The sequence below is a fragment of the Vipera ursinii genome (genome assembly GCF_947247035.1).
Source record: "Vipera ursinii genome assembly, chromosome: 1".
In the NCBI taxonomy this organism is placed as follows: Eukaryota; Metazoa; Chordata; class Lepidosauria; order Squamata; family Viperidae; genus Vipera; species Vipera ursinii.
The window spans coordinates 311,956,900-312,223,140 of record NC_139512.1 but is presented as its reverse complement, the minus strand read 5'-3'; the positions used below and the strand labels follow the sequence as shown (position 1 = coordinate 312,223,140).

General features: G+C 38.8%; 6 protein-coding genes across 18 annotated transcripts; 5 read left to right on the top strand and 1 right to left on the bottom strand.

Annotated features, from left to right (window-relative positions):
• Positions 1 to 17,238: 17,238 nt before the first annotated feature.
• On the top strand, positions 17,239 to 19,878 carry TBCC (tubulin folding cofactor C). Its single transcript, XM_083357727.1, has one exon. The coding sequence runs from the start codon at positions 17,326 to 17,328 to the stop codon at positions 18,526 to 18,528; it is 1,203 nt and encodes a 400-aa protein (XP_083213853.1). The 5' UTR covers positions 17,239 to 17,325; the 3' UTR covers positions 18,529 to 19,878.
• Positions 19,879 to 22,653: 2,775 nt separating this feature from the next.
• Positions 22,654 to 35,269, top strand: PRPH2 (peripherin 2; the record flags this gene model as incomplete). The annotated part of the gene is made up of 3 exons (XM_083349003.1): positions 22,654 to 23,234; positions 29,047 to 29,293; positions 32,908 to 35,269. The coding sequence occupies 3 exons, from the start codon at positions 22,654 to 22,656 to the stop codon at positions 33,136 to 33,138; spliced, it is 1,059 nt and encodes a 352-aa protein (XP_083205129.1). The 3' UTR covers positions 33,139 to 35,269.
• Positions 35,270 to 36,622: 1,353 nt separating this feature from the next.
• Positions 36,623 to 114,907, bottom strand: UBR2 (ubiquitin protein ligase E3 component n-recognin 2). 3 transcript variants are annotated; one of them, XM_083350701.1, is made up of 47 exons: positions 114,816 to 114,907; positions 109,547 to 109,806; positions 105,167 to 105,245; positions 102,810 to 102,923; positions 100,447 to 100,577; positions 97,512 to 97,650; positions 93,838 to 93,900; positions 93,273 to 93,393; positions 92,375 to 92,482; positions 90,265 to 90,353; positions 89,217 to 89,315; positions 87,166 to 87,329; positions 86,979 to 87,078; positions 85,888 to 86,016; positions 84,366 to 84,549; positions 81,867 to 81,928; positions 81,563 to 81,673; positions 78,504 to 78,569; positions 77,252 to 77,374; positions 77,054 to 77,117; positions 76,576 to 76,700; positions 75,495 to 75,547; positions 74,380 to 74,482; positions 73,000 to 73,048; positions 71,318 to 71,472; positions 71,124 to 71,226; positions 67,223 to 67,332; positions 67,048 to 67,128; positions 65,522 to 65,703; positions 62,807 to 63,006; positions 62,326 to 62,419; positions 60,190 to 60,351; positions 58,853 to 58,950; positions 58,541 to 58,619; positions 56,695 to 56,843; positions 56,542 to 56,597; positions 55,870 to 55,966; positions 53,664 to 53,731; positions 53,259 to 53,394; positions 48,164 to 48,251; positions 45,734 to 45,864; positions 45,117 to 45,225; positions 44,560 to 44,616; positions 43,662 to 43,739; positions 43,182 to 43,352; positions 42,515 to 42,616; positions 36,623 to 39,323 (listed from the first exon to the last, which is right to left on the bottom strand). In XM_083350701.1, exons 1-47 carry the CDS (start codon positions 114,891 to 114,893, stop codon positions 39,182 to 39,184), a joined length of 5,262 nt encoding a protein of 1,753 aa, XP_083206827.1. In that variant the 5' UTR covers positions 114,894 to 114,907; the 3' UTR covers positions 36,623 to 39,181. The 3 variants fall into 3 exon arrangements, 2 of the variants coding, with proteins under 2 accessions (XP_083206827.1, XP_083206826.1); XM_083350700.1 differs by lacking the exon at positions 89,217 to 89,315 and adding an exon at positions 89,046 to 89,144; XR_014490983.1 differs by lacking the exons at positions 36,623 to 39,323; positions 42,515 to 42,616; positions 43,182 to 43,352; ... (22 more) ...; positions 75,495 to 75,547; positions 89,217 to 89,315 and adding an exon at positions 89,046 to 89,144 and having other exon boundaries at positions 76,657 to 76,700; positions 77,252 to 77,370.
• A 16,896-nt stretch (positions 114,908 to 131,803) lies between these two features.
• Positions 131,804 to 221,697, top strand: TRERF1 (transcriptional regulating factor 1). 9 transcript variants are annotated; one of them, XM_083378547.1, is made up of 16 exons: positions 131,804 to 132,316; positions 194,514 to 196,083; positions 197,092 to 197,138; positions 200,567 to 200,720; positions 201,346 to 201,597; positions 203,437 to 203,481; positions 204,258 to 204,627; positions 206,053 to 206,119; positions 207,061 to 207,200; positions 209,230 to 209,333; positions 210,548 to 210,623; positions 210,774 to 210,862; positions 211,606 to 211,719; positions 213,132 to 213,332; positions 215,077 to 215,285; positions 216,402 to 221,697. In XM_083378547.1, the coding sequence occupies exons 2-16, from the start codon at positions 194,725 to 194,727 to the stop codon at positions 216,721 to 216,723; spliced, it is 3,549 nt and encodes a 1,182-aa protein (XP_083234673.1). In that variant the 5' UTR covers positions 131,804 to 132,316; positions 194,514 to 194,724; the 3' UTR covers positions 216,724 to 221,697. The 9 variants fall into 9 exon arrangements, with proteins under 9 accessions (XP_083234673.1, XP_083234672.1, XP_083234675.1 ...); XM_083378546.1 differs by lacking the exon at positions 131,804 to 132,316 and adding an exon at positions 133,183 to 133,245; XM_083378549.1 differs by lacking the exon at positions 131,804 to 132,316 and adding an exon at positions 133,206 to 133,577 and having other exon boundaries at positions 203,437 to 203,469.
• Positions 221,698 to 225,078: 3,381 nt separating this feature from the next.
• MRPS10 (mitochondrial ribosomal protein S10) lies at positions 225,079 to 232,558 on the top strand. 2 transcript variants are annotated; one of them, XM_083349608.1, is made up of 8 exons: positions 225,079 to 225,163; positions 225,740 to 225,906; positions 227,405 to 227,463; positions 227,573 to 227,645; positions 227,874 to 228,013; positions 230,352 to 230,460; positions 230,784 to 230,873; positions 231,845 to 232,558. In XM_083349608.1, the coding sequence occupies exons 2-8, from the start codon at positions 225,862 to 225,864 to the stop codon at positions 231,929 to 231,931; spliced, it is 603 nt and encodes a 200-aa protein (XP_083205734.1). In that variant the 5' UTR covers positions 225,079 to 225,163; positions 225,740 to 225,861; the 3' UTR covers positions 231,932 to 232,558. The 2 variants fall into 2 exon arrangements, with proteins under 2 accessions (XP_083205734.1, XP_083205735.1); XM_083349609.1 differs by lacking the exon at positions 225,079 to 225,163 and adding an exon at positions 227,030 to 227,100 and having other exon boundaries at positions 225,858 to 225,906.
• A 3,298-nt stretch (positions 232,559 to 235,856) lies between these two features.
• Positions 235,857 to 254,494, top strand: UTP25 (UTP25 small subunit processome component). 2 transcript variants are annotated; one of them, XM_083379440.1, is made up of 12 exons: positions 235,857 to 235,987; positions 237,507 to 237,546; positions 237,769 to 238,006; positions 240,043 to 240,228; positions 242,265 to 242,353; positions 242,849 to 243,259; positions 243,510 to 243,729; positions 248,510 to 248,712; positions 249,511 to 249,693; positions 251,256 to 251,368; positions 251,984 to 252,229; positions 253,853 to 254,494. In XM_083379440.1, the coding sequence occupies exons 1-12, from the start codon at positions 235,878 to 235,880 to the stop codon at positions 254,097 to 254,099; spliced, it is 2,286 nt and encodes a 761-aa protein (XP_083235566.1). In that variant the 5' UTR covers positions 235,857 to 235,877; the 3' UTR covers positions 254,100 to 254,494. The 2 variants fall into 2 exon arrangements, with proteins under 2 accessions (XP_083235566.1, XP_083235565.1); XM_083379439.1 differs by having other exon boundaries at positions 237,769 to 238,018.
• The last annotated feature ends 11,747 nt before the right edge of the window (positions 254,495 to 266,241 follow it).

The following is a 266,241-nucleotide window of genomic DNA, read 5'->3' as shown; positions in this document are numbered from 1 at the left end:
TGTCTGACTGCTGAAAGATAATTTATTAGAATAGAATAAAATAGAATAGAATAGAATGATAACTTTATTGTCACTTTGAATGTACACTAATAGGCATACATTAAAATGAAATTTTGTTGCATACAGCTGTCAAAGGGTCACCTCCCATATACACTACATAAATATGAAAAATAAATAAATACAGAATTATGCATATACCCACATATATTATATGACACAGAAACAACAGTCTAGTTCAGGTTATGTATACATATACATGGTGAGAAAAACCAATCTTGGGAGTTTACGGATGGCCATAAGGAACAAAGCTATTACAGAATCGGGTAGTCCTGCTAGAAATACTTTGAAACCTCCTCCCAGAGGGGAGCAACAGAAAACAGACCGTAAAGTGGGTGTGTGGGTCTCTAACAATGCTTTGAGATTGAAGCACATAGCGCTTATAAGCAGCATCCTGAATGCCAGGGAGCGAGCTTCCTATGATCTTCTCAGCTGTCCTCTGTATGGATTTTCTATCTGAGACACTGCTGCCACCAAACCAGACAGTGATGCAGTTTGTTAAAATGTTTTCAATCATGCCTCTGTAAAAAGTGGCCAGGACAGAAGGAGAAAGTTGTGCTCTCCTCATCTGACGCAAGAAATGCAAAAGCTGGTATTCACGTTTCACTAAGGATGATTGTTAGTATCTGCACCCCCAGATACTTAATACTGTTGACCATCTCTACAGCTGCATCCTTGATACTGAGTGGAGTATGACTATGCTGGCTCTTTGCTTTTATATTTATATTTATTTTAGGTATAAACCATCATAACTAGGTTCCTAAATTAAGTGTACATTATACATTAATTTACAGAGCTTTCCTGAACTTTGTATATTCTAAGATCACTGTCATGTTTTCATTTGTTTTAGATAACAGATACATTTATTTCTGTCTGCTCTAATTTATTTGAAACTACATTCACTACTTCAGTCATAGAAATATGAAACTGTGGTCAGGCATCTGATAGTTGCTGACACATTTACCTTTCACCTTCAAAACTCATAGGGCCTTTCGGATGTAATAGCGGAATGGTGACAAGGTATCTGAGAAACTGAGACAAAACTCTGCTTTTGGTATGCACTTCAGTGTACCTTAAAGCACTTTATTAGTTGGCCTCTACTTTTCTTTCCCAAAAGAGTTTCTCCTATGCAATTCAAAGGAAGAACTGAAGAAAACCAGATTGCACCTTTAGTTGCACCAAGAACCAGTTGGTAATGGATAACATCTAATTTGTTAGCTAAATCCAAGACGTCGTAGATGGAATTTTATTTTGGGCAAAGCAAGTCATATTCTATGAAGCTGCAGAGGGGGAAAAGGACTTGCTTATGGACATCCAAACAGAATGCCCAGATAATCTCTCTCCAGTTTAAACAAGTATGTGCTGAATCCCAAAATCTATTCAAAGAGGTAATAAATAATTGCAGTAGTTTGGCTGGACTGACTATTGATTTTCAAATTCTGTGTTTTCAGTTGTCTTTTTTTGGTTACCCTACCAAATTTACCTACATGTAAAATTGCATCAGGCACGTGGTGGCTCAGTGGGTTAGGACACAGCTTGTCAATCAGAAGGTCAGCAGTTTTGGCGGGTCGAATCCCGAGTGCCGTGTAACAGAGTGAGTGCCTGTTACTCGTCCCAGCTTCTGCCAACCTAGCAGTTCAAAAGCATGTAAAAATGGAAGTAGAAAAATAGGGACCATTACGGTGGGAAGGTAACAGCGTTCCATGCGCCTTTGGCATCTAGTCATGCCGGCCACATGACCACGGAGACGTCCTCGGACAAGCGCTGGCTCTTCAGCTTTAAAACGGAGATGAGCACCGGCCCCTGGAGTCGGAATCGACTAGCACGCATGTGTGGGGGAAACTTTACCTTAAAATTGCATTATTATTTTGATACCCCTTGTATGTCAGAAGGGGTAGTATTGTGTATTTCTGGCTTGTTTTCCTGGAACAGGACCAAAATGAGTCCTGGATAAAACATTTAAGAACGCCTTACCCAGGCAGCCTAGAGCAGGCATGTCAAACTGCCGAAACAGTGCCCACCCCATTGCCGGCAATGGGGAAAAAGTTCCGTGACGTTGTGAGTTTGACATGCCTGGCCTAGAGGATAGCAGGAGGTTAAGCTTAATGTTGGCAACTTACTATAATTATTTCTGATTGGAAATTCTGGGGGAAAAACCAGATCTTGCAAGCAGAATTTTAAAATATGGTCCTTTACATTTTAGAATAGAAACCTGTGTAATTATGTCATTGTTTTCGGGGGCGTTGTTTGTCTACATTCTCAATAGTTGTTTTTTCTCACATAGCTTTTTAATTTCATTCCCAGGTTCTCAGGTTTACATGTATTGAAAAATATGGGTGAGAGACATTAGAAATTTCATTTTATTGTGATTGGGAGTGATCTTACTCCATAACGTGGTAACTTAAGTGCTAGGCACTGATTTTATTTTCTTTGCATTCTTCCATTGGTCAGGCGGAAGGAAAAAGGTGAAGCAGAGCACTGACTGGATTATGTTGTTCTTTACATTTCAAAATCAGTGTAATTGCTAGTCAGTTTTAAAGTGCTGTATGAGGTACTGGGAGGTAGGAAATCTATAGTACGGAAGTGTCCTACTACTAGGGAATAGCTAGTTTTTACTATCCTGAAAGGTACTACAGTCAGAGAACTGCATGTCATCTTCAACTGCTTTTTCCCCCTGCTATTTCAAGAAATTTGTACTGGGTGAAATCAAATTCTCTCTAACTCTTTCTCCTTGCCTTAAACATTATGTCTAGAACTGAGGTTCTAAATTGGCAGCTAGCTATGAATTTAAGCCACTCACTTCAGTGAAAAATATCCAGGAAGGAAAGAAAAAATAAAGTTTCATTTCCCTCCATCTCTTTCAAATCCTGCACATAAAAATTCAACTTTAAGCTGACTAAAGATCTGAAATAAAAGTCTCCTAATTTGAGAGGCTGCCACAAAGAAGAGGGGGTCAACCTATTTTCCAAAGCATGAGAAGGCAAGACAAGAAACAATGGATGGAAACTAATCAAGGAGAGAAGCAACCTAGAACTAAGGAGAAATTTCCTAACAGTGAGAACAATTAACCAGTGGAATGGCTTGCCTTCAGAAGTTGTGAGTGCTGCACCACTGGAGCCTTTTAAGAAGAGACTGGACACCCATTTGTCTGGAATGTCTCCTGCTTGAACAAGAGGTTGGGCTAGAAGACCTCCAAGGTCTCTTCCAACTCTGTTATTCTGTTAATTGTATCTGGATTGCTGTCTAGATAAAACTTAATAATAATAATAAGTTGGAAGGGACCTTGGAAGTCATCTAGTCCAACCCCCTGCTAAGGCAGGAAACCCTATACCATTTCAGACAAATGGCTGTCCAGTCACTTCTTAAAAACGTCCAGTGTTGGAGCATTCACCACTTCTGGAGGCAGGTTGTTCCACTGATTAATTGTTCTAACTGTCAGGAAATTTCTCCTTAGTTCTAGGTTGCTTCTCTCCTTGACTAGTTTCCCTCCATTGCTTCTTGTCCTGCTTTCAGGTGCTTTGGAGAATAGCTTGGCTCCCTCTTCTTTGTGGCGGCCCCTGAGATATTGGAAGACTGCTATCATGTCACCCCTCACCCTTCTCTTCGTTAAACTACACATACCCAATTCCAGCAAACGTTCCTTATATGTTTTAGCCTCCAGTCCCCCAATCATCTTTGTTGCTCTTCTCTGTACTCTTTCTAGAGTCTCGACATCTTTTTTACATCGTGGTGACCAAAACTGGATGCAGTATTCCAGGTGTGGCCTTACCAAGGCATTGTAAAGTGGTATTAGTACTTCACGTGATCTTGATTCTATCCCTCTGTTAATGCAGCCTAGCTGTCGGGCCTCGGCAGCCCGACACACGAGGGGGGGCCCCTCCACCCCCCCGGCGCACCCGGCTTCCCTCCCACCGACCTCACCTGGAACCGACACGGCCCGGAGAGTCCAGAGGCCCGCGACGCTCCTCTCGCCGCCTCCGGACGCGCCGCGGCTGTTTCCGGCCCCACCTGGTTCCAGCATGGCCCAGGGAGTCCACAGGCCCGCGACGCTCCTCTCGCCGCTTCCGGGCGCGCTGCGGCTGCTTCCTGCGCCCGGCGGCGCGGCATCCAGGGGCTCCCCGGCGTGGAAGACTCCGAGTCCCGAGCCCTCTCTTCTGGCGCTTCCGGATGCGCCACAGCTGCAGCCCTTGCCTGGTGACGCGTCGACGCGCGGTTCCCCGGCTCGTGAGCAACGGACCCAGGCCTGCAGCCTGCACGGTGGAGGCTTGAGCCGGCGCAATGACTCTGCGGCCTGGGGGGACTCCGACACCTTGGCTGCGCGGGACTGTCTGGCAACGCTGATAGGGGACGGGTCCCTCCCCCCTATGGTGTCCGGGTGGCTGGGTGACAGGGGCCTTCGGGGGTGGGTGCAGCAGGGGGTGGGTGAGGAAAAAGGGCACGGTGATGGTGACACGTTAGGGGGGCCTTACCTGCCTGAGCGTCGGGCGGAAGGTCTTGTAGGGGAGGGGTGGAGCAGTTATAGGGAATGGGAGGGCGGAGGCTTGTCTGGGTGGAGTTTGGGTGGGGTTTTTGGATGTGTATATAGCAGCGTTGGGTGCAGGTAGCAGCCAACGCTGGCTTTGTTTCTCGTTGCGGCTGTTGCTCTGGAGAATAAAGTGCTTCTAGACTGCAGCAGAAGTCTCTCGTTCCTGTGTTCGGCATCTGCCCTGCTTGTTGCAGGACGAGTTTTGACAGAAAGCCAGCGTTTACTCTTGCACTGCGGCCCTACTGCCTTTCAGCTGTGTTCCGTTTGTGTGCCATGGCGGAGGGTGTGCAAGGGGCCGCGTTGGAGACTGCTTCGGAGGAGGCTGGTGTGGCTGGGGCGGAGGTGACAACCCCTGTGGAGAGGGACGTGGAGGACGTCCAACCTGTTGTGAGGCCCAAAGTGCGGGACGCGCAACCAACAGGCCCTGCGGTGGAGTCCCAGGGCGTTAGTAGCCAAACCCAGGGGGGAGAGTGGTGGCTGAGCTCCATCCTGGGGCGCACGGGGCTCGAGCAGGGACGAACGGCCCGACCCGGTGGGGCTCCACTGGGTTGGAGGGAGCGTCGGCTTACCGATGATGACGGCGAGGACTACAGCTATTCAACCGCACCTGGGAGCCAAACTATGGATGTGCTGCGCGAAAGGTTCGGAGAAGTCGGGGCACGTGACGGCGGTTCCTGGGGAGCCATGGCCCCTGAAGAAGACATGGGACAGTGGTCCCTTGGGGGGGCACCCAGCCAGTCAGCAACGTCCCGTTTTCGACTGGCTAGCCCAAAGTTCAAGGTGCCTGGGGAGGGAGGCATTCGGGCCCCATCCACACGAGCACAAGGGGGGCGTGAGGCTTGGCCGACGCCTGACCGGGGCCCTGGACGTCCCGCACCCAGGTCGGTGGGGGTGTCCCAGGCTCAGACCCGTCCACCTGTTGGGCATTGGGGACCGGGCGTGGTGTGGGGACCCCCACCGCTCACTACAACCTATGATGGGCATCCCGACCGCCTGGCCATGTTCCTAGGGCAGGTGATTAACCATCTGGACGGGTACGCCCATACCTATCCATCACAGTGGGCGATGGTGGTGGCGGTCACCGCGTGCCTTCAGGGCGAGGCTGCAACCTGGGCAGCGGACCTCTACAGTGACCACGCCCGCGAGCTCGGGGACGTGGGGCTGTTTTTGGAAGCCCTACGCGTCCGCTTCGAGGATGTATCCCGCTTACATCGCGCGGAAGCCGAAGTGTTAGCCATCAGGCAGCGAGGACGGCCGGCAGAGGAGTACGTGCTTGAGTTCCGCAGGGTTGCGGGCAGGCTACGCTCGTGGCCCGAGCGCTTGCTGGTGCACCACTTCCGGGCCGGTCTTGATGGAGCTCTCCGGCGGGCATGTGTGGTGCGGGGGGTTCCTGCACGGCTCCAGGACTGGTTCCGGGTGGCGGTGGAGCTAGACATCGGGTTGCAGGATACCCGGGGCAGACCAGTAGTGGCCCCTGGAGCCTGGAGGACCCCGGAGGGGCCGAAGACAGAGAACCGGAAGCCCGCGGCGGTGGCGACACAACCCGGGCCCCCACCGGCGCCCCGTCCAACAATCCGCTGCTTCCGCTGTGACCGACCGGGGCATCGGGCGGTGGATTGCCCGTTACCTCCGCCGCGGCCAGGGCCCAACCCTCCGGAGGCGCGGGTCTCGACCCCCAGAAGAGCTGCAGACCGCTCCAGAACAGCGTACCAGGTGGCCGACAAGACACCCCGAACATCGACACCGATACGTCCAGTGGGCCCGGCGGATGGGCGAACGGACACGTCCGATGGCTCTGAGGATCACGAGTACGAGGAGGACCCGATGGTAAGCGCTCCGGTGTGTCCTTTTGTGCTGCCCGTGGTGTTGATAAGCCCACGAACGGGTGAGAGGAGGGAGTGTAAGGCTCTGATTGATACAGGCAGCACACGCTGCCTTATTAGCCTGATGATGGCAAGGGAGGCCGGTATTCCCCTTCAGCGGCTCCCCAAACCTATCCGGTTTCAGCAGGTAGACGGGTCTCTTTTGGGTGGGGCACCCATTACGCATGTAACGGCACCGGTGAGAATGGAATTGGGTACACACTGGGAGACTCTCCGGTTTGTGGTGGTGCCGTCTATGACGGAGGCAGTCATCCTGGGGCTTACGTGGTTGGACAGGTGGGGCCCCACAGTTTGGTGGGAGGGGGGATGCCGACACCTCCGCCTCGGGACAGGGCCCCAGCCTCCTGAAAAGCATTCCTTCCTGGGTCCGGAGGGGATCGGTGGGCCAGAGGGGGCCGCAGGGGTGGGCACCGGGCTTGAGACACAGATACCACGCGAGTACAGCGATCTCGCAGATGTCTTTGATGAGAAGGAGTGTGACGCCTTGCCACCCCACCGCCCCACGGACTGCGCTATTGAACTGGAGCCAGGGGCGAAATTGCCGAAACCCCGCATGTACGCGATGGCACCCCGGGAGATGCAGGAGCTCCGTCAATACATAGACAAGAACCTGCGGAGGGGGTTCATCCAGCCCGCTCGGTCCAGGATGGCGGCCCCTGTCTTGTTCAGAGAGAAGAAAGACGGGACCCTAAGACTGTGTGTTGATTATCGGGGAGTCAACGCGGTATGTGTGGAGCACTTGTACCCCCTCCCTTTGGTGAAGGACCTTTTAGCTCATTTGGCTACGGGCCGGGTGTTCACCAAGTTAGACCTAAGGGAGGCGTACTACCGTGTCCGGATAAAAGCCGGTGATGAATGGAAGACGGCTTTCAACTGCCCGTTGGGGAGCTTCCAGTTTAGGGTAATGCCGTTTGGCCTGCAGGGAGCCCCCGCGGTATTTATGCAGTTGATCAACCAAGTCCTGCACGACCATTTGTACCGGGGGGTCCTTGTCTATCTTGATGACATCCTTATATATACATCTACGCTAGAGGAGCATGTCGCTTTAGTGCGGAGTGTGCTGACCAAGTTGAGGAACGCCCGGTTATATGTGAAGCTTTCTAAATGTGAGTTTCACAAGCCCCGGCTGGACTACTTGGGTTATCGGGTGTCCTCTAGCGGGGTGGAGATGGATCCGGGGAAAGTGGAGGCTATCCAGCAGTGGCAAGCCCCACGGACCCGGAAACAGCTGCAGAGTTTTCTTGGCTTCGCTAACTTTTATCGGCAATTTATTCCACATTTCGCTTCCATCGCCCTGCCGCTCACGGACCTACTGCGGACTAAACAAATGGCAACGCCGCCGCGGCCAGGGCAGAAGCTTGCGTGGACCACTACATGCCAGCGGGCTTTTGAGGCGCTTAAGGCGCAGTTTGCCAGGGAGCCCGTTCTGCAACACCCGAACCCTGACCTGCCCTATGTAGTACAGGCTGATGCAAGCGACGTGGCTGTTGGAGCTGTTCTTCTGCAACGGCATGCAAAGGGAGGTTTGCGGCCCTGCGCGTACGCCTCCAAGAAGTTAACGACCGCGGAGAGGGCTTGGGCTATCTGGGAGAAAGAGGCCTTTGCGGTCCGCTGGGCCCTGGGGACTTGGAGACACCTTCTGGAGGGAGCTAGCCAGGAGTTCGAGGTTTGGACGGACCATAAAAACCTGGAAGCCCTGCAAACACCCCGCCGACTGTCCCCAAAACACGTACGGTGGGCCCAGTACTTCCAACGCTTCCGGTTTCGCCTCAAGTATGTGCCTGGGGGTAAGAATTTCCTGGCGGACGCCTTGTCTCGGCTACCGCAGTACGACTGCCGGAAGGAGGAGGTAGTGCAGGCACTGGTACCGCCGCCCCGCCCGGTGGAGGAGACGGAGCACAGAGCCAACACCGTGACAGACGATTTCCTGCGGACATGTAAGGGGGCGTTAGCGACTGACGACTGGATGCGGGCGCACCCCGACACCCTCTCGTTGCGAGATGGTTTAGCTTGGCACGGGGCCAGGTTGTATGTGCCTGCAGCGGCACGAGAGCAGGCACTTTACCAATGCCATGACGCTAGGCAGGCAGGTCATTACGGGTTCGTAAAAACCCTGCATCTGGCCCGCCGCCAGTTCTGGTGGCCAACCATGAGACGGGACATTGAAAGCTATGTGCAGAAGTGCCGCGTTTGCGCAACCACTAAGCCCTCTACCAAGAAACCGGCAGGCCTCCTGCAACAGGTGGCTGACCCCGTACGACCTTGGCAGGACATTGCAATGGACTTTGTGGTTGAGCTGCCGGAAAGCAGGGGATATAACACGTTGTGGACAGTAGTAGACCTGTTCTCGAAACAAGCCCACTTCATCCCCTGTAAGGGATTGCCCTCGGCCCGTCGGTTGGCCTGGCTGTTTGTTCAACATATCTATCGTCTCCACGGGGTGCCACGACGTATCATCTCCGACCGTGGGGTACAGTTCACGGCCCGGTTTTGGAGGGAGTTCGTGCGTTATATTGGAGCAACACAAGGTCTGAGCTCGGCGTACCACCCAAGCACGAATGGAGCCGCGGAACGTGCGAACGCGGCGGTGGAGCGATACCTGCGCTGTTATGTGTCATACCAACAGTCCGAATGGGTGGACTTGTTGTCCTTTGCGGAAGTTGCCTACAACAACGCAGTGCATAGCAGCACCGGGTTCTCCCCCTTTAAAGTGGTATCCGGTTACGAGTTCGTTCCTATCGCAGGGTGCGATCAGGGGGCCCCGGCATCCTGCACACCTGGGGCGTGGATGCACCGGTTGGAGGAGGTGTGGGGGGTAGCTAAGAAGGCGTTAGAGCAAGCGGCAGAGTCATACAAAGAGCAGGCGGACAGGAAAAGACGGCCGTTTGCACCTCCCAAAGTAGGTGATCTCGTCTACCTCTCTACTAAATACCTGCGGCTGCAGGTGCCATGTAGAAAGCTAGGACCCAAATACCTCGGACCCTTCCGAGTTATACAGGTAGTCAATCCCGTCACCGTCAGACTCCGGCTGCCTCCCCTACTTGGAAAGATACACCCCGTGTTCCACAGCAGCCTGCTGAAGCCTGCTACGACCGCCTCTGCAGCGGCAGGGGAGGGTGGCCCGGGACCTGTACAAGGCAGTCACTATGAGGTACAGGAGATCCTGGACTCCCGGAAACGAAGAGGGCGGGTGCAATACTTGGTACTCTGGAAGGGGTACCCCATGGAGGAGGCCACCTGGGTACGGGATGAGGATGTGTGTGCACCACGCCTTCTCCGTGCGTTCCACCGGAAACACCCGGGGAAGCCGGGGGAGATCCCGGGGGGGACAGTTGACTATGTTACGGATTGCTCACCTTTCTCTCCTTGCATTCCAGGTGGGCCCCTGGTAGAGGGGGCAGCATGTCGGGCCTCGGCAGCCCGACACACGAGGGGGGGCCCCTCCACCCCCCCGGCGCACCCGGCTTCCCTCCCACCGACCTCACCTGGAACCGACACGGCCCGGAGAGTCCAGAGGCCCGCGACGCTCCTCTCGCCGCCTCCGGACGCGCCGCGGCTGTTTCCGGCCCCACCTGGTTCCAGCATGGCCCAGGGAGTCCACAGGCCCGCGACGCTCCTCTCGCCGCTTCCGGGCGCGCCGCGGCTGCTTCCTGCGCCCGGCGGCGCGGCATCCAGGGGCTCCCCGGCGTGGAAGACTCCGAGTCCCGAGCCCTCTCTTCTGGCGCTTCCGGATGCGCCACAGCTGCAGCCCTTGCCTGGTGACGCGTCGACGCGCGGTTCCCCGGCTCGTGAGCAACGGACCCAGGCCTGCAGCCTGCCTGGTGGAGGCTTGAGCCGGCGCAATGACTCTGCGGCCTGGGGGGACTCCGACACCTTGGCTGCGCGGGACTGTCTGGCAACGCTGATAGGGGACGGGTCCCTCCCCCCTATGGTGTCCGGGTGGCTGGGTGACAGGGGCCTTCGGGGGTGGGTGCAGCAGGGGGTGGGTGAGGAAAAAGGGCACGGTGATGGTGACACGTTAGGGGGGCCTTACCTGCCTGAGCGTCGGGCGGAAGGTCTTGTAGGGGAGGGGTGGAGCAGTTATAGGGAATGGGAGGGCGGAGGCTTGTCTGGGTGGAGTTTGGGTGGGGTTTTTGGATGTGTATATAGCAGCGTTGGGTGCAGGTAGCAGCCAACGCTGGCTTTGTTTCTCGTTGCGGCTGTTGCTCTGGAGAATAAAGTGCTTCTAGACTGCAGCAGAAGTCTCTCGTTCCTGTGTTCGGCATCTGCCCTGCTTGTTGCAGGACGAGTTTTGACACTAGCACTGTGTTGGCTTTTTTGGCAGCTGCAGCACACTGCTGGCTCATATTGAAGTGATTGTCTACTAGGACTCTGAGATCCCTCTCACAGTTACTACTGTTGAGCAAGGTACCACCTATGCTATACCTGTGCATTTGATTTTTCCTGCCTAAATGTAGAACCTTACTTTTTTCACAATTGAATTTCATTTTGTTAGATAGCGCCCAGTGTTCGAGTCTGTCCAGATCCTCCTGTATCTTAAGCCTATCTTCTGGAGTATTGGCTATTCCTGCCAGCTTGGTGTCATGAGTTCCCCATCTATCCCCTCATCCAAATCGTTGATGAAGATGTTGAAGAGCAGTGGGCCCAGAACAGAGCCCTGGGGCACCCCACTACACACTTCCTTCCATGTAGATGCAGTTCCATTGAGGACCACACGCTGAGTACGGCCTGTCAGCCAGCTACGAATCCATCTGGTGGTGATGCTACCTGACTCACATTTTTCTATCTTATCAAGTAGTAGGTTGTGATCTACTTTATCAAATGCCTTACTGAAGTCCAGGTAAATTATATCTACAGCATTCCTCTGGTCCACTAGTTTTGTCACTTGGTCAAAGAATGCAATAAGGTTTGTCTGGCATGATCTGTTTTTGACAAACCCATCTTGGCTTTTAGTGATAACTGTTTGCATCAAGGTGCATCAACTTTATATTTTAATGTTCAAATTCTAAGAATGAGATACTGGGGGACACAGATTTAATTAAGACAGGCTTCCCCTTACCATATTGTTTTCATTTGACTTATACAGGTATATTATTTTCTAAATTGAAATACCCCTTCATGGATTACTGCCTTGTCATGGCGAAGGGGCTTGCGTAATTCAATGAAGCTATGAGCTATGCCATGCAGGGCCACCGAAGACGGACAGGTCATAGCAGAGAGTTCTGACAAAACATGATCAACTGGAAAAGGAAATGGCAACCCACTCCAGTATCTTTGCCATGAAAACCCTATGGACAGTACCAAAAGGCAAAACGATATGACATTGGAAGATGAGCCCCTCAGGTCGGAAGGCGTCCAATATGCTACTGGGGAAGAGCAGAGGGCTAGTACTAGTAGTGCCAGAAAGAATGAAGCGACTGGGCCAAAGCCGAAAGGACGCTCAGCTGTGGATGTATCTGGTGGTAAAGGAAAGTCCGATGCTGTAAAGATTTTTTTCTCCATAGGAACCTGGAATGTAAGATCCATGAATCAAGGCAAGCTGGACGTGGTCAAACAAGAGGTGACAAGACTGAACATCAACATCTTAGAAATCAGAGAACTAAAATGGACAGGAATGGATGAATTTAATTCAGATGACCATCAGGTATACTACTGCGGGCAAGAATCCCTCAGAAAAAATGGAGTAGCCTTCATAGTCAATAAAAGAGTAGGAAAAGCAATACTGGGATACAATCCCCAGAATGACAGAATAATCTCAGTTCGAATCCAAGACAAACCATTCAATATCACAGTAGTCCAGGTCTATGCCCCAACCACCGGTGCTGAAGAGGATGAGACATTGACCGGTTCTATGAAGCCCTACAGCACCTTATAGAACTAACACCAAAAAATGATGTCCTTATCATCATGGGGGATTGGAATGCTAAAGTAGGAAGCCAAAAGATAACTGGAATAACAGGCAAGTTTGGCCTTGGAGTACAAAATGAAGCAGGGCACAGGCTGATAGAATTTTGTCAAGAGAATACGATGGTCATAGCAAACACTCTTTTCCAACAACCCAAGAGACGGCTCTACACATGGACATCACCAGACGGTTAACACAGAAATCAGATTGACTATATGCTCTGCAGCCAAAGATGGAGGAGCTCTATACAGTCAGTAAAGACAAGACCAGGAGCTGACTGTGGCTCAGACCAGCAGCTTCTCGTTGCAAAGTTTAGGCTTAAATTGAAGAAAGTAGGGAAAAGCACTAGACCACTCAGGTATGAATTAAATCATATCCCTGTTGAATATACAGTAGAGGTGACAAATAGATTTAAGGAATTAGATCTGATAGACAGAGTGCCTGAAGAAATATGGACAGAGGTTCGCAACATTGTACAAGAGGTAGCAACTAAAACCATCCCAAAGAAAAAGAAATGCAAGAAAGCAAAATGGCTGTCTGAGGAAGCTTTGCAAATAGCTAAGGAGGGAAGCAAAAGGCAAGGGAGAAAAACATAGATACACCCAATTGAATGCAGAATTCCAGAGAATAGCTAGAAGAGATAAGAGTGCCTTCTTAAATGAACAGTGCAAAGAAATAGAAGAAAAAAATAGAATAGGGAGGACCAGAGATCTCTTCAAGAAAATTGGAGAAAATTGGCAAAATTACACAGAACTATACAAGAATGAGCTTAACATCCCTGATAACCACGATAAGGTGGTCACTGACCTCAAACCAGACATCCTCGAATGTGAAGTAAAGTAGGCCTTAGAAAAACTGAGCAACAACAAAGCTAGTGGAGGTCACAGTATTCCAGCTGAGCTATTCAAAATCTTAAAAGACGATGCAGTAAAAGTGCTACACTCAATTTGCCAGCTGGATCATGGAGAAAGGTAGGGAGTTCCAGAAAAACATCTACTTCTGCTTCATTGACTATGCTAAAGCCTTTGATTGTGTGGATCACAACAAACTATGGCAAGTTCTTAAAGATATGGGAGTACCAGACCATCTTATTTGTCTCTTGAGAAACCTATATGCGGGTCAAGAAGCAACAGTGAGAACTGGACACGGAACCACTGATTGGTTCAAAATTGGGAAACGAGTCCGGCAAGTTGTATACTATCGCCCTGCCTATTTAACTTATATGCAGAGCACATCATGAGAAAGGCAGGGCTAGATAAATCAAAAGTTGGAATTAAGATTGCCGGGAGAAATATCAACAACCTAAAATATGCAGATGATACCACTCTAATGGCAGAAAGTGAAGAAGAACTAAAGAGCCTCTCGTTGCGGGTGAAGAAGGAGAGTGCAAAAGTTGGGTTGAAACTTAACATTAAGTAAACCAAGATCATGGCATCCGGCCCTCTCAATTCCTGGCAAATAGATGGAGAAGAAATAGAGGTAGTGACAGATTTTATTTTCCTGGGTTCCAAGATCACCGCAGATGGGGACTGCAGCCAAGAAATTAAAAGATGCTTGCTCCTGGGGAGGAAAGCCATGGCAAATCTAGACAGCACACTAAAAAGCAGAGACATCACCCTATCAACAAAAGTGCGTATAGTCAAGGCTATGGTCTTCCCAGTTGCAATGTATGGATGTGAAAATTGGACCATAAGAAAGGCTGAGCGCCAAAGAATTGAGGCCTTTGAACTATGGTGCTGGAGAAGACTCCTGCGAGTCCTTTGGACTGCAAGGCGATCAAACCGGTCAGTCCTAGAGGAGATCAACCCTGACTGCTTTTTAGAAAGCCAGATCCTGAAGTTGAAACTCAAATACTTTGGCCACCTAATGAGAAGGAAGGACTTACTGGAGAAGAGCCTAATGCTGGGAAAGATGGAGGGCAATAGAAGAAAGGGACGACAGAGAATGAGGTGGCTGGATGGAGTCACTGAAGCAGTAGGTGTGAACTTAAATGGACTCCAGAAGATGGTAGAGGACAGGAAGGCCTGGAGGAACATTGTCCATGGGTTCGCGATGGGTCGGACATGACTTTGCAGCTAACAACAACAAAAATTGAAAAACTTCAATAATAATAATAATAGCTCATGGATTTAGTTGATGGATTACCAAACCAATGGAATGTCAAACCATGGAGGTGTAATGTCATGGTGTAACTAGTGAAAAGTGGACATTAAAGAGGGGAAGAATTTGGCTTCTTCGGGTTCTCCCACCTCTTTCCTACCTATCTCCCCTTTCCTTTGTTCCTTATTTCCCTTGTTTTTCCTCTTTCCTCTGTTCTGCTCCTTTCTTCCTTCCCTTTTCCCTTCTCTTGTTTTCCTTTCATCCCTCCCTCTTCCTGCTTTTCCTTCCTTTCTCTTCCATCTTCCCTTCTTCTTCCATTTGTTCCTTCCTTTCTCCTTTTGTCCTTCCTTCCCTTTCCAGCAGAGAGCTGCTGATTGGTGGGGAAGGAAACAAGGGATTTCAGGAATGGAAGTTGTTTGGGAATGTTGAAAATGAGGATCATGTGACTAAAGCAGCAAGAGCAAAGCAGCAACAGTCCAGCAGTGGTAAAGCAGCCACAACTTTGCCAAATTTCATTTCCTCAATAGTAACGGGTCCTAGCATTCTGTAAGTTAGCTTTATCTGAGGAACCTTGGCTGAAAAGGTTTTGCCTCGTGATGCACCATTTCCATCAGTTAAAGGTTACAGACAATTTTAATAGCATATAGATTATTTATCAAGGTTCTGAGAAGTTTGTTCATTAAATGAATGTTTTCCTGTTTACTAGGAAAATCTGATAGAAGGGGTGGTGAGAAGATCTGTACCAATGTGCATATGATCACTGGGCAATTTGTAGGTTAGTTTTTTATACAGATTGATAGTCCTATGGGGCGCACGTGCGGACACACACACACACACACACAGAGACAACGAGTAGAATACCCAGGAAGATAAAGATGGAGGGAGTAGCTAAGTTTTCCAAGATTGCAATGAAGTTATGAATAAAGAATAATCAGTTTTTTCCTGTACTCATAGGTGAGGCTGCGTAGGAATGGAAAGAAGCCAGGGAGTCCATGAAACTTGCCTTGAAACTGTCGAGCCACCTTCGAAACTGTCCCTCATGAAACATATGAGGATGGCATCTCTGACTTATTTATTTGCTTGTTTATATCCTGCCTTGATTTTTTAATAAACAACTCAAGGCAAACATATATAAAATTCTTCCTTCCTATTTTCCCTACAGCAACAATCCTGTAAAGTGAGTCAGGCTGAGTGAGTCACCCAGCTGTCTTTAATGGCTAAGGCAGGACTAGAATTCATGCTCTCCCAGTTTCTACCCTGGTCCTTAACCACTAGACCAAATTGGCTTTCACTGCAGAGACACAACAAAGTTTAGGCATGGGGCAGTGCAATTTACTTTGATATATTGTTTCACTGTTGTTTTCAGAAGATGTGGACAGACCTGGTCATAGAATTGCCAAGAGCAGGACTCGAGGGATCCTTGTTTATGAGGTTGTGAGGAAGTATCTTGTGGACAAATGTCATAATAGAGAAATTAATGAAGAAAATCCAAGCTAAAAAAATAGGCAGACACAAAGGACTTCTCTGGAATACAAAGTACCTTTATTTTATATTAGAATAGAATGCAATTTTCATATATGCATTGAACAGTTTAGAAGAGAAATGGATTAAAAGAATGTATGCATTTGGAATTATTTTATTTCCTTTACTATTATAAAATCTTACCTCATAAGCAGATGTTTGCTTCTTGTTATTTTTCTCATTCTTTCAAATTATCTGTTAGGAGAAAATAAATACTGCTGTTAAGAAAATTTCTCAGGGAGTAACTTTTCACAAAGTAAAAGTGGTATGTAGGCCATTCTCTGCCTGCAACTTCAGCTAATCCTTGTTTAAAACTACTGTCTCTATTTTTTGCTCAGAGAGATATCAAAGAGACTGGAACCAAGGCCAACACATCGGTATCACAAATGAAGCAAACCCATTTTCACCAAAAGCATTCACAACATTACATAATTTGAAATCAAAGCAATATATATTGTATAAAATTGTTCTAATAGTAATTATCAACTCAAGCCTTATTACCTCTCATTGGGATTACTGCAAGGTGCTGATGTATGTACATTACATTTCTCCTTTAGCCCTGCACTGTTTTCCTATTAGCTTCTGAACGTAAGTCAAAGTTCTGTTTTTATAATTAAAGCCTACATGTTTTGACTCAGAGTACATAACATTTCAGACTACTTTCCCTGCCTAGTTTCTACTCTCCCATCTTGTATACTTCGAGAGAACTTCCTTATGATTCCACTTTTACAAAGTAAAAGTTGCAGGCATATTTTCTGTGTAACTGTGCCAATAGTTTGGGAAAGCCCCCCTCCCCTAATTGTACTTGGTTTCTACAAACTATTAAAACAATTATTTTGGAGAGTCTTGGATAAGTTAGGACCATCAGCTTTAGTGACTGGCAGCAGGCTTATATATATATATATAAAGCAAGGATTGCTTGTCAAGACAGAAAGGTATGGACAGAAAATATAGTAATAAATATTACACACAGCTTTAGTTTCTTTCTCGGAAGCCCTGCCTTGAATTTTTTTTGGCTTGGTATACTATCTTACTCTTTTTCTGCAACTCCTTTGCTTACCCAAAAAACGAAATCTGATGAGTATGTGATATACATGTACTCTTAAACTACTGTTTTACAATTTATATCAGAAAACCGTTCTCTGCACGTCAGTGGGAAGACGGGCTTGTCAGCTATTTGGACGAAACGTGAGTTCAAAGTCAGCGCGCTATTGTTCACCTAAAAGACGGTTGGTTGCTCTCAGTGACGTTAATATTGCATCTTAAAGGAAAACGAGCCCCGCCATACGCGTTTTTCTCGCCAGCCATTGAACCGAGATCCCTTTAAAAACAAAATGGACAAGACACGCCCACGTCCGCCGGGAGGTCACTTCACAAATCTTAGGCGGGGTCAGGGAAGGGACCAATCGGTCTCCGTCTTAGTACGAGGTGATCGAAGCCGCTGCAGAGAGAGAGAGAGAGAGAGAGAGAGAGAGAGAAAGATGGAGGCTCTTTCGGAGGGTGCGGCGCCGGTGGAGGGCGAGCGGGTGCCGCTGGCTGCCGGCCTTTCCGCCCTGGTTCCCGACAGGTTGCATCAGCGAGAAGCGGGACGGCGAGAGGAGGCAGAGAGGAGGCGGCGAGAACGCGACGCGCAGTCGGTGTTGGAAGAGCAAAGCGATTATTTCACCGCCTCCTTTGCCCGGGAGCGGGAGACTATCGAACTGCTGCTGCGTTCGGAGCCGGCCCAGGAGGAGGCCGAGACGGCTGTGGAAGCCGTGTCTGAGGCGGCTGGGCGGCTGCAGGATCTGCAGCGGCTGCTGACGGATTCGGTGCGCTTCTTGGCTCCGTATGAGGTGCGTCAGGCCCAGGCGGCGCTGAACAAGCTGCAGGGCGAGCTCTCCGACCGGCGCCTCCAGCTGAAGCCGAAGAAGCGCTTCGCCTTTACCAAAGGCCTGAAAAAGGACTCCGCCTCGGCTCCCGCCAAGTCTGCCGCTCAGCAACCCGCCCGGGAAAGCTCCGCCAAAGAGCAGAAAAAAGCGGCAACCTCCGCGCCGGTGGATCCAGGTTGCGGCTTCAGCCGGGCCGAGGGGCGGACCCTCCAGCTCGGGCCGACCGAGCTGCTGCAGCAGGACGTGGCGCTGTGCCACCTTAGGCGCTGCCGGGTGCTGTTGCGGGGCAACCCTAACACGCTGTTGGTGCTCGACTGCGACGACTGTACCATACTGTGCGGGCCCGTCTCGACCTCGGCGCGGGTGGATGGGTGCAGCGGTTGCCTCGTGGCCCTCGCCTGCCAGCAGCTCCGGACGCGCCGCACGACGGAGTCGAGCTTCTATGTTCACGTGTCTAGCCGAGCGATGCTGGAGGACTGCCGCGCTGTGCGCTTCGCCCCCTATTCGTGGGATTATGCCGGCCTCGATGCTGACTTCAAGACTGCTGGGCTGGATAGAAGCAAGAACAACTGGGACCAGGTGGACGACTTTAATTGGCTGGCCAAGGATCAGGCCTCCCCGAATTGGTGTGTGATCCCGGAAAAGGAGCGGATCACGAATTGGAATTGAGTTGGCAGCCTGCATTTGTAGAGGACTTCGAAACTGCGGTGCTGAGAATGAGAAAGAGGACCGACTTTTCAAAGGAGAGAATTAAAGATGCGTTAAATAGTCCTGAATGATGTGTGGAAACTCTTTAAGGAGTATGATTAGGTTGCCAAAACACTTGTCCTAATAACCTTTAACTGTTTACTTGCTGATTGTCCAGGTGCTAAAGTTTAGTATTGTGTATGCTGGGGTCTGCAGTTGTGGCTGTAAGATTTTTTTTTTCGTCCTCTTAGGAAGAAAACTAGTGGGGCTGAAGATTTTTAACTTTCGTCAATTGTATAAGAAATAATTTAGAGATGCATGGTTTCAGAAGTACTTTTAGCATCTTCCCTTGTTAAAATAGTGTAACTTATTCTGTGTATCTGAAGCAGATTCTTTCCGGGACCCATCTTCATCTAATAGTACCAAGCCAGAGAATTCTATAAAATTAATTTGCAGATCATTCTGAAAATTATTCAGAAACTATGTCAGCATTAGTTCACTTTTACAAAACATCGTGCAGGTTGATGAGTTTGTAAAAGTGCTTAATTTCGGATCGCAGAGTATGTGCTTTTACGTTTGTGTGCCTGTAAGCATTTTGAAGATAGATATCTAAAAGGACACATTTTTCTCGCCAGCCATTGAACCGAGAGCCCTTTAAAAACAAAATGGATAAGACACGCCCACATCCACCGGGAGGTCACTTCACAAATCTTAGGCGGGGTCAGGGAAGGGACCAATCAGCCTCCGTCTTAATAGGTGCTTGAGTGTCCTTCTAAAATTAATAAAAAGCAAAAGGATAAAGTCAGTTTGCCTTATACCTTTCTGCTACATTTTGAATAAAATATTTCTGCAATAAAATAATGTAAGATTTTATATAACGTACATTTATAACTTAATGTACATTTCAGAAATATTTCACAATTTGAACATTTTAAGATATTTGTTTTATTTCCACTTTATTTGTTTACAATACCTTGACTGAAAATTTCTCAGTTATTTGGGTTATTATTTATTAACAATTTTATTACTGCCTCCATTATCTTTTCTTCTTAATATTTATACTAAAGTAAAACAAGGTATATAGAAGCTTCAAAGTATTGTGAAGATAGAACTGTCCAAAGCTTCTGCAAGAAGTGCTAAACAGTGCACAGGAGTTCTTATAAAAACCCATAGCTTTGAAATATTAAAGCAACTGTATTGCTGGCAAGCTTTGTGGGGCTGCTTCAAAGATTGTTCTTGGCTATCTCAGTACTCATAAAAACAGCCACAAGAGTCTTAAGTACTAGTTTGACCCTTTGGAAACAAGTGTTGAATATATTCCTTAATAGATTAAAATTCAGTTGCTGTACTGTAGAATATTAGTTGTCTGCTGTTTTGTGTCTAGTAAAGAGGGTAGCTGATAATGTTTTGAAGTTACACAGGTAATCCTCAATTAGAAACACACTTGTGCCTGGAATTTTGGTCGCAAATCATTGCTGTCTTTAAGAAAAGTGCCCCTGTGATCGCCTTGTTCAACGACCACAATCCAAGCTCTCCCCATTGCAGTCATTAAACAACTAAGTGGGGGTGCTCAGGGGGTGCCCACCAGCGTGTGGAAACCTGCCTAGGGCTGGGAAGCATTGTCCAGCCAGGCCACCAACACATAGACCTTATCCCTGCCATACCCCACACTGGTCCACTTACCTTTCCATCACCTCACTCCATCCTGCACATGGGTCACATTCTTGTGATGGTTCAGAAGGCTTCTCCAAATTGCACAGTTTGGAGAAGGGGCCTTCAAAACCACCATGAAAATGATTATGTTCACTACCATTTTTTGCTTCAGAAAATGCAAATCCAGCATTCTGAAAGGCTCTGAACCTCAATATTTCAGAATGCTGAGACTTGGAGCCTTTAGCATTCCAGAATCTACTTTCACTATTATCCTCCTCTCCAGAGGAGGAAACACGAAGTCAAGCTGGCATCTGCTCAGAGCCTTTTGGAAGATCAGGTTTGTTAATATTTTGTCAGATTTAAACTCGGCTCATTTAGCACAGGAGAGGATGCCCCTCCCTGCACAGAACAGAAGGGAAATCCCTCCATACACTGAAGGAACAAGCTTCAAATCCACAGTCTCCTCTGTTTGCAACCTTCCCGGCTGGTTCCCAGAAGTCTCAAATGGCGATTGCATGGTGAGAGGGCACTTGGCAACTGGTCATAAATGTGAACAGATTGCCAAGCTCTTGAAATACGGTCATATGAGCCGGGGGGGCGGGTGGAGAAGTGTCCGAGAATTGGATACGATTGAACAGAAGAAACCCGCCCCCAAATCTACTCACCATGATATTTCATCACCCACCATGACATAGAAATCTATCAATATGGGTTGCTTTGTAATGTAATAGAGGTTTCTGCTCCAGTTTCCTTACATTTTGAAGGTGAAATGTTGCAATTGTAATATTACCCGAGAAAAATCTGTTTGGCACATCTTGTTTTAATTTTTAAAATACAATTTAATAGTTTAGCATTTGATTGTATAAAACTACCTAGCCAATCAATATTATTTGTTACCTCTTGGTGATGTGTACCTACTCCTCTGAGCTTACATCTTTATCATCTTTCTGTGGAGATTTAGATCAAATAATGCAAGATTCATTTTTCAGTCATTCATTTCACAAAGATTAGGTCTTTGTTGTTTAAAGTGAGACTTTCATCTTCCCTTTAATTTTGTGGATGTTAGGTATATTTGGGTATATTGCAAAGATTTTAAGTATCTTGGGGATAACTATTTCATTATTGCAAAAATAAGCATAAGATAAACAAGTTCATGGAAGACACAGTAGATTTTTTTACAATTTCTGCACAGCTCACATTTAAAAATGAACCAAGCATGTCCCTAGTACTAATATTCAGTAAGAGCTAAGCATAGTGCACAGGTCAGAAATTTATAACATCTATTATTAGAATTCTATGCCACCATTTCGGCCATCAGTTCAAAATAGTACTCTTTTACCCCCTTTTTCCTCCAACAACCTGGTGATGTCAATTGGACTGAGAGAGTGATTGCTCCAAAACCAGTCAAGCCCAGTGACTAATGGTGGACTTGAATCTGGGTCTCCCCATTTCTGATCCAATATCACTGGCTCACCTCTTGCCATACAGTGCTATAAGTTCCATCACAGCACCCTACTAACGTTTTCTAGCACAATAAAAGACACTTTTCTACCTTAAATAGCAACGACGGAGTTTAGAGTCCCCTTAACTGTGAGATAATTACACCCTTTTCCTTGTACATGAAATTCCTTTCTCAGCTAGCCCATTGTTGGCTGTTCGTGATTAATCTGTAAACTGCTCTATTTTGGGGCCAAATATCTTGGCAGTTTGACACAGCTCCTGTGATGATTTAATAAAGTTGTCACAATTAAGCTGGTAATTCTTGTTTTTATCTTTAAAATGCTTAGATTGAAAATCATTGAAAACATGACCTAATTCCATCCCCAAGATGCCTAAGTCCCAGAGCATGTCATTCAAGGTGAAAGACATAAGGATAAGTGGTATGATAAACTCTCATTTGTAGGTCAGTGTATGAAAAGCACCTGGTATAGGTTTCAAGACTTATTTCCTGAGGAGGTGGAAGTCTAGGAACTGGGAAAGTTTTTATATCTTCTTTTTCAGTCATATCATGTGAAAGCACAAACCTACCGAATAGTAAAATGAAAGGATTATTTTCTTGGCTTATCTCTGGACAGAGATTTCTTAAATTGGATTACACTAATTAGTATTGGAATGACGTAGTATAGATCCAGCTTTAATTATTTGAAATTGAAACAGTTTCTCCTTTGTATAGAAGGGACGATCACAAATAGTTGCATATCTTGCCAATAATCGTTTATTAGTGTGATTTTTTTAAAAAAAACCTCAAATCTTGCCAATTTGAAAAATGTATCTGCACTTCTTCAATTTTGGGCTGAGGAAGATGGAAAAATTAAATAATGTCCCAGCAAGAGGGATGCCCCTTTGAATCTTCGAGGCCTGAGTGGTGGCCTATCTTTCCAGCTCTACTCTTAACCCTTTTCAAAGAAGGGGTGATTTGAGGAGAAGCTTGGTACAACCAGCGTTGCGAAAAAGATGGCAATGATGAAAATCAAGTTTAACCAGAAGAAACGAGTAAAACTAGCACAAGGATTATGGCTCATGAATTGGTTTTCAGTGTTTGCTGGAATTGTTGTTTTTTCTATGGGACTTTTTCTGAAAATTGAGCTCAGGAAGCGAAGCGAAATGATGGACAATTCTGAAAGCCACTTTGTGCCCAACTCTTTAATACTGGTAGGTCTGCTTGCCTGTGCATCCAATGCTCTTGCAGGCAAGATATGCTACGATTCCCTGGATCCTGCTAAATTTGAAAAATGGAAATTTTTCTTGAAACTCTATTTAGTCATTTGTGTAATTTTTAATGTCTTCATTTTTTTCATTGCTCTTATTTGCTTTCTGATGAGGGGTTCTCTTGACAGTACACTGGCAGAAGGGTTAAAAAATAGTATGAAGTTCTACCGTGACACAGATACTCCAGGAAGGTGCTTCATGAAGAAAACAATTGATATGCTCCAGATTGAGTTCAGATGCTGTGGAAATAATGGTTACAGAGACTGGTTTGAGATTCAGTGGATCAGCAACCGATACTTAGATTTTGGTTCCAAGGAAGTGAAAGAGTAAGTAGTGGGAAAGAATTTAATTTTGTTGTATGGGAAAGAATTTAATTTTCTTGCTTTTAAATCTTGTGTTTACATGCCATTCAGGGGTTTTTTTTTAGAAGTACTATTGTGAATGGCAAACTAAGGTGAGCAATAAAGAGTAATATAAAATTATTACTTTAATTAAAGAAGCCACTGTTTCAGACTTTCAAATATATAACTTAATTGATTAATTTTATTTTCCCAGTATACTTAATTTTGTCTTGTACCATAGCATTATAACTTTAACAATGAATTATTTTAGGAGTATTTCACTACTACTCCTTTCTAGCTTATGATTCATCCATTTACTATATTGTTATTTGGCCATTGTGCCTGCTTTTTCCAAAAAAAAACCAAAGTATTTGAATAATACATCAGAATTCATTGAAAAATTTATGCCACTCTCTTTGATTTGATATGGATTATGCAGGAAAACTCTGACCTCTGTTAAATCACTCTGTAGCTATTCTTGGCTTTCTCCTCTAGGTGGATAAATGGATTTATAGAGCTCTACAAATGTACACATGCTCAATACATACTTCTTTTGCCCTTGAATGTATAAAACTGAATTCTTACTTTATTTTCAAGGATTCTAATTATTTCTCAGTCTTGAAAGTATGGCTGGATATATTTTGTCCTATCAGGTGACTTCTGCTATAGATATTTTTTGAAAATATCCTATCATTACTTTCTCATCCTAGGAAGATATTCAGTCTCCCCCCAATAATTAATTATGCTAAGAAGAAATTGCTAGTTTTCAAATGGTTAAGATTTTTAATGCTCTTGATTGTCATGAATAAACAGCTTTCACATGTATAAAGTATCTTAACAGTGAACTGCATTAAGCAGTTTTCTTTGCATTGAATTCAGTGGGATTTATGATTAAATATATAAGAGATACATAGAATTTCACTATCAGTTGCATTATAGGCAGCTTGGGGAAGTTCATTGTGATTAATGCAAATCCATTAGTTCCAATTGCATTTAAAATATGTGGATATGGATGGATTATAGAGATCCAGTGCTGAAGTTCTGAATTTTAATAAATAAATCCTCACTGAAATGTACTTAAATACATTTAACAGAATAAGAAAGTTGGAAGAGACCTTGGAGGTCTTCTAGTCCAACCCTCTGCTCAGGTAGGAAACCCTACACCATTTCAGACAAATAGTTGTCCAATCTCTTCTTTAAAACTTCCAGTGCTGAAGCATCCACAACTCCAGGAGGCAAGTCGTTCCACTAATTAATTGTTCTGTCAGGTAATATCTCCTTATTTCTAGGTTGATTAATATCTCCTTATTCCTCTTTGATTAGTTTCCATCCATTGTATGTTGTATATCTGAATACTTTTTCATAATTTTTTCTTTAGTGACAAATATGAATTATTCAAGATGCATGCAAAAAAACTTTTTGGTTTGCTTGTGGTGATTTTTTACCCAAATATTGTAGTCTTAAAGTAGTCCAATTAAATAAATACCAATTTTATTTTTATTTTGATATGTTATGCTGAACAAATATATGAATGGGAACCATTCAAATTACGTCTTGATATAAATAACTACATGGAAAAGTATAATGAGATGTCCATTATGCTATCTGAAGCTTTGGAGCTTGAGTTTAATCCATCCACAGGAGGACAGTACGTGAGAAATAAAACGAGATTACACTGTCAGACATATGTGTAATACTGTACTATTTTTAAAAATGACGATAGAATTTCAGGTATAAAAATAATCTCATTACTTAATTTCAATATTTAGGAAAACACTGTGATTCCTCATTTTATTTTGGATATAAATACAGTGCTTACATTATCTAAGTACAGAATGTATTTGAGTGTCCCAGACACATTATCCAGTTCATACTGAAATCAGCAGGAGACTGAGTGGGGATAAGTCTATCTAATTAGTGTATAATACTTTGGAGATTATAAATAGTCAGGATTATCTTCAGGAAAAAGGGTCTTTTAATCACTTTCAGATTCCTCAGGTGATGATAATAATTTAGAATTCAACAGACAAGCACCTGCCACATAACACCCCGACTTAACAATTGTTGATAAGAAAGATAGAAAAGTATGGCTATTGTACTATTTGGAGATAGCAGAACAGAAGAGAAAGAACTCGAGAAAATAAAAAAATACAAAGACCTGCAAATAAAAGTAGAACTGTGGCAAAAGAAAGCAAGGATGGTACCAATACTAATAGGTGCCTTGGGTGCAATTCCAAAACATCTGGAGCACCACTTGAACATCATTGGCATTGACAAAGTCACAGTCAATTGCAAAAAGCAGCTTTACCTGGAAAAGATAACATCCTGCAACAATACTTTAAACAACTCTGGCAGCACTTGGTAGGTGGATAACAATGCCAAATCCAGTCTAAACAACTGGCTGACTCTGCAACCAGTCATAATAATATTTTATTAAACTTGCATATCCTCAACTTTCAACAATTCTGAGTGTCTCACAACACTCAAAAAATTACAATGAAATAAATAAAACATTAAAAGGAGAAAAAATGGCAAACACATTGAAATGAGGAACCTTATTCTGTGATGGCTTAAGTGAAGAGCCAGATTAGAGACTGCCTTTAAACACCTAACAAGGATTGCTGCAGGTTCTGCTCCATACAATATAATTCAAGAGGCTGTACCGTGTAAATGGAATTATAATAATTTGTTTCATTAGCACTCCATTTGTTTGATACTTCACATAGCACTCATGAACATGGCTAAGGCGACTGTCTTATTTATTATACTTGTGACGCATTCTTTGTACAGAGGTCATAAGGACGGCTGTTGTAGGGGTTATTATTATTTGGGCATTAGGGTTTAATTTGTTTTCAATTTCTGTATTTGTGCATTTTGATATTTATGTCACTGTTCACCGCCCTGAGTCCTTAGGGAGAAGGGCGGTATACAAATCAAATAAATAAATAAATAAATAAATAAATAAATAAATAAATAAATAAATAAATAAATAAAATAAACATGAAATGATTATGTCATGGCCAGCTACAATTCCATTTCTGTAATGTAACACTTGTCTTACTCAGGTGTTATGCCAAAAGGTGACGGAGGGTGCAATACTTATGAGATCATCTCTCCTTCAGATTCTAATTTGTGTCCCATTTTTCAAAGCAGCCAATGAACTAAAATTAGTTCAATTGTACATATATTAATAAGTGCTATCTATCAATACTATTCAGTTTTGGAGTTTGTAAAGTTATGCAGAAAAAGTGTAAGAGGTAAGAAGCAAAAGAAAACATGAGAAAATAAAAATAAACTTAAACACTAACACTATTCCGTAGTAGGTCCATCTTTGTTTCCGTCATGTCCATACATCTATTCGTACATGGCCTTTTGTTCTTGACAGTTCTCTTTTTGAGTATCTCATAAGTTCCATCCAACCAACCATAAGACTTTGTTGGTCCTTCAAACTACCCATTTACTCTTTGTATAGTTATTTTGTAATTTGCTTGGCATTCATTTTCTCTGTATGATCAAACCACAGTAATTATTTATTCAAGCCTGATGCCTTCATTTCCTATTCCTTTTTTATCCATTTTCTTCTACAATATTTCCCTGAATATTAAGATACTCCAAAGAGGTCTTCTTTCTGTTTTAAAAAACTTAAAGACAGAAACTTGAGAGGTCCTTGGGGCTCTCTGAGCCTGAATGTTTTCTTGCAGACCTTTCATTATCCAAATTAGATAACATCATCAGCACTAGAAGCACTGAGCTACATATATTCTCTTTTATCAGCAAGACAGAAACTTCTCTGTGGCTCTTTCCAGTATTTGGAGTTTTCATCTAATTTAGCCATTGCAGTTTCTTTTGAATTTCCTTCCGCCAGCAGGCAGAGAGATATCAAAGAAGCTGACTTGATACAGAATTTAACTAATAGGCTGTTTATTTTACTCCAGTAAGTTCTTATGTGCACAAAATAATTCCCGGCATTTAATGGTATTTAAACCTGTTTGTGTCCTTTATCATATGGTACAATTGTTAAAGGTTTTTCAGTAATAGACATACCTCTCCATTTTGGTGATTTCATCAGACTGAATAATAATGAATTATCATTATAAAAATTGTCTGATCCTGATACTTTTTGATCGTACACGATATATAAAAAATAGTTATTGGCGTTTCTGTTGTAAACCAACACCTACATCCGAGCCTTGTTTATAATGGATACTTTACTGCCTTGTGCTTTTCTCTGACAACATTCTATTCTATGCTTCTACCTAATCCACCTAGGAGCCTGGGAAAACTCAGCAGTTTTGGAAGAACTAGTTAGTAGTTGGAGAAGAAATCCCCATCAAACATGGGGAGTATAAATGACAATGGGAAACTACTTCCACACTGTTGCCAAAGCAAAGCATGGACCCATCCATGTAACTCACAGTAGAGCTATCTGCTCCAATCACCGGAAATGCGGTACAAATAATCATATAGTTTGTACAGGTAGTCCTCAACTTATGATCACAATGAAGCCCAAAATTTCTGTTGGTAAGCGAGACAGTTAAATGAGTTTTGCCCCCATTTTATGACCTTTCTTGCCAAAGTTGTTAAGTGAATCACTGCAATTGTTCAGTTAGTAAGTGAACCTGGCTTCCCCATTGACTTGGCTTATCAGAAGACTGCAAAAGTGGAACACACATGACTCTGGGACAATACTGCTGTCCTAAATATGAGCTAGTTGCCAAGTGTCCAAATTTTGATCACGTGACCAGAAGGATGCTGTAACAAACTAAGTATGAAAAACGGTTAGAAATCACCTTATTCAGAGCCATTGTAATTCAAAATGGTCACTAAACAAAAGGTTTAGTCAAGGATTACATGCATATCATTCTTTGCTGATTACTGAAATCTTTCCTTAACTTCCTTCCTTTTATAATCTACAATACATTTCAGTATATATTATTCAGTTGTGCACTCCCATTACCTTCCACTCCCATTACTGTCAGTAGAACAGTACAGAATTATAGAATTAATCAATCAATTTCAGTGGTGATATTCTTTGCGCAGACCATTTTCTGATTTCCAGGAAAAGCTTGCAGGGGGAGGTGAACAGCTACTGACAATTCTTTAGCTCCAAATCTTCAAGTTTATGTTAATTATTAATCAATACAGTAGTATTTGAATATGAATAAAAAATATTTTGAAGAAAAATGTTCTTCAATGTTGGGGAATTAATATGATGAGACAATCAAGTAGCCTTCCTTCTTGTATTAATATGTAATCAACGTTTTTCCACAGTAAATTGAGGACTTTCTTTTAACTATTAAAAAAAACCCTACTTTTTATTTTTGTGTGAGGTTTACATTGTACATTTCGTGCAGGAACTTCAGGCAGTGTACATAGGTCTCCTCCCTTCCATTTTCCACCACAACACTAACCCAGTGAGGCAAGTCAAACTAAGAGAAAGCAATTTGCTCAAAGTAATCCCATGAGAATTTGACCTTGGCCTTCTTGGTCCTAGTCCAACATCTTAATATTGCATCCACTTTTAACACAAATTAATCCCTCATTAGCATATAAATCTGCCACACAGTTCCCCATTTTTTGAGACTTTCTGGTAACATACATGCAAACCAGAAGGCTGTTCTCAATCTAGCTCAAGAAACAAAATACCAGGTGTTGTAAATGAGAAAAATCATATCCAGATGTTCTGAGGAAAATGCAAATTAATTCACATGCTGCAGATGAAATCATTGGAAGTAATGTTGCTCCATCTTTCTTAGTGGCTATTCCTAAGTACAGATTTGCTCTTATTCATTTACAGTCGCATTAAAAGTAACGTGGATGGCAAATACTTGGTGGACAGTGTTCCCTTCAGCTGCTGCAATCCAAGTTCTCCACGGCCATGCATCCAGTACCAGGTTTCTAATAACACAGCTCACTACAGTTATGACCACCAAACAGAAGAGCTCAATCTTTGGACTCGTGGCTGCAGAGAGGCTCTGCTTAATTACTACAGCGGCATAATGACCTCCATGGGAGTGGTTGTCCTCTTTGTCTGGCTTTTTGAGGTAATACAATTGGCAAGCTAATTTCTCTTTCAGTTGTTCACAATATCATAATGGGCACTTCTCCACAAAGAATTTTATCAATTGCAATTATCATGGGTAAATAATTGCCATTTTGTAGAAAATATTGCAGGGTTACACAGGTACCCGCCCTTGTTCAGATTTTTTTTGAGGGAGTTTTCAGAAGGAAAAGAAACAGGTATTCTCCCCTTCCCCCATCTAGGCTGTACTATAGGATCATAAAGACATCAGATTTGACACTGTTGCCGTATTAAATCCGATTAGTTTTAGCTACGTAGCAGAAATGGAGAGGCATTTCCTTTAGTGTGGTAAAGTTGAGATATTTTAATTGGGCCAAAAATATCTTATTGATCTTAATCCCCTGTCCTCTATAATATTAGTAGTGTTTTAGATTTATGCAGGCCATTCCTCTCCTTCCACTGTCTTTCTTTCTTTCCTCAGTTAGAATTCATGTATCTTGCTTTGGTCCTGTAGGATGAAAGGTCTTAAGGTCCTAGCTGAAGTGGATTTTTTTTCTTATGAAAAAAAACCCTGATGCATGTTGGATATCTTGGAATACAGATAGATCCATACCTTCTTGTAGGGGTCCATTTGCCAACTTGATGACATAGCCCCAGTTCCCATTTTTCTCTCTACTCTCCTTGGGTTACTTATGTAGACATTAAACAAAAGTATGCATTTCTGAATATTTGGGAAATTTTTATTCATGTATGATTTAAGTTTCTAGGAGTGCCCATTCAGCCAATGGCTCTGGCCAGTGTACAAAAGTTAAAAACAGAGAAAACAATACTTTAAAACCACAAATAACAGATCATATAGGGAGAAAAAAGGAACTGTTAACACATCTTCAATAGTGGATACCCTATGGAAAAAGCCAGGTCTTCAAATTTTCTTGAAATCAGATCATGATTTTTGTGGAGGAGATGCTACTCCACATTAAAAAAAGACATAGCCTCTGTCCTCTGAGTACTATAAGATGGTGCTGCTTAATAGAGGGGATCCAATAGGAACCCTATCAAAATGGATGCGTAGAAAAAAGCAATTAGAGAAAAATGGTCTCTCAAATGTTTTTCAAATACAATATGTCATGTGCCTGAATGAGAAGACTGAAATCTAAAAAGCTTTAAAGTCAACAAAGTATTTTTCTTGCATTTATATATGGTACAATTGCAATAATTCTGATATTATTACTCAATAATCTCCAACCTCACTGAATTAATTAATATAAATATTAACTTAAGGAGTAACAAAAGACAAAGTATTCATTCTAATTGATATGGTTTGGCCTTGAACGCTATGAAATATTTTAAATAGACTTAAAACAGTATACCGTGGTATATTCATGAGTACTAAAAATTGTGACTTGAAAATGTATTTTTTTTATTGATCTCTAAAAAACAAATACAGATCTCTGACATGTCATTGGCTTATTTTACTGTTAACAACTTATTTAAAATTATCACTTTACCCCTTTATTAATTAATAGGTTAAACACACTTGTAAACAGCAAGAGTCTGGATTTATCTCTAAAAACAACACTGCTGAGTCAGTTAGAAGGGTATTAACTGTAAGATACTATGCTAAAACCTACTAACCTCTACTTAACTTGCTGTCTCCAGATGCCATTAAAAGATTTGCCAAAGTAGATTACAAATTGATTTTTTTTAAAAAAATATATCAGAATTGGACTTCTTCAGAATGCCAATGGCAAGCTGAATTTAGGATCAGAACATCTGATAAATTGTCCACCAATTGAACTGTCTTCAGGATTTGTAAACCATGAAAAATTAATATAGTCTGTATTTCTCCTTAAAATTACATGTCTGCCTTTGCAACAGGGTTCCCAGCTTTCTATATATGTTATTTCTTTTATGATTTCTATTTAATTTTGTATGGTTGATTTATATTTATTCTCTGTGTTTGTTTATTCTAGTTCAAAAGGATTGTTTTATTAAAATAAAGGAAAAACATTATTTGCACATTTTATCTGTAGATGCATTGTTCTAGAATGTTATCATTTATAACTGACCCTTGAGAAAGTTTCCAGTGTGATCTAAGAAAATTGAATCCAAAGCTATGCATTCTCACAGTCACGGAAACAGTTGCAGCCATAGTTTTCTTCCTAATGTTCCATAAATCATTTATAGAGGTATTTCATAGCTACCATAACTCTGTGTTAGGAGAACCTAGGGATATTAAAAATGAGATATTGCAATCACTGCAAACTCTTAAAATACAGTATATGCTTTTTTGAAGCATATATGTCTACATGAAAATGAAATACTCTCTGACCATCTAGATTATTCCAAGAGTTTTTCTTGGGAAACCTAAGTAGTTACTATATGCTTCCTTATTGTGGGCTCCAACTCTATTTTTCCTGCCTCAATTTCAAGTACTGATTCTTGCTTTTACATACATGCTTTTACATACATACTAGTTTTAATCCTGATTGCCTTCTAAGTAGCTGATTCCCTATGAGTTTCGTATTAAAATTTATGAAAATCAAAGAACAGAAGTTATGCAAAAAGAAACATGTAGATGTAATAACTTTCAGTTTACAAGAAAGAGTTTAATAGGAGGAAAAATTAGAATACAATTAGAAAATGAAGTTTCAAATTAGTTGGGAGAAGCCAGCTGCTGTATCTTCACTTAGTATATGATAGTAGCAATTTGATATAAAACCTATCTGTTTACCTAGGAATCAATGGAAGTTAGGGTGTTTAGGGAGTTACAAATTGCCAGCTAATCCCGATAATGAACATTGTAAGCCGTGTTAGAGAGCTAAATAGTTTTACATCCTCCAGGTTTTGTTCTGACCTTTTAGCCTGGTCAGAGGTAGTGGAAATATGATAAGTCAGTGGACTTTAGTTTATTTCCTGTGGTTAAGGTCCATAACAAGGCATAATTATTAAAATCTATGGTAGTAGCCCTAGTGGAAGAAGATAACTTTCAACCAGTGATTGTGGTGCTATAGGGCACAAGAATCAGTATTAACTATCATTCTTTCAGTAGCTGTTTGAAGTGGTGATGGCACTGAACAAGTGAAACTTAAGTCCACCAGTACTTGAAATTCCATGTTGCAGTAGTCACATGGTCACATGACATACAATTTGATAGTTGCAACATCCTGCAGTCACATGATCACCATTTGCAATCTTTACTGATGGCTTCCGGAAAAACAAAGTTAATGGGGCAGCCTGCATGAAGTGACCAAAATGACATTGCACTTAAAAGCTGCCTGCGATTTTCTTAATGGATGCCACTGGAAGTGCCAGAGCTGCTGTTGTAAATCGGCACAATCACGCGATGTCACATTTTATGACAGCCTCATGTAGTGACAGAAATGCTGGTTCCCAATTACCATAATTAAGCGAGGACGACCTGTATGCACAGCTCAAGTTATAGAGGGTAATTTGAAGTGTAAGCTAATATCATATATTCCCAATTTTTCTTCTATCTATAGATTTGTAAAGAATATTCTTGCTTAGGGACTTTTGATTGTTAATGATTAAGATTCTTTTAAATATATATGGGCTGTGAAATGAGCCAGTCTATTTAGTCAAGTTAACTGACAATTCATTTTGTATCTCACTCAGATGTTAATAATGATAGGGTTGAGGCTGTTGCATACCTCTCTGGAAAGTATCACCAATCCAGAAGATCCTGAATGTGAAAGTGAAGGATGGGTCCTGGAGAAGAGCCTGAAAGATACTTTTAAATCTACCCTGGAAAATTTGAAAAATATTGGTAAGGGAAGCCAAGTGAATGCTGCTGAAGGTGCAGGAGACGAAGGTGCAAAACCCCAAGTTGTTGCAACCGTCAGCTGAGTTTCCCAGCTAACATGACTTTACCTAGACTGAAAATTGTGAATTCTAACTTTTGAAAAATGAGCCATCACAGCTACATATTTATTAATAACACTTAACATAAATTCAAGCATTAACTTCTATTTTGGTATTCTGGCACTGAGCATTTTGTTGTGGATCCCTGGAACTGGAAACTAAGGAAGAAATGTAATTATTTTTTGTATTTTAAGTTTACAAATATTTGGAAAATATGTATGCTGGATTATGCATATCTATGATAGGACAAAAAAAATGACTGGAAAATTGGAAAGGTATATAGAAAAATGCATTTTAATTTTCTTTTTCTTTTTGGACAAAAAACAGATATTTAAAATTGCAATTGAAGAACTGTATTCAATCATGATTATTGACTATATAGCAATAACAAAGTTAGTTGCACTGAATTTTCATGCACTGACAGAAATTGGTAATTTTATAAAGCAAGATAGCTTTGCAAACCAGTATAACTTTTAACCTAAATTGCTGACACTTGCTCACCTGTAAATCTGGTGCAAAAACTAAGCTGTCTTTTAAGAAGGAATCATGAAACCCTATTTGTAACCCTCATCAAAATAAACAGTTATCATATTCAGTAAATGGGGTTAAGGATTTTTTCCTGGCACTGAGAAGCAAGCAAAAAGATTTGCACATTAATTTAGTGAATTAGATGCTATTTAGAAAGACTTGGGATTTGCCTATTATGGTAATATATGGAATATTACTGTTTCAATGTGTTTTAATACAAAATGTATTCACTAAGATTGTCTAGTGTTATATTATTCTGCAGGTATCTTTTAATGTTTATAAGCTTGAATGAAGCATGGGGAGTTAAATAAATATCTTTGTCTTACATGAAGCACTCGCACAGACACTACATAAACACATCTTTGCCAGGTGAGCCTTTCCCAGGAGAAAGCAGAGAATTCTGCCTATTAATCAGCAGTCTAGTTAGATGTAGGACGGAGCCAACCCAAAACTTTTGTAGCCTTTGATAAGAGTAATGATGTACAAACTGTTATTATGATCAATAGAACAGAATAAAGTTGCTCAGAGACAGGTAGCAGCAAAGGAAGTTACAGACAGGAGTTGCTTGTTGACAAAGCTGCTTCCGAGGTCTAAGTTAAATTATATTTAAGATAAATGGTCCACCTTGGCAGCTCTATTTTCACTGGTGCCCATTTCCCGAGTTTTGGGCCCTGGATTCCATTTATTTGGAAGAGGCAGCAGATAAAACTAGGAACTTTGCTTGACTGATGGCATTGTAACGGTGCAGAAAATAGAAAATCAGTAAGTGGTTGGTTATTCTCTCCTAGTTATGAAGCTCCAGCCATGAAAAGAATAGCAAAACCTTTGAAATAAAAAAAATGTGATACTGAAGGTGATATGAAATGGAATATGGTTGAAAGCTTATATGATCAAGGAAGAGAGTTAGCAATAAAACAAAAGTAGGGGAGGAGAAATGGAGAAGGTAGAAATGCCACAAGGAATTATTATTGTAATAGTCCCAATAAGAGGCGATGATGTTCAGGCAAGGATTTTAATAATAGCACTTATGTCAAGTGTCAAAACTGAAGAACTGTCACTGTTTGATAATTGCTTGAATATGAAAAGTAGGAAAATCTTTATACCTTTATTCAATTCTCCATACATTATCTTTCTTCTCAAGTGGTCATTTTACTTGCATTTTTTGTAATGACATTTTGGGGATTTCCCCAAATAATATCCAAATCCTACTATATATGCTGGTATATTTTAAAGTATTAGTACAGTCCTCTGAGTCTTTGCTGAGTTTTGTGATTGTTCCATAATGATAGTTTTTGAAACCAGAGATGAAAAGAAGGAAAGTGGAAATCTATTTCCCACAATTGGAAGACTCAGAATGTACATATAACAGAATCTTTAGATTTTGTATAATCCTGATTTATCATGGATCTAATTAGATGAACATGGGTTAAGTATTCATATAAAGCAATTGGTAAAAGGTTTAATTAGGAAGATTTCAGAAATCTCATTGGGGCTATTTCACTGTGCTACTTCTTTATATGTTATACAAATGTTCTGTAAATATTCCAGAATTTTATTGTATTGCATTAAAATTTTCCTCAAATCTAAACATATTCAACTCAGACTATCATTTCTCATTGAAAGGGGTTTTATCCAGTTTCATTTTTTTACTCAATACTTTCTTTTATTGCTGTATCAGAAAATGCAAATTTATTTCATTCCCAATCATCACAAGGATATTCATTGTCATCAGTAAAAAGACCAGAATCAGATTTGTGTCCCACATCACAATTACATATATTTGAGAATTTGTTCATGTTTCCTTGAAGTAGCATCACGTCAGTTATTATGTTGCTTTCTTTGGATCAAAAGAAGGAAGAAAGTGGAAATATCTTCCATTTGATTTAGTTAACCGTTTTTCAGTAAGGTGCCTAGTATTAAAACTACTGTAATTTGGAAGGAAGAGAAAAATTGATCAAGAATATTTCTAGAAATCATAAAATCACTATTGTAGAAGATGGGAATTAATATTATATTATGCAGTTCATAATTGTCCTGTTAAATAAGAGGTTATAGATATGATTTTTCCAAATGTGAATATGCTGTAGATAGTATTAAAAAAATTGTAAGAATATTTAATTACCACTATCCTTTTCTGCCAAATGCCTTGACATAATTTTCAATTTAAATTTAATATACAAAATAGTGAAAAAATATGGTAGAGCAGTAAAAGCAGAAAGGCTCTGCATCCTTGAAAATTATTTGGAAGAAATGCTTTAGCATCTCTCAACTATTCACTTAGACAGCCCAACTTTTTTCAGGCTTCATATATCAACTTCAAAAATGATGCCCATGCTGAAAAACAAGTACAAACAGGGCTTTTTTTCTCATAGAACGCTCAGAACGGAGTTCTGGCACCTTTTTGGGATGGAACCTTGTAGGGTAGGCAAGGTGGGTTGTATGACATGTGTGAGTTCTGGCACCTTTTTCTTTTACAAAAAAAGCATTGAGTACAAACATTTATGACTGTAAAAAGTACATTTTGTGGGGAGTTTATTGTATGCTAATATTCCTCCTGTTAAGATGTGTAGCAATTCCATTTCTGCTTAAATTAAAAATGGGATACTAAGGGAAGTAAGCGAACATTTTCTTATTTTTCTTATACATCAATATGAAACATTCTAGGAGTGGAAAATACACACGGCTTTGTCAGAGCTAATTATTCCTAAGTAACCTTAATACAATTTACAAGATTAACCTTCACACATTCTTCTGTTCTGGGCACCTAATGCTTGACATCAGTTGCTTCCTTACGCATACACTGCTTAGCCAGAGCAAGAGAAGGCTACAGAAGCATCTTTATTCTAACAGTATCTTGGTGCTGAATTAATAAGCCAGCGTATAAATGATAAAGTAATTTTTAAAAAAAATTCCAGAAATACTAAAATACAAACTTTTATCATCTTAGTTACCAGGGCTTTAGATCTCCTCTTCTTTCTTTTCTGTTTTTCTTTCTTTCTTTTTCTCTTTGTCCCTTCTAGTGAATGTTGACTCCTGGCAACTACCTGGAGAAGTCCCTGCAGTTTTCTTGGCAACATTTTGGAAGTGATTTGCCATTGCCTGCTTCCTAGAGCTGAAAGATTATCCTAAAAATAATCTTTCCATACCTCACTCATATTGAAGAACTTACAGAAGAAAATAAGATTGTTCAGGAATAATGTTGGAAACTGTAAAAAATATTATTAAATCATCAAGTTATTAAAGTTACTATTTTTAGATATTTATAAATAATCATGTGATAGTGTAATATATTCACCAAAACTACTTAAAAGGAACTTCTGAGATACTAATTTTATTTATGTTTCAGCTCAACCCTGAGAAGGAAAGTAGAATAATGTGGCTGACTGCAATATTTAAAACTTTTAAAAATGGAAACCAGAGATGCTATGTATCCAAGGCATTTTTAACAAGTTAGCAATTAAAGTCCTCAACAGAACAGAATCTTTAAAAAGTGAGCAAGATTCAAGCATTAATTAAATATCAACACCTAAAGCATTTATTCTTATATTTTATACATATGATACATTTTAATTTTTACAAGTTCACAGATATGAAAGTCATTCAATACAGGTATGAATTCCTGATAGTGAAAGCTTGTTATATAAATATTTCTATAATTAACATAAATACATGCTGAAAGAAAAACAAAGAAGAAAATGGGCAATTGAAGAAGAAGCAACCTTGCTAAAAACCAGGATAAATTACACACTTTATGTGTCATGACCTTAAAACCACCACCTATTTGACCTTCATCTCATCTGTAGTACCTGGAGGGGGCATTTATCCCAATATTTACTTTGTACAATTCTCTTTTTTAAAAAGCAGCAGAACTTTTATTATTCTTGTTTCTGATTTATCTATGCAATCACAAGGGGGGGGGGGATAAACTCCATAGAATCGAATGCATTGTTACTGTGTATATCTTAAAGCAAATTTTATATTAAATAAATTGTGTTAGAGCAGAATTAACAAATTAAATGCATCAGTCACACCAAGTACCTACAATCTAGACTGAGGAAGAAGAAAAATGAAACTACTACTACTCAACACATAGAGGAAAAAGAGCCTTGGTTACTACTAATGCATTAGGAAGACTGTAATCAGGCTGCTCAATTTCACTCTAATAAAAGGCAGCCAAATTCATCTAACTTTGTACGTGTCTGATATATTAATAGCAACTATTCTGACAAGACAGCATGAAGTGATACATCCTGTTTGTAAAAAAAATTAATTTATAATAACATGAAAATGCATATTAAAAGATGGCTTTTCAGCAGCGTTCTGGTGATAAAATTTTCCTACTTTATCAGTATTAGATAAGATTAAAGATTATGATTAATAAAGCAATTTTTTTAAAAAAATGGTATTTTAAAGGATAGATGATAACTCTCCAGAAAGTATAGTATTTAGAAAATTCACTGCCTTCAGGCACCCATGTGCAAAATCTGTGCAGTTTTCAATATACTTATAAAGTATACTATAGACAAACTTCTTTACTGAATGCCAGCCAAGTGCAAATTCATGTGTTTGTTGGTGCCTGTGAAGGAAATTAGTAACTATTAAATTTTGCAATTGGATCCCCACAGATACTGGGTTCCTCTGTTTCATCGTAAGAATTGTAAAAAGGCTAATATATCCAGAATCTTGAAAACTGGAATAAATATTTAAAAAATTCTTATTCTCAGCTTCTTCAATTTGAGATCAAGATTTACATGACTCCTCCAAGGGATGAAGTTGCTATCTTACATTCTAAGAAAAATAATGTAATATCAAAGTCTACCAATCATATTGTGGAAAAACAGTCCTTGCTTACTATGTCAATATCACAATCCACACAAAATACTCCTAAAGTGTCCATAACTTCAAGAAGATAATTAAATTAGTTTCCCTCATGAAGTGTTCTCTTTTAGTTAAAAGGACTAATAGCCAAGGAACCATGCAAGACTGCAGATTACAAAGTCATTTTCAATATGAGTGTTATTTAGCACTCTTGTAAATAAATCCATTGCTACATTTTTGCACCTTTTTCAGCTAATTCCAAGTATTGAACAGTTTAAGTACTAAAATGCAAAATGGCTCAGATTTCTTACAAAAAGGAGACCACACTGCTTCAGCATTGTGCTTGATCAAGATGCTATTTCAGCCAAATTTTTCCTCCTCCTTCAGATATCTAAAGAAGTTTCAGTAGATTCCAAGTATAACTTTGTACAAATTCATTCAGTCAAGTTAGAGACATCAACAGAGATTGTGAAGGAAGCTCAGTGCAAATAATACTATTAATTAAATATGCTACACAGTAAAGTTATATGGTTATGATAACCAATAAATGTATAAAACAAAAATGGAAAAAATTAATTCTTCTCTTTATTATTTTCCATCCTTTGTTTACTAATTCTTTTTTGCTTGATGTATTATGATGGATTACAAAAGAATTATTCAGTTCTAGAACTCAGAAAATAAATTATAGATGCTGCCAGTCAATGCCTACTAAAGTTTGATTTGCTTCTTGTGCATGTCCTATTTCCTCTGTGATACTGTGTTGTTGCCAGAGTTTTTGAATCTTTTTAAATCTTTCTCTGCACAGATGTAACGGATTCCCACGCCTAGGGAAGGGAAGAAAAAGGAACATATAAATTGAAAATATGTAATAATATTTATGAAATACAATATGTATGATTTTTTTCAAAATATTCCATACACAGATAGAAATAATGTAGCCCAGTGGCTAGAAATGCTTATTTTGTTTTTGTAAAAGTTTTATTGGTTTTTTTATAATAACATCCTTAGTGCCTGGTGTACAGCATGTTGTCTTGGTTCATAAATGTTTTAGAAAAAATATACAATTAATAATAATAAACAATCAATAGTAATTAATTTTTATATTACCATAATTAGTATATCAACTGTAAATATATTTCCTAGAGCTTCTCTTCACCCAATGATATTCTCCTTCTATAATATTTAACAAATATAATTTCTAATATTGACATTTTCCATATTTAAATGATTAAGTAAAAACATTTTCTTCTATATTTATACCAACAGTAGCATCCATATATAGCATTTTTTCAGCTTGTTATTTTCGTAAGAATCATCCTATTAACTTAAAATGTTATCTTATTTTCATAAATCTTATTTAAGCTCAATTTCTCTGTAATATTCAAACCATTCTTGTCAATCATATTTTCCCAGTATTTAACATCTAAATATCTAAATTTTCCATTTAAATATATTATCCCAGTATTTTCATATTTCATATATTTTAGAGATACTATACTATACTATGTCTCGTAACATCTATCGATAACATGTTTCTAATCAGATATTTCACTTCTATTGGTAGAAATTAGTTAAATCAGTATATATCCTTTTTTCAGAATTCTTATTAAGCCTGATTTCCCCTCAATATTTCAATCTTTCCTTAATCCTAAATCTTTTCAAACTTAATTTGTCTTTAAAATTCATACTTTTCCTTCACTTACAATATCCTTATATTTTTACATTTTGTATTTTATCAAAAAATACTGTATTACTTATATCTCTCTCTTATCCCACTTATTCTAAAGTCCCTTTATGGCCAAAGTTATTTATTTGTTTAGCCATATTCAAACAGCTGTTTACTCATAGAGTATTCCATGTAGTAGGGTGAATCCAGTCTTTTCAGCCCATCTCTAATCTTCTTCCTTTGCCAAATTGTTTTCCAAATTAATACTGTCAACTTGTTCAGTTCTTGTATTTTTGTAGTTATTGTTAGGAGTAGAGGATACATAGTAGATAAGATGTGGGCTTTTTGTCTCCCAAACAATAATTCTCCTAGCAGTGTCCATTTTGTTAAGTCTTCTTTCTTCTCAGGTTTGTTTTGATGTTCTAATGTGTAAGGTATCTTTTCCATATTTATCGTTGTCTCCAAGTCTTGTAAGTTTTTTCTTGTTTGTATTAAGGTATAATTCTGTTCAATTGCAACTTCACCAGTCAAATCATTTTTTTCTAGTTCACATTCTGTTGTCTGGATTGTTTGTTCATTCTTTACCATAATTCTTTGAATGTTTTTTTATTATAGATTTAAGTTAAAAGTGTATTCACTTATAGTATCAAAATTATATTTAATCTCGTGGTTTAAGTCTATTATAGTTTGTATCTGTCATAGCATTACATAAATTTCATCTTGTCTTGTCTTGAAGTGCTTCTAAAGGTCTTTGATCATTCAAGCTAAATTTTTCAGGAATAGATATTAGGTGTGGTTTTCTATCATTTTTTGGTAACTATATCCATCCATCCACATCGAGTAGTCCATCATAAATGCCAGTCTCTGTAGTTAGCCTTGTCCAGCTAACCAAAACTCAACATTCATACAGCCCAATTTAGCATAGTTCTTGTTGTTATATACAATTTTTGTAATCCACTGTAATTTTCAGTTGTCAAAGTTTCAGTAAAGTCAATATTTTATAACAATTCTTTTCTTTCAGGAGTTGTCAATTCAGTATAATTAACCAGCTTAAATCCTTCCTGTAACTTCCCTTCTCAACACTTTATCATAGATTAAAGTTTTTAAACAGTTCATAAATTTAAACCACAATCAGAACATTTCTTTTCCTTTAAACACTTTCCATACCAGCCCGGTATGAAATCTCTTCTCTGTTCCTTAGCAGCTATCTTCTTGAAGGTTATTAGAGTTCATGGGAACAGATTTGTTATTCTTTATTTCTGGGCCTTGTCTTTAGTATGCTATACTCTCCTTGTTCACTAGATGTCAGCAAATATTTATTTTCCAGCTCTTTCAGACAAAAGTTTTGATCAAAATTCTTTAGAATATAATCTTAGCAGTTTGTTTTAGTTTCTAAGTTTGATCAAATTATAGTATTTTGAATTTAATTTCAATAAAGTTCTTTTCTCCTTAAAAATTAATTTGCCGCTTCTGTCTATGGGGGAATGGGAATGTAATCCCTTCCCTCATTTTCAGAGGTTGTTTGCTTTGGGGATTTCCCAGGGACTGGTTTAAAATAAGGGAGAGAAGATCAAATACTCTCACCAGTTCCAAGCACACTATTCAGCGTTGTTCTTGGTGGTGCTCTTGGACTTCAGCTGCAGTAGCTTGGGCTAGATGCTGGTGTGTGGCTAGCCTTTTTCCTGTCGGGTTTGGAGGGCTTTCCCCGGATCGAACGAATCATCACTTTGTGATCAGCGGCACACCCCTCCTTCACAGTCACCTCTCCGGGGCGATTTCAGACCCATCTAGGGTCCCCCAGGCAGGGCGAAATTAGCCGTGGGGAGCAGAGATCCGCTCACACACAGCCATGCATTACAAGTGCAAACCAGAAGTGGCTACAAATGCTTATAATGACCTAGTTGCATGTGGATTTTACTCTTACCTGAGATTGCTACAATAAGTGAAGAGAGTCAGGTAAACTAAATAAAGCTTCTATGAAGCTTTCCTCTATTCAAATACTTCAATTTATGTATTAAGCAATACCCCTGGGGTTTTGATTTTCAAGTCCATTTTATAAAACTAAAACAAGATTCACTCTGACATAATTATCTCATTGAAAATCAGTTCAACTTCTTTAAAATTATTATAACTATTACTACTAGATTTACCTTATTTTAAAAAATATTTTTGTTTCTTTCAAGTTTGCAATGTATATACTGGATATACAGAAATGAGTAAAGTGACCGTTTTGATTATTGCAACAAAAATAGTTCATTTATGCATTTTTGGAAAAAATTTCAAAGCAGGATAAATGAAATTTGCATATAGTATCAGTCTTCATATCAAAAGCAAATGATGAAAAACTACCTGAGTCCCTGATCAGTCTCTCCATAGTCATCTAAATAGGGAGGAGCATAGAAACAACCCTTTGTTTTTCCAGCAAGAAATAGCACTTGACATTCACGTACTCTGAAAAAAAAGACAGAATAAAGATGGTATCCAATCTCCTAATATTGTCCAATAAATTATTCCATACATTTCTAGAGATTAGAATTTATCATATCAGAGTAAACAGGAGTAATGAGACCTTTTTCAGGACTATCTCTCCTTGATCACTTTTACCCATCCTATCAGAGCCTTCAGAGGTCATGCTATGTCTCCTGTCAATTAAAGAGGGACATTTTATGAGATCCACAATATAAACAGTTTCCATAGTGGTGCATCTCTGTTGGAACAGCATTCCCCTGGAGATCAGATTGGCCCCAATCCTTCTGGCCTTTTGTAAGGCCTTAAAGACATGGTTAAATTTCTGGGCATGGGAATCAAATTTCAATTAGAGTCGATAAGATAGTTATGTTATTTGCTATTTGTTTTTGTTTTTAGCTTTTAAGTGCATAATAAGATGGTCAGCCATATAAATTACATAAAGAAATAAATTGATTTTGCTGTGAATCTTTTGTCATTACTTACTCTTTTCTTACAGTGTAACAATTTAGCAAATTGACCAAATGCTAATTTAAAACTGTATGTTTACCTGAGGAAAATTCCAACTCCAGAGCCACATGTATATGTATGTGCAGTACATGCTCCTACATCTTCTCCCTCTAGCTCTGTTTGACAACAGTAACTCTGAGAACACAACATAGTTCCACAGACAAGGCATAATGTTGGTGCTCTACTTTTATCACCACCTGACTTTGGACACCTTTGAAAGAAATAAAACATTTGGTTAATATAGTGAAACATTAGTTATCATGATGTACTAAATATACATTCTCCAAGTAAAAGACTATGTCTTAGATTCAAAGTATTGCAAGTGAAAATGCAATGCTACAAAAGAAATTACCCCATATTTTCTCCCTCTTGTATCATCGTGTTACCCCACGCACAAAATTTGTTTCTGGTTGAGTGATATGAAATGCAGAATGTGGAAAACAGAACAGAGCAACAGAATGGAGAAAACTAGTAGAAACTGGAGGATCAGGGAACACCTCATGCTTTCTGCTTGACTTACGAAAAATTAGAGGCTTGATTGATTAGGCAGCTGTAATCTTCTGGAAGTTCTATTAATTTATTAGACTCTCGTGGATAGCTGAAATCATATAAATGCAAAATATGTCACAAAATATTCAAAACTGCATATGAAGCTCAATATATAAATAGTTTGACCTATTACAGAAAATTGAATTGACTATTAGCTGTATGGTAGCTTTACCTGAGAAAAATCTTTAAAAAGTATGATAGTATTACCTATAAGTTAGTAAAATAATATAGTAACTTTTATAACAAATAATTCTGTTATACAGAACAGATACATCCCCCATGTCTCATTTGGACCAGTCCATATTACAAATGTTTTGAGATGCTACTTCCAAACACAAACATAGTTTGGTTGGGATATTAACACCCCAGCCAACCTATCAGACAGGTGGGCCTCGACTTATGACCACAATTGAGCCCAAAATTTATCTTGCTAAGTGAGATGTTTGTTAAGTGAGTTTTGTTCCATTTTACTACTTTTCTTGCTACAGTTACTAAATGAATCACTGTACGTGTTAAGTTAGTAGCATGGTTGTTAAGTGACTCTAGCTTCTCCATCGACTTTGCTTGTCAAAAGGATGCAAAAGGGATTACATGAACCCAAGTCACTGTAATCATCCTAAATATGAGCCAGTTGCCAAGAGTCTGAATTTTGATCACATGACCATTGGGTGGTCATGTGATCAAAATGATCGTAAGTGTGAAAAGTGGCCATAAGTCATTTTTTTCAGTACTGTTGTAACTTCAAAGAGTCACTAAATGAACTGTTGTAAGTCAAGGACTACCTGTACCGCTTAGTTTCAATAAACTACAAGCTTTATGTTCCTATTTTTCAATTGTCACTGTAACTTCAGTAGTCAAGAAATCCTCACCTTATGGCTTGTCGCTGACCTTGCAGGCATCTTTTTACTTCACTGTTATTACACCAACTTTAAAAACAGGTGAAAAAAATATTTTTAATTTCCTCCGAAATAACTGAAGAATCATATACCTTTATTTCCTTCATCTATAATATATGCATATAGGTAGGCAATTATGAATATCATCCAGAATAATGCAAATATTCTTAAAAAGGGAATTTATTTTATTTTAGTGAAAATAACATAGGAGAATCATTTCTTTATTTATTCAATTTGTATAACCATAATTATACTCTTTGTCACCATCCAGATCCTCTCCAAATCACCAAATGGTAAATAGTGATGGTGAGAAAGCTTGTAATGCTTGTCAAGTATTGGAAAGGATATACTACACATTTATGACCTAGCACATCAGTTCAAAAGAATTTTTTATCGTTAATCCCCCCCCCAGATAATTGCACTGCTTTTGCTTGGTTTTCCCTCTTATAGTCTACTTCATCAACACCATGGAAGATATGTATTTTTAAATAGATATTTGTATATTTAAATGGATAACATATAGTTCCTACCTTTCTATTAATGTATTTGTAATTTTGCTGTTTTCTTGAAAAAGGCAAATTAGGTTGCTTGGCAAGGAGAGATAACTACATAAGTATTCAAACTGGTTTGCACCATTGGCTGTACATAAAAAAGTATATTTATAATTAGCTACAATTAAAATTGCTATATTTGCAAAAAAATCTATTGTTACATGCTAAATAACATACAATAATTATATGCATAAATCACAACAAAGAAGTAATAGTGTAAACATATAGTCTACTTTAGTTCCCTTACATCCTTGTTAAATTAAAAGCTAGAAAATGTATTCACACTCACATCATTTGTATTCTATTTATTTTTTATCCCACTTTGATTATTTTTATAAATATCACAAGATGGCAAACATACTCTTTCCTCCTCCTATTTTCCCCACAATAACAATCCTTTGAGGTGAGTTGGGCTGAGAATGTATCACTGGTCCAAAGCAGGACTTTATGTCTATAACACTTTTCAAGTGAATTACATGTTTCAATGGTTTTTTTTAATCCTAACTACACCTGTATACCGTTGCATTTCTTCATCTGAGTAGTCTGAAGCTATTCTATTATTAGGAGGCAAACCAATATAACCAACTAAAAATTACCTTTCAATTCTGGTGGTATGGGAACTCCATTTAAATAGTGGAAGAACATAGCAGAGCACCTCAGAAAAGGCATGATCCCAGTTTTTATACTTTTCCATAGGTGCCATCCAGAAGAAATTTCTTTCAAGGCGCTAGAAATAAAATCATTTTGCTTTTCACCAAAGTAAATTTTAGGTTTAAAAATTATGCATTTAATCAAGATTTGACTCTAGCAGCTGGAAGGGAAATTCTGTTGAGCCTGTTTTTAAAAACTACTTTATTATAACTACAAAGTCAAAATCCTACACGGGTAAGAAATGTATATATACATGAAATCATTTATATGACAATAGAACCTCAGAAAGCTGAAAGTGGAGTATTGTTATCATACGCAATCATGATGAAAGGAAAGCATATGGATGAAAATGGTTCCTTGATGCAAATAGAAGCTTCTGACTAAGCTTTTTAATCAAGGTAGCCAGATTAACAAAGTGAGGACAGGAAAGCCTGGAGGAACATTGTCCATAGGGTCGCGATGGGTCGGACACGACTTCGCAACTAACAACAACAACAACTTCATGACTTCTAAGTGCCACCTGAATTATACCTCTATATCAAGGTACAGTATTAAACAAGGATAACATGATAAAGCTGGGGTGTCAAACTGCCGGCCCACAGGCCAGATGTGTCATGCCGAAACCGCGCCCACTCCATTGCCGGCAATGGAAAAAAAGCTGCGATATGACGTGTCATGTGACGTTGCAAGTTTGACACCCCTGTGATAAAGCATCACAGTAACTATGAGAAATCTTAATACTTATCATATACGGACATTGAATTCCCATATTTTTTGAGAAAACATTGTGCATCACATCTCTCCAACAATAAGGAGACAATCATTAGTTATCTTCTAAAGTTTATTTATTTTTATTTATTTATTTTAATTCCATTTATATCCCGCCCTTCTCCGAAGACTCAGGGCGGCTTACAAGCTTAGCAGTAGCCTTCATTCTATGTATATGCCTGCTTATTAGGGCTTTCACACACACACCCCAAGCGGCATTATTACAAAGTCAGCTTAATTGCCCCCAACAATCTGGGTCCTCATTTTACCTACCTCGGAAGGATGGAAGGCTGAGTCAACCTTGAGCCTGGTGGGATGCGAACCTGCACTAATTGCAGGCAGCTGGTGTTACTTTAAGGAGGCATTAGCCCACTGCTCCACCAAGGCTCTTAAAGTTAATCTTCTAAAGAACTAGTCTTCTTTCTTCTCAAAAATATCATCTCAGTTGAATGCTTGAATAAATCTAAATAATTATTACTGATACACAAGTGCATCTGTGAACTAAGGAAGATTCAGTTTGTTGGTATTCTGTTATATACTAAGTTCAAACCTAGTAATATTTTTTTAGATCAGTCAAATTTGACTAGGTACTGCCACTGCTGAACCTTTATTCAACCATTCAGGTAACTGAATAGTAAAAACATTATCTTGACTAAATTTATATAGGTAAATTTATTTTCCAAAATAAAATGGGTAAGTAGGCTGGGTTTCTTATAATTCATACATGCAGGGCTTTTTTTCTCATAGAACGCTCAGAACGGAGTTCCGGCACCTATTTTGGATGGAACCTTGTAGGGTAGGCAAGATGGGTTGTATGACGTGTGAGTTCCGGCACCTTTTTCTTTTACAAAAAAATCACTGCGTACATGAATACCTAGAATGTGAGCTAATGATTGTACTTTAACTCCAAACAAAGATAGGGACACAGGCAGCATAATCTTGTCCCTCTGCTTTTTTTGATTAGTTTAGAATCATAGGAATTAATGTAAAGGAGGCAAAATAAGAGGAAATATTTTTCACTTTGGCTTCTTCTTTCCATACAAACTTGAATAAAAAATTATCAGCAATGGGAAAGATTGAGAATCTAAACAATCAGGTAACAATTCTCCAGGCTTGCTAGCCATGTTTCCATTTGACTAGTTCTAAAATAAAGGTACTAACTCCTAATCTCCTTTTATAATTCCCCAGTAGAGCAATGTTATTGTTACACTGAAAACAACAGGCAGCTGATTCATTATAATATACAAAATTAGCATTTTTATTTGGATAAAAAAATCCTACCACATAAATATCTTGGTAATGCTTAATTTAATTTTTAAAGACACTTGGAAACACTGATTGCTTCAGAATATATCAACCATTTGGTCAGCTAAATCTGGTTCTATAAGAACCAAATTTAAAGCATGGTTGTTCAACACTGCCTTCCAGTAATATCAAATATCTTCAAATAACTTTCTTTAAAGTCCAAATAACCTAGAACTAGAATATCTGCAACATTGCTAGTCTGTAAGAATCTTCTTGTATTCTTTAAGATAATCTGAGAATCACAAGACAAGGGAAAGAAAACAATACATAGAAAAAACTAGGATTCAAGCAATCTGTTTTACCTGCCCACACACTGGCCAATATGCTTATGTAAAGCAAGAACAGCAGCTTCTTCAACAGTGGAGTTTCCTTGGTCCATGCCATTTTCTTCTGAAAAAGCAAACACAAAACGTAAACTAGCAATGTACAAACTGCTCTATTTTGATAGAACTATTCTAACTAAGCTCAAAACCGTTTTATTTTGAACTTGAAGTTTTAAGTTCAAACTCCTCAAATAATCAGAAAAGCATTGGAAATTTTTTAGAAAGGTTAAAATGAACATTCAAAAGTCAAATAGTTTACCTACCCTATTCTAAACCAATTTTATCAGTATTTATTTATTTATTCAAATTATATACCGCCCTTCTCCCGTAGGACTCAGGACGGTTCACAAGGTTATTTAAAAAACAGATACAACAGTACAAAACTTAAAATCAATTAAAAAGAATTATATAAACCTTGCTATAAAACCCCAATTAAAAACAGTTAAAATCCCAGTTAATATGCTCAGACCAGGCCAGAGAGCACAAAGAGCCAGGTCTTCAGGTCCCGGCGGAATGAGCAAAGGTCAGGGGCAGTCCTAAGCTCTACAGGCAGCTGATTCCAAAGGGTAGGCGCACCCACAGAGAAGGCCCTCCCCCTGGGTATTGTCCGCCGGCAATCTTTTACCAGCAGTACCCTGAGAAGACCCTCCCTGTGGGAGCGCACAGGACGAAGGGAGCTTGATGCCGGCAGCAGGTGCTCCCTCAGATATCCCGGACCCAAGCCATTTAGGGCTTTATAGGTCATCACCAGTACAATTTCAACAATCAATGAAACTTGATAGAATATATTTATATCTATCAAATTTCATAGTGTGATTTCAATACACAATGCCTGCAGCTTCTGCCAACTCCTTTTCCCATTGCATTCCTTATATAGTTTACCTTGCCCATTAAATTGACAGTAGGTTTCTCCAGTAATACTCAAAAAGCCCTTCATTCAAATTTACTTTTGATTCAAGTACGTTTGCTGAACTACGTTGAAAACAATGCTACATTACAAAGTATTACTTGTACTTTATAAACATTTTAAATTTAGAATTTAAATAATTTATATAACAACCATTTCCATTTGTAAACAATTGTAGATATTTTACAACAGTGAAATATGGGATGAAAATATACAGATAATAAAAAGAAAAGTAAACCTCAACCCTTAATTTTCAAATACACATATACCATTGCATTGCAATGATCAATATTGTCTTTGTTCAAAAATATTCAGTTGCTCCGACTTCTGGTTTGCCATCGCAGTGCCTGCGGACGCAGGAAAGCGAGCTTTGTCTTCCGCGTCCGAATTCATCCCACTCGGGGACCCTGGAAAGGGTAGAAAGTCACCCTGTAGGGGTGACAAGCATGGAGGGGACCCCCACTTGATCATTGGAGGGCAGCAGCCCTTCCGCTTGATCCGGAGCAGCCCTCCAAACCAACGGAGGAAAGACTGGCCATACCAATATGGCTTGTAACTAAGCTGCTGACAGCCGAAGTCAAAATCACCATCAAGCACCTTTAAAGCAAGGCTGAGATCTGATCTTTTCTTTAAGACTTTAAGTATTTTTTTCCTGAAAAAGCTGCCCAAAGTATTTTTCCACCTGCGAGTAGAGAGGGAAGGGAATTTCTACCCCACCCTCCAAGAAAAGCGGCGACTAACTACCCAGGGGAATCAAAGCAACTATAAGAACAATTTTAATCTAATTGGATCTATATGCTTTTAAAACTTGGGGACTAAAAGTTTTCCTATTGTTACTGGAGATGTTTGTTTTTATCTAAAAAAAAAGAAATAAAACTTGAAAAACTATCATAAAAACTTTGGATTTAAGAAGCTTTAAGCAGCTTTGGTGACATCTTGTGGTGAAGTATGGTATTACAACTTGTTATTGCCTAAAAGAGACTTGGCTTGAAGCCCAACCTCCAGAAAAAACCTTTCTAACCTTGACAGATACCACCTGTGAAAAACTCAGCTGTAAAGAAAACTTCTGGGCGACATATTTGGCCTGCTTGAACTATGAATGTCAATCTTTACTGACTTTTAGAGCTATACGTGTGGAACTGCTTTCCTATTTCTTTACATGAGAAGCATCTGTTATTACAAGAGATGATGGAATATCTTGGATTATAAATTCTTACTTGACAAACAACTTCCACTATAAAGACCACCTATAACACGTGAATTAGATGTCCCATACCTTGTTATAAAAAACTATTTTTAACAACTGATTCTAAAGTCTTCAACTTGATAAACTGTTAAGAGAATATGGATGAAGATCAAGAAAAAATCCTTTCCATGTTGAAATCAATACACGAAACCATTCTCTCAGCTTGTGACAAAATAAGATGCAACATAAAGGAACAAGATGCCAGCTTAGATATACAAATCGAGATCTTAACTACAACCAAAGGACTAACAATGCAGAAAATAACAGGAGAAGTGGAACAACCAAATTAAGACAGATGACTTAATTGACCAACAAATCCAGCCAACAGAAAATTCAGAAAAGGGAGTGACAACACTGAAAATGGAAAAGACTTTCTATATAAATCACAAGAAATTTGAGGAGAAGGAAGAAGAACAGATTGACTGGGAGATAAACCTATCAGAACAATCATGGGAATAGGGAGGAGATCTAATGAATACAAATGGGCTACCGTATTTTCCGGCGTATAAGACGACCCGGCGTATAAGACGACCCCCTACTTTTAAGAAGTTTTTCAAGGTTTTTTGTCTTATACGCCGGAAAATAATTACATGCCCTGCCCTCCCTGTCCGTCGCAGAGGAGGTGAAGGCCCGACTGGCCCCGCCGGCCCTCCCGCTGCTCCCGCGCTTCTGCCGGCCCCCGAGGCGCAGCGTTTCCCGGGTGGCAGGCAGCGCCAGAGGGCAGCCGCCACCCCGCCACGGCCGGCGCCCCTCCTGCTTCCCCCCCAGGCCTTGAACTTCTCCCATTCGGCACAGGGCGGGGCAGCTCCGCCCACAGCCTCTTTTTCATGTGCCGCTTCCCTCTCACCGTCGGCCGAGGCGCGCTGGGCCGGGCTCCCGGTCCCTCTTCCCGGCCGGCTTCCCGCCCTGCCCCTCATGGAGCTGGACTGGGCGTGCAGCCTCTCGGTGTGGCTGCTTTTCCTGGGCAGCCTGGCGGTGCGGCTCCTGTGCTCAGACCTGTTGCTGAGCTGGCGGCTGCTGCTGCGGGTGGGGCTGCTGGCTGTCCTGCCGCTGCCCCTCAGCGCCGCGCTCACGGCGGCTGCCTGCTGGTTCGTCTCGGCCAGCACTGCCCGGCGGAAGCGCAGCGTCGGACGGGAGCAGGACTTCCCTGCCGGCTCCCGTCCGACGCTGTTCCCTCTGAGGCAGCTGCTGCCTCAGGAGGGAAGAGCATCGGACGGGAGCCGGCAGGGAAGTCCTGCGTGCGCACGCGCGTGCAGGACTTCCCTGCCGGCTCCCGTCCGACGCTCTTCCCTCTTGAGGCAGCTGCTGCCTCAAGAGGGAAGAGCGTCGGACGGGAGCCGGCAGGGCAGTCCTGCACACCCGCGCACTCCCCGGCTGCTAAGGAGCAGCCGGGGAGTGCGTGCATACGCAGGCCTGCCCTGCCGGCTCCCGCCAGACGCCACCCACTGATTTTCCGGCGTATAAGACGACTGGGCATATAAGACGAGCCCCCAACTTTTGAGGTTATTTTCATGGGTTAAAAAGTCGTCTTATACGCCAGAAAATACGGTAGTTCTTCCAAAAAACCTGCAAGTAAATGGCCTTTCTTATTTCAAATAATATATATAATAATAGAGGAAGAACTATTTGGTTTTTTAAAAGCACTGACTTGGAAGGCTATTTGGCAAAGGAAAAAAGCCAGGGTGTTACTTGTGACAGCTTCTGCCAACCTAGCAATTCGAAAGCATGTAAAAATGCAAGTAGAAAAATAGGGACCACTACGGTGGGAAGGTAACAGCGTTCCGTGCGCCTTTGGCGTCTAGTCATGCCAGCCACATGACCACGGAGACGTCCTCGGACAAACGCTGGCTCTTCGGCTTTGAAACGGATATGAGCACTGGCCCCTAGAGTTGGAAACGACTAGCACGCATGTGCGGGGGAACCTTTACCTTTTTAAGGCTGAAGAAAATTAGGGTTTTGAGTTATTAGAGGGGATTTCATATTACTAATTAGAGGGTTGAATATGGTGGAAAATAGAATTTTTTTAGAAAATAAAGTATCATTATAATTGAATAGGTAAGATGTGTAACAAGATTAATAGACTTTGGTATGAAAAGGGAAAAAGAGAGAAGTTGAGATAAGGGGAATTTTGGTCACCTAATTTAAAATATTTGGAATTCACTTGAAAATCAGAATTCTGTTTGCTTAATGAGATAAAAGATATTATCAGAAAAAAATTGGACCCAAACAAAAAATATATGAATATTATTGATTTATTGGTTAGCCCAGACAATGCATATAATGGTTTTGATTTATTGAAGGGGATACTGTATTATTAATAAAATGGTTTAATATGGTGGAAAATAGATAACATTTAAAAAACAGAACAAGACTATACTCAAATAGATAAGATGTGTATTTAGAATATTAGATTTTGTTATGAAAAGGGAAAAAAGAAGTTGAGATAAGCTTGGAAATTATAAATATCAAATGTTATTTTAATATTGATGGGAAATTAATAAAGCAATAACAGGACATTGACTGTATATAAGGATTGAATGTAAACACAATTAAGATATGAATAAGCTAAAATTATTGATAAATGTAATAATGATGTTTTTACTTAGTTGATAATAATAATAACTGTATTAGCCTAAGATAGTAGATATGAAAGGAAAGAGAGGAAATATCTGATGTTGTAACTTGAGATTTGTACTAAAGATTTATGTATTTTATTGCACTATTGATTAACCCAGCCACCATGTTGCTTTTTAAATACTTATTTGTAAAATTAGAAAACTAATAAAATATTATAGAAAATATATATTCAGTTGCTCTAAAATAAAACCTAAGCCAGACTTCCATGTACATTTCCCATTAAAGTCATTGTAATCCTAATTTTCCTAAACAAAATTCAGCATAGCCTCAACAGTATACCGTACCTGTGGATGAGGTAAGTATTATTTGCACAATATGTGCCATAGTGACAAGGTGGAAGATATGAATATCTCCTGTACCAAGACTGACTCCTGAAAAATCCTGACAATGTACAGCAGGGAAAGAGAATACCAAGCATACCTGCAGATAAAAGGAAAAATGGTAAGTGACGAAACCTCCTTGGCATTAAGCAAAATGATAACAGTTTTGAATCACTACTTCTGCTGCTACAAAAAAGGAAATTTCACACTCCAGAAGTTCTGGACTATATACAAATGGTGAACTACTTTGAAATTTTTTTCTGAGCTATATGCTTAATAAAATAACTTGCTAAACCAATTTATATTTAACAAAACATCTTGTTAAACATATTTTCTACAGCAATGCTATTGGGAGTTTTAATCACTTACCAATAAATGAAACATGTCGATATCAAGAACGCATGGAAGATTTCCACTTTTTTCATAAGGCACCAGTGCTGGATGTTTAAAATATAAAAAAGTTAATACTTTACTTGGCTAAGTGTGGTTAGATACACAAGAAATATGGTACAGAAGCACTCAGTGTACTTGCAAAACAACAGAATCCAAATAATGAATTAGGTCATTTATCTAGGTTTTGAAATTTCATGTGTTTCAGAATCTATTTGATATATTCTTAAGATGTGGGTTGCAAAATAACTGATTTACAGGACAAAAGCCCACAACATAGAAATAGAGAATAATTATATCCATTATTTTCATTCTCAATTTTGGAGTCTTATCACTTCCAACTCGAAAACTGTCAGCTAGCAAAACTAGGAAAAACTTCCACTGAAGATACTAGAAAACTGTTATTGATACAGTAGTGGGAAAATATGTGCAATAGGTAAGTATACTTTGGATCTAGCATGAACACACTGGGGTACCTGTCAAGCGTTCCTTACAAGAACTGCAACTTTCCCAAGATTTGTGAGTGATCATCAGCACAGAACTGGAGTTTCTCATTTGGAGCCTTCTAAAACTTTTAGGTTGTTTGGGAGATGTGTCTCCAACCATGCCACTTGATCAGACATGAATTGAAATTGTTCAGTGTCTAAAACTGATACAATTAATTCAAAAGAAAATTAATCTCCTATTGAGGCAAGTTGGATAAGGAAGGTTGATAATGTAAATTCATAACCACTTGAAAAGCTTCATGTACTTCATTGTGTTGATGATTCACACATTCATCAGAATAGGACAGAACAGAATTAAGAGTTGGAAGGGACCTTAGAGGTCTTCTCGTCCAACCCCCTGCCCAGGCAGGAAACCCTATATCATTTCAGATAAATAGTTGTCCAATCTCTTCTTAAAAACTTCCAGTGTTGGAGCATCCACAACTTCTGGAGGTAAGTTGTTCCAATGATTAATTGTTCTAACTGTCAGGAAATTTCTCCTTTGTTCTAGGTTGCTTCTCTCCTTGATTAGTTTCCATCCACTGCTTCTTGTCCTGCCTTCAGGCACTTTGGAGAATCAGCTTTTTAACTGATGAAGGGTCTCATAAAGTGATCAGAGAGGCTGACCATTCCATAGGTCTTATAGGTTTCATCTCTCTTACAGCATAGGTCACATGGTCAAAATTCAGAGGCCTGGCAACCGGTTGCAGTGTCCTGGGGTCATGTGATCAAATTAAGTGACCTTCTGAGAAGCCAAGTCAATGGGGAAGCCAGATTCGCTTAACAACTTATTAACTTCAAAACTGCAGTGATTCACTTTACAACTGTGGCAAGAAAGGTCATAAAATGGGGCAAAACTCACTTATCAACTGTCCTGCTTAGCAACATAAATTTTGGGCTCTATTGTGGTTGTAAGTCAAGGACTCCTGTACACAGGGCAAACCAACAATTTAAGTCTTTTGTTATGTTTGGGAAGGGTAACTTTTAAAACTCATATCTCTTTTAGGGCAAGTAGAGTTACTCTCATTAGCAACAATCATAATTGTGTTTTAGTAAAACACATTATTTAAAGCACATTTTGCCCCAAATTGAAGACTCTATCCAAAGCATTAAAAAGGTAAAGGTTCTCCTGCACATGCGTGCTAGTCGTTTCCGACTCTAGGGGCCGGTGCTCATCTCCATTTCAAAGCCGAAGAGCCAGCGCTTGTCCAAGGACGTCTCCGTGGTCATGTGGCCGGCATGACTAGACGCCAGAGGCGCACGGAACGCTGTTACCTTCCCACCGTAGTGGTCCCTATTTTTCTACTTGCATTTTTTTACGTGCTTTCGAACTGCTAGGTTGGCAGAAGCTGGGACAAGTAACAGGCGCTCACTCTGTTACGCGGCACTCGGGATTCGACCTGCCAAACTGCCGACCATCTGATCGACAAGCTCAGTGTCCTAACCCACTGAACCACCGCGTCCCATCCAAAGCATTACCCACAGCCAAAGTTTCATATATATCCTGTTCGTTGTATTCCATGATAATAAATGACACAACTCATACGGAAATATACTCTTAATGAACACAAAACTTCTGTCAACAACAATCTGTACAAATCAGTTGATGTCTCACATATTTAAGACTATTCAAGCTGTTTCATGTACTCAAAAGTCTGTCTTTGTAACTGAAATTAAATAAACCATAATGTTGAACTTACATGATAAAAGCATACAAAAGTGACCCTGTACTGCTAATAGTGAAGAAACTGTCCACTGTGCAGCCGCAAATCGTGTTAATGAAGTAAGACAGTCATCCTAAATAGAACATAATAACAATCATTCACAAAAGCCATGTTCATTCTTTTGTACTGTTATAATGAACATTAACATTTGTGGATTGTTAATAATTAGTAAGTTAATTATTAACAATTAAAAGAACCAGAAGGCACTAGGCTAGAAAGCAGGAAACTGTGAGTTCTGGTCCTGCCTTGGCCATGAAACCCAGCTGGGCCACCTTGGGCTACTCACACTTTCCTAGCCCAACCCACCTCACCGACTTGTTCTTCTGGGGAAAATAGGAGAAGAAAGGTGTTGGATATGTTCACCTTGAGTTATTTGTAAAATAATAAGGGATGTATGTAAGGATAAATACACACATACTTACATACATAATATATATTTATTATTATTGGTCATATTCAAATTCTAGAGTAATTAATATACAGGGGTCTTTGGTTAAAGGAAATAGTGTCACAGTATTCATCACAAATTATTGTTTATGTTATAAAATGCTATTTTCTAACATCATAGTAGAATCATAGTAAGTGTCATAACCTTACCATATATACCTATCCCTCAATCATTTAGGCTATGGTAGTTGTTACTCTTACCTGTCTGCAAGACAATTGACCAAATAATGGTTTTTCTTCATCAGCTAAAATTTGTTCTGTAGAATATAAAAACCATAATTAAATGAGAAGAACACAGAATCTAAACTTGATCACTTTCCACTGATTGTCAACATTTTAATGAATAAATATTACCTATTGCTTGGATTGTAAATGCACAACTGCCCCAGCACATTATAGGTACACGTGGATCCTCTTCATTGGGGTGAACTTTCAGGCCAACTTTATATGTTGCAGTACCAAATGTTTTCAGCATTTCTTTAATGCTGTCAGAATATGGATTCCTTAATTGAAAATAGACACCATTACCCACAAATGTTATGACATGATATTTAGAAGCTAAACTTTATTTGCCGGCCCCAAATAGCAAGGAATAAAACTTTCATTGGGATGGGCTGACACACCCTTTTACTGTTTCTGAGAATATTGCAAGACCAACCAGTGAATCAGTCCTGGACCAAATAAGATTGAAGGTTCCTGTGAGATAATGATCAGCAAGCAAAAATTGACATATGTTGAGCATATGAACATGGATGATAGTTTAGAAAAACTTGATTATACCAATGTCATGTCAGCTCATCCTGTGTCAGACAAGCAAGGTTGAGAGGGAAGTAAAAGAAAAGGAAGGTAAAGAATAAGGTGTATGGATGAAATCAAAGAGACACAAGAGACATTGTCAGGTCAACATAGCAAACATTTGCCCATATAGTCACCAACAGTTGAACATGATTTAGTGGCAACCATCTGTGACTAAATGGAGAAATGTTTAACATTAATGACCTTGTCATTACTCTCTTCTATTTCATTGATCCCATCATGCTAATGCTTCCATTTGACACTCTCATTTATATAGAATGGGTTTTGACATTAAAAAGGGGGAATATATATCCTACCGGTTTGGTGACATATTTACAGATATCAAAGAACTAATTTAATATCATTGTTTCAAGTAATCTTGGTTATATTTTAAATAGCAATATGATCAAAAATACTTTTGTAGAAGCTTATAAATATACATTTACTCCAAAATGCTTTTTGTTTTACAAATATATTGTGATAGAATTTCCCAATACTCAGAGCAAAGTTGGGAGTTTGTATTAAGAATCATTTCTGCTGGTAGAATATCAGCCAGCAAAATGAATAATTGGATCCAACCCATGGTTAACATAATCACATCTGGCAACTCTTTTTTTAACATACCTAAAAAAAGATCACAGAATGTTCTAATTAGAATAGAATAGAATAACAGAGTTGGATGGGACCTTGGAGGTCTTCTAGCCCAACCGCCTGCTCAAGCAGGAAGCCCTATACCAGGGGTGTCAAACTGCCAGTGCCCACCCCATTGCCGGCAATGCCAAAGAAGTCGTGATACGTCACATGACATTGCGAGTTTGACACCCCTGCCCTATACCATTTCAGACAAATGGTTGTCCAATCTCTTCTTTAAAACTTCCAGTGTTGGAGCATTCACAGCTTCTGGAGGAAAGGTTGTTCCACTGATTAATTGTTCTAACTGTCAGGAAATTTCTCCTTAGTTCAAGGCTGCTTCTCTCCTTGATTAGTTTCCATCCGTTGCTTCAGGTGCTTTGAGGAATAGCTTGACTCCCTCTTCTTTTTAGCAACCCCTGAATGCTAATTACTCCTGAATGCTGTGGGCTGGGCATTCTGTGGTTAGATTTTGTACATTCAAACAAGCCACTAACTTACACTGTTACAATAAAGCAAATACTAAGCAAAGTAGTCGACTTCTAAATGGCATAAACATAATAACTAGGTTGATTCTGACACAACTCTTTATCCCAGAATGAAAGAAAGGGAGTCACGTATTGTCAGTATATCTGTTTCTCTCCATAAGATGAATACTATATGGATAAATATGAATACAAATATGTAAAATATTACCTGAAAAGCTAATGTCATAAATTCTTCTACTTATATTATATACATTAATAACTGATAAATCAATGCAACCAATACATACTTTGGTTGAACCTCTGGCCTAAATCCTTCAGGTAGATGTACTTCATCCATTTTTTCTGAGTTATTACAAGGAAGATTATCTAAAAATAACAACAATATATTATTTTAACAATAAATTATCATTACTATCCATAATGCCTGAAATCTTTAGATAGGATGAGGTAGTACTTTTAATTCTGTCCTGAAGGTCAGAATTAGTATTAATACTAAGGAAAAACGCCTCCTCAAAAGAAAAGAAAAAACGAAAAGACATTACTGTATTCAGTGTCTTTCAAGAAATATGTGGCAGTATAAATGAAAAATTTACACTTACTGGCACTTTCCTGATCTCGAAGCATTACCAATGCTTTGATTTGCTGAGATAATCTTCTTATCCACTGAACTAGATTTTGTTCTTTTGCAAAGTCTAATCTATCAAAAATGAACAAATGTAAAAAATTACTTAAGTATTAAAACAGTACCTACAAGCTCTTTTTATAAGTAATCCTTGACTTTCAATAGCAATTGGGAATGGAATTTCTATTGATAAGCGATGGGGTCTAAAATGCAAATGCATCACTTAGCAACTGCAATCTCTGCAGTCCCATTGCTGCTCACCAATAAACAGGTGAGGAAACTTTCAGGTGGCTTCCAACAACCAAAGTCAGGTAAATGGCTGTTATCAGGTGGGAGACAAGAAGGAGGGATTGTGTGGGGAGGAAAGGAATGGTTGGCATGAGTCAGGAAGGTTTGTGAAAATGCATGACAGGCACAGCACAAGTGGGGATGGGTGCAGGGTGAGTAAAAGAGTATGTTCAAGAAACACAGTACAAGTCAGGAAGGATGCATATGAGTATGCCAGGGAGGTGTGGCAAGGGTCAGAAGGATACACTGGGGGAGCAACTGCAAAGGGGCTTGGGATTGGGTATGTAGGTAGGAGTGTCTTACCCGTGACTTGTGACTCCCCTGACAGCTTCCCCATTGACTTTCTAGGAAAGTCAACAGGGAAGGCAAATAGTAACCATGTGGAGCCCAAAACCCAAGAATGATGCATGGTGATACTTTCAAACTGAATTCTTTACTGTTTCCACATGTATAAACAAAATCTTGCCAAACTGAAGCACTCTACTACCCACATCTATCGTATACAAATAGTTCTCAACTTATGATTGTAATTGGGCCCAGAATTACAGTTATAGGTTATGCCAGTTATTAAGCAGGTCATCAAATGCCTGCACATGATTTTACGACTTTTTCTGCAGTGGTCATTAAGCGAATGTGGAAGTCATTAAGCAAACCTATTGTCTAAAATGGGCGCCTTTTGCCAGAAACTAGAAGTAGATTCCAGTTTCCAGAAAAAAAACATTGTAAATCATGGTCGTATGACTGCAGGATGCTATAAACAACCATAAATACAGGCTGGATGCACAGTATGCAAAATGCAATCACATGTCTCTCTCTCTCTCTCTCTCTCTCTCTCTCTCTCTCTGTGTGTGTGTGTGTGTGTGTGTGTGTGTGTATGTGACCATCAGAACTTCAAATACAGATTGCATAATTTTGGGGGCCCATTGTAACTTTGAATGGTTGCTAAGTGCCTGATTGTAAATCAAGGCCGACCTGTACATAAATAAGTATTAATTAACAAACAAGTTATTTCATGGAATTACTAACCTGCTAAATAAAGTCCTTGGAGGAGGAAGAAGAGGAATGACAGTATTGCTTAAGCATTCACAGAGAGGACAAAGGAATTCACCATTTTCTACATCGTAACTTGTATGCACTCGTAATCTTTGTTGTCGTCTTTGTTCTTTTGCTTGCACGGCATCAAAATACCTTTAGAAAGCAACATAACAAGCATATTATAATACTAGTTCTAAAGTAGTTGTTGGCTACTAAAATACTTTATTAGAATTAGAGTATTTTATTTGATCAAATGTGATTAGGCATGCAAGGAATTTGTCTCCAGTGCGGAAGCTCTCAGTGTACATGCAAACAAAAGAGTAATAATAATTATAATAATGATACCAATAAGAGGTAGTAGAGAAGATGAGAAGTATAATAATGTTACTACAGCCATACCACATGGGTAAATATACTTAGACATAAGGAAGTATTGTGGGAGTTAGGTGTTCAGCAGAGTCATGGCATGAGGGAAAAATATTATCGCTATGTCTAGTTGTTTTGACATGCAATGCCTTATAGTGGCATCCCAAAGGCAGGAATTGAAACAGATTATGTCCAGGATGATTAGGAGACTGGAGGCTAAAACATATAAGGAACGGTTGCTGGAATTGGGTATGTGTAGTTTAATGAAGAGAAGGGTGAGGGGTGACATGATAGCAGTGTTCCAATATCTCAAGGGCTGCCACAAAGAAGAGAGAGTCAAGCTATTCTCCAAAGCACCTGAAGGCAGGACAAGAAGCAACGGATGGAAACTAATCAAGGAGAGAAGCAACGTAGAACTAAGGAGAAATTTCCTGACAGTTAGAACAATTAACCAGTGGAACAACCTGCCTCCAGAAGTTGTGAATGCTCCAACACTGAAAGCTTTTAAGAAGAAACTGGACAACCATTTGTCTGAAATGGTATAGGGTTTCCTGCCTGAGCAGGGGGTTGGACTAAAAGATCTCAAAGGTCCCTTCCAACTCTATTATTGTTATTATGTGATGGGTCTGTAAATATTTTCTCAGTTTTCCTTCTGACCCATGCAATATATATGCTGTCTTCATAAATACTATCTATCTATCTATCTATCTATCTATCTATCTATCTATCTATCTATCTATCTATCTATCTACTGTATCTATCTATCTAACACACACATACAGACACAAAATATATACTGCAGGAATAGAAAACTTCTGTGTGGACCATCTGATGCTCTTGTTTTATAGCAAACTATCCCTCAAATGAGCAATACAAAAAAATATTGGTCTTAGGTTTTTTTCTGGAAAGTTGGGGAAGGCAATTTAAGAGACAAAATGGGTAACTTCAGTTTAAAACTTGCCCAACCTTCCAAAAATCACATTATTTTTTCCCGTTTTTAAAAAAAAGGTTAGATAATAGGCAAAATTGAATCTTACACCTTTGTAAAGTTTAATGTATCTTTTTGGTCTTTGGCCATCACAAAAGAAAACTAAACTTTCAGTCATTCTTCACCTATTATGTCATAACTTTATCACTCATGACAATCACCCGTGTTGTAAGCAGCCCCGAGACTCCTAACCCTACCTCAAATTCAGCCCAGACTTGAAATATATCATGCAAAATTTCTACACTGAACAGTACTTTATCTAATCTGAAAGGTAACAAAATAGCTGATTTATTGTAAAGAAAATTATTATAACACTTGTTTATTATTCTGAAGAATCTTTTTGGACAACTTTCTTCTAATAAATTTCATTTAATATCTAAAGCATTTTTTGTTGTTCTACTGGTTTGACAAAACAAGAATGTCGACTCGAAAAGCGAGTATTAATTTTAAGAAACAAGCTGCAATTTTATTTGCCATCAGAAAATACAAATGGAGTTAAGTGTGACATTGTCTTAAGCAGTAAGTCCTAAACAGAATAATTCAGGAAAGAAATTTTTATATATTTGCTTTCTCACTAACATTCTTGCACCTCAAATGTGTTAAAAAAAAGCCAAGAGAGCTACGTTTCATCAAGCATACATAGTGAAAGCCTGAACAAGAATAAAACAATTTTCTTGGCAATAATACAGCAACATACATTACATGACTGGCCAAACATAGTAGGAAAAAATGTATCATAGCTGCTTTGACATTTGATATTTTTTTAAAATTACCTTTGCCAGCAATGTGCATGCATAATATGTCCACAACTACCAGTGTGTGTTCCACATGACAGGTCTGGATGCATAAATAATGGATCATATTTTTCTGTATATGAAAAATAACAGATAATATTCACAAAGGTTGTTCACATTCCTTATACATGCACACAAATGAAACGTTTTGCAAACCATGTAACTATTTAAATCCTAATAATCTAAGGCCAGTACACTAAGCTAGCGTTAGATATTTGTGAATGGGCTGACTTAATTATTATTTTATAGCAGAGTTTCTCAACATTTGCAACTTTAAGATGTGTGGACTTCAACTCCCAGATTTTCCCAACTAGCATGCCATCCACACTTCTTAAAATTGCCAAAGTTGAGAAACACTGTTTTATAATGTAATGAATAAAAGCTTCCTGTATAATTCAGAATAGAATATTATGCGTTTGAATGTTATATGGTCCTTCAAAATAGTATATAAACTACTCACCAGGATCTGAAATCACTTTATTCCTATTTTTGGATAAGACTGTTGATCTCTGAACAAATGCTGCCAACACCATTGCTCTATTATCCATTTTGACCTCCTGTTCTTCTTGGCATAAAATACAAGTAACTATCTGTCTTTGTTCACATACTTTAGTCTGCTCGGGACCCAAGGCAATAAGCCTGGTATCTGAAACTGAAGGACTAGAATGAAAAGACATGAGTAAGCATTTAATTGGAATATTTACTGAAGTAATGTATAACTGAATGCAAATATTTTTATCCAACTCATCTTACGCTATATTTTCTTCTCCAGAAAGGTTCTATAGTGTGCCTTAATAAAAGCAACATATGTGAAGCAGTAACTGTGCTACAGTTTTTATAACGATTTCAAACTATTTTCAAAGCATACAGAGATATGGAAAGTTATTTAGACTGAATTCTCCATTGAGATATTAGCAGAGTAATATTTTGGAACCCTCTGGAAGCTGAAGAAAACTATTAAATATTTACCAAAATTCTAGTGAAATAAAAATATATACATTTACCAAAATATGATAAAATTATTCTGATTGCTAAAATTAGTAGCAAGAAGAGAGGCTTAAATGTAATCCACTGTGTCCATCACCAGTACAGAAACAGGCCTGGATGTACTGAAATTACATTTCAGACGTTTCAGATGTGAACAACAGAGATTGCAAATCCTCAGAGTATTGCCACTGTTCTTCCCTACAGTGAGAACTGCATAGCTTACCCCAACCTACTGCGAAGCATAATGTTGCTTATTTATTTATTTATTTTATGTATTTTTATTTTAATTCCATTTATATCCCGCCCTTCTCCGAAGACTCAGGGCGGCTTACAAGCTTAGCAGTAGCTAAGACAGTAGCTAAGCAGTAGTAAGACACTATATCCATACAGGCTCATGGCAAATTTCAAAAAAGCAACTAAAACTCCCATGGAATTACATGAATTATATGTAATAATAATTATATGAACATATAAAATGTGAGATAAAATATAAATCATTCATGATAACATAATATTGAAACAACCAATAACCAACAATCCATAACAATACTCTGATATAACAATTAAATAAAATGAATCTTTTGTAAATGATCCTCATTGATACCTACAGCAGAAACCAGCAAGAGGTACATAGAAGATGAATCTTCAGTGTCTGAAGACTTTCCAGAAAAGCCCACTGCTTATGTCTTAAGTATAGATTCCTTTAATATCAACTGGTTTTTAAAGTACAAACTAGAAAGCGTATATTAACTTTTTTAAAAAAATAAAAAGATGGAAATAAATAGAAATAGCCATTTTAGAATTCAGCTCTAATTGCTGCAAATTAAATGACAAAAAAAGTTCTCTCAGCCTTACTAATGGCGGCTAGTACAGGTAATCCTTGCTTAACAAGCATTCAAAATTACAATGGGTTGGACTGGAAGACTAGAAAACCTCCAAGGTCCCTTCTGTTAGGATGCTTACAGCATGTAAGCACATCTGTTACAAAATGTTACTCACACCACGTGACCTGGGTCATCTGATGTGGGTGTTTGGGTCCATGTTCCATACATGCCTGGATCTCTGCTCCCAAAATGCAAGCAGAATTTAGGGTCCTCCTCACCCCACTTCTGCACGGAGAGAGGGATTTTGGGCTCCATGCATACTTGAATTCTGGCAGCCATGGATCTTGGCATCCTTTTCTTGCCACCTTTGTGGAGAGCTCCACAGAGGCAGGCAGAGAGGGATTTTGAGCTCCATGCTTGCTTGGAAATTCAAGTGGGCTTGGAAATTCAGAATTTCCATGCCTACTTGAACCTCAGCAGTAGGAGGGCCTTGAAGAGGCAGGGAGACAAGGATTTTAAGCTACTGCCTACTATCAGCACGGAGTTCAAAATGCCTCACTCCCTTTAGCTCTTCAGGAATGGAGAGGGATTTAGTTTGTGTGAGATTGCTTAACAACTGAAATGGGGAGTGCTGAGATTGTGGTTGCTAAGCAAAGTGGTCACATGGCCAAGTCACTTAACTACTTCTTCATTTAACAACCTTAACAACTCTGGTCCCAATTGTCGACTACTTGTATTTGCTGCACTTTACTCAAATAATTTTGCTCAGTTTCTTGTACTTATATTATTATTTTTACAACATAGTAGGCAATCCTCAACTCTGGATGTGGAGGTTGAGGGCCAAATGTTTAAAATACGTATCACTACTACAATGAAAGAACAATTACTAAAGCTGAAACTTTTTCTTTTTAGCAGAAGGAGCACCAGACAAGTGGAATTTTGCTTGTGGGATGCTCGTTTTAACAGCAAGAGAAAAGGGGTGAGGGGGTGAGAGAGAAAAAACCAAGTGTCAATTCTCTTCTCTTCATTTGCTCCATTTGTCTGCTGTACTGGGAGCTTGGTTGGAGGAGGGGGTAAATTTATTACTTAATTTATATCAAACCTTTCAATTTATTCTAACGTTCAAAACAGAGTGAGTGTCCAAATGAGAGAGAATTGTTCAACACTGCATTCCCCTTTCTGTGAGTAACATATACAATTGAATTGGAACAATTCTGTGACGACACAAGGAGACATAAGTTGAACAGTCAGGAAATTAGAAATATGGATACTAATGGAAATGCTACTGCAAAAGAATAAAATGAAATTATTTAAAAATTAAATAATATTTAGGTTGCCAAAGTTTATTGACACTTTCATCTTACCTATGATCGTGCACTCTAGAGGTAGAAGTTTCAAGTTCATCTATGGTTTGCTGGAAGAGTTCTTTGTTCTCATCAATGAAATGCCGCTGCATCTCAGACATCTGTGCCATGATCTTCTCTCTTCGCAATCTAGCAATCTCTGCTTTTCGTTTCCTCTCAGCCTTTTCTTTATCTCGTGAGCTCTGTTAAGTTGTTGATGATAGACAACTAATCATTTAAGTCTTTGAAAATGTGTAATTTATATATTTAATGCACACATTAGATTAGTATTAAGTCAAAATGAGTCAAGCATTCTTACACAGTAATATTTGGCATTTTTTCACGTGTTTAAGAATGCTGTCGTTCATTAAAGAAAATCTTTCTTAAAATCATTTTTATCATTTTAATATTATTAAATTAAATTAAATTAAATTAACTAAAGTTATAGCATGTCTCTCCATAGAACAATTTTATGGATGCATTATATTTTTTAACATTTCAAATAATGTGTAAAGGTAACATTAAAGATCCAAAAGATGGAAAGATCTATTGAGGCCTTTTCTGAAAGCAGAGAAAGTGAGACCAATCACAATTTCAATGTTCTACAAGATGGTAATGACACAATAGAAAGCCCTTTATCAGATGCCCAACCAATAGCTCCTGTAAGTAAGGCTTCCTTTGCAGATCATAATATTCAAGTTAACTCATAACAAGAGTCAAACCCTTAGATAAAGGTTTTTAAATGTACTATTTCTACTAAGCAAGTAACAATTGGCATCCAATACTTTTCTTTCAGCATTAGTACAATGTGATCATAAAAATGTGCACAAGTTAATGGCCTGGTGGTCCCATTTTGTAAATTCCCGAGAACCTTTGTGGGTTGCTCCACGTAGAGCACACTGAAATAAGCTTATGATAATGCTAGCAAGCTATGGATTACTGTTGCCAGATACATTCAGCTCAGGAATATTTGCTAAATGAAAGTGTACAAGTGTGCTCTTTGCATCTACTACCACACAGAATTTGAAAATATACTCCCTGACTTCTTTCAGAGGAACCCATTCAGAACAATTGTATACCTATCCTCAACTCTATCAGATAACTGTATTCTACCCTATCTGGAATTAAATTTCAGCCTGTTCAGTCTCAACCTAGTACACATTTGGATTTGACAGGATTTGTTTTTCTTTCATATTATGAGGCGAGGAATGGTAGGGCCACAATTCTATTAAATATTTTTCCTTCACATTGCACTCAAACTGTAAAATAAAGCCACAGAATTAAATTAATTTCCCATTGGTAAAGAGAACTCAGTTAATCATTATCAATTAATAATAAAGCTTTTACCATGCACCATTAGTTGCCTATTGTGACTACCACTACTCTACTAGTGATTAAAATGTTTTTAATTAGAAAACTCAAAATAAATTATTAGACACGTTACATAGTAATGTATAATAATTTGTAAAATAACTTGCAGGCCAGATTATCATATTATATTTAGAATCTACCCAAATTGTGTTGCTTGCCCCTTGCATTGATATTACCTCTTCCATAAAATTTCCCTCAGTCTCCAAAACAGGACTTGTAGAAGATCTCTCTCGGAGTTTCTTAACAGTATTAAACGTCTGGAACAAGAAAGTATGTTAATATTTGCTACATTTTTTTATTTTGGCCACAAAACTATAAAACAAGTTTATAGTAGGGTATAGTACAATTTACCTTTAGTATCCATCTGATCATGTCTTTATGCACTTCTAGGTGGGGTGCATTTTGCAAAGTTTCTAGCATGGCTAATATACTTGGGGAATTGCGAGGTGTCTCACAAGGCCCTGTTTCAAACAAAAATAAAGGAAATCTATTTGCATCTACTTTGGCTGTATAGAGGAACACAAATCCAATGGGTGTCTTTCCTTTATTAAATGTTTCTTCCTTGATTGCAAAATTATCATCCATTTAATTTCTTATAAAATAGGGGAACCAAACGCCACAATAAATCTTTTATTTTCTATAATGAACTACAGGAAACTTGTGTGTGTGTGTGTGTGTGTGTGTGTGTGTGTGAGAGAGAGAGAGAGAGAGAGAGAGAGAGAGAGAGAGAGAGAGAGAGAGAGAGAGAGAGAGAGCTGTACATGAAATGCATCATACGCACATGGTAAAAACAAGAGAAGGTTAATTCTTATCCAGAAAAGGAGACTGTGTTTTTACAAACAGAAATGTTATATACAAAACTATAATAAAATATTTGTAATCAGCAATAAGGCAATTACAATACAAATATATTTGTATTTGGAGGTATGAAGTTCTGAAGCGGGCAAGGGTTCTTCAGATTTAATATGTGTATTTTCCCTGTAACATGTCTCATTGTACTGTATTGCAATATATAGATCTGTATGTACATTGGTGAAACAAAACAACCACTTCACAACATGGGAGAGCAAACCCATCAGGATAAGATTCAGCAGTCCATCTGCATTTGAAAGACAAAGGTCACTCTTTTGAAGACAGCAAAGTCCACATTCTTGATAGAGAGGACCATTGGTTTGAAAGAGGGGTAAAACAGGCTACTTATGTAATATTGAGTAGCCCTCTCACAACAGAGGGAGGAAGGATAAGACACCACCCATCTCCTGTCTATGATGCAGTCCTTTCAGCAATACCAAGGTGACCTTGAAGGCACAGATAAACTCCCAAGTGGCCTCAAAAGGTCTCAGGGAGAGTGCTAACAACCTGATGACTGCAAAGAAATGTGATCCTTCCAACCCCTCCCCTCATCCTGTCAGAACTAATCCCTCCATTGTCCCCACCATCCTGCCAGAAGCAATTAAGCTTCTTGGATGAGAAGTGAAACATCTTTTTCCTCAAGGAAAAAGCAATTCAGTTGCCTTTTGAAAAAAGCACCTTTGAGACAATTATGACCTGGATGACTGAGAATCTTATTATTTCTAATAGTTTAATAAAAGTAAGTTTTTAAATATAACCAATTCATTCTGAAACTGAATAATATATCTTACTATATGTTAAGTAATATCACGGTAGTCCAAGTCTATGCCCCAACCACCAGTGCTGAAGAGGATGAAATTGACTGGTTCTATGAAGCCCTACAGCACCTTATAGAAATAACAACAAAAAATGATGTCCTTATCATCATGGGGGATTGGAATGCTAAAGTAGGAAGCCAAAAGATAACCGGAAAAACAGGCAAGTTTGGCCTTGGAGTCCAAAATGAAGCAGGGCACACACAGGCTGATGGAATTTTGTCAAGAGAATACGATGGTCATAGCAAACACTCTTTTCCAACAACCCAAGAGACGGCTCTACACATGGACATCACCAGACGGTCAACACAGAAATCAGATTGACTATGTGCTCTGTAGCCAAAGATGGAGAAGCTCTATAGTGTCAGTAAAAACAAGACCAGGAGCTGACTGTGGCTCAGACCAGGGGCTTCTCGTTGCAAAGTTTAGGCTTAAACTGAAGAAAGTAGGGAAAAGCACTAGGCCACTCAGGTATGAATTAAATCATATCCCTGTTGAATATACAGTAGAGGTGACAAATAGATTTAAGGAATTAGATCTGATAGACAGAGTGCCTGAAGAACTATGGACAGAGGTTCACAACATTGTACATGAGGTAGCAACTAAAACCATCCCAAAGAAAAAGAAATGCAAGAAAGCAAAATGGCTGTCTGAGGAAGCTTTGCAAATAGCTGAGGGAAGTGAAAGGCAAGGGTGGAAAAGAAAGATATGCCCAATTGAATGCAGAATTCCAGAGAATAGCTAAAAGAGATAAGAATGCCTTCTTAAATGAACAGTACAAAGTAATAGAAGAAAACAATAGAATAGGGAAGACCAGAGATCTCTTCAAGAAAATTGGAGAGATGAAGGGAACGTTTCATGCAAAAATGGGCATGATAAAGGACCAAAATGGCAGGGACCTAACAGAGGCAGAAGAGATTAAGAAGAGGTGGCAAAATTACATAGAAAAACTATACAAGAATGAGCTTAATGTCCCTGATAACCACGATGAGGTGGTCACTGACCTTGAGCCAGACATCCTAGAATGTGAAGTGAAGTGGGCCTTAGTAAAATTGAGCAACAACAAAGCTAGTGGAGGTGACAGTATTCCAGCTGAGCTATTCAAAATCTTAAAAGACGATGCAGTAAAAGTGCTACACTCAATTTGCCAGCAAATTTGGAAAACTCAACAGTGGCCACAGGATTGGAAAAGATTAGTCTACATTCCAATTCCAAAGCAAGGCAGTGCCAAAGAATGTTCAAACTATCACACCATTGCACTCATTTCACATGCTAGTAAAGTTATGCTTAAAATCCTACAAGCTAGACTCCAGCAGTATGTGGATCAAGAACTACCAGAAGTACAGACAGGATTTTGAAGAGGCAGAGGAACTAGAGATCAAAGTGCAGACATATGCTGGATCATGGAGAAAGCTAGGGAGTTCCAGAAAAACATCTACTTCTGCTTCATTGACTATGCTAAAGCCTTTGACTGTGTGGATCATAACAAACTGTGGCAAGTTCTTAGAGATGGGAGTACCAGACCATCTTATTTGTCTCTTGAGAAACCTATATGCGGGTCAAGAAGCAACAGTGAGAGCTGGACACGGAACCACTGATTGGTTCAAAATTGGGAAAGGAGTCCGGCAAGGCTGTATACTGTCGCCCTGCCTATTTAACTTATATGCAGAGCACATCATCAGAAAGGCAGGGCTAGATGAATCAAAAGTTGGAATTAAGATTGCCGGGAGAAATATCAACAACCTAAGATATACAGATGATACCACTCTAATGGCAGAAAGTGAAGAAGAACTAAAGAGCCTCTTGTTGCAGGTGAAGAAGGAGAGTGCAAAAGTTGGGTTGAAACGTAATATTAAGAAAACCAAGATCATGGCATCTGGCCCTCTCAATTCCTGGCAAATAGATGGGGAGAAAATGGAGGTAGTGACAGATTATATTTTCCTGGGCTCCAATATCACTGCAGATGGGGACTGTAGCCAAGAAACTAAGACACTTGCTCCTGGGGAGGAAAGCCATGGCAAATCTAGACAGCACACTAAAAAGCAGAGACATCACCCTATCAACAAAAGTGCATATAGTCAAGGCTATGGTCTTCCCAGTTGCAATGTGTGGATGTGAAAATTGGACCATAAGAAAGGCTGAGCACCAAAGAATTGAGGCCTTTGAACTATGGTGCTGGAGAAGACTCCTGCGAGTCCCTTGGACTGCAAGGCAATCAAATCGGTCAGTCCTAGAGGAGATCAACCCTGACTGCTCTTTAGAAGGCCAGATCCTGAAGTTGAAACTCAAATACTTTGGCCACCTAATGAGAAGGAAGGACTCACTGGAGAAGAGCCTAATACTGGGAAAGGTTGAGGGCAAGAGAAGAAGGGGACGACAGAGAATGAGGTGGCTGGATGGAGTCACTGAAGCAGTAGGCGTGAGCTTAAATGGACTCCAGAAGATGGTAGAGGACAGGAAGGCCTGGAGGAACGTTGCCCATGGGATCACAATGGGTCGGACACGACTTCGCAGCTAACAACAACAACAACATTAGGTAAAAGAAATATGAAGAGATTGCAATTTGCGCAGAAGTAGCAACCTACTTGCAATCCTCTGACTGAATGTAAAAGTCACAAGATTATCTTCACTAGCATTCTCAATATGTTGCTTTTCTTCTTGTAGTGCCATTCCAATCAAGTGGAGAATCTAGGAAAAAATGACAAAATTTTCCTTTTCAGAAGTGCAAATCAGAAATAATTTGTATTCTTGAATTAATGAAAACTGCAAATTTACACACCCTTTGTAGCATGGACTCTGACCAGGCATATCCATTATGCTCTACTGCCCACTGAAGGATTGTTCTCATAAGGCATAACATGATATCACACTGTAGAATATTAATCAGGCTTTCAAACAGAGGGCAAAATGATGGTAATACAGGAGGTGGGAGTGCTGAAACAAAAATTAATACATTGTTGTTAATACATTGGAAAAGTTATAGTTAGGTAATTCAGTATATTAGGAACATATAAGAATAGGTGTGGAACTTTTCAAATTAACAAAATAAATTATATTGTATTTTTAATACAATTCTACCTGTACCCACTGTATCTATCCCTAGAGCGGGGTGTCAAACTGCCAGCCCACAGCCCAGACACATCACCAGGAAACCGTGCCCACCCCTTTGTCGGCAATGGGAAAAAAGCTCTGATATGTCATGCAATGTCACGTGACGTCACGAGTTTGACATGTCTGCCCTAGAGAGATGTAAACAACTCAGTAAGAGATTTCTTTTCAAGTAAAATGTCCCAAAACTCAAACTGGCACATGTTGCATCCAATGCAATTTAATAACTTTTGATGAATGGAGAAACACTGGAGGGTAATACTCTATGTCAAGGAATCTGACAGAGCTAATGATATCTGTTATGAAAACATTATAATAAATGATCCAGAGATGAAAAATTAACTGCCACACCATTCTAACTGATAATATTTAGTTCTACAAAGTCTTCTATATATTGTGTTGTAATACTTCATTACTGGCATAAGCAAATTCAAACTATATTTGCTTAGGGAAATCAAGCATGATATGTTAAGAAAACCACAGATAATATGATCTTTAAAAAGTTTTATTTAAGGCAAGCACAAATTGAAAATCAACACAAACACTAATCATAATGTATGGCACTTAACAGACATTTCCTGAGTTACTTGAAACCATACAGGTAGCTAGTAAAGCACTAGAATGCATTACATACATTATATACATAGCGGCTACATTCATTTCACGAATCCCAAATTAGGCAAGAATAATCTGAAGAACAATGTGTATAGTTTGGGAAGTGTTATGAGTTTTGAGATACAATTCTTAGCTGATACTAAATTTTGGAGCAGCCTAATATGTCACATATACAAATGCAGTGAGGTAAATAATGTAGTCATTTATGGCTATGGTCTGTGGCCTGGTACTGGGCTGTGGCTTGTTGGCTATTGGGCCCCAGGAATAGCTGCCCCCCCACTCGTAGTAGCACTGCTGCGCAGGCACTAGCAACCCCATTTGTGCATGCGTGGGGACGCTAGCACACCACCAGCGTCACGTGGACGCCAGTGGACTGTTTGCGCCAGCACGTGGATGCCCACCCACATGCCGTAGCTGGTGCAGCCCACTTGCGCATGCACACTAGTACCGCCCACACAAAGGCGTGGGGCCACATGTGCGCACATTTCCCTGCTGCTCCCCTTTCCTTCTGGGCCACCAAGCCAGAAAGGTTGGGGAGCTCTGATTTATGCCATACCCAGTTGTTTGCTTTAATGGCAGCATTATTTTTTGATTGGAAAAAAAGAAAAATAGTGTTTTACAACACTAGTTCATAACATCTGTTCATCTAGCTTAAAGTCAATATGATTTTCTCAGTATATTAAAAAAAATGAGAGCAACAAATACGGAGAGTATAACACAAACTAGAAGCATAAGTACCTGTGTCTTCACGGTTTTGTCGTCTTAGTTTTCTTTGGGCTTCCTCTGCCTTAAAAAATAAAAAACAATGCAAACACTAAAGACAACAACATAATTTCTGGATAGCTAATTTATTTCTTGCCATTTATTTCACGTTCCAATTTCTTATTTTACCTGAACTCAAAAACATTCATCTCTATTGTTCATATTTGTATCAGGATAGACTTTATAACATAAACTAAACAACCTGAAGGCCCAAGATGCAATCATCAAAGGCCTGAGTGCAGCCCCTAGACACCTTCAACAGTTATCAAACTGTAACACTGAATGTGCCAGCAGGGGGGAAATAATGAAATATGATTGTAGAATAGTCATAATTGTTTATAAAGTCAAAATTAATTTTACCATTATCTTACCCACTATTTGGAGGAGTTTGAGATTTGACATGCTATTGTAAGATCAAATACTGAGAAAATTGTAACTCCTGTACCATCTTGTCATGGTGCTGCCATTTTGGCCAAGAACTACCTAAGCCTCAATAGTAAGCAGCTGTAACTTCCAGCTCCCCAATAACACTTTCAAGATAATGATGGTGATTTGTAACAGAAATGTGATACAGCCCAAGACAACTGCCAGATTCCAGACCGAACAATGTGGCCATAGGGAGATGAGTTTCTAAGAATCTTAAACATTCTATGGGTTGCATTTGTTATTCAGTACCTTTTTTCATTTAAAATTGTTTCAACTACTGTTCTGAAAAATAATTCCAAAAGTTACAATAGCAGCAAAAAATCAAACTTAAAAGAAATTCCAAACTTATAACATCCTTCTATTTTCAAAACCAGAAAAGATGCAGTCAATTTTTTCCCCCAGCTCTGTAAGCATCTGGCATATATTTCATCTACCTTGACATCATTAATTTTGCTTATTTGTTTCCTCCTCGTTAGTAATATATTATTACCTTTATCCTATATGCCTCACCAATTGCCTCAAATTTCTTGCCCATATCTTTCTTACTTCAGAGATTTATAAACTGTTTATGTTTCTCAATGAACTGTTTTCTCCTGCTGTAACTGAGTCTGCTATTGTCTTCATGCAGAGAATTTCTATCTCTAATTCCTTCATGAAACTATCCATGCAACATTTTTTTGTTTCTCTTTACTCACACTTAACTTACCAAAACAACCAATCTACTTTATTTCTTTCAAAGATATACTCTACTGCTATAAGCTCAATCTGAATCTATAATGCAGGCATTTATTTCAGGGTGCACTTATTACATTGCAACGTATTGACTAAAGAGAATCCAAATTTAGGTCATTATTTTAACTGTTTTCTGTACAACAAGGCTTCATAATTTTATAGAATTATATAATGAAAGTTTCCATTTTGCATAATTACCTTAGACTGTTCTGCCCTTGAAAAATGGTAAAAGTATAAATTGAAATTCTTAGCACATTCTGGCTTTAACTCATATAAGCCTCTTCCTGTTAATCCTGGTTTCCTAAAAGATAATTGGAAATGTATAATCAGCATTGTAATAATTGAATGACAGCATTCTAAACTACTCCATGAAACAACAAGCACACTAACCCATCAATATGAATGACATCTTATACTTTTAACTGAATTATCAGTATTAATGACTGCACAAAGCTTATTTGCTTACAAGCACAGATTCTACTTTGGCAAAAATAAGACTCAGGCCTTCTGACTGACTGGAAGGATGACTGAATGATGCCAGGTAAACAGGACTTCCCTTCCACCTGAATCCTTATATTTGACTTCACATAGGTCATCAATGGGGTCCACTGACAGCCCTTCAATTTACGATCACATAAGACAAATGTGTAGCTTCTTAAATGACAGGTGTGTGATATATGGTACACAGGCAATTGATACCATGCTTATGGTCAAGCTATTAATAGTAAAGAAACCCGTTCTTGTTGCTGCCTAAACCCACAGAATAAGATGAGAAAGAAACCCTCATTTTCTCCTGAGCTCTACTGCCCTGAGAATAACCATCAAGAGTGGTGGTTTCTGCCTTTAGTGCTTCTCCACTGAACATTTTGCTTTGGAGCATAACAACTTCTTCATTCCTGCTGAAGCAAGACCACCCTTCAAAAACAAGGAAATGGCTAAATCCAAATTTATAAATTGGTCTTCAAATACATGTTTGGTGTATTTGGGGAGATGAGGCACAACAGATATTTTTCCTGGTAATATAACTATATTTCTCAGAAGTTTTTCCATGTAGTATTTTTCATCACAATAAAAAAAATGCTTTCTCAGTACTTTTAACAAAAAAGTCCCTCAAAACATGCAGAATCTTACTTCTTACATTATCTCTAACAACTGTCAATTCTTAAATTTGTAAAAAGTCTATATTTTCAATTAAACCATTCATAAAGCAGGATTTAAAAATGAAGTATAACTCAGTCCTAAACAGTATTTACTGGGTCACAATATATACTATTTTACACATTTAAAGAGGTTTGTTGTAAGGAAGCCATTACTTGAAACAGGCAACTGCTTCAATGACAGTTTCCATTCCGGTCTCTTTGTTTTCCTATGAAATCAAAGGAAAAATATGTTTATATGTATATGCTTTTCATACATTCCCTACATGCATACATTCCCTAAGGTAATAATCGGCTAGATCAATCTGGAAGTGAGGGCTGCTTGGTGGTTTCTGAGCTTGGTTGTTGTCTTGCAGATGTTTAATTACCCAAACTAGGTAATATTGTCAGTGCTAGTGAGAAGTAAGGTTTGCTTCAGTGGCTGGCCCTGTCAATGTTGGTGGGACTAGTCTTGGAGGTTCTTTGGTTGGCTGTTTATTGTTAGCTTGTTTGGCAGTTCCTTGATTGGGCATTGTTTACTTCTTGACTGTTGGTCTGATGTTAATCTTGGAGTTAATTTATACTCCAAGACCACTTGGAGAAGACCCTCCAAGAACCACTCCCACCAGATAGAATATAAATTAAGAGTGAACCCCACTCTTTACTAGCACTGATAATTTTACCTAGTTTGAGTAATGAAACATCTTCAAGAAAACAACCAAGCTCAGAGAGCAACAAAGACCCCTCATTTCAACTCTGAGCTACAAATATTCTCCTTTATTGGTAACCTAGAAGTGTTAACAATTTAAGAGTCTCTAAGACTGTGCTATCTTAACATTAGTTATTGTGACTGAGTCACTATACTTTTTATAACTTTTCTATAATCTCACAACAATTTTAATGCAAAATAATTTGGAATAACAATATCTTTCTATGTTTTTGAAATTTTATTTCCCATATCTCACCTTCCTGTTTAGGATTTTAGTAGTAACAGTCACTGTGATTAAATTGCAACAAAATAAAGTACTCTAGGTAAGTTAGAAAATTCAATATATCTACTAATTTCTAGGGAGTATAAAATTGTGGGGAACGTATTTAATACATCCATAAAGCCTGCTGGGGAAAAAAAATTCTATAAAAACTTTTAATTCCTTGCTACCTGAAGGAATCTTCATCACCAATTCCAACATATTAGAAATACCCAAAGATCACCCACCAGTTTAAAAAGTATAATTGAAATATTTTTAATAAGACTCACATCTTCTGGCAATGCTTTTACTAATTCACTATGAGCCATGGGTCTGATGCTCAGCTGGTGAATAATCTCTCTTTTGATTTCATCTGTAGCATTAATCTGCCCAATTCCTGGAGTAAATCTCTCTCCTATAAAACAAATCAATAATTTCAGTAAGCAATGATCAATTCCATTTTATGCATATGCCGAATAGAAACCACTGAAGTGACTACTTTTTCTAGTAAAACATTTGAAGAGATATTTATATTGTCATATGACAAGATACAAGGATTGTGTCATGATCATAAACACCCCCAAGATAATTTTATTTTATCAAGGAGCATAAGTGGAAGAAATTTGTACTTTCATTCATTTGGAGTTGTAAGTACAGTAAATTAATGAACGAACTTAAACAACCTCTATAACTAGGAGGACTTCTAACTATAATTAGAATTAATCATAAAATTAATCAATAGATATTAACTTAAAAGCATAAACTCACCAACAATAATTATAATTAGGTGTAACATTTCTTCAATGAGGGTATTATTTTGCTGAACCATATCCTGAAAGAAACAAGGACTAAAATATATTAGGAAGCACTTCCAGATATTTTCACATTAAGATATAACAGTTTGTAATTTATTTGCAATACGTTTTTAAAGCTTTGAAACTGTATCTTCAACATCTCAAGATGTACCTTATTGGTATTTTCAGGACTGAATCTTTTGCCATAATCAGGAGTGCTAAATATCTGATAAAGTTCAAAGCGACACAGCATCATCATCAAAAAGTGGTTTGGATCCATCATAGACACACCTGTCTAAAAAAAAAAAAAAGGAAGTTTAGATGAAGAGAACAGAATGATATAAACTTACATGGAAATATTGTAGTATTGGCCATACTCACATATAAAATCTGTCTTCCTTTATAAATACAAATACTTAATAAAATAGTTGCATAAGAAGCAGCATGAGTCTTCATATTATGTTGTTGTTGTTAGCTGTGAAGTCGTGTCCGACCCATCGCGACCCTATGGACAATGTTCCTCCAGGCCTTCCTGTCCTCTACCATCTTCTGGAATCCATTTAAGCTCACACCTACTGCTTCAGTGACTCCATCCAACCACCTCATTCTCTGTCGTCCCCTTCTTCTCTTGCCCTCAATCTTTTCCGGCATTAGCCTCTTCTCCAGTGAGTCCTTCCTTCTCATTAGGTGGCCAAAGTATTTGAGTTTCAACTTCAGGATCTGGCTTTCTAAAAAGCAGTCAGGGTTGATCTCCTCTAGGACTGACCGGTTTGATCGCCTTGCAGTCCAAGGGACTCGCAGGAGTCTTCTCCAGCACCATAGTTCAAAGGCCTCAATTCTTTGGCGCTCAGCCTTTCTTATGGTCCAACTTTCACTGCCATACATTGCAGCTGGGAAGACTATAGCCTTGACTATATGCACTTTTGTTGACAGGGTGATGTCAACAAATTCTTATTATAGCCCTTTCTAAATCTTTTAACTGTAATATCTCTTTCAAGCAAAAGTAGCATATTGAATATTTGTTTTTTCCAAGTTTTGTACTTTTTAAAAATACTGGTTTTATCAGAATATATTAATATATAACTTTTCCATAACCACAAAAGGGTAAGTACATTGGGGGAAAAAACCTGACAGCATAAAGGACTATTCTGAGTGTTACTTTTTAATGTAAGTTTATGCACAGAAGAAAACACGTGGCCCTCCTTCCCAGGATCCTCAATTTGCCACTGAACCAGAAAAGAAAAAAAATGCCCATAAGCACAGAGCGTCAGACTGCTGGGAAGCATCAAATACCTAAGGAGTATTTTTTCCCCAAAGAACTCAACTGATTAGAGAAAATGTAAGGAAATACTTTAAAAAAACTTTTTTTTAAGAAGGCAGGTGTATTAGTGACATCTCAAGGTTTATCCAAACAAAAATATTACCTGGAGCATTACTATGTCTTTGTCAAACATTTCTTTTCTGCACTTTACATTATGATAGTAGTATATCTGAAAGAGAAAGTTTTCAGAGTTTGATATATGTTTCAATTTGGATTTTGATGTCTTGTTGCTATAACCACTTTACATTACATTTCTCAGATTCATCAAAATCTTGACTTCACAAGAAGAAGATCAGTTAAAATAAATTACCATATAACCTGGGAATCTTCTTGACTTGTAGACTCTGATAAAGTAAAAAGGGGATTTTCTCACATGATTCTCATCAGCTGCATTCTGCACATTTGCAGGCAAGTGGAGGCATGTTTAGGAGATTGTCAGTGTCTGTTCTGTGTGAGATGATGATGTCTGCAGTCCTGAAGGAAGCTCCTGTCACTGGATACAGCCATTTTTTGCAACTATTTTTCTGTCTCCAACCTTCACTAAAGTTACTAAGAGGATCATGAGCGTTCAGCTATAGAATGCAGTGGAGGAAGTTATTATAATCTATTACTGTTACCTCTCTTTCAGTCATAATTCAGGGTTTGGCATGTGACTGGTGGATGACTTTTATCAGGATCTAAGACTCCCCAACCCTCCTGGTCCTCTTAGATCTGTCAGCAACTTTCAGTACCATCAATCATCAAATTTTTATGGACCACTCTTGAAGATTGGAAGTAATAACTGTTCTACAATAGCTGTTTCTTCCTTGTAGGCAGTTCTCCTCAGTGGTGACTAGGGAGGTGAGATTGACTTAGTGGTTTCTTTTTTGTGGTGAGCCTCATGGCTTGATCCTTTGCCCCATTACCTCAATCTACATAATACCACTGAAGCGATAGTCCATTGGTTTGAGTTATAGGACCATCACTATGCTCATAATGCTCAAATGTACACTGCCACTCCAGTCCATAGTAATGAGGTTGTGAAAGTCTTGAACCTGTGTCTTGAGGCTGAGGACACAATGAAACAGGCTAAAAATGCATCCATGCAAGAGTTATTGTTTATTCATTGAGGACATTAGACAACTCCAATATTGTCTCTCAAAATATCTAAAGGAAAAGGTCGATTATTTGGAAGTCTCTTGGATTCATGGCTACTGGTCTGGAAGATGGAAGCCATGGCCATGAGTGCTACTTCCAAGCCCTGGACATTGTGCCAGTTAGGGTCCTATATGGATGTAATATTTTAGTGAAACTCATGCTGTCATCACTATATGATTACAATGCACTCTATGCTGAAAATCATTTGGAAATTGATAAAGAATGAGTGGCTTGCTTATTAAAGGGTACATTATACCTCAGTTTCAGGCCCCTCATTCCAATAAATTCCCAGATGTGATCTGTTTTTTTTACCTATAATGCCTTGTATGTATCTACCTCTTTCTACTGAATAACTCTATCTGGTACATTTATCTTTGGAAAAGCTCTTAATTATAGCCTCACTTTCATGAAATGAGAGGAACTGAGGCCTGGAGGTACTGTTTTCTATTGCAGAAAACAGTTGGAATAATTTGCACAATTGTTGGAATTGTGTCCCTTTAGAATTAAGGTTTGCCTCATTGATTATATTTCAGAAGTTTTTCAAGACAGAATTTAGCTGTTAGTATATTGTAGCACCACTATCACCACCTGCATTTAATATTATTTGAACTAAATTTACTCCATCTGTTTCTATGGTTTAATTCTATATTTTTAGCATGGACATTTTGAATTGGTTAGATATTTTGGATGTTGTATTGTGGATTGCTAATGTAAACTTCACAAGTCTATAGCTGATTAGCCCAAATACGCAAAGGCATTCATTTGTGCTTTGGTGTACCAAATCCCATTATGCCCTATCCAGTTGCTGATATCCTCCAAGCACTGGGACAGGACATTCACAGCATTACTCAGGCAGTCAAGGGTGGGGGTATAAAGTTGAGTATCATTAGCATATTGATGATATTTCACCCCAAACCGTCACTTCATCCAGCAGCCTTATGTAGATGTTAAATAGGAGAGAAGAGACAACCCATTGCGTTCCTGCCGGAGGTCATCTAAGAGCATGATCAATGCCATCTAAGTCCAGTAACCCAGCCTGAAGCCTAACTGAAAAGGTTCCACTTCATTCACGGTTCTCTGGAGCTGCTATGTGACCACCTTCTATACAACTATACCAAAAATGAGAGGTTAGAGACTGACAGACCCAAAAGCTGTCCAGACTGATTAGGTCAAGCAATAGCCCCCCTTCTGGAGAGGTTGCACCACCACCTCCTCGAGAGCCAATGGGACCACCCCGCCCTCAAGAAATTATTAACCATCTCCCAAACCCAGTTATGTCTCCACCCAGGTAACTTTAGCCAGCCAGAAGACACGTGGAACACTGAGATGGCCAAACTAGCAGCTGCAAAAGTCCTGTTCACATCCTCAGGTGCAACGGGATGAAATGCCCCTCAAATAACCTTGCATGATTTAGCCCTGTAACCTCCACTGGCATTGCTCTAAAGCTGGAATCCAATGTAGAACAAATGTAAGAGACTTCATCTGCAAAGTATATAGCATATTTCTCACAGCAACCTTGTAGGTGAAATTCTTTTGGTCTATGGTGAAGGCCACAGGCTAGAAACCAGGAATTTGTGTGTTTAGCTCTACCTTAGGAATGAAAGCCAGCTGGGTGACTTTGTGTCAGTTATACTTTCTCAACTCGCCTCAAGGGGTTGTTGTTGTGGGGAAAATAGGAGAAAGGAGTATTAGAGATATTTGCCATCTTGACTTATTTATAAAAAAAATAAAGTTGAGATTAAAAAAAGGTACCACAGCTTGCAGAGGAGATTAAAACTTCATATATTTATTCAGCGTCACACATACTGAATACGACATACATACATACAAATAAACAAGCTTTTCGAGTTCAAAAAAATTACCCTTGATTAACAAATTTAGGAAAACATATAAAATAATCAGACCACAGCTTTAAAATTAATCGTTTATGCAGAGCACTTTACTCTTTAGCAATAAGAAAATCAAACTGTTCTACGATTCTGATAAAAGAAAAAGATTAAATAAATTTTTCGATTCAGGACTTACCTGATTAACAAGTGAAAATCCATTTCTCCGCCACATTCCAGCATGAACTTGGGCGCATAGAACTAGACATCGCAGCGGATGTTCTATTAACATAGGTGGACTAAGTTCACTCTGTATCAATTGAAGATAACACAAAACTCAATGTATTTGTTTTATATTTTTAAAGAGCATTCAAAAATCCATTTCCATGACTTAAAAAAATAGGAAGTTATGGCTATTATGGTACTGTCACTGTCACTCTGGATCTCTCTAACAGTTCACTTGTATCTGAGTCGTAGAGGTTTATTAACATACTACTACTCACCATTGGCAGTTGTTCTGGAAACTTGTATGCTACTTCTGTTTTGCTCAAAAGTGCATGTAGACCTATATTAAAAAACAAAAATGCATTATATTGATTATATTACAATATTTATTTTTTGTACCTATATACTACCAGAAAAGGGACGTGGTGGCTCAGTGGGTTAGGACGCTGAGCTTGTCGATCAGAAGGTCGGCAGTTTGGCGGGTCGAATCCCGAGTGCCACTTAACAGAGTGAGCACCTGTTACTCGTCCCAGCTTCTGCCCACCTAGCAGTTCGAAAGCACGTAAAAATGCAAGTAGAAAAATAGGGACCACTACGGTGGGAAGGTAACAGCGCTCCGTGCACGTTTGGCATCTAGTCATGCCGGCCACATGACCACGGAGACGTCCTTGGACAAGCGCTGGCTCTTCGGCTTTGAAACGGAGATGAGCACCGGCCCCTAGAGTTGGAAACGACTAGCACGCATGTGCGGGGGAACCTTTACCTTTACCTATTACTACCAGAATCCCCAAAACACTCCTGGTGGTTTGTAATTTGATCAGTACAATAGTACTAATATGAAATGTAAAAACCACAAAATAGCTGCCATTTCAGCATCTGCTAATTAAAAGCTTTTTTATGTTTAAATTATAGATTATCGGTTAAATATATGTGAAACCCCTGTCATTCTAAATACCATTGGAGAATGGGCCAACAGGATCTTGTGTAGGCTATTCCACAGAATTGAAACCATAACAGAAAAACATTACATTCTCACGTATGCAGTTAACATAAAATGGGATCTGTGTCAACTCTGCTTGGGACAAATGGATGGTTGTACTTGAAGATCATTGCCCTGGAGATATCTAGTACTGAGCCATGAAAGATTTATAAATTAAAAACCATCATTTTGAACAGCACTTGGAAGTCTACTGGTGGGCAGTGTAGCATCCAAAGAATCAATGTCACATAACTGTAATGACTATCACTTATCAGTAAAGAAACTGCTATATTTTACAGCAAATGTAGTCTTAAAGGCAGTTTTCTACAGTAGCCATGTTTAGATAGCTCAGAGATGATTACAATGTGAATTAGTGGAATAAAGCTTCCAATTCCAAAAAAGATTGCAAATGGTGTACCAACCAAAGATCAGCAAAGGTTCTCCTAGACATAGCCTTTGCCTGCTGATCAAGCAGTAACCATGAGACTAGGACAGGGGTAAGGAACCTTGGCTCTTTTATGACTTGTAGACTTCAATACCCAGAATTCCTGAACCAGCCATGCTGACTCAGAAATTCTGGGAGTTGAAGTCCACAAGTCATAAAAGAGCCAAGGTTCTCTACCCCTGGACTAGGACAACCACCAAATTGCTGACTTGCTTCTTCAAAGGAAGTCACAGCCAGAAGTGACAGAAAGCTACTTCACTTAGTGAAGTGCTGAAACATTGTAATATAGTGACATGATTATCAATCTTCTTAAGCTACTCAGAAAGATACTAGAATCAATAGTAAATAAGGCTGATGACAGATTTAAAAGAACTAAGAAAGGATCATTCTCCCATTCAGGTAAAAAAAAGTAATCAGGAAGAGCAGTTACATTAACAGAGTAAGTTATTTTCAAAACTGGTTTAGGTGTGGATCCTAGGAAAAGTCATGTCTGTTTAAAGAGTGGCAGATAGATTTTACATTCTTACTCCAGATATTACAACCAGACTGGGCAGAACACAACCTGGTTATTACATGAAATCACTTATCTGTGGATGAAAATTTACACCCTGTTATTGGAATATTATAAAATTGTTTTTAGATTCCACTTGTGAGATCTTCAACCTTTATAATCAATATCCATTTATAGTGCATGGTGTGTCTTGAGAAGCAATAAGTTTATGGCTTGTCTATGCATACAAAACTAATAGACTGACATACAGTATCCTGCAACCTATTTTCTGGGCAAGCCTCACACTAAGATTACAAAAAATATACGCTGGGAACCATGCAAATACTTTTGGGCATTCTTTTTGTGGCTTCAATATTTCCCACAAAATGGATGGGATAAAATAATTGGGAAAGGTTTTTGCAGTTTAGGGGGAAAATATTTATGAATGAATCTAATTTACCTCACAAAAGAACTTTGTAGATGTCCATTTTTAAAGTGTGGATTTTTACTGCTACCCAAAAAACGTTGTGGCCCTTGAACCAATAGAAGATGGATACCATTCCTTACAGTATGCAAGATTTAGTTACATCTCTCTCTCTCTCTCTCTCTCTCACACACACACACACACACACACGCAACAATGATAAATTGCTATAATGATAAGAATAGTTGAATTTGAACCTGACAATATATATAAAAAAGTTTCATACAGTCTACTAGCTGTTTTTGTTGTAAAGTGAATTGACTTCATTTGCAGCCAACAATGATCGATACCAATCAAAAGACAAAATTTATGTTACAACTAGGAAAACAAACCACATTAAAATTTAACCACCAAATCAACTAAGCAATTTAGGTCTTACCTGCAAGTAAACGGGAAACAGGAAGATGAATGCTAACTTTTTCCTGAGAAACACAGTATCTAATAGTTTCAACTGAATGGCCACACATGCTGAGTTCAATAGGCTGTTCTCCATCAGTAAAACCACAGTGGCATTGCATCAAAGTAGTCAAACATTTCTTATATGCTTCAATAAGCACTTTTTCCTATAAAGATTAACGGTAATTATATTTACAGGAAATACAGCTCTTAAAATTGTAACAAAATTATCATGCATTTGTAATCAAGATAAACAAGTGAAAATTGATTGTCTAACCTATTTAGAGTGTATTTGCCAATGCTGTTTCAATAACTGTTGGAACTGTATCATAGTAGGCAGCGGGAGATATAAAAATCCATCTTACAAAGAAAACTTTAGTGGCAGAAATAAGAACATAGGAAGCACATATAAGACACTTTAAATTCTGATTTTATCTATCTCCAAATAAGAGGAAAAAATACGGGTGAGAAAAAGTTTTCTATTCTAGCCTCTAGGGCTTGCTTTGCAATGGGAGCTGCATAGTTATTCTTAGTACTTTCTTCTAGGATATTTTATCATTTCATTCTAGAGCAGACTTCTAGAGACCGATGATGTTACCTACTCTGGGTAATGAAATATCTGCAAGGAAACAACCAAGCTCGGAGAACACCAAAGACTCCTCATGTCAACCCTAAACTACAAATATTCTCCTTTATCAGACTTCTAGAGAGTAGAGAGGATGGCCTTGGCAGAGACAGCTTACTAGACTTCATTTTGCATCTAGTGATTATGAATTTTAGCTCTTTTCCTCACACAATGATCTCCTGCCATGTCTGAAGCTATCAAAATATTCTTTTTTCATTAAAAAAAATGCATCCAGCCATATTCACATTCAGGATATCATTTTAAGAGGTAGGCAAAAAAGTGAAAGAAAATATTTTTCAAACTGCCTCCCATTGTATCAGTTTGTTCGAATACAAAGATTTGTCTCAGCCACATATCTATTTCTAAATAATTTATCATTTGTTATTCACAGAATCACTACAATAGTATGAATTTCATTAAATCCGTTCTGTCCATCTCTGATTCAATGGATACATTTGTGCCTCTGTGCTAATGACAGACTTTTTTAACAGCCTAAGTTTTCAATAAGTAAAATAAGGGGGGGAATTCCCCTTTATTTTACTCCCTGTTCTAAAGAGCCTCTAAATTATCCAAAGAAAATTAGAGAGGGAGCACAAAACTGAAGCTACCAATATATAACTCACAGTATTTTTTGCATCAAATAATCAATCTCATATTAATGAACACCTCCTTTTCCTTTTATTCCTTCTGAAATAATCCTAGGCCAGACTTGAAGATTGTGTGTTAATTTATTTTACTCCAATGTTTTTTGCTTAAAAATCATGAGCATTTGAATTTCCATTTTAAATAACTGAAGCTTATTTATACAAACCACATGAAGAAATTTGAGGATTCTTTATTCCCCTCATTCAAATATATTTGAAATATTTTAACAACTTACATCTAAAGCACACCAATCTTGCATCATTGAGATAACATGTGTTAATTTCATCTGCAGTGTGAATGCAGCTTCCCACTCTGGTTCCATTTCAATATGCTGTCCTACTTGGCGGGTTATTGGATCCATACCCTTCAGACACAGATGAAAACAACCAAGAAATATTAACGCTCAAGATCTGGCAAGTCTTTGCCTAGTGATTGTCTATAGCACGGGTCGGCAACCCGTGGCTCCGGAGCCACATGCGGCTCTTTGAGCCGTCTCCTGCGGCTCCCAGCCACCCAGTGCACGCGCACCTGTTCGAACGGGCAGTGGTGTGCGCGCACCTCTCCAAATGGAGAGTGGCACCGCCCGTTTGGAGAGGTGCGCAGACACCTCTCCGAACGAGCGGAGGTACACGCGCACCTCCGCGCGAACAGGCAGCGGCGCCACTCTTTGGGAAAGCTGTCACGGCACGTTTGCAGAGCTGCCGAAGGCGGCAGCTCTGCAAACGGGCCGTCGCCGTCGCGCAACCGGGAACCGGTTCCATCACACATAAAAAAAATGGCAACCGTGTGCGTCCGCGCATGCGCAAGAAAAACCGTTTTGTGCATGCGCAAAATGTTTTTTGTGCATGCGTGTGCATGGACACACGCACGCGGCTCCCACTTTTTTTATGTGTGATGGAACCGGTTCCCAGTGGCTCTTTTCCTTTTTCAGGTTGCCGACCCCTGGTCTATAGCCAAAATACAAAAAGGGCTTCCTGTAGTTTGATCATCCTAATTTCATTTGTGGTAGAGGAACTAGACAAACTTGCAATGCTGAAAATTATATCCATTACAATTCTGGCTCACCACCCCATTGCTATTAGCACCTGACTTCTTGAGGAACAATTCTTCACAAGAAAATCTTGATTAATAAAGAGGACTGCAGAGAAATTAGCTTTACTGAAACTGAGGTGACATTAATCATTCAGTAAAAGTGATTCTATCCCCAAGAACAGAGAAGCCTAACGTAAAAGGTATTGGAAATGTAACAACTATATGAAAAACAATTTTCACTATCTCATTTGTAATAATGCAGTTAATGCGGTACAATTTTTGTAAATTACTTACTTGCATACACCTCAGCAATTCCAAGAAGACATCAAAGCCATCTAGAAATTTTTGCCTCAGTTGATCTGACCACTCAACTGGCTTGCTTATCAACACATACCTATGTATAGCAGAAATAAATGTGCAGGCTGATTTTTGTATTTATATAAAAATATATTTGTGTGAGAAATAAAGTAAAAACACTTACTTTAAATCCAGAATTAGGCTTTGCACTCGTCGGAACTTGAATGCCTGTAGTGCAGTATACCGTTCAAACTGAAATCTCCCCTGTATATCTCTGTGTCGTAAGTGATCCATAAATGTTGAGATTATAGTAGTCAGGAGATTCTCTTCTACAATTAACATTCTTGCCTATAGCAAAAGTACATTTTAAAGTGTGCTTTAATCAGAAACTGCAGAAAATGAAGCAACAGCTTCCAATAATTATTTGTTCTTTTCAGCACTAAGTGGCAGATAGTTTCTGAATGGGAAACCAGCGGAATCATCATGTTCCAAGATAATTAAAGGAAGGATAGGATAAATTGTTAGAAATACATGCCTCTAAAATTTTTACTTTTAAGTAAATATACTATTATTCTGAAATTTTGCATCATAGTTAATATCATCTATTAAGAATGAACATCTGCTGGTAAGTGCTCTGATCTCATGAATAGTAATCACATTCATTTTTTATAATTGCTTAGAACATGAACATACAAATTTGCTGAAGCTATAAGGCACTGAAATTATCTCAGCAGCACACATTTTTACAATGTGTGCTATTGAGATAATTTAAGAGGATACCCATTTTTCTTATAGCATCCACCCGTATTTCTCCAAAATATGAATAGAATCATCAAGTTGCAAGGAAGCTTTCTATCACTGAGTTCTATCCCTAGTCAATGCAGGTAAAAAAATCAAAGTATCACAGACAGATGTTTAGCTTCCGCTTTCAAACATTCATCTCCCTAGATAAATGGTTTCACTGCTGAACAGTGTTTATATCACTAGAGCAGGCAAGCAGAATTTACTTCTATGCAACTTCAAATGACTACCTAGTTTCCCCAAAAATAAGACCCGATCTTTTTTTATTTATTTATTGGATTTATATACCACCCTTTCCCGAAGGACTTTTTTGCCTCCAAAAGAGGAACCAGGTCTTATTTTGGGGGCAGGGGGTGTCTTTTCCACTCACCTTGGCAGTCCTGCCCAGCTGGCCCCCTTCTTTTGCGGCCAAAGGAGCAGCTTCATTCTGAAGTTGTAATGGAGCTCTGGCCTGCATTCGCAGTCAAAGGCCTTTCTGGAAGGCCACTGCCACGGAGAACCAAGCTATGGATTCAATCCATAACTTGCTTCTCAACTGCAGGACCTTGCAGAACTGAGCATAGCTCGGGCATAGCTCGTTTCTCGGTTACAGTGGTCTTCCAGAAAGGCCTTTGACTATGAAATGCAGGCTTGGGGACACTGCAGAAGAAGTGGGCTGGCGAGGAGAGGTCTGGTTGCAAGGTAAGTGGTTGCGGAGCGGGTGGAGCATCTCCACACCCCCACCTAGCTTGATTTTTAGGTTTGTGCCTTGCCCCAAAACTAGGTCTTATTTTTGGGGTAGGGCTTTTATTAGGCCCTCCCCCCAAAATCAAACTGTAATATAAGACACGATATGCACTTCCTTCAATTCAAGGCTGTTCTTGGATTTGTATAGTACAGTGCTTCCCAAATGTTTTGGTCTTAGGACCAAAAGTTTAGTATGCTGTATGTATCTAGATGACCCATTTATTGGACTCATATTTTGAAGTTTAAAGATGATACCTTTTTCTGTGCAGCTGGCTATATGCCTAAGACAGGACTAGAATTCATAGCCTCTGGGTTCTAGTTTGGTGCCTTACCCACTACCACATACTGGCTCTCTTTTTTTCAAACAACAGATTATAATTACGTTACAGGCAGGCTCTGTATTCTTTAATCATGAAATTTTATAAGACTCAATCAATATTTAGGATTCCAAATATAATAATAATATATTAAATCTGTACTAGATTTAAGTGGCCTTCAGAGCAAACAGAGGGTTTCATTCAACATTGAAATACTTACAAGAGAAGGTACTGTGAAAATCTGCACCGAGAGGTCAGCAATTGAATACTCTCTGTCGTGGTCATCTTTCACATAATCATTTTGCAATCGCTCATAATTCTATTAAGAAGAAGGCAAAAAAGGCAAAAAGTGCCAACTATCAGTTTTTTAAAAAAATATAGCACTACTCACCAGAGTAGGTACAGTGAAGAGCTGAACAGAGAGAGCAGTCACCGACACTGGCCGCTCGTGATCATCCTCCATAAAATCTCTCTGCAACTGCCGATAATTCTAAACAACAAGGGGAAATTCACCTCTAATCTGCACTGATTGGATGTTTTCTCTAAGTTTCTTATTTGTGATGGAAAACTATGTCCTAAAACTGGCAACTGTTTATATCTCAAATTACTAAACTATGGATAAGGGGACAATAGGAAATTAAATACAAATACCAAATGTATCCATTGTTATAGGAAACATTTCTGGATTCAACCAATATTTAAAGTGAATTGGAGTTGTGCAATATATAGAAATCTTTTTTACAATATACACAACAGAATAAGAGTTAATGGAAAATTGAACATTATTACTTCAATTCAGTTCAAGGCCACTTAAATAACATGATATTTATTAGAAGTTGCATAATAACAATTCAACCAACTAGTGAAATGACACTTTTTTACCTTGAGTATCAAAAAATGCTTCATAAAATTTGAATCTTCATTTATTCTATTAAGTTAGGGGCATTTTATATCTTAGGAGGCAAGATATTCTAAAGAGAAAGATAGTCACTGAGAAGAACTAATGTTTACTTTATCTGTATGGTGATCCTTCAGAGACCGCAAGGGGTGATCTCAAACTAGATGAGAAAACTATTCTATACACATTTGGGGGTCAAATTATGTAGAGTACTTTGAATCTGCTCTAAAATCATATTTGTAATCATTGCAGTAATCACAACAGAAGTGTAACACTAATTAATTTGCTACCTCTAGTTAGTGGACTGGTTGCTGCATTTTGAACTTGTGTAAGGTTACACGTCATTGTTGCAACGGTCTCCTGATTCTAAAAGGCCCACAATTGGCTTTTGCCTGCTGCTACAGCAGGTGCCATCAGTCTTAAGGGACTCCCAAACCATGGACGATTTTCTATAGGGAGAGTGCAACTTCATCCAGAATCAAAGTTGTAACCAAGCCAGATCAGTAATATTATAAAGAATTTGTAACTGAAAATTACTCACTCTGGCAAACCGGAAAGCAAACAGTTTCTTGTATTTCAAATCCATAAGTAGGCTGCTCATGAATAACTGATGATACACACTTCTAGCTCCTGAGGGTAGAGTAGGGAATCATCAGGAATGTATATATTAGATGTTGACTTTCATGAGAATAGTCTATTAAAAAATAATACTAAATAACACTAAACACTTTTACCCTATGGAACTATTATGTAACAGATGGCCCCATAAAACAATGAATTAATGCATACTGGCAAAATGCTTATTAAAAAAAATAGGGGAAATAATGGAGAATCTTAAAATAGAAAAATGTTGGTAAACAGTAGTAGATAGTATGTTGACTATTGTGGAAAATGAATATTGGTCAAAATGGGTGAATATGGCTGTATATATGAGTATGTTTCTACCCATTTTGTAATATGCTACTAAGCAATGGAACAGCCTGCTTCCTGAAATTATGGGTGTTCCATCATTGGAAACTTTCAAGAAAAGAATGGTCAAATATTTGACAGGAAGGTATGAAGATTTCTACACTGAGCAAGGGGTTGGATGAGAAGACCTGCAAGATTCCTTCTAATCCTATGATTAATTTTGTGCGTCAGGAGAAGTATAAAAGATGACTGCAGTGGGAATGAGTTATGTAAGAACCTTGTGTAGCTAAAACAAGAAAAGGGTTATGACTGAATGACTGAATGAATGACTGACTGACTGAATGAATGAATCAACCAATCAATGAATGAATCAATGAATGGATATTAAATAATGATCACTATGAAGAAAGTTCAGTGAAGTGGTCTGGTCATATGGAGAAAAAAATTATTGAAAAATCTAAACAGTTATATGAAAGAAGAGTGGGTTGTAAGGAATTGTGCTTGTCAACATTAAAGGGTTTCTCAGAAAGAAAGAAGTTTAAAGAGCAAGAGGTAAAGTATATATGAATTAATTTCAGAACATGGTGGAATCAAGGATGTTGGGTAAGCACAGAAAGATATGGAAAGGTATGGTGAATCGTGTAAGTATAAAAGAATTTTAGATTTCCTTTTATCTCCCGCCTTATTTTTGTTTACTGAATTATTTCTTACTTTTTTCTGTGCTTTGTATAATGTTGCTTATCCAGATGATGAGTATATATTTAACAGAATAACAGAGTTGTAACGGACCTTGGAGGTCTTCTAGTCCAACCTCCTGAACAAATAAGAGAGCTGTGGTAGTGCAGTGTTAAAATGTAATATTGCATGGTAACTCTGCTGACTGCCAGCAGTTCGATCCTGACCGGCTCAAGGTTGACTCAGCCTTCCATCTTTCTGAGTTCAGTAAAATGAGGACCCAGATTGTTGGGGGCAATATGCGGACTCTGTAAACTGCTTAGAGAGGGCTGTAAAGCACTATGAAGTGGTATATAACTCTAAGTGCTACTGTTATTGCTATTCTATACCACTACAGACAAGTGGTTATCCAGTCTCTTCTTAAAAACCTCCAGTGATGAAGCATCCACAGCTTTTGAAGGAAAGATGTTCCACTGGTTAATTGTTCTCACTGTTAGGAAATTTCTTTTTAGTTCTATGTTGCTTCTCTCCTTAATTAGTTTCCATCCATTGTTTCTTGTCTTGCCTTCTGGTGGTTTGGAAAATAGGTTGACCCCTTCCTCTTTGTGGAACTTCTCAAATTCTGATATTTGAGGGGCTGCCACAATATTCACAACACATATTTACAAATTAATAAATATTTCAATATTTACAGATATTTAAATAATAAATATTTACAATAAATATGTACAAATTCTGAGGAGAAAAATGCTGTTTTATCAGAATGAACTTCAAACTGTACTCCCAAATCCTGGTCAGAAATTAATCAACCCTGTAAAGTTAGTTCTACTAATTATAAAGGGATTGCAGTATAACTTTGCATTTTTATTCACAACAGGTATTGAAATCACTTCTTAAGAGAATGCTTAAAAATAGTCTGATACTTGGCAAGTAGAAAAAAATACATATTCTTTGGTCATGCAGGAAAATGGCCAAAGAAGCAAGCAATGCATACCAGGCTACATAAAACGTATCAACACCTGGTGATATTAGATTTCTTTTTTTAAAAAAAAGAACAAATAATTCACCTTTCCAAAGTTTAGAATCAGAAAGCATCAATTTATCAACAAGGGAAGAATTTTCTCCTTCTGGTCCTTCTTGTAAACCAACTTGGCACAATATTCTACGAAGACCATCTAATTAAAAAGGAGAGAAGAGTCAAAAGGGGGCATTGGTCTGCCTCCATAATCAAATTTCTCATACATTTATTTCTGTTATACTTATGACATTTAATCACTAATATTCAGAACCTTAGCACTGTATTTACATTGCCTATTTAAATTAAAACTAGCTATATATAATAGTAATTGCACTTTTTAAAGTTCCTAAGAGTTTTAAAAAGCGTAGCACAAGTTCCCACCTCAAAAGAAGAAAATGGACCTTGCAACAGAATTTTCAAAGTGAAATACTGCTAAATTTGCTTTTAATTACATAGCTGAAACGGAGAGATCAGCTACCTTCCAATTGGTGTTGAACTATATTTGCTGTCATCCCTTACATGTCAAATAGCAAAAAAAGGACACAGTTTCTCCACACGTAATATAAACAAGAGAAGTCAAAATCAAGTTAACCTTTTCTATCTTGATTGGTATAAATGAGGCACAATTGTGCCTTTAACATTTTCCTTCCATGAGATGACTTTGAATACTGAATATTCAAGAAAGAATACCCTCCCACAATAAGATTTCAGTGCAAAATATTCTTGCAGCTTCCTTTAGAAAAGTAATATTAAGAAATCCAATTACATATTTCTTCCAATTTAAAGTATTCTGGCTCCTAGTTTTGAGTAAAAAAAAACCTGTAATTAATTAGAACATTTTGTTTATATTTACCCTTATCATTCAGTATATAGAAAATATTTTCTAGTTTTTCATTCATATACATTTTTCCTCAGATCTTTTTTTAAAGATATTTTAACTCCAGTACCTGAATATCCAATAATGTTACTCAGCCAAGTGAGAAGCTTCAGACCAAAGCTTTGATGGGCAACAATAGATGAACGCATAACTTGAACCTTCAATGGCCGAGTCTGGCGAGTAGTACTTCTCTTAAGATCAGAAAGAGAAGAAGGGTGTAAAAGTCAAATGTTTCATTAAAACAAATCCTTTTTGTGTAAGATGTAATCACTTATACATTAAAAAGGTTAAGGAAAATGTTATTTGCAATTTTTAATACAAGATGCCAACAATTTTAATTCAGTAATTGCTTTTGAATTATCTTACAAATTGATAAAATAGCATCATATTTCAATTTGAATTCTTATACCATTTTTTCCCAATATCCTTTGCAACAAAGGAGCAATCAAACATATTTCATTCCTGTTTGCCTGTGTAATCTTTGCCTTTCCAATATTGAATAATTATTTTCTTTATTTCTTTGCAACTTTAAAGCATGCATTTTGTTATAAGTACAGATAGGCTATAATTGTGAGATGGTATTGCTGAACCAGTAATTTACTATTAATTAAGGAAAGTTAAACAATGTAACTTACCACTATCACAGATTTGGCTTGGTCACAATACTGAAAATCTCCATAGCGAACTGATCTGCGCCCCTATTAAATAATCACATGGCAATTAGCAAGTAATTCACAGATAATTTAAACTTTATAATAGGGATTAGTTGACCTAAATTCAAAAGCTTTCTGTAAACTATCATTAAAGACCTCTTAATAGTTACACATCATTTCTCACAGAGTCTTCTATGCAACAGAAAGAAAAAGGTAATCCATTACTGTAGAGAGAAAAAGCTTCAGTGCCAACTATTTAATTCCATACCAATTACCACTTCTATATAGTATCTAAAAATGACATGACAAAACAGACTCTTAACAGAAAAACGACTGCATAATGCATTTTAATGGCACATTGAATAGTTTAAAAAATGGCTGTTAAATCCTTTGGATGCCATATAGTTCAAGACTGCAGTCAACTATATTGTCTATTCTTGAATTATATTATGTCTGCCAAATATCAACAATGACTTACATTTATTACAATATTAAATAATTATAGATTCGGAACATACACAAAAATGAAGGACTGCATATTCAGTAAGTTAACCTATGGAATTTTATTTTACAATAAGCATATACATGGCTATGCAAGTTGGTGGTAAAATTAAAACTGTGCACAAAAATAACAGAAATATATTTTTCCTACTATTTTTCATTCAAAATGAAGCTAAGCTTGTAAGCCGCCCTGAGTCTTCGGAGAAGGGTGGGATATAAATGGAATTAAAATAAATAAATAAATAAATAAATAAAATAAAATAAAATGATGAAAAAGGATTTGTTTTTGACATTTCTTTCAAAAGGAAAAATATGTCAAACAAATGCTCATAAATCTTTCAATTTATATTTATTAAGAATTTTCTTATCATACACAAAAGAAAAATTCAGAACAAAAAGTGTAAGAAAATTAAAAGTAAAAGGTTAAAGTTAAGAAATATATAAATCACTTCCAACCCTCTTTTCACCATCAATTACAATCTTATTGTCCCTCTTTCCTCTTAAATATTTCACAAATTCTCTCAATCTGTAAATGTTCATAACTCTTAAAGGAACACACCATAAGGACCACTGAATTTTTTCATAATGGGAAATATGGCAGGTAGGCTTCAAAGTGATGAAAATATGTGTATTTCTGTACACATATATAAATCCATATATGGTTGTCCTCTATTTACAACAATTGGGATCGGGACTTTCATTGCTAAGTGATCTGGTCATTTAATTCAGTTGTGTCTGATTTTATGACTTTTTTGCCACAGTTGTTAAGCAAATCACAATGGTCTTTAAGTGAATTGTGTCATCATTAAACAAATATGTCTTTCCCCATTGACTTTGCCTCTTAGAAGTTGGCTGGGAAGCTTGCAAATTGTGTTCATGTGACCCCAGGTCATTGTAACTGTTGTATAAATCCATGCCAGTTGCCAAGTGCCCAAATCAGATCACATGACTATGGGGATGCTGCAATGATGTAAGTGCAAAGACTGTCAGAAGTCATTGTTTTCATCACCATCATAACGTTGAACGCTTGCTAAACAAATAGTTGTAATTTGAAAATTACATACAGGGAGTGCAGAATTATTAGGCAAATGAGTATTTTGACCACATCATCCTCTTTATGCATGTTGTCTTACTCCAAGCTGTATAGGCTCGAAAGCCTACTACCAATTAAGCATATTAGGTGATGTGCATCTCTGTAATGAGAAGGGGTGTGGTCTAATGACATCAACACCCTGTATCAGGTGTGCGTAATTATTAGGCAACTTCCTTTCCTTTGGCAAAATGGGTCAAAAGAAGGACTTGACAGGCTCAGAAAAGTCAAAAATAGTGAGATATCTTGCAGAGGGATGCAGCACTCTTAAAATTGCAAAGCTTCTGAAGCGTGATCATCGAACAATCAAGCGTTTCATTCAAAATAGTCAACAGGGTCGCAAGAAGCGTGTGGAGAAACCAAGGCGCAAAATAACTGCCCATGAACTGAGAAAAGTCAAGCGTGCAGCTGCCAAGATGCCACTTGCCACCAGTTTGGCCATATTTCAGAGCTGCAACATCACTGGAGTGCCCAAAAGCACAAGGTGTGCAATACTCAGAGACATGGCCAAGGTAAGAAAGGCTGAAAGACGACCACCACTGAACAAGACACACAAGCTGAAACGTCAAGACTGGGCCAAGAAATATCTCAAGACTGATTTTTCTAAGGTTTTATGGACTGATGAAATGAGAGTGAGTCTTGATGGGCCAGATGGATGGGCCCGTGGCTGGATTGGTAAAGGGCAGAGAGCTCCAGTCCGACTCAGACGCCAGCAAGGTGGAGGTGGAGTACTGGTTTGGGCTGGTATCATCAAAGATGAGCTTGTGGGGCCTTTTCGGGTTGAGGATGGAGTCAAGCTCAACTCCCAGTCCTACTGCCAGTTTCTGGAAGACACCTTCTTCAAGCAGTGGTACAGGAAGAAGTCTGCATCCTTCAAGAAAAACATGATTTTCATGCAGGACAATGCTCCATCACACGCGTCCAAGTACTCCACAGCGTGGCTGGCAAGAAAGGGTATAAAAGAAGGAAATCTAATGACATGGCCTCCTTGTTCACCTGATCTGAACCCCATTGAGAACCTGTGGTCCATCATCAAATGTGAGATTTACAAGGAGGGAAAACAGTACACCTCTCTGAACAGTGTCTGGGAGGCTGTGGTTGCTGCTGCACGCAATGTTGATGGTGAACAGATCAAAACACTGACAGAATCCATGGATGGCAGGCTTTTGAGTGTCCTTGCAAAGAAAGGTGGCTATATTGGTCACTGATTTGTTTTTGTTATGTTTTTGAATGTCAGAAATGTATATTTGTGAATGTTGAGATGTTATATTGGTTTCACTGGTAAAAATAAATAATTGAAATGGGTATATATTTGTTTTTTGTTAAGTTGCCTAATAATTATGCACAGTAATAGTCACCTGCACACACAGATATCCCCCTAAAATAGCTATAACTAAAAACAAACTAAAAACTACTTCCAAAAATATTCAGCTTTGATATTAATGAGTTTTTTGGGTTCATTGAGAACATGGTTGTTGTTCAATAATAAAATTAATCTTCAAAAATACAACTTGCCTAATAATTCTGCACTCCCTGTACATTCCATAGCTTAAGCACAAATATAGAAGAAGAGAATGAATAAAACTATGGAATTCCCCAGGAACCACAAATACATGCCAATATAGATAGGGATTGATAAATTAAAATAGGGATTGACAAGTTAAAAGGATAGAATTTTTGGGTGATAGTATGATAGTAAAATGGGGGCTATAATAAATATATAAGCTACTTGTACCATATCAAATATTTGCTATGTATGCATAACTCACTTTAAATCATTTGATGTGCTTGATAAAGTATAAATTTAAGCAAGTGTCTTGGTATGCTGAAATAAAAAAGTGCTTTCCTAGAGTCACAATTATGACCACTTGCTGTACTGCAAAAAAATCTGAGACTGGGAAGGCATCCAGTACAAACTGCTCCAGGTTCTACAGTATACACTGTACAGCAGAAGAGACTGGGGGAGACTCTGTATTATTTAATTTAATCAATACCAAGGAACTTATAATATAAAGACTAATAAATTTCTAAGAAAAAAGTTAATAATCTTAAATAAATTACTTACATCTCTATCCACAGTTGTTGCAAACCCAATGGCCTCCTTCTGTGTACAATTCACTGCTTTTTGAAGTGTATAAATAACTTGCTCATATGTATGGACTTCATCATTAAAAAGCATGCAGTAATAAGTATCATTTTTCTTGCTGTAAAGACAGCATCACAAATATATTCAGCAATTTCAATCAGTTAAAGTATTTTTGGCATCATTTTTCCATTATTCATTGCAATTTCTGTACTGTATAGAAAGTATGCAGTAAGAACAAGTACAGCTTGTTAATTAAAGAAAACAACTAAAGTATTATTATTATTTTATTAATGTTGTTGCTGTTGTTGTTATTATTAGTATTATTATATAGTAATACTAATATAGTAATACCAAAACACTTATCTCATTACAAATTTTATTGGCTTTTTATCTGGACAAATCTCTTTGCTATTCACAACTTTCTGCATACGGTATCATTTACTGTTAGCTGTCTTTAATATTCAAACTGAGCAGAATAAAATTCTAACAAAAGTGAAAATATAGGTTTGAATACAGAGACTAAACTTTCCTACCAACAATAAAGAAGTGCTATTGTTTTCTTCATAGGCTTTTTTTAAAAAAAAAACTATTTAGGCTACACTATAGCCAAGGAAATTTAGATGGTCTCCCATCAAATTACTACCTAAGTCCAATTCTGACTGGTAAATAAAGCCAGCCTGATTCTGCTACATGCCGATAGTATAAAATATACCGTATATACTTGAGTATAAGCTGACTCGAGTATAAGCCGAGACCCCTAATTTTACCCCAAAAAAACTAGAAAAAGTTATTGACTCGAGTATAAGCCGAGTATAAGTATAAGCTTGGCCCCTTCTTAGCAACATATCTATATTCTGTGCCACGACGAGCTGCTCGTTGACTCTGGCAGCATCCCGGAGCTGGCTCGGCTGCGGTTCGCAGGGTCAGCTCATCAGGCTGCCAGACTTCCTGGCAGCACATCCCGCAGGGAAGGTCTGCTAGGGAGGCGGCAGTCAAGCGTCGTTTCCCTCCTTGTGCGTGTGTGTGTGTGTATGTGTGTGTGTGTGTGAGACCTGCGGGAACGGCTGGTAGAGGTGGCGGCAGTCCGGCGTTTCCCCCCCTCATGCATGCGTGCGTGTGTCAGACCCGCGGGAATGGCTGGTAAGGAAGCAGCGTCCCCCCCCCGTGTGTCGGGCCCATGGGGCTTGACACACAGAGAAACGCAAATGCCGGACTGCCGCCACCTTTACTAGCCATTCCTGCGGGTCTGACACACACACACACGCACGCACGAGGGGGAGAAAGAACGCTGGACTGCCGCCACCTCTGCCAGCCCTGCAAGCCTCTGCCGCCCCGGCATTGGTGATCGAGCTCTTCAGACCCAGCAGAGAATCTCCCGCAGGAGGAGGTCGCGGCTTTCTCTCTTGCTTCGGACTGCAAGGATTTAAACTCCAGGAACAAATCCCGATGGAAGTTTTTTTAAAAAAATACTCCTATGGGTCGGACAGGGGACCCAGGCTGAGGTCTAGGGGTAGTGGGGGGGGGGCTCGCGGACATAGATGGGCTCAAGTGGAAGCCAAGCAGCCCTCCCGAATCTGGGCTTCTGGACGGAGCGGCCGGTGGTGCGTTTCAAAAAGCAGAAAAGTTGGATTTTGAACATTTCAGCAGCGCATCTGCACCCGCTCCTTTTAGAAAGTACGAGGACCGGCAACTCCACTTCTCAGCTGATGCAGCGGGAGGCCCAGCCTCTCTTCAAACTCAGCGCCCGTGGCGGGGCTGGATCCGCCACCCAAAAGACTCTTGGGTGGCACTTCCACGATGCAGTCGAAGCGCTTCGCTCCGCACACGGAAGGAAAAAGTTCAGCCCTCCAGCCGCGACCCGTCCAGTGGGCGCTCCTGCTTTGCGGCTCTCGACGTCGCTGCCGGGAAGCCTCCGCAGTCGTGGAGGAGCGAAAGGCAGTGGCGGCACCTCCCCACGGCGGAGGTTCCCCGGCGTGTCCCTGCACCGGTCTCCCCTGCCGGCCGTGGGTCAAGCAGGCTACGCTTCCCCAGGCGCTGCAACGGCACCCGTCCTCCCCAGCAAGTCTTCACTACCTGGCCCCTGCAGAATCGCGGCGGCGCCCCCGGAGAAGCGGACCCCAAGGCTGCGGCCGATTTTTCCTTCTCCAGGCCTCTGCCGCCCAGAGCGTTGTTTCTCCCCCTCGTGCGTGTGTGTGTGTGTGTGTGTGTGTGTGTCAGACCCGCAGGAATGGCTAGTAAAGATGGTGGCAGTCCGGCATTTGCGTTTCTCTGTGTGTCAAGCCCCGTGGGCCCGACACACAGGAAGGGGGGGAATGCCGGAATGCCGCTTCCCTACCAGCCATTCCCGTGGGTCTGACACACACACGCACGCACGAGGGGGAGAAACAACACTGGACTGCCGCCACCTCTACCAGCTCTGCAAGGCTCTGCCGCTCCCTTCTCTCAGCAGCCTGGCCCGAACGAAGGGACAGTTCTTTTTTTTTGTTCACTGGAGTATAAGCCGAAGTGGATTTTTTTCAGCCCAAAAAGTGGGCTGAAAAATTCGGCTTATACTCAAGTATATACGGTAATTCTAAATTTGGCAAGACTCAGTTTAGGGACTCCTGGTAATTAGGAAGCAATAACAAAGTAAAGACATTGACATAATGCCCGGTCATGAAGACTGCCATCCATCCGCACTCTATCTGGAATTTGATTTGGTTTGTCTTTGTCTATGAAGCTGAATTTCTAATTCTGAGGTAAGTTCTTTGCAGTACTACTGCCTGAAGTGACTACATGAAGTTACTACAAATTCAAGTCACATTTTACAAACAATTCCTATATAATATATTTTCTTTTAGTATTTAAAAGAACAATCATAATAATGTTTTAGTAAAACTAGGAATCAAATGTTGGAATTTGGTCTCCTACTTACGCTGTTTCTAAACCTGGTGGCAACTCATTTTCTTTCTCCCATGTTAATATATCTACAGCATACTGAAAGACAACTGCAAAAATACCATACACTTTCGTTATCATATCTTCTGGCAAATGCACAAGAGGATCCTAAAATAAAAACAATGAAAATATTATTATACCAAGACATTTTCTTAGGTTTTTTCCTACCACAATATTCTACAGGAATGATCTTTTGGGATTTATTAATATATTGATTGTGAATACACCTAATTAATTTGAATATTTCATTTCATGATTTTCTTAATATTTATGTAACATTCACTATGCTTTCTTTGTTCCTCTTCTGTCTTTCAGAATCAAATTAGATAAAGGATTCAGATATATGTTAATAACAAGATTTAGATAATCAGATTAAAAAGTAGGGAAGATAAAGAAATTAAACACTACTATTACCTTAGGCAAAATAAAACAGCTCTGGTACTATTTTTATGATTCCTATTAATCAGTGTGTGCTTCTAGATGTTTGAGCTAAACTACCTGAAATTTTTGAAATTAAGGTAATTTTTTTCATGGGTAGACAGTATGAAAACATAGTGGTGACATGCTTTATAAGAATTTTGCAAATTTCCCCCCCCCCCCCGGTATTTCTCTAGCTTCCATTAATTGGATATTCTTTCCAAGGCAGAAGTATTATGGATCATTTCCACAAAAGGAGAATCTGCTGAAAGTAAAAATACAAAAAAAAACAAGAACTTCTGCTGAAGATTTAAAGTAAACTTAAACATCCCTGAAGGAGGAGGGACAGAATTGTGGTGGAGATTGGAGATTAGCAGATCTCCAGAAAATGGAGACAATGTGAGATTTCCCTTGTGAGTGGACTGAGAAATGGAAGTTTTTGTGGTTGATTCTTGAACTGAACACTGAGAGTTGAGAAATTTCAATCAAGCTCACAGCTGTAATGCAGCCCATAATGTTCACTAAGCCTCTTTTGTTAATCAGTTTTGGATATCTGTTTAATTGCTTTTCAGCCATTAGTAACCCTTGGATCAAGAGATTTTATAACACTAGGTGAGTTTACTTCAATCCTTAGTGAAAGAAGTTTTAAATACAAATTTAAGGACTTTAAAATGTTTTTTTTTTAGAATAAACAGCAAAAAACTACAAATGGACTAAAGGTCAAGATGGATATAAGGTTTTGAAATTAATTATAAGAATCCTTCCTGTGGGAAAATGCTATTGTTTTGAATTCTTAAACAAAACATATCAGGACAAGACTTGGAAAGTTGGATACTAGAGGAAACCAGAAGGAAATAAAGGTTGGTTATTTATACTTTTCGATTAAATAAGAAGTGTGGTTAATTTTAATCTATTAACACAGAATGGACCAAAATACTTTGGCACTGGATAGTGAAGGATATTTGTGAACCATAGCCTCAATATTAAGAGTAAATCTTAACTTTTAGAGTATCTGCCATAATACAGATAAGACTGTTTTTAAAAGATGCTATAGAAGAAGAACAAGTTATACCGGGTTAGGGTTAGGATGAGACTGAGCCATAATTTGAAAGTGAATTTAAAAATGACAGCCTACAAGGATGATATGGAAAAAGATTAAACACTGGATATATAAATTAAACTGTTTGATATATTAATAATTAAAAGAAATATACAAATGTCAGATCAAAAGAGTGGCCCAGATAGCATTCCTATATTGGATTTACAAAGGAAACTTGTTAAAATTTTGAAGGATCAGCTAAAAAAAAAGTAAAGTAATCAAGCTCTCATGAAATTATTTGAAGGGATTAAGGATATAGATTGTTAAAAGGAAGGGATGTGACATGCCTTTATTTGATCAAGTTTAAAATAGGTATGTTATCTCTGGTAACCATTACTGGATTTTTGCTGACATCAGAACTGAAATAAGCTTTTACTGATTTGTTTATAGATAAGAGATAGGATATGGGAAAAAGAGATCATATGTTATATTTTAAGAGAAGTGATAAACTACTAACATTGTTTATACTTGTGATAAAGGGGGAAGTCATTTCTTTGTATTTATCTTGGGCTATTTCTTTTACTCTACTTCTTATTTTTTTCTTATTTTATTTTTTATTTTCTGTACAATTTTTCCTTTTTTTCCTTTTTCAGTTTGTAAATCTTTTTTAACTGAAATGTTTAATAAAATTATTATTAAAAAGTCCCCTCAAAATTCAAATACAGAAATCTGCTGAATAAAATTATTTGTTCATACAAGATTAAGTAAAGAAATTCTATGCTGGATAAGCCTAGGTAGTATAGTCTAAAATTTTACTCTCTACCTTCTTCATTACACACAATATCTGTGTCACCTACTGTAATTTAGATGACACATCTTGTTACCTCGTTCTCCTCAGTTTCTGAAGTACTGTGTTCATGCTTCTGGCAGTAAAAACCTTCTTTCCAAGCTTCAGTGTCACCACAGTCACAGAAACCTCCTCCACCTGAAGTTGTCATCTAAAATATTATTTAAAATGGGCAAGAATGGGGAAAAAATGCTGGTCAAATGAAAACACAAATAAACACTGATGCAAAAGTTAATAACTACTTACAGTTCCTTAGCCCTAGCATTTCCTAGGGAAGAATTGCAAGTAACATAACCTACGTGTGACGTTTTAGAATTAAAGCTTAAATTTGTGGAGCAGAAATTAAACACTAACGTTAGGGGAAACAGGGGAAGGGGATCTTTCCTAGTTATTTTTTTTTCACATTACAGATTGTTCTTGACTTGACTTATGACCACAATTGGGACCATAATTTCGATTGCTAAGCAAGGCAGTTTTAAGTAAGTCCTGCCCAATTTTATTTCCTTTTTTTGCCAGGGTTGTGAAACAAATCACTGCAATTGTTAAATGAATCGTGTAACTGCTACATGATTCCCGGCTTCCTCTTTTGAGTTTGCTTGTCAGAAACCAGCTGGGAAGATGATGGGTGATCACATGACCAGGGATGCTGCAATGATTGTAAATACATGCCAGTTGCCAATGGCTTGAATTTTGATCACATGACCATGGAGATGCCACAAAGGTTGTAAGTCTGAGAACTGGTCATAAGTCACTTTTTTAGTGTCATTAAAACTTTGAATGGTCACTAAACAAATGGTTATAAGACAAGGACTACCCATATTTTATGTCATGTTGGTGAAACTTGAAAAGCTGTATAGATATATTATTAACGATGAATACTAACGGGGAAGTTAGCTTCTTTTTCAACAACAGCTGCACATCGATGCAACAATTTCACTGACTCCAAAATCACTTTCCTAGTTGATGGAAAATGGCTGCCTCGTCTTTGGGTTACAATTGCTACCAATTCCTGGCTATTGGCAAAAAAGCATTTATCTCAGTAACTATGGCAAGAACCTCATTCCACTATGCAAAGTAAATGTGGTGATAAAGACAACAATTTAAGTTCCAGGAAATTTTAAATTTTATTATTTATCCCAGAAGAAGACAACTCGGAATTTAAGACGACCCTACTCCAAAGGAAGAGTGGACTTATAAATAATCAACTGCTAAACATTGATACAACTCCTGTACAATGCCCAAGTTTCCAATTTTATCAACCATGGGTTTTCAATTTCTCCTCGAACCAATACTACAACTCCACCCCACCCAATGAAAGTGTGCATATGTTTCTCTATGTCGATGTGGTTATATGTGTATATGTACGGGTCTGTGTATTCATGTGTGTATGTATGTGTTAACATATTTTAATGTCTATGTACATGCTCTACACATGCCAGGAGTCAAATTCCAAACAAAGTCTGAGGCCCAAGGAAAGAAATGCATGTATATTAACTGAATTTCTAGTTATTAAAATTTTCTCTAAAATAAGGTATCCAATTTATAAAATTCCAATCTGCATATACCATGTATATACCAATGCTCTCATATAGACACATAAAATTACACATACATACAAAAATACCTCTCTACTTCTACAAATGCAACAAAAAATGAGGCTAGAATAGGGATGGAGACAACCTAAGAAGAAAGCTGACTACCCAAGGAAGGGAAAAGGAGGAGGAAATTTATTGTTGTTGTTATATTTTATTTGCTGAAATTATGAATTATGACACAATAGCTGGACAAATTATTTGGTGGTGAAAACTGTTTTAATCACACAGCACCACAAGATAAATGCCTCTCCTTGAAATGCAGAGGCAACAGTGTCCTCCTAAAAATTCTGCTCAGTTATTTAAGGAGCCTTCTCAGATCATCTGCACACAGATCCAGAAGACATTTTTTTGCCACAACTGACAGCAAAGCAAAACAGAAATGCTTGTAGAAATGTCTTCTGTATATGAGCATTATATACAGATGATCTCAGAAGGTCTTTGACAGATGTGCAGAATGTGAATCTGAAGTGCAAAAGGATTTTTCAGATCTGGCAGGAGCACCCTCATTATACCTGTCAGTTACTCTTTAAAGGAATGCCACCTTTCTCATGCCTTGCAAGTAGCAACAGCTTATTTAAAGAGCAACTTATGGTACAGTGAAGGTAGCCATGCGTGATCCTTGCACTCTTCAGACCCAAATACTACACACTTCCAGTGAGCCTTTTGGAAGTCACAAGTGTATTTAGGAGCAGTATTTTTTTGGTTTTACTGGTAATGCCTGGCAATGATTTGCACAGCCCTATAAAGCATAAACTCAAAGTAAAAAAAAATCACTAAAGTAATAAGCAAGCTTACTAACCCTATATCGATGCTCCCTGTGAACACTTCCCAGAAAGCATTCCATGCATAATACACAAGTTGAATCAACTGCACAATCTCTGATGGAGGAAAAAAGAAAAGGAAATGCACAAAAATACTTTAAATGCTCAAGAAAATTAATACAGTGGAAGTAATTTCAGGCCATTCTATATTCATGGAAATCCTGTTCATTAGCTAAGGGTAACAAATGGGAGTAAAGGAGAGAAAATGAGGAGAGGGGATTAGACATATGTATATATGCACAAATGATTTTTGTCCTTCAGGCATCCATTTCTAAGAATAAGCAGCAGTATTTTTAACTATTTATGTCATGAAATTATGAGAAAAAGCTGGTAACATCAGAAATAGACAATATTTTACCTAAAAACAAATAATTTTCTTAAAAGGCACAAAACATTATTACAGATTATGACTAAAGTTTCCATTGCTAAGCAAGATAATTGTTGTCAATTTTGCCCCATTTTACAACCTTTCTTCCCACAGTTATTAAGTGAATCATTGTGTTGTTACACATTAGTAATAAGGTTAAATGAATCTGGCTTCCTCACTGACTTTGCTTGTCAGAGGATCATAAAATGTGATCACATGACCCTGGGACACTGCAACTGTCATAAATATATGCCAGTTGTCAAGTGTTCAAATTTTGACCACGTGATGCGGCAATAGTTATAAGTGTGAAAAATGGTCATAAGTCACTTTTTTCAGGGCTGTTGTAACTTCAAATTGTCACTAAACAATTGGTCATAAGTCAAGGGCTACCTGTAATACTTTAAATAAGTTGTTTATTACAGGAAGAGTTTAAACTCTGTGAAACTGTGAAATGACATATACTCCAGGGGTGTCAAACTCAATTTCATTGAGCATTGCAGTTGCCCTCAGGGGGCCGGGTGGGTATGGCCTGGGTGGGCGTGGCCTGCTGGGTGGACATGGCTAGAGTGCGTATGGCCTACTGGGTGGGCATGGCCAGCTCTACATTGTTCGCATCAAGGGTGCCTATGGGGGCATGGGCAGGAGTGGGACAGATCTGAAGGTCTCTGGCAGAAGGAGGGTCTCTGGGCCAGGGCCAAGGCAGTGGGGGCCGTTCCCTCACTGTTTCCAGGATGGCTTCGCGGGCCACATGAAACCACTTCGTGGGCCGGATCTGCCCCCCCCCCGAGCCTTGTATTTGACATGTCTGATATACTCAATTACAAACATTTCTTGAATTGCAGTTTGGCCTGGATGTTATCTAAAACTCCTGAAATATCATTATATGAATGACTTTGACTTTTCCAAACCTATAGCAATTTCTTAAAACCATTAAAAAATATAACTATATCAAGGTGGCCATTAATGGTTACGAGTTTTAGAATAAGGTATTATTTCCTAAGATACTGAGTTAATGGAAGACTTATTTAATATTAAGACTATCTCCTACCAAATGATGCTAATCAAAAAAATAATCTTTTTTGTGTCTATTAGATTCCTTTAAAAATATTTTCAAAGAGTTGACTATGACCCCAATTATGCTAAAACTGCAATACAAATGAAGGTACATTTATCTATGTGGTATGAGTGTGTTAATCAATATCCCACTTTGGTTTGATATTCGCAAAATTGTTAATACAGGTAAGTCCCCGACTTATGATCATTCCTTTCGCAACTTTCAAACTCATGACAGCATTGAAAAAAATGACTTGCAACTGGTCCTCACACTTACAACTGTTGCAGCATCCTTGCAGTCAAGTGATTTGTGATCCAAGCACTTGGTAACCAGCTTGCATTTATCACAGCTGCAGAATCCTGCAGTCACTTGACTGTCATTTGCAACCTTCTCAGATGATTTCCCACAAGCAAAGTCAATGGGAAAGCTGGCAGGGAAAGACACAAGTTGTGGTCCCATGATGTCTCATTTAATGACTGCACAAATTAACAATGAATTTTCTAATCCCAATTGGTCATAAATCGAGGAATACCTATATTGAACAGTACAACAACCATGTGAATGTGCTTTTAAATTATATACCCCAAATTTGAAATTTATTACTATGTGAAAAATTATGGATGCATTCTACAATCATTAAATGGAAATAATTAACACAATTATTAAATGGAAAGATAAGATTATTCTGGACTCTTTTGGATAGCAGATATATGTATGCATTTAATTGATGCAATGGATAGACCTATACATTGTATATTCAAAGTTAAAAGATTCAGTCAAATATTATGCTGAATAATATGATTAGCGTGTAATATAATGGGGTCGTGGGTTTTTGCACATGATAAAAATATTAATTTTGTGTTTGTATAGAATTCTGACATATTGACTTAATAATTAAATGTAAGTGTAAATTTACAAGCTTTCTAAGGAAATCACACTGTAACCTTTTCCTATAAGCGTAATTAAATGCCATTATGGAAATTCCCAGAAAAGATCAAATAGGAGTCAACTGCTACAATGCAACAAGTGGAGATAGTTAACACTTATGCATCTTTCTAAAATGACAATTCAATCCAATACAAAACTTCTGAATGGAATTCTATATTTATCATGGGTTATGCAAACAGACTTCACTTCTTCATAACTGCTTGAAAAATGAGTTTCATCTTCTAATCTAAATCAATGTACCTCAGAAATAAAATAGAATTTAGGAATTAAGATAATTAAGAAAATATTTGGAAAAAAATGTCAACCAAAACTTACTAGGAAGAAACAAAAAAGCATTATTGCTACATTTAAAAGTAGATTGAGCTCTAACCCTAAGAAATGGATGGATATAAATCTAGTTCCTAAACATTCACAAAAGATCCCTCTCAAAGAGAAAATTTATTGTATTTTGCCAAATTACAGGCCATTTCTATTCTAAGATCATGTGTTGGCATCCAGAGATTTTTTCATTTTCTATCCAAGTAGAAAAGTATGTCACTTTCTACTTTTTTGTAACCTCTTTGGAGAACTGAAAACTTTTCAGGTTTTATTACAGTAATGGCTTCCAACTCCATGGTAGTAAAAAAATTTTAGCTTTCATTCTTTGTTAAGTATTGCTGTTTCTGCTTATTTCTCCTTAGAGCAGGGGTCTTCAAACTTGGCCCTTTTATGACTTGTGGACTTCAACTCCCAGAATTCCTCAGCCAGCATGCCTGGCTAAGGAGTTCTGGGAGTTGAAGTCCACAAGTCATAAAAGGGCCAAGTTTGAAGTCCCCTGCCTTAGAGCTATGAATCAAATATTTTAAAAACTGTAGTCTTTTTAAAAGTTATGATGGTCTTCCCACTCAGTCTCTTTTTCTTTTCTAACATCTAGATTTTCATATTTATCTACATTAACAATCAGCAGAAAATAAATTTCATGTTATATATAAAAATGCATGAAATGCATTTATAGCATCAAACTACTATAAATCCAGAAGTATAAAATTTTAAAATGACTTTGTCTTTTTGATGCAAGATTATTATAGTTAAGATTAATGTAATTCTGAGAAAGGTGTATATATCAAAAGATCTTGTATTTATTTCTCATTCTAAGAAAATGCATATACTATTACATTTCCTTTAGCAGAAATTCCTTTCTGCCATACTAATTACAATTGCCTGTTGAGAAAGATGGATTTATTTTCTCAACTTTAAGGCACATCCCAGGGTATTTTTTATCTTTAATTATTAAGTAAAACAAGGAATTTCAGAATTCAGCTCTACTCTGGATCCAGCTTGAAAATTACTATATACCTGTACTGAAATCCTGGAAAGTATAAACATTATTGTTTGTATGAGAATATGTTTTAATACCTGCACTTCTTGTTGAAAAATATACATAGAAAGCATTGGGTCACAGGTATCATACTGAACATTTTACATCTGAAAAAGTACATACTGCCAATCTTAATTTTAAAATAACCATATATAAATACGGTATCTGTGTAACATTTTGGACAAATTACATACTTTAAGCCACAGTTGCCTGTTGCTATAGAATATTTTGGGAACTCAATGACCCTTGCCATTATTTAACTGATAAAAAAATATTCTGTTCCTGTAAGGTGATAACTGCTTTTAAACCTGTCAGTCATACAACCTCATGGGTCAGAAGGTTCATAAAAAAGGATGTAAGATTCTAGATAGCCCTATGTTCCATGAAGCACAACACGAAAAATTATGATTTGATCTAATTTTTATTACTATTTTCATACCGATCCCCACTAATAGTTATTAAGTTCCAAAATACATTTTTATTAGCATATCAATAATTTTTTCCCTAATTATCAAGATACCATCAGGATTGTTTCAATAATATTACACATAACCATCATTTAACTCATTTTAGTAACATACCAAAGTAAATATGCTAATTTTAAAGGACAGTTTAAAATAAATAGTAGTTACCTGCAAGAATAGGTAGGTTCTCCAACTTTAAAAACCCGGCCACAAAGATGTGAAGGTTTGTTTGCTTGCTCAAGTTTTTGAAAGCCATAAGTAGGATCTTCACCACAAAGATACCATTCCATTGGGCCCAGAAGAACATGTTGTGCAAGCATATCTTCTCTTTCAGGGGCTGGATTGGGACCTCTGCAGTAAATTTGGGGCACATAATAGGCTAGGTGCTTATATATTTCTTTAGGAAGATCAGATGCTTGCAGCCAGTTCTTCAAGAAAAAAGTGAAAAAAGTACAAAATTAAAATAAGATACAGCTACCCAGTTTTAAGAATAAAAGCTATTGATGGATTGAAAAACGTTAAGCTCAATATTAAAGCTGGCTTTAACACCCAAAATTCACAGGAATACTTTGAACATACTGAAATGCTCTGTACACCCATAAGATGATGTCACCTATGTACCATACATTCTTGTATTTGAAGAATGTCAAATAAATTGTGTGTTTATATAAATTGTATACACTGTATAAATGTTGTGTAAAAGTAGACGCAAAAGGAATTCAAACTTGTAGTTTTTTAAAATCTTCCTAAGGATTTAACAAAAGTTGTTAAATTTATCATGAACATATAAGCAGAAAAGCGTAAGAATTGCCTTAATCAATCGAGACAATTACCAGGTAATCCAACATTTCTGTAAATGCTTCCTATCTTTTACCCACCACTCATATGTCTTTGGAGCTGGTCACAAGCTGGTCATAATGATGATGATCATATATGTAATGTGCAGACATTTTCACCAGATATTTTCCAACATTATATATGTGCAAAACCAAAAGATTCTCAAAACTTACATCTGGACCTTTTTCTATTTTTTTATTGCAACTATAATAGTAACAAAAAAATAATTGCTCTGCTCACCATACAAATAGATAGCTGCTAGATGCCCATTAAAACTATTTTAAACCTATTAAAATTGTGGAAGTTCATCACCCTTCTTCTGCAAAGGCATTACTTGCATTTAGCTTGAACTTGTAAGAAACAAGAATGAAAAAGTTAATAGGGTAAGAGATAAAAATACTGTACCATGCCTATGTTTCTGCTTGTGAACTGTTGCAGTGAAATTCAAAAACCCAAAGGATAATAGGATAAAGCACCAAGTAATGGAATATCACGATAAAGCCTAAAAATAGTGCTGCTGTCACTCTTTGATCTTTCAATACCATAACATTGCAACTTTTGTATAATTGTGATAAGCAAGGATGAATTAAAACAACCTACATTCATTAAAAAACCTGCTATTTCTGTGTAATTTATTACAATTTCATCCTAATTACAAAACATGATTTTTCCAATATACTGATTGACGTCTGTTAGTTTAGTTTGACTCTGATATCCTATATGCACAGCTCTCCTCTACTATGTTTTGCCAAATTCAGATTTTCTTAAGAGTTTTTTTTAAAATATAATAATTAAAAAGATTCTTGTTCAGTCATAAATAAATTGGGTTTTTCTTAGGACCAGGATAAGGCTACAACTACTCTAAGTTCCTTTTTATCCCCAAAATCATGTTACCAAATTTTAGTAATAACAGCAAGATGATTTCTCACTAGATTTTAACAGAAAATTCAGGAATAAGAAATTGGTGTGTAAATCTTCTAGATGATTATAATTATTAAAATAATTTCTATAATTCAAAAATAAATTTTTAAAATGACTGAATATTCTAGCCTTCCCAACTCCATAAATATTACCATATGACTATTATGCTTTTTGCAGTTTTTGGCTGCCCTTCTGTGTGTGTGTGTGTGTGTGTGTGTGTGTGTGTGTGTGTACGCACGCACACACATACGCCCGCATGCACGTGCAGCCCTTGACCACAGGGGAAAAATTTATTACATATGAAGCATGAGAGAAATATTCTTAAAAACATGCCAAGTCCTCAAATGTCCATAACAGCAACCGCAGAATACATTTCAGGAAAAATGAGTAGCCCATTGTAATCCTATACCTAATGCTTTTTAAAACTTAATATATCAGAAAACACATTTTTAGAATATGTGTCAGCTTTATGATAATGTAATATTGAAATGCAGTATATAATTATTTAGAATAAGTCCTACTAAATACAATAGAGCTTTATGTATAACATTATTGTTAATTGTCATGTAATTTACTCAAGAAATCTTGGCAATGGAAGTTTACTTAAAGATTTAATGTTGTATGCTACCGGAAGTCACTGTGCTGAATTGGATGGTTATATAAATTTGTTAAATAAATGAGAAATATTTACCAAAATAATCAGCTCTTCTCACAGTGTAACTTGGCAAAGAAATGGATAAACAATGATAAATGCCAGGAAACACACATAATACAACCACATTACATAGTTGAACTTGTCAAAAACATACCAAAATGCTACAAAACATTACAAGTTTTCATCTAAGTACTACTATATCAAAGTTGTTGTTGTTAGTTGCGAAGTCGTGTCTGACACATCGCGACCCCATGGACAACGTTCCTCCAGGCCTTCCTGTCCTCTACCATCTATATCAAAGTAGCTGATTCAAAAAAAGGTGAAGAAAATACAGAAAAATCTAACCATTGGACCAGATCTCTTAAAATCTAACCTAGACTTCTATACACTAGCAGTAATGGCTCTTACCCTTTTAACAACAGTAACAGAACAATGTTCCCATCTAAATTAGGCTATTGCAATGAAGTACACAATTGCAGATTTTATATTACATAATTGTGAATTTAATTCAATAGATACTCAAGTCTGTTTTTTAATCCCATATTGTGCATAGTTTATACAGAAAATCAGAGTCATGGCATGTATTGAAGAAAATGTGCAAACCCAATTATAATTGGGTATTATAATATTTAATACCAACATTTTAATTTTCCACTCAACACCGTGTGTGTGTGTGTGTGTGTGTGTGTGTGTGTGTGTGTAAAAGCTACAAAATATTTTTCACACTTTAGTTCATACTTTCCTGTTTTAATGATCATAACATTTCACAAATACATATTCAACATATATTAAATATTAGTTTGCTTGAGAGGAACAATAAACTATTTTGATTGATCACTATAAAAATGAGTAACAGTTCCCACAAATATTCTGACAGATGCACTGCAAACAGGATTCACCTGACTATGACCATAGAGAAATTCAACCTCCTCCTCCCTCCCTCTCTCTATATAAACATGGATATATACATAATAATCACTAACACATTCTAATATTTAAAACCTTACAAATAGCTGAATTTATTTAACTTTGAACAAACAGGAAACTGATGCCTCAATAAATGAATTATTAGGCAACCAACAGAATTTACCAACTCTTTATTTTAAACATAAATCTTGACTAGTTTAAAAGGCTGATATCAAAAATAATTTGCTAATAAGTATATAGATTGAGAATTGTCCTATTGTGATGGAGTAGCTGGCCTGGCCTGATGGGTTTGGGTTTTATTATTGTTTTAACGTATTTTAACTTATTGTTGTAAGTTATTGGGCACTTTGTTTAATCTTTTCTTAATGTTTGTATTTTTGTATTTTAGTATTTATTGCCCTGTTCACCGCCCTGAGTCCTTCGGGAGAAGGGCGGTATACAAATAAAATTATTATTATTATTATTATTATTATTATTATTATTATTATTATTATTATTATTATTATTATTATTATTATTATTATTATTATTATTATTATGGAAGGGCCGAATTTTATTTATTTGCCCATACATCATAGCAGTATTTAAGAGATGAGTGCAGTAGTTTATTGATCTGGGAGCAATCATCCTTCAATACCAAGCAAACAGTAAATTTGTAATTGGCATTTAACTATCCAATCTGCCCTTTAGAGCTGGTTGCATAAACAAAATAGGCCAAATGACCAGCACTGGCACTATTATAAAAGAAGATAGTGTTCTGATTATTCAGAACAAAAGGAGTTATTCAATCTGCCACTAGACAGTGCTAAGGATCTGTATTACATCAGCATTCCCCAAGCTGACATTTTCTATATTAATTGGGGCTACAATGTCTACAATATGGACACAGGTTATACTCACTGGAATATATCTGGTGAACAGCCAATTTCTAACATTTCCTCAAATAGTTTCAAATCAAAAAGTATCAGGCTATTAAATGCTTAATATTTTGAAGTAAACTAAAATAATTTGTCTTTGAAAATTATAGGCAAGTGATAAGTAGGGTGTCATTTATAAAAAAATATTGTAATTGAATTTTAACCTTTAAATTATAAAACTTATTATTTTCCATAATAGACCAATATAGCAAGCATTGCAGAATGTTTACAAAATAATCTACATAGTTAATTAAGTATAAATGTCAATCAAGTAAATCAAATTCTACTGTGGGAAAATGAAAACATGGGATTACGCTTGAAGTAAGGTAAATGGAGCACACTTCAAGTCATTTTTGGTTCACACGCCCCGTTTCATAGAGCACTATATCCTAAGACCACAAAACAATTACGTTAAAAGACTTTTTCTCTTTATATCCGTATTTACTGTCACAAGTTGTTCTAATATTAAAAGGTGTGTGTGTGGGGGGGTGTTTGGGAAAAATCATGACCAGCAACTGCAGTCTGCTGCAACTCCAAAATAAAACAAGCAAAACACTTCTTTCAATTCTCTACTTCAATCCTTGCAGGCAACAACCCACGTTTACCAATTCATTGAGATGGCTCAGTTCTCAGTCAACTCTTGAACCTAATGGCACAACAAAGACTGGAATATACTTACGATATACTGAGCACTGCCTACGTTTACCAAATGATAATTTATTTATTTTTTGCCTCCCTAGCCGATCAAAGCAAAAAGGACTCGAAACCGTCTCCTTCCATCCCCCAAATCGCCTCTTTTGTAACCCATTTGCCTCCTCATTCTCTTCCTAAAGGGAAGCCACCGCTTCGCAGCCCTCTTTTCTGCCACCTATCCACTGAATCTCTCCCACTCGTTGCGAGCTATTCACACTCAGAAGCTTCCCTGGATCTCGTCTCTCCAGGACAGACCCCCGCCATCTCCTCCCTCCACCCGCCTATTTGTGCTAACTACAGGCCTGACAGCCCAACTCCTTTCGGCGCCCTCCCACCCTCGCTCCTCTACCATCCTTTGCTCCAACCCGGTTCTGACGCCACCTGTCTACCGTCTCCGACCGTTTTTCGCTTCTCCTGCCTGCTACGCTTTGCTCGGAGCCCCGCGGCAGAGACAGGTGCCGCCCGCTGTTTCTGGAGAGGGCCTTACCAGGGCAATCTCCTCGGAGGAACATTCCAGGAGGCTTCTGTCAAGGGCCTGCACTTCTGTCTCCATGTCGGACGCCATCTTCTTCTCCTCCCCCCCCCCTTCCACCCGGAACCGGCCCTTGCCAGCCCCTCTATCAGGAGAACCCGTTTCCGTTTAGCTCTCCACCTCAATTCCGTTCCCACTCAAACGCCCTCCAGCTTGGGGAATCACCCTAGTGTCGCTTCCCTGCCGGAAGGGAATCCATTTTAGGATCGCGCGGGGCACTTTGGGAGATGTAGTTGCTCTGACGAAAGGAAGGCACGGCTACGGATAAGGGCTGCGAAACTTCGGACAACCACGGCTTCTGTGTCTTTGGGCTGACGTCTGAATGCTTGTCCGGATTTTCGCAGCCCCGATTTATCAGTGCAAGGTGAAAACTGCTCTGTCATTCAGTGAGGTGACGTACTCCCACTTTCAACCGCCAAAGGGCCCTGTATAACGTAGCCCAGATGTCAAGTTGCAAATAGTACTGTTCCACCCGCTTCGGAGTGGCTTCCTTCCTAGTTTCTCAAACAGAAGAGTTCATTCGAGAATAATAAATGGAAGTGCCTTTGCACATGTGTAAAGTGTGTAACTGAGTTCTGCTACGTTTTGTATTTTAGTCTGCATCTGCCTAAAATATTACTCAAAAACATACGGCGCTTCTAATACACTTGGGCAATTATTCAGCAGGCCTCTTTTCAGAATACTCCATGTTTCACCACAAGTTGACATGCTTGATCTAGTAGTTGGACCTGTTTGCCCTTGGTCTTTTTCTTTGCCGCCTTGTGCATCACTGTTTTTGAAACCTTATTACGTATGAAAACAGCAGTTTGTTATTTAATCCTGTAGGGAGCAGCAGCCTACCTGTATTCAAGTAGGCACATGCCATGTTACATAAGCATCACATATTACTGTGTATTATGGCCTACATGATTTACTTTTATGTATCTATACTAAGCCAGAATATAAATAATGTAATGCTTATATAGGAATGATAGATGTCTAGGTCCAGGAGACTTTATTCATGTCAGTGTTTTTCCTTCCAGGAAATTGCTGAAAGAATCTGGGTAAGATTAAATAGAGTTAAAAAGAACACTGATATAATTGTGAGAGATTTCTACACTATGCCTGAAATGTATTTCTAAATTAACTTACCAAGTTCTCAAGAGTGCATGATAAGACTTCAGTTATTGTGTTTATCTCCTGGAAAGCTGAGTCACATGTCCAACGGATATCCCTTTTGCTGGTATTTGCATTTTGTAAAAAGTTGAAGAAAAAACAAGAAGGTCCCTAGTCTGGTCCAATACTGACTAATGATGTGGAATTGATTGAAGAAATGACAGTGTCAATACCTGTGAAGAAAGTAACTAAGGGGGAAGGGAAGAGTTGAAAGTATGTGCCTATATACCTTGGGCTTCAGGAAGGTAGATTTTAGTACACAATGTGTCATGACGTGAAATGATAAAGACTAAACTAGTTGAAGAGGGGAGGGAGATCCTAAAAAATGAGGTAGGAAAAAATACTGGCAGTGACAATCCCCTTAAAGGCCTTTATGGGTGAACAAGACAATCAGTTTGTGTAGTAGTTAAGGCAGGGGTCCCCAACCCCTGGGCTGCAGACCAGTACCAGTCCATGCAAAACCATACCCTCATGGTCAGTAGAAAAATCACCCTTCACGGAACTGGTCCCTGGCTCCCAAAAGGATGGGAGCCACTGAGTTAAGGCCTCAGGCTGCAAACTGGGAGAGAGTGAATTCTAGTTTCACCTTAGGCACAGAGAGAGATCTTGGGTTAGTCACTTTCTCTCATCCCTAGGAAGGAGGCAATGGCAGACTTGAAAAACCTTGCCAAGAATACTGCAGGGATACGTCCTAGCAGTCTCTGAGACAGGATTGAATGGAAGAGGGGGGAAAAATGGATGAACAAAGGGTCAGTTTGATATAATGATTAAAAGTGCCAAGACAGAAACCAGAAGACTAAGTTTTAATCCTGCCTTAGGCACGAATGACAAAACTTCCAAAACTCTTACCCTGAGAACTGTGTGGACTTCTCCAGGCAGTAGTCAGGAGTCAAGATTGACTTGAAACCACAATCTCTGTCCATTTGTCTGCCTGCCTATGAATGAACTGAAAAAAGTAGAAGCAAAAAAAGAGAGAGAGATAAAAAATGGAAGTGATCTAACTTACTAAAAGGGAATCCTAACTGGTAACTAAAGACTGTAAGGATGGCAAGAAACCAAACATTCAGAATGAGGTTAAACTAGCAAAGTATGCAAAAAATTCAATAGAAGAGAATATATATAGCTCAGATTTGAACTGGGAGTTCTTGGTGCTCTCCGAATTTGGTTGTTTGCTTGCAAACATTTCATTACCCAACTAGAGAACATCATCAGTGCTAGTCTGTGTAGGGTTTGCTTCCTGTTTATTTAAAGTAGCTTGCCCTGTCAGAGTTGATGAGGGTGTGGTTTTCTCCATGGTAGTTTCTTGATTACGATATTGCTTTGTCCTTGATTGTTTGTGTGCTGTTGATTTCTGCTTATATGGGTATTGGCTGCTTGAGAGAATGTGTTCTGGTCTTTTTGTTTCCTTCTAAGCTTTTTATTGTCTCTTTTGAATAGTGTGCAAATGTAGCATATCCTTATGTGTCTATCACTGGCACTGATGTTACCTAGTTGGGTAAGGAAACATTTGCAAGCAAGTAACGAAGCTCAGCACCAAGGACTCCATAATTGAAGAAATGTGTATGTCTAAAATAAAACTCAGGGAAACTATTAGTCTGTTGCTCAACGCAGGCCAGGAAATAATGACAACAAATGAGATGGTGGAATTGCTTAACACTTTCTTTGTATCTATTTTCTTCCAGAAAGGGGAGAAAGCCTTTTGAAACATGACTGAGCAAATGGGAGGACAAAGCTCAGGATTGATAAAAGTGTGATAAGAACCTGCTACCTTAAAATGAATTCAAATCTGCAGGGCCAAATGACTTACTATGTGAGATCCGTGGCTATAGAAATGAGATAACTAAGTAACTTGTGGCTATTTATATACTAATTAAATTTCTATAGCTGCCAGCAAACAACAAGAAGCTGTGCAAAGGCTCTCCTAGCCACAACTGCCACTTGCTATCAAGCAGGTATTGTGAATCTAGAAGGAGCCCCAGATTGCACACTGTGGTCTGTCTGGGACAGTGCATCTCCATCCAGCATTAAAGATAGCATAGTCCTGGAACCAGTGAGGCTCCAAATCCAAAGCCATTCAGTGTTGTCAGGGTCCAGCTGAACCCTTGTTCCTCATCCAGACCTCTACCCTTCTAATACCAGGATATGGTGTTCAACTTGATTTGCTAAGTGTGAGGAGGTGAAGAGGTATCATACTGATGATACCTTTCCCCATGGCAGTGGATAAGTTCACCCAACAGTCTCATGTATAGTAGATGTTAAAAAAGGAGAGGAGAAAGAACCGAACCCCATGGTACCTCACAAGGTAGGAGTGGAGGGAAGGACCTCTCCTCCCTAATCATCACTGACTGGAATCATCCCTGAAAGAAGGAAGTGAACTAGCACAATACCATGCCACTCATCCCCAATGCTCTGAGCTGATCCAGTGGATAATTTCACTAAAAAAAATCCCATAGAAATCAAGGGCATTATTTGACTATGACAAAGGAGACACTGAAATGTTCCCCAATTTCATATCACACTGCCACTACTCCAACAGAAACCCCAAATCCAGAGTGTGACCACTGTCCCAAGTTAAGCTCTGGGTGACCTGGGCTGTCACGGAAGCCATGTGCTTTTTGAGCTACCTCAGATCCCATCTTAGGGAAGGCAGATTGAAATCTCCCAAAATCATACATCCAGGTATCTCCACTGCCAACGCAGAAATGGAGTCAAGGAGCTCATGTAGGGAGGTTGTTATGCAGCAGGGTAGCTGGTACAACAACAACAGTCCCAACTGATGCTTGGAGACCAATTTAATGAACAGGGTCTCACAGCTGGGGACTCATGGAGCAGGGACCCTGAAAGCTGTAAGAGTCCTGGGTGACAATTGCCATTGACTTCTTATTTGAATAGGGTGGTAGTAAGAGGATGTATAAGATCACAAAAATATACTTTAGAAAATGCAAAGGGTTATGTGATTCTTTGAAAAATTAAAGATAAATTGTATTTGTATTGCCTAAAACAAGCACATTATAAATATAGAAAGGCCTCAGTTTAATAGAACAGTCAAAGGGATTGGTAGAGGTAGTCCAAACACAAAATTCCTTTTTTTTCTACTTTTTCTCTTTTAAGAGAAGAGTAAATGAGCTTCTATCTGAATTTCCCCTTCCTTTTCCCAAAGGTACATATACCCCTCAGATTGCTAATTGGGGAAAAAAAAACATTCTCAACATTAAGAGGACACCGAGATTCTTTTCAACATGTTTTTGCTTCCATTACATAACACTTTAGGCAAGCGCATTCTGGAAGCTCAATTTACCATATACAATGCTAATTTGGATGGAGGGGGGAAACCATTGGAAACTATTGCAGATATAGATTCTCTTCGGGCGTGAGGCTCCTACTGGATCCAAAGTTCCACCTTTCCTGAAAGACTGCAGAGCTAGTGACAGTACAGTATACTATAGGTCCTCTCATTTATTTTGAGAGAGGGAGGGAGAGAGTAAAAATGTCATAAAGTAAGTTGTACCAAGCTAAAACGCCCAGAGAAATTATCCCATTTGTTGCCATGGCTAGAAGAGTTGGTATTCCAACTGAAAGTAATGTTTTAACAATTTCAACATATAAAAGTGTTTTTTCCGATGGATGATTTTGCATAATCAGAAACTGAAATGGTCCCCAGACACTTCACTGTGCCAAAAATTAAAGCTTTTAATAATCTTATTAAATATAACCCATTTTTAAGGAGCATTCCTATGTAAACATTATACATTGTTATTACTGTATGTAATTGTTATAGGAAAATATACAGAATTGGATAAAAGAAATCTGAGTGGGGATACAATAACATTTTCCAAATATCTGAACAGCTCTAATAGAAATGGCACAAAGACTAGCTTTCTGCTGCCCCAAAGAACAACCAATAAATACATTACAGAGATAGGATACAATGTTTTTCTAGATGTTGCTGAATGCAGTTCTCATAATCCTGACAGAAATTGTTGTCCAATACCAGTTTAAAATGACAGATTTACTACTCCAGTTATACTCACTCCCAAATAATTTATTAGTAGAATAACAAGGACAAACATGCGCACGCACACACACACACAAATAGACATATTGGTTGGAGTTGTTATTGTTATATTATTATAAAACTTTTATTCATAAAACATGAAACTCAGTCAACTGAACACTCAAATTGACTGGCACTAATAGTTGACATGGGCTGCTGCTAGCATCCTAGGTGTCAACCAGGTATCTCCTTAAAATGTAAGATGTTCTGAGTAGCGCAGTTTTTTGTAGCTTTGCTGGAGTTATTGCAGGAAGCTGCAATTTCTTGATGTGTTTTGCAAAGTTTTTGGACATAGTTCCCCGATGACAATAGGTATCACTGTTACACGCTTCATCCATAATTGCACAGTTTCGATGGCCAGGTCGCGGTATTTCGTAATTTTTCCCAGTTCTTTTTCTTCGATCTGGCATCTCCTGGTACAGCGAAATCAATCAGTTGTATGCTTCGGTTCTCTACAACTGTGATATCTGGCATGTTGTGTTCCAAATGGTGATCTGTCTGTATTCGGAAGACCCACAAGATTTTCACCCTCTCATTCTTGACAACTATTTCCACCCTATGTTCCCACGACTTATTGTTATTGTTGTTATATTATTATCATTATCATTATTATTATTATTATTGGAGGGGACCTTGGAGGTCTTTTAGTCCAACCCCCTCCTCAGGCAGGAAACCCTATACCATTTCAGACAAATGGTTGTCCAGTCTCCTCTTAAAAAGTTTCAGTGTTGGAGTATTCACAACTTCTGGAGGCAGGTTTTAATTGATTAATTGTTCTGTCAGGAAATTTCTCCTACAATAAGGCTAGATCTCTGACACAACATGGACTATAATTTTCAGTTCTCCATAGATGAGGGGAAATAGTAAGCAAATCAAAAAGGAAAGTAAGATTGGCTGGTATTCATGCCATTTATTTACTGGTAGCCTTCCTTATCTGATTCCCAAGAGAGATAATAGACTGCAAATTCCACTGCTCCTACCCATCACATATACTGATTTAAGGGGAGGGATTGATTCGACAAAAAGAGCCTCAGAGCACAAAGATGTCTTCTGTAGTATCCTTCCACTTAAAGCAGTTGCAACTTTTCTCAAAACCAGTCAGCAACTGTAGACAGCAATTATGCGTGGCCAGGAAAAGATGCATTTTGCTTTAAAGATTTGGAGGTTGGTGCATGTTTATTCTGTCATGCACTGTGAAACACTTTTTGGTACCAAATATAAAACATTGCACAGTGGGCACTGGTGGATGTAGTCCAATATATCCATAGGGAATCAAGCTGAGTTACACCCCTAACATAGAAATGTCAGAATAGTGTTCAGATACCAATCGGGCTTCAGGCCCGGACACAGCACGGAGACGGCATTGGTCGCGCTGGTGAATGATCTCTGGAGGGCTAGGGACAGGGGTTGCTCCTCTGTCCTGGTCCTATTAGATCTCTCAGCGGCGTTCGATACCATCGACCATGGTATCCTACTGCGGCGTCTCAGGGGGTTGGGAGTGGGAGGCACCGTTCTACGGTGGTTCTCCTCCTACCTCCAGGGCCGCTCGCAGTCGGTGTTGACAGGAGGGCAGAGATCCGCCCCGAGGTCTCTCATTTGTGGAGTTCCTCAGGGGTCGGTTCTCTCGCCTCTCCTGTTCAACATCTATATGAGGCCGCTGGGCGAGATCATTCTTGGTTTTGGGGTGGGGTATCATCAGTACGCTGATGATACCCAACTTTTTCTTTCCACCCCGAACCAACCCAGTGATGCCCTCTCCGTGATGTCCCGGTGCCTGGAGGCGGTTCAGGTCTGGATGGGGAGAAACAGGCTTCGTCTCAATCCCGCCAAGACTGAGTGGCTGTGCATATCGGCATCTCGGGTTAACCAAGTTATTCCATCCTTAATGATGGGGGGTGAGGTGTTACCCCCCGTCGATAGGGCTCGCAACTTGGGCGTCCTCCTGGATTCACGGCTCAATTTCGAAGACCATATAGGAGCTGTGACCAGGGGGGCTTTTGCTCAGGTTCGCCTGGTGCGCCAGTTGCGTCCCTATCTGGACCGAGATGCCCTACGCACAGTTACTCACGCGCTTGTGACCTCCCGTCTGGACTACTGTAACGCTCTCTACATGGGGCTGCCCTTGAAGACCACTCGGAGGCTTCAACTGGTGCAGAATGCGGCCGCGCGAGTTGTAATGGGGGTTTCCCGATACTCCCATGTAACACCTCTACTCCGTGAGCTGCATTGGCTTCCGGTTGCCCTCCGGGTGAAATTCAAGGTGCTGGTTATCACCTATAAAGCCCTACATGGCCTGGGTCCGGGATATCTGAGGGAACACCTGCTGCCGGCATCAAACGCCCTTCGCCCAGTGCGCTCCCACAGGGAGGGTCTGCTCAGGGTCCCGCCGGTAAGAGATTGCCGGCGGGTGACACCCAGGGATAGGGCCTTCTCGGTGGGAGCGCCTGCCCTCTGGAACCAGCTGCCGGTGGAGCTGAGAACTGCCCCCGACCTCCGATCATTCCGCCGGGGCCTGAAGACCTGGCTCTTCGAGCTCTCGGGCCCAGACTGAGGAGAAATTTTTAATTTGGGGTTCTTTTTAATTGAGTACAGGGTCAATTTAATATTTTTAATTTGGTTCTTAATTTTTGTATTTTGGATTTTTAATTCCCTGTAAACCGCCCTGAGTCCTCAGGGAATAGGGCGGTATATAAATATAACTAAATAAATAAATAAATAAATATTCAAATTAGGTTCTGTTGTCTAATCTATAAAGTCTTTTATGGTATAGGGTCCAGTATAGGGACCATCTCTAGCTCATTGTCCCATAAGATCCAACAGGACCGGTGTATTTTAGTCCACCTAGTAAACAATGCCATAGTGGATCCAGGAAGTGTGCATTCTGTGTCCTTTGGAACATCAACAACTTCTGAAGCATGGATAGCTCCAATTTTTTCAGGCCTTCAAGAGAGCTCTGAAGACCTTGCTGTTCCCCCATGCTCCTAGGTAGACGATGGTTTGCATTCACTGTTGAAAATATATGTTATGTGTGCTTTCAAGAGTTTTTCTTCACCTGTCTTCTATTAGTGTATTCATTTTTAACCATCTACTGCAGACATGTCAAACACAAGGCCCGGGGGCCAGATCCGGCCCGCGAAGTGGTTTCATGTGGCCTGTGAAGCCATCCTGGAAACAGTAAGGGAACGGTCCCCACTGCCTTGGCCCTGGCCCAGAGACCCTCCTTCTGTCAAAGACCCTCAGATCTGTCCCACTCCCGCCCAGGCCCCCATAGGCACCCTTGATGCGAACGATGTAGAGCTGGCCACGCCCACCCAGTAGGTCATATGCACTCTAGTCACGCCCACCCAGTAGGCCACGCCCACCCTGGCCATACCCACCCGGCCCCTTAAGGGCAACTGCAATACTGATGCGGCCCTCAATAAATTGAGTTTGACACCCCTGATCTACTGTATATTGTGGGACATAATATAACTCGACTTTATTTATTTATTTTTTTTATTTTAATTCCATTTATATCCCGCCCTTCTCCGAAGACTCAGGGCGGCTTACAAGCTTAGCAGTAGCCTTCATTCTATGTATATGCCTGCTTATTAGGGCTTTCACCCCCCCCCCAAGCGGCATTATTACAAAGTCAGCTTATTGCCCCCAACAATCTGGGTCCTCATTTTACCTACCTCGGAAGGATGGAAGGCTGAGTCAACCTTGAGCCTGGTGGGACTCGAACCTGCACTAATTGCAGGCAGCTGGTGTTACTTAAGGAGGCATTAGCCCACTGCTCCACCAAGGATCTCTTGAGGCTTCCTTGCTTGTTTCTTACAACATTTTAGAAGATGGCTCAAAAACTTTTAACTCAGTTGTTTTTATTTTTATTTTTCAACTGCAAATAGTATTACAATGCAATTTTATGTATGTCATATTAGAAACTCAAGGTGGAGACAAGTGCAGCACCCTGGTCCTTTCCGTCTTTCTTCCCAGTGAAGCAAAATGGCTGTGCACACACAAACATAGGAAGACAGCTGGAAGCAGCTTATGAAGCAATGGTGCGAATCTAAAAAAAAAAAGAAAAAGTCACAGCTCCTTTATTTATTCAGAATTTGCTTTGGACACATCCCCCTGTATTGCAAAACACCTTTTTCAAAGCGTGTGCACTGTCTTAATTCTCTACAAAATACCTCAATAGGCTCTTCAACAAACTCCAAAATTAGTTAATATACTCTTCCTGTTATAGACTTCATACATCCGTTCTTTAAGCATGAGCCAGATGCTGATGCTGATTACTGGTACTATTTAATAGTACTGGTACTATTTTGATATATTTTTACTTCATCACATCAGAAGCTCAGGGTAGTCTGCTTGGCTTTCTCTAGTTTACCCTGATAAAACAAAACCCTATTAGGTGGGTTAGGCTGAGAGACAGTAATTAGTTTAAAGTTATCTCAAACAGCGCAAGCCTCAAGTTCTTAATTCAATTCACCCAGTTTAATCCAACATACTAACTATTACTTTCCACACTGAGTCCCGATGACTCAAAGTAGTTATCAAAGCCTTCTGACCTTATTTTGGTCATATAAATCTAGAGGAGGTGGTTTACTGAGTCAATTCACTAACAATAGACATAGAGTTTAAAATATGTATCTATGCTGAAATACTTTACCCTCTTTTGCAACCACTTCCCTTGTGGGATGAAACTGTAAAGTTACATCAGAACATGTGCCCGTTATATGAACATTATATGCACATCCAATTCTTTTTCTCCACAAGTATCTACTCCTCACAAACAGTAGAAACCAATTACCATGTTCTGGAGGAGTCTTATTGTATAGGGAGCTTTGAGTAGAATGGGAAAATCTGCATTATGATGTCACCATAGTTTGTTATGAATGCTACTGAATAGCAGGCAATCAGCTACAACAACTGCATGGTTGTAACATTTCAGTTATCCTACAAATCTCATTTCTCTTTGTAGTGTCTTTTTAGAAGGATTGCAAAATGCTTTTCCGTCTTATGGATTTCAGTTATGATTAGTTCATTTGTCTGATGCTTTCTATTTTATACAATTAAATATTTGTATGCTGCCTTGCACTTACTAAAGGCAATTAATCCAAAGGTAGATAACTCATCTCTAAACTGACAGTCAGTTGGTAATCAGGAGATACGGCAGCTACTTTACTTGGAGAAAAATGGCAATGAGAATCTGCAGGAAAGTAACCCATGGAAGAATGGAATGTTTTGCCTATCCTTTTTTTAATATCAACTTCTATGGGATTAGGACAGTGTCATGCTTAAATTTAATAGAAGTGTTGCCTTGGTCCTGATATTTAAAGCATTAAATAGTTAGATGTGAAGGTAAGCTGTAGTTCTGGATGTTTTTAGAAGTCTTAATTAAAAATTTCAAAAGGACATTTCAAAAGAATGTCCCATTCATAGGTGAGCAACTGTTTGTACATCCACTTCCCCTTTTATAAGTAAAATACAGCTGTAGCTGTTTTAAAAGTTGCAAAACCTAAACAAACCAGCTCCTTGAAGCATTGAGCATCTTTTTCAATCTCACGTGGAAGATAACCTTCTTTAATCAATAGTAGAGGTGCTGTGTCACATGAAATCCATCTGAACATCTTATTCATTTTCCAAGGATACTCAGTCTTACTAGCTACGAATATATGGAATAATTTACAACAGCAATCTTAAAAGAAGCAGTACATCAGAAGTAATATAGTGCAGGGCTTTTCAACCTTTTCACCCATTGTACCACTTTTAGGATATGGCAACATCCGAGTACCACCAGTTGCCTAGCAAGGTGTAAAAAAGTTGATGACCAAAAAAAAGGAAAAAAGTGATGAAGTACAAGTAGTTCTCGACTTACAACAGTTCGTTTGGTGACTGTTCAAAGTTACAATAGCACTGAAAAATGTGCCCTCCAAGCCACAGCCGAGCAAGACACCTGCCTGTCGGCCTGGCGGCACTCTTCCTCCTGTCCGAGGTTTTCATTGTTGTGAGCATTTCTGTTGAGGATTGGCAGCGGGGGTGGGGTGGGGGGGTGTTTGGTTTTTATTTGCCTCCCTCTACTGGGTGGTTGCAACAGGTTTTGGTCACTTCACATGACCAAATCAATTGCCAGGCATCTGAATGTAAATCACAAGACCCTGGGATGCTGCAACATTCCAGCTGATCGGCGCTTCTTTTGGGCTCAGCAGAAGCGCCAGGATCAGCGCTGAGCTCCAGGTGGAGCCTGGCGCTGATCCTGGCTCTTCCACTGAGCCCTGACAGCCCCGAAGAAGTACTGATCCTGGCACCTCCACTGAGCCCTGACAGCCTTGCAGCTCCAGCCGTCTCTCGCTCAGGCTTGTGCGGTGCTGCCACTGGTTCAGTTCATTCCCCTCCCCACTACCACTTTTCTAGGATGGTCGCGTACCACCTGCCAGGTGCCAATGTACCACAGGTGGTACCCGTACCACTGGTTGAAAAGCCCTGATATAGTGAATCACCTAGTCAAGAAGTGCACAATTTTTGAAATAAAGGGGCCTATCTCTTAATCTGCTGAATTGCTGGAGAATGCCACCCACTGACATGGTGACATGGCTGAAACAATGTTTTGTACCTTATTTTTCAAGAAAAAAAAAGAATTAGTATGGGAATTGAACTTGGAGGTCTTTAATGTTAGGTTCTCCTGATAGGGACATAGCATAACTGCAAACTTTACTCACTCTGTCAAGTGTTTTGAGTATCTTCTGCTTGAATTTGAAACTACTCAAAAACTTGACAGACTATGGCTTGATAAGAATGCCATCCCACCTCTACAGAAAGGAAGAATCTTCCACAATTTTTTAAAAGCTAACATTTTTTAAAAGAAATACAAAGTTACAGAAATCTCAGCAACTGGATAATTTTGTTTAGAAAATTCTTTAGAATTCAGTTCATCACCCAGACTTCTAAGGCTTTCTTATTCATTCCTCCTGTGTAGGAGAGGCTCTTCTATAAACAGATAACAGACGAATGTCCAGATGGTTAAAATGTGAACTTCTCTCAGTTAGAAACATATACTACACTTTTTTTTTTACTGTTGTGGGATCGTCATGATTATGTCTATAGAATGAAAGGCTGGAAGTCTCAAACCCTGTCCCCCAGAGACCTTTTGAGACTCTACACCACGGGTGTCAAACTCAATTTCATTGAGGGCCGCATCAGCATTGCGGTTGCCCTCAAGGGGCCAGGTGGGTATGGCCAGGGTGGGCATGGCCTACTGGGTGGGCGTGGCTAGAGTGCATATGGCCTACTGGGTGGGCGTGGCCAGCTCTACATCGTTCGCATCAAGGGTGCCTATGGGGGCCTGGGCAAGAGTGGGACAGATCTGAGGGTCTCTGGGCCAGGGCCAAGACAGTGGGGGCCGTTCCCTCACTGTTTCCAGGATGGCTTCGCGGGCCACATGAAACCACTTCGCGGGCCGGATCTGGCCCCCGGGCCTTGTGTTTGACATGTCTGCTCTACACCTAGCTCCATTTCCTCTTGCTGTATAGCTTGGAAATTACTGCTGCCATCTCATTTTTCAAGTGGATACCTCTACCTGGTGTAATTCTACCAAACTTGCATATGAAAAAGACAGGATTTCCAGTCTAAATACATTGGCAAGAGAAAAAAAATGAAAAAGGAAATCAGTTCTAAAGCATGACCTCCTGCTCCTGCAATCTTGAAGTGCGTGACTAGGCAAATCAGCCCATCCTCCTTTGTGGGGAGGTAGACCAATTTCACAAGAGATAAGTAGAATTCAAATTCTTTCTTTAAAAAGAAGAAAAAGAGAGTATATACATTTATTTTTAACTTTAGATATTATCATACCGAATCATCAACTGGTAGAGGAGACAAAGATATATTTCTTTTCAAATCACTGACAAATATCTTAAAAGAAACTTCAATAGAGAAATATACAGGAAAAGATAAGCCTCTAAATAGATACGAACTTGATGCTGATCTTCTCCTATGTGGAAGCAATTCTGATGTAAAGAGATGCCAGTATGCATAAAACATGCAAAATCTGAGAGTATAAAGATACAATAACTACAAATGTTAAACTTAAAAACAGAAAAATGTTAGCACTTTTTTTCCTATTCCTCTAAACCAGACATGTCAAACACAAGGCCCGGGGGCCGGATCCGGCCCGCGAAGTGGTTTCAAGTGGCCCGCGAAGCCATCCTGGAAACAGTGAGGGAACGGCCCCCACTGCCTTGGCCCTGGCCCAGAGACCCTCCTTCTGCCAGAGACCCTCAGATCTGTCCCACTCCTGCCCAGGCCCCCATAGGCACCCTTGATGCGAACGATGTAGAGCTGGCCATGCCCACCCAGTAGGCCACGCCCACCCAGTAGGCCACGCCCACCCTGGCCATGCCCACCCGGCCCCCTGAGGGCAACCGCAATGCTGATGCGGCCCTCAATGAAATTGAGTTTGACACCCCTAATACCTAGAACAAAAGTTTCCTTTGTTTAATGTGTTACCTAGAGTATTTTTTTCTTGCTACAAATTCCAACTTTAATAAAAACTCAGGTAGAATATTAGTTTTCTCTTCCTCCTTCTCCTGTCTGCAGCACACAACTTCTCACTTACCTCACTTGTCTTCTACCAGAAACTATACAAAACTCTAAAACATCTTTTGCGTACTACTGAAAGGTTTTGGAATATCTTCTATATAATTTTAGCTCGTTTGTATTCAGTCAATGAATATGAAGATATAGAGAGATTATATAGTATATATTAACAAACTTGAATTCTAGTAGATGAGGCTGTGCACACAACAACAAAAAATGCAATGCTGCAACAGAAACCAAGAATTAAATTTTATATGGAATTAAAAAGTAAAATGAAAGTTAGTATTACTGCAATTGTACACCTGAGTTATGAAGAATTGGAATATACAGTTTTGAAGAATCAATGGATACAGGTGTTAAGAAATATAAAATTTGTTATGATTTAAACATTAATTCATCCTTAAATATTATTTTGTTAATTGCACCTCTTGAAGAAAATTTAAAAAGGGATGGAGATTGAATTGTTCATGTTAGCATTTTAAAAAATGCTAATATTAATATTGATATGGTCTTATCTAACTATAGCTTTGTTTTGGTTTTAAATTACCCCATATGTCAATATTTTGACCAGAAATATACTTAAGGATTTCAGTATGTGTCACTCCTTCAAGATAGGCCAGACTAGGAAACCAAAGTTACACATGCTAATACTACTTTCATTATAAAGATATAGTAACAAAATCTTCCAAGCCTGAATGTACACTCCCCTCCCCTCTTTTATGTCTGTGAGAATAAGGAGAGTCTTGTCTGAGATGGTTATTTTCAGGTTACAGTTCTGGCCTGGATTTTTTTTTATCTGAACACTGTCTTGGTTGTGTCTACTCCTCATGTTTCTTGAGGTTATTCCTTCTGCCTATTACTATACAGTATGATGAACTATATTCTGAAAACATGGAAATTGTCATCTCATCAAGAATTTTGAATGTATCTAGCTGGAGGCACAGAAAAGAAGACAGATTTATATAATTGGAAATAAACTTACTGTCCTAATGTTACTGCATGCATTGACGTTATGCATTTGTTATCTGTTTTAAAAAAGTTTCTGTCTTTCATAAAATTGAGAAGATGATCCAATATGTTGTGATATAGACTAGATTTACTGTATTGATAACCTTAAGGACTGAATTAACTTTATATTGTTATAGTGTTTGACCTGGATTTTTCCCCCTTTATTTCTTTGGTCACATTTAAAATAAATGATTGTAAGACTTTCCAGATAGTCCAGGTCAAAGAGCAGATGCTACTGTATTTTCATAAATGCTACTTTATTGTTGTAGCATCTTTTAACAGAATCTTGAAAGTGTGTTTAAAACCTTCACTAATTCCTTTTTGAGGTCAACATGTTCAAGTTGAGGCTGTCCTAGTCCTTTTTCTCATATTTCCCAGAAGTTAATAACCATTTTGCACCTCCTATTTTCTTTCTAAGGCCATGTTACAGTTCTCTACCATCACTATAATAATATAGCCCACAGTTATATTATAAACTATGGTGCAGTCTTTCATTCCAAATCTGAAACTTTACACATCCCTAGTTATTCCATTATTCTTTTATCAGGTGCAAGGGGGGGCATATAAATGAGTATATCACAATATTCCAATCAGTTAAGCCCAGAGTTACCCTGCCTTCTGAAGTATTGGACATTTCCTGCTTTATTTAAGTGAAAAGTAGTGGAAGAGAGCTGTATAAGGAGGGCATTTTATTAGCAATTGCAGCTGGAATGCATGCACACACAAAATTATACAAAGCAGCAAGTTTTCTTCTCTTTCCTGCTGCTTGGGTTCTCCCTATCTCAGGTGATGAGTTTGTACCAAATTTCTTGAGTGAGCTATAAACTAAACAAAGTGGTATTAAATAGTTTAAAGAAGCCAGGGAAAAATTATGTATCTGTTGTATATCCTGCCTTTCTCTCAAATAATAATCAAGAATACAATTATTCTAAACTCTTTTCCTGACTGAGAACACCTTTGGTTTAATTTGAATCAAGTATCAATTTGCCTTCCTTTATCAAGTCCATAACTGATATCAGCAATTGTTTTAAGACTTGAACATCTTCCTTGGATGTCAGCCTTTGATAATCAATAACATTGTCTAAATCTCCTATTTCCTACTGGGTCTTCTTGGAAAACATGACTGAGTCAACTATGACAATTAACTCACTTTAAAGCCAAACAGAAAGTGCAACAACTATTTTTAAAGTCCTCCAGTCACCATGGAGTATATTTGAACTTTTCCACCCCTTGTTAACATTGACAAAACTCTTCAGTATGCCGGTTGAAGTCAGAAACATTAAGTACATAATCAGAAAGAATCACCGCCAACCTTTTCCCATAGAGGTAAGGAAAGTAGAAAAAAAGTAATAGAGATGGAAAACTTAGGAAAGCTACAAATTTGCAAGACTGTCTTAGCCCTTGTCACTGTTTGAAGAGATAACTGAGGATAGAGAGACCATCTTCTGGGTTATTGGAACAGGTTATGGTGTTTGCACAACAACCTCCATCCCAAGGGTTATTTGAGGAGTGTTTTGTGAGCAGATCCACAGCAAAAAATTTATCCCAGCTGCCAATTTCTCATAATCAGGGCTATATGCTTTGATGGACCACTTGCCCAATATAGCCAGCCACAGGGAACTGTATGCAGGGAAGTGACCTGCCATAGGGACTGATGGGTCTTCAGCATTCAGTACAAAAGTTTTAACATAGTATTAAGCAAGGGAAGTCCAAGGCTGGGGGTTTCCTCCTTCCCCCTCCTGTACTAGCTCAAGTCAAACTAATACAATCTTATGCAGGCAAGGAACTTAGGAGTTTATTTTCAAAGGCTGTTGTAAAACATCCCATGAAAAGACGTTTTACTGGTAGCTAATATTTAAGTAAGCAGTGCAGGCACACACACTTGGAATTAGATCCAAGTTACCCCTAATTCTGTTCAAATTCTAAAGCAGTTGGATCCACCCAGTAGTGATGAAACGAGCTAAACACACCACAGAGTTGTCATATTTCAACATATGAACAGCAAATTCGGTGCTTTCGACAAGTCACCCGACACGTAGAAATTAATTCTTCGGGCTACTAAAATGGCACTTATTCTGCTGTGAAATTAAAGCACGGGAATCTTACGAGGAAGGGGGGGGGGGGTGGTGGAAAAAAGCACAGCACGTCTGAAAAACCAGTGGCATCGAAAGCTTTCAGTTCCACTCTTATCTTACCACGTTTAGCGAGAAGTGGGCTTCTGTTTTAGAGCAACTTGGCGGGCGAACACACACACCCCCCCCCCGAGAAAGGCGATTGGCTATAATTAATACAACTTTTCTTTCGGTGCGTTTGAGAAGGGCTGTGGGGCGGGGGGTGGTGGTGAAGAGAGAGACTGGCAAACCGGGAAACGCAGCGCCCACTACAAGCCGGCTGGGGGCGCTCGCAGGAGCGGTCCCAGCTATTTCACTCCCCCTCCTCCTTTCCACGCGTTTTGCAGTCATGGCGTTGTGGAAAGAAAGAAAGAGAGAAAGAAAGAAAAAAACAAAACCCGTACAGCGCAGTACAGCAGCCTCCATAGGCTCAGACGTTACGGGGCGAAAGGGAAAAACGAAGAACACCCGCGTCGGCCTTTCCGTGTTTGATTTGAATTACGTTTACTAGCGAGTAAAGCTTCGGCGTAATCTACGGGACTTACTTTCAGGTGCCCGGAGATCCTCCAGCCCAGTTTGTGGTGCATTGTGGGGAGAAAAGGTTCCTTCTTTTATTTTCCTTTTTTGCTGCAGTCACAGATAAATTCATCCGAGACTGCGCCCTGTGCAGCACGGACGGGGGGTTTACTTTCGAGTAACGCGTACAGGATAACACCGGGGACCTACTCAAATCCCCCCGCCCCGCCCCCCCCGGCATGTGCTTTAGCCCTTTACATGAAAGCAACCCCAGCCAGTCGGATGCAAGAAAAGCTCAAGGGCCCCTCTAAAATCTAGTTACGAGCTGCCAAAGGAGGAAGCGGCGCGACATCCACGCAGTTCGTTTTGACTCTTGCGAGCCCGGAATGAGCCTGAGACCGTTCTCGGTGTAGCAAGCCGAGCTGGGGGCCGCTTACAGTTGGAGAGCGCCAGTAAACAGGCTTAATTTCGTGTGGTGGATCTACAGCTTTTTAGGAGAGACCGAGATATGGGGTAACCGAACCGCACCCCTAATCCTTTAGGATTATCAATGCGATTAACTGGTAAGGGACTCTACCCTAGAAGCTACCTAGTACTGTATCCTGTAATAGTTTCCACAGGAAATTGCACCTTACATGGGATACAGTACTCCACCGAGGGGGTTCCAAGGTGTATTATTATTACTAAGCTATTACTACAGCAGCAACTGCTGCTGATACCTTACTTCCGGGTTTGCAAACTCAGGACCAGACCCATCTCGGCGGAGGGATCCAATTTTCTCTTCTAGCCTCCTCCCACTTTTTTTTTTTTTTTTGCTTCTGCTCTCTCTCTCCCCCCCCCTTTTTTTTTCTTTGCACGAAAATAATTTGACAGCGTTTTGCTGACACTGGAATTTTGTACCCGGGATGGGGGGGGAGGGGGCAGAGCTCCATTATACGAAGCACGCATGGAATTTCTTGAAAAGGTAAGTCCAACTCCCTTGAGTTTCTCCCCCCCCCCGCGTGATCTTGCAATTAGTTATTCCACCTTCCCCAATGCAATCGCCAAGGGGAGGGTACATCACGCGCAGCTTGTGGAGGGAAGAAGCGAAGGGGGAGAGGCGAGTATATTTCCTGGCGGAGCGATATTTGTTTACAGGATGAGCTGTAATGTAAGCAAACTAGGACCCCCCAGTAAATAGCACTGTAGCAAATTAAAATTGCAATTGCCTTATCGGTGCAAAACAAATTAAGAAAAGAAAAAAATGCGCCTACAGTGATCTTGGACCTGCATGCACTTGTTGCAGAGTTGCACCAGGTAGGCAAACGCTTAAGAACTTCCATGCTTTCATTAACCTACAAGCTCAACTTTTTTTTTTTAAGTTTGCAGTTTAGTCACTTTCGGTATGTACGGTTAAGTAGGCGAGGCCCACCCTTCCTCTTCCTCCTCCTCCTCCTCCTCTTTGCTGCAAGATATCCCAGTAGGAAAAGAGCAGAGCACTGAGGTTGGCCGGGGTTTTTTTTTTTTTTTGGATGTCCCTTATTGCTTAGAATTTCCTTTGGGCGGTTAGTTGCTTAAAACTGAAATCGTGTGCAGGCGAATGCCTCGAAGGACGGCAATTAAAACTGAAAAGACGGTGTGTCATATTTTAAATATAGTGCGTGTCTATTGCATGTGCAAGCTCTTAAGTTTGTGTGCGGGCTGGCAAGGTACCATCTGCGATCTGACACTTGATAACGCGCTGCTGTACCTGCTTGCAATCGGTGGGAAATTGGAAAGCTGGAGATTTGCATCTTGGCCACTCCCTAACTCCGTACACCCATGCTTGTTTTCCCTATGGCGTCTGCTGCTTCGTATTCGACCAAGCAGACACACTTAAAGTAAGATGGATGCACTTTTTTTTTTCGCAGACATGAGTCAGATTCAGTCCCTGAAAATTGAGAAGATAATATGGTTGAGAGTTGGTTTTTTTTTAAAAAGGAATATGAAATGTCAGCCCCCAGGCTACAATATGCCTTGTTTCGAGAGACTGGGAAGTTTGATTCAAGAACGTTCTGTGCGTGGCATCAATAGACTCAAAGTGTGTGTGTAGTTCTGATTATTGTAATGCAATGATTCCCAGCATGCTATCTAGAGGTTATGTTTTCTGCAACTTTTGGTTGATAATTGCTGAAAAGTATTGTGTGAAGTCACAGAATTCTTAATTGTGCCACTGGTGTTTTTTTTTTTTTTGTAAAACAGTTATAAACATGTGGCAGCTGGCCTCCTTCCTTTTGGTTTTTTTTTTTGCACAGAAGCCTCCCCCCAATGCTTTCCTTTAGGAACATTTTATTTCCATGCATTGATCAGTTTAATAAATTCATCATAGATAATCTCAGATTTCTCTGGAAGCCCCTGCCCCATATTAAATACTAGTGAGCTAAATCTAGACTTTGATTTTACCATACCTAAACTATTACAGTAGTCATGACTAGTTTGTCTTACTGATTTGAATAATTATAGCTAAATTATGACAGTGTCTAATTGATATAAAAACAATATGCTGTAATACTAATATGCTGAAACAATCCATGGTGACTGGAGAAATTGGTATCCTTTCTACTTAAACAACCATTCTGGGAGTTGATGTCCACAAGTCATAAAAGAGCCAAGGTTGTCTACCCTGATATAGATCATTCTTGAGGCTGTATATGCAATTCCCAAGAATTGCTGTTTTGGAGCCCATCCCCCTGTTGCTGGCTGGGGTATTCTGGAACTTAAGGTTCATACTTAAAAAAAATTCTGAGGTTGAAAAACATTGCTCTGGGCCATACTTCTTTAGGCCAGCTCTGGAGATGACAGCAACTGTTATCTTCTGCTTATAAACTTCCTAGAGTAGGGATCCCCAATCCCCGCTCCATGGATCAGTACCGGGCTGCAGCATGCCAGCAAAGCCCCATCCAGTACACAAAACCACACCCACTCCAGTCCTTGGGGAAAAAAACCTCTCCACGGAATGGGTCCCTGGTGCCCAAAAGGTTGAGGACCTCTGTCCTAGAGGCCCTGTGTTAGTCATTACAGGTCATCCTTGACTTAACATTCAGTGACAGTTCAAAGGTACAACTGCCTGAAAAAAGTGGCTAATGACAGTTTTTTGCATTTAGGATCGTTACAGCATCCATGATCAAAATTCAGATTCTTGGCAACTGGTTCATATTTATAACAGTTTTAGTATCCTGGGATCATGTGATCAGATTTTCAACCTCTGACAAGCAAAGACAATGAGGAAGCCAGATTAACTTAAAAACCATGTTACTAACTTAACAGCTGAAGTTATTCACTTAACAACTGGGGAAAGAAAAGTCAAAATGGAGCACAACTCACTTAACAATTGTCTCACTTAGCAACAGAAATTTTGTGCTCAATCATGATCATAGATCAAGGATTACCTGTAAGTGAAGAAGGAAGCTAGAGTAGATACACCTTTTTTTAAAAAAAATCTGAACCAGTTTTTCTCAGCCTGGTAACCTTTGAATGTATTCACCTGCAGTTTACGCTGTCCCTAGCCAGAGTTGGGGAAAGTTAATTTCAACAATCAGGACTCAAGGGAAGTAGCCAGAAGGTGTACGTAAATGCATTTTGCATATACAGCCTCAAGAATGATCTATATCAGGAGTAGGCAACCTCGGCTCTTTTATGACTCGTGGACGTCAACTCCCAGAATTCCTGAGCCAGCTGGCTCAGGAATTCTGGGAGTTGACGTCCACGAGTCATAAAAGAGCCGAGGTTGCCTACCCTTGATCTATGTAGTATGGCCCCAGTTTGGATGCTCCTCAGCTATTTCTGTGTGTGCTCCTGCATATATGTATGCATATACAGCAGCAGATCACAGTGGCTATTTTAACATCTGCTAAGGCCCAATTATGCAAAATATGTTCTATAATTATAATAGTATAAGCATCATGATAATCATAATGAATTGGTAGTGTAGACATTGTGCTAAACCATAATTTTATTTGATTTATGAATTCATAAAACCCAGCCAGAATGGATTGTCACAGAAGATTTTCTTCACATTGACAGATGCTCTCTACTGCAATATCTCACATCTGAAGACAAAGGCTACATGAATAGATTTTAAATGACCTTTTTGTGGTAACTGTACCAGTTGCTTTTAAATGAATACTAATTTAAAAGTAATTAACATGTATTAAATTGCATTTTGCTTGCTTGATTACCAAAGCCTTTTGAATTTCCTGATAATGCAAACCTATATATATGTCTGTTCACATGGGAGTCAAGATCAATGGTGCTTCCTTTCCAGGTAAGCCTCAGTGTGGGATTGTTGCACTCTTATATCTGTGAATAAGCTCTGCTGATTTGGAAACAGACCTGCACATGACCCTCAAAGATTGCAGTCCTGTTTAAATCTAATATCTATATGGGACTCATTTGTAATTCATTAACTCAGAATTTTGGTCTGACTGTTCGTAATTGACTAGAAACCATTTTTAGTGATACAGCCAGTTAGCATTAATAAGGTTTTAATGTGTTTTTACAAATGTACCCATGGCTTTCTCCCTCTCTTCCTCAGAAAATGACTTTTTCAGTTCCTTGTTATTTTTAGGTTCATGTATTACATGGAGATGCGGCTTTTTTATTTCCATTTTTAAAGAAAGCTTTGTAAAATTTATAGAATATACACTTATACATCTATATGTACATGTATGTTTGAATACAGTGTTGTCTGTGATGATTTTGGTTTATGAATTTTGGTTTGTGATGAGAAAAAGCTTATAAATAATCATATCGTTACTAGGGCCTTTAAAAGGAATTTGTCATGAGCCAGAGTTTCACTTTTAAATCAGACAAGAGTGAAGTGCTTGATTTTATGAAATCCTGTGCTTTTGACAGAATCACAGACTCCCTTTTATCTTTATATATATATATATATATATATATATATATATATATATATATATATATATATATATATATATATATATATATATGTATATATATATGTATATGTATATATGTGTGTGTGTGTGTGTGTGTGTATGTATGTATGTATGTATGTATTTTTAATGCATTTTGACAAGTTAAAGCAAATTTGGGAGCTGATTTCAGTTGTGTGAATTCCCAAGCTAATAAGACTAAAAAAAAATGATTGGTCGTTGCAAGTTATCTCCACATAATGTAAAGAAGCCATTGTATGCTTAAGCCTGAGTTATTTAATAAATCACAACTGAGTTTGCACAGCATGCTTAGTCATAAAACCATGGTTTACAAACTAACTGCATGGTTAATGCCATAGCTAAATCAACTGCATTATTGTGACATGATGCTTGTACTAGATCTTTAACAAAGATATATTGTAGAACAGGGATGTCAAACTCGTGATGTCATTCCTGGCAATGGGGTGGGTGCGGTATTGGGATGATGCGCCCGGCCCACGGGCCAGCAGTTTGACATGCCTGCTGTAGAAGAACTGGAATAGGTCTGGAAGAGAGCAGTGGAAATATATCCTATAATAGATGGCTGACAAAAATAGCCTAAAATGAATATGGTAACACCTTTCAACTATGAGATAGTTTTCTCATAGAAGAACAGATTTGTTCTTTACCTTTTGAAAAGCAGGATTTAATATAATAGTTTTAAGAGACAAGTCCTGTGGGTCTCCCTCATTGAAAGATTTCAAACAGAGATTGGATAGTTATACAGTATTTTGGAGATAAAGTAGCTTTGAATACAACGTGTCAAGCAGAATGACAGACTGGATAGGCTTTAAGGCCCTCTTGTCAGAAAAGTTACTGCCATAAAAAATTGTTTGTTAGCAACCTAAAATGCATATCAAATGGAAGATGGCCAAGTGCTGTTTTGTATTGTCCAAGGTGGAGGAGAATCCATGTCGTGTTAAGTTTCAGGAAGATACATTTCTGTTGAACATTAAGAAAAATGGCCTAGTGGTAGGAGCAGTTTAACAGGACGACCAGTTATCTAGAGCAGTGGTCTTCAACCCTCTATCAGGAAACTGGGGGAAGCGGGGGGCATGCATCCCAAAATATTTTAGCAATTGATTGATTGGTTTGTTTTAACTTGTTTATGTATTTAGTATATGCGTGTGCTCTTATATGATTATACACATTATGAAACCTACTCCAAAACAGAAATATAAAAATAATGAGATAAAGGTAAAATAAACAGTATTCTTAATATTTTCTTCCTGTGCCCCAGTGGGTTCTTTTTGTGCATCCCTAGAGGGTGCGTGCTCCTCCCTTTGGGGACGATGGATCTAGGACAGAGTTGTGCTCCCTAAAATAGGTTCAAGCAGCAGCTGGACAACCATCTGTCAGATGTTTTAAAATGGAGCTCTGCAATGCTCAGCAACTTGGACTCAATGACTTAGTTATTTCCAATTCTATGATTCTGCCATTGTGCCTCATACTTCATTTATTTTACAGCGCTGAATTATACAGACTATTTCAAAGCAAATCATTGCTTTGGCTCAGCTTCAGTGTGTGAAGACTGAGACCTGTTCCAGTAATATTAAAAACACAGTTTTTAAAATTGTGCAGGTGTGTTGTGTGTTGTGATGGTATTTTTGTTGGCTTCTTGATACATTAAATTTCAGTCTCGATGATTCAGTTCAGTGGATTCAGTCTCATGAGGATCAGAGGTGACTACCATAGGCATATTGTCTTTGAGTTTACGTAAGCATAGGCAAAAGTATCTATTTATGAAATTACAAAATAACTAGGTTTTATATATGAAAAATGCAACTATACATGATGCAGTTTCAATTTTAGCCTAAAGGATTTATTAATAGAATGGATACATGTTCATTGTAGGAAGATATTGTTACTGTTCATTAGCGTGTTCTTTTCAAATGCATGAGGATTTAAAATAGTTCCATTGATCATATTAAAATCAACAGGAAGGGTCTCTTAAGAAGAAAGGAATGGCTGAATTTTATCAACTGTGGTAGTATTGTCAGCTCTTAACTCTTTGCCAGATTTGGAAGATACAAAATGTGAACAAAACCAGCCAGTTCATCTTTCACTGTTAGCCTGCATGCATATCAGTAGCCTGATCTATATGTAGTGTAATGTTCTGGCATTACAGCAGCACCTGTTAGATTCATAGATGCTCTTAACAGACCATTTCAGAGCAAACCATTGTTTTTGCTCAGCTTCAGTGTGAGGACTATTCTGGTAATATTAAAACCATAGTTTAGCTTTGTATTTGAACCATACAATGGTATATACATGCTAGGAATGCACAAAACTCAAAACAGTTCAGAAATTGAACGTTCTGGAGAACTTCAAAATACTCCCCCCCCCAAGCCTATGCCAAATCATCTTCTGGATCCTGCCTTTCTGGAGACCATTTCTGGAAAAATACTTTCAGTTTGGAATATTTATTATGTGAATAAATCATTGAACTGTTCTCAGATTGCCATGGGCCAAGAGAAGGTTGATGTGATCTGGAATGGGAACAGACTATTCCAGAATTCTTCAGAACATCCATTTCTGAATTGATGATATTCACGTTGCTTATATATGCATGTTGGGATAAGCTGCCTGTATATTCATTAAGGTTATAGCATTGTAGACAATTTTCATTAAGTGAGATTTACTGTACTTAAGTTTTTAGCACCTAAGAACTTTGTCTTTCCTGTTCAGCTTAAAAGTATATCTGTCCTTCCTGTTACTAAAATAGGAATTTTAGGAAGTCTATATGGTTAGATAAAGTAATACTAAAAATACTCTGTTCCTAACTCTTGTTTTGAAGGGCTTTTTAAATTCATTTCTAAACTCTGGCAAGTTGGTTCACAAGGGTAACTAGTGGTTTAGTGCTTGTTCACACATTCACTCACACACCCCTCAAATAATATAAATATATAAATACAACGTTACCTTATTTTATCACAATGACTTACAGCAAATATGCTGACTTGGTAGAAATCTATTGAATTTTGAGTTTTGTATAACAATCTGAAAATTTGTTTCTGGTACACAGCCTTGTGTCCTAGCATGGTCTGAAATACTTGTTTTGGTTTTGAATCAGGAGCGCTGTATAGTTTTATTCTGTATTATACTTTGACAGTTTAAAAGAAACATTTCCTTTTGTTGAGCTGCACAGAGTTTACCCTTATGAAGAATGGTGCTGTTGTTTTTTTGCAACAGTATTGAGTTCCAAAAGATCTGAAGCTGAAATAAAAGTCAGTTGTACTTTGCAGCAGTGACACCTAAGCTGTTATTTACTGAGGTTCAAACTGCAACTGATTAATTATTAGTTGACATTCAACTCATAAAAATATTCAGTATCATTGCTTGGAATAGAAGAAATTCCAAAGGTTATTGTTGTGTGATGAACAATTTATCTACCAGGGTAGAAAAACCCATTAGCATTTCTCCATGAGAGGAATAATGCAACAGTAATGAATTAAACATTAAGAGTTTGAACCAGTTTCATGACACCCTAAGCACCCAAAGTTCGGTGTTGAGGATAACTCCTTTAAACTGCTTACTAATTGGGCCGGCTGCATCATCTCTTATTATCTTAATATCTTACAAACAAAGCGGTTTGCTTCTTTTCCTACCCCCTCCAACTATTGTTTAAAAGTAAGTATCAGTTCTGAACTCTAATTAGAGTTGAAGTACACTTTTTCAAAGCAATTGGACTGAAGCTTGATGGAATAGGGCAGAATAGTATAGGATCGATATTGAAATTAAAACATATTTACTCTTAAGTAGGGCAATATAAATTGCAACCCTAAATAATTGTGACGTCTAATCTTTGGTGGACCTCCTTACCCAAGTTTCATACAGTATAGTTATGATACCAGCTCTGATCTGCCAATGGAGTTTCATCTTTAATGGAAATGAAGTTGTCTTAGCATCCAAAGAACTAATTGGTTATAAGGAAAAATTAAAGGGTGAAATTACATTTTTTTATTTTAGTTAAAAAGGTAAAGGTAAAGGTTCCCCCGCACATGCGTGCTAGTCATTTCCGACTCTAGGGGCCGGTGCTCATCTCCGTTTCATAGCCGAAGAGCCAGCGCTTGTCCGAGGACGTCTCCGTGGTCATGTGGCCGGCATGACTAGACGCCAAAGGCGCACGGAACGCTGTTACCTTCCCACCGTAGTGGTCCCTATTTTTCTACTTGCATTTTTACGTGCTTTCGAACTGCTAGGTGGGCAGAAGCTGGGACGAGTAACAGGCGCTCACTCTGTTACGCGGCACTCGGGATTCGACCCGCCAAACTGCCGACCTTCCAATCGACAAGTTCAGCGTCCTAACCCACTGAGCCACCGCGTTATTTTAGTTAGTTTCAGTCAAATTTTTAAAATGACTATGATTTTTGTAAAGCTTGGTGATGAGTTCTCTTCAGGTGTTAAAGTCTTGTATATGTGAAGAGTGGATGGGATTGTGAACTTTGTTGTAAGTTCTCTAGTCCTCTAATACATCTGGCTGAGTACATTTATGATAGGGTGTTGTTGTTTTGTCAAATAGAGATACAGTGTCATTCTGTTAATATAGGGAGATAGGAGTGGAAGAAGAAACTGGAACACATGAGTATACTTTTAAAAATATTGAAGAGGATTATAGGGTAGTGACTGGCATGGTCACCTGAGAGGTTTATGGCAGAATGGGGATTTCCAACTGGATGCCCTAGTTTTAGCTTGATTTTCTTGAGCAAGGTTTCTATATGTTATCCGCTTAATTATAAAGCCCTACAAAAAGAGGTTAAAATACTCATAATACTGAGTTTTTAATGTTCCTTACATGCACTCAGCAAGGACAACTATTAATAGGAAACTTGGTAAACTTGGCAATAAAATAACTACACTTCATAAATGAAAGACTGTACAGACATGGAGGTTACTAACTTTGTAGGTTTTTGTGAAAGTGCCTTTTTTGGTGACAAAACATAACAGCTGAACTGATACAGTTTTTTCAAAGTAATGGTTGGATAGTTGATGTTCAGATTGCCCCAGGAAGAACTTCAGAGAGACCCTGCTTGCTTCAGTTGCTATAAAACAATTACAATTCACATTTTACATTAGACATAATTTATTTATTTATTTATTTATTTATTTATTAGTTTTTATAATACGACAGTCTGTATTGTTGAAAAATCACAATTTGCTGAATTCATATGACAACGCGTTGTAACGAGGTGGGTGGCAAATTTAATAAATAAACATTCCAAATCCATACCTAGCCATATTGGAGATTGGATAATATATGAATTTCCCTATCCCCCCCCTTGGACAACTTGCTTGAAAATTGACTGGCAGCCTTTGATTGGAAGAGATTCTTATTTTTTCTATAAGTGGTTAACCCGGCTAATAGACAATCATTACTTTGTGATTTCAGTATTTTGTTCTCTCTGCCTTATTACTTTATTTGCCTCCTGAATCCAGTACAGAGTAAACTACTGTATATGCCTTTCTTGACAGCTTGAGATTCTGAGGGATGTTGCTATATATTCCTTACTGCAGGAAGGTTTTACAGGTTTTCTTGAACTGTAGGTAAATGGGAAAAAAGATTTTTTTTCTCTCTCTCTCAGGCTTGTGAGAGAAGGCAGAGTGACGTTAGCTTTATTGCAAAGTTTGTGTTCTGATTAAGGTTGCAGTACGAGTTTCATTTGTGTTCTCTGTGCATGTTCCCTGTATCATAGACATTTAATTCATACACTCTAATAATAAAGCTCCTTGGAAATATATTAAGATTTTGCTTCAACTTAAAAAAAAAGACCATGAAGTTATCTAGTGTTCGTTGCACTATCAGATTATTTTTCTTTTATAAATATTTCTTTTATTTTCTTGTTAAGACATTTTTATATCAACAGAATGGTTAAAACACTGATATTTCACATTTTTATTGCCTATTTGTTGTCTTGCTTATGTTTCTCAACATATTTTTATTTAGCTTTTCATTTCTGAATATTATTGATGAAACATGTTTAGTCTTACATTTTTTTTAAAAAAATGTCCATATTTTTATGTGTTTGCAAACTTAAGTGCATTTTTCTGAGAACTCTGGTTACTGTAGAAAATTTGAGTTAGTATCTGTGTATACAGGTTTTAACATTCCTAATATTTTGGATCTGCTGTATAAAACAGATGCAACTCAGATTTATGATTTACTAGGGTTTATTTTTTTTCTTTTCTCCCCGCCCACCCCCCCCAAAAAAAATTCTGCAAGTGATCACTGCAAACGCTCTTCTAAAGAGGATCGGTAATGATTCCCCAAGGATCATGAGTAGTGTTCTTCATCCTATAAGTAGATAGCATGAACAAAAAAATTGATCTGAGCTTTCTAAGACAATAGTTTTTCTGTGCACTAAATTCACTGATAAATGTTGCAATAGATTGAAGATACTTCCCAAGGTTTTCAGGTAATACTTTTGTTGCAGTATTTTTGTTATGATAAAAATGTTTTTTGTTTTGCTATGATAACAAACCTGTCTGTTGTGATGCCGATTTTTTTTAATTTAATTCATTTTAGCAACCTAGAATAGTATTGTGACTCCAACCTTCTTTTTTGAACAGGCTGGCCTGGTCTGACGGGATGGGGTTGGGTTTTTTATAATTAGTTTTAATTTTTAATATGTATTAATTATTACGGGCATATTGGTTTAATCACTTTTTAATTTTTGTATTCTGTTTTTTATTATGTATTGCCCTGTTCACCGCCCTGAGTCCTTCGGGAGAAGGGCGGTATACAAATTAAATTATTATTATTATTATTATTATTTATTATTGCATATTAAAAAGACAGAATTATCTGAATATGTGATTGTTAAGTAGGTATACAATGTTTATTTCCCTAAGGGCCTCCTGTGCTGTTAACCCTGTCCTCTGGAATATCCCTCCACCCAGGTGAAACCCCCCCCCCCCCCCGCCACTCTTCTGGCCTTTTGGAAGGGTGTGAAGACCTGGCTATGCCAAAGGCTCACAGAATGAGAATGTGCTAAAGGGCCTATAGAATAGAATTCAACCTTGGGGATAGTTAGTGCCTTGAAATTGCTCTCCTCACCTTTTAATTTTTAACCTATTCTATCTTTGTTTTCTATTTGACTCCCATTTTACTGATGTATTATATTTTTATAGACAGCACCTAAATTGGATTTAGGGGATGGCACAGTGCTTAGAATGCAGTATTGCAGGCTAACTCTGCCCATAGCCAAGAGTTTGATCCTGACCAGTTCACTCAGCCTTCCATCCTTCTGAGGTCGGTAAAATGAGGACCCAGATAGTTGGGGGCAATGCTGTAAACCACTCAGACAATGCTGTAAACCACTATGGAGCAATATATAAGTCTAAATGCTATTCCTATTGCTATAAATAAATAAAATTTGGGAATTGGTGTATAACATAACTATATTTCAAATTTATCATTTCTGTATTTGTGACCTTACATTAAAGTCTGTGAGTGTCCTTACAAACTATATTTAAATGACAGTGCATTTTAAGGGCATAGATCTGCAGCATGTTGTTCCTAACTTAGAATTCTTGGAGCTGTGTTTTTGACATGGTTATTGCACAGATTTTTTTCTCTGATTTGCAGGAGATATCTTCTGATTGAGGCTTTCTCTCTCTCACACTTTTAATATCAAACATGTAAATCAAGTCACATGAATAGTACTGTAGGCCATGAATTAGCTAGTGCAGGTGGTATTATCAAAACCAAAATAAAATAATTTGTATGTTTTCCTTCAGCATGATTTTCTTGTATTTCCATACATGTCGCAGTATTAAATTTGTAGAGATGAGATTGTAAAGAAGGTTATTGTGTGGCCAAAGGTTAAAAGTTTGCAGAATTATCTGCATATTCCAGATCTATTATTATATAAGAAAATAATTAGAATTGTGATTTCTTTATCTAGAGAAGAAATAACATTCACTTTGTAATTAAGTGTGCAAGTACATTGTAATTTGCCAAGAACAATTGTCAGCAGTAAGCTTTGTGCCTTATTTAACCATAGTAGCTTTTGTTGCATATCAAATTAAATTTCTATATACTTTCAGAGATCCTTCCAATTCTAATCCTTTAAGTCACAAGAAATGAAAAACCAGACAAAGAACATATGCAATTAATTTTAGGGATTGTGAAATGCAAATCAGTATATGCATGGTTTAATAGTTGAAAATTCACTTGCATGGAATATATTTATTCTATGACTAAGATTAGTTTAAAACTAAAACTCCAAGACTCTCGTGCTTAATCGTTCTTGAGCAATAATGGTGTAAATAGCCAAGGGCGCTCTCTCTCTCCCTCCCCTCTCCTCTCCCTCTCTCCCCCCCTCTCTCTCACACACACACACACAATTTTGCAGCCCTTTGGACCTCTTCTGATGAAGATTATTGAAAACTGCCACTTAGAGATTCCAAACATATGAAAATCCAAGCCTTAAAAACGCTGCCCTTTCCAATTTCAGCCCCTCAAGCCTTCCCCTCCAGTCCTTGGCCATCAAAAGTTTGCTCGTGTTTGGTACAAATTACGAAAGGTCTGACTTTTTTTGGCCATTTCTGAATGCAGACCTTTGTTATCTGAGAAGATGGTTGAGAGCACCTGTAGCACTGTTGAACCTACATTCTGGATAAGATTGAAGCCAGAAAAGGATACCTCAGAGAACTTCATTATAAGTTATTTAACAGTGCTCAGAAGAAGGAGATATAAGGCTGTATCATACGTTGTACAGTATATCTTTTGACTTACAACAGTACATTTAGTTACTTTTCGAAGTTACAACGGCACTGAAAAAAGTGACTTATGACCGCTTTTCACATTTTTGACTGTTGCAGCAACCCCACGGTCACGTGATCAAAATTCAGAAGCTTGGCATGTATTTATGATGTTTGCAGTTTACTGGGGTATTATGATCACTTCTGCAACCTTCTGACAAGCAAAGTCAATGTGGAAGCCAGATTCATTTAACAGCCGTGTTACTAACTTAACAATTGCAATGATTCACTTACGGTAACTGTGGCAAGAAAGATTGTAACGGGGCAGAATTCATTTAACAAATGTCTCATTTAGCAACAGAAATTTTGGGCTCAATTGTGGTCATAAGTTTATTTATTTATTTATTTTATTTTAATTCCATTTATATCCCGCCCTTCTCCGAAGACTCAGGGCGGCTTACAAGCTTAGCAGTAGCCTTCATTCTATGTATATGCCTGCTTATTAGGGCTTTCACAACACACCCCAAGCAGCATTATTACAAAGTCAGCTTATTGCCCCCAACAATCTGGGTCCTCATTTTACCTACCTCGGAAGGATGGAAGGCTGAGTCAACCTTGAGCCTGGTGGGATGCGAACCTGCACTAATTGCAGGCAGCTGGTGTTACTTAAGGAGGCATTAGCCCACTGCTCCACCAAGGCTGAGTTGACTACTTGTATATCTTTGATTTGCCATGGAGAATATATTTAACGAATAACTACCAAACGGTTACTCCAAAGTGAATGTATTATTTTATGAGAGGGTAAATAAGGAGGCCTCCTCAGGGGCCATTTCAGTCATCTGAGACTGCTTTTTTCTGCAATCTCTTGATATTTATAATTTTAAAAAAATCTGCAGTGTAGGTTCTAGGTAAATTTTGGAAGGAAAGTAAAAAATGTGTTAACATTTATTATGGATTTAATGTGATTTTAAAAGTTGGGGAAAAATAGTCTAAAAATTACCATTTGTAATAACAGCAGTATATCATAATTCCCTAAATAATAATTTAAAAAGTACAATCTGTTCCTTTTTCTGTTTTTACTATTCATATTTCAAAAGGAATTGTCATGTTTATGTGCCCATTTCAATCCATACTGTGTACACGCATAATGTGCATCTACGAATGTATATGTGAAATGTTGCACAGTCTTTTACAGCAATACAGGGGGAAGCCAAACAGAGAACATGCATCATATTTTTCTGATTAGTTAGGATAAAAATTCAATTATAGTTTCTTCTACATTGTTGAAATAAAAATGCATAAGTTTGGAGTTGAGCACATTATTTTGTCTGAATGAATTACGGTATGCTTTTTATCTGAGTTGCTGGCACATCACTCTGAATGTTGTAAATTGCTCATCATTTACTGTAAATCTTTACGATGCTTGGCAGACATATGGCTCAATCAAACTATATGGTTATGCATTCTGGGAAGCAATTTATTGTAACTTTCTACGATGACTCAAAATTGGAAGAATGTTGAGACATACAGACTTCTAAAGACAAGAGAATAGATGAAAACATGCATCTGTCTTATGTTGTGGCTAGTTATTTTAACTTACAATGATTCAGAGAAATTATTATTGTGTTTGGTTGTACTTTATTAAAAGTTGAAGAGAGAGAGAAGATAATATAATGGCTATTCTGTTCCCAATAGCTCCTATAAATGGGAGAATAGAACCAAGATGTTGACGGGAATAGCTCTAAATTTTAACTTGTCAGTCCTCTTTTCCTTTTTATTTGGTTTTGAAAGAATTATTTAACATCAACCTCCTTTATGTTTTATCTTTTATGTATTTAAATATCTGTCCTAAGTGTATTTATTTTGAAAACAGCATACACAACTTGCAAATTAAATGTTTACCCTATCTTTCTTAAAACTTATTTTAATATAGAACTCACACATGAGGCAGAGGTGGAAAATAATTCTGCCCTTTTTGAAGGAAAAATTGCACAGGCTCTATACTTGTGGAAACTTTTTTGTGATGATTTTTGTCGAAGAATACAGACAAATGGCTTAATAAGTAGCTCTGTAATGTAAGTGCAAAAAATTGATTGGCAAGCAGTTGGCATGGCATAATGGAGTTAGAATGCCCATTGGTGACATATGTAGTTACATGATGGACTGAACGAAGAACAGAAGAAATTATTAAATATCTCATTACAATCTATGTTTGAGGGCTTTCTTTAAAGATAGAAAATGAGATGCAAATGTAAAAGGAAGACCATTAAGTGTGTTTATTAGATCTTGTTCTTTCTGATAACCCTTAATGGACTTTGATTAGGATAGAATGATCAGGCTGTAATTTATAGAGAATAGGGTGGGATATGAGATGAAGATATAGTTTCTATACTTTAAGAGATAGTGATAAGTTGTTAAAGTTATCTCTACTTGCTGGGAAGGGGAGGTTATTCTTTGTTTTTCTGCATTTTTTATTTTTCCATATTATCTTTTGCAGTCTGTATTTTATCTGCATAATCTTATCTTTAATAAAATTAGTTTAAAACATATCTTGATGAAACAATAGTGGGAGAAAAGCATGTTTGAAATTAAGAACTGTTAAGAAAGGGAGGCATATAGTGGTTTGTGTAAGGTAGAGAAAAAGGAGATTAAAAATAACCAGTAATAAAATCTGGAGTTAGCAGATTAAATTGAGAGGTAGGAACTAAAGGATGGACAAAATGAAGTTTTTCATTAGTGAATTGTGATGATTGCCAAGGGATTTGAACAAGTTAATGTTGCATAGCACTGTGGATGGATTGATTGATTCACTGTGGGCCATCAAGTTGTTTTCAACTCCTGGCAACCAGAGAAATAGATTTTCTCCATGTTGGCCTTTCAGGTCTTCCAATAGAGCATTCATTGTCACTGTAACATGAGTCCATCTACCTTGCTATTGGTTGTCCTCTTCTGCTGTTTTCATCTACCTTGCCTAGCATTACAGCCTTCTCCAAACAGCCAGGTCTTTGCACAAAGGTGACCGAAGTAGGATAATTTGAGCTGGCCTTAAGTGAGAGCTCTGGATCGGTTTGTTCAGTGATCTGTTTATCTGTCCGCAGTATTTTCAGAAGTCTGGTATTTTCAGAAGTTTTCTCTTAACACCAAATTTCAAAAGTGTCAATACTCTATAATGGCTATAAATTGTCTCCAATGTTGAATTTATTTATTTATTGAATTTCTATACCGCCCTTCTCCCGAAGGACTCAGGGCGGTGTACAGGGTAATTAAAATACAACATACAAAAGTTAAAAGTAAAATTAAATTAATTTAGCCCTAACAATAAATAGTTAAAAATAAACCCCTGTTCAAACAACCAGGTTTTCAGGTCACGGCGGAAAGAGCGAAGGTCGGGAGCCATCCGGAGCTCAACAGGCAATTGATTCCAGAGGGCAGGCGCGCCCACAGAGAATGCTCTCCCCCTGGGGGCCGCCAGCCGGCACTCCCTGACCGACGGCACCCTGAGGAGGCCCTCTCTGTGGGAGCGCACAGGACGAAGGGAAGTTGACGCAGTGATAACTGTAGTCACTTTCTCATCACCTCATTTATATACACATTACCTATGCTTTCACTGATCTTTCGTACCCCAGTTTTCTCATTCCCATTTTCTTCTTCTGCCAGATGGGTAAACCCTACACCAGAAGAACGCATATTTATAACTAAGGGATTATTATTATCCTTGTTGTTTATTTGTGGGTTTCCATGTACATCTAGTTGCCCACTATGCTGATCATAGAATATTTTTCTCATGTTACTGAGAAAGAAGACAAACATTAGAAGATTAAACATACAATATACAGGTTATATATTGCATTCTTGAGTCTTGATACATATATCAAGAGGTCCCCAGCCTTTTGGGCACCAGGGACCAGTTACATGGAGCAAGGTTTTTCCGCAGACCGGGGAGGGGGATGGTTTTGTGTGCTATCTGCATCCCACAGGTGGGGCTTTGCTTGTTTGTGCGGACCAGTTGCTGGCATGCCGCATACCGGTCCATGGACCAGGAGTTGGGGACCCCTGATGTATATGGCTGCTATGGAAAGAAGACATGTCTGAGCTAGAAGTCAAAGAAGGTTTTGATGTTGTTATTCTGGACAGAATTTTAAAGCATAACATTATTTGAGAAGGAGAGTTAATTTCAGTAAGCTTTGTTGTTTATTGTAATTTAAGTGATCTAGAAGATAAATAACAATGTTGCATAAATAGATAATGTATGGTTTTCTTTCCCACTAGTCAAAGAGGTAGACTATTTAGGAATAATGGTAGAAAAAATTAGTGATGCTAGAAATACAAACAAATTACATAACTTTGTGGGTTGAAAGTAGGTATATCACATGCATGTCTGATTATATAGAGAGTGCTTTCATATTATTGCTTCTTTTGCCACCTCTTTTCTAAAGAAAAATTAGAAGCTAACATCAGATAGAATTAATAGTCAAGGAAATGGGTTTATGCTGCTTTTTCTTGTGTTATTATGCTATCACTTTGAGCTGAAGTATGAACTCAATCTGAAGAGTATGAATAAGGTGGAGCTCATGTAATAATGCTATTTTCGGAAATATATTTGCAACTATTTTTACAACACCAACTTCTCTTTAAGTGTGGAGGAACTGACATCCTCATCTCTGAATTTTTGTCTTCCACCTCACCAGGGCATAAAATGAATTGAAAAGTGTATGGATTCAATCGCATACTTAGCATTTATTCATTTTTAAAAAAAAAATATTATAAACCTCAAACGTGCAATAATGAGAATGGGAAGACATGTAGGTATGGGTAATGCATAAAGATATTAACAACAAGAAAATAAAACTAATAAGAGTGAGTGTGGTTTCAACCTTGCCTACAATTATCTTAATTGTATCAAGAATATAAAACACTCTTTTACTATCAGTTCTGAAATGTTGTTTTGGTCTACATTCTTTGCCTCTTTTGTAACAATGCAGACACCAGAAAGGCTCACAGTTACTCACCAGCCTGGCAATTTAGTTTCTCTATGACTGGATGAAAACCAGAGACTTCAGTTTATATAATCAGGTCTGGTTTCAGTGACAGGTTTGGCATCTTTAAGAAACCTTATTTTATGTACATGTCAACCAGGTGTGTGGTGCTGGTGTGCATATTGACCTCACGCCTAGGGAACATAGGAAGCTTGAATGCTCGCACTGCATATGTGGATACCACAAGCAATTTGCATAATACCTAGGAACTGTACTTTTATCAGGTTTTTTAAAAATGTGTAGGGGACAGAATTCATGGCAAGTAACATTTACAAAGTACATTGAACTGCGTTTAGCTACTAAGCTTATTTTCTTTTTAAAAAGCCTTAGGGAATGATGCAGCGCATTGCTTAGTGTTTTACTTGGCGGCACAGAAGCTTTTTATTTAATGTGTGCTTATTTTAATTTAAAAAATGTAAGTCAGTTTTTGGGTAAGAAGCTCAATAGATGCTAAAGAAAGGAATCCTGAAGGGTGCTGGTGCATAAAGTGCCGTGTTCAAGTTGCTTAGCATCATATTTAAAGCAGATTGAAGTGTTAAAATCAACTGTGATGCCACCGTGAATTCACTAGTAACTAGTTAACTTTAGGCGAATTAGTCCGCACCTCCCTCTGCAGTTTTGTGTGTGTGTGTGTGTGTGTGTGTGTGTGTGTGAAGTACACACACACACACACACACACACACTAACTGGTGGTGTAATGGTTAAGGTGTTAGAAAAGAAATGGGAAGAAGCAAGTCCTATTCCACTCTCAGCCACAGAAGCTCACTTTGAGCCAACCACTCCCTCTTGGCCTAATCTGCTTCCCAGGATTATTGTTTTTGGGAAAATAGGAGCATTGTATATGCTTATGTGCAAAAAAAGCAATATATAAATGAGATGAAATGAAATACAATAAAATAGAAATGAATCTAAATTAGCAATTTAACCTATATTTAAAAAACGAAACTGAATGTTTGTAGATAACAGATTTAAAGTATAAGGATAACAATCAACCGGTGGCAATCAAATGTTGTATTGGCCTTCTGAAAAGTTTGTCTCCACTAACAGTGCCATCCTTTGTCTGTCCACACTTAAAAAATAAATAAATTATTGAATCTTTTCAATAAATATGAGTGAGAAAGACTTTATAAAATTCCTTATTTAGTGGCCCATAAAGGAATCGTGGTACTTTGTGAAAGAACTGGAGAGAAAAAGAGTTCTGTTTTAGCTTTTCTCCAGTGTTGTACAAAAAATATAAACAAAAATGCCTTATTTGCCCCTTTTAACTTCTAGAATTGAGCCTTTCTGAAATTCTGTACAGAACTGAAATTGAAATGTATCTCTTTCGTAGTCACACTAAATAATAAGAAAAAGAAGGAAGAAAATGGGTGGAATCTGGCAGCTACATGGCTGTATTTTTACAGTTGGAAGATCTCACTGTGAAAGCAACCACTGTTATCTGAACATAGTAGAATAACTTTGGTTTGGAAATGATACAGTATTTCAGTAGATCAGATTATACGTATGATACTATGTAGCTTACTGATTTTTGCTTCTTCACGTACATCCTATACTATTGAAGGTAAAAATTGATTCTTGATTAATTATGTGCCATAAATGAGTGTTGACCCCTAGCAACCATAGATCAGTGGCTTTCAACCATTCATCTCAATTCACACATCACAGGCAGGAAGGACTTCTAGGTTTTGAAACCAGAAGTCCCATAATGTCACACGTTGCTAGGATGTGGGAGAAGAAATTGACGCAGTCACCCCTTGGTAACGTCACTGAAGTAGGGTTTTGACCAGGGGTCTTCAAACTTGGCCCTTTTATGACTTGTGAACTTCAACTCCCAGAATTCCTCAGTCAGCGATGCTGGCTGAGGAATTCTGGGAGTTGAAATCCACAAGTCATAAAAGGGCCAAGTTTGAAGACCCCTGGTTTGGACTGTGTAGCATTTCCGGACATTTACTTTGGCTCACTGCTGCAGTGCACCTGCAGACCTTTTGCAGCACACAAATGTGTTGATGTGAGTCAACAATTGATAACTGCTGCAATTACCTGTAGATCGAATTTGTCCATGACAATCTCTCCCTAACTTGGTCTTCCAATAATGAAAGGAAGGAAGACTAAGCTAACTATTCTGCTTTCATTTTTTTTAAAATGTTATTTTATTTATATTAAAAAAAACCTTTCAAAAGCAATAGCAACTTTATATGCGACTGTCAGTCTTATTAACTTAGTTTTAATACTGCTCACGTTTCTACCGTAAATATTTGTTATTCTTATTATTTTAAATCCTGCCTTTATTGTTCTTATAAATAGCTCAAGGCAGTGAATGTATCTAATACTCCTTCCTCCTCCTATTTTCCTCACAATAACAACTATGTGAGTTGAGTTGGGCTAAGAGAAAGAGTGACTGGCTTAAAGTCATCCATCTGGCTTGTGTCTAAGGCAGGGCTAGAATTTAGAGTTTCCTGATTTCTAGCCTGGTGCTTTAAGCAAGCAGTTGACCTAATATGCTCATTCTCTAAGACTTTAAACATATATTACACATACTGATTATGTTCTTTCCACTTAGCTGAGTACTTTCTTTAGAAAGTACTTTTAACTTTAAAAATAAGATCTTTCTCAGAAAGTTACGGCTTATGCTGTGGCATGTTAATTGCCACAGAAAGAGTAGACAAACTTGGGTTTCAAATGATCTGTACATTCTTCTGAAGTGTTTCCTGAAGACGACAACTAATAGTACAAGAAATAATGTAAAACACATAATTAAACATAACTAACACAAACCCAAATATTGAAAAGCATTAAACACAACTGAATCATTTATAAGACATAGGGGGGAAAAAGGTGGGAAGCAAAATAAGAGAGTGAGGTTACATTACTAATATTAGAATACCTGAATTTTGATCTGCTAATTTTTCCCTAAAATTTGTTCCAGTTTTGATAACGGCGGCAGAAATCTATATTGGTTTACAAATTGGATATGTGTTTTTATTCTCAGAAACTCCAAGGACGACTAAATTTCCTCTTTAGTCACAGCTTTATTTGCTATAAAGTTATTTTAAGAAGAGTAGGCTTTTCTGTAAGTGAGTCTATAAAAAGACTCAAAGCCCAAGCTCAGTTTATCATTATAAATGTTGAGAAAAATTGTAATACAACATGTCTACTTTCAAGTGGCGTCCATAGTTGGAGGTCAGCTGTCAAGATTCTTGAAAATGTGGAAGATTCCACCATAGATTGTTATTTCCTGAAGACAGTTGAATGAATGAAGATATACCCTGGATTGTAGGAGATTCTTAGAGACAGATCCTCCTATTCCATTCCAACCCATCAGAGGATCTGCAGAAATTTGGGCCTTCTTTCTGCTTTCCCACAGGAAATATGTCCCCAGAACTGTGTACCTTAGTAGTTTGCAGGTGGAACTTGCAACCATCACAGTATCCCCATGGTCATACAATCAACATGTGGATACTTGGTAACTAGCATATATTTATGATGGTTGCAGTGCCCTGGGGTCATGCGATTTGCAATCTTGTCAGCAGGCCTCTGACAATGGGGGAAACCAGATTCACTTAACGACCCCATAATTCACTTAGCAACCGGGCAGTGATTCACTTAACCATGGCACAATGACTCACATAACACCCACCTTGCTTACAAGTTGAAATTCTGATCCCAATTGTGTTTGTAAGTCAGGGACTGCTTGTAGAATCCTTGGGTTTGGCCTGGTTCTAGAACCAGCTCTTATTCATGTATCATTCATGATAACTCCTGGTTGCAAATAGACTTATTACAAGCTATTTCAGAATGAAAATCAGTTTCTGAAAATAGAACTTATTTCTTACGCTTGACCAACAGAAAGCTGTATATTGGTGATTAATATTTCAAGATTATAAAATGAAAGTAGAAGTAAGTGTGCTGAATCAGCATGTGATTTGGTTTGAAAATGCATGGATAGAGGAAGTGAATCTGTCGCCAATATGCAGGAAAACACACTATTTCATGCATGCCTTCTAACGAAGGCTTAGCTAGCATGGAGAAAGATCAAAATTTGGATTTATGTCTTTACCAGAAATTGTATTGTTGAAAATAATGATATAATAATATCATTAGATATGATATTGTTTCCAGTTATGATATTGTTGCCATGACGGAACCTTGGTGGGGTGAAACCTCCAAATGGAATATTCAGCTACAGGGATTTAAATTATTTAAAAGAAACAGACCAAATAAAAGAGGAGGTAGAGTTGCACTGTATATAAGAAATAACTACATCTGAAAACTTATCTTGAATGCATTTGGGTCAATTTAAAAGGGGAAAAAATGACATTACCATAGGTGTATACTATAGGAAATAGATGAACTTTTTGCTACTCAGTTAACTAAGGTTTGTAGGAAGCATATCACAATGGTAATGGGGGACTTTAACTACCCTGGCGTCAACTGGGAGACAAACTGCACCAAGTGGAAGATCAAACAGGTTCCTGACAAACTTAGCCAATAACTTTGTCTCCCAAAAAGTAGAGAAAAGAACAAGGGGATCAGCCATATTGGACTTAATTCTCACTAACAGAGATGAAATGATAGAAGGTGTTGAAGGTACAGGAATCTTGGGCAGGAGTGATCATGGAGTATTGGAATTCAACATTATGCAAGCACAAACGATAGAACATAATCAAACTAGAGCACGGGTTGGCAACCTGTGGCTCTGGAGCTGCATGCGGCTCTTTCAGCCTTCTCCTGCGGCTCCCTTGCAGAGAGAGAGAGAGAGAGACAGAGAGAGGCACTTGCACTTCCTTTCTCTCTCTCTGTCTCTCTCTCTCTTGCTGTCGCGCTGTGTGTGTGTGTGTGTGTGTGTGTGTGTGTGTGTGTAAAAAAGAGAGTGGCCTCAAGCTGTTCTCTGAGAAGCTGACAAGCTTATTGGGCGGGGCTCCTGCCTTTGCTGCATCTCCACAGGAAGCAGGAAGTAGCAGGAGAGCTAGCCCAATAAAAATGTGTGTTAGCTTGTCCGAGAACAGTGTGAAGCCAGCTTGCCAGGTGAGCAGAAGTTCGGAGAGAGGGGGGGAGAGAGAGAGGGAGGGAGAGAGAGAGAACTCATGCACAGGAGCCTCTACTTCTTTTCAATTAAACTCTTCAATCAAGCTCCTCCCCTTGTGTGCGTGTGTGTGCACGCGCGAGAGAGTTTTGCGGCTCCCAGTGTGTTTTTTCTCTGGGAAACAGGTCCAAGTGGCTCTTTGAGTGTTTACGGTTGCTGACTCCTGAACTAGAGTCTTGGACTTTAAAAGAGCTAATTCTAATAAACTTAGAGCTTGGGAAGGATTCCATGGATGAGAATCCTTAAGGGAAGGCATGTCAAACTCATGATGTCGTGTGATGTCATGTGATGTATCACGACTTTTTCTCCATTGCAGGCAATGGGGTGGGTGTGGTTTTGGCGTGATGCATCCAGCCCATGGGCTGGCAGTTTGACATGTCTGCTCAAGGGGGAAACAACCCAAGAAGCTTGGGAATCTTTGAAAAGTGAGATTATAAAAGTCCAGTCTAGCACAATACCAATAAAGAAAAAGAACAGCTCTCAAAAGAAACCAGCATGGCTGCATAAAGAACTGTCTGATAAATTAAAAGACAAAAAGGACAAGTATAAAAAGTGGAAAGAGGGGCACATAACTAAGGCAGAATATCAGCAAATAGCCCAAAGACTTCAAAGATCAAGTGAGGAAAGCTAAGGCTCAAAATGAACTTCAAAATGAAATTCAATAGTGAGAAAAGTAAGGTTCTACATTTAGGCAAGAAAATGCACATGTATAGTATAGGTGGTACCTTGTCAATATTAGTAACTGTGAGAGGGATCTCAGAGTCCTAGTGGACAATCACTTAAATATGAGCCAGCAGTGTGCTACAGCTGCCAAAGAAGCTAACACAGTTGTAGGGATAGAATCAAGATCACGTGAAGTATTGATACCATTTTATAGTGCCTTGGTAAAGCCACACTTGGAATACTGCATCCAGTTTTGGTTGCTACGATGTAAAAAAAGATGTTGAGACTCTAGGAAGAATGCAGAGAAGAGTAACAAAGATGATTAGGGGAGAGGAGGCTAAACTATATAAAGAACGGTTGCTGGAATGGGCTATGTTGGAGTTGTGAATGCTCCAACACTGGAAGTTTTTAAGAGGACATTCGGCAGCCATTTGTCTGAAATATAGGGTTTCCTGCCTGAGCAGAGGGTTGGACTAGAAGACCTCCAAACCTTCCAACTCTGGTATTCTGTTGTTAATGTTTATGAAGGCATTTTTCCACTCCAAACCAATACTGAATTGCCATAGAGTGTCCCTGTTTGTGAGACCCTTAATAAATAGTTAATGTGACCGTTTTTTCAGTGGGTAAGGCACAGATTTTGTCTTCCTTTCAACATTGTCCTGCGGCCTAACACCCTTTTCTGTAGTCATTCATTTAAATATGTAAAATGTTATTTATTCTTATTGCTTTTGGAAAGCCTCAGCAGGCTCTTGTATCCCATGTTTCATGATTAATTGGATGACACTTTGGGTCTAGTTTTTGTGATGTGTTGCATTTTGAATGATTCAACTGCTCTAATGTACTGTATAATATGTAATATATAGTAACAGTTAAGGGCCATAACTCCTATATCATCTAATCTAATAGTTTTCAATATTCCAATATGAATACAGTTGAATGTTTTCAAAGACATTTAATAATAAGTAAATAAATATTTTAATATAGCAATAGACCATTAGAGCACTTGATACTTTTTAATCTTACAAATCAAAGTATATACAGTTAAGAAGCATTGTTTTAGTGCCAAAGTCATCACTGTAATTTAAGAATATTTTTTTTAAAAAATAAAATTAATAGTTTTACAAATAAGTAAAATTAGGGGGAAAAATAAGAAATTGGTACAGAAATATATACATAAAGTGTTTTATTGAGTTTATACGAATGATCAAAATTATACAGTTCCTGCTCAATACTTATGTTGGATGGAACGCATGATGTTAGGACATTTCCATTCATACTACATGCACCACATAAATACAGATCAGAATTTCATTAGAGTAGACATTGAAACTATTTCTATTAACTTTAACCTTGATATGACAGTCTAACAATAATTCCAAGATATGACTTTTTCCTAGGAGATGACCTGATTTATCTGAGTTTTCTAGGATAACAATCTGGAATACCTCTGAAGGAGAAACAATTTCTTTTCCTTCAGACAATGCTTGATGGATTTCACACATCAATCAGATTCTTTTTGATTTTATCTGTCCATGATTAGGATCCTCTGTTAAGTGTATGATGAAAAGTGTTTGAAGTATTTTTCTTTTTATAGTTTGAAAAACAGGATTATTCAATTGGCTTTGAGTCTTCATATTTTTTGTTATTAAAAACTCACATATTTCTAAATAGACAGATGGTAAGCAGGTTTTAAGTCTGATGTCTATTTCTGACTTTTTTTAAACAGGGAACAGATAAATTTATAGTTTATTAAATTATTAGACAATAGCAATATGTAAAATGAGATTAATTTGCAAGAATATATATTACAATGTCCTAATTTAAAATTTGGTATCTTGAGTTACATAGCACAAATGAAAAGGAGGAATTTTCGTTATTTCCAAAAAGATGCAAATGGTTTCTTTTGAAACCATTAGCTTATATATATTATATATGTTAAAGCCTATTTTCCAGGTGCTTATAGGTTGAAGAAACTTCCATTCACTTACACAGGATGGTTTTTTTTCTCTCCTGTTCTGATCAGAGAGAAATAACTGACCTTTTTCAATGTATAAAGTCTTCTATGGCTTTGACACTAAGTTGTCTGCAAGGCTCCTTTCTCCAACTACAATTGGTTTGACCTGCAGGTTCTTTCCTGGGTAGAAAATGCAGGTCTTTTGTAATAATTTCCTGATTGAAATTAGGATGTCTTCCTGTCTTCTACGAACAGTTAAAAACAGATCTGCCAGAGCATTTGGGGACTACCACCTTATTGTTTTCTTGTTGTTTTCTATGTTTTATTTCTAAATTTTCCATTTTTACTGTGGACATTTTAGCTGTATAGGTCTGTGTCTGAACTTCTGAGAGTCTTTACTTGGATTGCAGTGGGATATCAATATAACAGATAAGGGAGCAAAATCTACACCTGCCATTAAATATATGCTTCACAGGGAGTCTGTGTACCTTAGCTCTGCTACATTTTCATATTGTCATGGGTCAGTCTTGTATTTTGACATATACATAGTTTGAATCTTCTTTTCCTCCAGTCTCAAAATTCACCAAATGTGTAAGGGAACATCTTAAGCCAGTGGTTATTTATCCTACAGTTTATTAGTAAGAATATAATGCAACCAGTGCCACATTTTAACCTTTGGTGACTCCTGGTGCAACATAAAAAATCTCTTAAAACTCTTCCCCACAGAAAAAGGAAATGTTTATGCTATAAAATTTCTCGCATCCATATTTGTCAGTATTTTTATGCCTTTGAGGATTTGCTAAAAAAAAAGTCTGAAAGATCTCTATATTTGTTTTATATGCCAACTTTCTATATTGACAAGTATTCTTAAGTGGCTAACAAAATTCAGCAACAAAAATTAAGTTTAAAACACAGATTAAAATAAAAAATAAAACGGATACTAAAATCATTTAACAATTGAAACCTTGGCAAAAAAGACACCTCTAGATTTTATGAATACTAAGGAAATGTAAGCCCCCTACCATTCTTTTCATAGACTGGGTTACCAGAGGAGGAGGCTACACAAGTAAGAACAATTGTAAACAAATACACGTTGTTGTTGTTAGCTGTGAAGTCGTGTCCGACCCATCGCGACACTATGGACAACGTTCCTCCAGGCCTTCCTATCCTCTACCATCTTCTGGAGTCCATTTAAGCTCACACCTACTGCTTCGGTGACTCCATCCAGCCACCTCATTCTCTGTCGTCCCCTTCTTCTGTTGCCCACAATCTTTCCCAGCATGAGGCTCTTCTCCAGTGAGTCCTTCCTTCTCATTAGGTAGCCAAAGTATTTGAGTTTTAGCTTCAGGATCTGGCCTTCTAAAGAGCAATCAGGGTTGATTTCCTCTAGGACTGATTGGTTTGATCGCCTTGCAGTCCAAGGGATTTGCAGGAGTCTTCTCCAACACCATAGTTCAAAGGCCTCAGTTCTTTGGCAGTCAGCCTTTCTTATGGTCCAACTTTCACTTGCATACATTGCAACTGGGAAGACCATAACCTTGACTATACGCACTTTTTTTGACAGGGTGATGTCTCTGCTTTTTAGTGTGCTGTCTAGATTTGCCATGGCTTTCCTCCTCAGGAGCAAGCGTCTTTTAATTTCTTGGCTACAGTCCCCATCTGCAGTGATCTTGGAGCCAAGGAAAATAAAATCTGTCACTACCTCCATTTCTTCCCCATCTATTTGTCAGGAATTGAGAGGGCCAGATGCCATGATCTTGGTTTTCTTAATACTAAGTTTCAACCCAACTTTTGCACTCTCCTTCTTCACTCGCAACAAGAGGCTCTTTAGTTCTTCTTCACTTTCTGCCATTAGAGTGGTATCATCTGCATATCTTATGTTGTTGATATTTCTTCCGGCAATCTTAATTCCAAATTTTGATTTATCTAGCCCTGCCTTTCTCATGATGTGCTCTGCATATAAGTTAAACAGGCAGGGTGACAGTATACAGCCTTGCTGGACTCCTTTCCCAATTTTGAACCATTCAGTGGTTCCGTGTCCAGTTCTCACTGTTGCCTCTTGGCCCACATATAGGTTTCTCAAGAGACAAATAAGGTGGTCTGGTATACCCATCTCTTTAAGGACTTGCCACAGTTTGTTATGATCCACACAATCAAAAGCTTTAGCATAGTCAATGAAGCAGAAGTAGATGTTTTTCTGGAACTCTCTAGCTTTCTCCATGATCCAGCGTATGTTGGCAAGTACACATTAGAGTAGTGAAATACTTTGAAGACTCCCCAGCCATTTTGCAGCTCAGTGGGTTAGGACGCTGAGCTTGTCGATCAGAAGTTCGGCAGTTCGGTGGGTCGAATCCCGAGTGCCGCATAGCAGAGTGAGCGCCTGTTGCTCGTCCCAGCTTCTGCCAACTTAGCAGTTCGAAAGCACGTAAAAATGCAAGTAGAAAAATACGGACCACTATGGTGGGAAGGTAACAGCGTTCCGTGCGCCTTTGGCATCTAGTCATGCCGGCCACATGACCACAGAGACGTCCTTGGACAAGCGCTGGCTCTTCGGCTTTGAAATGGAGATGAGCACCGGCCCCTAGAGTTGGAAACAACTAGCACGCATGTGCGGGGGAACCTTTACTTTTTTTTTTAAAATCCCATTTATATCCCGCCCTTCTCCGAAGACTCAGGGCGGCTTACAATGTAAAGTACAAATCAATGTGCTTAGCAGTAGCCTTCATTTTATGTATATGCCTGCTTATTAGGGCTTTCACCCCCCCCTCCAAGCGGCATTATTACAAAGTCAGCTTAATTGCCCCCAACAATCTGGGTCCTCATTTTACCTACCTCGGAAGGATGGAAGGCTGAGTCAACCTTGAGCTTGGTGGGATGTGAACCTGCACTAATTGCAGGCAGCTGGTGTTACTTAAGGAGGCATTAGCTCACTGCTCCACCAAGGCTCTTTTTACTGTGTTGCATTTAAAAGCCCTTCTGAAATGTGAAGGCTAAATGCTTGTGTCTTGCCTTGATAACTTTGAGTAGTAAAGAGTTAAACTCTAGAAAACAGATGCTGGACATTTGAAAGAAGAGAGAGAATCCCAAAGATGTTTTTTCATAAGGCAACTAGACTTTCCTGTTTTTCTTTGAAGCCATTTCACTTCTCATCTAAGAAGCTTCTTCAACTCTGACTGGATGGTGGGGAATGGAAAGATTTATACTCCTTGCAGATGGCTGGTCATTTGCATTCTTTTAGCGAGTTGTTAGTGCTACCTGGAGACTTATCTGTGTCTTCTTTGAGTAGTGCAGTTGTGTGTGGAGCCTTCTTGGAACTGTTGAAAGGACTGTGTTGTATACTGGAGATAGATGATGTCGTATCCCTCTCCCTCTGTTGAGAGAGTGCTGTTCAATTTTGACATAGATGGCCTCTTTGACCCCTCTTTCAAACCAGCGGTCCTCTTTGTCCAAAATGTGGACCTTGCTGTCTTCGAAAGGGTGGCCTTGGTGTTTTAAATGCAGGTGGTCTGATGAATCTTGTCCTGATGGGTTTGCTCTCCTATGTTGTGCCATATGTTTATGAAATTGTTGTTTTGTTTCCCCAATGTTCAGATCTGCACATGGCTCACTGCATTGTATTGCATATACCACTTTGCTCAGTTTGTGGGTGTTTTATCCTTGGAGTGGACAAGCTTCTGCCTTGGTGTATTCTTGGGTTTGAAGTGTACACATATGTTGTGTTGGCTGATGATTCTCCTGAGCTTTTCTGATACTCCTGCAATGTAGGAAATAACTACATTGCTTCATTTATTATTTTCTTTGTCTCTTATGGAGGAGCTCTTGCTGGTTCTTTTTTGAGATTTGATGAAGACCCACTTGGGATAGCCACAAGTTCTGAGGGCTTCCTTGATATGTTTTAGTTCTTTTTCTTTTCCATCTTTGCTGGTAGGCAGGCCTTCAGCTCTGGTGTAGGGTTCTGATAACTCCCATTTTATGCTCCAGTGGCTGGTGTGAATCAAAATCTAAATATTGATCTGTGGGTGGCAGTTTCCTGTAAAATTCAGTGTTACGGTTTCTGTCTGTCTTAATGTATACAGCACAGTCCAGGAAGGCTATACTATCTTCCTTAACATCTTCACGTGTGAATTTGATGTATCTGTCCACCAAGTTGATATGTTTGGTGAATGCGTCCAATTCCTGTGTTTTGATCTTGACCCAAGTATCATCCACATATCTATACAAGTGAGTGGGTGGAATTCTTGTGAAGTAGTTTAGGGCTTTGGTTACTACCTCTTCCATGTAGAGATTGGCCACAATGGGGGACACAGGTGAACCCATGGCAGGAAGTAGGAAGAAGTAGGCAGAAGTCCAGCATGGAATATATGTGATCTGGACTGAAGTTGGTTCTGTCACCTAGGTGCTGACTTGTAGCAGATGTTTTTTTCACTACTGTGACAGCTTCAGTTGTTGAACAGCCCTCTCTCAACAAAGGGGAAAGGATACAAGGACATTTATCTCCAGTCTATATCAAAGTCCTTTCAACAGTTCCAAGAAGGCTCCACACACATTTGCATTACTGAGGTGACCCAGATAAACTTCCAGGTAGCACTAACAATTCACTAAAAGATTGCAAATGACCAGCTGTCTACAAGGAGTATAAATCTTTCCATTCCCCATCATCCAGTCAGAACTGAAACAGCTTCTTGAATGAGAAGCAAAATGTCTTCAAAGAAAAACAAGGAAGTCCAGTTGCCTCATGAAAAGCATCTTTGGGATAACTATGATCTGGATGACTGAGAATCTCCATAGACAAGAGAGAGAATCATGGCTGGTTTGAACAGTGAATTAGGAAGTAAAACACAAACTCCTGCCTGCTCATGGCTGGTCACAAGGTTTGAAGAAATGCAGCAATTCAGTTTAGGTTTTTAAATTTGGCAGTTTAAAATAAATCAGACCAGGGTTGAAAATCAGCTTGGCTTCTCTGAAGACAGGTATATTATGAAATGTGGTCATTCAGTCACTAATATTGAAAGAAGAGGAAAATGATTAAATCCACCTTTCTAAATAGGTTTTTGTGGCATTCACAGTTGTTATATATCTATACATAGAGTAATTTTCAACTTATATCAGAATACAATAGAATATGGAAGTTGGAAGAGACTTTGGAGAACAGGAGGAGAGCAGGAGAACATATACCATTCCGGACAAATGGCTGCTCAGTCTCTTCTTAAAAATCTCCAGTGATGAAGTACCTACAACTTCTGGAGGCAAATTGTTGTACTAATTAATTGTTTTTACTGTCAGGAAATTTCTCATTAGTTCTAAGTTGGATGTCTCCTTGATAAGTTTCAAACTGTAACTTCTTGTCCTGCCTTCAGGTGCTTTGGAGGATAGGTTGACCCCCTTTTCTGTGAAACAGCCTCTCAAATATTGGAATCCCAGTCCTTCCCTTTGTTAAGACTAATCATACCCAGTTCGTGCAACTGTTCATCATATGATTTAGCCTCCAGTCCCCTAATCATCTTTGTTACTCTTCTCTGCACTCTTTCTACAGTCTCAACACTTTTTTTTTGTTTTGTGGTGACCAAAACTGGATTCAGTTTTTCCAAGTGTGGTTTTACCAAAGCAGTATAAAGCGGTACTAACACTTCACCTGATCTTGATGCTATGCATCTGTTAATGCAGCCTAGGACTGTGTTGGCTTTTCTGGCATCTGCAGTACACTGTTGAGTGCCTCTTCTGTCCCCTCATCTAAATCATTTATGAAGATGTTGAAGAGTGTTGGGCCTAAGACAGAACCTTGGGATACCCCACTGCTTCCTTCTCTCCATGTAGATATAGTTGCATTAAGGACTACATGTTGAGTGCGGTTTGTCAGCCAGTTATGAATCCTTCTACTGTCTGTCCCACATTTTTCTATCTTACCAAGAAGTGAGCTTTTTTCTTGTTTTTTACATGTTGAATCATATGGGATAATTTTCTGTGCTTCTTAATTTTAGAAGAAGTTTCTAAAATTCATATTTAGCTTCTCACACATATCTTATCTCAATCTCTCTACACACACATCCATACACAAACACATATATACCGTGTCCATAACTCAACATGCACTTTTTTTCCTGCTTTCTCATGTGTCTGGCCAGACTTGGCTAACAAGGCAAAAACACAGCAATATATTTCCCAGAATATAAGCTCAGATGAGATTTATTGCAACAATGATATAAAACCTTTATCAAAAAAAATACTTGCAGTTATTGTATATTAAATGTAAGCTCTCTTTATCAGATTTCTTGCACCTCTCCCATCTAAAAAGCTAGAAGAAGAAAAATCTTTGGGATGGAAGATAACAGTTACCTTCTGTTTCTTATTTTGATAGTGGCCAGTTCTGAGTTTAAATGGTTTGCTTTTGTGAACATCTATAAGTATTAATACTATTCCTTTGTATTGGTATTCCATTTGGAACAATCTTGTATTAAAATGATTATATATCTGAAGTGTTTTGAGTACTTCATATTCTTTTGGTGTGTATCTAAGAACATATAATCCTTTGAAAATAAAGAATGGTATATATAGGAAATATATAGGGAGGACAGGTCACAAAATACAGTGCAGAAAAGTAACTAAAAACTATAGAACTGATACGTGGAAATTCAGAATAAGCTGAAGTCAGTGAAAGATGCTAAGAATATCAGAAAGAATTTATTTAGATATGTTCAAAATAAAAGTAAATGAAAAGAATCAGTAAACCATATGCTCCGTGAAGACAGCAACGCATTAGCAGATAACAAAAATAAAAGCTGCTTGGTTCCTATTTTGGTCCAATCATCTACAACAGAAAGGGTCTTATGAAAGACATTTGTGAAAAACCAGATTAAGGAACAAGATTGAAATTTGAGATTGATAGAAATATAATCAGACAACGTCTCCTTATTTGAATGAGTTGAAATCTCCAGGACCAAATTAATTGTTTCCTAGGATATTACATGATGGATTTCGGCTTTGTTGGGTGGCCATGGGACTTTTTTTACCATCGTTTGGTCCCCATCCAGTCAGTTGAACTATCGGTGGAACGTTAGCACCCTCCCCCGTCGGGATATGCCTGGAAATGGCAGAGGACAGAGGAGGAGAAGCCATCCATCCAAACACACACACTGGTGAGAAGACGCCGGCGACTGGGCAGGGCCAACCGACTCGACTGTTCTTTTGCTGAGCCAAGTCAAACGGAGTTGAGTTGAATGAACTGGAACCAGAGCCAAACGCTGCTTGTACGTTTTGTTATGGTACCTGGGCTGTGGCGGGGGGGGGGGTCGGGAAAAGGGGCTTTTGATATTGTGGTTCCCCCCCTCTGCCACTCGGCGAGCTTGGCTCTACGGACTCAGTGGACCTGGTGGCGCTATTGCTGCGGCTATGGTGCCTGCTGTTGCTGTTGCCATGGTGCTTGCTGTTGCTGTTGCCATGGTGCCTGCTGTTGTGCTTGCCTCTCCCCCCCCCCTTTTTTGCCGCCATGGAGGCTGCAGCTGTTCTTGCCGTCGTGACTGAACCCGTTGTTTTGGGTCCGCCACGATGGGCTGCCGTTATTGTCATCGGGCTGCCCCCTGGCCACCTTTATTATGGCTTCCACTGTCGCCGTCGTCGATCATTACCATGATTTTGGCTTTGGGATCTGCCACAGGCTGACTGAACTTTTTATTGATTCCATCTGCTGTTTCCCTTTTGTATACCAGCATACACTGCAGTAGAACTTTACTTTACTCGCTGCAAGATTCCCCCCTCTCGCAGGAGCATCCATCTGTTTTACGAAAGATCTTCCTCGACGACGGGTTGTGGGACCCCGAGAGATGGCATGCCGCAAAGAGGAACCTGAGGGGATTTTTACTAAGATTTTTAAACAACATTTTAAGGGGATCCGGGAGGGGGGAGGTCCAAGGGATCCGGAATGAACTTGGGGGAGTTCGACCCAGACAACAGTCCAGACCATCAGATGGTTGCGGGTGGGGAGTAGGGGTTTGGGAATGGATGCAGCTCCGAGTGAGGAGGGTCTTTCTATCCCGACAATGATTGGGTGGGGCAGAGAGTGTGGGAGCAGAGGGCTTTATCGTAATTGGGGAATGGGCCACTGCTGTCTTCAAGCGGTGGCCTGTTCCCACCCTCTTTGCTCTTCTCGCTCCCCCGGGGGGCATAGGATTACAGGAACCTGGGCTCACGCAACCTTGGCTCTTTTATGACTCATGGACTTCAACTCCCAGAATTCCTGAGCCAGCATGGCTGGCTCAGGAATTCTGGGAGTTGAAGTCCACAAGTTATAAAAGAGCCAAGGTTGCCTACGCCTGGTCTATATCAATGCCAGGTCCGTGGTGAACAAGGCTCCCCTCATACAGAATCTTATTGAGGAGGAGAACGCGGACCTGGCTTGCATCACAGAGACCTGGTTGGGCCAAGAGGGGGGTGTCCCACTCTCGGAATTATGCCCACCAGGTTTCCGGGTGCTTCACCAGCCGCAGGCCCAGGGCAGGGGCGGGGGGATGGCGGTTATTATTAGGGAGAGTCTTTGTCCGCGAGTGGCCACTGTCCCTCAGATAGGCGGGTGTGAGTCTCTCCTTTTGAAGTGGGGTCCTGGAGTTCAGTTGGGCCTATTGATTACGTACCTGTCACCGGTCCTGCCCAAGCTTCTCGACATCTTGTCTGGGTTGGCGATTGAGTTCCCCAGGCTTATAGTTCTGGGGGATTTCAATCTGCCTTCCATGGGTGAGGCGTCTGAGTTGGCCCGGGAGTTCATGGCTTCCATGATGGTCATGGACCTGACTCAAATAATTCAGGACACGACCCATAATGGAGGGCACACACTCGACCTGGTTTTTATCTCTGGGCAGTGGATTAATGATCTGGGTAGGGGGGATTTAATCATCCAACCCCTGTCATGGTCCGATCATTTTCTTCTCCGGCTAGACTTTCAGTACACCACCCCCTGCCGCTGGGAGGCGGAACCGACCAGGTGGTTCCGCCCCAGGTGCCTGATGGACCCTGAGAGGTTCCAGACGGAGCTTGGGACATTTCCTGCTTCCCTTGCCCATGACTCTGCCGAGGCCCTAGTAGAGCCTGGGAGAGGGCAGCTGCTGGGGCCTTGGATCGAGTTGTGCCTTTGCGGCCTCTGACCCGGCGCAGACCCCGGGTGGCCCCCTGGTTTACCGAGGAGCTCTGGGAGATGAAGCGCCGGAAAAGACGCCTAGAGAGCTGTTGGAGGTCCAGCAGATCCGAATCTGATCGAACACAGCTAAGAACTTATCTTAAGTCTTACATAGTGGCGATGGAAGCAGCAAAGCGTGTTTACTTTTCCGTTCTCATTGCGTCTGCAGATAACCGCCCAGCCACCCTGTTTAGAGTGACCCGCTCCCTGTTTAACCAGGGACCGAGGGATGACCCCTTGCAGGGTAGGGCTGAGGAATTTGTACAGTATCTGCAGGACAAAATTGCTCAGATCCGGACTGGCTTGGACTCCGACTGGGCGGAATCTGGCGGAGTGGAGAGGGCAGGTCTTGATCATACCGTTTGGGGTGAATTTAACCCTGTGACTCTGGATGATGTGGACAGGATCATGCGTAGACTGAGCACTCCAACTTGTTTACTGGACCCATGTCCCTCCTGGCTGGTTTTGGCTGATTCATTGCCTCTGTTTATATAACCAAGGATTGTATTAGCTTTTTTTGACTGCTGCCGCACACTGCTGGCTCATATTTAATATTAAATCTTTGGGTATTCCATTGTTCAGTAGTATGAATGATTTAGATAGATAGGTTGAGAGAATACTTACCATATAGATTATTTATTTGTTACGTTTATATCCCATCTTTCATTCAGGAGCAAATGTTGGCATGCATAGTTGTTCTCCTTTCTGTTTTACTCCATATGAATCCTATGTGGTAGGTTGGATTGTGAGAAGCAACTAGGATGATCGCCCCATGAAGCTTCTGTGGCTGAGGATGGACTTGAAGTTTGGTCTGTCTGGAATAGCTAATATTCTAGAAAATGGAAATGCTATTAAAACAACATGGCATTCATAAACAGAGCACACATTAAAACAATATAATGATAAATACAATTAAGTACAGAAGAGCGGAGGGTTAGAATTATAAGAAAACGAAAAACATTAGCAAAGCAAGCAAATCATTGCATAACTTTCGCGAGCTTGGAAAAGTGCAGCCATGATAGCTGGAATAAAAGGGGGAGGAAGAACCTGATTCTGTCCCTCCATCTTCTAAAGGTGAGAATCAATCAATCAATCAATCAATCAATCAATCCCAACCCCATGCATATCATTCCAGAGGTCTAGGCTGTTTCATCAGGACCCTCGCTATTTAATTGTATAGAAAGGCTCCAATAAAGATTTATCAGTAGTAGTAGTAGTACTTAAATCACTACTATATCATCATGTTTCTCAATAATCTCTTACTTCTAAATCCAAAAGTGCCTTGTACTCCTTTAATTAAAGTTTGTATTTAAATCTTCTCTGGTTAGCTTATTTTCCAATGTTTGTCTGCTGTACCTTCAAGCATTTTTGTTAGGTATTTGCTCAGATATAATGTCAGGCCTATTCTTTTACAGGAAGCAAGTACATCTATGTACATGGAATAAATGACCTGAGTATTCTTAAAGTTAAATTTTAGGGGCTGAATGGGAGGCTTATAAAATTAGGACATCTTTTGCAATTAACTTTCGTTAAAGTGAAGGAAAGTTGATTGTAATATATCCTTTTTTATTTACATGCAAATGAAGGAAGAAGACTAGGAAAGTACCCATAGCTTGCATGAAAGCCCAAAGAACGTTTTTCTTGTAATGTTGATGTGCCACTAGTGATATGTCTAGCCAGAATCAGTATGTGTTCAGACACTATTCAATGACTGCCAAGCAACAGTGAGCAAGACATCACACAAGTGGCAAACTTAATTTTCTGAGATATTTAAAAATTATTTTTTTGTTCTTGCCCCTTCCTTTAAGTATACTAAGCCTATCCGTAGGTTGCATTATGATGGAAAATGTTAGGAATGTTTACATTCAAACTGTTCTCTGTTGATCAACAACAAAACAATGAACATTTTTTTAAAAAATAGCTGACCAACAAATAGGATTACTTGGAAAATTTTAAAGGTTTCATAAAGGCAATATTATGGCATATTCTTGGAAGAAGAATAGGAAATAACTTTATCATAATAATTTGGAAAAGGATGCAAAAGAAACTTTGAATATATGTGCTGGTAATCGTATTTTGGAATTTCAGACCTGATTGATTGGCAGTTGATGGTTTGTTTGCTTTGAGTATGGATATTTATTAAAGTATATTAATATAGTAATTAAGGAGGAGAGCCTTTTGTGTTGCAGGACCTGCCTTTTGAAATGATTCGCCTTTTTAAAGGCTCCTGATACGTCCTTCTCTGTTCAAGCCTGTTGATTGGTTACGTGGAATGTCCAAGTTGACTTTCTGATATATATTTTTTGTTTTGGCTGCTATTGGTTTTATATTTTTGAATATATTTTTATTATTTTAAATCAGAGTCACATGTGAAATGGGCAATTAAATGAATTGATTAAATATATACCTAAAATATAAATAAATATGCAGACAAAATGGAGACAATGGGGAAAACCAGGTTAATCATTGGGTTCTCAATTGAAACAGTTGAAATGGTATAATATAATTTCATAATACAAGATTCATAAGGGAAATAATTTCTGATTTTTATCAAATTTGCATAGTACTAGTATGATATCTATCTAGCAGCTGAATAAATTTTCAAAAGAAGTAAACGTTTCTCATCTTCATTCAAAGTATTTAACTGTGCTTCTAATCCTGAGGGAAATTGGATACAATTAAATCTGGGCCGTAGGCCATAAAATACTATAAAAAACATAAAGAGGTCTTGACTCCTACAATACTATTTAGAGATATAGGATAAGCGTTCTGAAAAAAGACTCTTGCCTTATCAGTCTGTGAAGCATTGATTGATTGAATATATGTCATTAAGCTGGTGCTGACTCTTAGCAACCACATAGATTTTCTCCATGACTGTGAAGCATATATATAATGGTTGTACAGTAATGGGAAAGAATCCAACAAATTGTGCACCTTATCATCTGGTTATCTGTATTAAACGTAGATGCATATATTCTGACTACAATCTGGCAGAAAGATTTCCAGAGATATTACCATCAATAATTTACCCTGCAGTCTGGTTTCATGGAAAGAAAACTGACTTCCTGTTAATATTAGATTATTGTTAGATAATTTGACAAGCGTATTTAGAGAATTATGAAACATCTCGACTGGCTGCATAAAAAGGGAAAAAGCCTTTGACAAGTTATAAAAATGGATCTCCGTAAAATTCTATTTTTTAGATTCAAATGTATCAGTCTAGGTTTTCAGTTCAAGTGCTCGTGCTTGCTGGGGAATTCTGGGATTTTAGAGCAACTTAAAAGAGTTGCTACAGTTGAGAATACTGCTCCAGGAGGAGTATAGTTTTAACAACTCAGCAGCAGCAGTGAGGCCTGGTTGATTTGGCTGCACTGACAAGGGCACAGAGGCTTCTCAGGCTGAACGGCACTGCTTTTACAGGGTTGCCACCTAGCTTGTGACAGGTGCCACTTCTGAATAAGCCTTTCTGAATAGGGTCTTTGGGGAATGGAGCCTTGACTGGGAAGCTGGTGCTCTCCAAGGAAGAAAAGGAAGCAGCAACCAAGGGGGACCAGGATTGGCCATCTCTCTCTATCAGGCGAGGATGGGAAAGATGACAAGCAAGCCACAGAATCATAGAATCATAGAACTGGAAGGGATTTTGATGATGATAACTTTATTGTCACTTTGAATGTACACCAATTAGCATACATCAAAATGAAATTTCGTTGCATACAGCTCTCAAAGGGTCACCACCTCCGATATATACTCCTTGTTCGGGCCCCGCTCAAATTTCACATTGTCCATTTTAGTCTCTAGGGAGTGAACGATGGCAAACAGGACAGATGGAAATGCGGCTCCATGTGGATTAGCCCTCAAATTCGCTTGTATTCTGACAACCTCGCCTTCTTTCCTTTTTCTGATCCTGACTCTTCCACCCTTTCCTTAAAGAGGCCTTGCTTCTTTTCGACCCTGGAGCACGCTGCTGCTGCCGCCACCAACTCCTCCAAAAGTCTCTCTCTCTTCCTCTGGGCCTGCTGACAGCCTCATCCAGTTCCTTCGCTCCATAAGCTCCAGGTCCTCTCCTCCTCTGCCTCCTCTGGAAACAGCCCTGATTTGCAGTAGAATCCATCACTGGGCCAGCAGTCAGATCTTGCTGCTGGCAGAACAAATTCAAACAGCGCCAACGACTTTTAATGGTCTCACCAACAGTTCCAAAACAACTAGAAACTCGCCAGGCCAGCAAAGATTGTCGGTCGTATGTCATATGTTACCTTAGTTCCACCATGTTGCTCAAACATGTTAAAATCTTCCTGATCATGTGGCCTATAGCCACATAGATTTTGGAGGCGTTCTAGTTGAATCTTCTGGCTGGGGCAGGAATCCTCACACTGTCTCAAGACAAATTGCTGTCCATCGTCTCCAGTGATGGAGCTCTCACAGTTTCAGTATTTAACTACTATCATGTTTCTCCTTAGCCTTCTATTTTTTAAACCAAACATACCTAGTTCCATTCGCTGTACTTCATAGGATTTAGTTCAAGCTCCTCTTCTCTGGAGTTTTTTGTTGTTGTTTTTTAATTCCTCAGCATCCTTCTTATATTGGGGCAACCAGAACCTGACACATTATTCCAGGTCGGTCTGATCAGTGCAGTATAATGTGGAACTGTCACTTCCTGTGATTTTGACCTATACTGATGCATTAACTGTTTAGCCAGCTGTAGCATACTACTGGCTCATGATTAATCCGTAGCCTATAGATTACAGAGAAAGATCTAGGAATCTTACTTCTGTGCTACTATTGAGCCAGGCATCATCTATCTCATAATGATGCATCCAGGTTGTTTCTCAACCTAAATGCAGAATCTCAAACTCTACATTTCTTACCGTTAAACAATCTGTGAATTCTGTCAAGATCCTCTTGTACTTTCTTCTTGCCTGTCTTCAGCAGTGTTAGCAAACCCCCCACCCACCCACACCCCTTTTCTGTCATTTGGAAGCTGGGTGATCATCCTTCATATCCCGTTACCTGTCTTTCATGAAGATGTTGAGCAATGGGCTTTGAGGTATATCTTCTGACTCCTCCATGTTGATATAGAACTGTTAAGGATCCCATATTGGGTATAGTTGGCCAACTACCTGTAAACCCATTTGATGGTGGAACTATGCATCCCACATTGTTGCATTTTATCAAAAAGAAGGCAGTGGTCAACTTTATAGAACTTTATAGAACGCCTTGTGGTTAAATTCACCACATCCACAATCTTCCATTGATCTACTAAATCTAATAATTTTATCCAAAAAGCAGTATGTAGCTGTCATGCCTTTTCTAACAAAATGCTAACTTCTAACAGTTAATCTTGTTCTAAATGCTTCATGACATTGTCTGGAATTTTCCTAATTAAATAGGAAAGATTGAACCAAGCAAGGAAAGAGAAGAATAGGCAAGTGAACAAAAAATACCAAAAGGAAAAAAAAATTATTTGCTCAAGGAGAGAGAAGAAAAGGAAAAGTGGGAATCTGACAGATCTTAATGAGATGGATCTCATCATTCCAGATGAGATCATGAAAGATAAGATCATCCCATTAATAAACATGAATACTGCTACTCTGGTTAATGGAAAGGCTGCAGGCTAAAAAGTGAAAAGGAAATGGCTGTTTTACAGCTCTCATTTGTTTAATAATAAAGTGTATTTATCTATTTATGTTTAATGGCATACTGTGGTATTGTCCATTTGTTCATATTCATTTTATGCTCACTTTTGTATCTGTGTAGAGTTGGAAAGACCAGTGAGACCTGCCATTTGCAGTATGCAGAAAAACCATTAAACTGTCTTGAGATATGGTTATCTAACCTCTTATTAAAATGCTCCAAAGAATCCACAAACTGCATAGGTAGATTTTTCCACTGATGTACAGATCTTACTGTCAGAATTTTTTGTTAAATAAATCTAGTAGTTTTTATCCTAGTTTCTGTAACCATGGAAATAGTTCATGATCACCTTTCCTGTACTGTCCTTTTAAGTACCTGAAGACAAGTTGCCTTTTCTTCAAACTGAACATCCCAACTTCTGTTGACTATCCTTTTAAGAAATGTCCCTATATAATTTTTGTTGACTTCAGTTGGTCTCTTCAGTATGTCTCTGTCAATGCAGGTAATCCCTGAGTTAGCAAACGTTCGAAGTTACGTGATAAGCGCCCCCTAGTGTTTACAAAAAACTCCCAAAATTAGGAATGTTTCTGCACCATGGCAGTCATTTACCCTTATGAATGACCACAGTGGCACTGCAGCATTCACCCTGGCTATTCCCTCCCCCTCGTCCATCTCCTTAGTCACTAGGCCTGTGGATACTCACCTTGCGAAGATTGAAAGATCCTTTGCTTTCTTGGCTGCTCCAGGTCTTTGGTGCATTTGCAGAGAATGGAGACCTAAAGTACCCCAAGATCACGTGAGATCAGTGGTGCAAGATCTCATGCTACTAATCTCAAATGATCTTACGGTTCTTTAGGCTGTTCTCTGCAAACGGAGGCCTGGTGGAGAACTGCGGCAAAAGGCTTTGCAAATGCAGGTAAGGGCTGAAACTTCGAGGCCTTCCCTCTCTTTGCAAAGCCTTTTGCAGTCTTTGCAAAAAGGCTTTCCTTCTGATAACGGAGGCTGAGAGGGACACATGCATGCCTCCAGGTCTCCATTTACGGCTGCAAAGCTTTTTCTTAAAACATTTGCTGAAGAGAATGGAGTCCCTGGAGGGAGCGTGTGTCGCTTGGGGACTCTGTTTTCATTGGCAAAGGCTTCCAGGCTACTGCCGTCCAGAATGGAGGCCGTGGGAGGCTTCCGCATGCTTCCGGATGCTTCTGGAGGCCTGATAAGGGGCGCACTTCCGCTGACCTCCAGAGGCCCAACTTGAGCGTTGGAGGCCTTTTGCAGGCCTCTGCCACCCAAATGGAGGTCTGGGGCAGCGGCCACGTGGCTCCAGAGTTGGGGGGAGCAGGAGACAGGCACTGCAAGCACCACAACAGTTCAGGCACCTATTGTCTGCAAAAGAGGATGGGTGCCTGAACTCGCATAATATTACAGCACGCAGAAACTTCCATCAACTATTCTCTGCCCAAAAGCAGGAACTGCGGCAGAGAGAAGACGGATCTTTTCAAGTTAAGTGAATCTGGCGTGGCAGGAAGGGAGGGGGAAGCATGAAATATCTTAGTGGGACAGGGAGGCCTTGGGGACCTGTTCCCCACCTGAGATACATCCTGCACTTACGAACCGCGCTTTCGCCCACGCATTTCATTAGCAAAGGGCAAAAGCAGGGAGTGATCTCGTTCGAGGTACGAGATTCATTCCCACGAATTTTTGGGTTACGAATGGAATGGGCAGGCTCTATTACATTCGTTACTCAAGGACTACCTGTATGCTTCTGGAAATGGGGTGCTCAGACTATTACAGTAATCTAGGAGCGGTCTTATTAGCGTCAAGTAGAAAGGAATACAGCAATGACTTCACATGTTTTTGATACTGTGTTGCTTCCTCTGCAGCCCAGAATTGTGTTCTGGTTTTAATTACTCTCTCTCATTTTTGACTAATCTTCACCTTGTTCTTAATGGTCATATCTATATCCTTCAGCTGGTGTTTCTAAGCCATTTTGTCTATGCATCTTAACTTTTTTATGCCTAAACGTAGTAACCTTACATTTTCCCCTTTCAAATGATACTCATATTCCTCTCAGACAGTCTTCCAACCTGCCCAGGCTCTGTCATTCTGGGTGTTGCCAAGACTTCCGGATGCCAAAAACAATAGGAAAATTGCAATCTGCTGAGGTTCAATGGTGAGAAAAGGCAGGATCGGTCTCCCAACCTGATCATAAGGAAACGTTATAGTATAAAGATATTATGTGAACTAATTTGCTTTTCATTAGAAGTAACTACAAATAAGAAATGAGGCATGACACAAAGAAATTGATTTTGATGATCCTGTTTATTTATTTTGTCTTGCTTGCATACAACAGTTTCTTTATGGAGAGGGTGTTAAAATGTACAGTCTGTTATATCCTTTTGATGTTGATTTCTTCTTGTCCTTCTGCATTTTTAGACCAGATAGAGACAGAGACAGCATGCTATCTACTCTCAGTAGTGTACTGTTTGGCATATATTCTCATTAATTTCTAAAACAGAAACTTTGTTACATACTAACCACAACAGATTAGCTGGTGGGTGGCTTGGGGTGGCTGCTTCTCCTGAAATCCATATGGGCACAGCTGCATACAGAAACGGTTCTTCACATCATGACGTTTTTGAGTCATGTCTCTGCTGTCTTCCTTTTTTTTGAAGCTGAGATAGCCAATCATAAATGAAAAGCTTCCAGAGAGTACATCATACATAAACAGGAAGTTTGTGAGAGACAGTTCCAAATGTTGCTACAGTTGCCGTAGTGCATGGAAAGAAAAGATTTCCCTCATGTAGTGTAATGTTTCTTTCTGTCCTGGGGGTCACAGAACATCACACCACATCACCTCTTGTAATAGAAATTTACTGTAGCCCATCTTCAACAAGTAGATTCTAGATAGCATGAACGTTACTAAGGGCTCCATTGGGATGCTTACACAGGCTCTATCCCAGCCTCTATGGTCATTTTCAGAGGCCAGAATGAGTCTTGCCATATTGCCACTGACTGTGAGATCTGGGAGATTGCGTTTGGAAGAGAATGCTCTGGAATCAGTCTTACAAGACTATTTGGATGGAGTAGGCTGTAATATTAGGCTCATCTGGAAGAAAGTTCTATTGAACTCAGTGGGACTTGATTTTTAGGAGACATATAGGACTGCAGCCCATTTTTCCCAAAACACCATAAACTAGTTTGAGACCCTTCCATCAATCATCCTGGGGCACCTTGAATGAAAAATGGCTATGACTTCTAAATAAAGGCCAAATATGAGACCAAAGGGATGCGGTGGCTCAGTGGGTTAGAATGCTGAGCTTGTCGATCAGAAGTTCGGCAGTTCGGCGGGTCGAATCCCGAGTGCCGCATAGCAGAATGAACGCCTGTTACTCGTCCCAGCTTCTGCCAACCTAACAGTTTGAAAGCACGTAAAAATGCAAGTAGAAAAATAGGGACCACTACGGTGGGAAGGTAACAGCGTTCCGTGCGCCTTTGGCGTCTAGTCATGCTGGCCACATGACCACAGAGACGTCCTTGGACAAGCACTGGCTCTTCGGCTGTGAAACGGAGATGAGCACCGGCCCCTAGAGTCGGAAACGACTAGCACACATGTGCAGGGGAACCTTTACCTTTACCTTTATGAGACCAAACTATAAATTGATTTAACTCAACCTTGCAAGCAAGTTAGTCATGTTAATAATTTATGGTGTTGAAAAACAAGTTTTTACAAACTCCTTTGCCTACTTACTGGAAGGTAATTCTTATTTGTCACAAATGATTGAGACAGAAGCATACATGAAAAAATGGAAGTTGGATCTATGTAGCATGGGATGTGGCTGAGGCTACTCCTTCAGCAAGTTATTATTTTTCAGCCTTAATTTTTGAATCTAAACTGGAAATATAAGCTGCCTGTCTAATGAGACTTTTGTTAGCATTTTGACCACTAAGAGTTCTACTAGTAAAATGATTTTCTTGCTTGAGTAGTAATGCTAAACAGGAAGTGTGATTATTTTTTTAATCGTTAAGATAATGTTACATGAAGAAACAAAATAGAATATTACATCACCAGCGATGCTGCTACTAAAAATTTCTGAAGAAACTATAGCTAGTTGGAACTGCTTGTAATCATCTTCTGAAATAGGAAATATAAGAAACCACAAAGAACAGTGTCTCAGTAATACTGAAGCCTGGCTAAAACTCAAAAATTGAATGACTTTTGTTAACTTACTCAACTTCAACAGAATTAGATGAACTATCTGAAGACAAACTATTAATGCTTTTTAACTAAAACAGCTGAACAAAGCATCCAGATTCACATACAGCTTATTTTTCGATAAAATCAGAAAATGTCAAGTCTTTGATTTTAGGAAATTTGTAAACAGCGACACATTAAGTCATCAAGAATGCATATATCAATTATGATTGAATTTCCATACAAGGCTACATAATATTGTAGAGCTGGAGAGGTCAGGGACCACACCTGGGATCAGAGGCCTGCAAAGTAAGTGAAGCCATATCACAGCAGTGGAAGACTAATGATTTGAAGTTTATTTTGTGATTTTTGAACTATTACACGCCTGATTTGGGGCTCACTCTTAATTGTTTTGAATTTCAAAACTGAGAACTGTGTAGTCAGTTTTCTGCAAACGTGAGTTCCTAGGATTGAAATAAAGGGCATTTGAGAGTTGCAGTCTGTTCCTTATTTTTTAGAGTTAAAAATTACTGTTTATTCATTCCACTTCTACAATCTTGCAACCCTCAACTGTTACAAGGTCACATCAGAATTAAAATAACTTTAAGCCAAGTTGCAAAAACAAAACTAAAGTAGGAGGTAAAAACAGTGAGAAAAGCAAGGCCGATATTACAGAAAGTCTTTTTAAAAAAGCTTTATTTTTTAATAACTTCCTAAAAGCTTCCAAGGGCAATGTAAGGGGGGGGGAGCTCATTCTACAGAGAAACAGCTTCAGCTCCCCTGACATCCTGTTAGTGTGGGACAGTGAGGAGTCCTCCCTACATCCAACAGGCTGGACCATCTAACAGAGGAGGTGGTCTTTATAGGTTGTATCTATATTGATTCACGTTGTAAGCAGCCCATAGTTTCATAACTGAGGAATATAAATTTATAAATATATAAATAAATACAAATAAATCACTTTACTTTCAATTCAGAACGAAACCAATCAGCTGTGCAGGACCCATAGTATAGTTTTAATGTATTCCTTGTTTCAAGAACTGGTTAAGACATGAGTTGCTGTAATTTACAGATAGCCTTTAAAGGCAGCATCATACAAAACACATTGCAGTAGTCTATCTGGGCAACGATGCAAATATCAGTTAGTGTGGTTAGATCCTCCTGCACCAGATAAAGGTACGGTTTAGTGTCCTAACCAAAGCTGGGCAGATGTCCTCCTAATCGCAGCCTCTACCTGCTGTTCAAGAAGGACCCCTAAATTACAAACCTGTGCCTGGACAGGTTGTCCCTGCCATCCAGGAAGAACTCCTATGTATAACCAGCAAATGTGTTTTCCTTGGATTAGACTTGAGCCTGTTCATTTCCATCATTCCTCACCGCCTCTGAGGACCAGGATACAACATCAACAGCATCTTCTCCACGACCTGGGATAGTGCTATATAGTTGGGTACCATCAGTATATTGATGATACCATATCTTAATTCTCAATTGACCTCCCCCAGAGGGTTCATACAGGTGTTAAAAAAACAGAACGCCATGAACTGATCCTTGGGAATTCCATAAATGAGGGACTAGTGGGTTTATCTTTTCTTTCCCACTATAAGACTAAAATTATCTACAAAAGAACAAGTGGAACCACCCCACAACCCAGGATAGCAGTATATAGTTGAATATCATCAGTATATTTATGGTTCCATACATTGAATTCTCAGTTGACAATGTCACCCCTGAGTTAGTAACCTCAAATAATAGTCCACTAATGTAATATGAGAAATAATTTCATTCATCTTTCTTTCTGCCATGAAGCAGGCTCATACATAGTCATGTACCTTGTAGATTTTAAACCTGAACTTTTTAAAATTAGGTATAATCCCAGAAAAGACTGAGAAACAAAGAATATATTTGATTTTACATGTAATAACCTGCAAGAATTATATTTGCACAATACTGGAAAAAGAAGAAATACCATCAGATGAAGAAATAATTTTAAAAATATTAGAATGTGTGGAGATGGACAGACTTACTTTGAGGTTGAAAGAAAGAAGAAACAGAATATTATCAAACTTGGGACTTATTTTATTAATGGCTAGAGGAAAAGAATAAAGGATTAGAAATTAAATTTGTATTAGTGAACGTAAAACTCAGACAACACATTCGTTGAACAAGTACTACTGAATGTATGAAAAAATCAATAGAAATTTTATTTAAAAACATAGTCATGTATCTGAACTCGGTCAAATTTGCTTTTCATCTTTGTCTACCAGCAGTCCAGGCACACATCTGGCACTTCATTTCCCAGGGAAATGATAGAGAGCAACCGAGTCATATGCCTCATTCACCTGCCAGTGCCACTGGTCTGTCAAATAACACTTGAGTAGAGAAATCAAAGCATCCTCTCCAATAAATTGGGAAATGCTATCACTAGGAACCTGGTGGGATGAGGGACTACTACAACGTCATGTGAAACTCTTTCAGGGATCCTATGACATAGTTTAAAAGAGACTAATAGGACCTTTACAGATTCAGATATCTGGGTTTGTTTGTTACCTGACCTGGTTCCTTATTTTATCATAGTTGTTCCATTTGTTCTTGTGAGAGTCTGGTTCAGATTGGATGGTTTATGCAAGTATGGACTTTTCACCCTCTGCCTAAGAAAGTTCAGCATCATTATTCAGTATATGTTGTAATTTATTAGTGATGTTTGAGTGAAATGAGTTGTGAACTGCAGGTGACAGCCAATTTTTTTCTGTTTTGTTTTTGTGGTCTGTCTTTTAACAGATGCTCCTTGGGAATTGATTTAGTTCTATTGATTTTTCTATTGGTAGTAGCTTTTGAGAGAAAATCAAAATGATAATAGTTTTGGATTACTTTTTTCCATTTATAATTGAAATAAAATACACTTTCCTAGTGCTGAACATCACTAGCTCATTTATGTATGCATTTTCACATTACATGTATGTTAATATTTGTTGGGGATTTGTGTATCTCCAGTAGAAGAGAACATATATAACTCAGGGTTAAACTGTGAAGTCCTTGGTGCTCTTTGAGCTTGGTTGTTTGCTTGCATCCAACTAGGAAATATGATGGTGATATTACTGCAAACAACCAATCCCAGAGACACCATGGACTCCATATTTATTTGTCTGTATTGTTGCAAGAGAGAACAGGATACTAAAGGTTAAGAAGAGGGGCTGAATGCCAATCCTGTACAGCTCTAGACCTTGCTTCCCAAAGAGAAGTGATAGAAATTGAAAATTGGGTTACATTTTAGCCTGTGGATTCCTTTGAAACATGTCCGTGCACGTAGTCCTGATGTGTAGAACAGGGCTTTTCAATCTTTTCACCCATTGTACCGCTTTTAGGATATGGCGACATCCGAGTACCACCAATCACCAAGCAAGCTGTCAAAAACGTGACCAAAAAAAGAAAGAAAGAAAAAAGTGATGAAGTACAGGTAGTCCTCGACTTACAACAGTTTGCTTAGTGACTGTTTGAAGTTACAATGGCACTGAAAAAAAGTTCCCCCCAAGCCACAGCCAAGCAAGATGCCTGCCTGCCCGGTGGCGCTCTTCCTCCTGTCCGAGGTTTTCATTGTTGTGAGCATTTCTGTTGAGGATTGGCAGCGGGGGTAGGGTGGGGGGTGTTTGGTTTTTATCCCCCCATCTGGGTGCTTGCAGCAGGTTTTGGTCACTTCACATGACCCTGGGACACTGTGACCATCATAAATATGAATCAGTTGCCAAGCATCTGAATGTAAATCACAAGACCCTGGAGATGCTGTGACATTCCAGCTGATCAGCGCTTCTGGGCTCAGCAGAAGCACCAGGATCAACGCTGAGCTCCAGCTGGAGCTTGACGCTTCTGCTCAGCCCTGCAGCTCCAGCCATCTCTTGCTCAGGCTTGTGCGGTGCTGCCACTGGTTCAACTCATTCCCCTCCCCCACTACCACTTTTCTAGGATGGTCGCGTACCACCTGCCAGGTGCCAATGTACCACAGGTGGTACCCGTACCATGGTTGAAAAGCACTGGTGTAGAAGGATAGAAAACATGCTTTCAAATAATCTGGAATTCTAGTAAAAAACAGTATTGGACAAACATCCTCAATAAAACCACACTGTTCCTTTCTGAAAGAGGAAGAACATTTCTGGAGAATAAGGAGAAGACAAGCATGCCTTTATTTTAAAGACACTTCTTTGGAAAAATTACATCTTGAAGTTGTATGATCAGCCTGTTTTTTAAAACAACAACCTTTTATTTCCAATAAAAGCTAATAGGGCAGAGGACCCCAACCAGGGACCGATTATGTGGGGAGAGGTTTTTCCACAAACCGGAGGGGGCATGGTTTTGTGTGTTGCCTGCATCTTGTGGATGGGTTTTTCCTTGTTTGTGCAGACCAGTTGCTGGCATGCCGCAAACCAGTACTGGTCCATGGACCAGAGGTTGGGGACCCCTGTAATAGGGAAAATGGAGCATTTTCTCCAGGTATAAAGCATTTAGAAATGTATAGAGTAGGCTTTTTGAATGTAGCATTCTCCATTCTCCATGTTGGACTCTTATCCCAAGCAGCATGGCCAAGGCTAAAGTGGTGAGGGTTCTTCTGTAATATATCTAGAAAATGTTAGATTGGAGAAGGTTGATCTGGGGAGTTGTGAGCAGCTACAATAAACAATACTTTTTATTTGGGCTTTGAAACATATCTAGCTCTTATCTGCCCTTCACATTTTGTTGGGTCCAGGAATAATATATGAATTAATGTCTTGATTAACCTTTTTGTTAATTTAACCAAACTATAATGACAATTATTCTTTGCCTGTTTTATTCCCATTACTCAGGCTTAAAGTCCCTATTTATTGCATTTGTGTATGCTGATAAAATGCTTTATACTGACTGATTGTGCATAGTTGCCCAAAATTATCCCATTCTTCAGTTTTAATACAATTTAGGCTGGAATAGCATTTTCTTCTCAGTGGAAAATAATACACAGATTAGAATCTGGAGTACATCATTCAAAACAATATATTCTAGAGACTTAGGGTGGCAATGTCATGTTGGGGAGAGATTGTAGGAAAATCTAGATTTTTGCTGCTCAGTCTAGGTAAAGGTGGATGACCTATGAACCGCTAGAAAGCCTACTGTGTGCTTGATTTCAATCTTTTTTAATTAAAGTTTTACAAATACATTTTAAACATAAAAACCCATCCCCCCACTCCCACCCAATTCCCCCTCCCTCTCCCTCCCCCCCCGACTTCCCAGAGCAAATACAGGGTATTGACCCTAACAATCTTAAACTATAATATGCAAACTAATTATAATAACACTTTGAGTCCTATCGTACTTTAACTCTCCTTAAAAATAACTAAATAATAACAAATCTTCTAAATCTAATACTCATTCAAATGCTAAATGAAACTTTTTGGTCCCATATTTATTCTGGATATAATCAATCCATCTTCTCCATTCCAAAATATATCTTTGTTGTGAATGGTCTTTCAAATATGCTGAGATTTTTGCCATTTCTGCCAGGTTTGAAACTTTTAAAGTCCATTCTTCTATAGTAGGCAAATCCTCCTTCTTCCAATATCGCGCAACCAAAAGTCTTGCTGCCATTATTAAATTCAGCATCAATTTAGTTTCTATAACAGTAGAGTCAATACAGGGAGTGCAGAATTATTAGGCAAGTTGTATTTTTGAGGATTAATTTTATTATTGAACAACAACCATGTTCTCAATGAACCCAAAAAACTCATTAATATCAAAGCTGAATATTTTTGGAAGTAGTTTTTAGTTTGTTTTTAGTTATAGCTATTTTAGGGGGATATCTGTGTGTGCAGGTGACTATTACTGTGCATAATTATTAGGCAACTTAACAAAAAACAAATATATACCCATTTCAATTATTTATTTTTACCAGTGAAACCAATATAACATCTCAACATTCACAAATATACATTTCTGACATTCAAAAACATAACAAAAACAAATCAGTGACCAATATAGCCACCTTTCTTTGCAAGGACACTCAAAAGCCTGCCATCCATGGATTCTGTCAGTGTTTTGATCTGTTCACCATCAACATTGCGTGCAGCAGCAACCACAGCCTCCCAGACACTGTTCAGAGAGGTGTACTGTTTTCCCTCCTTGTAAATCTCACATTTGATGATGGACCACAGGTTCTCAATGGGGTTCAGATCAGGTGAACAAGGAGGCCATGTCATTAGATTTCCTTCTTTTATACCCTTTCTTGCCAGCCACGCTGTGGAGTACTTGGACGCGTGTGATGGAGCATTGTCCTGCATGAAAATCATGTTTTTCTTGAAGGATGCAGACTTCTTCCTGTACCACTGCTTGAAGAAGGTGACTTCCAGAAACTGGCAGTAGGACTGGGAGTTGAGCTTGACTCCATCCTCAACCCGAAAAGGCCCCACAAGCTCATCTTTGATGATACCAACCCAAACCAGTACTCCACCTCCACCTTGCTGGCGTCTGAGTCGGACTGGAGCTCTCTGCCCTTTACCAATCCAGCCACGGGCCCATCCATCTGGCCCATCAAGACTCACTCTCATTTCATCAGTCCATAAAACCTTAGAAAAATCAGTCTTGAGATATTTCTTGGCCCAGTCTTGACGTTTCAGCTTGTGTGTCTTGTTCAGTGGTGGTCGTCTTTCAGCCTTTCTTACCTTGGCCATGTCTCTGAGTATTGCACACCTTGTGCTTTTGGGCACTCCAGTGATGTTGCAGCTCTGAAATATGGCCAAACTGGTGGCAAGTGGCATCTTGGCAGCTGCACGCTTGACTTTTCTCAGTTCATGGGCAGTTATTTTGCGCCTTTGTTTCTCCACACGCTTCTTGCGACCCTGTTGACTATTTTGAATGAAACACTTGATTGTTCGATGATCACGCTTCAGAAGCTTTGCAATTTTAAGAGTGCTGCATCCCTCTGCAAGATATCTCACTATTTTTGACTTTTCTGAGCCTGTCAAGTCCTTCTTTTGACCCATTTTGCCAAAGGAAAGGAAGTTGCCTAATAATTATGCACACCTGATACAGGGTGTTGATGTCATTAGACCACACCCCTTCTCATTACAGAGATGCACATCACCTAATATGCTTAATTGGTAGTAGGCTTTCGAGCCTATACAGCTTGGAGTCAGACAACATGCATAAAGAGGATGATGTGGTCGAAATACTCATTTGCCTAATAATTCTGCACTCCCTGTAGTAATTTCAATCTTTTAAATGCCTGAGCATTGTATACTTGGTTGGTTGCATTGGTTTTAATAATTTCCTCTGCTTGTAAATGATACAAGGCTTTAAGCTCATTTTTCTTGTGTTTTAGTACATACTGTTAACTATTTTTATTTTTGTAGTCTGTTCAAGAATAGAAACACAGTATGTAAAAGTCTTCAAAGAAGTACACATATCTTGTGTATAATTCGATCAAACCTAACTGTGAAACGAGATTAGCCTGCTTTTTTTTAAATGGGACTTTCAGTTCAAGAAGCCCAATACACAATTATATCTTGTATTTTTGATATAGTGAATTGATTCAGATGTTTAAGAAACATGCATAGACATCAGTGTCAAACATGCAACATTTTTTTTTAGTTTTGCTTCACATTTAACTAGATTCTGCAGATTGCCTTTTCTTGCAGGGTTAGGGTTTTAAGTATTACAGATAGTCCTTGGCTTACGACCACAGCTGAGCCCAGAATTTTCATTGTTAGGCAAGGCAATTAGAGTTTTGCCTCATTTTGCGACCTTCTTTGCCAGAGTTGTTAAGTGAATCATCCAGTCATTAAGTGCATCTGGATTCCCCCCCCATTGACTCTGCTTGTCGGAAGCCAGCTGGAAGGTTACAAATGGTGATCATGTGATCCTGAGACAATGCAACCATCATAAATACATGCCAGTTGGCATGTACTTGAATTTTGATCATGGGGGATGTAGAGAGGCTGGTAAGTGAAAACTGGTCATAAGTTACTTTTTTTCAGTGCCGTTGTAACTTTCACCAGTCACTGAACAACTGGTTTTTATTTCTGCAGATGATAGTTGAAGGTCTAATAGCTTGCAAGAGTGTCCCTTGAGTCAGATGATGAGTGTATTAGAGTCTTTTCCAAGAGGTTTGGAAATAGCATTCTAAATCAGAAAACTGGACATCCAAAGTTCACGGTTTCAAGAGAGAATTGGATCCCCCTGTTCATTGTCACCTGACACGAGAAGTAAAATCAAAGCTATTATTGCAGAAAAGCTGGGTTTGATAGCTCTAAACTCCTGCAACATGAAATATTAGAGAGATTATAGCTTCATGGCAGAAATCATTTTTTTAAAAAAATTAAGGATGCCAGAGTATCACTTTAAGTTTATCTCTTTTAATGTACCATTCCTAGCAATGAGAGTTATTTGAAGTGTCTTTGAGTGACTTTGGGTTTTGCCCTCCAACCAGGTTGAGTGAATTGTCATCTTTGACTCTTAATAGGGTGCCACTCTCCCTGTCAGAATTGGTGCGTAATTTAGGCACCATGACTCCTGGAATCATGACTCCTTCTCAAAGTCCAGGTGGTAGCTGTGCCTGGAGGAGCCATTGCACATGTTCACCTTGTATACCAGTTGTGTACGTTACTTAACTAGGAGGCCTTGCTAACTTGCAATGATGCCTTAGTCACCTCATGATTGGATTACCATAATGTGCTCTACGTGGGACTGTCCTTGAAGACCACTCAGAAGCATGCACTGGTACATGCTTCAAGTTTTTCCAGTGTTTAACTGCTCTTGCACTGGCTCCCAGTTGCTTTATTCAAGGTGCCAGTCATCACTTTTAAAGCCCTAAATGGCATGAGATCAAATTATAAGATCACTTCTTCCTGAGGATATCTGCCTATTCTATTAAGTTAGATAGACTGGGTACGCTCCAAGTCCCTTCCCTTAAATGTTGCAACTTGGTGGGACCTCAGAGATAGATGTTTTTCTGTGATTGCTCCAGCTCCTTGAAACCCCACCTGCCAAGATTTAGAGGGTCCCAAGCTCTAAAGAGTAAAGGTGCCAACTAATGAAGCCACATAAAGCAGAACTCCGAGGCTTGACGTTTCCTCAAGACACATGTTTATTGGATAAATAATATTGGCACAGTCAAAAGTGAAACCAACTCTGAAATTTCCCTAGAGATTCAATGTAACTAAAAGTAATACTTTCCTCCCCTCTGCCCAATAAAAGCAATTGGGCTTCTCAATTCGCTTGGTTCCCATGGGACTGCTCTGTGTTTTGTCTAGCAATACAAACAGCAACACTACTCCCCCTCTTTCCCCCCTCCTCTGTGTGGCAACTTAGGACGAAAAAGATGGCTTCGGCCAGGTTCATTTCAGAAGTTGACCCCTAGCTCTTCGCTGAGGTGTTGGGCTATTGCACAAGTGATTACAGAAATGTAAAGTAGAATTAGTGGAATGTTCTGTTTTTATTGAAAGTCATGGCAAACTGTTTAGCATTGCCATATACAAAGTAAATGGCCATATAAGCCGTCTAAATAAAATAAAGTAACTTAGCTAAAAGATAATAGCTGGCATTTACAAAAGTGATTCTTCATTTAGGTGGGAATAATTATGACTGCAGGACAGTCTGTATTTCCACTAAATTGAATAAATAAATCAATATAATTAGTTATAAATTAATATAGTCTCCCTGTTTTATAATAATGGTGAAGTTTTTTGGGGGAAAAAGATCCTTACACTTAATACTGAACTGCAAAGAATCTGATAACATGCTAATTTCCTCTTTATATCCCTCCCCCTCCCCCTCCCTCATACTGAACAGACTAGAGTAATAGGGACCCTGGAGGTCTTCTAGTCCAACCCCCTGTTCAGGCAGGAAACCCTATACTATTTCAAACAAATGGTTGTCCAATCTCCAGTGTTGGAGCATTCACAACTTCTGGAGGCAAGTTGTTCCTCTGATTAATTGTTTTGTCAGGAAATATTATTCTTAAATTTTGGCACTAAAACAATGCTTCTTAATTGTATATGCTTTGATTTGTAAAATTAAAAAGTGTCATGCTCTAATGGTCTATCACTATGTTAAAATATTTATTTACATTCAACAGCATTCATATCTGAATATTGAAAACTATTGGATTAGATGATACAGGAATTATGGCCCTTAACTATTACTACATATTACATACAGCAGTTGTACCATTCAAAATGAAACTCATCACAAAAACTAGACCCAAAGTGTCATTAAATTAATCATAAAACGTGGGATAAAATAGCCTGCTGAGGCTTTCAAAAAGCAACAAAAATAAATAACATTTTACATACTTAAATGAATAACTAGGTAAGGTAAAGGTCCCCCTGCACATGCGTGCTAGTCGTTTCCAACTCTAGGGGCCGGTGCTCATCTCCGTTTCAAAGCCAAAGAGCCAGCACTTGTCCGAGGACGTCTTCGTGGTCCTGTGGCCGGCATGACTAGATGCCAAAGGTGCACAGAACGCTGTTACCTTCCCACCATAGTGGTCCCTATTTTTCTACTTGCATTTTTTTACGTGTTTTCGAACTGCTAGGTTGGCAGAAGCTGGGACGAGTAACAGGCACTAACTCTGTTACGTGGCACTCGGGATTCGACCCACCAAACTGCCAACCTTCTGATCGACAAGCTCAGCGTTCTAACCCACTGAGCCACTGTGTCCCTTAATGAATAACTACAGAAGTGAAAAGGGTGTTAGGTCTCAGGACAATGCTGAAAAGAAGACAAAATCTGTGTCTTACCGATTGAAAAAACAATCACATTAACTATTTATTAAGGTTCTCACAAAATGAGACATTCTTTATGGCAATTCAGTCTCTGAGTGGTTTGGAGGGGGAAAAAACTTTTACTGACTTCATAAACATTGACTTATCCAATTTCTGCAACTGTTCTTTATATATTTTAGCCTCCAGACCCCTAATCATCTTTGTTGCTCTTCTTTTCACTCTTGATTCTGCTGTGGTGATGAACAGCTAATCCTCAAAAATGTTAATAAGTAGAAATGGTGTTTAAAATCCTTTCTTGTCTTTAGATCTTTTTGTACTTCTCTAAACCAATCACATATTGAATGTTGTTACTCTTTTTAATAAAAGGTTTTCAAGTTTCTTACATTGATTTTTCTTTAGGCAACAATTATTGTTATGGTTCATTGCATAGTCAGCCAGATGTTCAGACTGAATTTGGCATTTTTGTCCACTTATCAAGTCTTTCTCAATGACCTGGGGTAGGCAAAAATGGATATTTGATGGTGGTAGAGATATCATCACAGGATGTAAGCTGTTCTGACTAAAGCTGCCTTTTGCAATTGACTGATGGTGAAATTACAATAAAATCAATAAAAAGTACAGATAAATGATGTCAAGAATGTTGAAGCAAGACATCTCAATCTTCCTTACCAAAGGCCTAGGTAAAATACATGTTTTAAGCTCCACCTTTTATTATTTCCTTGATGCCTGTTTTTAAAATCAGTTTAAGAATAGCCTAGAGACCCTGAATGGGAAAACCATTGATTGCTTAGCTGACACTGGATTCACATAGTGCAGCTATGGCAAGGAGTGTTTTCATACAGTTGCTTCTGGAGTGCTTGCTCTGTTTCTTCTTGATCTACTCAGATTTGATGATAATTATCCACCCCTTACCAACGTCCTATTCTGATGATTACAACACTGTATAGAGCTGTCCTTGAAAAAAAGAATCTCTTGAATATGAACTTGCTATAAAATGTTGCAATTCAGAGTGTTAACTTTGGCTGGGTACATGGATCATATGATGCCTGAAAGAGATACTGAAAGTTCTGTATAGGTTGCCAATTGTTTACCAAGACCAATTCAAGATATTGTATTTAAGGCTTTGAATGCTTAAGGCCTGGGGGTCTTAGGGATAATCTGTTCTGGTTGCAAATCCATAAGGTTCTTAAGATTAGCAGCAGAAACCTTTCTGAATATATCAAAGACCATCTTTTGGCAAGCTGGCGAGGATCTTCTCCTGTATAATTCCTAGACTAGAAAACATTTTCTTGGAAATTGTACGTGGCGCCCCCATTCTCCCAGTATGTAGGAAACCTTTTAACATATATTTTTTTCACCAGATTTAAGTCTGAATCTATTTATTTATATATTTATTATGTTTCAATTTACTTATATCCTGCATTTTCTCTGTATGACTAAAAGGCAGTATACATAGCGATCCTTCCTGTTTTCCCAACGACAAGAACCCAGTGTGGTGGGTTGGGCTGAGAGATAGTGAGAGAGAATCCACCACCTCTTTGTCCTGATCCTGCTTACACATGCACACGTCACAGGTGGGGTAAAGATCTTATTTGAGGCTTTCCATAGCCCAGAAACCCCCATGCCAACAACCACGCAACCTCCCAAGAGTTCACAGTTCAGTCTAGGAACAAACCCAACACGAATCCACAGGGCAAGACAAGTCCACAAGGCAGAGGCAAGGCAAGTCTGTGAAGCTAAACACAAGTCTGTAAGGCACAGGCAAAATCTGTGAAATCCAGAGGTCAAGGCATGAGCCAAGGTCCAAGGTACATAGCCCGAGTCAAGATTCACAGCTAGAAGCACAGAGGTTGATGAATCAAGGCAAGGAAACAGACATGTTGTTCCCAGTATCGTTTCACTCCACTTGCTGAGCTAAATAGCCACTCCCTGGTGCAGTCCATCAAGAGGGGTGAGGCTGCTGCCTCACAAGCAGCTGTCATGGCCCTGTCAGATTCCAGTTTGGAGGAGGAGGAGGAAGAGTTGGAGTTGGAACCGGGATGATCTGATGGATAAGGCACATCTCCCCTGGAACGTCCAAAAAGTCCAGGGCTGAGGATGATGCTGATCCAGGCCCCTCCGGCATTGGGGGAAGTGGTCAGCCAGAGAGGCAGAGGCCTGCCTTCACGAACTCGGGAGGATTGGCTGCAGACAGACAGTGGCAATGAGACAACGGATCCCCTCTGTCAAGGAACAGCTGCTCTTGTATTGCTAGGTTTTGGGTTTGGGTTTTTTTGTAACATTCAAATTGGAATTTACTTCTCTTTAACTTAAATGTTATTAATCAACATCCTTTACCCTGAAATGATGGGAAACAAACCTTGACCTTGTTCTGTGTGATATTCTTTCAAATATTTGAAGAGTACTGTCATGGCCACCCAGATCTCCTCAAGGCTAAATGTTTCTAGGTCCTTTGATCTGTCTTGATTTTTGAATTGTCAGACTCTGCAGAAACTACTTGGACATGGTTAAATAAGGATCTGTATTACTGAGTAGATTGAAGTTGCTTAGATAGCTTCAAACTGAGAGCATGATCTATTTTTTTTACTCACTGTCTTCCTGTTTTTTCTTACAACATTTTAGACCTTGCTTTGCAGGTTTGGGACTTGGTACTGAGATGGCAGTTGGTAGTTGGCATTCTTTAGCTCCCCCCATCTTGAATTTCTTCCTTTTTCGATTAAAGGGCCAAGAGCCACCAAGCCGGTGTGCTATCTGACAATGATGGGGGAATCTTTCTTGAAGTAATAAGCATCAGAGCATATAGGGGGTTTTGACACAATCTGACTCTTCTGAAGGAGGCTTCTGAAGCAAAAATGGTAAGAGATGTTGGGAGTCAGGTGACATACAAACTGGATGGATGGATGGAGTGAGTTTTAAAGGGTGGCAGTTGCAGAGAGTGAAGAAGACGACTTTGACAAATAAACATGCACCTGATGCCAAGGCAACAAAAGCTAAAACATTTTTTAAGTCCAGAATGTCCAGATAATGTTTGTAAGCAGCTCAGTCATCTCCCTAATTCACAGAATTACAAGAAGGAGGAAAATCAGACTCAAAAGATTCTGTAATAATAATCAGTTTCAATAAAAGTATTTGTAGACATCTTTCAGAGTTGATTTCTTGGTCTGGTCTACCTAGTACTGCTCACAAAGCTAAACTAGGGTATCAACAAAGTGGTTATGAGCAAATTCTGCCACAGATATAGTTAACCTTGAGGTTAACAGAGAAATGAAAAAATTCTTATGATGGCATTTTTTCTTTCAATCAATTGAGGATCCAATCAACTGTGGATGATGGGTTGAGAACAGGTGCAGTCTAATATCTAGCAGTTGGAATAGGGCATCAGAAAGCTGATATTGGCCCACATCCCTGTTGAGAAAAGGTAATACCAATACTTCTCATTGAGAATCATCGGAGAGCACTTTTGCCTAATATGTAATCTGAATATTGGATTTAACCAATACCTGGGAACATGTTTATAGTTCCACCACATTTAATGATACCTGGACCTGGAGTTGTTTCGTACTATTAGTACAAAGCAAGGTTGACTCAGTCTTCCACAAGGTTGACTCGGCCTTCTATCCTTCCGAGGTCAATAAAATGATTGTTGGGGGCAATATGCTGACTTTCTAAATCACTTAGAGAGGGCTGTAAAGCACTGTGAAGCGGTATATAAGTCTAAGTACTATTGCTGTTGGTAGCCTTTTTGTCTGTTACACCAGAGTCTGAATTCACCAACAGCAGAAGCAAGGCAAGTATGGTATATATTATAGGAGGTCCAGGAGGGTGGCTGCTAGGATTAAGCCTGGCTTTAGTTTGGATTTGTTCCTGTCTGACATTGTTAGGGGAAGTTTTTGTTCCGACTTGCCTGCTTTAGAGGCAAATTAGAGGAACCTGTTATCCAGTTCCTGGATTGGGACAATGTGACTGCTAGAATATATTTGCACTGATTTCCTAAGAAGCTGTCCATCCCCACTCTCACACCAGAGTCTGAAGATATCATCAAGTTGGGATATGGGGTAGGGAAGGGAGCCTGAACTATTACCTAGGTGAGAGCTAGGTTTGGACTTTCATCTCTCCCGTGTTTCTAGTGAAGATGGGTTGGGGGAGGCATGGATAATTGAGATAGAAGGTCAGGTGCATATGGTGTGCAGCATGAAAGATGACTTTGTGTTGATGGAGTAATTGAATCTTGCCTGAAGTTAGCTAGTTGAAGATTTCCTATATTGGATGGTTAAGGATTTTCCTGGCTGGGAAGGAGGTACAGGCTGAGAGTGCGAAGGGAATTTCATGGAAAGAGGTTGTGACTGTAGGGGATTAGGAGGATGACCTCTTCGCCATTCCTGGTCTTGAAAGCCAAATATCGAGGTAATCATGGAAACCTATAGAGGAGTAAGAAAGTTCTTCATCAAAGGTAGTGCAAGAGAACATTCTCTTGGATGTTCTTTTATTTACTTTTATTAACTATTGTCTTCAGCAAGCTGAACAGTGCAATTGAACCATTAAGCCCTCTTAGGTTTGATATATTAATTTTATGAAGTGGCTTATAGTTGCTTTAATGTTGTATACATTAAAGCAACTATAAGACCAATCAGCAATTATAAGACCAATCAGCAAAAGAACACTAAGTATTTAATAATAAAACATTAATGTACTGTATAAAGAGCAGTATAAAATATCAGTAGTTCAAAGCAATAAATTAAGTCAACCTGTTGAAAGCCTGTAAAATTAAAAGTTCTCTGAAGTTCTTGGTGCTCTCTGAGCTTGGTGGTTTGCTTGCAGACATTTCATTATCCCACTAGGTAACATCATCGGTGCTAATGGATGCGGGGTTTTCGCCCTGTCCATATACAATATCTTGGCCTGCCAGTGTTGATGGGTGTGTGATTTTCTCCTTGGTTTTTCTTTGATGAGGATATTGTTTTCTGTTTGATTATCTGAAATTAATCCCTTTTTATCTGGCTGTTGGCTGCTGGAGAAGATATGTTCTCTTCTTGTGATTTCTCCCTTAGCTTATACATCCTTAACTCTTTAGAATAGTGTGTAAATATGGTGTATCTCTGTGTGTCTTTGCCTAGCATGGTACAGACAACAAAGTGCCAGCTAATCCTCCCTCTGGTAGAGCATCCCATAAAATTATGCTTCTGTAAATGAGAGTGTTCTTTCCATGTGGGCTATTCTCGGAACAGAGATAGGAATGCTTCTCAAGATACAATACATGTATAGAGACTTCTGTTGAGGAATTGGGTCCTAAGCAGTGTAACACTAACACTTTGAAATGTGCTACCAAATAGATAGCCAATATATCCAGGTTTAATCACAGGCAGCTTTCTGGCTAATACTGAACATTCAGCTCAGTGTGGGTAAACATGGTGTGCATATATATTAAACAAGTAAGGACTGCAGTGACTGATCAGCATTTTTTCCATTTGGTGGCAGGAGGCGCATCATTTTTCCAAAGAAGGCTGATGCATTGTTTCCTTCTTTGTTCTCTCTTCCCCCCCCCCAAATCAATAAGAAATTGATCCGCTGTTTCTTGAAGTTTGCCCTCAAGATTTTGGGCCTTGGCTTCTAAGGATTATAAAGAAGTCTGCATTGGGGCTATGATCTGTGAATTGCCAAGTCCTCCATGAGCATAGGCTTCATGCTGTTAAAGCCATTTAAACCTCCAGAAACAAAGGTATACCTAGGAACACTGTAAAGTATGAATTTATTCTTTTGAATGGGTGTGTGTGTAACATCATCTATAGATTTTATATAACTCCAGTCTCTCTCTTATATTCACCAGAGCACCTAGAAATTGCAGTGACAAACTACTAAACACTAAATTTTTTCAGTAGGGAACATCGTGAAGTTGAAATTTAGGGCTTAAGAAAAATGTAAAAACAAGATATTTCCATCCTTTAAATAATAAAAAGAAACACCTCACCTGCCAGAGTCTTTGTCCTCATTGGTCACGTGACAAACCTTTCACTGGATACTACAACCCAGCACTTCCAAATAGGAATAAAGTTTTGAATAGTTGTGTTTGAGGGAATATAGAACGGCTGTAGTTACTTTCCTTTCCTTTTCTTTTACAGGTGACTAAAGCACAACAAATACTTTGTTTTCAGTAAAGGCTTTTTTTTCCAGGCTGAAGTGGAATTCACCATCCATAAAAAATTTAGTTCTGCCGAACAAGTGGTCAAAAGAATAAAATAGGCTTGTAATGTTTTATTTTTAAGTTCTCTCAGGATTACAGTGTTTTGATTGTGTTTTAAATGGTTCTTGCTGAGAGAAAAAGTGCTGAAAATGGGGGATCAGCAGACGTATAAAACAAACCATATAGTTAACAACAGCGAAAATGTGTATTACCATCACTTGAGTCCTCTGTCATCTGCAAACCACAGCTATGGAGCATCAGCCATTCATACATCTCCAGAGTCTCCCCTCTCTCCGTCATTCCCCCATGATGCCAGGGAAAACATAACCTTGAATGTTGGGTCCAAAGGCCTTGGATTAATGGATTCTCCTAGGCAAGCAGACTGGGCCCATTTGGCATCTGGAAACCACCTCCCAGTAAGAAACAGTCAGCATGTCATGTGGAACCCAATGGCTCAAAGCGAACCGGTTGATGGTTTTGACCATCTCTGTTCCCAAAGCAATGACCTCAGATCACAAAAAATTACCAGTGGAGTTTTGCATAAATTAGACTCTTTTGCCCAGGTGTTTGCTAGCCAAAACTTAAGAATCCAAGTGAACAATGTGTCTCAGCATATTCAGTCGCAACCTCCAGTGATGGAGAATGCTGGAGATAGTGCACTTCGACAATTGCTGTCTCAGAAACCTGCTGTGGAGCAACAACTTGTGCCGAGATACCAGCAGATGTCACAGCAAGTCCATCCTGGCTTTGGAAGTGCACAGCAGAAGCAACAGATGCAGTTAATGCAACACCAGTCTTCTCTTTATTATGACAATCAGCAACATGTTGCCCATATTCCAATGCACTCTGCCATGCATCAGGGACAGGCCCACTTGCAGCAAATGCATTCTCAACATTTGTTGCCACCACAGCTACAGCAAGACCAATACTATCTGCAGCAGCAGCCCCATCAAGGACAGCACAGGCTCTTGGTACATGAAATGCAGCCTCAGCAGCAGCAACAGAGGCAGTGCCCCATGCAAACAGCTCAGTATTATCCAATACAGCCTATGATGCAACAATTACAACAGCAGCAGCAGCAGCAGATACAAACACAACTTCCTCCCTATCACAGGGACACTAACCAGAAGCCTCTGCACGAACCTCAGCAATATTCCCAAGACAGAGGTAATTCCATGCAGCTTATACAGCTAGGAGCAGTCCCTCCATATTTCTATCAAGATCAGCAGCAGTCATTCAAACATTTGTATCCACAAAGTGTTCTGCAGCAGCAACAGCCACCTGGTGATGCCAGTCAGCCCGATCATTATCAGACTGATGGTGACACTCAGGCATTGATGGATGAGCACCTGGGACTCCCTGTGGCAGAGGGGACTGAAGTTCCAGCACCACAGGGCCTGAATTCTGGGGAGACCGCAATCCCTCAACAATCCCTTAGACCTACAACAAGTGTTCAGATGAATAACAAAAGACCTCAGCAGTTGTCTCCCAGTGCAGTATGGCCACAGGTATGTAAAATTTTATATCTAGCTTTCTGTTAAGTAAGCTTACAAAAAAAGCTGTATTGTCTTATTCATAACATAGAGCAGGCACGCATGATTGTTGGTGAAATGTATAATTGGATTTCAATAATAGGCTGGGACAACACCCCAGAAAATTAAGTGGAGCCAGAACAAAAGCTTCATTCAGTATCATTCCCATTGAAATTAAATGTAAAAATATGTTTGCAAAAATTAATACTTTCCCTTTTCTTGTATTAAAACTGATAATTCAATAGCAGATTTTGAAAGGCTTTGGGATAGGTGCCCTTCAGGCCTAGGGTTTCAGTCTTTGCATTTTATCAATGGTAGTTGTCCAGTGAAAGAGAAGCCGTTTATGTTCTTTGAAACCATGGAGACAAATAGATACTTCTGTTGGCAGAGCCATTTTATGAATCAGTAATATTTAGCATTTATTCCAATTGTCCATCTATGATGAGCCAGTGAAACTAGGTTAGATGCTTCTAGATATGATGGTTAAAGAGTGTGTGCTAGTGGGAATCTGTATAAATGTAGAGATTCTATTGGAAATTTTAAAATGACTCTTGTGCATTGGGCATTCTTAGAAGCCTTGTCTCCCATGGAATCTGTTGGGTAAGGCCTCACCATCCATTTGACTAAGAAACACAATCAGGCTTTTTTTGTTTTTTCTCCAAGAGTTCTATATTGTTTCCTGTTCAGATCTGAACTATATAGGGTAGCAGATGCGTTTAATGCCTTCCCCAAGATTTCCAATATTTTAGACCAGGATTTTTCAGACTGTGTTTTGGTCGGATTCCATGAGAAACAAGTAAGGACCATTAAAAAAAAACCTCAGTCACTTGATTGTAATTAATTTCTTATCACTAGAGCTTTGCCTCTTCATCAAGGTATATGTGTATATATATTTGAAGGGTACCTAGACTAGGAAAAGTAGAGCAAACTATAATTAAACAACTTATTGGTTTACTTAAATTTCTCCCATCTTTTTAATTGCAGATTCAGTTACTTGATGGAAGACTTTCATCAGTTTCTCCTGAACAAAGGTATAGTTGTGATTAATTACTGGATGTCTTCTAAAAATCCAAATAGTGGCCTACAAATCTAAAATAGTGTACAAATAATCAACCATCTTGTAAACAATCCTTTTGCTGTGTTGCAATAGAGCAATAATTTTGGTGGCAGTTATATCAATCTGTGTTAGAAGACCATATGACACGATGGAACATTCCATACTTGTTAAAAATATAAAACTTACCGTAACCCTCAGGCATATGAGTTAGGTTTGTTCTATATCTAGTCATTTAAGTATTGTAGGTCAAAGCCTATTTGGCACCTTTCACAGAAGCCACCTAAAGATCACGAGTGATTTTAGATTCAGGAGGGAAATTCCATTTACCTCCAGTCATCTTAGTTGTGACCGTTCTTCGTCCCCTTTCTGTTCAGAAGCTATGCCTTCAGCCTTTTCCTTCAACTGTAGGAACTGTACCATGGATAGGTGTGGACAAAGTTTGAGGAGCCAGTGGCCTCAAGCATGACCATCTGTAGAATTGCAAGAGGCTTTCTGATGATGCTGCGACATCACTGGAAATGGTGATCCAATTTAAGCCATGCTATAATTTTGTTTTCCTTGAATGTTTTTAAAAAGTAGAACTGAAGGCATCTTGTTCATGTCTCCAAGTTAAAAACCCCTCCCATTATATCAAAATCGCTTCAAACTGAATAGAACAATTCAGTGGGTTTTGTGATGGGGAGGTCACATCAGGTGAGGATCACATCAGGGATTTCCCTTCTGATGTGATCTTGCATCACAAGGCCCACTGATCACCCGAAGCCCTTATAAGCAGAAGAACAGAGACGCTGATATACCTTAAATTCCGCTGAAGATGTTACCTAGCCTGGTAACAAAATGTTCAGTAACCATCCCACAAGCTTGGAGAACAAGCCTCCACCCTCATCCTATGCCCAACCTACAGATATTCATCACTATCAATGGTGCATTCCTTAGGGTGGCCATTGCCATTTCTTTAGCTGGCAAGAACATATGTCCTCTGTCTCTTCATAACCCATGGCTAGAATACCATGATCCAAAACATCTTCTATTGATGTGTGTTTATTCTACTAAAGAACATCATCTTTAACATCTTTGCTCAAAATAAAACTGGTTTCAAATATTTACACTATGCTATGGGTATTGACAGCACCAAAGAAACTTTTGTGGACAGTCTAGTTCAGTGGATTATGTTTTGTGATGCATTTCTGTCTGTCATATCCAGGAAAGATAATTAAAGTGAAAATTCAAGTTGTACCTATGCAGATGCACAACCTATCCATGTTGCTCATGTAATAAAAAATTATATAGGAAAAAGCTTACCATAAAATATTATTATTATTATTTTAATCCCATTTATATCCCGCCCTTCTCCGAAGACTCAGGGCGGCTTACAATTTAAGCACAAACCAATGTGCTTAGCAATAGCCTTCATTCTATGTATATGCCTGCTTATTAGGGCTTTCGCCCCCCCAGCTTATTGCCCCCAACAATCTGGGTCCTCATTTTACCTACCTCGGAAGGATGGAAGGCTGAGTCAACCTTGAGCCTGGTGGGACGCGAACCTGCACTAATTGCAGGCAGCTGGTGTTACTTTAAGGAGGCATTAGCCCACTGCTCCACCAAGGCTGCTTTGATGGTGCATTATGCACCATCAGTTGGTGTGGAATTTAATTGAGTCATTGCATAGAGCAAAGAATTACAGAAAAAGTTTATTGCTAATTTAATGTTTCAGATTTGGTGAACTGATGAAGCCCTTTATAAATAAAATGTAAATATCTGCATGTTTTTGCATTTAGACCTTACATTTTTATTGTTTGTTTTTGTTAAATAGGACTTACAGTTGCTTCAAGTATCTGATTAAACAAATTTCCCATTCTTTATTATGGTCATGACTTTCAAGTTACTTATCAGATCTTACTTGCTCGTTACATAATCAGTATAATCAGTAAAATTGTTTCATTCTTGACATTGACTAATTAACTTATCAATGTTACCAGTTTTAATAAATGTTGCCTATTGTTCAAAAGAAAAGTAAAGCTAGGGAACAGCAAGTAATTTAAAACAGTCCTGAAACCATTACAAATTAAATATGTTATTTATATAAACAAGTAATTCGAATGATGGCTTTCATCTATTTTCTTTTATTATATACAGAACTGAGATTGCTGCATTATTGTAATTATTGCAACACTAATTTCTGTTCCTTTTTAAATATTCTTATTTACAACATTTGAACTCTACAATATTGTTGCCATGTGTGAATATTGTCTGCTTTGAGCTTGGTCACAATGTTAACATCCCACTGGCAGTTCTTACAGTCTTCAATATCCAAGTACTGATTCTTACTAAGATTAACATAAGGGCATAAACTCATAGCTGTGTTTAAATATAACTTCTAGGCTTTTTCAATACCTGTTGTATTACATGGTTCCAATCATTGTTACATTTCAGTTGCATTTAGATGTATTTGGTTAAAACAGTTTCTCTTAAAGCATTTAGATGAGTACACAAATACAGTACATTGCTAGTATAGGCCCTGACATCAAGTATGCCACTTGTCATGGATGCCAACCTGTTGGAATAAAAGACTGCACTATCAAAATATATACTGAGGCTTCCATCTGTAATCAAGTCTGCCACTCATGTGGTCTTCATAGGCTTTTACATCTGCAGCAGTGTTGATTGAAAGATGGGGCAGTGGTAGGTCATCTAATGCAGCGTTTCCCAACCTTAGGAACTTGAAGATGCGTGGACTTCAACTCCCAGAATTCCCCAGCCAGCATAGCTGGTGGGGAATTCTGGGAGTTGAAGTCCACGCATCTTCAAGTTCCTAAGGTTGGGAAACGCTGATCTAATGGACTGAGTAATACATGAGGAGTGTTCCTATATTTTCAGTATGATCCTGTTTATAATTAGTCCAGTATCTCTCTTAGTGGGAATTACTTCCCAAGGATAAAACTTTAATCTTGTTGTGTCTTCTCTGCATTTTGAGAACATTGCTGTGAATATTTATGCTGTGATATTCTTTCAATATTTATGCCTGTCATAAATTTAAGTCCTGTTTGTATATCCATTCACCTTAACTTTGGTTTTGTCAACTTTTCAGCAAAGGCAGTAGTACATTTCTGCAGAAGTGAAACTTGATCTTCTTAATGGTTATTGAGCCCTTCCAGAAAATACCTCCAATAATGGTTTTAGTATAATCTGTGACAGCAAGAACTGTAAGAATTAGGGGATGGCTGAATGAATTCTGATTATTTTGTTTTGGTGTTTTATTGGATTCAACCGTTTGATCATGCATCAAATGCTGCTGAGGTTTCAGAGTTTCTCCCCCCAAAAATTGTTGTGTGTATATTAATTATAATGTATCTAGGAGCATTCTTTCTAAATCAGCATCTTGTTCTCTGTCTCTTCTAACAGCAATGCCTGTGATAAAGAAACATACATTGAAAGACCTGAATCAAAGAGCAAACTGACGTGCACTGTATGTTTCAAAGAGTTTAAAAGTTTACCAGCTCTAAATGGTCACATGAGGTCTCATGGAGGGATACGGGCATCTCCTATCTTCAGACAGGTATCTCTGCTTGTGTATTTCTTTTTGAATATTTGGTCATCCCCTTTTGTAAAATTTGCTGCTTGCTTAACTATGTCTTTCTTTAAAAAAATATTCTGGAGCTTGCTCTTGTAAAAAAAAAAGTCTTTTTCCAGCTTTGTTCCAAGTATATTAATTCTCCATTGTTGTTGATCTGTTAACTGATGTTATATATAAGAAAAGAACTACATCTGGGCATAGGCTTTGGCTGACCTCCAGTTGAACAGGGTTCCTCACTGAGTATACTTCAGTATCCTCTTTATTGGTTGAACAGTTTTAAGTACAAGAAACTCTTCAATACAACTTCGTTGTTTTTCTGTTTATTTCTGTCCAGTTTTCTTGTGTTCCTTTTGGACACAGGTTTCCAGTGAGGATATGTTTTCTAAAGGAGGAATCATGTTCAATTTTTTTGCAGCAACAATACTTGAGACTGACTCATTTATTCCAAGGTAGCAGGAAATTGCTCTAATCCCTTATAATAGATCTTTTTAAAATGGGTCTTTTAAAATGCCCTAACATTCCCCAATGTTCATGCTACCTATAAGTATTCTAGTGATCCATCCAGGCGTTTGAAGTTGTGGGTGAAAGCCTTTAATTGTCTGTACAGGAGGATGGGGAGAACCTGCCACAGCATCACCAGCAGGAACAGCTGCCCTCTGAAGTGGATAGCTTTGCGCCTATCGTCATGCCTGTGTCTGTCCCTGTAAAGGTTCTGTCGCCTGAGCCCAGCAAGCAGGCCAGAGATGGCTGTGCCCTGGTCAAAGACAAGCCTGTCTCAGATGATGAGATGCCTGTCCTTGTGAGGATGACCTGTTCTCCTGCACATTCCCCTAATGCCATCAGCCCGTGTACCTCTTCTGTGAGTGTTCTCTTCTTGCCACTAACTGTGCCATAGGAGCCTAATAAATCCCTTTGCGTTGCACCAATGCTTGAGGACTTCTCCAGTTATTTCAATGCCAGTGTTAATTATTTGTCTATAATGGTCCAAATTTTTCAAACACAATAGAAAACAACAAAGGGATTTGTTATCTTTAATGTTCTTTGTGCTTGCTTATTTTACTGTTGCAGCTGGCTGAGAGCCAGTTTGTTTTCTTCTTGAAATTGGTCTACTTGTGTGTTTGTGTGCATGCCCCTGTGCCCGTGCATTTTGCCAGAGATTGTTTCCAGAGAATAAGTATTGTAAAAGGCTTGAGACTAATGCTTTCTTTTCCTCAGATAAGCATCACTTTTTCTTCAGTAAATTACAGTTATAACTGTCTGCTGTCTTAAGCTTAAAATTTGTGTCATGTAGCATGCAAGTCCACCATTTGCTACTGAAGATGGTGAAACTTAAGCAGCCCTGACCTTTGCCTTGGATCTCCCATGCCAGTCAGCTGCCAGTTTAAAATTTCCAGTTAGGTACTCTGGGAAAATTCATATTAGTAATTGCCCATGAAGGGCTTATCTTTATTAGTAAAGGCCCTCTTGTGCATGGACTTGGTTCTGATATCACCCAAGTTTATCCAGAATTACATCATTCATTTCATCCTGCTTTAAGCATAGTCTTGTTCTAGATTAGAAAGCAATACAGTTTTATTGTATCTAGAGGAACAATTAAATAATCTCACAGAAGCAGAAATAATAATGCATGATCTTGTCTACCACTTTTGTTTTTCATATTTCTTTGGGAAACCGACGGGGAAGTGCAGTCTGAAACACTAGGAACAGACAGCCGATGGTCTTTAAAATCTCTGCCCTTCCTAGAAGTGTTTAACCTGGGGAGTGTTTAACAGATCTCCAGTGCATTGGCCGTTTCCTTTTTTGTTATTTAATTGAATAGCAGCTTCAGACAGTAGTTTGGAAAGAAACCTGCAAGGGGAAGGTCCTTTTGCATTACTTTCCTAAGAAAATTGAGCATCCACTCCAGGAAAGGACAGTTATGGGGAATGATCTGAGAAGCAGCAACTCCACAGTATTAGATTCCATTAGGCCACAGGTCTGCAACCCGTGGCTCCGGAGCCGCATGTTGCTCTTTCAGCCGTCTCCTGCGGCTCCCAGTACTCTGCCATGTGCAGTCCAAAAAAAAAGTGGGACTAAAAAAGTTCAACCAATCAATTCAAATATGCAGGGTAGGTGCATATCTCGCCTTGGCTCCACTCTTCAGTCAAACCCTGTTCTGCGCATGTGCGCATGTATGCGCATGTGCACACATTTTTTGCGGCTCCCAGTTTTTCCTTTTGTGAGGGAACCGGTTCAGAGTGGCTCTTTCACTGTTTCAGGTTGCTGACCCCTGCATTAGGCCAATATCTGACTTCCTAATGCAACTGCTTTTAAAATTGTAGGACAACTTTTAAACAGATTTTCTGGATCATACTTCACTTAAATAATGATTGATCATTATTTCTTGAAAATTAAATGGTGCCTTTGTCCAATCTCCCTGTAAATTTGTTGTTTTAATTTTTTTATACGTAAAGAGCTTTATGAAATACAATATCACAAGAACTAAAATTATGGGCAGCCGTAAAAATAATTACAGTCTATTAACAAAATAAACAGGAAGCAAAATCTGCAGCACTTATTTTTAAAAAGTGACATAAATGTAAATACAGGAAGTCATGCATCAGTAAGAAAGGCCTGACTACTTTTAATAATGAAAGTTTATTACAAAAAACGAGGGGATGAAGCTGTACAAGTTTAATAATAGTTTTATATTTTTCAGGCTGTGCTGATGTACCCAAAGAGTGGATCCCAGGTCAGCAGAAAGGTCTCTGGTTTACCACTGTCCATGCTAAGTTTAATTTAGTGAATGTGTCTCACCAACTGAAAAATCACTCTCTTAATATATCATGAAAAAACTAGGACAAGATGGGAGGAATATTATTATATTTTATTCATTTACTACTGTTGTACGCTGCCTTCTGCTAAGACGTAGGATCACTCCTTATTTTATCTTTGTAATCTTATGTGCTAGTTGGGTCTGAGAGAAAGAGATTGCCTTAAAGCATCCATAGTTAGGTCGGGATGTAGATTTCTAATCCAAAATTATTAAAAGTTTTCACGGTGGATTCATTAAAAGGAGGGGCCAGGATTAAAATGCAGCAGTGAAAATAAATAAATGCTACATTCCTATCAATGCCTCCCCTTAGTTAAATAGCAACTTAAGGACGGCTATTTAAAAGTTAGGCAGTCTAGTCTCCTGAGTCAGGGAAGTTCCATCATGAAGATAAAGCCATTCTTGAAGGTCTTTGTTCCCGTCACGGGTCTTCACTACAGTTCTGGCATAAAAAAAGTCCTCTCCAAAGGATCTTAAAATGCTGGCAGACTGTCATGAGAGGAATTAGTTTAATTCCCAAATTCCACTTTAAGCCTGATTCCCAATAGTAAAACAAGAGTAGATGTATTGCTCTGTTGAAGTCAGAATACAGCACCTGTAAGTTGAACCATGAAGGATCCGTTGTTTGTTCCACGTTTTCACGTTTTGCTGAAAAATTGTATGATTGAGTACACTCACTATTACAATAACAACTTTTGCATTTTCAGGATCCCAATAGAAAGCACCACCAAAGCATCACCAACTCTGAAGAAAATATCAAATCTTTTCAAGACAAGAAAAAATACCGTCACAGACCCGAACCACTCTTCATACCACCTCCCTCCTTCAATCTCAGTGCATCTCTCTTAGGGGCTACTCTGTACCAAAGCCAACTGCGCTCTCCTCGTGTCTTAGGAGACCATCTAATTGACAGGACTCATAATCCCCCACCTTATACACCACCTCCCATGCTTAGCCCCATACGGCAAGGATCTGGACTCTTCAGCAGTGTCATTATATCTTCTCATGGTATATCTCATCCCCAGCTGCCCCTTACACCTCTGACACCCACTCCCCGGATTCTCCTCTGTCAATCTAGTAAGTATGTTGTAGTATAGATGTTGCTCACATAAGAACTAACAGTTTTATTCACTCGTGAATGATGATAATGTTGGCTTAAATTTATTCCATTTGTACTTCTTATGTGTTCCTGCACATCTAGATGTAATTACTTTGTTTCAGATGGGTTCAAGAAGAAATGCAGAGAATCAACATATGCTGATTTGAGCTATTTCCTGTATCTCTAAAATGTGGCCCAGAAATTCCAGTTATAGCAGTCCTTGTTTAGTGACCACAATTTAGTCATTAAGAAAGGGGTTGCTTAGTGAAACTGTGACTGTACTTATAATCTTACTTTAGCTTTGCTTTGCTTTACAGACCTGTGAAGGTCATAAATGGAATGGTAGGTAATTAAGTTACTTTTTCAACACCGTGGACTTTCCATTTTTACTGGAATCTGTTGATGCAAAGAACCATGTCCTTGAAACTAGCAACTTTGACAGCATTGCTACACCACATGGAAACATTTTTTTAAAAAAATTCATCACTACAGATACAAAAAAATTGCTTGCAGTCTTGAATAATTGTCTTGGGAGTATAAAAGCAGAAAGTCTTACAAAGTAGCATACCATGCAAGGATCCCATTAGTAATTGTTTTCAGAACAGTGTGGAATGCATTTATAAAGGTACAATTAAATGTAAAAAGTAGATTTTATGTGATCTGTTGGTCTGTTTAATAAGATAGTCTTTTTGGAATGGTACTGGCTCTCCAGAGTGACCTTCCAAACTCCCAACCCTTTCCAGCTAGGGAGGAAAAGTCACAGCATCCCTAGCCAGGCCTTGACTCCACATATTTGGAGGGCATTTGATTGACAAATACCTTCATTAGAGCAGTTTTCTTATTGACCTGATGACTCTTCTTTCAAAACGGTGCAGAAAGGTCAACGGTATATAAATGGGTGCTCTATTATTAGGTTGGGACACGGTGGCTCAGTGGGTTAGGACGCTGAGCTTGTCGATCAGATGGTCAGCAGTTTGGCGGGTCGAGTACCACGTAACAGAGTGAGCGCCTGTTACTCGTCCCAGCTTCTGCCAACCTAGAAGTCCGAAAGGACGTAAAAATGCAAGTAGAAAAACAGGGACCACTACGGTGGAAAGGTAACAGTGTTCCGTGCGCCTTTGGCATCTAGTCATGCTGGCCACATGACCACGGAGACGTCCTCGGACAAGCGCTGGCTCTTTGGCTTTGAAACAGAGATGAGCACCGGCCCCTAGATTTGGAAACGACTAGCACGCATGTGCGGGGGAACCTTTACCTTTACCTATTATTAGGTTGAGAAATATTCCTTATTTAGATATAATGTTGTTTTCTGTAAAGAAAGAAGGCTGACTTCAGAAACCTGGTTAGTTAGCAAAGACAAAAAAGGAAACCTGCTGAAAATTACAATATCGTTCTTCTTGCAGATAGTATTGCTGGAAACAGTGTTCCTGTGACCCCAAGACCCGGAGAACAGACTATTGATATTGAACCGTAAGTCTTTTGTAGAGAGATGCAATATCCATGCAACACAATTTTTTTGGTTGGGGAGGGGGAGACTGTGTTTCTTTTTAAAAAACGTTTGAGATATAAATCATTCCTGTGAGTCTTTCAGGTATTCCTGCATGTGCATCAAGACCTCTTTCTTATCTTATTTTGTTTATGCTCAACTTGTTACATTGGTAGCACTTTTAAGTGGTTTTCAGAGCAGCATATTTAAGTATTATAAAACTGCAGTCCTGAGTTAAACCATGAAGTATGACCTCAGATGTTGGCCATCAGTGTCATATTGGGAAATGAGAGCTCAACCTGGGTCTTCATTTTACTGACCTCGGAAGGATGGAAGGCTGACTCAACCTTGAGCCTGTCAGGATCGAACTCTTGGCAGTGGGCAGAGTCAGCCTGCAATACTGCATTTTAACCACTGTGACACTATAGCAATTAGTTTTTCTAGAGGGCAGATACCATGGCAAACAGCCTCATCTCTTAGGACCTGGCAGATGGAACTCTTTTTGCCCATGGGACCTGCAACGTGTCTCCTGCCAGACTTAATGGGGCAGGTAAATGTAATCAGGAAAAGGTGGTCCTTCAAATAAGTCACACTGTTCATTCACGATCAGAAGGTGATGCCCTTGACAGACTGTTTTCCTGGATTCTTTTTGGATGGTTTTGATGAAGAACACAGTGTGTCGTCTATTCAGCTTGATTCTGTAAGGAAACAAACCACTTTATATGAAGTTTCTGCTTCATTAGTTTTATCTTTGTCACTTCTGCTTTCTGCCTTAATGTGTTTTTTGCTATACAAGTGATATTTTTTCCCTGCCATTATTTTCTTCCTAAGTCATTCTCTTTAGGCTCCTCTGAGGAGAAAGACTTAGGAAGACTCTGTAGTAGACTTCCATTTTTAATGCTTTAAATATTTTTATTTCTTTGAGGTGTATCAACATTGGCTCAAGATTCCAGGCAAATATCCCTGAACTTAAAGATATAGCATTGGTGGAGAAGGAGGATCACAAGGCAACTTTAGTTTGGAAACCATGGCCAGAACTGGAGGACAAAACTTTTGAACAAAGAGGTACTATATTTTTATACTACCTAAAAGAGCGAATTTTTGCTTTGCTATGTTTTATGTATACCTCCACCGACTCATCAAGATTACTTTGGGTAGTTAATAGGGATTAATCCAAACTCATAGTTTGAAATTAAAAAATGAGTGTTTTCAGAATTGCTGTCTCTTAGTTTTAAAAATTTAGATTTTTAGATTTCCTTGGTACTTTTCTGGGTACTTCACTGCAAAAAACAGACTTGAATCAAGTCTATGTTCAGTAGATTCTACTGTTAAAGAATGGGAGAAGATAATAGTTTACTCTGATCTCCTTCTACACCCATAATTTCTGGAGGTTAATGTCAGACACCAGAGGAGGAAAGAGAACCAAGAAACAGTGGTTTATCCATTTGCTTTAGAAGCAAGTTTCCGTTAGATACATCTCAAACAGAAAAGACCCTTGGATACTTGGACCTGACACATAATATAACATAAAAATCTCCATTGTACATTGAACCCTACATTGTTTGTGTAAATTCTTCATTGGGCTGTCCTTGTACTCCCTAAATTTGTTTTCTTCAAAAGACTCTATTCATTAAGAAATAAGTTTTGTGGAATAATTTCTATACAGTTTTCTTGAAGTCTTTACATCTACATCCCTTGCAATATTTTGTGATGGGGATTAACACTCATTTTCACACATGCTGTTGTGTACATATTCATACATACAGAGAAATAAATAGGAATAAATAAAAAGAGAGTACAAAAAGAAAACAGATCTCTTACAGATCTCTTGAAGTGGTATAATCACAAAAATGTTACTTCCCCCTTTAGCCTGTTTTAAGAACTGTGTGAGAAAACAACAGGCTTTTGGTTTATCATTGACTGATTTGTAGTGTGACAATTAATTGCTTTCTTAAACTGGTACTTAATGTTAAAATCATACTATATAAGAAGGCAGCTGAGAATCATCAGTCCTCAGTGCAGAAATCCAACACCAGAACATCCCTGACAGATGACCATTCATCTTCTGTTGAAACATCTCCAACAAAGGAGACTTCATAATTTCAATGAGGAATGTGTTTCATATCCAGCATAAGTCTGAAAACTCAGAAGACTAAACCTCTGGTCCCGGTGACCAACCCAGATTGGTTCTTGATCTTTCCATCCATCTAAAATTCAAAATGCCTGTGCTGCCCAGTCATAACTGCAGTCATAACTGCACTAACCATTAGGAAATATTTTCTGATTCTTGCCAAAATCTGCCTCCTTGTAATCCTTTGGGATTTTCTGTCCTATCTTCTGGAACCATTCTGAACCATTCTGTCTGCCTCCTACATGACAGCCAACAGTTGAAACTAGCTGCCCTACCTCCCCATTTTTTTTCCAACTGGGTGTCTTTCCAACCTTATGTTACCTTTACTTAATTGCCTTTTGCTGCAAGTTGGGAAACACCGGTGTAAACAAGGAACTTATAACATCTTTTACATCCTGTTCAGTCTTCTGCTACTTTGATACTTGATCTATTTCACCATTATCTGATTTTGTTATTTTTAAAATGTAATATTTTCCACATATGTTCATCTACCCCTTTTAAGCCAATTAATGCTGTTCCAAGGATGTGTATTTCTGCATTTGAGGTGATTAAGTGGAGTGTGTGAATATTTTGGCTTTCCATGCTTACGTTAAATCCAGGGGGCAACGTTCAAAGGGAACCGTGCCCATTTTCAGAGTGCAATGCATGGACAACCTGTAAACTTCAGAGTGATGTTCAATGGAAAAGTGTCCTTCACGCACCTCCCCCACTCCAACAACAAAGCAAGCTAAAAACTACCACAGGGAAAATTTCAAAAGAATAGAAAAACAATCACATCTGGAGGAGGAGAAATCTCAGCAAGTAATTAAAATAAACTACCTCCTATTGTGCCCCAGCTGTATTAAAATAGGAACTCATACTTGTTAGAATTAGTCTTTACATGGGCTTTATGCATTTTTCTTAATGTTGCTGCATTCAGCAGCTGAATTGTTTGACAAAATTAATTTTGTTTTCTTATTACAGTGACCAATCTCTTAAATATGTGCTGCTCGAGCATATTAACTGGTGGAGGAACCAACATAGAATATGGTTTGCATTCTCTCTTTGAAGCTAAAGGGAATATTATGGTAGGTTACAGAACATGTTAAAAATAGTAACAGATTTCGTGAAGTAATTGGACAGAAAGAAAATGTTTGAATAACTAATTGTGAAATAGTCTCCCTTGCCATTAATGAGATTTTTCTTTCTTTAGTGCAACTTCTGAACAATTTCTAATAGGGTGCTTTATTTAAAAAACCCACATCCAGTTTTTCTTTAAGAAAAGTCTGTGGCTGCAAATGTCTAGTAACTAATACAATATCTAGTGTTTTATGTTCACTCAGAAATAAATTCCAGTTCCATTCCATTCCAGCTGTTCATAGGACTGCAACTTAAGCAAAAAACAACCTAGGTCAGGCATGTCAAACTGCTGGCCTGCAGGCTGAATGCATCATACTAAAACCGCGCCCACCCCATTGCCGGCAATGGGGAAAAAGTCGCGATACGTCACACGACGTCACATGACGTGAGTTTGACATGCCTGACCTAGGTCAACAAGTGTTCTGTTCCAGCCTACGACCGGCCCTGTTTGAATGTCAGGGACAAACCCTTTTTATAGTCAACAGGCTGGAAAAAATCCAACCAAATTTATTTACAAAGAAATAAAAAAGTTCAAACAAGAGTTAAACCAAAAGTTCAAACAAGAGTTAAACAGGAATAACAGACCAGGACTCTAGCAGAAGATCTTCAAACGGTTGCCTTCAGCAACCAGCACCTCCCACACCTTCCCCTTTTATCAGCAGTCCCAAGGCGTGGCTTCTCATTGCCTTCTCCTCCTCTCACCGAGTTGCCTCATTGCCTTTCTCTGTTCTACTCTGCTGGATTGCTTCCTGCTCCTAGCATCCCTGAATAGATCCAGCTGTGAATCATCTACGTCCAATACCTCGTGCTCACATGGCTGAGTCTGATGAGGAGCATGACGGGAGGGGCCAGGCTGAGAGTCCTGCAGTGCATCAGAGCCTCCCTCTGACACCAAAGGCTCTCCAAACCCCTCCTTCTCCTCCTCCTCCTCTTCAGAATCATCAGACTCAGCTGCCAGTATCACAGGCTGACGCTGAATCACAAGAAGTCACTGCATAAATGAGTCCAGCAAGGGCTCTGCAGTCTTAAAATGCAGTGTATCGCAGGCAAAGTACATTGGAAAATTGAAAATGTATTAACTCTTATTAAAAGAATAGGTATAATTCTAATAATTGCAAACCAGATACAATCCTAGTTTGCTTTGTCTCTGTTAATATTGCAGGCTGCTCTGGAGATGCTGCTTCTTTTGAAGCCAAAAAGAGGAAAATCACATCCTCTAGCCAATTATCATTATGCCGGTAAGTTCTAAAACAGGTTTGTAAAGAGAGCCTGTCAGTTCCACATGGGAGCTTTTATCAGGGCAGGTGTTATTGGCTGAGCACTGAGAAAGAAAGTCACTCATTTGACAGTAAAAATGTAATGCTTCTCACCTGTTCCATTTACTTCAGGTTCAGACCAGTGGACACCATTTGAAAGAAAATTGTTCAGTAAAGCACTGGCAACATATGGCAAAGATTTCATTTTTGTACAGAAAATGGTGAGCTGTTCCTCTCTCGTTTTCATGGTATTTCTGATCTTCAGGATACCACTTATTTATCCGCTAGAACAGCGGGCCCCAACCTTTTGGGCACCAGGGACCACTTCCATGGAGAAAGGTTTTTCCTTGGACCAGAGGGGGCATGGTTTTGCATGCTGCCTGCTTCCCGTGGATGCGGCTTTGCTTGTTTGCGCGGCCCAATTGCTGGCATGCCACGGACCAGTGCCAGTCCATGGACCAGAGGTTGGGGACCTCTGCATTAGACTAATTCCAGCAGACATGGTTTATAAATGAAAGTCTGTATGCTTAAACTTAGGTGAGGTCCCATCTGCAAGAATTTGTTCTTATTTTTAAAACACCTGACAATTTGACCATAAATTACTTCTATGAATTGGAGTGAAATATATTATCAGATTGCGAAGACTGGGTTCTAGTCACCTGCTCATCTTTGAAGTTCATTGTTTGATTTTCAACAATTTACTCTCTGTCAGAGTTTAAAGCTTAATCTGTTTCAAAAGAGGAATTCACCCGAGTTTAAAATGATTTAACCCTCACGCATCTTAGTAAGATCCAAAACCAAGTTCACATTTTTGGCACTGCTTCAAAGTTTTGATATTGTGATAAAGTATACAGTATTAATGAATATATCTTGAGAATTTTTTGTAGTGAGTGTGCTGCATATTAATGTTGTACGTTAGCTGATAATGTGTTGATGCAGAGTCTGAATTATTGTATGATTATAGGTGAAGTCTAAGACAGTCGCACAGTGTGTTGAATACTATTATACGTGGAAGAAAATCATGCATTTAGGACGACGGCACAGAAATCGGCAGGCAGAAGTAAAAACTGAATTCCCAGTAAGCCTCACTTCCTTTAGTTTTGAAGTACATAAAATTGCGTTCTCCATATATTGATACTAATATATTTGATTATTACTTCTCTCACTTGTGAGAAGAAGCATTTCAATAAGACAGTTATATATATGCTGTAACCTGGTCCATGCTACAGGAATGTAGGTTATTTTATTCTAAAATATTGGTTGCAGTTCTTAGCAAGCACCACAGTAGTATAGAGCAGACATGTCAAACTCGTGACATTGCGCAATGTATTGGGATGGTTTTGCCACTGCCGGCAACAGGATGGGCGCAGCTTCCGGATGATGCGTCCGGCCCGCGGGCTGGCAGTTTGACACCCCTGGATAGAGCTTCTCTGTGTATAAAAATTAGTGTTACTGCTTCTAGTTTCTAAATTCCCAACATTTTCTTGGGAGAGCCATACTTGCATGATAGACTGCCTTATATATCCAGAAGAAATCTCTAGTTTTATAGAATCAGGGAGCAACCGATATGAAATAATTCTATTTAAGAGCCATTGCCAATTGGAATAGTATTAAAATATATGAATAAGAAATTGAACTTCCTATAAAACAGCTTACCTTGATTCTTCCAGTACAGAGAAGTTGCCTTTCTATATAACATTGAACAGTTTTAGAGCAATAAGAGGAACTTGAAAGTACCTCTTAAGTAAGTAATTATTCTGAATAATACGTTCTGTAAGGAATAATGATGTCAATTAATTTTCTCTCTAATTAAATATAGTTTTGGAACCTGTCTCACACCTCCAAAACAGATTTTAAAAAATCAGAGCTGGAGAAGATTTGTCTTTATTTAGTAATGAATAATATTTAATCTAACTATTGGACTTGAAACAAAGTACAGGTGGTTCTTGACTCCAGGTCCACAACTGAGCCCAAATTTTATGTTGCTAAACAAGACAGTTGTTAAGTGAGTTTTGCCCCATTTTATAACTTTTCTTGCCACACTTGTTAAGTGAATCACTGCAATTACTAAGTTAGTAACACAATTGTTAAATGAATCTTTTTATTTTATTTATTTTATTTTAATTCCATTTATATCCCGCCCTTCTCCGAAGACTCAGGGCGGCGAATCTGGCTTCCCTATTGATTTAGCTTGTCAGAAGGTTGCAAAAGGGGATCACATGAACCTGGGACACGGCAACCATCATAAATATGAGTCAGTTGCCAAGCATATGAAGTTTGATCACATGGCCTTGGGGATGCTACAAAGGTCATAAGTGTGAAAAGTGGCCACATGTCACTTAATTTTGAACAGTCGCTAAAACAAACTGCTGTAAGTCGAGATTACCTGTAGGTACATGTGAGCTACTTCAATCCTTTAAAATTTCCCTATATAGGCAGAGTTTCTTATACAGTTATTCCACTATCACCTAGCATGTCTTTGAATTTTAGACAAGTGGTGAAGACGAGGAAATGGAAGGTGAAGAGCAAACTGAGGAAGAAAAAGCATCTGTAAAAGAAGAGGATCCAGAAATTCAGAATTCCCCTGACCCACCGTCTATTGCTGTTGCATCACCCCTTAACTCACCCTCTCTGCAAAGCCTTGGGCTACCTGCGACCTCTTTTATCTGTGAAATGTCAGACTGTGGTGCTGTAAGTGCAATTTTAATACATCAGTGCAGACCTGTAAATAGAAATGAATCAACTGTGGCTAAAGAAAACAGGGATAGCACAAATAGTAATAGGTGCCTTGGATGCAATCCCAAAACATCTGGAGTACCAGTCGAACACCGTAGGCATTGACAAAAATCACCATCAGTCAATTAACATAAGGCAGCTTTTCTTGGAGCAGCTTACATTCTGCAGTGATAAAATTTAATGCCATGAAACAACAACATCTGCCTATCCCGGGTCCTTGGGAAAGGCTTGATAAATGGATAAAATTGCCAAATCCGGACTAAACATTTGGTTGACTGCAACTAATCATACTAATATGTTAATACACACATGCAGAAGTGTGTGGATACAGAGGCAGCTAGACTGTGCAGTTCTGTGACTTCACAATACGCCTTCAGTAATTGATACTGGATGCAAAATCTCTTAACCCTGATGCCTAGAGTGGCAAAGGCCTTAAGATATCAGATGTAGGACACAAGAGAGCTAGGTGCAAGTCCACCCTCACCCAAGGAAACATACTGGGAGTCTTTGAGCCAGTCACACACAGGGTCCAACCTTTATCAGAGGGGTGTATGAAATAAAGTAAAGGAAGATCCCTATATAAGCCACTCTGAACTCTTAGGAAAATGTGATGTATAACTTTCAACAAAGAAAAGAACTTGTACTGGTTCTAGAAGAGAAATAAAATTATTTTTAATAATGTTTTAAATTAATTCATGTTCAACCAATATGGTACTTTAACTATATGGTTCCTAGGTTTCTGTTGCTCTTTAATTAGGCTGTATTTAGGGCTTCTAAATTCCATTTTTCTGTCCTCCAAAATTCATCTATCTACACAACAAAATTTCAACAGCAGGAGACACTTCTGCTGTTTGGCAATAGAAACATTTTAAATCGTTACATTCATCCTATACTATTATTCACATAGAGCTGCAAATAAGAAAAATGAGATACAAAACAAAATTAGAATAAACCAATCCTCACCAAATCCCCCAAAGCTGGACCTGCCCATTCCCTAGTCTTCCCTACTTAGCTTATGATCCCCATCTACTGCTCTGTTCTTCCTTCTTTCCTCCAAAATTGAATGTGGCTCCAAGTGACTAAAAAAGCCGCTTATGATTGGTTTAGCCTAGCCCAGGGGTTGGCAACCTCGGCTCTTTTATGACTCGTGGACTTCAACTCCCAGAATTCCTGAGCTAGCATAGCTGGCTCAGGAATTCTGGGAGTTGAAGTCCACGAGTCATAAAAGAGCCGAGGTTGCCGACCCCTGGCCTAGCCTATGCCTGAGATTAACCTTACAAATAATAAAAGTCAAGTATAACTTGGATATTTTCCGTCATGGATATTAGTTTAGAAATTTTCACAAATATGTTATTGAAGCCCAAGGGTGATTGTAAATACATTGTTGGTCATTTGGCTTGACGAAGATGTGAATGGATGATCTCTGTAGGCATGTGGTTTTGATCATAGCTGTTAGCCAAGATAGCTAAATGACCATCTGTTCAAAAGCTGTGCTGAGGATGCATGGTGAAGCCGTCTTCCTGCATATAACTGGCCAGTCAGAAATAAAAAGTTCAGAACAAATGTTTAAATTATCTTGCAGAGTCAGATTAAGAAAACAGGCAAGATACCATTTGAGGAACTCAATATCATTGTTACACCTTTTTTTTAAAAAAAACTTTAATTCAGAAAATGTATTTTTGACTTATTTGCCCTCTAGGTCTTCACTTCCAGACAAGCCCTGAATGGCCATGCACGTATTCACGGTGGTACAAATCCTGTGGTCAAAACCCGCTGTGGGGGCCCTGGCACTAAACACAAGTCGAATTCTCAGAATGACTACTGCTCTGTCAAGAGTTCCCCAGCTCATAGCACAACAAGTGGTGAGACAGATCCGCCTACAGTTTTCCCCTGTAAAGAATGTGGCAAGTAAGTAAAGCTATCTACACACAAACTAGAATCTGTGATGCTCTGTGTAGAAAACTCGATGAAAATCACTCCCCAACAAAGTAAGGAAGTTGCCTTAATGAATAAGAGTAATTCTAATGTAGCCTTAATGAGTGTGGTACCCAGTCATGCTTGCTGGGAACTCTGGGAATTGTACTCCTGAAGTATCCAGAGGGCAACAGGATGCAGAAGACTTTCCAAATCACTATTATAGAGTGGTAAAATATAACGTGTACAATTTAGACAGTATTAAGATGTCATAAACCAAACCTTAACCCTCTTTTGGCTTGAGGGAGAGGTGGAATTCGTACTGTATATCCTGTGGTTTCTTTCTGTTTTAGCTTAATGTGACATGTCAATCCAGCCAATGCTATTTACAAACCACAATTTTTATTTACTGCCTACCACAGGATTGCTCAGGATTATGCTCCCTTACCTGAGATCTGCATCTTTAGCTGATTGCATCACTTAAGGAAGCTGAGCAAGAGACACTTGTTTACAGACCTACCGAATTATTGGGTGATATAGTAGAAAACTCGTTAGCATTGTTTTTAAAGGTATAAAATAGAAATGAAGTTTGCTCTTGAAGGTTTTTAGCCTCACAGACTTCAGTTGTGTAGGATCTCCCTATTTGGGCAAAGGGATTAGAATTAAGAAAATGTATCTGAGTATATGCTTAGCCAGGAATTTCCTGTTTATGCCAGTACCACATCCTTTCACTTTAAATGTATGTATGTATGTTCCCCCAAATAATAATTCCCATAGTTTAATTGGGGGAAGGAATGTGGTTTTTAAAAGTGAGTTGAAATTCTTGCAAAATCCCCAGGGAAATACTACAAGCTTCTGATTAGGGATGTACATGGAACAAGTGTTTTGAAGTTGAACAAGATGGCCCATGTGTTCTTGCTGATGGCAACTGTAACATCTCAATAACGTGTGTCTCTGCCACCTGATTAAGTCATTCTCTGTAACCTCTGATCAGCAGTGAACAGTCAGCCCCTTCTTCCGCACAGGAAGCATAATTCATGGAGAAAATGTAATATACCTCTGTAATTTATACAGATTCCTTTTTCTTCCTTCCTTTTCATATTGTATTAGGATGTTTTTCAAAATCAAAAGTCGCAATGCTCATATGAAGACCCACCGCCAGCAGGAAGAACAACAGAGGCAGAAAGCCCAGAAGGCTGCTGTTGCAGCCGAAATGGCAGCTACAATAGCAAGGACTACTGGATCACCAAGGCACAGCTTGATTCCCCTGGATCATTTAGACTTAATAAAGCAAGTTGAACAGGGAGATGACCTTGGCAGCGATGTTGTAAAGGAACTGGGAGAAGTAATTGACAATGCTGAAGTGATAAACCCCAGCCTCTTACTGGATGAAGAAGAATCAGAGTTGCTTCAGGATGAGGTTGAGCTGTAGACAAAATGAGCCACATCTGTAACATTACAGATGCCAGTTGGAAATCAGTTTCCTCCAGTGAACAGACTATATTTCTTACTTCCCTTTTATTTTAAACTCTATAGCTAGATTCGTTTAAATCCAGAATTGGATTTAAACACATCTGTCTTGTGATGTTCTTCCTTTCTTTTCTTTTTTTAAAAAGTGGAAGGGAATTGTTGTTTTCTAAAGGAATCTTGTGTAATATATTGGAATCAAATATTCTGAAAAGTTCATATATCTTAAAACTTTAAAAGAAACATCATGTTATTCCTCAGGATACTTTCTTTTGTTCACCTCTGTTAATTCTGGCTTCAAAAAAGCCTGCAATAGGACTGTGAGATAGCAAAAATAAGTCAGTGATACCCTGTTGTTAGTATCTGGCAATTTTGGACCAGGGCAAACTAATATGGTCCTTCTGCTTGGGCCTGTAACCCAGCTAATTCAATGATTTCCTTGACACCAAATGAAAATTCTGAAGAGATCTTGATTGTCTTTCCTAACAAGATTTAAATGGATGTTCTGTTTGGTTGAGCACAGATAGATTGATGGCAATGTGTCCTGTTCTGCTTTACTTGTATGTGGAAGGAAGAAACAACCATGAAAGCAGAAGGAATGACTAGATCAGGGGTGTCAAACTGCTGGCCCACGGGCCGGAGCATCACGGAGAAAGCACGCCCATCCCATTGCCGGCAATGGGAAAAAGTTCCGATATGTCGTGCGACGTCACGTGACGTCGCGAGTTTGACATGTCTGGACTAGATCATTCCTCCAAGTAAAAGTTTTTATTATCACCAAATCTACTCTGTATAAAACTCTTTTCTTTTCAAGAGTTTGCATAGTCATAATACATACTTCAGTGCTTTCAGTTTAGGAGATTCAGAAGGAACCGGGCCAGTGTATGAAGGAATATCTGGAAGATTGTAGCTAGACTTTTGATTTTACAGTGACAGAATAGCTGAAGCAAACTCACCACCTTTTCATAGAAGATTCCTGGATTGCATGTAAATTAATTTAATTTAATTTAATTTAATAATTTGATTTCTATACCGCCCTTCTCCCGAAGGACTCAGGGCGGTGAACAGGGCAATACACAATAAAAATCGAATACAAAAATTAAAAAAACATAATGATTTATGTAGTGAAGTATTGCCAATCTGTACAATAAGTCAATTACTAAAAAGTTGTCTTTGAAAGTATAGGTACAGTATGCTACCTTTAGCTTCGCAGCAGTGTTTTCCTGAAAAGGTGCAAGTCCCATTTTTTTCTCACATAAAGAAGAGGAGGGGGAAAGGCCCTTCTTCAGATAAATTTGCTTATATATATTTGTTAAAATTCATCCAGATAGAAAAGAATAGTTTTGCACTTTGTCTCTGATCATAAATTCTATGTGGCTAATGTATCTCAGTGGCTCCAAAATGCACATGTATTTGGTACAGAATGCGCCCAGACCTTGGTGCAGTTCCATTCACTTTTGTAAACTGAATTATATATCATCATGAAAATGTGTGCTGAACCTAGATGAAACCATGCAGGTTTTGGTCATTGCCAAAGAGTTTAAAAACTGCCAAGTGTATAATTTGTTGATGAGGTTAGTGTAAATGTATTGAACATTGTACTTTTTATGCTTGCCAAATTGATTTTTATAGACTCACAGGTTTGAAACTTAAGCCGAATAACATTACACAGGTTTGGGAGACCTACGTTATGTTTACATGTTAAGCTTCTCATTTTAATTATAAAACCAAAATGCAGAGCCACAATTAATGTTGACTTTGATAACTATTTTGAAATTCAGATTTCCTTCCATTTTGTTTTTATGTTGCTATTTTTAGCAACAACGTGCTGCAAAATTTAATCTCATCCAGTACAGTAATTATGGTTGTTTCTTCCTTTTCCTGATTTTGTTATATTAGTTTTAATATACACAGAGTAGTGTTTTATGATAATCTTGTGCTAAACCAATAACGATCAAAATTTTCCCCATCTCTTCCTCTTTAATTATGATTGAGAATGATCACATGGGTCAACATGGTCAAATCTGGAATATCTTAGCTAAGCAACTCTTTCAACATCAGGGAGTGGGTTCGGTTTTTAATATAATTCTCTAGCATAACTTATCAGTGAACAAAGAGTTCACTGTTATGCGACGGAATAAAATAATTCTGTTTGCAGTCATGGACATTTTCATGAGAGCCAGATCTTAGTATTTGATAATCTAATAGTCTTAAAAGATATTTTTGTAAAAAATCACTTACACAGCCAAATCCTAAAATTTCTACTCTTTCAAAGCTTTGCTAGCCATGGCCACCAATGATAATTGTTGTAAATGTGGTAATTACTGTGTTCAAATCAGGTCTGTGCCCAATTACAGATCACAAGCACCACATGAAAAGTAGCCAAGTTCAAATTATACCAAAGGCTTTCTTTCACTAGTCAGTAGGTGGTAAAGTGCAAGCTGTCTGATGCATTTTTTCTTCTGATGTGTATGAGTTCTTTAACAAAGAAATGGAAGAGAGTTGATTATTATGGTTCATTGCTCAGTCAGCTAGATGCTTAAACTGAATTTGGCTTTTCCTCCTCTCCCCCCCCCTTGTTCCTTTCCCATGGATCCCTGGGGCAGGCAGATGTGGATGTTGGAGGGTGATAAAGATATTGTTGCAGGATGTAAGCTGTCCTGAGTAAAGCTACCTTTTGCAATTTGTCAATGCTGTTCAAGTGGTGCGCCAGATTTTTTCCCCCCTTGATCGCACCCAAAGAGCCTATTGCTACTGGAACTGCTTCTGCTTTCTTCTGTCACAGTCGTTCTATTTCTATCTGCAGGTCTTTGTGTTTTATTGTCTTCCCCAAACTTCCTCTTGTTTTCTGTTGTGTCCAGGTACTGCCACATCCATTATCCAGACTTTTTTGTCTGTCTTACTGACAGTTGTTATGTCTGGGATGTGGCAGTTTTGAAACTAAAAATAACCTCCCAAATATTAGCCACGTTTGGGAGACCTACATTGTGTTTATGTGCTAAATTTCTCATTTTAATTATACAACCAAAATCCAAGCCATAATTAGTGTTTTAACAGCTTTCACCTTGATAATATTGAAATTCAGTTTACTTCTATTACTTCCTCTCTTTTACGGTCCCATCAGTTCTTGCTCGCAGGCAAGCAAGCAAGCAAATAGCACTTTTTGCAGATTGTCAAAGGCACCCTTGTTGCTACTTTGTCATGAAGTTGTTTGTAGTCAGCCTGTGTGAACTTCTTGCAGCAGCTAACCAGGTGACCCACTGTTTCTTCAGTTTCTTTGCAGAGGCAAGATTTACTTGCTGTTACTGTCTTCTATTATTATCAAATTTACTTGCAACCCATCTTGCAGTTCAGGGCAACTCTGAGTGGCTTACAGTAAGATAAAATATACAAATATCTGACACTTAGCAGATTAAAATTACATACATTAAAACAAACTAAAAAAACATGAGTTTGGAGGAGAGAGGTGGGCTGGCTTTCCTGTTGGTGCATCAACCGCCTCCAGCTGGTCCTTCAGGACCTCTTGCCAGCCAGCATAGCCAGGTTTTAAGGCTTTTCCTAACGGCTTAAAGAGAATGGGCAGATCTTATTTCCTGTGGCAAGATGTTCCAAAACGCAGAGGCCATGACAGATCTGGATCCCACCAGCTGAAATTCATTGACTGATGGGATCTGCCCTAGACCCCAGCACGAGTGGGGTAGACCAATCCCACTGGGCAAAAATGGTTCTGCTGTCTTTGATAAAAGGGTAAAGCTCACAATAAATCATCCCAAGCTGATCTATATTATTTTCATGTAAAACTAGTAAGGCAGATTTTTTTTACCTTCATTAAGCATCAGGCCATTATTCATCTAAATAACATTAGGTTTTAGTGTTCCTCAAACTACATCCATCAGATGAGTTGAGACTGGGACTCAACAATTTTATCCAGTGTGGTCCATAGCTGAAAATTATAGCTCAACATACTTGGAGGCTCCTTCAGGATATCATATATTTCTATGTTTCCTTAGAATAAGTCTCTAATATAACATTGTTCCTGGTTATGTCTTTAGATTTATAACCACAGCATTAGTGCCAATGAATTGCATTCTTACAATGTACTGTAAGGTATTGGTAAAATTGACAGCATTGCAATTGATCGTTGGACTAATTCATAATGAACCTGATAATGCATGGTTTCATTTTAAATTATGTAAAACAATTATTCTATATCCTATCCAGTATACTCTGGATATACAGAGATGTCATTAAACAGAACTGCAAAAGAAAGAATATTGGTACTTCCATAAAAATGTTGTTGTTGAAATATGCTTCAATATTTTGCCAGAAAACTTGTGTGGGGAAGGTTCTATTTACCGAAGTTTTGTGTTTGTCACAGTTATTTCAGTAACGAATTAATTAAAAATTGTACATAACCTAAGAAAAAAGGAAAATATATTTTAATGGAGAAATCTTATTTTCAGAAGTATTTAACTGCTGATTGATTGTTACAAAAAAGTTGTACATTTCTGAGGTATAGTGTAGTGTAAAAATATTTGGTTTAAAAACATTTAGCATCATTTTTATTTTATTTTATAATAAATGTTTGCCTGTTACGGCTTAATTACACCTGAATTGCATGTGATTTAATTTCAGGATGTAATTGGTCAAGTTTGCACTAAATGCTTAGTTTCATAATATATTACATGGGAGGGGGCAATTTTTTCTTCTTTTTTTGATGAGGTAAAATGAGGCATGCATTGTACCTGGTACATAATTAAAAGCAAGTACTGTGTATAGATTATACAGCTTTTTCTTGACAAGCAATTGTAAAATCAAAGGGATTCTGTAAGAGTTTGCAGGGAGAAACAGTATTTTATACTTTTGATAAGATATACTTTGTTTAAAAAATTGTTCATGTGATGGAAAAAATCTTTTAAATAAATGAATCAGCATTTTATTTTTTGGTTTCATATTTTCAGTAGCAGAATGAAAGGAGTCAACGTGGTACTTTTCTGAACCCAAACAGGACCAAATTTTGATACAAATGTGGGCAGACTGTCCCCTGCCAGAAAGAGAGTTTGAAGTTAGCTAGAAAAAGTCTGTATTGCATCTTTATGGAAGAGAGTTGGAAATTAGCTAGAGGCTGCAGAGGAAAAATTCCCTATTACATCCTTAGGGAAGAGACAATAGGGCCGAAACTCAGAAAATTATTAACTACTGTATTCCAATCTAAGCCCTCTTCTCTCCCAGTCATGTGATCCAAATTCCAACGAACACATACTTATGGCCATTGTTGGTAAAGCAAGCAAAAAGGATTCAGGAATCTATTTACATTTTGCATTTTGCCAACAGAACTCTCACGCTTCATTTCCTATAGCTTCTCGGAGAACCAAAGGTACAGTGTTCAGTGAAAAGCCCTACAATTACAATTTGATTCAAGGCCCCCATAATTTGCCTATTCCAGACTTAAAACCACACCCAAATAACCCAGTAGATCTTCAGGGAAAATTCCAAACTTAGTCTTTGGTGTGATCAAGTCTAAAGGGCCTACTTTCCTGGTGAAGAGTAACACCAACAAGACAAAAATCAGCCTTTCCTATAGTAGTCTGTCACCTCCACATTTCATAATAAATAAATAAACCTTTATTGTCAAAGTACAACATGGGTACATTGAGATTAGCTCAGCCTCCCCCCCGTGCTCTCTCCCCCCAACACGGTGACAACAAACCCTCCATCCTACCACACCATGTGAACCAACTACACCACACACCGGCCTCCCAAGTCAATTCTGCATAAGTTCACAGAGATTATATCCCATTTAAAAGCCTAACAGCCCACGGATAAAAGCTATTTTTCAGCCTGTTGGTACGGCTGGCTATACTCCTATATCTCCTACCGGACGGTAGGAGAGTAAAGAGATACCGTCCAGGGTGTGAGTCATCCCTGAGAATCTTCCTCACTCTTCCAAGGCAGCGAGCCCTGGCAATGTCATCCAGTGGTGTCAGGGAACAGCCCACAATGTCTTGTGCTGTGCTCACTACCCTCTGTAATATCTGCCTATCCACGGCTGTCAGGCCAGCATACCAAACCACAATACAGTGCGAGAGGATGCTCTCTATAGTAGACCGGTAAAAGAGGGTCATTGGCCATTGTTCAAACAACTGTCCAAACAAAATATAGATCTAATGTGTAACCTTATGTGTTGTGCCTTCAATGATTGGGTCAGGTTAAAAGTGGCCACGAATTCCTGAGCTACTACTGATTTCAGGTCACTTGAGAGGGAGTTCAAGTATCCACGCACTAACAGCTTGGGATTTCACTGCTAAGATCAGGTTGGAGCGCAGTGGATTGGACAGGGATGCTGCTGGACAGGAGGGAGGGCAGTGCAGCAACTCGAACAGTTCCCTTGTACCCAGTTTCAGCCAAAAAGGTCTCTCGTCCAATTGCCTGTGAAGCAGAGTCCTTAAAAGCCATTGAGATCTTCCAGATTACAAGCATCTCATTTCCCCCTTTGCTAATCACTGGTGGCAGTCATGAAACCCAAGTGAATACATACCCCCTCCCCTTTGGCCCACTAGGTCTCAGTGTACCCAACAAGTCAACTGTCTCGTCCATTATTAGACCCTGTGTATGGATCAGGTTTATTACAACCAAACTTGTGTTCAGAAGCAGCAGTAGAAACCCAGGGTTACCAGCTACCCAGTGATCTGGTTTCATGGCAAATACAAAGGACTGCCCTCTTTCCATCCCCCCCTTCCATCTATCCTCAAACTTCCAAGGCCAAGGAACCCATACATTCTGTCACAAAACACTCATCCCTCATAATCCACTTTACCAATTGCTTTCAATTGTAGACATATCAACGTAGGACTGTAACAGTTTTGGCCTGGAGTCATACAACCCATTCTGTGCACCTCAAAAAGCTTTGTATGTATTGAGATTGTGTCAGGACCCACCTCAAACCACGTCTTAGGAAGACAAACCTCTTGGAGCCAAATCTAGTCCAAAAAGAATCTTTACTATGACATGCTTGGTTGTAGGAATACAAGACAGGACTTAATATTGTTCCACGAACTAAACCCTTATAAAGAGTTCCTGGTTTAACCCCCCTTAACCCCATTTGGTCAGTCCCCCATCATTTACCTCATGTATCATCCCTCTCGTGGGGAAAAAAGGAACTTAGGACCTTTTATGTTTATTGCTCTCTTCCGTGACACAAGCCAGATGCTAGCCCCCCCTTTTGTTTCCCCAGTTCAAAAGGCTTCTCTTTTCCTTTGAAATGCCTAATACCAGTTCCGAGAGATGGCAGAATCCATGGAATAATGTTTTAAACATACATTTATGAATATGATATGGATGTATATGTATTACATAGAGCTTAATAAGGGGGCTGGTTAATTGAAAAATTAAGAAACAAAAGTATTTTTAATGAATTAAAATATAAAGAAGGTCCTCATGAATAGCTGAATAAGGAACCCATGCTAAGTGACTTGGTGTAGCTCAGTGTTTCTCAAACCTGGCAACTTTTAAGAGGTGTAGACTTCAACTCCCAGAATATGGCTGGGGAATTCTAGAAAGTGAGTTCACACATCTTAAAGTTGCTAAGTCTGAGAAAGATTTTTTTTCTAAAGTTCCTGGAAGGCTTCCATAAACGCAGCTGGCGGCTTTCCGCTCCACCTTCTTCCGGTGTCTTGTGCTCGAACTCCACGTGGGCAAAAAAGATAGTTTATCAAGTTTTATGATTTACTGATTATTTTGGATGTCCGCGTTCACACGATTAAAACCGATCTCCGCACAAAGCGTTGGTCGCGTCGCCCAACTGAACGAAGTACAGTGAATTCAAGCGTTACCAACGGCAAGAGGTAGATTGAGGCAAGCAGGCCGTAAAAGCGCCAGTTTTCTTTTTTTTTACGCTGCAACCTGAATGTTAAGCTTTGGGTTCAAAACTGGGCGGAAATGCAAAGGCAAATGCAGATGTTTCCCGGTAGAAACATTTCACCAATCACGGTCGATTACGGGATAATTTAGCCCTTTTATTAAGGTGTTGGCATCAGCGACCGATCTGAAATTTGAGTACGACGGTACAAGGTGATTTCACTATGGGGATGTTCACACGAGACCTTAGGCTACACCATTAACCTACCGCAGGGGTAGGCAACCTCGGCTCTTTTATGACTCATGGACTTCAACTCCCAGAATTCCTGAGCCAGCTTGGGATTTGGCTGGCTGGCTCAGGAATTCTGGGAGTTGAAGTCCATGAGTCATAAAAGAGCCGAGGTTGCCTACCCCTGACCTAGCGGGATCAGAAACGACAGGGAGCCTCGTCCTCGCCCCGCAGTCGCGGCCTTGGGACACGTAACCGCATGAGCTGCCCTACCACGGCGTAGTAGGGCACGCATTTGATCTCTGCGTGCGCCACGGAGGTAAAATGGGGACCCCGCGATCACCATTCCTTTTAGCATCCCCTTTTCGGACAGATTCGTTGGAATTATGTTCCAGGACTTGAGGTTTTGAGTAGCGCTGCCCCGCTCGCTACGGTATAGGCCAGGGGTAGGCAACCTCGGCTCTTTTATGACTCATGGACTTCAACTCCCAGAATTCCTGAGCCAGCTATGCTGGCTCAGGAATTCTGGGAGTTGAAGTCCATGAGTCATAAAAGAGCCGAGGTTGCCTACCCCTGGTATAGGCGACAGCGGCTCAACCTTGTCCCCGTGTGCTGCGTCTCTCAGCCTCGCCCAATCCCAGGAAGGTTTGTGTAGACTGTCCAATGCAATGCAGGTTTATTTCTCCGAGAAGCGTTTGCAAAAGAATTTCAAGAATAGTCCCCCACACGCTTTGGAAAGTACATTCAATGGGGGGGCTCTTTGCGTCAACGGATCATCTTTTTACACCGTCTTTTCTCGAAAGGGATGATCTCGTAAAATAGTTTAGGAAAAAAAAATATCTTTCTGGGAGACCAGGAAGACTTAACCGCCCCCTACTTTCATTTTTGTATGTAGGGCGATTCCCGCCGTCGGAAAACGACGCTGTCTAGCGCAAAAATGCCGCTCAGGCTGTCTTGAGTACGGAAACTCGATGGTATTTTAGCAAGAGGAAGTTGTATGTAGAAGGTGCCGGCAAAATGGCGGCGCGAGCGGTTGTGACCCTTTTAAGCCGGCTATGGCAGGTAATTTTGGCGTTTGGGTGGTTTCCGGGGGTGAGAGCAAATTATACACCAGACTTTGCCGGCTACGCGGTTTATATTAATCAACCGGCTGGGAAGGTTAGTTGTAGTTCGGCACGAGGTTGGGGAAGAGTGGTCGGGTAGTTGACCCTGCTTCTCCACAAAAAGTAGGACGCCAAAGGGAGTGTTTATATTTCAAATAAGCAGTTGCAATGTGCTGGCACTTAAATAACTTTAAATAATACCTCTTTGGTACTGTTTATGGGCAAATTTGGCCTAAGTGAACTTAGATTTGTTCTAAAAGGCACATTAGCAAAGGGAAACCTTGCATGCTGCTTTAATAAGTCAAGGTGGTGCAGTACGGTAGTTACACTGCTAGACAAACATCTAGCAGGATTTGGTTTACTCAGACAAGGAAGGTGACTTGGGCTTGTCTCCCTCTTTCACCCCAGTTCACTCTCAGGGGGGTGATTGTGGGAAAAAGTGGAGGAAGATGTGCAATATACACATCACCTTGAACCCCTATAAATCTGACAATAATAATGAAAGGGACTCATGGATTTGAATCTTCAATTGAAATGTTTCAACCTTTTGTTGCAATTACTGTAGATTTCTAAACTTGCCAATGTTTAGACTGATTTTAACCATGGTTTATATTTATTTGAATTGAATTGGATTAGATGAGATTACATTAGATTGCAAAATAGTCTAAAGGAATAAAGGGGCCATTCTTTCAGTGGTCCCTAGATTCCTTTAGACTATTTTGCAATCCAATTTAACACAATCAAACTGAGCATAGCTGTATGTTTTTAGAAAATATGCACACATGCATAATTACTGCTCTATCATCCTTTTACCAGCAGTTTAGTGTGGCTTTCATCAGCCCTGTGTGAGATTTGCCTGAAAACAGGCATTAGGCTGACTTTTTTTTAATCTGTTTATTGAAAATTTGTTTATGCATTTAAAAGCTATACAATAACACACTCCATATCATGATATCACTTCTGTAAATGACTACTGAAAGACTGACATATGAATAGAACTATAAACTTTTAAACTATTCTTGCTGTTTTGTGAGTGAAATAATAACAGTTTCATCTCCCAATGAAAAATTCTGTTACTGTAGAAAGCACTAAGCACACATGGATGCCAAATCATCTAATCCTGAAAAAGCAAAAAATTTAGTCTGAATGGATGGTGAGAGACTTCAGACTTGTTTATTCATTTATTCATCACATTTTTACACCACCCATCTCAACTAAGAAACTCTTGTTGAAGCAGTAGTGTGGACTATGAACAAAATATATTAAAGATTCTGCAATCAAGTGAAGAGGCAATTTGTAGATATGTATTGGCTCTAATAACAATAATTTAATCCTGTTTCCCTTTTCCATCTTAGTCTTTTTTTAAAAGTCTGTAGTTTGAGATCAAATTCTGGAAAAATACCAATGACAGATACACTTAATATTATATTAACTATGTACTTTTTATTTTTTTTTAGGGGCCAGAAAATTTTCTTGTAGCAGGCAGAGTTCCATTAAAGCAACATAATTTTCTTAAGTAAGTTTGCTACATTGAATTAATGCTATATTAAAACTGTGACTTTTTAGTTTTTATGACCAATGTCAGCTCCAAGCTAATTCAAACTGATTCCTCTTTTACTTTTCAGAAATAATCACTTGATGTGGATTCAGTCTTCAAGGGCCAACAATAATACTCAACAGCCCGCAAAGAATCCATTGGTATGTGTGATGATTTTCAGTGTGTGCTTTTCCAGCAACTAAGAAAAGGTTTGGAAGAAATAATTAAGTTATGATCTAAGTTATACTTGTATGAATTGAAAAAAGTGAGAGAATAATGATTAATTTTAACATGTACTGGATAATTTATACTTAAATCATAATAACTGTATTCAGGTTGACATCTTTAGAATGCTAATGCTAAATTATTTCTCTCTGCTTCCAAACTAGGTATCTGTTTCTGATGAGCCAGATATATTATATAAAAGACTGGCTATTTTAGTTAAAGGGCATGATAGGGCTGTGCTGGACAGTTACGAATATTTCATGGTGCTAGCTGCAAAAGAACTTGGTCTCTCTATTGAAAAAATGTAAGTACTGTTGATCTTTATAGTTACTTAGTCTTTGTAGAGTTTTATTCTCAAGTAGACTAACTCACTGCAATATGTACTCTCAAACTTTATAGTTACACCAATTGTCCAAAAAATAAAAATCAAATTGGAAATACACCGTTATAAAGGACCATTTAGGCCATTACTCCATGTTCAGTAGGAGATTCCCAAATTAAAGAATACTGACATGATTTACTAGCCACCATTTAAGTATATCCAATGAAGGACGGCCTGCCACCTGTCAATGTAATTGGTTCCAGAATCAGCTTGGGGCAAACTGCTTCTGTGAGTTACTTTTTATTTCATATTTATATCCCTCTTCATTCCTAGTAGGCTGTAGGCAGATACAAGGTCAAAGCAGTAACCAAAATTAAAATATTTTTTAAAGAATCAATAAGCATCATGGACACCTGTAAAAATAAACATAAGGTGAAACATAGACTAGAAAAAGATTGGTTTGCTTGAGAAATACCTTTAAATTCAGGGCTATGTGTATCTCTGGGGGAAAGCTATTCAATAAAATGAGAGCAGCCACTGACAAAGTCTGCTGTCTAACCATGCATCATGAAATTTGGAAGGAAAGTGGCTTCAGAATAGGGTTTTTCCCCCAGTGTAATTGGTTTGTTTTAACAGCTGCCTTTTGTATTAATTATAGCATCTGTGTCATCTCCAAGGGTAGCCACATAGACCCTATTACAGTAATCCAACCAATGGTGATCAGGGCATGGTTTATTGTTACTGGGACACCTTGGAGCTCAATGAAAGCTGCCTTGACTACATTTCTTACCTGCTATATAGACAGGAGCTGAAAGTCCAGGGGAACCTCACCTGCTGAGCCAGTGCTATTAAGTTATCTAGATGTCTATGGACAACTAGTAAATTTGACTTGGTGGGATTTAGTCTCAGCTTGTTTTCTTCTTGTTCAGATCCTTCAGGTATCAATTTAGGGCTTTTATAATACCTCCAGTTTAGGTTAGAGTAGGAATGTATAATTAGCAATAACACTTAGACTTATATACTGCTCCATAGTGTTTTACAGTATTCTCTGAATGGTTTACAATGTCAGCATATTACCCCTCCCCCCCAACAATCTGGGTCCTCATTTTATCGGCCTTGGAAGAATGGAAAGTCAATCTTGAGCTCATCAGGATTGAACCCCAGACTGTGTGCATAATTAGGTGTCATTTATATATTGATGACATTTCAATTCAAACCACTAGCAATTTCATATAGATGTTTAATAATATATGGGGAAAGTCCCATGTCCTGAGGTACCCCATATTACTGTTCCTAGGAACCTGAATCGTAACCGTAATAGAAATCAGTTGCTTAAACAGGAATGGAATTATCACAGAATAATGCGCTCAACTCTCAGTTCCTACAATCAGTAAGAAAGGTATAATGATTGAGTATATTAAACGTTGTGAGATCTAATAGGACCAAAGGGGGACATTCCCCCCATTTAGGTCCCTACAGAGGTCATTGACCAGAGCAACCAATGCTGTTGTAGAGCCAATTTGAACTCTCTTAAGTCTTAGGAAAGAGTGAGTCTTGGAAAGACTAATTAAGCTATGTGAATTTTTGTTAGCAGGCTTATAAACTAAAAGAAAACAACTCTTGATGTTATACCGGTATAGCCTGTTTGAACAATTGTTTCAAAATAAGCTTTAAGCAAAGTCACTTTTCATTCTATCACAATTGAGCTAAATAGAATTTTATATATAATAAAATTGATGTCAGCCCAGATATCTTTACATAACTGGTGGTCCTCAGCTTATACCCTGTCCTTAATGTTATGGCTGCTGCATCACCCCAGTGATTACATTCACATTTACATTCAGTTGCAGTGTGCCACAATCACATGGTCACATTTTGTGACTTTTTTGCTGTTTTCCGCCCATTTGATTCACTTAACTACTACGGTGACTTGCTTAATGACCATCATAAAAACGATTGTATCATTGACTCCAGTCATAGGGTGACTCAATTTATGGTCACAATGACTTAAGACCAAAATTCTGGGCTCAGTTGTGGCCATAAATCAAAGACTACCTGTGTTTGAAGTTTTATCTCTTCATTTATGTGCATTGTCAGTTGCCTACTTCTGAGATCTGTACTTCAAAACATTAGATAAAATAGATTCCAAATTATATAATTTAACACCTATATAGCCTGATCAGGAAAGCAGACATCCCCTCCCGATGCTCAACTTAGTTTGTCCTTTTGCTTTTCCCGGCTTTCTATTGCTGTTATTTATATTGTTCGCTGTAATTTCAGAAATAGATTATGTCTACATGATTAAAATGTTATGTTTTAGAGAGAAGCCTCCTAGAAAGATAGAAAGATTCACGCTCCTGAAATCAATACACATTTATAAGAAGCACAGAGTTCAGTATGAAATGAGAACACATTATCAGTATATAGAGGTAAGTAAAGAGCTGCATGTTGAACCAAAAAATAATAGGTACATAGAATACACAGAAAACTGTGTTTTGGAAAAGAGCATATACCTTCTCTCAACAAGTTAGGTGTTTGTTAACTTATGATAGGGAATTATAGCCGTATTCAGGCTTTATATTTTGATACTATGGAATTAAGTGAACATAAAGAAAATGCAAGGTGATTCAGGCTAGGAGAAATCTCTTAGTAAGTCAGACACTATTTACAATTGCTCTAATGCTCCTGTACATGCAGGATTTTTTTTCAGATTATTGTTATCCGAAAAGTATAAGAATGCATTCTGTTTCAGTTAAAGAATTTAACTGGTAGCACAGCCAATGTTTACTTGGAATACATTCAGCGAAATCTACCAGAAGGGGTTGCCATGGAAGTCAAGAAGGTATTGCTAATTTTGTTCTGTTTATAGAGGTGTGCAAAATGTTTCATGCACAAACTTTTCTATGCATGGAGCAGTTATTTTGGAGTGGCCTGGACTCAAACCAAAACATGCCTATTCCGAGTGTTTTCCTTCATGCATATAGTCGCTCACTTTTGTGATGTAAGCACCATGCACATAATAAGACAGCTGTTTTATTTCAGGCAAAAATGGTGGTGGGGAGGAATACAAGATTGTCAGTAGCTGAGGCAGGGGATGGAAGAGCAGTGGGAGAATGCCACACTGAGACAACAGCAGAAAAAAGGGGGCCAGGAAAATGGTGGGAAGATTGGGAGATTGATGAGCTACATTAGACTAGGAGCTGCAGTGGGAGGGGTAATGCATATAAGCAGTCCTCTATTTATGACCATTGATTTAACATGGTTCAAAATTACAGTGGCCTTGTAAAAAGTGACTAGTGACCTATATTCGCACTTACAACCACTGTGGTCATGTGATCACAAATTCGAGTGCCTGATAACTGACTTGCATTTACAATCTATTGCAGCATCCTGTGGTCATATGATTGCAGTTTGCAAGCCTTTTTTTTCAATTTCTGGGGGAAAATGTCCATTGGGGAAGCTGGATTCCCTTAAAAATCATTGTAAAAATGGGATCTGACTTGACTTACAGTCACAGTAACTTATGACAGAAATTCCAGTCCAAATTGTGGACTAGATAGTTGACTATCAATTTCTAGAACATGATGATTTGCTTTGGGTTTGGAAACAAAACCTTCCCATTGTTTATATAATATAAAAATATGTTGAACTCTTACATTTTAATATTAATCAGATAGCTACTAAAGCCGAAAGTTTTTTGCTATCTTCTTCACACATTGTTGGATTTTAAAAAAATACCTACAGAATTTAACTAGAGAACCTATGAACTATTCCAACATAAGCATTTATCTATATATTTCGCATTGTTTTTAGACCAAATTAGAGAAACTTCCTGATCATATTCAGAAACCTGTTTGGGATGTCCTGCCTGAAGCTGAAGAAACCACAATTACATCATAAATACCTGGACTCTTGTTTTTTTTAAATTTCCCTATGGATTAATTAGGAATCAATATGAAATACTGTTGTTTTATAAAATTTACACTGATTTTGAAAGAGCCCTGTATCAGGGTACTTACAGGGAGTCTTATTACTTGACCAAAACAAGCATTTGGAACTTTAGAACAAAAGCTTATCGGTTCAGAAGCGATTAAAGAAAAAAAAAACATGAGGATTTCATCTGCACCATATTTTAGCTGAAGGTCTTGAAAATGATAGTGTCCTTGTATATTAATAAAACAAATGTTATACCAAATTGTTTATCAACATTCATTATTTGAAATGGTAATTTGCTCCAGTTGTTTCCTATATAGATGCCTTGAGGCCTTTTGTAATATTTGTTGTTTCCTATATAGATGCCTTTTGTAATATTCTATCACTGATTCTATAAACACTGAAATATTTTTACGTAATATTTTTGAAAACGTTTAGAGCGTTTTCAATAGGGAATTATACGATTTGCTTACACTGTTAGGAAACTTAAGATTGAAGTATATATGTTCGACATGTTGAATCATTTAAATTCTGCTGAAAGGAACAGTCATATTCTTTCTGTACCTGTAATTATATTCATTAAACCTCTATATTCAGCCATTAAAAGCCAGAAAATCTGGGGTTTTATACAAATATTTAATTTGCTACTTAGTTTCCAAGTATGTTATTCTGAATGTTTTTGTATGATTAATTGTATCATAATATTGTAAAGGTATTTTAAGTGGTATTAATCAAGACAATATTGAAATTTAGTAAAAAAAAATGTACACCCATCTTTACACATACAAGAACTAGGAAGTAAATTTTGGAAGCAGAACATAAAGCACATTTAGAATAGCCATGATAGAAAGTGGATAGATTTCTCTTGAGATCTAAATTCAACTAATAGAATAAATCGTAGTCTAGCGTATAGTGTCAGAACTTTCAGATAGCATATTTGAACCCATCTTTATTCTACTCTGATATTATCTTTTGAGCCCTGGATTAGAAATGCTGTTAATGTCTTATTCCAGTACTTGGAAACTGTCAAGTCTGGTGGGGACAGGACAGATTGACATTGGAACCAAGCAAGATGGAGGTGCTGCTTATCCATCAAAGTTCTCTGTCAGTGTTGGTGCTGTCTCTTAATATACTTTGGAGAGTCTGGACTCCCAGCTCTTGTTCAGAGCAACAAGTGGAATCTGTGGCCAGGATGGCCTTTGTCAAGCTTTGGCTGGTGCACAAGTTATTGACCTAACAGCAAATGTAACATGATCTAGCAATTCATGGCCTTGTTACGAGCCAGTTAGGACAATAGTGATGCACTCTATGTTGGGCTGCCTTTGAACACTACACAAAAGCTACCATTGATCCAGAATGCAAAAAGCCATGTGTTAACTGACATGAGATGTTGAGGTGTGCCTTGGACCCTGTACTGGCTTCCAGTCAGCTGGTTTAGCTCCACAAAACATTTTAGGTGCAACATAAAAAGTCATCCCAGGAAAATCAACTCATACTCCTTCATATCCAGCAACTAAAGGGGGAACAAAACTAGAAGCACTGCTGGCCTTTGGGAACATTCCTCCAATGAGATCAGATTACAATAGTTCCCTGATCACATTTAGGGAAATGATGTAAACTTAGTTTTTTTGCAGAGTATATATAATTCAAAATTAGCCCTTGATGTATGTTTGTGTGTTTTATGATATATCAATGGTACTTTTTAATTAGATATAGCATGGATATTTTTTCTATATAGTAAATCTCCAATAGTGATTTTAATTGCAATAGGATATACTGTAAAGACAGTTCAATAAAAAAAATGTATGGTAAAATATCAGAAAAGGATACTTAGTTTAAAGGATCTGTTTGTCAGCAAAATAATTCCTATCTTATAAGCTTTAAGCCATAGGCAGCAAACAAATACAAAAGAATAAAAATGACAGAAAACCAGTCAGTCTATATTGGCCAAAGAAGACAACGCACTACCAGAAATGATATGCCAACAAGTGGGAGGAAAAAGCAAACTTCCTGTCTTGCAGTTCAGCTTACAAGCCAAACTCCAAAATGGTGCTTGATCTCTGAAAGTACATCAATTCCAGAAAGAGGGTGGGACTTAGATTGGTCATCCACCACTATTGTCCTCTGCAGGACACTTGGCTTTCCTATCCTTGGATTGCTATTTCCCTGGCATTTTGTGAATGCCAGAAGGATCCTTAAATTTGTTTTAGAATTTAAAGGATCTTAATTATTCTGCCTGATCTGATGCCCTTCAGATCATTGAAATACAATTATAATTCAAGGGCAGCAAGTTTTACTATTACACTGGTTAGAATTATGGAAATTGTTCAACAACTTGCAAGACCTGAGGCTGGATAACATTGTCCTATGCTATCTTTGAAGTCCACTTCTAGTTAACTTTCTTTTGTTTGTAATATACAGAATAACAGTTGGAAGGAACCTTAGTGGTCTTCTAGTCTAACCCCCTGCCCAAGCAGGAAACCCAGACAAATGACAGCAATCTCTTCTTAAAAACCTCTAGTGTTGGAGTACCCACTTCTGGAGGCAAGCTGCTCCACTGATTGTTCTAATTGTCAAGAAAATTCTGGGTTCATCTCTCTTTGATATGTTCCATCTGCTACTTATCTTCCCCTCAAGTGCTTTGGAGAATAGGTTGTTCCCCTCTTTGTCACAGCGTCTCAAATATTGGAATACTACTACCATGTCAACACTAGTCCTTCTCTTCCTTACACTTGACATATCAGTTCCTGCAACCATCATACCATCATATAAGATAGTACTCACTATTCCAAAAATATATTAGCTTCTAGATAGCTTCTTGGACAAGCTTTGCTCACCTTCCGTGATAACCTGATGATCAGATATGCTCCCATGCTTATCTAAAAATTCGAGCCTTCTCCCTCCTCACAGACCTGTTAATCAACCAGTAATATATTCTGCCCACACAGAACATCTATAGCTTCGTAATAAGATAGCCAGCATTCCCTAAAATATTCAGCTTTTTCACTTTAGTCTCAGAGCTCCATTGGGTCGGACCAGATACCCACTTACAACACAATCTTGTACATGCTTTTCCATATGTGTGTATATACATATTACAGGTGAGATTTGTTCATGAAGTTTCAATATAAAAAGTGAGTTATGCAGCAACACTGGCATAGAAGAATAGAATAGAACAGAATAGAACAGAATAGAATAGAATAGAATAGAATAGAATAGAATAGAATAGAATAGAATAGAATAGAATAGAATAGAATAGAATAGAATAGAATAGAACAGAACCTTGGAGGTCTTCTAGTCCAGCCCCATGCTCAAGCAGGAGAATCTATACCATCTCAGACAGGTGATTGTCTAGTCTTTTCTTAAAAAACCTCTAGTGATGGAGCACCCACAATTTCTGGGGCCAAGCTGTTCTACTGGTTGATTGTCCTCACTGTCAGGAAGTTTATCCTTAATACCAGGTTGCTTCTCTCTTTGATCAGTTTCCAGCCATTGTTTCTCATCCTTCCCTCTGGTGCTCTGGTGAACAAAGATACTGGAATACTGCTATCATGTCTCCCCTATTTCTTCTTTTCTTCAGACTAGCCATTTATTATTAAATATTAAAAGGGCTTAATAAAAGTCACAGCATTTTGAAAAGAAAACCCAATCCTTGTTGGAGAAAGACCCAAATGAAACTCCGCCCACTGTCGTAGTTGGAGGAGGAGAGTCGGTGTTTCTCAACCTTAACGATTTGAAAAATGCGTGGACTTCAACTCCCAGAATGCCCCAGCAAGCAAAAAAAAAAAAGTTCTTTGCGGCAACCAAATCTCAGGAGGAGTCTGTCGCAAGAGGACGTGACTCTGCGTGGCTAGGGCCGTAAAAGGCTCGAGAACGGGAACCACGTGGGAGCCGGAGTAGGAAGTTTGCAGAGATGGGGAAGAGGAAAGCTCGCCAGCAGCGCCAGCAGCTGATCAGCCACTTAAGTAAGAAGCAAAAGAAGCACCTCAAAGATTTTGGGGAGGAGCACCCTTTTTATGATCGGTAAGCGGGGTTCTAAAATAGCCTCTGAGCTGAGAGCTGACGGCGCCCATTACCTCATTTCCCCGAGTCTTTATTTGTGCCGGGTAAGACACGTTCCCGTTCTCCATTCCGCATCTTTCTCTGTCAAAGAAGCAGGCAGGTTTTGCGTCAGTCTCTTCCGAGTAGCAAGGAATTCAGTACGTGTCAGGACGAGGACACTCTTCCTTCTCTGTTTTATTGTCTGTCCTTATTGCTTCTTTCCCTCTTGTATTTATATTCCTGCGACTCACTGTCAGCAGAAGTCTCTGCTAGTTGTGGACCTATAAATGGCTTAGTTCAGGTAGGCACAGTGCTAGCACATTGTGTAGGTTAACGAAAACATAACTGCACTCTATAACCCAAAGAGCCCTTGGGCTCTTTATTTAATGTATTTGTTTACAAAACAATAACCTTTACCCCTTTTATTATTGAATGGTATTTGTAAGTATACTCTAAATAAAGCTTGTGATATTTATGATGGAAAAAAATTGAGAATACTATTCTATGAAATAAAGGCCAAGATATCATTACTTTCATAGATTACTCACCCACTGCACTCCAATAATGAGGTACACCTCCCTTTCTCTGCCCCAAAGCCAACTGCATTGGCAGTTGAATCTTATCTCTTTATCACCAGACTGCAGCAAGCTACTAAGAAACCATATAATCCTGACCATGTAAACCTGGTTTCCCAGGGTCTCAGCTTGTGCACTTGAAGGTAGTTGAGAAGGTTGGCAAGTAGTGGTTCATCTTCATAGAAGTAGATTGAAAGTGTATGATCCAAGCATTGGTTCTTTATTATAGGGTATTCATTCCACGATCATTTTGTTCAGGCATTTTGCGCTTTTCTAATAAGATAAACTATGTTTATTGCCAGGAGTTCTTGCCATGAAATAAAACATATAAAGCTCACTGACACTGATGAGATAACCATAGAGGTGCAATGCCCAGGAACTGGGTTGTTTTAAGTATTGTAGACTGCCCAGAATCACATTCATATTCTATATAAATATAATAAATTGGATGGTAAGGGATGGTGCACTTGGGAGTCAGCACGTTGCCAACCCTGACCATGACTTCCTGAGGGTCCTTTTCCATGTGCCATGCATTGTTTGCTTGAGATGGTTTTTGTCACTTTCATACCAGAACATGTGAGGCCAATATCAGACTGCTTCAGCAATCTTGGTGGTAATACTGTGATATGTCTTTTTGAAATGGTTAGTAGGTCATCTTTGTTCCATAGCAAGCAGCATGTATGAATGAGCCATATAGTGGAATTCCATAAAGTAGACTTGTGCAAAGAGCAAATAGGGCCTCACGTATTTTGGAGGCCTTTGTAGTTCAATCAGAATATAAAACCATATGATACAGCATTATGCATTTCAGTGGTATGGATTTGCTAAATTACACATTCTTTTTCTTATTTCGATTATTATGACCTGTGATATTTTTAGGTTTGTCAGATAGAGAAATGGAAGTAATTTAAATTATTTCTTTTCAGGGTTTCTGGGAAAGAAAGACCAACTCAGATTTGTGAACTGGTAGGAATATTGCTATCTTGTATCATATTTCCCTGTTTTATTATATTACTAATGAATAAAATTAATGAGAAACTTATAATGCATACTAATTCTGTAAAAGAGATTTGCAATTAATGAAGTAAAAGGTTCCCAGTGCTTTCTTTACTTTTGTTGCTTTCATGCCAGATGGCAAAATCTTTTCTTGGTGTACGTACTGGAATATGTTTCCATTTCCATTATTAGAATGAAAATTCTGAGCAGTCCAGCTCAGAAAATGATGCAGAGAGTGATTCAGAACAAATCCCAGTGTATCACAAACTACTGGCCACATTAAGAACATCTGTCTGTTCAGACAATGAGGATGAAGATGAATCAGAAGATAGTTCCCAAGAAGATACAGAAGTGGACAGTGACGAGCTTGGGGATGAGAAAGAAACAGAGGATGACGACAATGAAATAAAAGTGCCTCACCAAGAATCAGGTAATCCTGTTTGTTTTGTTATATGTGTTAGTTTCTAAGGGATTCCAAATGGATGCATAAGAACACTTTCTGTTTTAACACTTATTTCTGTAAAGGGATTAACCATCCCAGAGGGGGCAGATCAATGTATTCCAAAATAAAAATGAAATATTGCAAGAAACAGGAAAGTTCTGGATTTGCTTCCAGCTAATTATATGAAAATCCATGGAACAGGGAGCAATGAAATATCCTAGATTTCTTATTATTGTATTGTTATTTTTTTCCAGATAAATCAACTATTAAATCTCACAAAAGGGCATTTTTCTTCATTTCAATAATAGACAATTATTTTCAAGAAATTCCAATAGTCAGTCAAGAATTGGCTGATTCCTATCAATATTCCAATTGGAGGATTGAAAATTGAAAGTAGTATTTTAAGACAAGCATTGCAATATAGTGCATATTTATATATAAATTGCACTATTTTCAGCAGGGCTTGCTTTTTAATATTTGTGCCTAACACTAAAATAGTTTGAAAGCGAGAAACTGGGTAAATTATTTAGGAGGTAGATACAATAATAGGACTGTGAGATCTGTGGTACAAAAATATGGATGACTGTTAGTTGATACAAAGATGTTCTTAGTATTTGTGACTCCTGTATAATAATCACTGGATAAGTAAAGGTCCCTTGCACATGCGTGCTAGTCGTTTCCAACTCTAGCGGTGCTCATCTCCGTTTCAAAGCTGAAGAGCCAGTGCTTGTCCGAGGACGTCTCCGTGGTCATGTGGCCAGCATGACTAGATGCCAAAGGCGCACGGAACGCTGTTACCTTCCCACCAGAGTGGTCCCTATTTTTCTACTTGCATTTTTACGTGCTTTCGAACTGCTAGGTTGGCAGAAGCTGGGACGACTAACAGGTGCTCACTCTGTTACGCGGCACTCGGGATTTGACCCGCCACACTGCTGATCTTCTGATTGACAAGCTCAACGTCCTAACTCACTGAGCCACCACGTCCCTCTAATCACTGGATAGCCCTATATAATAATAAAACATATTCAGTCAGTTTAGTTCTAGTTGTTAGGGCTTTAAAATCCATTAGATGGCAGCCAAGGCATACAGAAAACTTTAACTCTTTCATCCCATGCAGTGATTAGTTGGACTTTTGCATCTCAAGTCTGGTAAGCCAAAGGTGCTGTTTCAAAGGCAACTGGACTTTCTTTGTTTTTTTCCTGTTTCCTTTTGAAAAAGCACCTTTGGAACAATCATGATCTGGGTGATTGAGAATCTCCTTGGAGAAGTCTTGATCACATTAGTTAATCTGAAGGTGATCTGTATAGCTTGGTTCTTTGTGTTGGAGTATCTTCCAGCCTATAAGGGAAATACTTACAATACTTACAGTGCTTGGAATGCTGGGAGATGTAGTTCAACTCATCTTTCATCTCTGCATTAATGAGCTTTGATCTAAAGGGAAGAAGGCAGAAAACAAGGAGGGAGATAATTTCTTAGAGGAAAAAGCTCCTAAGAATTATCACTGTTGTATTAATCGATTGTAATTGGCTCCCAACTAGTAATTTAAGATTAAATGGAAACTTACACTTACATTCTAAAACAGGGGTGTCAAACTCAATTTCATTGAGGGCCGCATCAGCATTGCGGTTGCCCTCAGGGGGCCGGGTGGGTATGGCCAGGGTAGGCGTGGCTAGAGTGCGTATGGCCTACTGGGTGGGCATGGCCAGCTCTACATCGTTCGCATCAAGGGTACCTATGGGGGCCTGGGCAGGAGTGGGACAGATCTGAGGGTCTCTGGCAGAAGGAGGGTCTCTGGGCCAGGGCCAAGGCAGTGGGGGCCGTTCCCTCACTGTTTTTAGGATGGCTTCACGGGCCACATGAAACCACGGGCCGGATCCGGGCCCCGGGCCTTGTGTTTGACATGTCTGTTCTAAAAGGAACCTCAAGTTGCTGATCTCAAACCATTCATAGACATTGGCTCTTGAACAAATGCAACCTGTTTCTCTTTTTCTTTTTGTTTGCTCTAAATAAAAAAACATCCCTAGTGGAAAATAGTGAAACAGAGCCTACAGGTTCGGATGCTCTCCATGATTTACAGTGTGAAGCTGCTGAAGAATGTACAGATGTCCAACTTGAACTTGAGTTTAATCTGGAAACCAATTTTATAGATGAAGAATGTGGTGATCCCACTACAGACTTAAAAGACAGAACACCTGCAAAAGTAACAGATGGTAATGTCATAGTTGTTTTTGATTTTTTTTAAAAAAAATAACACAAACGGAAGGAAGACCATTTGTAAATTGACTTGTGTATTTCTTAAACCAGGATTCTGCAATTTATAAATTGGAGTTTAAACATTTACTAAGTGGTCTGGTCCTTGAGACCCAAACTTGTTCATAGAAGCCGTAACAATCTCTTTATTACCTTGGGTTAGTGTTTTTGTCAGTTTGTCTGCTTATTTCTGTCAAAATTATCTTCTAGCAGTGGGTCCACCTCTTCCTTCATTTACCACTTATATAGCCAATAAGCCTTTTTTTTGTTGCTTTTAGCTTCACTTGAGAGCCTAAACTCCCTTTGTATGTTGGTCTTTCCAATATTCTCTCTTTTATTATTTATTTATTTATTTATTTATTTATTTATTTATTCGTTTTATATACCGCCCTTCTCCCGGAGGACTCAGGGCGGTGTACAGAGCAAAGTAAGTATACAATAAACCAACAATAAAACAAATAAAACCCCAGATCTACAAATAAAACCCCAAATCTATCAGGCCAGGCCGGCTTGCTGGAATTAGCTATTTACTGAGACACTGTTACACCCAAGAAACCAGAATCACTCGTGGATAGGCCCAAAACTGCTATTGTTGATCATCTATATTATAAGAATCTTGCCAGATCTTCTGCCTTTCCTTGAGAAATGGCAGATATTGTTCTGTTCCCCTTTCCGGAGTACAAACAAACAGACAAGCAGGCACGACTAGCAAGAGTTAATTCTACAGGCTGTAGTTAATTGCCTTTAGATAAGGCCTTGGCAGCAAAATAGGCTCCTTCCCTCAAGCATCCGCTGGAATGAGATAACGTCCAAACAAACAGTTCAGAAGCAGATGTACAGAAGTGTTGCCAAGAATTCAGACCAGGGTTTCAAACAAGAAGCAGAGTTCCGAAGATGTGACCAGAAGTTGTTTAAACTATTGTTCATCACAAAGTTCTGAGAGCAGCCACACCCCCTTTTGTACCTAGTGGGGTGTGGCTCAATGACTCAGCTAATCCCTGGCCCTCCTACTCTTCCTACGCTGCTGTAAACGCTTGGCCCTGCATCTTTCTCGGGGGTCTAGCCATGAGTCATCTTCGCTAGACTGTATCTGCTGCAGCTGCTCGAGCTCCGTCCCAGCCTGGCTACTCCCAGGCTGCTCCTGTTGGCCTTCAGATGGAGACGGAGGCCTTGCCAGAGAGGAGGGCCCTGGAGAAGGAGGCCTTGCCAGAGGGGAGGGAGGGAGAGGGAGGCCTTGCCAGTTCCTCCCCATCATCCTCAGAGTCCTCTTCCTCGGGTAGGACAGGCTCGTGGGTCGGGGCCACAACAAATATAGACAGAAGGGTTTGATCTCAGACATTTCCTCCCCCAAACAGCTCTAAGTTGGAATGTCTCTTTATTCACCCTGGTGGGCCCTCTCCCCTTCAGCTGGTGTTTCTACCCACAATCACCTTGATAATTATCCCCTGTTTTATATACATATCCCTTTTAACTCTTAGCTCAGTTGAAAATCTCATACACAACCACAAGGTTTGTTAAACTGCCACTTGTTCATTTGTTTTCCGCTTTGGACTGGTGTATAATTATAATTCAGTATCTTGTTTTGAAAAATTATCAACTCTCTTGTGTTCCCCTTCAATTTGAGAATTTCTGTCCAAGGGATCCCACCCAATACTTCTTCAAGTTAAGGGTTTACTGCCTGTTTATAAACAATAGTCTGCCTTGCCAGTGTATGTGTGTGTGTTGGGGGAAGGGTTACCACACACTTGCATTGATGGTGTTACCTATTTGGATAATGTAATGTCTGCAAGCAAACAACCAAGTTCAGAGAACACCTAGGACTCCACAGTTCAACCCTCAGCCATATACTGTATATCTCTTCTATTGGATAGTTTGGAATAACTGATAGAAACATCTAATCATCTTTTTTCACCTTCTTTTGAGTGCTTGCAAACTAAACCCTAATTTCAGTTTCTGAAACAGTCAGTCAGAATCATATGTTTGTTTCTTGACACAGATCCATTTAAATGCCACATGGATGAAGAGCTGGAAGAAAAACAAATGGATAAAAGTGTTGTGTGCTCAAAATTGACCAGCCAAGTTGAGGTAATGTATCCATGAGCCATCTCAAAATCAGGAAAGCGTCTGTAGTTGTTGTTTGAGTAGCTGCTGAAGTTGGTTCCAGAAAAATAGATGTGTCAGGACGGGGGATGTATTAACTACAACTATTCTGATTGCCCTTGTTATTCGTAAATGTCCTTGGTCTGCCACATTAATGTTATAACATGGCATCCTGTTCTGAATATCTTTTGCAGCCTTGTGTCTCAGATTGTGTACTCTTATATTTTGAGACAAGCAGGAGGTTGCAGGGAGAGGAATGGGTTCAGGAGTGTCTTACAGGGAAGGGGTCCAAAACAACACCCTTTTTACATATATTGTAGGGCTTTGGTTGCTTGGTTGTGGATGCCATGTTGACACCCTTGACGTCTTGGACCACTCCCTGTCAATACCCTATACAGCTCAGGGTTTCATCATTCAGGGGAGGCTGAGCCAAAGTTCTGTGGCCTTATTTATGTATTTATTTTCTTTTTCTTCTGTCAGTGGCCAGTACTGGGACAATTAGTTTTTTCTTCCAAGTCGGAGAAATTTGGAGTGATTAATCCAAGTAAAGAAGTTGATCTGGAACACCTTCATCTTTGCAAGCCTCTGAAGTCAACTTGGCCCAAAGTGAACAGACAGTTGCTTTCTGCCCAGACAAAATCAAAAGACCAGCTATTTAGCCCACTACAGCAAGAGCTCTTCCAGATAATGAATTCATACAAAGATTTGTTTTATCCCGGAAGGACTGCTTTAAAAAATGGGGAAGAAGTGCGGCATGTCTACTGCCTGCATGCCCTGAACCATGTCTTGAAGGCTAACACACAGGTGCTTGGCAACAATGCCAAGCGACGGGACCAAGAAGCTGGAATGGATGAGGATGCTTTCAGGGATCAAGGTCTCACTAGACCAAAGGTAAAAATATATGTTCATTGTCTGGAAATCATACCTTTATCAATGTCTTAAAATGAGTCTCCAATGCAGATAGCTGAAAATGTAGCCAACTAAATAGACTTGCACACTAAATAAGAATATAGCACTTTTTAAAAATGAAAGTGATAGATAAGAATTTTTAGTTTTCCCCTAGCTGCCCCTGCCCTCAAAAGTTAGGAAAATATTGTGCATTTAAATAATAGAATAATTGAATTTGCATTTTCCTGATAAGGTGTTGATGGTGGTACCCTTCAGAGAATCTGCTTTACGTGTAATCCATATTTTAATTGCCCTCCTTGAATCGGCAAGTCAAAAGAAAATTGATGTAAGTAATAAAAAACGGTTTAAAGGGGAATTTGGTTCAGACCCAGAAGAGAAGCCACCAAATCTGAAAAGGCCTGAAGATTATGAAGCCATCTTTTCTGGAAACATTGATGACCATTTCAGGATAGGTAACATTTAATATTTTTATACCTCTTCATACTGCTGTGGTTTCAGTTTTATAGTTTGTACTCTGATTTAAGAATTGTTTCTACTTTGTATTCTGTTTGTAGGGTACAGTAATAGAAGTTATAGTTAAAATGAAATCTGGGTAAATGTAAATAAATACATAATACATAAACCAGGATTCGTAGGTAATTTTGAACAAGAAATCTGGTCTCTGATCTCAGGTTCAAATAACTGAGTTAATCTACCTTCATAGTAGAAGGAATGACTGACGTGCACCAGCCTCTTTTATTATAGTTTAAAATAATATACATCCAGTTTTTGTTTTTTCTTTTGTTGGGTTTTTCTGAGGGACCAATCTTAGTGAATCCAGGTTTTTTTGTCATTCTTAAAAGGGCTTTATTATAACTTTCATTTTAACATTTTGCCTTAAGAATGGCTCATCTACTGTAAAATTCCTAAAGGGCGATTGGGTAAATCAGTAGCTTCTTTTTTTTTTAATTGAAAAGTTTTAACATACAGTTTATCTTTAACAGTCCCCCCTCCCCTCTCCCTCCCTCCCTACCCCTCCCCCCCTCCCCCCCCCCGACTTCCCAGAGCTAAATACAAGGTATAAAAAAAAATCATAAACAACCATATACTAACAACCATAAACTCTAAAATCCATCACTCTCTAGCTTATATAGGATAATACAAACCTTAATAATATTAAATATATATAGAAAAGAATAAAGAAAGAAGAAAAAAAGGGAAATAAAGAAAGAAAAAAAGAAGGAAGACTTATTCAAATGCTACATGAAACTTCTTAACCCTATATTTGTTCTGGATATACTCAACCCATTTTCTCCATTCCATAATATAACGTTCTTGCGAGTGATCTTTCAAGTAAGCCGAAATCTTTGCCATCTCTGCCAGGTCGGAAACCTTTAAAGTCCATTCTTCTATGGTCGGCAGTTCCTCTTTCTTCCAATACTGACCTATTAAAAGTCTTGCTGCCGTAATTAAGTTCAACATCAACTTAGTGTCCACAACCGTAGCATCTGTGATTATTCCCAACAAGAAGAGTTGCGGACAAAACTTTATCCTTTGCTTGAAAATCTTCTGCATATTCCACCAAATTTTTATCCAAAAGGCCTTAACCTTTTTACAAGTCCACCATACGTGAAAATATGTTGCATCTTCATCACCACACCTCCAACATTTTGGTTGATAATTCGGATACATACTTGCAAGCTTTTTAGGATCTAAATGCCATCTATAAAACATTTTATAAAAGTTCTCTCTTAGATTTTGAGCTTGTGTAAATTTTACGTTCCTCACCCAAATCTTTTCCCACGTGTCCATTGTAATAACTTCTTGAATATTTTGGGCCCATTTTATCATACAATCCTTAACAAGTTCTGTTTCTGAGTCAATCTCTATCAATGCAAGATATATCCGTTTAATATGTGCTGGTCCCTGATTTCTGATTTGCTTTATCAGATTTTCATCAGTCATTGTAAAACCATTTTTCTCATCTTCTTTCCACCTGGCCCGTAGCTGAGTATATTGAAACCAATTTTGAACAATCTTCTCATCTCACAAGAGACTATATGATTTCAAACACCAGACATTTCTTTCCAAGCTCAGAATCTCCTTGTACGTAGTCACATCATGTTTGAAACCAGCATGTATATTTTCTATTCCGTGTTTTGGAATTGTCCACAATGGTATCTTACAATCTAGCTTATGTCTGTACTTCTTCCAAACCCTCAGCAATGCCTGTCTTAAAATATGCACTCTAAACACATTATCTACCTTCTTATCATATAACAAATATGCATGCCAGCCAAACAACAAGTCGTGGCCCTCAAGATTTAATAATCTCTCTTGTGTCAAATTAATCCAATCACTTATTCCTACTAACGCAGCAGCTTCATAATATAGTTTAAGATTGGGCATTTTAAGACCACCTCTCTCACGAGTATCCTGCATAATCTTAAGTTTAACTCGTGGCCTTTTCCCTGCCCAAACAAATTTATTGATACCTCTCTGCCATTCCTCCAAATTAGAATCTTTCTTAAGAACCGGTATCATTTGAAATAAAAATAAGAATTTAGGCAGGACATTCATTTTTACTGCTGCGATCCGTCCCAACAAAGACAATTGCAATTTTTCCCAACTCTCCATTTCTTTTTGGATTTTTCCCCAAAATTTTTCATAATTATTTTTGTATAATTTTGTATTAGAGGGCGACAGAAGCACCCCCAAATATTTGACCCTTTTAACAATCTCAAATCCAGTTAATCCTTCTAAAAGAGCCTTTTGCGAAGCTGTCATATTTTTGGCCAGAATCTTAGTTTTTTGTATATTAACCTTAAATCCAGAAACCTTCCCATATTGTATTATTATCTCCATCAGGTCCACAACAGAGTTCTCCGGCTGGGTCACTGTAACAACCAGATCATCTGCGAACGCTCTCAATCTATAATCCTGATCTCTAATCTGTATACCCTTAATTTTTTCCGAATTCCGTATTTTAACCAATAATATCTCCAATGTTAACACAAATAACAAGGGCGATAACGGACACCCTTGCCTTGTGCCCTTCTCAATATTACATGCTTCTGTCAGGCTATTAACTATTATTCAGGCAGTTTGTTTTTGATATAATGCCCTAATTGGTTGCAAAATTTTTTCCCCAAAATTCATTTTATCTAGAACTTTCATCAAAAATTGCCAATTCAATTGATCAAAAGCTTTTTCAGCATCTAAAAAAATTAGCGCCGCAGGGATCTGGTTGTTCCTTTCCAAAAATTCCAACACATCAACTATATGCCTTACGTTATTTTTCATTTGCCTACCACTAATAAACCCAGTTTGATCCCCATGAATCACCCGTTGCAGAACCCTCATCAATCTATTAGCCAGCACCTTAGCAAATATCTTGTAGTCTGTATTTAATAGTGATATCGGTCTATAGTTTTTTACTTGAGTAGCATCTTGGTCTTCCTTCGGAATCAAAGAGATAAAAGCAGTTCTCCAAGATGGAGGCACCTTTCCCCCTCTCTGGATTATCTGGAACAATTCCTTTAACGGTTTAACCATCTCTATTTGTAAGTTTTTGTAGTAGGCCGCAGTCAAACCATCTGTACCTGGCGCTTTGTCAACCTTCAACTCCTTAATTGCTGTAAATATTTCTTCTTCCGTAATCAATTGATTAATCTCCTCTTTTTGTACTTGCGTAAGAACCGGGATGCTAGCATTCTCCAAATATTCATCAATGTCTTTTTCATTAATCTTCTCCTTGGCATATAATTTAGAATAAAAATCCACAAAGGCTTCCTTAATAAAATCCTGTTGAAACACTACTTTCCCCTTATGTTCAATTTTGTCTATATTAGAAGCCCTCTGCTTTTTCCTTAGTCTATAAGCTAGCCATCTACCTGGCTTATTAGCATGGCAAAAAGTATTATGCCTGGCAAACCTCAAGTTGGTTGCCACTTGGTCAGCCATTAATTTATCAAATTGTCCTCTTAATAGCTTGATAGCCTCCTTAGTCTTCACATCCAATGGATTCAAAATCAAAGCATTCTCTTTTTCCTTAATTTCATTCTCCAATTCTTTCCTTCTAGCTTCCAAAGTACGTCTATGTTTATTGTTCATATATATCAACACTCCTCTCATATAGGCCTTGCTAGCATCCCAAACCATATCCATAGAAGTATCCTTATTCATATTAATTTCAAAAAAGTCCTTCATTCGCTGTTTACACTCTTCCACATTTTTCTGGTTTCTAAACAAATTCTCATTTACGCGCCACGAGCGCCTATCTCTATTGTTCTTATTAATCTCTAACCATACTGGGCTATGGTCAGAAATAGCTCTTGCACAAATCTTTACCTTCTTAATCCTAGAAAAAAAAATCATTAGTCAGCAAAATAAAGTCAATCCTAGAAAAAGATTGATGTCTATCAGAAAAAAAAGTATAATCCTTTTCATGCGGGTGTGTGTCACGCCAAATGTCTCGCAATTCCAAATCATCCTTCATTTCGAAAAAAGACTTAGGCAGTCTGGCATGACACGGAATACGCTTAAAAAAACCAGCCTTATCCATCTGCACGTCCAAAACGCCATTCCAATCCCCCATAAAAATAAACGATTTGTAATCCAACTGAGTAAGCTTTGTATGAAGTAAACTAAAAAAGTCAGCCTGTTGTTGTTGTTGATTAGGAGCATACAGTCCAACTAAAAGCGTTTTTTGCCTTCTAGCAACAAGTCTATCATTATGTATCTTCCATGCTTATCTGCTTCAATTAAGTCCGCTGTTATAGCACTTTTAACATAAACAACCACTCCGTTTTTCTTATTCATTGCAGAGGCAACAAATTGCGTACCCAGTCTTGAATTCAGTAAAAACTTTTGGTCCATAGCCCTAATATGCGTTTCTTGCAAGCATATAACATCAGTCTTAAATTGTTTTAAATATAAAAAAACTTTCAGTAGCTTCTTGAGGGCTGTGTTCACATGACGCCTGTAGTCCCAGGGTACCAACCTACTATCCTCCAAATATTTTGCATACTTTCCTCAATTCATTAGGCCATTCTGACCAGAGTAGATGGGAATTGCTCCAGAACATTTGGAAGGCCTCAGATGGCCTGTTCCTTTGGGAGCCTCTTGGAGTCCCTTTTGCCCATCACAAATTGCAGAAATTTCCCTTGACTCTTATGGGATATTGTAAGCAAAATCCTATGGTTAAATATATAATCAGAGACTGGCTGATATGTGTGTATTGCATCTGGACAGGTGTTGCGATTCTTCAGAAGAGCATGCGGTTGTATGCCCCGTTTTACTCCTCGGACATTATCATTGCCTCTCCCCTTGGCCTGAGAACTGTGATAGGAGCTGAAGGGGAGAACAAGCGAGACTATGATTTCCTCTCCTCAATAGAAATTCTTATAATTGATGAAGCTGACATTTACCTGATGCAAAACTGGGAGCATATTTTGGTAATCCCTTTTCACTTTTTTTCCCACCAGAATATGCTGTGTAACTATAACAACCAGATGTGAAATGCCTCACACGGAGGCTACATTGTAGATCTTTTAACTGTTTTTTGTTTGAATAAATGTTACATAATGTTTTCTGAAAATGTATATAATTTTAATGATAAGTATTGCTGAAGGCTTCTGTGCTAGAAAATTATAGGGAGTGCTTTTGTGGGGGACTGAGAGGAGGTCTGCACTATACTGCTGAAAATTATAGGAAATATGGGGGGGAAAAATGGAAAAAGCTTTTTACTTTCCCAGTGGTCTAGATTGTTTTTTGTTGATTGGTTGAGGATCAACAGCACCAGCTAAAATATTTTTTGTTACACGTCCCAAAACTGCATTAAACATAAATCATGTTTCTGTAGACCAATATCTCTAGCTATCTGAGGAATTCTGGAAGTTGAAATCCACATATCTTAAAATTGCCAAGGTTGTGAAACACTGCTATGGACAATGAGACACTAGGATATTTTGTAGCAATAGATGTCTTTAATCTTTTGGATGCTGTCTTCAGTGTTGATTAAGTGAGGTCTGAGGGGAAAAAATTAAAACTCTTTGCAGTAGCGGGTGACATCTATACCATCAAAGCAGTTGGTGTCCTTATCTAATTTAATGTGCCAAATAACCATTCAGATTATTTTTCTCTTCTTTCATGCAATACATGGACTTGGGGAGAGGTTCTTTGTTTTCCTTTGTCTGTACACTGAAATACAGTGATATGTTCTTACTATGTTTTAACCATTATTCTGCCTGCAGCACCTGGTTAATCATATTAATCTATTACCTTTGGAATCTCATGGGGTGGATTTTTCACGAGTACGAATGTCCAGTCTGAATAACTGGTCCAAGCATTATCGGCAAACACTTCTCTTCAGTGCCCTCCATCATCCTCAGATCAGTTCTATCTTCAATAAGCATTGCTTCAATTACAGGGGGCAGGTTAGTTCACAGATATAACAGTAACCACTGAAATGTTTGGAAGAGTATATGTTGGGCTCTCATCATAACCATCAAGTATTATTAAAAGTGGGAAGTAGTAATAAGAAATGTTCAGGCAGGTATATAACTGTCTGAAACCTTGTTTGGTGTAGTGGATAAAAAACACCAGGCTAGAAATAGATATTCCGTGAGTTCTAGTCCCACCATAAGGACAAAACCAGTTGGATGATTTTGGGCCAGTCACACACACTCAGCCTAGGAAGAAAACAATGGCAAACCACTTCTGAAAACTTGCCAAGAAGACTGCAGAGACATGTGTGTGTTATATTTCACCTGGTTTAATGTTCCCAAACAATCTGAACTTTCTGTCAGTTGCTACTTTTATCTTGTGTTGTTAAAATGATACTGAATTTCGGGATATTTATGATTTACCATCTATAAAAGATATATTGTACGTAGGTTTTATGTATCCTCTCTTAGCACAAATATTCTGGTTCAACACCCCAACTTTCTTGCATAAAGCAAACCTTTGTGTAAAATGATCACAAGTAGTGCCCTTGAGATCAATTAATTATTCTACAAGGACGACCATATTTACACTTTTCCACCTAAATTTGGTAAATGGAGAGAACAAAAGTATCTGTGGAGAGGGAAGCAGTTCTGAGAGGTGGCAGCAGCTCACTGTGGGAGACTGGGAAGAGCCTTTCCATTGAATCTCTGTATCCCATAATGGTAACTCATGTACATCCAGCCATATCACACATCCCTACGTCTGAAATTTAACACATGCCACTGTGCTGATTGATGATATACAGTAGATCATTTCTTCCTGATTTGATCAGAACTCTTTTAACACCAACTAAATTGATTTCTGTCATCGCATCTGAGAACAATAAATTCCATTTACATGTTGCATAAAGTAACTTACTTGGCATCTTCTCACAGTGGAAAAATAGCTGCGTAAATAGGGATGTAAAACTTTAACTACTATAATATTTCAAGTAGTTTAGTACTACAAGCAAAATAGAAATGTTTGCAAAGAAAATTTTCTGCTTATCTTGGGAGGGAGAAGTAATGAAATTTGAAGCCATGCCTACTAGTGAGGATTATGTAAAGCAGGATTATGTTTCCTCCCTCATGCCCTTCAGATGTGCAGGGCATCAGTTCCTACAGTTCCCACCTGTTAGATAATTATTGATTGATTTTTTAAATGCTATCCTTCACCATGAAATTATAAACTCTAGTTGAAAAGGTTGTAAAGAGATTTGGCAAATTCTCAGAGAATTATAAAGAATTAGTAATTAATATTCATGGCAGTTCAGTAAAGACCCCCATGTTCATAAGCAGTAGCAATTCTGAATAGCAGATAATTGGCTATCATCCTTACCATATCGTCCTGGCTTGCTTCTTAGAGAACTAACAAGTCATTGTTAGATGCCAGTTTCTAGATGAGATTATTGTGGTTCATCAAACCATTTCTTATATTCTTGACCGAATATTTGGATGTAACACTCCAATCAAATGTTAATTTTATCTCACAGAGTTTCAATTGTATCTTGCAGGTAGCTGTAAGGAATGTACCCTTGACAGGGTCAATTAGTCATGTTGTAGTACAGCTTCCTCATGTTTTTCGGAAACTAGAAGCTGACAGCTCTGTTTCTGTAATAGATGCAAGGTATGTACTTCTTTAATGCTCTGAGCTATGGATGGCAGCTACACATTTGCTGGAGTGTACTGTGCAAGAAAATATTGGTTTTAAAATATAATTGTGATGTTGTATAATATAAAGGCCTGGATCAGTTGCATTGAATTCTGCTGTGCTATATGATAATAAATTGTTCTGTATAGGAAGAACAGTTTCTAACACAAAAAATATGCCATTCACACATTGAAGAGTGAGGGTGTTAGCAGGTATAGAGGGGGTTACATTTTGCAGTAGTAAAATTTTTTTTTTAAAAAAAAATTGTAAAGCGTCATCCCCTCCCTTCAGTAACTCGTGAAGATGGAGCTTGCTTAGTGGGCAGTCAATGCCAACTGATGGAATTTGGGTGATGGGAGGAAACCTGAACAGAACTCCCCCATAGCATTGTTTCTTCCCAGTTATTTTTGAAGTTTTAATTTCCTGATTCTGGCTGACAAAATATATGTAGTGGCACTGCATTTGAGGAAAGTGAAAGACCTGATGTATATGAATTGGTGGAGATTAAAATGTTTGGCATTTGTTCTATATATGGTCTGTAGAAATTAAATTTTGAAACCAAACGGCTTATCATTTGTATTTCTAAACCAGGTTTAACTTTTTCATTGACAAAGTGTTACCTGAGTACCGGGATGCAATCATGACACACACACTTATCTATGTTCCATCCTATTTTGATTATGTGCGGCTTCGGAATTATTTCAAGAAGGAAGAACTCAATTTTGCACACATTTGTGAATACTCCAGTAAATCTGGCATTTGTAGGGCAAGACATTTATTCCTGAGTGGAGAAAAACAATTCCTAATTATCACAGAGCGATTCCATTTTTATAAAAGGTGAGTTGGGTTGGCATAGAGTCCATTCTTTCAAACTAAGAGGAAAATGGGAAATTGTAATTAGAGTTATTTTAAATAAATTGTCATATTATTTCTTACTATCTATATGGCATTTTATAAAAAAGAGACAAGTTCCCAAAGACTATACATTTAATTACAGATAAGTTCCTATAGGCGATAGTTTCAATTCTGAATATATTAAAAGCTAATATTTCTTAGATGTAAATCTTCCTTTTTTCTTTCCAGTACTAAACAAAATATAGTCTAGAAATTATTGCCCAGTGATGAAAATACGATATGTGATTCATTTTTATGTCTTGAACCAAAATTATAAATTAGAAGGATGGCAGCTTGCTAAGGAAGTTTGTGAATCATAAAGATGATAAGTGATTATTCTGTGATTATAGGAATGATGTGACATATTTATCACTTTCTGACACAGTCTGCTGAAAATGGCAGAGCATGTGGACAGTATGTTTGAAACTAATTAAATCCTGGGGATTTCTCAGTTCTAAGTTCTCTAGTAACAAGCATATGATGATAAGTTGAGAATTTTTTTTCTTTCCTAAATGGAAATGAAAGCTTATAATTCGACCACATGCATAACTGTATCATAGCAGAACAAGTATTAGTTTGTTTGTTTAATATATTTATAGGATCACCCATCTCATATGCATGTCTCTAGGCAGCTAATAAAACAAAATAAAAACATAACCAATGATTAAAACAAATAACATATCACAGCATAAAATAACAGCTGAGAATAATCAAACACTGCACAATCAGTATAACCAGACAGCAGGCTCACCCACTCTATTAGGACTTCACACGTGATAGTAAAGGCAAATTTTATGATCTTGTGATCAATGGGGGGGGGGGAGGAGATATTCTAAAGAGTGGGCTCCATGGCAGAAAAGCACCTCCTACTGGTTCCTGATAGATGGTACTCTCTTATGGACGAGACCTAGAGATGACTCTCTTCCTGGATCTAACAGGATGGGCAATTGAGGAAGCTATGCATACCAATAGATTTGGATGGAAGAGAAGAAACTGATGCTTATATAAGCCTATCTTACAGTTATATAGACATCAGTTCTGGCATGCAGTAAATTACATGGCAAAGATGAGAACTACATGGGGCCAAAAACTTGCTGAGGTAGCAATAGCTATAGGAACTATAAGAAATTGTAGCATCTCTGCAGAAAGCAAGGGTAAATTTGATTATTTTGAATATGTAAAATGAACCCTAGTGGAGACTTACAGTAGTTATTTAGCTTTTATTTTGGAAAAAGATGAAGCCAAAAATTGACAATATTTTAGTGTATTTGGGTAGCAGGATTCATCTGGGGAAGAAGACAAGAGTTTCACAGTCTCCTGCTAATATTTAGAGTGTAGTTCTATTTCTTGGTGTTGTATCTTTAACTTTCTTAATGCTAAAATGGGTTGTAAATATACATTAGCTAGGAATGAGGAGGGAGGGAGTTTGTGTTGTTTGAAATTGCTGGATCTGGCATTGTGACCTCTGATCTTTTTAATTTAAGGTGCAGTTAATTTTAAATTCTAGAAAATACTGCTTATATTTTTGAAGAATCATGTATTAATTATGTTATTTTTTTTATTCAGGTATTCCATTAGAGGCATCAGGAACCTTATTTTTTATGAACTGCCAACCTATCCACATTTCTATAGTGAGATCTGCAATATGGTAAAATTAGCAGGCATGGAAGGAGAGGCTACCTTGACCTGTACTGCATTTTACTCCAAATATGATGCCCAGAGGTTGGCTGCTGTGGTGGGTGTTGAGCGGGCAGCCCAAATGCTTCAGTCGTCCAAGAATGTGCACCTTTTTGTCACCGGAGGAACAGAATAAAATAAGCAATGAATCCAATTCAAGTGATTTATGATCTGTTTAATAATCTGGCTGCATTCCTTTAAAATAGCTATTGAAAGGGGGGAATTATGAATAAGTTTCTTTTGTTTTTAAAGAGCATATGAAAAAAATGACCACAGTACTACAGGTCACACAACCAAGCAGAGGAAATAGATGAACTTTTTGTAAATCAGCTGCATCCAGGAAAAAACAGTATAGTAATGGACTTTAACTACTCTGATATCAATTAGGAAATGAACTCTGCAACAAGTGGGAGATTGAACAGCTTACTGACAACTTGTTCCCTCCTCCACCTTTGGATAATAAACGTTGTTAGCTGTTCATGTTAGGAACCTTCCGTTCCCTTCAATATCCTGAGGTACAAACCATCCAGCCCAGGAGATTTGAACTCATTCAGAGCAACCTCTGTACACCGCCCCGAGTCCCTCGGGAGAAGGGCGGTTTATAAAAACTAATAAATAAATAAATAAATAAACTAGGAATTCTCTAACCAATTCCTTACCTGTCTTAACCTGCATTCCTCTTCTGTCTCCCACAGTGCTGCTTTTGACAGATTGGACTATTTGTTTTTTTAAAAAAAATTAAAAGAGAGCTGCAAAAAAGGAATCGAGTAATTCCACTTCCTCCCTACTGGCTGTCACCTTCTTTCCATCTTCCCTCATTACTGAACCAACTATTTGACTTTCCTTTTGCTCCACAAAAGAAACTTTTTTGGTTATTTTCTGGCAGATTCCATAGAAACCTTCCTTTTTCTCTCTCAAATTTGTGAGCGTCAGCTCTCCTAAAATCTAGAACAATAGTCTTTATTCAGTTACCCTTGCCTGCATTATGGTGAATCCAACTATGATATGGTCATAGGAACTCTCAAAGTTCCTACAATTTTCATTAATAAGCATGAAATACAGAATAGCTGACACTGGTGAGGCCACATTTGGAATACTATGTGGTGGTCTGGTCACCACAATACAAAAAAAAAAGATCCTAGAAAATATGCAGAGAAGAGCAACAAAGATTATAAGGTGTCTGGAGACTAAATCCAATAAAGAATGGCTAAAGGTCATGTTTAGCTTAATGGAGAGAAAATGAAGGGAAACATGATAGCAATCTTTCAAAACTTGAAGGGCTGCCATAGGGAGGAGGTCATTAATTTATTCAACATACCACCTGAGGTAGGACAAGAAGCAAATTTCCTGACAGGACAATTAAACAGTGAATACTGACAGGTTTTCAAGAAATGATTGGATAACCAATCATGGTATGCTTTGGGTAGCGGGTTGGACTAGAAGACCTCGAAGTTCCCTTCCAACCCTATGACTGAAATCTTTAGCATTATTTTTCTCACGTGATAAGTGCAATTGTTTGGAAGTCTGAACTCCTTTAGTATGGCGTTCCCTTAGTCACTGCTGTGTTTTCCATAACCGCTTACAAACCATGGTAACCAATTGTGTTACCTTACAAGGCTTTAAGCTGCTGGCATTTCATCAATTCCTGCAATATAATTTGTTGCAATATTTCCACAGTAGTCCTCCTCCCACAGCTCTCACCCACTGGCTTGCTTGCCTGGGACTCTGGCATTTCCCATTTAATGATCTGCAGAGTCCTGGAGTTATGACAGCAACCAGGACTGTGGGGATTGTTGTTGCTAAGCAACGTGGTCACATGACACTGCTTTATGACTGTATCACTTAGTGACAGAAATTCTGGTCCTAGCTGCTAGCTGTAACTCAAGAATTACCTGTGCAGTTATTCCATATATTTGTACCATCACTTTATATTTTTCCCATTAAATTTTTGCTTTTACTTTTTTTCTACCCATCCCTCATTTCTAAATAAATATCTTGTGATCTCCAATTTCTTTGAACTGCTTTTTTAAATATAAATCCTTGTCTCTATCCTCTGCAGCATTAAGATGAAAAAAATTCATCTCTTGCTATTTTGCTTTCTTCCTTCTTAAGCATGTCAGCAGATAGACATTTTTGTCTTTTATTGCTTTGGATTTTTTTTTATTCATGTGTCATAGCATCACAAATTTTACTCCAGATGTCTGTTTATCCAATCTAAGCCATTACACTTACTCTCTTTAGCTTTACTGCATAATCACAAGGAGTATTGCTGAGATAAAAAAAATCAGGAAATTATTCTCCTGTGAACTACAAAGGGTATTGCCATATTGGAAGAAATGCACAGGAGGGAGACCAACTATCTTTAAAGTTATCAAATCTAACATCATTAAGTCTAACAGTAATCTAAGAGCAGAGAGAAAAGCTACTTAACAGCTTGAGACATATTAATGTCATTCATATCTGAGTGAATATTACACATCCCACTTGAGGTTTTGGGATCACCTAAAATGAAGATAAATTCTCTTTTATTATATTCACCATAAAAAAAACACAATCAAAATTCATACTTTATAAGGTTACCTGAAGTGGATAAAATCCGGGCAAGGATTCAGGTTTCAGGAACTGTGTTTCAGGATTTGGCTTCAAATGATGTTGGAGCCAGATCGGTAGTAGATGTATAGTAGTGACAGGAAATGTTCTATACTGTTAGGTGCAGTGTAATGCATTTGTGATGAATCACTTATGGAGAAGTGGTAAGGGAAAATTGCTATGTAGTAAAAATATAAATTCCAGCTGTTAAACATCTCCATCCTATTGAATTATGGAATGTTTTGCAAAAACGGAGTTGAATGTTGAAATGCAGTATGACCTATATGCATTGGAAGTACAGGACTTGTGAAAAGAAATATGGTCAAATGTATTGTAGGGAAGAGCCCAAGAGTGAGCCACGAATAAACCAAAGGTGCATGAAGTCCCTTTGCTTGTTTAAGGTATTTATGGATAAACATACAGCATGTGGGATGCTTGCAGTGATAGTGATATGTAGGTTGGGATATAAATGTACCTGTACTTTGTATGCAGCTGATGCCATCTGTTGGCTGAGAAATTAAATAATCTCCAGGAAATGTTAAACTGTATGATGCAACAAGGCACATGGGCCTGAAAATTAATGTGTCAAACACCAGTAATTGTGTTTGACAATGGAAATGCAGTAAGTGATTGCAGGTCATACGAAAAATGAAAAATTAGAACAAATGGATGAATTAATGTATATACTTTAGTAGAATGTTGATTAAAGATGAGAAAATAGCTAGAGGCATTTTAAAATGGTGCAGTTGCTCAGAGAAAGAGAAAGTGGGTGGCATGGGGTCTGTTATGAGAAATGTTTCTCAAAAGAAATACAAAAGGCTAAACACAAAGAGTGTATTATTACCAACTTGGTACATTAAAGTAAGGGATGGGTATGTTCCCATGAAATGAAGCAAGCTGTATGCAGCAGGGATGAGCCACTTAAGAAATGTGTGTGATAAACAAGAATTTGGATTAAGAATGAATGGATGGTGAATGTACGTGAATTAAATACAAAAATGAGTATCAGTATCAGAAAAGGAGCACATAGAATGAATGAGGATAAAATTGCAGAATAAATATATGAAGAAAGATTAAATGATCAAGAGGAAGGGAAGACCAAGGAAGTTGTGATTGGATGAAATTATCCCATCCTCAAAAAGAGAGAAATGCGAAATTAAAAGACCAGATGGCAAAATATCAAGTAGTGTATGCATACCATACAGATAGTCCTCAACTTACAGCCATTTGTTTAGCAATCATTTGAAGTTAAAATGACACTGAAAAAATGAGTTATGACCATTTACATCTTACAACCATCACAGCATCCCCAAAGTCACATGATCAAAACTCAGGCTTTGGCAACCGGCATGTGTTTCCAACAGGCACAGCATTCTGGAGTCATGTGGTCACTATTTGTGACCTTCCCAGTTGGGGTTCCGACAAAGAAAGGGGGAAGAGGGATTAGCTTAATAATTACATGATTCACTGAACAACTGCAGTGACTCACTTAACAACCATGGCAAAAAAGGAGGTAAAATTGGGTACAATTCACTTAACAACTTAGCAAAGGAAATTCTTGTCTCAGCTGTGGTCACAAGCCGAGGACTACCTATAATTTCTGAATGTCAGATTGCAAGAATGTATTGGCAACATTTACATACTGACATTCTGCACATATGTAATTAGCATTATCACGGTTTGCCATGGATGCTGCTGACTAGGGTGATGCAAACAAGGATTGGTTGGTAAGGCTTGCAAGGTATGTTGTTTTCTTTTTCTTCTTGATTGTGCTTTGAAATGTTTGGTGATATTAAATAGAAAAAAAACATTCCCATCCTTTTATTTATTTGGCTTACTGTGTTCTTTTCTGTGCTTTGCCTAATGTTATTAGTTCCAAAAGGTAGTAGCATGATGGGGAATATTGTAAGAATATTGCTTCCATTTTTAGTAACTATTAGCTGTCTGACATGGTTTTAAAAGGAAAAAAGTGGGATATAAATCTCATAACTAAATTAACCAATACCATTAATAAAACAGAGTATTTTTCTTATGCTACCTGCAAACATTTATCAAGCATCTCTACACTCACCAGAGGAAGAACACAGATTTGCCACAGAATGGGCCAGTAGAGAAAACATTTCTTATCTTACAATCTTTAGGGCAATGAATTGTCTGCCATTATCACTGACCAATCAGTCAATCGCCATATGTTGTGGAAGAGTTCCAGAAATAAATTCGACCTATTTTGCTTTGAATCTGCTATGCTTCTCTGTTTTCCTGGGAGAGGCAGCAATTTGATCGAGAGGTTTTGTTTCTGTGGTCCTTGCCAGCTGCTCAGTTGCTTGGCAGCCAAAAAAGGAAAGATATTCCAGATGCTTTCATTTGGTTTCAAAATGAATGGATCAATTAATCACAGATAAGTTGACAGATGATGAAAAGCTAAGTCAACCCATTTTTTGGTTTTGTTTGGCTGCAATTTTTAGGGGGGAAAATGATTCTAAAAATAGTCACAGAGCTTGTGTGACTATTGATACTTTTCACATTGTTATTATGGTTGGTTGTACCTCCAGCCATATGTTTAGACTGGATTTTGCATTTTCATCCATATTAATTCCTTCCCAAGGACCTGGAATAGATAGATGTTGTTTGATGTTGTCAGGTTGGTCTTCCTTCTCTTGCAGTTTTCCAAAGTCATTTGTCTATTATGACTGAATCTTTGTTCCCTTGCTGTTTGGGCAGTTCCCTTTCTGCTCAGGTGGAAAAAGTTTTAACTAGATGCTGTTGGACTGCATCAGCTATTACACCAGTTAACAATCTGAAAGTAGTTGGCAAGCAGGAATTATTATGTGTGGGTAATCTATGGTTAGATTCACAGTCTAACTGGAGGAAACTTAATAATTCAAGCTCTAACCAAGGACCTAAGCATTATTAAGAAAGCCTCTAAGAATTTAGACAGTTCCAAGCAGGATGGATTATTTTTGAAAAATTAGGATGTTTGGATCTGATAAAGTCAGTATTTCCAGATATCAAGAAAGTCCTTTAGACATCACTCCAAGGGCTCCAATCACAATTGATATAACAATGAATTTCTTTTTCCATAAGTGTTCAATTTTGATCTGCAATTCCCAATACTTCAGGGGTCCTCAAACTGCAGACGGCTACTCAGTACCAGGCCACGGCCCATTCAGAACCAGGCTATGGAAGCAGTGGGCAAGCATGTGCACAGAGCTCCATCTGGATGAGCAAATGGAGCAAATGGAGCTGCGCGCATGCATTCATCTGCCACTCACACACAACCATCCCCTTCCCCCACCGGAAAGGTTGGGGAACGCTGCAACTTCATTTATTTTTTTATCATTTCTCCTCAATCACCCAGGATCACCCAGAATAACAGCATCAATGAATCAGACTTCCTTCCTTTCAATAACTATTATATCAGGCATGTTACAAACAAGAACACTGTTTGAATCTTTTGAAACCTTCTCAACTTAATTGTCCCAGTAGTTTTTGCTACATTCAAATCCAAAACTCTGGCAAAGTTTCCAGTTCAAGTAACTTGGCCATGATGCCACTTGTAGTCAATTTGTGAAAATTTATTGAAGCTACTAATCAAATGGTTAATTGTTTCATCCTTTTTCTACAAAAGCAACATTTGTTGTTTGTTACATGTTGAATTAATTGGCAAAACTTGTCTCTGAGAGCTAAAATAAAGCCTTCAGTTTCTTTCTTTAACACTCCAGATCTTAATCAACTCTGCGTGAGGTTTTTATCAGCTTTTCCTTGTATATCCTTCAAATATTAATCATGTATTGGCTTAATCTTCCAATTAACAAATCAATTTTCAATTGTTTCTTTTCTATATTCAGACTTCACCATTTTTGTTTTGAAGAGCTTTCCTTGATTGACTTCCTTCTGCAAGGTTCTTGGCTTGTTCACTTTCTCATGATCAACAGAGTTAAATTGTTCTCAGATGATTGGGTAAGTCCATTCCCCAGGTATCTCCAAAGGACTTTCATCATGCTTGGCATCCAACTCAGAATGAATCCAGCCAGTTTTATCTTCTGGATGCACAGAAAATTCCTTTGTTCAGCCCTAGGCCTCCAGACTCCCAAGAAAGTCTGGGTAACCTTAAACAGGGTCACTGGTCAGTATTCTGCAGACACAATAGTAGAAAATTATTGGTGCGTGCTACTCTTATATCCACAAAGTAGGCCTTGCTAGTGGCTCTAGCTCACGATAGGTCAGATTTGTTTTTCTCCAGCAGTATTCTAGGTATCTCTTGATACTTTTGAGTGAACCATGGGGAGTAATGAGAGCTATGGGCCAAGAGAGGTCACATGGGTGTGATCCTGTCCAAGGCTCTAGCTGCCCTCATATTTGACTCTGAAGGACCATGCAGCAGAACAACATGTCTTTCCTTCACTTCCCTTTGAAACCCAGTTAGGTGCATCAATCACCAGGGACAGACCAGTTGAATGGGCCCAGCCTCTCTATGGAGGGAGTTAGCACAAAGAATCTCAAGGCACTACAGCATGATCTGACCATGACAGAGGGGCCAATAAAAGCTCCTCTCTCCGATCACATTTCCACTGCTTCAACAAGAAAACCACATACACTGTGTGACCACTGTCCTGAGTCAGGCCATGGATGACCTGGGTGAGGCCCATGGCTATCATGGAGGCCATGAAGTTCTGAGCTGTTTCAGAGTCCTGTCCCAGGGACAGTAAGTTGAAATACCCCAGGACCAGAAGTCTGGGGAACTCCATAGCCAACCCTGAGATTGCTACATGGCAGGGAGGCTGGTACAGCAGCAACAATCAAACTGCTGCTGTGAGGTAACTCCAGGAACAGGTTCTCACAACCGGATGCAACTTGTGGACTAATGCCCCTGACATGTACCAGACCCAGATGACAGTTGCTATCCTCCTTACCTGCCCTGGGGTCCTGATTGGTGCCAAACTCTAAATCCATTTGGGCACATTTTAAAAGGACAATTCTCCTGCACCCCTCTCCCACCTCACCAGGTCTTGGTGATATCTGTCAGTTACATATTACATGTGAGGTAGATTACAATTACTAAATCAATTAACAATTGTGTTAAACACTCGTGTTTGTTGAAACTTTTTGAATGGGCTAAAACAATTAGATATATACAAATTCAGTAGTCTCTTAATTAGGCAGGTAAAAGGTTTTTTTTTGTTCCAAAATAGCTGCTTTGAAATCTGTAATAAGATATCCTGGGAGGCTAATATGTTTTGATATTACTTTGACCTTGTTTTGAGTCCTGATGTGAAACTTGTGTTCATTACTTATTTTTCACAAGGCTTGTGAAAAGCGATGTTGTTGGCAGATTATGGTATGGGTCACATTAGAGAAAGAGCATCTAATATGTGAAGTTGTTGGTTCCTGTGATGGTGCCGATAGTTAAATGTGGGGATAAATTAGACATCTGAGTTTGTTGAGAGTCAGTTTGCATATTAGGCTCATTATTTGGTTGTTTTTTGTTACATGTGAGGATCTGCTTTTAAATGATTAAACTAATGTTTTTTTCAGCATAATTCAGACGATATCAGGTTCTATACTCGTGGTTGGAAGGAAGGATTGGTTCATCTTTGTTACTGTTTTTAAGCCTATACTTTCCATCACTTCTGGAATACAAAATTTGGAATCTAGACTATAATATGCGAATTGTGAATTAGCTGGAGAAAATTATGAATATCAACCAGTCAGATGATAATACAATTGACAATGTTAGCTTTTTAGAGCTAAATTCAGTGCTTGCTTGGTTTATTTTTACATGACCTCAAATATTTCTGGATTTTCCTTTCTTCAGCTGACTTTGCAATTCTAATTAACGTGGGCTCAGCTTCAGCACTTTTGGATAACAAAGCCAAGTACAATCTGTAATCAGCTCTTCCATAGTGCTGGCACAACTTAATTAGTAGCACCGTGTTAAACTTAATTAGAGGAATAATGAGATTTCAAAACCGAATATAAAAGCTCAAAGTGCCATTTCACAAGGTTTGACAAAATGAATTGGATATTTGCCTGAATAAAGTTACCAGTTCTGATTTTGTGCTAAGACTGTATGCGAAGTAACCATATGTGAAAGTTACAATTCAGCAATTGTGTACTGTGTCACAGATATTAATGTTGGATGCTGTTGAGAGAGTTCATTAATTTCTTCACAGATGACTAAATTAGTACCAGTGCTTTGTAATATCCATGAGATTTTTTAAAATAATATCTAAGAAAACAAAGATGTTGAATTTCCCTTTAGGAGACTCTTTGAATTGATGACATTATTGCCAAAAAGCTTTCAAAATAGGCCAGCTATAAATAAGTTATGTGAAACCCTAGCTTTTTAAAAATATACCGCTAACTGTGAAAGGTCCAAAAAAAAAGTGTAATGTAGTAAAATGAATAAATTCGTTATGCTGTTAAATAAAATGTTGCACTCATCATCGCTTTCAATATGTCCATTTATGGGTTGTTCCGTTGTGTTTCCTTTTCTTTATCAGCATTAGAGCCTTTTCCAGAAAATTGGATCTTTGCATGGTATGTCCAAAGTAGGATAATTTGAGCTTCAACACTTGTGCCTTTAATGAGAATTCTGGATTGATTTTCTTCAGTGATGTATTTGTTTTCTCAGCTGTCCATGGTATTCTCAGGGCTTTTCTCCAACAATAAAGTTCAAAACTTTTGAACTCTTCCTATCCTGCTTCCTCAAAGTCCAACATCTACTTCCATACAGTGTCATAAGCTATACCATCGCTGGCACTATTCTGATCCTTTTAGGTATAGGAACATCCTGGCATCTTAGTATCTTTTCCAAGGCCTTCACAGCTGCTCTACCATGTGCTAGTTGATGATTTATTACTTATTATTGATTTTTCTTCATCCTAGCATTTTCCCCTAGGTGCAGGGTCTGCTTTTTCCCCCAATGAATGCCACACGATCAAATGCAGGAACTGGGTCCACCTGGATGATTATCATGTCCACAATAATTATGTCCTGCCATCTTTGGTTTTCCATGCAGGCGTTTACTATCAATATAAAAGTGGTAGGCGGTATATAGGCAACTGTGTGGAGTGCTGCTCGTAGAACAATGGAGATACCATTGTAGGTGTTTTTTCTGAACTTCCTCTGTTATTGGTGCAATCCCCATGTGCTGCTGGACTGTATCTTTGCTGATGTGGTCAAAAGGGAAACACCTAATGACCAAAATTATTGCACTATTGCAGACCACTCGAGTGATCTCCTTCCACCGCAACCGTGTTGCATTTACCCTTTTGCTCGCTACCTCATTATTGCTGCCGTATCATCATTTAGGACCATATTTCTTTTATTTGGGCCCTTAACTATCCAGGTAGGATTAATTATAATATTGGTTTCCTTGGATATCTCCAGAATAGCATTATATGCAGCATGAAATGCACAGAGATGGCAGCACAATAGTGCTTTGCCTGCTCCATGTAAGTGCAGCACCTTCCTGCCGTTCATTAAACCAGCTCAATATTTCAGCCTTCAGAGGAACTAAGCAAAAGTGCTGCTACTTTATGAATAACATTAATTTTAATAGGCCATTTCTTTTCTTTCCTTTCTTGCTCTCCTTGCCTGTAATATTTTCAGCTGTAGCACAAATAACTTGAAAGAGCTTTTTAAATGATGCCAGACAAATATCCAGTAAGATATGGACACTGTTTATAGTAATCCATAAGCTGCATATTTTTCCTACCTAAGATATTATTTATTTATTGGACTATAGTGGCTTGCTAAGACTGAATATTTATATTCACACATATTAAACTCTCTTCCCTTTCTCCTCTCCCCTTCCCCCCCTTTTATGCTATATGTGTGTGTTTATAACGCACCTGAGAAAATGAGCATTATATAACATTCAGAGTTTATTGTTTTTTAAAAATATATATCTACCTTGAGGCACCTTTTATTTTGACACAATTCATGTCATTACTTTGCTTATAGGATGACATAATTTAGATGAAGTGTTCTGTGTGATATTCTATCTTGAATTCTCCAAATTGTATTAGCTTCACCCAACAAAATAGCCTTTTTGTCTTTCAGAGAAAATTATAAGTCCTACTGATTTATTGTATCAGTACATTAAAACTTTCTTTTCCCATAAACTATGAAATACTTTGAAAAGTAGAGCATGTACCTTAGGGGAAAAGTAACTGCTCCATTGGACTTTTAATATAATAATTTCTTTAACAGCTTTTATTCTTTTAACTAAATCTGGTACGTATTCTTTTAATTAAACCTGGTGCAAATATCAAATTGTTTAGAATAAAATGAAGAAAGGATATTGAAGAACAATTATTATATCTGTTTTGGCAACTTAAATATGAGCCAATGTGCTGCAGCTGCCAAAAAAAGCCAACACAATATTTTTTCAAAGCACCTGAAGGCAGGACAAGGAGCAATGGATGGAAACTAATCAACGAGAGAAGCAACCTAGAACTAAGGAGAAATTTCCTGACAGTTAGAACAATTGATCAGTGGAACAACCTGCCTCCAGAAGCTGTGAATTGCTCCAACACTGGAAATTTTTAAGAAGAGACCGGACAGCCATTTGCCCGAAATGGTATAGGGTTTCCTGCCTGAACAGGGGAATTGGACTAGAAGACCTTCAAGGTCCCTTCCAACTCTGTCATTCTATTCTATTCTGTTCTGTTCTATTCTATTCACTTGCATTGTTTAGGATCACTTTATTGAAATGCAGTTTTAATAATGATTCCTCTGCTGTCTTGGAACCATCAGTTTAAAGGCTGAAAAATTGAGTGTATTTTTGTTGATTTAAAAATAGTGCTTTTCTTTGCATGCTGATTAAACAATTCTACTTTTCTTTACATGCTCAGTGGGATGTAAAGACAAAACTCCTCTTACTAATATTTAATACTTTTTCTTATCTATGCTTAAATAAAGTTATAGTGGGATGGAAATAGAGCCCCACAGTGAGCCTTTAATTTTAGGCATCATAATCCCTTCCCTATAGAGCTACAATAATATGTTTCCTCCCACAACTACTGCATGGCACTTAAATGCCATGAGAAATTCTCTATAAAAGCTGGAGAAATATGTGAATATATTCACTCACCCACAAACAAGCACACCTTATATTGTAAAGATTGGAAAATGTTGAGTTCAGCTATTTTTTTCTTTTTGGTTATTGAAAGGAGAATATTTAAGTGTAAAGGAAAATCTTTTTAAAAGGACAAACTCCTTAATAGAAGAATTTTCAAAGGTTGAAAACAATAATTACTTTTTGGGAAAAACAAAAGACTTGTTTGTGAGCCCAGCTGTCAATACCACCCTAGTTGTCTTCTAGAAAATAAATATAGTGCAAAAAGGCAAAAAAGATTATAAATAATAAATAATAATATACTTTCTAGGTAACTAATGGAATGAAAAGATGCCTTACAAGATATACTGTAACATTCTTAAATGTTAAAGTTTTTTTAGGGTCAAGTTCTTGAGTACCAGGTTTTAAGAATTATTAGAAAAAATGCTTCTTTCAAAAAATATATATTTGTGAATCCAGTTTTGCAATAAATTGCAATATTTATTTTTTTGTTCTTATACTATTAGACTAATAATTTCTGAGCAAGATTTTGGAGAGGTTTTTAAATCAGATTTTAAACACAAATTTTATCACAATACATTTGACTTAGCTTCTCAGTGAGATT

Bases quoted from the DNA above. Each gene is read 5' to 3' on its own strand.
- TRERF1 (XM_083378547.1), top strand. From the start codon at position 194,725: ATGGGGGATCAGCAGACGTATAAAACAAACCATATAGTTAACAACAGC. The intron at 201,598-203,436 runs GTGAGTGTTCTC...TATATTTTTCAG, and splicing joins TCAGCCCGTGTACCTCTTCT to GCTGTGCTGATGTACCCAAA. The intron at 206,120-207,060 runs GTAAGTCTTTTG...TATTTCTTTGAG, and splicing joins CAGACTATTGATATTGAACC to GTGTATCAACATTGGCTCAA.
- UTP25 (XM_083379439.1), top strand. From the start codon at position 235,878: ATGGGGAAGAGGAAAGCTCGCCAGCAGCGCCAGCAGCTGATCAGCCAC. The intron at 237,547-237,768 runs GTAGGAATATTG...TTCCATTATTAG, and splicing joins CAACTCAGATTTGTGAACTG to AATGAAAATTCTGAGCAGTC. The intron at 251,369-251,983 runs GTATGTACTTCT...TTTCTAAACCAG, and splicing joins GTTTCTGTAATAGATGCAAG to GTTTAACTTTTTCATTGACA.
- TBCC (XM_083357727.1), top strand. From the start codon at position 17,326: ATGGACAAGACACGCCCACGTCCGCCGGGAGGTCACTTCACAAATCTT.
- MRPS10 (XM_083349608.1), top strand. From the start codon at position 225,862: ATGGCGGCGCGAGCGGTTGTGACCCTTTTAAGCCGGCTATGGCAG. The intron at 228,014-230,351 runs GTAAGTACTGTT...GTTATGTTTTAG, and splicing joins GGTCTCTCTATTGAAAAAAT to AGAGAAGCCTCCTAGAAAGA. The intron at 230,874-231,844 runs GTATTGCTAATT...CATTGTTTTTAG, and splicing joins TTGCCATGGAAGTCAAGAAG to ACCAAATTAGAGAAACTTCC.
- UBR2 (XM_083350701.1), bottom strand. From the start codon at position 114,893: ATGGCGTCCGACATGGAGACAGAAGTGCAGGCCCTTGACAGAAGCCTC. The intron at 84,550-85,887 runs GTAAGTTGTTAA...TAATCTTTATAG, and splicing joins AAGATTGGTGTGCTTTAGAT to GAAAAAGTGCTTATTGAAGC. The intron at 58,620-58,852 runs GTAAGTGTAAAT...TGTTATTTTTAG, and splicing joins TCGAGATCAGGAAAGTGCCA to ATAATCTTCCTTGTAATAAC.